This window comes from Caloenas nicobarica, chromosome Z, assembly GCF_036013445.1.
Source record: "Caloenas nicobarica isolate bCalNic1 chromosome Z, bCalNic1.hap1, whole genome shotgun sequence".
In the NCBI taxonomy this organism is placed as follows: domain Eukaryota; kingdom Metazoa; phylum Chordata; class Aves; order Columbiformes; family Columbidae; genus Caloenas; species Caloenas nicobarica.
Window position 1 is genome coordinate 56219013 of NC_088284.1, and position 288358 is coordinate 56507370.

The 288358-nt window shown below is 39.9% G+C and overlaps 1 protein-coding gene and 1 long non-coding RNA gene across 4 annotated transcripts; one reads left to right on the forward strand and one right to left on the reverse strand.

The window, feature by feature from the left end:
• Positions 1-71794: 71794 nt before the first annotated feature.
• Positions 71795-169448, reverse strand: LOC136001306 (transducin-like enhancer protein 4). 2 transcript variants are annotated; one of them, XM_065655450.1, is made up of 20 exons: positions 169246-169448; positions 168738-168835; positions 167558-167621; positions 166107-166151; positions 138112-138174; positions 128725-128799; positions 114872-115073; positions 114441-114457; positions 85607-85726; positions 85006-85059; positions 84197-84349; positions 82799-82931; positions 82304-82497; positions 82036-82112; positions 78195-78444; positions 76861-77108; positions 75769-75916; positions 75004-75154; positions 74603-74679; positions 71795-73479 (listed from the first exon to the last, which is right to left on the reverse strand). In XM_065655450.1, the coding sequence occupies exons 1-20, from the start codon at positions 169288-169290 to the stop codon at positions 73372-73374; spliced, it is 2322 nt and encodes a 773-aa protein (XP_065511522.1). In that variant the 5' UTR covers positions 169291-169448; the 3' UTR covers positions 71795-73371. The 2 variants fall into 2 exon arrangements, with proteins under 2 accessions (XP_065511522.1, XP_065511520.1); XM_065655448.1 differs by having other exon boundaries at positions 114872-115076.
• Positions 169449-170930: 1482 nt separating this feature from the next.
• LOC136002192 (uncharacterized) lies at positions 170931-181490 on the forward strand. Of its 2 annotated transcripts, none has more exons than XR_010607883.1 (3): positions 170931-171658; positions 177237-177352; positions 178863-181490. It is a non-coding gene; the product is annotated as an uncharacterized LOC136002192 (long non-coding RNA). The 2 variants fall into 2 exon arrangements; XR_010607884.1 differs by having other exon boundaries at positions 170931-171138.
• Positions 181491-288358: the final 106868 nt, after the last annotated feature.

A 288358-nucleotide genomic window follows, 5' to 3' on the forward strand; every position in this document is an offset into this window, starting at 1 on the left:
TTAGCAACATATTTTCCTGCTCAGTTAAGACTCCCTGTGTAACATCGTCTCAAAAAACTATTTCAGAAAGGCTTCTAATAGCTAATGCAGTCCAATGAAGATTTCAGTAACAGAAACTTCTCTTAATAACACAAACTCAAAACAGAGGATAGAGCTGAAGTCATCTGCTGTGGCTTCCAACACAGCATAGTTTGTGCTATTTCTTGCTCCTGGCGCAGCCACTTATCGGTGCCATTGCAGCTTCATGATTTTCTTTCCATAGGGAACAGGTTCTCCACTCTCTTCTCTACATGAGAAATATTCTTTCACTGTAAAACATTTTTTTGCCTACATCACCACCTCTTCCCTCACGGAAACTTACCCTAGCATTTTTATTTAAACACTGTGTGGGCGAGGCAGAGACAGAAATGTGATGGATCAGCTGCCCTATGATGAAAACAGTCATGTAAGAGCTAGCAACAGATCAATTAGCTGGGCTTCCTAAAAAATAAAAGTGGAGCTCCTCCTTGCTACAGAAACAGCAAGCAGTGTTGAAAGGAATTGCTCTGCTGCTTAGAAACCCATTTTGTTTGTAAGAGGATTACATTATATTCTTCGAAGCAGGTACAGAGATGTACAGAGTCATCACTACCATTAGAAAGTAAATGTACATGTGGACAGGCTGTCCTTTTGCGCAAAACCACCCATCACTGCTGTGCATTTAGTTAAAATATGGTGTCCGTAATTTTTAACAACTGCTTAAGTTTAACCAGGTCTTCCTTTTGAGTGAGGGAATCAGATAAAAAAATCAAAGGACAAAAATAAAATAAAATGTGGTTTTGAGGTGTTTTCAGTTTACCTCTCATAAGGAAAAAATATCTGCAATGCTGCAAAAAGTAACACTTGTGGTTAGCTATTGACCTAGACAGACTTTTGTAAACAAAATGAAAACACATACTTATGAATGTAGTTTACACAACATGAAGAAGCAGCTGAAATGTTTTTTTCTTCTCTTTAAAAAATGTAATTCTGATTTTATTTAGCACCATGTCAGAAACTTTAGTCCATACTGTTCTTTTTTGCTCCACAGTTATCTTTATGGACAATGAAATGAAAATTCTGTTTATAATGTACAAAACAGGAATACTTATTTCAGTAATTCCTCTTCTCACTCGCTGCACTAAATGGACTAGACTGTACGTGTTCAGGACATTACAACGTAGTATAGCATTAGGTATAGTGAAACTTTAACTGTCTTTCAGATTCAGAGGTGTTCTTTATCTTGTTGTAAGCACCATAAAAACAATTAAAATTTTAATTAAAGCCACTATAAAGAGTAAGTATATAATAAGTAAATCTGAGGTAAAGTGGGATGACAGTTTGCCAATGAAGTCAACAGAATAAAGATGTGCTCATATAAATATAAACAATTAAGTAAGAATATTTTTAAGAAGTTAGATACAGAACATTGTTTGAGAGTCTGTTATAAAAAACAGTGACGACATAAGGTAAACCATTTTGCTTTGCAGTCTCAGTAGACCAGAGACACACATACTCAACCATATAATAGCTATGAGTGTAGAGGAAAAAAACCTCCTAATACTTCAGGATAGCTGAAGAAGTCTTGTCATATGAACTTCGCTGTTTGTAATTATGTGACTGTTCATGCCCCCATAGGAGGATAAAAACCTCTACCATTATGAGTAGGGTTGAATATCTTGTTTGTATGATTTTTCCTTCCGATTATCTTTAGTACTTCTCTGCATCTATTTTAACATAAGATATACACTCATGAGCTCATCATGAGAATAAGATTGCACCATTGTAAATTTTTGGGAAACAGCATGGCTTAAAAAATGCGCTAACAGTTATTTGAAAGCAGAGTTGAACCAAACTTTGAACTTTTCCCTGCAGCTCCAGCTACAGGATTCCTTTGTGTCCCACAGGAAATGCCATCACATTTCTCATCTCACTAATTTCATGTCATGCAGATTCTTCAAACACCCAAAGACTGGTTTACTAACCTGATGATGGAGATGAACAGTGTAATAAAGACTGTAATAGTGCACTAGTCTAAAGAGATGCTGTTCAGTAAACTTTTGCCCAAAGGCAAGTTTGTCATTCATGAAGTCTGTGTTGTCAATGAACCTGCTCCAGCAACGCTCTGCTGTCACAGCATAGCAAAACATGAGCCACAGATCCAGGGTATAATCTTCAACTCATCTTCACTGAAGTTCTTGTTTGTCCATATGGCAAAGATGATGATTGCTATGAGAGCACCTTGTACTGCCTTGCCACCACAGAAAAGGGGCTGTTTTCCTCTTTCCTGTGCAGTTTCCTCCAAGAAAGTAAAAAAAAAAAAAAAAAAAAAAAAAAATCCACATACAACTACTTGGAAAGTAAGTACGTTTCCAGTGTGCTGGAGTGGGTTGCACCTAGGATTATATCTGGACTGTAATAGTGGGAATCAAACCTTGACAAAGCCTCTATTCTGTCATTTGCCACCTGTCTCATTTTTATGCTTTTTGAGTGAAGGTGTAAGTACTGAAAAACAAGATCTCCCACTATTATCAGCTCACTGCTGGAGTATTTCACTAAACTCTCTTAATTGCTAAAGACTTGCATATCAATCCCTCATAAATACTACCTAAAATCAATTAGTGTCAGGGAACAGCTGCAATATTCACTGTAACTGGTCTTTGGAAAAACAGTTAGTTCTGAAAAATGGTAATAGTTTCAGCCTTCAATTGAAAGACTTAATAATCAACATTTTAATTTACTCTCCCTTCTTCCCCACAAAAAGTTTTAAGACAGGTTAACCTGTCAAGAGCAGCATTGCTACTGATCCAGCTGAGGCAGAGAAGGAGGTTGTGTATCCTCATTATTGCCATAATTGGCATCTGGAATATTTTCAAAAATTCTGATTTACTTTGTAACAGAGGATTGTGGCTGAATTTGTAGTTCGTTATGGTCTGTAGAGGCTTGTGAAATTCAAATATAAAACCTGTCAGTTAAACATTTCATGAAAAGCCCTACTTTATACTATTCCAAAGAAACATGAACAAGCGCTTGAGAGGATGAAAATCCACAATATGTTTTGGTAGCTTACCACTTACAGAAACATTAACATTGCCGGGCAGGCTTGCTCTGCGAGCTCTGTGAGCCAGCAGGATTCAGTTCTTAGCAGCATTCCAACACTCTGAAAAAACAGTCAGTCAGAAGCCTCTAGTATTTATGAATAATTAATGCTGGCTTTCTCATTTTTTTCCTTAGTTTTGCTTTTGTGTGGCTGTTAAACTGAGTAATTCAATAGACTGATAGAGATATGAATAGATATGCTAACTAGCGCCAAGGCTAACCTTTAAAGTTAGTTAAAGCTGTCAGCTTTCAATGAAGTATTTTCATTTTTCTTTTTCTGAACTGGAATACAAATATTATTTGTACACTTGGTGCCAGCAGGGGTGCCCCCAGGAATCTTCTTTTAAGATATTTTTTTCAACATAGAGAACAGGTTCAAGAAAGGTGTCAGGTTTACGATAATCATTTACAGTCCCTGTCATGGGAATGTGTTCATGTTGTGCCAGTAGCTTCTCTCAGTCTCAGTTCTCTCAGTTGTACCTTTCCAAGATTTTAATGTGTGAGAAAACGAAAAGGATCTTGTCAATCCAGCAGTTATTGTGTTGCATCCTCACTGGTCATTACTAAACTATGGATAGCTATGAAACCCAAGTAATTGACCCTAGAACCTGAACAAATCACAGTATTATTTCTGTTTGGCTGAGTCAGACACCAAAGTACAGGGAATGGAAACAAAGGGAGCAAAGTTACAAAGACCGAATTCCAACTTCTGGTAAGACATAACTGACTTCTTTTGCTCTTTTCTATTTTTTCCCTTCTTCCTTTTTCATTACCTTTGCATAAGAAGTGTCATCAAGTCTCTCCAGAGTTCAACATTGCCATTTCTGCATTCCTGTTCACATGAATGAGTACTCTGAAGCTAAATTTACAACCTGCTTTAAGATTTGCAGTTGGTCAGTCCTGTGAGGTTCTCAGCCCCAGCTGTTCTGAAAATACTTATACTTTAGACCCACCTCAAACTGCAGTTGCAACACTTGGAAGAAAGCCTGAATTTTCATTATAAACCTACACTTCTGATCAGGTTCACAAATAGACTGCCTAAACTAGCTACAGCTTGGACCTGTTTTACTTGATTTTGATATAAAAATTTGATCTCTGTAAAACTGAGAGTTTGTACTCAACCACGGTGATAAAAATTGTGTTCTTTTTTTCTTTTTTCAACAGAAATACGTATTATTCCAGCAGGGTAACTACACCAGAAAACTGATTCACTACTTCAAATTAAATAGACAGATTTTCAAAGTATAGCTTACCTGATTTTTATCATAGTTGGGCACTGAAATCTGACCTCCTAGAGTCAGGTACTCTAAGGACCTCAGACACCAACATATCAGGCAAGGACTAAGTTCAAGACCTAAAGCGACGAGGAAATATAACAGACAGACTGGGAAACTGTTGGACAACAGCAAGCCTTCACCAACCTCATTGTAATCTATACACAGTTTTCCTGTTGCAAATATTTTTATGTTGGTTTATCTGAAACTGGTTCAAAATTGAACACCAATCTTCGCTATCTTGTAATTTGATAACCGATCAGTATACTTTATAGAAATAAAAAAAGGTCATTACACACTGTGTATGACACAAAGTTCTCATCCTGAACTGTGCTATAACACGGTAATGTAAAATGTACATACTATATTACATAGAAAAGAGAATTTCAATGAAAAAAAGAAAAAAAAAAAAGCCTGTGATACCAAGCATATTAAAGGTAACCTCCATGTCTGAATTCTTTGGTATATAAGAGGTAGTGGGAGACACCCCAAAGAAACAAAGGCTCTTCATTTCCTCAGGTAACAAATTGATATTACTCCCACTGCTATTCATAACAAACTTACTACTGCAGTGAAATTACAGTTTATAAATAAAAGTTACGCAATACTCAGCTAACTTCTTTCCCACCATTATTTGTATTACAAAGACTCCTCTTTCTCAGCACTGTTTGCACTTTACCTATCTGCTGTTCAGGTCAAGTTTGCCTAGTAATTTGCTCTTGACCTTTCCTCCAGAACAATGAAGAAATATTCTTCCCTAGTTTAATATGTCATTTTGCTAGATCCTTGGCAGTTCCTTCCAACAACTTGTTTGTAAAGGATTTCCTGACCTTCAGTTTGCTCACATTTACTGTGGTTAATTAAACCAAGTTGAAAAATCTGGAAAAGATACCTGTCTCTTCATAGGTGATATCCAGTGAATAGTGCATCTTTCTGTACATATATAGGATCAGTCAGATAGTTCAGCAGACAAATTTTCCTCACCTTTTTCCATATATTTCCTCTACATTGGTATGAATAATTCAGTCCAAAACAGCGAACTTCAACCTATTTTGACTGCAGTTGACACAGGCACTTCTCAGGGACTAAGCCTGGGTAGCAATATCCAGGCTTTCTGGAGATATTTAGCTTCTGTATGAGTCTTTTTTGTTGTTGTTTTATTTAATTAATATTATTTAATACACACTTTCTGCCACCATAAGAAATATCTTAAAATATTGTATATTATTGGATCAGCTAACTGATTTATAATAGTTTCTAGCTAATTATGTCTTAATGTCTCTTAATTTAATCTTCTTCTTTTGTACACAGAGGGGGAAAGCAATAAAGTATTTTTCAGTAACTCCAAGCTAATAGTTAAAGTGTTCATATTAATCTACTGAGCATCTCAGCGTTTGGGCCAATTTTGCCTCTCAACTTCAGCTATTATTAACATTTCCAACAAAAAAATGACATTTTGCATTATGCTCTTTCATCCAGTCAGTCACACCAGGCTGGAAAAAAATATTACTCTTTGAAAGATGAATCTTCTACAAATCCCACACTGTGCAGAAGACCTAGCAAGGTCTTCAAAAGTCCTTCATGCCATGCTAAGAGAAAGGATGAGGATGGACCTGGAGAAACTAAGAGATATCACAATGCAACTTACATTTGCACACACAGAGAATATAAGCATATTTGAAAATAAATGCTATCACTTTTCTTATCCTTACCAATTAATGAGATGAGAGGAGACTGACAAAACTCATAAGATAGAAAACTTGCTCAAAGACAAAAAAACCCTGATTTGACCAAGACCCCACACTAGCCAATTGCAAAGCCAGTTACACACTGAACAAGCTCGAAATCAACATTCTCCATTACAACCATTTTGAACCACTACTCCAAGTGGTCAGACGTGAAACACACTTAAAATTTCCGCATTGCCCTTCACAATGAAAAGTGTAAAAACTATGCATTTCCATTACAAAATATAAATGTAACTTTTCATATAAAATGATGAAGTTCAACTGAGAAAGTACAAGTTCTGTTTTTTGAAGTTAAGTCAGATCAAACATTACAGCATGCCATCACTTATAATTTTAGTTTAGTTAACTACCATGGTTTTTAGTGTGAATTTACACCAATGACAGGAATTTCTGGTTTGGAGCAAGGAATAACTCGTATTTCAAATATCTGTGTGATATACTGTCGAGGTTTTGATTGCAGGGTGACAATAAAACCGTGGCGGATGTATTGTTAACCCCCACTCACCCCTTTCTCATTTTAGCCCCTCCTTCTCCCCCCTTCCCGCTAAGGATAGGCGATTGGGAGGGGAAGAAGGACCGAGAGAAGAGAATTGGAAAAATTAAAAATGTTTTACTAACGCTACTAATAAAAATAGAGAAAATAATACAAAATATACAAAACCAATCTTGAAAGTCCTGGCAACGGCTCCGGCAGATGTAGGGCTGGCACCCGAAGTCCTGGACTGGGCTCTGCAGCCAACCGGAACTGGATTCAGTCTGTCACTGGGCCTCAGTTCACAAGGACGACTCACAGGGTCCTCTCCTAATATCGACCATAAGGAGGGACGAGATCCTCATGATCTCCCACTTTTACATGAAGTATCACATGAATAGGATGGAATGCTTCATTGGTCAGTTTCAGTTCACCTCCTGCTTGCACATCTTGCGAGACGCATCATTATCAATGACCTTGCATACCATTGCTATGTCTACCAAAACATGTATCTAGCTTTCAGGAAAGTACAATTTGTAAGAAGACTTTAGCTCACAGAAAAACATCGCTAAAAGACAAACTTGTTTTTAACAAAACCAGGACATATACCTCTATGCAAATCTTATGATTTTTTATGGATATGACCACATGTGCCCATACCTTATTTTGGATAAAGGGTTGCATACCTACAGTCAGACATCTAAGGTCATTGTTGATTCTCTAACGTGACTTGAGCTCTTGGTCCCTCAGAGGCCATCCAAAGCTATATGATTTGGGAAGTGGGTAAAAGTGAGATGATTAAGAGTCCTGAAGTTGTAAAAGTCAATAATCCTGTGAAGTGTTGCAAAGTCACATAGTTATATGTAGGGTTCAAGTATTCTTTCTCCTACCCTGCTGCATTCCCAGAAGTCTCTAGACCATGTTGGCCTCCAAAGACATAATTTTTAAGGACTGCAGTCCCTTGGACAATGCATCTGAGCAATTTATTCTTTCTCTAGCCCAACATGGAAAAACTTCCTCTGTTCTATAGAACTTACAGAAGTCATTATCTCAATGAAGAATGAGTTGAGAATGAGTTTGTCAAGACTGAATAATCGCTTTCCACTTTGCTTCTCTCAGCCTTTGCATATCTCCTCATGTTTGGGAAGATGCACCAGTTTTTTTGGATTTCAGTTTCTTATCTCCCAGGGAAGCACTGACCTTTGGGAGTTTGTTCTTCTTGCTTGAAATATTATTGAAGGGAAATTAAAGAGTTCACCTCTGTCATTTGTGATCAAGAACTTGTGTTCAAGCAGAAACATTTGAAACAGAAATTGCTAGTTGACAATGCATAGTTATGAGCAATAATTTTCAAACCCTACAGTAATCTTCTCCTACAAGTTCCAGATGGGCACACAATGTTGGAACACTGTGGTTGTAACTCAGAATTTGCAGGTTTGTAAATCATTGTAAAAACCTACACATACTTAGTTCTATGAAAATATATCGCATTAGGCAGAGGCAATGTATAAATAAATATATTACACTTAAACTCTATCACAGCTGTAAGACTTCACATAGCAGGTCACAAGAATGAGCAAAAATGTGTAATTGCTAGAATGCTGCTAGCATTTGAGTTATTCAAGAAACTGCCTATTAACTCATCTTGTTTGTTAACTCTGACCTTCCAGACATTCATTTCAAATCAAATTGTGTTATTCCAATCATGCTATCAAGATCAACATTGCTATAAAAGGAAAAGTCATTAATCTGACAAAATCTCAGCATTAAGATCTCCAATGACATACGCTTTGTACTCCTCTAATATGCTAAACGATATGATTTGTTATCATTCATGTCGTATACAACAGTTATACTTTACAATTTATATTGACATGGTTGCAACAGGCAAGATGGATGAGATTAAAGGATGAAAGTGTTTCAGTATCAGTAACTGAAAAAAAGTCACGTTAGAAAATTGATACTTTTTCTTCTTCTTCCTAAAACCTATAGATTCATAATCCTTTCCTTAATGAAAGCTTCTGCTGCCTGTAGTTGAGTCATGGAACAGAGTAGAGGAAGTGTAGGAACAGACTACCAATTAAGAAAATGTATGGATTATTTGTCCAAGCAGGGCTTTATTGGCAAGAAGAGAGGTTTGTTACTTTGTTCTTAAATGAAAAGCCCGAAGAAAATTTCTGAACCTGGACCTAGAGGAAGCCAGACTTGGGGTGGGGGGGTGGGGGGAAGAAAAAAAAAAGGCAAAACAGTAAGAGGAAGACATCATCATACAAGTGCAATCAAATTGAATGAGAATCAGTGTCACCGTTCAGCCTCTGTAATGAAAGGGGCAACCTCTGCTGGTCAAGGTGAGGGGCTGAGGTCACCTCACATCAACAAAACTACATTTTGGTCTTCACATATCTTCTGGTGATGTTGGTTTGGAAGGCAGATAAATTTCAGTCTGAATAATTACTTTCTGTCTTTCTAAAATCCTCAAAGTGTAGTTTCAATTAAATACGGTAGTAATCTTCCTGCCTTGGCTCCAGGAGCCAAGTATGCTGCTGAACAGCTACTCTATTCCCCCAAAGCGATGATTGCGTTTCACTGATCAGTAGATTGAATTGCTTAATATTCCTTACATTTTCCAAAAGAATTTTCTAACATTTAGTTTGGTGTTGTAAACCACTTTAAAATTGTAACCTGCAAAACACAATGCTTTAATTTACAGTAATCATAAAGGTACCGGGTACATGCAACTAAGAACAAAAATGAAATAGATGACTGTACAGATCTCTTTACATAGCAGAATTTTGTACACTGTATATATTAATGCATATTATTCAGGTTCAAATTCCTAGATGTAAATTAAAAATAAACAACTTCATAAACTAAAATTACATACAAACAACTTAGTTAAAGTTACGTATCTAGTGATCCTACTGGATGTATTCATAGAAATCTCTCCATAAACTAGTAAATTGTAACAAAATGCTACCTAACAAGAACGGTATAATTTATACATTGTTCTTACACTATCTTTTTCACACTCCTTTTGCATGGGGCAACAAGAAATTGAATGTACAGAGATTAATTTAGGTAACAGTTACCACAATTCACAATTGCATTAGCACCTATTAAGAGTCATTGTTCTGTGGAAATTTTAATGATACATTCCTGAGTGAAGAAAAGCAGAAGATGATTAGAAATAAAATTGTTTCTATGTATGCTGACAGGACTGCTGAGCATAATTATACATTTCTTGGGCAACCTGTTTGGAGTTTACTCCATAATTTTATGTAAATTTTGAATAACTTAATTTCTTCAGGTTAAATGCTAACATGTTATTTCATTGCTCAGTTGAGTTGCATAAGTACTAATGGACATGTATTACAGTTGATGTAACTGGCATCAGATAAAAGTCTAGAGCATTTCAGAATGACAGACTTTAAAGTCATTGTTTTCTTCTGCTGCATTCTTGTTCCTGAATGAGCTGCCAACAATTTGAATCAGTTGCTACATGTTAGCTTTATTATCTATATCCAAAGCAAAACTCCATTCCAAGGAAAATATTCTTTAGGGCATTTTTTTTTTATTTTTCCCCTCCTTTTCCTAACTTGTGCATGGCATGATGCAGGCTTAAATCTGCTTATATAACTTCATGTAATACAGTTGCAGTAAGCTGTACAAAATAAAAAGACAAGCAGAAAAAAAAATCAAATACACTGAAGACAAATGAATCAGGGATGTGTAAAATCTGCCTGATTTACCTGGGTTTCAATGAACAATACAGCAAAAATTCTGGGACAACTGGTTGGTTCTCTTTTAGTTTCACACTGGAAGACAAAACTAAAGAAAACTTTCAGAAGCTTGCAGATTATGGAAAAGGAGGGAAGGAAGGGAGGAAGGGAGGAAGGGAGGAAGGGAGGAAGGAAGGAAGGAAGGAAGGAAGGAAGGAAGGGAGAAAACACCTCACTTTGCGCCTATTTTCTCCAATTCTTTTTTAACTCCTGACGTCACACTTTTCTTCAGTATCCTCCATATTGGGCTTAAATAGGCTCAAACTGAAGATGGAAGCCCACTATTCACAGCCTGAGAGAAAGACCACACTCTCACCTCCCACCAGAAGAGGTGTATAATTTTTTTTTCATGATCAGATGTCATTCTTGTTTCTCCATATCTACCTCATTTTGCTGACCTTGTATAGCTGCTTTCAGGATAGAGAGGGACGGGGAAATCTGCAGTAGAAGACTCTAATTTCTCCATTATTATTTTGTATTAACATGTTCCAGACCAAGCTCAATAGCATTGCTTAGATCTCTGTAACCTGAATTCTTTGTTGGACATTATGAATTAACACAGAAACCTTTCAGCAACATAAATTTGACTATCATGAACAAACAGGAGGGAACTGATACTTTGACAAAAAGCTCTTTAGTGTCAGGGAAATAAGATTTTTAAAACTGTAAAATATTAGACTACGAAAGGATACTACGTGAGATTATCGCAGCAAATGGTGGAGAGGAAAGATCAGTCAGCTGTTCTTTAGGTCTTCATGGAGAAAGGCTTGATCAAAGTCACTGGACAAGAAGGCTGTTGGGAAATGGTCTTGTGCTAAAAGTCAGTGATTCCTTTGCAAGATTTCACCTTGCAAGCTCTAGGTTTCTGATGTTTCCCAATTATGTGCATGTCTTTCTTTCCCCTTTTGCTACAAATGAATCCAATAATATTATCTGTCCCAGTAGCAAAGAGGATTTTTAAGACTCTCTAGGCTGGTTTATCTATTGTACTGGAAGAGATATGAAGAAGTGAAACTACAGGATGTTTCAAAAAGAAGGACTTAATTTCAAAGCAGTGCAGATTTCAGATTGGATCCACCTTTTTGAAACATCCTGTAGTTTGACAAATTGTAAGTGTGAAAAATAAGCAAGTGTACAAGTGTAAATATGATGCCCAATAAAGAAATAATCTATTTTCCTTTAGCAAAACAAACAAAAAAAAATCAGGAACTTAGTCACCAATGGTTGCAACTGCTCAGTAAACAGGAAAGTGATTTTGCTTCCCTTAACCATTTTTTTTTGCCTTGTGACATAGGATGGATCTGCAGCTAAAGTTCAAAGTTGAAATCCAGCTTTCTCCAGCAATTAGCATCAGCCTATCTGCCATTCGCATGATCCTAGATTTTGTCATCATGAACCAGAGTGCTAAACATGGTTAAAAGAGGTCATCCGAAAACTGAAAAAGGAAAAAAATAAAAGAATAAAACTTTCTGTGCTTGCTCAGATTCCTGTTCAAGTAATGTTCGATATAATAAGATATGATACTAGGTAGAGGAGAATATTGTTCATAGATGAAGCCTCTTTCAAGGGAATTAATTTCACTTCAATCACTAAATTTTTGATAATTTATCATTCTAAAAATGGTGATGACTGATATCACAACAGACCCATGAAAGGAATTTCTAGCTAAACTTCCTTCACTTACTGGTATCCACTTGTAGTTATTGCCTTTCTTTAATTCTATCGCTACTGTACTCCACAGAGTACTTTATTCTAAGTAGTAAAACATATTTACTAGCTCTGAGGATTTTTAGAGATAATTTGATTTTACATTTAGTCACAAACAGAACTGCTTTGTTGGTATGGCAGCTGTCATGGACCTTAAAGAAAAATCAATTTTTGGTGAAAGTCTTGGTGGAACTTAAAACCTTCTCTGTGGACCAGCAGGCAAATGATTGATTGGTTTTAATGGAAGCATGAGAACACATATCAGAATAATTTAGTGTTCCTAGGACTTTGAAAGCCACAAATAACATTTTAAATTATTTCATAAATACTCTGTCACAGTAAGAAAAAAAAAATCCAAACACAATAGCCTGAATTGCTAATCACAAAGCTGCTAAGTAGTCACTTCTATTTCATTTTGATGTGGACTCTAGTTTAATGTTGAGAGAAACTGATGTCAATCTTTTAATTTTTGTATAACATCCTTATCCTCATTCTTCTCTTTCCCTCCTGATTCCTGAACCCTTACGACAACACAAACCAAAATAAAGTTCTTGGTTCCATTTGAATTCCATAAATCATTTCCCTGTATTTGCCACTTTGATCATTCCCTCTTTGCACCTTGTTTGGCACAAACAACCCCAGCCTGCAGATCTCAAATGTTTTCTAGTCCATCCCTCTTGCTGGTGATGGAATCAACTATACCAGTGTTACCCAGAAGAAACGTTCTTTAATCTATTTAAGAACAGTCAGCAAAACTTCATATTAGTATAGAGTTTGTTTTTTCTGATATCCAAAGGGAATCTTGCTTACTCCAGTGCTATTCTACTGTTTCCTAGAATAAAAGCTTAATAAATTGAAATAAAAGATAATAATAATAAATTTTTAATGAAAAGGAAAATAAAGAGAGATAAAACTTAAGAAAAACAAGTGATGCAAATGCAAATAATTTCTCACCGTCAACCTACCAACGCTCAAACAGTCCCCAAGCAGATGGCCCCCAGCCAGCCTTCCCCCTAATGTGTTGAAGAACTTCATGTCATATGATCTGGAATATGCCTTGAGCCAGTTGGGGACAGCTGTCCTGGCTGTGTCTCCTCCCAACTTTTTGTGCACTCCCAGCCTATTTGCTGGTGGGGTGGTGTGAGGAGCAGAACAGGCCTTGACTCTGTGTCAGCACTGCTCAGCAACAACTAAAACATTCCTGAATTATCAACACTGTTTCCAGCACAAATTCAAAACAAAGTCCCACACTAGCTTCTATTAAGAAAAGTAACTACTCCAGACAAAACCAACACAGCATCTTGTATTTTCAATCTGTTCTTCCACACTGACACACGTGTATTCGTCTTAGGTCATGGCTTCCCAGCAAAGTTCACATCTCTTTTCACTACTCTCATGTAGGCCATATGTACCCAACTTTTTCATTAAAATGTGATGTAATATGTCCAAAGTCTCACCATCCCATTTTCTATCTGGATTTAAGAGCAAATCATTGTATGACTGATCACTACTCTCTCCAGATAGACAGAATCAAAGGCTAGCAGCTCTGTTTCTCTGTAGGATGATCTAGAAAAGAGAGTCAAATGCATTTTGTTAAGACAGTTAAATTACATCTTTAAAGACAAGCAAATGTAGGTCAAGGAGAAGGGAAGTATGTACAATACTACACAACAGAAGTCAATACTGATTTGTCTGACTTAATTATGGGATGATGATGTGCTTTTTTTCCATAGAGAAAAGATAATATGGATAGTTAGCAACTCTGCTTTCTTTTCATAAAGCCTTATCTCTCAACTCATTTCTTACACACCTTGATGGGATCACATGTTGGCAAGATACAACACAAACAGGACTTCATTGAGGCAGAAAAATCACAGAACAAGCTTTCACTTAAGCTGCAATATTAAAAAAAAAAAGAAAAGAAAAAAAAAAGGAAATTAAGAACCCTCAGAAATTTTCAGATACACTATAATAAACCCACTACTGCTAATAGGTGTAAATCAAAAAGTACAGCTATGCATGCTGCCATTGCTATCATTCTGAGCATGTCACTATTTCTGCTTCCTCTGCACGGTTTGAATGCATTGCATTCCCAGAGCTGAAACATGGCACAGAGATTGCCAGCCAGGACACTATCTTTAAAATAAAGTCCAGTGGATTTTTTATAATGGACTTACCTAAGGGAAAGCTCTATTCACAGTGCAGTACAATTAAAGAGTTTAAAAGTATTCACTCATGGGTACATGTTAGGAATAAATGTACTACAGGGTAAAACACTGTAAAGGAACACAGAGTGACAGAGGATTTCAGTGACACAAAGTTGCATGTAGAACCTCAGTATCTCCTGTGAACGCTTGCATCTGTACTACTTTTGCCTAGGCTGTATACAAGAGATGAGGTGCTAGAGACAGGGCAAAAGACCGTCTGTAATTCTGTGATCATTATACAGATTCAGCTACTAGATAACTAAACTTAGCAAAGTCACAAATCAGGCTATCTTCAGTACTTAGAATCATAGAATAGCTTGGGTAGGAAGGGACCTTCAAATGTCATCTAGCCCAATTCCCTGCAATGACCAGGGACATCTTCAACTAGATCAGGTTGCTCAGAGCCCTGTCTAGCCTGGCTCTGAATGTCTCCAGGGATGGTGCATCTACCACACCTCTAGGCAATCTGTTCCAGTATTTTACCACCCTTGTAAAAATTTTCTTCATCATGTCTAGCCTGAATCTCCTCTCCTTGAATTTAAAACCATTAGCCTTTGTTCTATAGCAACAGGCTCACCTAAAAAGTCTGTCACCATTCTTCTTATAGGCCCCTTTTAAGTACTGAAAGGCTGCAATAAGGTCTCCCTGGAGCCTTCTCTTCTCCAGGCTGAACAACCCCAACTCTCTCAGCCTGTCCTCATAGGAGAGGTGTCCATCCCCCTGATCATTTTTGTGGCCTCCTCTGGACCCTGTCCAACAGGTCCATGTCTTTCCTGTACTGAGGGCTCCAGAGCTGGATGCAGTACTGCAGGTGGGGTCTCACCAGAGCAGAGTAGAGGGGCAGAATCACCTCCCTCGACCTGATGACCATGCTCATTTTGGTGCAGCCCAAGACACGACTGGCCTTCTGGGCTGCAAGCGCACAATGCTGGCTCATGTCCAGCCTTCCATTCACCAGTATCACAAGTATTCACAAGTCCTTCTCTGCAGGGCTGCTCTCAATCCCTTCATCCCCAGCCTGTATTGATACCACGGGTTGCCTCGACCCAATGCAGGACCTTGCACTTGGCCTTGTTGAACCTCATAACATTCACTTTGGCCCACTTCTCGAGTTTGTCTAGGTCCCTCTGGATGGCTTCTTGCCTGTCAGGCATGTCAACCGCACAACTCAGTTTGGTATCATCCACAACCTATGTCATTAATGAAGATATTAAATTGTACTAGTCCCAGTAGAGACCCCTGAGGGATACCACTTGTCACCAGTGTCCATCCAGATATTGTGCCATTGACCCGTAGTCTCTGGGTGTGACCATCCAGCGAGTTCCTCATCCACTGAACGGTCCACCGATCAAATCTATACCTCTCCAATTCAGACTGAAGGATGTTGTGGAGGACCGTGTCAAAGGCTTTACAGAAGTCCAGATAAATAGCATCCATAGCCCTTCCTTTGTCCACTGATGTAGCTACTCGGTCATAGAAGGCCACGAGGTTCGTCAGGCAGGACTTGCCCTTGGTGAAGACACGCTGGCTGTCTCGAGTCAACTCCCTCTCCTCCATGTGCTATAGCAAAGCTTCTAGGAGGATCTGTTCCATGACCTACCCAGGCAAAGAGGTGAGGCTGACAGGTCGGTAGTTCTTGCTGTCCTCCTTTCTACCCTTTTTAAAATGGTGTGATGTTTCCCTTTTTCCAGTCACCAGGGACTTCATCTGAATTCCATGACTTCTCAATTATCATGGAGAGTGGTTTGGCAACCACATCAGCGAGTTCCCTCAGGACTCTGGGATGCATCTCATCAGGTCCTATAGACTTATGTATGTTCAGGTTCTGTAAGTCGTCACGAACCAGATCCTCACTCACAGTTGGAGTGACATTGCTCCCCCAGTCTCTGTCTTGCAGTTCTGTAGTTCATTTTCCAATTGAGAAGTGTGAGAAGAGTGCCATGTAGGCCATCGTATTATCGAAAAAAACCCAAAACTTCCCAGAGAATATGGGAGGAATGTTTCTCTCAAGTGTATTTTTTTGGGTTTCTTGACAGGGAAAAAAAAAAAAAAACATTCTTGGTGTACTCCGTGCTTCAGTGCTTCAGGCAAAGAGGGAAGTTGTGATATTTTTTCTGTAATATTTACAACAATAGAGCCCTAAACATAGACTGATGAAAAGGACTTAGGGTCTGTTTCTGGTGATGCCACTTACGGCAGACAAATACTGTAAATGTACTTCAATGGAATCAGATCCATAATAGCTGCAGCACATCTCTGTTGTAGCACTGGGGATATTTCACCAAATTGAACCTCCAGTGATTTCGGGCATTTCCATTAGTAGGCTTCCTTTCATGTCTAAATGGACTGCATAAACCTGCACACTTCTAAGTAGAGACCATCACACCTGTGATGTGGAGACAGGCATGTTGGTTTTGCCAAAGAGCCCTATAATATCCTTGTGTTTTGTAACAGTTTTTCAGATGGCCTCTGGACCAAAACTGTTGATTCTGACAAATAACACTTTACAGGCAGTTAGGTTGCAAAGTAAAGCAAATACTTTCTAGTGTTACAGTACATATTTAAACAGCAAATTCATCTGAAATGCAACTATACATAGAAACTGATGTTTGCTAAATGTAATGCACATAAATCAGAGAGGGCATGCAGGAATAATATACAGAGGAGATCGAGGCAGATCACTCCATTTTCTATCAACTCCACTTGTATTAAAAGGAAGAAGATGCCTCCAGTCATTATGAAAAGAAGAGCCTCCAAACAATAATTACTAGCCATCCAGGCTTGTCTACCTCACTTTGCAAAGAAGATGAATCAGTAACCCTCAAACACAAAATATCAGGTTTGTTTTACCAAACTTTACCACAGCTACCATTACCTCACATCATCAGTGCTAACTGTTCAACATGATGATGAAAAGGGCAGTATTGTGTCATCACTTGTGGAAAAACTGCAACAGACATGTTGTAGAGAATAGAGACGAGATATAAATTATGCTGACTAGAAACTGAGTGAATAGAGTGGACTAGAAGGATGTAATGGAAGAAAAGCTGCACTTTTCACAAGCTTGAAGAGGCCAGGAATCAGCTTTCAAACACTAAGGATATATTTGAGCTAAGATTTCCTACTGAGAGCAGACTGTACATCACCATGAGGTGTGGCACTGTAGCATGCCCTACCCCACAAAACCTCGTAGCTAGGAGTTCCTGGTACTTGAAACAACATTTCAGGCACATATTCTTCCATGAGTTTTTTTGTGGGAGGTGAGTCACCTCCTGGTTGTTGCAGCAGAGCAACTAATTAAATACGAGTGAGCAAGGAGCACAGCGACAGTTAACGTAAGTTTTGCTGCAGAGCAGGGGGGCAGACCCAGCAGACCTGGCACAGGCAAAGCCACGGACAGGCTGTTGCCAGGAGATTAAACGGCCCCAAGGGAGTGCAGGCAACTGGGAGTGCAGTAAACAGGGTCAGCAAACAGGGATGAGGCAGTTAGCATGGCAATTCACAGAGAAGGGCGAGCGGCAAGGTTGAGCAGCAGGGAGGACCCTGCCACTTCAAACAGAGACTACGACCTGCTAGCAGGGAGCTAAGTACAGCAGGAGGCATGGTATCTACCCGGAGAAGAGCAGTGCCTTCAGCATCCCTCACAATCCCTCCGGCTGCATGAACTGATGCAGCCACACAAACTGAGCTTGGGAGGGAAGATGCAGCTGCCCAGGTCCCAGGCTGCAGAGCGTGCCCGAGTTTCTGCTCTGGGACTGACAGCAGCAGCGAGCTCGCCTGTGAGCCATGTGCCCAAGTGAAGGAGCTGCTCAGCCTGGTCACAGAGCTTAGAGAGGAGGTGTCCAGGCTGAGGAGTATCAGAGAGTCAGAAAAGGAAAATGACTGGTGGACTCACAGTCTACCATTCCTGATGCAGGAGGAGAAACCAACCATGGCACCAGATACAAAGGACCTCCTACCCTCTCACCACCAGGCTGTAAGGGGTGACCCAGAAGATGGGGGAGGATGGAAATGGGTTACTACTCAGGACAGCAGCTGAACACACCCTCAGCCTGCCCCACCTGCCCAGGTGCCTGTGTACAACAGGTATGAGGCCCTGGAACTGGATGGGCACACAGCTGATGCTGCTGCTGAAGATCCTTCTGGGCAGGAGGGGTCCTCTAAACAACCCACACCCAAAATGAAACCCAGCAAACCCTTTAAAACCTCACATGTAAAGAGAAGAAGAAGGGTAATTGTCATAGGCGATTCCCTTCTGAAAGGAACAGAGAGCCTGATATCCTGACCTGACCCAACCCACAGGACAGTGACTTAACAACTCCCCAGGCAGTTAAGGTCCTCTGACTGTTACCCACTCTTGGTATTTAATGCTGGCAGGGAAGAGACAGGACAAAGTAGTATTAAGCAAATCAAAAGGGATTTCAGAGCTCTGGGGTGGTTGGTCAATGGCTCAGGTGCTCAAGTGATTTTCTCCTCCATCCTTTCAGTAGTGGGCAGGAATACAGAAGGGAACTGGCAGGCCCAACTAATCAACACATGGCTATGTGACTGGTGTCATCGATGGAACTTCGGGTTTTTTGACCATGGGGATAGCCAGTCCTTTGCAAGGTGTCCTGGCACACAATGGAATGCACCTCTCACAGAAGGCGAAAAGGGTGTTTGCTCAGGGGACAGCAAGACTGATTGATAGGACTTTAAACTAGATTGGAAGGGGGAACGGGGCAGTACCAGACCAGTCAGTGATTAGCAGTGGGATGGCACACCAAAGCTTGAGGAGATGCTTGGCAGCGAGATTCCTCAGACTGTGCCATGAGGTGAAGGGCACAATCAACCACACTTGAAGTGCTTCTACACTAATGCACGCAGCATGAGGAACAAGCAAGATTAATTAGAAGCCTTGGCCCAGTCCCAGGGATATGATATAATTGGCTTTAGTGAAACCTGGTGGGGTGAATCCTGTGACTGGTGCACCATGATGGATGGTTACAGGCTATTCAGAAAGGACAGGTATAGTATGAGAAGCTGGGGGTGGCACTGTGTGTAGCGGAGGGGCTGGAGTGCATGAAGCTGGCAATTGGCGATGGCAAAGTTGAGAGCCTCTGGGTAAGGATTAAGGGTCAGACAAATAAAGCAGATGTTGTCGTGGGTGTTTACTATAGGCCACCCAGCCAGGATGATGACACTGATGAGTTATTCTCTAATGAACCAAGCAAAGCCTCCAAGTCATCTGCCCTTGTCCTTATGGGGGACTTCAACTTGCCAGATGTCAGCTGGGAATATCACACAACTGGCAGAAACAGGTCCAGAAGATTCCTAAAACTTCTGCATTGGTGCAGATACTAAGGGAACCAACCAAGAAAGGTGCTTTCCTGGATTTGATTCTCACTAACAGAGAGGGTCTTGTAGGAGAAGTGGCAACTAGTGGCTCCCTTGGCCACAGTGACCATGAAGCAGTCGGGTTCAAAATCTTTGCTAATAGGAGGAAAACTGCCAGCAAGACCTTAACACTAGACATGAGGAGAACAGACTTCAGGCTGCTCAGAGAACTACTTAGTAAGATTCCCTGGGAAGAAGCTTTTGAAGGTGTTGGGGTCCATCAGTGTTGGTTGGTTTTTAAGTACCACATACTAAAAGCACAGGACCAGGCAATTCCAAAATGCTGAAAATCTAGCAGGTGAGGCAAAGAGCCAGCTTGGTTGAGCAGGGATCTTCTTCTTGAAATATAAAAGAAAAAGAAATTACGTGGTTAGTGGAAGCAAGTTCAGGCAACATGGGAAGACTACAGAGATGCTGCTTGGCATTGTAGGGAGGAAATTCGCGCTGCCAAAGCTCAGTTAGAATTGAAGCTGGCCAGTGCTGTGAAGGACAATAAAAAAGGCTTTTAAAAATATATTAATGGCAAAAGGCAAACTAGAAATAAAATGGGCCCATTACTTGATAAGTATGGTCACCTTATTAACAGGGACATAGACATTTAATGCTTTCTTCACCTCGGTCTTCAACACCAATTGTGGACTTGGGGGCCCCCAAAACTCTGGGCTAGGAAACCATGGCTGCAAGAACAACAAACTCCCAATCAATTCAGAACTTGTACGGGATTTGCTACTACAGCTAGATCCCTACAAGTCAATGGGGCCTGAGGGTACTTAAAGAGCTGGATGACATCATAGTGAGACCTCTCTCTGTGATTTTTCTATGCTCTTGGAAATCTGAAGAGGTCCCAGTTGACTCGAAGCTGGCAAACATTGTCCCAATCTACAAGAAGGGCAACAAGGATGACGCTCGCAACTTCAGGCCTGTCAGTCTCACTTCTGTTCCTGGCAAAATCATGGAGAAGATTGCTCTGGGAATCACTGAAAAACATCTGAACGACAACGCAGTCATTGGTCCCAGCCAGCACTCATGAGGGGAAAGTCTTGCTTAACAAACTTAATTTCATTCTACAAGTTTAACCACCTAGTTGACCTAGGAAAGCCTGTCGATGTGATCTTTATAGATTTCAGTAAAGCCTTTGATACCGTCTCTCACAGTATTCTCCTGGACAAGATGTCCAGCACACAACTGGATAAACACACAATGCAGTGGGTGAGTAATTGGCTGATGGGCTGGGTTCAAAGGGTTCTAGTAAATGACGTAATGTTGGGCTGGTGAGCAGTCACTAGCAGGGTTCCGCAGGGATCCATCTTAGGGATAGCACTCTTTATATATTTATATCTTTAAATGTCTTTATAAATTACTTAGACTCAGGACTTCAGGGGTTACTTAGTAAGTTTGCCAAAGACACAAAATTTGGAGGAGCTATCAACACCCTTCGGGGATAGAGAGGCCCTGCAGGAGGATCTGGACAAATTGGAGAACTGGGCAATCACCAACTGCATCAAGTTCAACACGGGCAAGTGCCAGTTATTGCACCTGGGACATGGCAATACTGGCTGTACATACAGACTGGGGTCAAGATGCTGGAGGGCAGCTCCACAGAGAAGGATCTGGGGTTTCTGGTTGACGGCAAGTTGAACATGAGCCAACAGTGCCCTGGCAGCCAAGGGAGACACCTGTGTCCTGAGTGCATCCAGCACAGCATTGCCGGCCAGGCAGGGAGGTGATTGTCCCGCTCTGCTCTGCACTGGTGCGGCCTCACCTGGAGCACTCTGTGCTGTTCTCGGCACCACAGTATAAAAAAGATATTAAGCTACTGGAGAGTGTCCAGAAGAGGGCTATGAAGTTGGTAAAGTGTTTGGAGAGGGAGCTGTACGAGGAGTGCCTAAAGTCACTTGGTTTGTTCAGCCTGGAGAAGAGGAGACTGAGGGGAGACCTCATTGTGGTAACAGCTTCCTCACAAGGGGAGAAAGAAGGGTAGGCACCGAACTCTTCTCTTAGCAACCAACACCACAACCCAAGGGAATGGCAGGAAGATGTGCCAGGAGAGGTTTAGGTTGGACATTAGGAAAAGGTTCTTCACCCAGAGGGTGGTGGAGCACTGGAACAGGCTCCCCAGGGAGGTGTCACAGCCCCAAGCCTGACAGTATTCAAGAAGAGACTGGACAACACCCTCAAACACATGGTGTGAACTCGGGGGTTGTCCTGTGCAGATACAGGAGTTGGACTCAATGATCTTTGTGGGTCCCTTCCAACTCAGGACATTCTATGATCCTAACGAAAACTCCAAACACACTATTTAGCAGCTTGGGGATTTGGATTTTTCAGAGTGTGGGGGACACGGACTGAACTACTATTTTCCTGTGGCACAGGTTTGCTGAGGGTTTTGTTAGGAAACTGATGGTATTTGCACTTCAGTCTAATTTAGATTCCCTGGCGGCTGGGTCTTGTAAAAGACCAAGAAAACATTACAGCTTGACCTTCCTCACACTGGAGCTCAGGGTGCACAACCTGAAGAAAGCAAGCCATAAGCTGGACTGCTACTCTGTGCAGAGAGCCAAGGGACCAGCCTTTGCCTCACACTTTCACTGTGTCCGTTAAACTTTTCCTTAAGAAAGTGTTCATGGGAGAAATGAGTGAAATGTGTATTCTCAGTGTTTGCAACTCTGATATTACTCTGAAGACTGAACAGTTCACTTTTGGCCCCCTTCTTATACTGTTTTCTTTACAGACTGATGAAAGGGAAAGGGCTATCCTATGTGTGGATCAAGGGAGTGACCCTCGCTCCCCTTCTCCTGCTCTGCCAAGCACAGACACTGGGCAGTATAAAATGTTAACAAGGAAAAAATCAAGCAAGTACAACCACATTTCCTTACCAGTTGTCAGAGTGCTCACATGCTCTATCATTGGCTGTGGTTCAAGGGACTGGATGAAGAAGAGTAGGCTGACAGAGGATGTTGGAGCAAGCAGCTTTTGCTGTAGATGGTATGAGTTGGCAGAAGCAGCTGATCACTCCTCCAGCAAAGGGAAAAGGTGAGAAGTGGCATATCAGATTTCCTTCTACAGGCTCTTTAACAAACAGACATGTCCTTGTTTTGTCAGCCACCAGTAAACATCCACTTTCCCTGCTTCATAAAGGGCCTCATTATGTTAAAACAATTTAAGGAAAGAACAGGTGTTTCATTTGTTTTATTTTGTTTTGAAGAACAATGCTAAACAAATCAAAACACAAAAGCAAGAGAAAGACAAGAGTTTTGCTGCAGGCACTTGGAGCAGTGCAAAACACAGAGAGAATACCAACAAAGCCTGACTCAGGTTGCTCTGCCTGCACTGGGTGACAGACAAGGTTTTGGAAGCCAGTTCAATGAGGACATGAAAGGGATGTTTCAAGATCCACCCATTTCAAATAGTGCTTTTATCTGTCTAAGGATTACGTTACTTTAATCCTAACCTCATACAGATGAAAAGCAATACATTCATCATCTTCAAACAAGATGGCTGTATGTGTGTGTGTTTTCTATGAGGAAATTTTATTGAGGTTAGACTGATCATTCACTATTAAAAATAAATAAATAATATAAATAAATAAATAAAAATGGATGTTGTGGCTTGCTTTTTTTTTTTTTCCCCTGGGAGATTCCTTTCACAGAAGCAAATAGCAAACTGTCATCTACACAATGCAAAAAAAATCACACAAAACAGGAAAAGCAGAAATGGAAAACAATTATTAGATTTCATCAGTATGCCTCTACAATTGCTTGACCTCACTTCTGCTGTGCATTTCTTCTCCATGTTATATCTTGTCTTTTTATTATCAGTGTGGTATATACAAAATATTACACGCAGTATAATTTGAGGTTCTAATGTGTGCTTGGGTAGGATGACTGTGTCTATTGAGACTCCTAGATTATTCCTATTAGGGGGTGAATGTCACGCTATTTGTCATCCAAAACGTAATTTTCCCTAGACTTATATTAAGGTCTCATATTTTATGATAACCTCTGTATTATGTTGATCTGGGCATTTTTCATGAACCCATTCATCAGACAGGTACCTCCAGTGGTAACCGCAGGCTTGCAAAATTTTACTTGCTTTCAGGGTGAATAAAATATTTTTTTTTCAGCTTCCTTAGTGATACCTAAAGAGCATTTGACTCCTTGTGAGCATGCTAATAAAATTCCAGGGCAAGCTTTGCACATATTAAGAAGGATATATATAGGAGTTAATTTATTGATCTTAGAAAACACTATGTCAGAAGGGAATTAAATTTAGCCTGGACTAAATGTTATTATCTGGCAGCTGTCTGTAGCCACTGATCTCTAACTGTGCCAGAATTTAACACCAAATTAATACAGCCAAACAGTTAAGAGGTACAGTGTTTGGGATTTTTGATGTGATTCACTATGATACATTTTTACATGGGTGAATGGACAACTGTGTGAGAAGGATGACCAGGTTTGAATTAACTGAAAATTCAGCTTTACACATGGCATAGCATGAAGAGGAGACCCACTGGAAGAGAAAAGCTTGCATATTATAATTAATAAGCATTAAAACAATTTGCAAGGTGTCAAATATTGTTTAGAAATTGTACCAAAGCTTCACAGGATAAGGGTCAGGGACTGGCCCCAAGGATGGCACACTCAATTATAACTAATATTTCAGATCCCTCTTAGGTTTCAGAGAAACTTGTGATCCTAATTGAAATTAAATTGAGGGAGGTGGAGAGAGATGTCTCTTGCCAAACTATAAACTGCAATAAAACGCATCAGATTTAGCTGTGAGTGCTAATTTCTTCTTGTGAAGCACTCTGAGGAGCTTATACAGACACTAAATCAAATCCACAGCTTTATCTGACTAGGTGAGGCCTCAGCACTATAGTCAGGAAGCAAAACAGATGCAGATACTTTTGCCAACAGCATGCATTTCTTGTGGATAAAGGGAGCAATTTTCTGTTCCCTCAGGTGCTGCTCTATGCTAGCATTCAGTAAGCCTAACAAAAAATCCCAGCTGCTCTCACCTTGGAGGAAGAAAACACAAACAACTCTAAACAAATCAATCTAACATTTCCTATAGCCTCTAGTCTGGAGCACAGTCAATTCTTTTCTGTCTCCTCCCCTTTTTTACATAATAAAAATCTACTGTTCCTGTCATCCCCAATACGCTACAAGCCAGCAAGTGTAAATTCAACCATTCATATAATTTGAATGATAATCGAAAATAAGCAGAAAAAGAGGATAAATTTATCAAACTTGTGAGAATATTCTAGGAAAAAAGGAATTTCCTGAGGTAACTGTCCTTGACCTGGCTCTTTAATCGAGTGAAATTTCATCACTTTATCTAATATCATGCTTCATGCTTCAGGCTCCCAGCAATTCTATTTTAGTGTGGTCTAATGGGCAGCTGACACATCCACTCAGCACCAGACTGCATAATATGTGCTGACACACTGTGTGGTGAGCACCCTATTGAGAGCTTTTTATTTGTGCCTGGCAAGGAAAAAATCACCCAGTAAAGTCTCTTTATAACAATTTCAGCCTCAGTTTTCAGGGCCTCCTTGGACTCTACATTTTGAGAGGTTCAGAAGCATTTCCAGGGAAATTCAGTCACTTATTTAGGTGGCTGTACATTATCTGACTTTAGGTGAGAGGTTGTGAAAGCACTGGTTATGGTTGTCTGAAACCTGAATCTAGATAGTGTAATGAAGAGTGTCATTCTAACTGCTTTGGAGCCAGCTCTTCTCAGAACCCCTGATTCAACTTGATATTCTGAGGTTAACGCACTGCATTGGGACTGAAAATAGGAATGCACAAGAAAAGCTTTTATATTTATTCAGTTCAGTAAGCATGGCAAACTCATCAACAGCTATTTGTACAGTGTATCATGGTAGGACTTACTTTGATGTTCTGATTTATGCTTGCTATTTTTCCTACAGTACTACTTTAGAGTAGAAACGAACTGAAAAAAAAAAAAAAGGCAGATGAGACTCTCAACATAATAGCAAAGGACATTATCATAAACAAAGCAACATGAGAAAATAAAGGAATTACACAATCGTAGTGATTCTGACCTCTCAAACTCATGTAGAAATCAAATCCACTATATAGAGACCAAGGAATATGTTTCCTATACACATACGAAGAGCTAACTTACTAAGATACTTCTCTTACTTATTAGCTATGGGTAAATAGGTAGTGTGTAAAGCAAGTTATATGCACACTGAGATAATAAAAGAATAAATGCACATGAACAGAACTGATTAAAACCTATGCCTCATCAAACCATCCACACTGCAAAGTATACCCAAATTATATCTAGACATACAATTACTGATCACCTGAGTACTTGGAGTGGAAACAAAATTTATTTTGAAAACATTGTGGGAGAATGATTCTATGTTTCTATAGAAGGTATTTCTACTCTTTCATCTAACCTTAATATGTGTTTTAGAACTCATGCATTTTCTACAAGGAAACATATGAAATGAGCAAATAAACAATGTATGTGTATTATCCACAAGTGTACCTTGCAGGAAGCACGTTTTGACCTTGATAGTGTTACAAAAGTAACCTTGGCTTTTTCAGTCTCTTACTTTAGAATATTCAAAGTCAGATCTTTTAATAATTGGCTATTTGGGAGAAAATCACTTGAAAATTCTGTAAACAGGAAAAAGGTCAACCCTTTTAATAAACTTAAAGACATAAGCTATGTTTGCCATTGATGATACATATACACTTCTAGAATCAGAATTGTTGAGTTTAAAAGCTACTTTACTAGGGACTGTTCAGACACAGGTTGTTTTGGTGAAAAAACTGCGTATATTACTAATACTTTAGAATTGCAGTTTGCAAGGAAACAAATGTAGAAAAACTGCTTATCTTTTTTTTCCTTTTTCTCCAAGAAAATTAAACTCTGAAGGGCTAAATCCAGTTTTCAGTGTTTTAAATTGTGTCAGGTTCAGATTCATTATTATCTGTGCCAATTTTATTCGTTTATTTTGCATGACTGAGTACTTTCTTGAAATACTTTAAATTCTCCTTTTTCCCCAAGTAGAAAACAGAAGGTAACAAAACAATTTGTACCAAGACAGTGTCCAAATTGCCACTATCTCACATAGTTCAAAGTTATTGATGTGTAAGAAAAGATTAAATAACTAAAAACTGAATTTTCTTCTAAAAGATGATAGTATGTATTATTTGCTAGCAGTATAGTTGATACGTGCACTCAGTAAATATACACTCATTTGTATATGCAGGTGTACGTTTATCTACCCACCCATATATAAAAAGGCTAGTACATATACGAGCATGAAAGTCTCCATCACGAAAAAGAAAAACAAATCTCTTAAAAATAAGAAAACATTAGAAACGCAGCAGTTTCAGTCACTTCAGAAGCATTAACTTTGCCATCTTGTACAGACAGGGAGCTGTACTTTCAGTGTGTGTAAAATACTTGCCAATCTTTAGCGCAAAGTAGACAGGGTGTGCCATGAGCCAAATAATAAAGTCAAGAAGAACCTAAGTCTCTTAATTTCTAGATATTTTATTTTACCTGTGTAAGCTTCCTTGCAAATTAATATAATTTCATTTCAGTGTGATTTCCAGTTATAGAGAGCATCCTTTCAGGGGAACTAGAGGAAGGAAGACCTAGCTTTTAATGAAGAATGCAGCTACATGCCATGATGTCTGCAGCAGTTTTTCTGTATGTGCTCTGGAGATAAGTTGCTTTTCACACCACGGTCCTTGGTCTCACCTTTGCCTCACAGGTGTCATGCACAAACTACTACACCATCAGTATGGCAATTGGTATGTGGTTGAGATAGTAGAGTGAAGTGACAAAAGAAGTGAAAATTATCACCCAGAAAGAGTATTCTGGGCCATTTCTGAGAACTGCCTCTCCTTCCAAACAAGCATCTCCTTATCTGTAAGAGATGGAGGTGGCTTAGCTCAGCCTTGGCAGTCAGATCATCCTTTCAGGTTAGAGGCAGCTCTCTTCCAGCTCACCAGCTTCAGGACAGCAACATTTTGCAGCAGTGTCGCTTCCAGGACACTATTCCCAAACACTGGGATAAATCTCAGGGGTATGAGAAGGAGATAAAAAAACTGAAGAGGAACACAGGGCAGATGTGCACAGATTCAGTGTCAAAGAGGCTGAATTTGAGCTTACTAAGTGGAGCCATATAGCCATCAATGTCGGCTATCATTCCTCCTAAAAAGAGTACGAGGAAGTACTGCCCATGTGCAGCTTCAGGTCTACGAAGTAGCCACCAGTGATATTAAGCTAGTATTTTATCAAGTAAGCCTTGTGTTTCTACCTGCACATGTCCAGGAGCAAGCTAATCAGGAACTATTTTTCTCTCTGAAGTGATTGCTTCACAATTGTTGAGACTTAGACAAACTGAGGAAAACCTATCAGGAGAAGACACACAGAAACTTTCAGAAGATTCCTCAATAGCTTTCTGTTAGGAGAAAGGTACATTTGTTTCAGATTCCTTCATCTGTAAAGGTGAGTCATAGCATGCTTCAGCCTCCAGTCAGATAAGGTATTGATCTTTGCTGCTCAGCCAGAGAAAGTATTTAGGAGTAGATTCCAGTTTTCAAAGTAGAGAGCAGTAATTGTGCACAAGTGTCATGATCTTTGGAGGATGAGGTAATGCAGAGAGGTTTTTTAATGAGCTTGGAGAAGGAAAGAGGAACTCAAAGAAAGTAAAGGAGTTATAGTTCAATGGTAAGTCCTATTCGAGCACAGAATTCTAATAAAATCTGCGTGTCATCTATCCAAATGCAAAACAAAGAAACATATAAGCTATGGAAGAAGAGCCAAATCAACAAAGCAGTTTCTAGTCTTGTATGTACTTGTTTCCCAAAGTCAGCATCCAAACAAAAACAAATAAAAAAGACAGAAAATTCTGTCCTTGTAAGGCAGAAAATTTTAGCGGTATCTTCACATGAGTTTGTGTGTGATAAAAAGTGGAAATACAGCCTAGTATTAATATGCTTAGAACCACCAGGAGGGCTTTATAGAAATCTATTTTGATATATTTATAGGTGTGTGTATATATGCATGTATATATTCTATATACAAATATATATATGAATGGATATATATTTCGTTTAATCATTAGGTAGAAATTTTCCTAGTTTTGAATTTCACCTAAATCTAGTAATTCAAAATATGTTATGTAAAGCAATTTCTGATGCCTGATTAATCTTGAAATTATATTTCTCTTTCCCTGGCTGTGGAAGTCACAGCTAGCATAGGTTTTGGACTGCAGTCCCTGAATTCCAGTCATAAACAGACACATGGATTATTTGCAAAGCCACATTTATTTAGTCCAAGTACAATTAATAAGGCAAAAACCTTGAATAATGCAAGTAGGACCTTCCTACAGGAACATACAGCTTAACAAGGGCCAGTGAAAAACTCATTTATTTGCTGTTGAAAGCATGTTTCATAGCAACACACACACATCGCATTGTTCCTGCTTTTTGGCTAACTAATTCCATAAATGATGAATTTAAAGTACACAATTAATTAACAAGGCATAGGGTTCAATGTGGAATCAATAACAATCTTTCCTTTGTAGTGCTTTAGGTTAAGATCCCCAAATAAACATTTAATTTAGATTTTCATGAGGGAGTTATTGTGTATATACCAAATGATTATTAAATGCTTTTACAGAATAAGAGATTAACTATATAACAGATGGAACATCTGTTAAACATGTTTTAATTCCAATATCCATTTCTCTTAGGTTTTAATTCTGTTATCCATTTCAAGGTACTAAACTTATTTTGAAGGCGTTGTATTAATATATTTCACATAGTATGTAATTGTAAACAGCTATCTTACTGTATAGTTAGTAGCAGCCTTATATGAATAAGGTTGTATGAATGATCGTGATGACGGTATAGAAGCATGCCCAGAAGTACCAGGTCCTCACATAAAACATACCAGAGGATGGTGTAAGTGCTTGTGCATGGAAATATGCATGCATACATGGGACAGGCTGGAGGCAAATTTATAGATGCTCCTCAGCCTTATCCCCTTGGGATTTTGCCATGGGGGCTGCACAGAAGAAAACAGGGGCAGGGCATGAGGCCAGGCTGCAGCAGAGCACAGAGTCACTTCTCAAGTTGTTTCAGCCATTTCCACCTCCACTCACTTTAAGCAGCTGTGAATAGTGGGACAGGATTCTGTTTGTAAAGACAAATGAAATTAGACAGAAATATAATTGTACCTTTCTCAAGACAGTTGAAGAAAGCTGCATTTGCTGACTGCCACACTTTATCCTTTAAGATGCAACACCACTATTATTTCTGCCCTAACAATAATATGCCTGTTAAAGATTTTTGAGTATTACTGGTAAATGACAAAACAGCAATTAAATGAGGCAGATATTACATGACTTAAAAACTGAAGAAGATAATTTTTTTAATGTGTAGAGGGAAGGAACAAATCAGCTTCCAGGCCCTTAATCAGACAGGTGCTGTTGCATTTTAAATAATGCAAGAATCAAGCTACAGATCTCCAGGACATGTTTAAATTTGTCTAGCATTAAATTGATTACCGAAGATGTTGAAGCAATTTGTGTTAAATGAAAACATTTGGACATGGGTCATGGGTCAGACTGCCCTAGCCAAATGGTTACTTCATAATTGTCCACCATGGGATTTCTTGCATTTTACCGAAGCATATGGTACTAGCCATTGTCCAATGTAGAATACAGGGTTGGATGGAGCCAATATTCTCGTTAAGTATGAGCATTTTTCTGTGCTAACTGTAATTATCTTTTCATTTAAATGAATTTCAACCCTTTACCTTCATCCACACCCAGATTTTGCTCAGCTTTTCTGAAAAGTTCAGGACAGCCCAGTGGCTCAGGCAAGATGTAGGTAAGGTATAAATCTCTAGAATTTTGGATAAAACCAACTCACCTGCATGAATATTTCTAACAAACTAGGTATCTGAAACTCCTCAGTCAAGGAGGGACTCATCCTGCATCTCTTGTTTTCCCCAGAAGTTGCATTTATTTTTTCATTCTTATCTAAATGGCTAATTTCACCTGTTTGTTAATAACATGGGGACAGCTAAACTATCTTATCTTTCCTTTTCAGTTAAAAAAGAAAGTTCAAAAACATAACCTCTGAGATACAAAAATAAAGCAAATGATATTGAAAAGTAACCATGAAGCAGTTAATTTAAGAAGTTAAATCAATCAGGATACCAAGACTATGAAGCTAGAAATCAGATAATGGTCTACCCAAATCCCAATTTTTTAGCCTGGACCCATTCTTCTCATATATCAAAAGTGAAAAAAAAAGGTTGGCTAACTTTGTCACCTTCCCAAAACCCTTCCTAAGTTTCCCAGCTATCCCCACTGTGGCTGAGGAGGTATGGCTGATTGTAAAGGGCCTGACACATAAAAGAGACATGCAGAGATATCGGTGGGGCCACAAAGAGAAACGAAACCACAGACACACCTTTCCATGCTTCTGTGTTTTGTGGTCAGGGACATTTTTGCCGAGGACCTTGACAGTTGGCCTGTTATAACTAAGACATCCAAATTTATTTTTAAAAATGAAGAAATTACATTACCCTAACATTTATTAACCTAGAATATTTTGAAATTTTCAGAAAAGATGTGGTTCCTTAGGCTGAGCTAGGATTAGGCTTGTTATTGTAGATTACTCAGAACGTCTTAATTTGCATATGTGGAGAGTGATAACTTGACCTACAAAATCAAGAAAATGTGTGAAGGTTTAGAAAGGATATATTGTGCAGAAGACAAGGAAGAAAGTTGATGCCAAGAAACAAATGCTCGTGTTCTGAGAGCTCCTAATGTGTAAATGGTTCAACATGATGGGGTAGGATGTGGAGAAAAGATATAAAAGAGAATTCAACCTTTTCTCATATGGTTGAGATCACTTTAAAAAAATGAATAAAGCATCCAAGAGGTCACGCCATGAGAACAGGAGCTCATCAGAAGTTTAAGAACTCTTTAGACAAATTCTTAGAAATGTCTATTGTATTTTAAATCACTAGATTCACCATGGATAATGGTCTGAAATGTTTAATCCAAACAAATTACAACACAACCAAAGAGACCCATAATCTCCAGGAGGGATGAATAGAGCAAAAGTAAGGATCTTTGTTCTACTAAATGTACATAAAAGAGATAGGATTTAATATATTCATTGTATCCCTTATATATCCTTTTCTCTCATCAAAATACTTCAACACTCATTATGGCTCTTTTCATGCTAAAATAATATCAATAAACACAAAGCATGATCATCTACAGTGGCATTTCACACCACCCATCAGTTACAGAGCCTGAAACAGGAAGCTCCATTTTCTAAATTGAAAATGTTTGAATGGGCTGTCAAAAAGCCTTTCAGTAAATGTGTTCCATCCAACAGAAACAAACCCTGTGCAAACAAATCAAGTGGTGCAGAAATCCTTTGCACAAGATGATAGGCGAGGCCTCCATGCTGACACTGTATGCAAGCCAAGTTTTCATGTACTTTGATGGCTGACCTCCAACTCCTGACATATTCATTATATTCCAGCATGTTGGGCACAGATTGCATTGAAGTGATGACAGCTACAAGACAGCCAACGAGGAATACGGGCATTCTGGCAACAGGTGGCCTTTCATTTGTACTGGGAAAGTTAATCTAGTTTATCATCAAAGTATATTATGTTCAAGGAGTGTCATGTTTTGAGAAGTCTAGTGACAGATCAAACAGAGGAAGCATTCTTCCATAGACTGTGACATTTTTTGTAGACCAAACCTTTCAAATTGCTCTGTTGTTTATGCTTGATTTAGGTCAGTTAGAAGTTATTCCATTGTCTTGGGGTTTAGACTGCTGGCTCCAAATTACAGTTTCTGTCCTATGTCAAAGGCTGATGGAGGCATGCCGTAAAGTACGCAGCCCTGGGACCACCATCAGCCACACGCTGGGGAATACTTGATTACCTTGCAAAAGGTTATTTTAGAAAGATGATACTCCTCAAGGAAAAATAAGAGATAGAAATACTTCTGGGAATGTGCGTGTCTTTAGCTCTGACAACAACATTAGCTGCAAATCCAGACCTGAAAAATCTTAACCCCCCTGCCCACTTTACTTATCTATTTCAACAGACTGAGGAAAATGATGTGTAAAATTTAAATCATGTCAAAGTCTCATAACTCAAGTGTTTGATATGAACTCTTGGTTTAATTTCACTTCTGCTTTTGGAGGTAGGTCAGAGAAATACTGCACCACAGCTAAAGAAAACCATTGGGTTTACATGTGAGAAAATAGCCACAAAGCTGACACCAATTTTTCTGTTGAAATAGTTTTGGGGTAACAAAGTATTTTTTAACTAAACGAAGATTTTCAACAAATAAATCCACTTGCCAAGGAAATTAAAAAAATGTAAAGCAGAAAAGACCCAAACCCCAAAAAAACTTAAACCAGAAATGGAAATCTGGAATTCCTGGTGCAGTCTTCAAATATTGCAGCCTTAATATCCTAAATCACTTTTTCTTCTCTACTTCTCACTTTCTGGGATGCATACTTACCTGACGATTTTGGAAGTAAAACTAGACATGTCAAGGGAAATGTGATCTAGCTAGGGAAACTGAGGCACCAATAGCACCAGCAGAATAGCAGGGTTTGAACTACAGCTCCTGTAGGTTAGCATGGCAACATTTACAAATAAAAATATCAGGCATTCGGATTTCATGACCTTCTATCAAAAATAACAGTTTAATGGAAAATGTAGACAAGTGACTTCATAGAATAAAATTCTCCAAATAGAAGAAAAAACCCACATCTTTTTCTAGCATTTGTTTCTACCCATGTAGTTAGGCTTAAGCTATTGCCAAATAAGGATCCAAATGTAGGCTGACAGAACAGCAGTCTGAAAAATCCAGGCATGTATGTAAATATTATTTTTGCAAAGGTTAATATTAATCAGGAATCTCATAAGAATATTTGGCTTTTGCATACATTGAACATAATATTTGAAAGATTTGAATCAATACAGGTGCATAGAAGTTTCAGTAAAGAATGTGTTCCCTGAAGTCATCCTCATTTCCTTCACTGTGGCTTTCATCATAGAGTTGTCTTTGAGCATATGAACCTAATTAATTTGAGGTGCAAATTAATGAGAAAATGTGTTCCAGAATGGCACAGGTCAACTAGATCCTTTAATCCTTGTAACCAGACCAGAATTAAAGCAAAGACATTTACAACCAGTTCCTAGCTTTCCAAGCAAATAATTTACTGGCATGTATTTTTTTTTAACCGGAATATACTAAGGAGAAAACTTCTCGGATAACTCTGCCTTTAAGACATGTCAGGAACCTCTAGAAACTGTGGCATAAGTATATAATGTTTCTGACATGACCAATGAGAAATCTGAATTGTCTTCCCCTATGGCTTTCACATATAAATATACTTGTTAACAAAGTAAAATATTTTAAGATGAGTCCTGAGAAAATATGTGTTTCTGATAAATAAGACTCCTTTTTCAAGCTAGGGCAATCAAAAATACACACGAGGCTGAAAGGTAAATCCAGCTAGGATAAAAAAAAAAAAAGGTGGGAAATAAATTACACAAGTTTGCAGAATGTGACAGATGGAACAGGGCTCAGGGCGTTATCTAATAAGTAAAAGCAGACAAACGAACAGCAATTATGCTGCTTTTCTTAGATGAATATACCCAGATCAACACCTCTCACTGTTACAATGGCCATTGACACCCATTAGTTGACAGTTGTGAACTTCTGTAAGTCCTTTCCTGCATACAAGAGTGGCTCCTGGTTCATCAGTTGTTTGCCCAATCTGTCTAGTGGATTTGTAGATTCTGATTATGGTTGTTTTTACAGTGTTTTGCAGTTAATTAAGATATATGTGCATTCTGCTCCTTGTGTGACTGAGACCAGAATCATGCTCACAGGCTCTAATTTCTTTCATGTTACAACAAAACACGCTCTATCTCATGTTTTTGAGATGAGATGCCAGGTGTTGCCTCATATTCTTTGCCTGTTGCTCATGTTTGCCTAACTCCTTAAAACTAATTTTACAAATGTCTTTTAATTAAAAAAGATGTTATGTAGTTCCTTGTGCTCCTCTCTTTCCCCTGTGATCCTAACTGTTAGAAAAAGAATGTTTGGGAATTTTGATTTAATGTAATTGCATAGTTCTTCCCAACTTTGTCCTTAATCCCCGTAGTCAGTTATTGAGTAGCTGGAAGCTGGAAATAACATGTAATTTGGTTAAGCGGGTGATTTTGTAAGTCTCATGCATCAAAGAACACATGGCAGAATTATGCCATATAGTGTTGACTGAGCTAGAAGTTAAATAATAACCATGTGAAATATTTTTATTTTATTTTTTTATGGCTGCTGTTTTACAGAGACACTTCCTCTTCTCTGCTTTTCTGGTATCGCAGTTAGCCTATGAAAGCAGATATATGGAAAATAAACTGTGTAACGGCTTCCTGGCTCTTGAAAAGGGGAAAAGAGTTGGCCCAGATAGGAATTTTTAATGCCTTAAGTGCAGGGTGCTGTTCTACTTAAGAAAAAGGGCAGATATAAACTTAATTTGATGTATGCATCTCCTTCAGCTTAAAAGAAGGTGGAGGGGAGGAAGACTTGGTCCACAATATTTTAAGAAGAAACTTAAAGGCTAAATTTGCTTCCTTCTTCATAGCTACTATTAGTTTGAATCTCTGGATGCTTAGTGCAAGGTGAGAGAAGATTAAAATAAAAAGTTCTGCAGTCTTACAAAACCTAGGAGCAGGACTGCATGACTTTCAGTGTTGCATACAAGCATATTAGCTTTCTGTGCATACCTAGACCCTACAAAGTACTTACTTTTGCAGGCTGTTCCACCAGCAGAAACAAGACTGAGAAAAGTAAATTTTATTATACACATCACACAATTTTATGACTTCTCATGCTTTTATACACGGATTAACAGAACGGGGTTCTGGTTCAAAAGGATGCTTGTCGACGGTATTCTAATAAAAAATGATACACAATAATATTAAAGAACAGAGATAAAAAAACTGCAGCTAGACAAAATAATCATGACAAGTTCTCAAGAGAAAAGTACCATTTGTAAAGGCAAACACTAAGGCTTTCTCTGGACTGAGTCAAATCTATTGTTTTTCTATACCTAGACTAAAAAATTTTTTTAAAATAGTGTTATCTCCCTCAAAAATCCCAATAGCAGTCAAAGAATGTTCACTGTTTTCTGCGAAGTACCCAGGTAATGTCAGATCTGTACCTTACCCCTACAGTTGACCTCATCTGATTGACCTTGTGCTAACTCTGAAAGTAAGTGCTCTGTTTATACTAAACTTTTGGCACAAATAAGTTGATGTGTAGTAATTATCTGTGTGTAAAAAGCTTCTTTGCGATGTAAGGCAACTACTGAAAAAGGAACTTCCATGACTCATCTACTTAGAGATGTTATTGTACTGCCCCAAGAGTGAAAACTGTATATTAGACAATCATACTTGTCTGCCCCATTTTGCTGTTGCCATAGAGAAGGGGTCGACAGAAACACAACTATTATGTTGAGATAAGTTGTGGTGCAAGTAAAAGTGAACTCTGGTGCAAGTAAAAGTGAACTCCTCTGACTACACTGTGGGGAAAGATTCCAAAGCGATTTTCCTTTCCCAGTCACCCCCAGAAGCAGAAGCAATGTGAATTATGGAGAAACCATTTCTTTTCCCTGCAGATATCTGTGACATGTTTGTCTGACAGAGGCACCGATTTACATCCTCACACTGCTACACTATCTGGCCTGCATTTGGTCTGTGCTAGATATTTATCTCTAGAACAGTGTCTCATATGTTTGCACATCTGTAACACACATCCCAAATCTTATATTGCAGCCTTCTGATGATGCTGTCAAGTAGTGAAGACATTGAAGACATTAACAAACATATATCATGTAACTAAAATGCATCATAAGATATTGTATTTTATAGAATAATGGTTCACAAAGAGAGAAGCAATAAGCTTTTAACCCTAAAGTGTTTATGAAATGCAAAGCAGATATCAAAATGCATGTTAATGTGTCAAATGTCTGCAGTAATTTCATGGCATGAGCTTCTGTGACACTGCCAGTAATTTTTCTTGCTAAGAAAAATTACTTCAACATTCGAACATGTTAATTTCTGGAGGTATGCACTAAGGAACTAGTGTACAGTAACTCAAATTAGATACAGCATGTCTCTGCTTAATTTACTTCATGCTGTTAATTACCCATCTAGAGACATTTTAATGATGCCACATTTAATAATCCAGATCTGTCTATGTATAAGCACACGTTTAAACTGAGTGGAACTTATTTTGTTTTGGTACATGACTGGCACCAGTAACTTGGGAATTTCATATAAGATGATGTTGAATAAATTGATTTTCACTAGTCCTCCTGCCAATAACAGACTGATAGCATAGAAGGCTTCCCTAGGAGGCACACTTTCCTGCTAAGACTCTTCTGAGCAAAGTCACTTAATCCCTAGGTCCTTTTCATTTTGCAGTTCAGAACAAAAGGTCCAGACAGATGTAGTCATAGACTTATTATGTACTCTGCAAAGAGCTATGCTGCAGAGGCAGTTCTGACACTTTTCTCACAGGCCACCCTCAGCTGTATTTCAAGTTCCTTTGCTGGGAAATAACACATTGATCAGAACAAAAGGTACCTCCTAGCAAAGGAGTTCTGGCAAGCTACAAGGGGTCTGGCGGGGTGAGACAAGCTACAAGGGGTCTGGCAGGGGTGAGAATCCCCTGCCTAAAAGCCAGAGCTGAAAGAGGTTAGGAATAAAAAATTTCAAACTGGTTTCAATATGATGATGTAGCTCTAAGTGGACTGTTCCCATGTTTCAAGCTAAATACGTACTCTGGAATTTGCTGAATTAGAGCCAACATTTTGTCTGTCTGTGACACGTTTCACAAATCAACTTCGGTGACAATTCTGTTCATCTTTCAGATAATTTACTTACACCTGGTGTTCTACTGCCAGTCCTAGGGATGCAATAAGGATTCCTGGTTCAGCCTCCACTCTCCACACCCAAAAACTGCAACCCAGAACTTATTTCTTCAGTCAGCCAGATGTGTTCGATACGGTCTGTTGCCATCCCTATGTGTCCTGTAGACCAGGGACACTTGATTAAGGAATAATTCTTGTTACCTTCTGTCATATCGCCAGATTTCAACCTATAGGGATATTTTTTAAAGATAAAACAGTGCATTATAAACACAGATCAACTTCACTTAAATTAAGAAGATATTCACGCGTGCTTTTAGCCTAATGAAGGCAGGAAACTTGTCTTCCTTTACATCAGCCATGAACATGAAGGTTAAGACTATGCAGAGAGTACTATTTTAACTATTGCATGAAGAAATATGCTCAACTTTTTATTTAAATGCAAATAAGCAAGCGATAGGAAGTCTTGAAATTGATTTTACAAATTTCACAATTAACTTCACAAATTATTAATATTAACAGTTTTAATCTATCCAGTTTCCCTTTCATCATGTCCTATACTTTAGAGTTCTATTTAATGTTCTGAAATCCACAGGGATAGGGAAATGTTGGAGCAGTGGGGGGAAAAAAAAAAAGTTAGGAGTTTAAACTCAAATTATGCTAGTATACAAGAAGGCGTGCAAAATACCAAGAAATCATCATTTCTTTATCCAGACTATTGACATTGCAAACATCTTGCAGTACAAAATGTGCACTTTTTTGAAAGCAATGAGAATAATTTATTGGAACTTACTTCCAAACTCTTACTAAATAAACCATAATAAACTGACCACAGAAACTGTCAAAAAGACCACAACTGTTTACATAATTATCTCTGACAATACTTGAAAAATAAGATGACAGTCCAATAAGTCTTACAACCAATATGATTTCTCAGTTCCTTTGTCTATTTGAAAAGTTGCTACCCCTTCATTATTAAGTAATATTCAACTGCTTTGATTTTACATTTCTAAAGTAACAATTTGGCTTACATCAGTTTGAGATATTTAATTTTTCCTTTTACATGATCCGGAACATCTCCCTTTTAGCTGCTCTATGATGACATCTTTTTGGTCCCCTGAGGCCATGAAATAGAACTTTTATTCACATACTTTCTTTTTTGAAAGAATATACCTGTCTTTATGTTTCTTATCTGTGAACAGTCTGAAACCTATTCCTAATCAGCTAGGCTCATTTTCACATGTAAGAATAGTCTATTGTGTTGTTCTAGGTCTTTCCTACTGAGGTGTCCTTTAAAAGCACAAATCAAATTTAACCAGTCAATAAATGAGGTGCGGTACTGTCCTCTGCAGCCTTTTTTTTAAGGCTTGAATTCAGCACTTATTTCAGGACCCTTTTGACTGTTACATTCACACATTCTGCTTGGTTAGTTGTCTGTTTTCATTTGAGCAACAAAGTAGAGTTATCTTATAGATTGTACCACTCATAGTCAAGTGGTCCTCTAACTCTCTGGAGGTCAGTAGAAATCCATTGTCTCTTACCAATGTTCAGATGACCTTTCTTTTATGGCAGAAGGGTAAAGCCAAACACAACCAAAAATCCTTAAATCACTCTGTAGGAAATTATGTGACAATTTCCATGCTACCAAAAGATTAAACCAATGGCCTAGATACTTTAGAATTGGGGTCTTCCAGAGTAATGATACAGAGTGAAGTAGAGTAATGTTCTCTCTTAGTATCTATTTCATTTGACAAAATAAAGTGTCAAATTGTGTCACTAGGTCTTGCAGTAGCATGGTATTATGATTACACAATTGTAAAAATAAGTAACAGATCCATATTTTATTGGCAAGAAATGACATATAACCTCACTCTTAAATTCAATGGATTCCATCATACAACCAAAACCACTTTCATACCACTACTCCAGCTAGGAAGCCTGTTTCAGAAGCTCATTTCTCTGGTGAAAAACGCAAATGACGTAACCAAGGAGGGAAGTTTAGTTGATGTATTTCCTCAGCAGTATCTTATAAACAAAGGACCATATTTTTAAGCAAAACTTGAGCAAAACTTCCTTTAAATTTAATATGGGCATACTTTCACATAAAAGGACCACCAACAAAACTCCTAGTCCTTGCAATTGTTTTTTTATACCCAGACTCCGCTTAACTAATGGGAATAGGCTTTCCCCATGCCACATTTTCAATCTTTTATACTTAAGCATCCAAAGGACTTGACTAGATTGGGATATAAATGTCCTAGACATTGTGCAAAGAAATGTTAAATGAGAGTCTCTGCCAAAAAGAACTCAGCCTTGTACATCACAGTTATAAAAGAGATATTATATATAATATATAATATTCAACGTTGAATATTCTGAGCTTTGTACAACCTTCAGCTAAAGATATCTGATTCTGTGTGGATTATAGACCCAAGAGATGGGAGATGTCTGCCTCTGTCACGCTGACAGGAATTAATTTATTCTGATAAATGCAAAAATGTTAGCTTTTTAAGTCTTCAAGGCTATATCACTATCAGGTCACTTGCCTTTGATCCAATATAAATGAAGATACCTGTTCTGAGGATTAGCACAATTTAATTATTTATTCATTCCTTACTCTCTCCTCTTCCCTATAAAGGGCTGTTAACAAAATATGGGATTTTTAAAAAACTTTACATGAAATACAATGAGGGATTTTTTTCAGAGGACTTCCTTACTTTGAATACAGTGAAATATCATTCATGGTTCTTCTAAAGTTTGCAACCTATGAGACACATGCAATCACTGTGAGAAAGTTCATACTGACTGTCTACACCAGTACCAACTGATGGGCTGCCCTGAATGACAGGAGATGCTTGATATCTTGCAGTGTCAGGACATATGAGCAACATTTCAAAAAGGTATCTATACTGAACTGTTGTCTGTAGCAGTTGACACAGCAGGAGTTAGAGAAAGGTGGACTAGTTCTAGCCCAGTGATTATGAGAAACAGATCTCCTCCACCTTTCTGCACTTCCTTTCACATTCCACTCTGCTGAGAGATCCCACTAAATTGTCCTGTTGGGAATAAAGACCTTCATTTTTCTAAACCATTGTGAAATAAGTGCCTAAGAGTGAAGTTTTGCTTTTTCTTATGCAATGCTCCCTATTGCACAAATAAGGGTCAGAATCCAGGGCCAAGAGTTATCAAATAAAAATCTCTTTATGCAGGAATTTGTCTCCTTCGCACTTGTAGCCTAATTATTACCTCTTTCTCCCAAACTGATGAAAGGTTTTGACCTACTGTTTCTTTTTTTCACCAATTTCAAAAAAAAAAATCTCTCACAGAAACAAAGTTGCATTATCCGAATATGGAATATATGTGTTGCTTCTTTTTGCCATGCCAGATGGTTTTGTTGAGTGGAAAGAAATAATTATTTGTAATCACAATACAGAAAAAAAATTAAAGAGAATATTTATCTTCCTGACAGCATGAAAAACAAACATAAAAAAGCAGAGGGTTTCAAGCGTATTACAATTTTCTCAGGTGTTTCACATACAACAGAGCTAAGCTGACCTATGATTTCATGCTGACATCATACAGACAGAACAACTTCCAAAGAGCTGAATGAAAGGGCAGATGAAACTCAGCACTGGCAGACCTGACATTCAACATGCAAGATGTGCAAAAGCAAATCCATTTCTCCTCAAATCATAAGAAATGTTTGCACCATTTTTTGGGTCATGAAGCTTTTGAGATATGCCCAGTCTGATTCAAAGTCTATTACTTCTTCCGTGTAAACCCCACTTATGCTTTCGATTCACCACTGCTGTCACAGAGAATATGTCATTCACACATCTTTCCTATTCAGTCAGCTATTTAAAATAGCATGCAAAATGGGTTTAAAAATGGATGTTATATCCCAGTTCTAGCAGTAATCTAAGGCCAGGTCACTTATTTTAACAAAATAAACAAACAAAAAACCACCAAACCTGTGGTGGTAAATTTGGGAAAGGGTGTCTCCAGCAGATAAAGTGAAACAGACTAACTAGTCCTGAGGAACAGAAAGTAGGTTTCTTCCCAGCCTCTCCCTGCTGCCAAGATCTGCTCTGTGAAGCAGGAACGGTCTCATTCTACCACCCTCTTGAAATCTTCCTGGTGATCCTGCCACAAAATTCCTGGCAAGAAGTTTGCCTGCAGTGGCACAAGTTTTAGTTAGTGGTCCAGAGTGGCCTGTGGACAGCAATTTGCTGGGTTTGTTCCAGAAATGGGGCAGATGAAACAAGCTGAAAATATAGGAACCAGGGCTGATCCACATTCACCAGAATAACTCAGCTCTTTCTATATACGCAATTTACAGAGCCCTAGCTGTCTGATGGACAATAAACAGTCAGCAGATGAGTCAACTTCTCACTCATCCTTGGTGCAGACATAAATGATCTTTTCATTATGAAGAAAAACTCAGTATTCAAGCTGAGTCAAAACAGGTCATATAACCTGCATAAGCAGTAATTTTAGCAGGCCAGACCCAAAAGTTCAATTTATGGTGAGACAACATATTAAACTAAATGCAATAATGAAAGCCCTTCTCATTTATTAATTGTGTTATTGTTTTGCTGGCTATGTAGAAATTGATTTTCAACCCTGATTGTTTTATTCATCTGTTTGACTATCTGGAGAGTGTAGTACCACCATCTGCTCTTTGGAGGTAAAAGAAGAGTTTAACTTCTTTACTTTTCAGAGACACGTATGTCAACATATTGCAAACAGATTTCAAAACTGTTTGATTCTTCAGTGTTATAATATGGATCTCTCACTTCATATGCTGCATCAGATGATTTTCTAGTTTAGAAGTTTGTACTTTTATTGGACAATTAAAACTGAAGATCCCACAATACAGAAGATGTCTTAAAATATTACTGATCAACTGCATCTTGGACAATCCACAAAAGCAGAGTAATATTGTCCTAATTTGGAAAGACTGTTCTATAGTTCTGTCATAGAGCTTTAACTCTGTTTTTGACTGTAATCAGACAGAAATAAAAAACTGTAATTTTCAAAGCTCTCATACATCATTTTGTCATTAACAAAATGAAAGTTGTTCATACCAGTTTGTCAGACAGATATTTTGAGAGAACCTTTAAGATATTTTGAGAAGGTTAATTATTTGATAGATCAGTGGAGAAAGAGGGCAAATAAATGCTTCATAGTTCATAGTTATATTTTATTTATTTTCTATTGCAGTTACTGAGAAGCATGTCTAGCCAAAAACGTATTTTGAACAGAAGAGTGAAAAATGACTCACAGACCATAAGTTGAGCTTCTGCAACAACTTTGATGACCTTAAAAACTGACATAATTTTTGAAAGTAATTTATCCTTTGTTGCTACAGAATCCACAATCTTATCCTTTGGACTATAACACATTCATGCTTCATGTAATTTTCAGATTTTTAAATGCTTAGTTTAGATAATAAGTTTCCTGTATAGTTAAAACCCAACCTTTTTCAGGTTTTGCAACCAAAGAGAAACAGTGAGTTCAGACTCCTATGGATCTAAACAAAAAAAGTTTTTTGTCACAATTAATAAACACTTTTGTGTACAAAACACACATTTAGAAATAAACGTAACACCTCTTGGAACGGGCAAGAATGAATAGTCTGCATTCAGTAATTGAAGTTGAATCCATGACAGAGATTGCCACTTTTAAGGTTCATTTTTTAATTTTTTGAATTCAGAAATTCACAGTTCATTCCCATTACTTAGAGATCCGCTAGGCATTTGAAATTGAGTTATGCTGGGAATGAAGAAATGTATTGGTTGTCTATAAGAATTTAAGCTGACTGCACCTCTCTGCAATAGGACACCTGACTCCAGAGAAGATCACCTCCCTCAGTGCAGCATGGAGGCTTTTTTCTTAACAATGGCCTTTCTTGTACAAATAGACAATTTAGGATGTGTAATAAAACAAAATATAGTTAAAATTAAAAAGTCAATAAGGATGAGACTTAGTCTGAAATCTATATAAGGCACTAACACAAATAAAATGGTCCACAAGAGGATTTTTTTAGTAAAAGAATAGCAATTATTTCTACTCAGGTGAAGCACTTAAAACATATTCACATTTGACAATAAAAAATCTTATGAACTGCTGCTTTACAGTTTACAAAAAAAAATGAAGAAATACAAATTTTACAAGTTATTCTCCTGAAATACAGAAAACATAGCTAGATTTATTTTCTAATATTTGGCCAATATTGATGCATAAAAGGCAAAATATTTCCATTTATACTAATAATAGCAAAAAAGAATTTTAAATATTGTCACACATTTCGTCTCCTTAACTCTCTGCTCTGTTTTTATTTCATTTCTGAAAATTGGTATATCTTTAGCTTTCATTTTGGTTTTGCACCATATTCTTACAATGTATTCTTGAGACAAATCTGTAAGACTGAAATTACCAGAATATTTGAAAATATTTATTTCCCGCAGCTCACCTCCTCATTATTAATAATTAAAAATTTCAATATTTTGTTGGGTTTTTTTCAAGAAGTTGGATCCTCAATACTGTAGCTTAAGTGATATAGACAATTCTGTATCTTTTTCCCCAGTTATTTTACCTCATTTAGTGATTTCACTGAGGACTTCGTATTTCCTAAGAGAGGAAGAAAACTCTGACTGAATTTCAGCTACTGGATTGCAGATCATTTATCTTAACCACAACTATCTGTATATATTAATCCACATAACAAGGTTATACATCTGTCAGTCCTTTCTTCAAGGATCTACAGTTTTGGACAGAAATGGTAATATTCTGCCATAACATTTACCATCAGTTCAAATAATTCACCAAGTTCAAAAATTGTTTAATCCACAGAACCATGTTCTGCTATGACAGGTAAGCTAAAACCACTGGTCCTTCAGATCCCAAGTTCTGAAGAACCACTCCCATCATGCAGGCAAACAACTCCATTAGTTGTCTTTCAGTGATTCAGAAAATCCAGCTTCCAAAGGTGAAAAGGTAAAGAGAGTGTTCTAGTGTACAGTGAGAAAGATTACTACAGTGACAGCCATGTCAAGTTTTTGCAGAAGGGCTTCCAACACAGTTCAGAAAAGCAGGAATTGCTGTTGTATTTAATAATAATGAAACAAGAATTGCACTGAGGAGTTGAGTTTATTTACAGTGCACATCAATGCAGTGGAATCTTTACACACTCTAGAGTGGGTTCATATTTTAAATAACACAATGTTTATTCACCAAACTGCTGAATTTATTTAGGATTATATAAAACTCCATACTCTAATTTTCTGACAGTCTTTGACCCAAAGACATAGGTTAAGTGCTGATTTGCATGATTCAAATCTCTTATTTTTCAACACATATTTGAAAACAGTGATAAAAGTCAAGAGTGACAAATACTTTAACTATGTTGATATTAAAATATTGTGTTGCAATACAGGATTTACACTCTGTGGCAATTAGTATTTGAGCAACAAGATTAACAACAGGGATTTATTTTCTGATGTATATTGCATGGAACTTAAAACTTATAATGATTTTGAATAAGCACAGCAATACAGTAACGGTAAAAATAGTGCAAGGAAATTTATTAGAGTGATTCAATGAAGTGACTACCTGTTCGAAGGCATTTCTCTTCCAAGTAGTTTTTGAGTGGTTTGTAAGTTAGTCATAGGAAGTATGTTTCAGATGGAACTCAGAGTGCCAGGATTTAGTCTAATTAATTCTAATGATACATCTAATAATGTACCATTTTCATTACTGTTAATAAGTTTTCTTCTATTTTACGTAAAGATGTAGTGTAAAAATAATCTTTATATGTAGACATGTATCAAACACAGACACACTGATGTTTCAAGATTATTTTGCACTTTTCACTAATAAATATTTACTTCCTAAAAAGAAACAGCACTTTTTGCAATATCTATTAATAAAAATGAAATTATTTTTGTAGTATTACTGTCAGAAAAACTGGAGACAATGTTTGGTTTTCTGGAAATAGTTTTTTTTCTTTTTGTGAGAAGCAATTACATCTCTATATATTTATTTGAAATTTAACAGATGAATATAATGCTTTCCCTGTGCAGCACTAGCATTTACAGCAGAACACACAAGCCAATATTTTTCTTGATGTTTGCATTTTTTTACAGTCTGGCAGAGATTACATGAATGCTTACAAATAAAGTAACTTTCTCATAAATATGTAGGAATGATGATGGAAAGCTAGGGGGCATATAAAAGTAATTTTTACAAACCTGGATTAAAAACAAGATTAATATTTTGATCTGGTGTGAAATAATAACCCAATTAAAAAAAAAAAAAAAGAAAAAAGAAAAAACAAACAAACAAAGAAAACTTTTTGCTAGAAAAAGGGGGAAATACAACCTTTTTGAAGCCCTATGGGAAGTGGACAATGTTGCATCTGTTCAAGAGACTTTGGAGGATGTATGAACAACAGTGGGCTAACCAACCAGCAGAGGAAAGCTGTAGGACATACTGCTCCAGGCACACAGCTGCATTCTCAACTGGTGAGCATTAGCTGTGTTGTTGACTATGTATATCTGAGACTAGCTGCTGTGGAGGCACCTGGCCTCTTTCTTGCCCACTTCCTCGCAGCCCTGATGGAGACCAGTGCCTTTGCACAATGGTGCCATGGCTACCCTCTCCCACTCTCCACAACCTCACATGCTGGACAGATATGGCTGGAGAGACAACAGTCAGCACCAGGGAATGTGTGCCACATCATCTTTACGGCCACACACTGCAAGTCTGTCCTGATCCTACAACCCACACAGCAGTGGTGCCCCCAGCCGAACCACCTACCCTCCCTCCAGTGCACAAGACCAGAAAGGCGACTTGGTCATATAAACCTATCAAGTCTGCTGCCCACCGCTTTTAGGACAGCCCCTAACGACTTGTCTATAATGAGGATTGCTGTAAAAATATTGTCATATTGGTAAAATACACATCTCCATGACTGATGTAGTGTTGATAGCCTGATATAAAATTATGTATACTGATGTACTTTATTCCTGTTTAAAATTAGGATTCTTAATTTCAAAACAAATTACACTATAACTTACAGCAGTTTACCTACTGTGTACAAGGTAGTGCAGTCAAGATGTTTATAATTACAATTTATCTTCTGCTTCAGGATCACCTTTATTTTATACCCAATTTACCTATAAAGCCAGCTTTTACTAGATGCAAGTTAAAATTATCTGCTGATCTGCTTGAGGGTAGGAAGGCTCTACAGAGGGATCTGGACAGGCTGGATCAATGGGCCAAGGCCAACAGCATGAGGTTCAACAAGGCCAAGTGCCAAGTCCTGCACTTAGATCACAACAACCCCAGGCAACGCTGCAGGCTCAGGGAAGAGTGGCTGGAAGGCTGCCTGGTGGAAAAGGATCTGGGGATGGTGCTTGACAGCCATATGAACATGAGCCAGCAGTGTGCCCAGGTGGTCAAAATGGCCAACAGCATCCTGGGGTTGTTTAGTCTGAAGAAAAGGAGGCTGAGGGGAGAACTTACTGCTCTTTACAATTACTTGAAAGAAGGTTGTGGCATGGAGAGTGTTGGTCTCTTGTCCCAAGTAGCAAGTGATAGGACAAGAGGAAATGGCCTCAGGTTGTGCCAGGGGAGGTTTAGACTGGATATAAAGAAAAGTTTATTCATGAAAAGGGTTGTCAGGCATCAAAACAGGCTGCCCAGGGAAGTGGTTGAGTCACCATCCCTGGACGTGTTTAAAAGATGTGTAGATGTGGCACTTATGGACATTGTTTAGTGTTAGACTTGGTAGTGCTAGGTTAATGGTTGGACTTGATGATCTTAAAGGTTTTTTCTGACCTAAACAGTTCTATGATTCTATGATAAGACTGAAAATAAGGGAACTAACATTGCAAGCTCTCAAACATTTTGCTGAGATGGAAATCAAATTCTCACAAATGAAAAATTGCAGTATGAGAAAAGGCCCTGTCCTTCCTGAAACAGAGTACTTAGGAAAATGACAAATGTTTAATAAAGGTAACCAAAATGAATGACACTTAGTGAGCTACAGAAAAGGAAAATATGCATTAAAAAAGATTATTAATTAAATGAACATACTCATGGGTGTGTATCATGAACCAGACTCAATAAACACTACAGCATATGTTTAAATTTAAGCACTGACTGCCAGGTGTCGTAGGTACATGCATAAGTACTATGAAGAACAGAGATTTTGTAACTTAAGTTATGTTTGCCTGCTCCACTGACTCAGAACCTGTTGTATTGTCTGCAAAGAACAAGCATATTTTATGTTCTGCACTCAGATACTTTTCTCACTGCCATCCTTCCTTTTTAACAGTGGAAATGAATGATCATAAAGAAAATATCCTTGACATAGATAAAATATTGGGCCCATGCAACCTTTAAAAACATCCTGTCATGCTGCTTGGAAAAAACCTAAACGAGGATAGTAACAGTAGCACTGTCCATCTGTGCAATGATTAAAGGATTAATATTTAGTATTTATTTTATAAGGGATGCAATGGCATTCTGGAAGATCACATAGAGAAATCACTTGCAAAAAGAATGGATTTTTTGATGAATAAAGGTCTTTGTTAGCAATATTTGTAATTTCAGAGCATATGGCTGCTGGCAGCCATTGAAAAATGACATCATCTTTGACCCCAGAAGTACAAATGATAAATATAAGAGGATTATAAACCATTTTCTGTAGTGTTTTAGTGCTACTTCCTAGCTTGTCAGAAATTATTACCTTAGAATCAAAATAGTAAATATTTAAAAGTTTTTGTTGGTGGCAGATTTAGCTTGTTAACTGTTAAGGCAACATTAGCATAAATATCTTCTAAACAGTACCATTACCACACTCTGGCTGTGCATATGACCAAGCCAGAGCTGAGCAGAGCTCATTGCCACCAACCACTGGGAAAGGACTTGCTACACATTTCAGAAACTACATCCTCTCCATGGCCATGTCTTAACCTCCTAGCTTCTTTTTTCTCTAAGCTACCATTCCCACTCCTGTGTGTCCAAAGCCTCTCAGCTGTGATGCAGCTTACACTTGATGACAACCAAACATGGGCCCCTTTTCCTTTGAGGAAAACTGCACACTGGTTGACCCTGGAGTCACGCTCCACACATACCATTTTGCTGATGCAAAGTGCTTCAGCACCATGGATGATGAGCATTAAGGAAGGGATGAATATCTCCATTGTCTGTCTCAAAGCACTTTGACTGGGGGGGTGTTGGGTTTTATGCACTGTCCAGACTCCTTGGCCTTTTTCCACCTCCTACAAGCTGTAGAGAGCAAACAGCACCAGCATTAGAAGACAGTAGCTGCCTGTCATAGTTTGATTTACTAGTTTACATCATTAATGTAATCCCATGAACTGTTATGTTGAACTATCAGGTGCATAGAAACACTAAGATCATTAAAAAAAACCATGCAGTGCACTTAATATAGTTTTATAAAATATATAAACTGTACATAAACCTCTCATTTATTGTCCTTTTTATAGAGTGTTTGAATTAAAATTAGAGTTATTTTAGAAATTTAGTAGCAGAGCACATTTTCTCCTGGGGAAAAGGAGAGAAAGGCTAATATATTATTTCATTCTTGTGTGACCTTACTCTGTCTGTTTTTTTGTTTTGGTTTTTGTTTGTTTGTTTGTTTGCTTGTGGTGTTGTTGTTGTTGTTGTTGTTTTATTTAATTCACATATCTGATCAAGCAAGCTAGTGTCTGGAGCAGCACAGTGCTAAGGATTTAAAATTTCAAGCATGTGACACTTTGTGCTGCAATCTTATATGCAGAAGGGCTGTAGAATCAAACCCTCAGGCTTATTCACTGTGCTTGGCTACTGTATATTTCATTAGTTATGTGGCTGCTCTGTACAGGCAATATGATTGAAACCAGGTTATTTGTTACACACTCCAAGTGTGGAGTCTTGGAAACACTTAGAAGGAGCGCTTACTCATTTCGAGTCTAAAGAGATCCTTATAACATTGACACCACTCACATGAAAGTATCAGCAGGATCAAGCCTCATATCAGGACAAACCTGAGTGCCCTTGAGTTCAAAACTAACATGTGATGCATAAAACACCTTTGCAGATCAGGAGTCACATGGGGTGGACTCTCTATGAATGAAGAAGCACCTGCCCTGTGTCTGTCCCTGTTTAAGGATAACTTGCATCAGTAAGGTTGCACAAGGCTGAATAGTTACAAATCAAAGACAACGAAGCATGCACCTGCACTCTCCTGGAGAAGTGAAAGACCCATGGATAACCTTTGTATTTCTACTAAGTCAGTTCAAAATAGATAAACTCATTAGCACTGAAAGAAAGAAAGAAGCTTCCACAAAGATTAATTTTAAAGAGGAAACATACTGCTCAAAATTCAATTTCAGGTGAAAGCAATTTGAAAGAATTAATTTTCTCACATTTCATGTTTAAAACTGATAAGGTATAGCAATTCTTCACAGAATTATTTTAAATAATTGATGATTGTTTACTAGTGTCAGCTTACCCTTTGATGTTTGTCATATTATTTATCTTTTAGAAAGCACTTACAGCTGCATAGTAGAATTGTTTTATCATCAGTAAATTGGTATATCATAGATTATTGCTTATATAGAGCTCCAGTCCTGATTTCACCAGACCAACAGGAAATATCACGTTAAATTTAACACCAAGAGGAACATTTTCAGCTTTTGTCAACTTTCTGGCTGGCCAGAAAGCACACAGGATCCCCATATCCACATGCACACAGCTCTGGGAAAGCCAAACACTGCATTCTGACTCATACAATTAACAGCATGTCCCCTTGCCTGTTAAGGGGAAGAGAAACCTCACACTGATGGAACCACCATTGCTATGCTATGAATTATACCTGTATCAAAAGAACTGGACACACAGATGTCAAGATGTTATGCAATCAATTGCTCTGTGTTTTCACCTTTTCTACCAAAGGAGTACAGACGAGTAAATACTTTGATAATCAGGGTTGGTTTTTTTTGTTCTCTTTCAACTTGATTTTTAAGCCAGTATACCTAAACAGCAGTTGCTGGATAAAAATTCATGTCATATGTAAGAGAAATATAAATTTTGAATGATATTTTTACATGGTCCAAGAGTGTACTAAAAAAAAAAAAAAAAAAAAAAAAGAAAAGAAAAAGCCTAATTTCAATTATCACAATGCAGAAACCAAAAAAGAAATAAAAAGATGTCAGCATCAATCACTCACCATTTATCATGGTGTCCAGTTTATTAATTTCTTTAATCTTTGAGAATCTCATTTTTACCTAAAACATTCCTCAAGTCTTAATTTTTTTTTTTTTCTGTTCAGAAAGTTAAGGGAATGTGTGGCAATGACAACAACACTGCTTGGATGAAGTTGTCTTTTCTTAGAAGTGAGTTGATTATGTTACAGCAACAGCCCAAGACCCACCCATGCTGAAAGGGAAGTCCCTGTGCTCAGCTTCCTCTGGCTGACCCCCACCTCTTCCTGCTGAATGGTTCTATAACTTCAACTGTTCCATCTTAGCTTCCTAACGTGTCATTTCTGAAATGAACCAAATTAGCTCCTTTTGATCTACCCTTTGTACTCTTAGCCAACTTGATGCATTTGGACCCAAGCAGGTTACAGAACATTCATATAAACAGCTTTTGTAGCAATATGGGAGGTGCAAGCCCACAGATGGAGGGGAAAGAAAGGTCGAAGGCTGAGTACAGGCAGGAAGACAACCATGTCTCTCCCTGTTAGAGCTGCTCATAGAGACCTCACATTTGTCTTCTCCTTTTCTTTCACTCTTATCCTGCTCTATGCACAGCTTTTCAGAAAAACAAAATTCCATTTTTTTAATTTGGAATAACCAATTCTGTAGATAACATAGGTTGTAAGACAGTAAAGAACAAAACCAACAAAAACCAACCAACCAAACACAAAAAACCCCAAACCAAACCAAACTGAAAAAACAAACATATTTCATTTCAAGGGTCTGAAATAATATTTGAAGTGAAAATAACTTGCATAATTACCTATCAGGTTAGTTTCTAATCTGGAAAATATATATGTATGCAATTATTTAGATGACTGAAAATGACACAAAACTTTGAACCAGGGCAGATTGATCTTCAGGTATGTGTGCGATGTACACATACAAGCTCATACACTTGAGTACATGTTTGCATCTCTATCTTCAGCCATTGTGATATGGAGGAACTGAAGAGAAGAGTAGAAGGAAATCAAGGGGATGAAGAGAAATAGCTAAGAGATCTGAAATTTGCATATGTTATATCATGTAAAGAGATTTGGAAACTTCACAAAGAAAAACAGATTATAAAAAATATAGGGCACATTTGAAGGAATTAAAATAAAAAGTTATCTCCTCAAAGCTGAGAAAAGTAGTGTGCGTATATGTCTGTACATAAGTGGTAACTGTAAGAAAGCCAAAAACTGCAAACAGGAACAAGCTAAAAACAAGATCAACTGACGAAACAATCTAAATAAAACCAATCCCAACAGCAAAGAATGCATTGAGACAAGTGAGAAAGATCTGATGCAGCTGCCTGATCTAAACTAAAAACTAAACTGAAAACGTGCAACAGCAATGCCTTGTCAACACTAAAACAGAATATGGAGCAAAACGCACTGAGATAATTGGAGGTTTTCAACACCTCTTGCCTAAAGATGATTTTTAGTTGGCAATACCAAAAAGACTGTGGTAATAGCCAACTAGGTTTATGTATAGATCGCCATCTGGAATGCTAAGGCTGGTGGAAAACCTGGGAGCAGACAACTATGTTCAGATCTTACATGGCAACTTCATAAGTGAGAAGCAAGGATGTTATGGACCTTGTCTATTATAAGCTCAGACAACATCAGCAATCTTCAGACCAGTTCTTGCAAAGGGTCTGGCTCAGGACAGATGGAATGAATGAAAGAAACCAAGAGGGACCTATTTATTCCCCAAAACTCCTAGAAATCTATCATTCAGTTTCATTCCCATTTCAAGGGCTAATGATACAAATAAGAATGGAGATCCACATGAAGAGTAGAACCTAAATCTGGGTGTGACTACAGCAAGGACTGTTTATGGGTTGATGTCTCCTACATGCTGCATTCGGATTTCCTGACTTTCCAGAACATAATCATGCAACATTACACTGCTCTTAAACATCTTTTCGGTATGAATTACATTTTTAAACAGTAAAACAGAAAGCTAGTAAGACTGAAAATGTAGTATTACTGTCTTGTAAGAGGGATTGGCAGCTTCGGTCCTGAAAATAAAATTCTAGCATTTCTGACATTTTTATTTTGATTGACTGACAAATAACTTCTTATGGCTTTAAAGCAGAAGATTATATGTATGTTTTTGAGATATAAAATACTCTGGCTAAGTGTTCAAAAATAACAAACAAGTAACTGCCAAAATCTCTTGTGTCCAAGTATAAGGCATACTATTAAAAAAAATGAAAAAACCCTGCATTCAAATGTAAGAAAAAAATAAAGATTTCATAAATTCAATAACCAAAACTAAGACTAGTTCACTCATCTAAGGACAGACCAAGCATTACAAAAGAAAGCATAACAGACTTTTCTGTGACTGTACTGTTTCAGGATCTCTTTACCAAGAACTGCACTGTGTTTACCTTGTCTACAAGAGAGCTCTGGACCCATGAAACACCATGGCTATGCCAATAGAAGATGCAACCACCCCCTGCTTCTCAGTACTACATGCTGCCAGGTGACATTGCTGCTCCTGGATGACCATCTCATCCGAGTCTAAATTACCTAAATTAACTGCAAAATACAGTCTCAACAGTAGGTCTTTCTGTCATTTGGCTGAAACAATGCTCACCCAAACATCTGTGCCAAGAAATTTCAGGGAAAAGTCACAACTGCTAGGGAGACAGTGATGACAATTGATAGAATGAAGCAATTCACCTGGCATTAAAAAGAGGATGTATTTCTACAGAAAGATAATACTTGTCTTAAGAGAGCCGACGATGCAAGTGGGCCATGCAGAAAATGAGGGATAGAAAAGGGTTGGTATTTTTGCTAATTTTTTATGTGAGAAGTTCAGTAGCAATAGGATTATTTCCTTTGTTCCATGATACACCTCTTGCAATCATTGGGACATAAATCTGTGCTCAAGCCTTTTGCCAAAATATGACCTGAGCAATCTGCTTGAGATCACTCCTGGCACCAGTAAGAGCAAATGCTGTGCCCTGAGTCTCAGATCAGTGTCCTACTAGAAACACAGACTTCCTCTCACCAAAGAAGTAGCTGAGCACAGTGCAAAATGTCTGTTAATTTTACTATCCATACTCAAGCTCTTGTAAGCTAGCAACAAAGGCAGTGCTGTGCTTTATCATTCTTTAGAAATGTTGGCAACCATCACACATGTTTTAGACTGACCTTCACTTGGAGAGAATTAGAGGCCTCTCTATTTCAGGAAAAACACTACAGTAATTCCTGCAGGACACCTCCCTCCCTTGTCATTCATTTCTGGAGTGGCAGGTTTATTTATCTTACTTTATTCTGGAAATACTACAGTTTTCACAAAGAAGGGATACAGTGTCCACAGGGGGAGCTATTTTCCAAAAGCTACTTCAGTAGTATGCAGTATTTTGAGGGTATGCTAAGTGAACACATACTATTCAAAGAACATGCCCATGTGAATCTATACTAAGAATTACAAAGTCCATTTATGTATCTAAATATTTAAAAGTCTTTTCTCAAGATCCAGTCCACATCCTTTTCATTCAGAAATACTGCATTATCTGTGTGAACTAGACAGAGGTATATTCAGTGTTAGCCAATTCTTGGTCTGGCAGGCAAAAGCAACATCTGCTCCATGCTCATATTTTTCATTCTTATTTTAACAGTCATGAACACTTTCTCAAACTGAAAAAGAACAGGCCTGCAATTCAGATGAATTAAGATTCCTAAACTCTGAAAACTGCATTTACAGTTATTCGCCAAATTGGAAGAAAATTTATTTTATTCCCAGAATGTCACACTCTATACAAGTACTAGACAAGGTTTTGGCAGTTTTGCTCATCCATTTGCTTTTGACTTTTGCAATTCCAAGAACAACAGTGGTGATAAGTGTTTAGTACCATACAGTTTACTCACCTGAGCCACCTGCATTATATAAACACTCCAAAGAGTTGTCGAAAACCAAGAATACTTCACATTAGGAAAGTTAACAATAGTAAGTTGATCACTAATGTCTTGGGAGTAGAAGACCTTTGGGACATTAATAAAATTCTGAATATATATTATATATATGTAATTGCCACATAAATAGAGTCTTATATAAAATGAGAAGTTCTGTAGAACATATAAAACCTTCCTGCACATACAAGTACAGATTTTCCCTAGAGAGTAAAGGATAAAAATATATGCTTGCATGATTTCCTGAAGCTAAGCCTTGGATGACCCTGATTAAAAAAAAAAAAAAAAAAAAGGACAAATCCTCTCCAGTTACAACAGATGTGACACCAAAAATACGGGGTTTTTTTCCAACATATAGAAATTTCCTCTCTCCTCTATCCAAGATAACACAAAAGTCCTGATACTTAACAATTCTCATTAAGGTCAGACTTTTGTTTTAAGAACTGTAATCACTTCAGGCTCACCTGAACTCCAAGTGCCACCACATTACAGGACTTGGTCATCTAAGACATAATTCTTCTCTGAAATGTTTCACTCATTCTTTCATTTTCCAACAGACAGAGCAGAGAGATTTAACCAGTGAACCAGGCAAAAGCCCTAGGATATCTAAAAATGTTCCACAGAGTTGAAATACACACACACACACTTTCAGTGAAAAATACTATAATTACATGGCCTTACACAAATTATAGCAATGAAAACAAGGGTGAGTTAAAAAGGAAGAGTAATAACATCGACTGAATAAAACTTATGTAAATTGGACCTCAGTCAGTCTAGAAATTTATTCTGTAGTGGATACATTTTAAGCCTTTAAACCCTTTCAAGCAACTGGAGGGTTCAGGTTCTAGTTAGTTTGGAAACCGCAGTTTGAATGAGAGTGACAAACAGAAATCCCTCCCAGACCTGCCTCCTTCTTCACATAGCTACAACTTGCCTGCTGTAGTAAAGACTAACCTAAGTTTCAAGCTTTGAATCAGAGTTCTTCTCAATTAGTATTTATGAATTCCACCTACCATCAGCATTCCTTCTTCTACCTAATAAATGTAACCAGTTTGATTACCAGTTTTTCTGAAAGTTCATCAAGGAGCCAGAAGAAATCTGCTTTAATTGTACTGCTACATGAGAAGACCCTAAAAGCTTCCAAAGATTCAAAGGGAGAAATGGGATAGAAAGAGTAAAAAACGAGTTTCGTAAATATGGTATATGATTTGTACAGTATACAGATCTCACACGACAACAAAACTACATCACTGCATACATGAGCTGGATGAACAAGGACTAGGTGGTAGAGATTAATCATATCAGCAAGCTCATGTCTTAAAAAAGCTTCGATGACTTTTGCCAACAGATGAAAGCAAAAAACAGCCATCAGAAAGGCTTAAAAACATTTATAACTTGGTCAGTTAAAACTGACACCTAAAAAACCACCTCAAAATCTTTTAGGCAATCAGAGCAGACTGGGGACATGCCTGGCATGAGATAGCCCCAAAGCACACTCATCCCATGGGGTGAGAAGTCTGCGCGATCCTTCGAGATAGCAGTCAGAATGAGTAGCACTGCCATCAAGAATTGCACACGGCTGTATTTATCTGCATACAGCCTAATGTGTAATGCCTGCCTGACAGCCCTGTTAAACATTTAAAGACACTTACTGACTTCTAATGAAAACATGGTTTCAGACTACAGAACTGGCTTGATGCAGTTCAGCTTTCCAAAGAAAGCGAAGTCAGTATCTGTCAACATTATGTGTATGTCTAATAACTATCTTCCTGCAAGAGAAGTTGAACAATGCAATACAGCTCTGGAAGAAGAACAAACACTCAAAAGAACAAACAAACAAATAAACCCACCATATTCAGTAAAGAAGTCAATTGCCCTGAGTAAACTCAGCACCTAAGGCATACTGGAAGTCTCTCTAGCCTAGGTTGTTACAGATCTCTTGAGGTCCAAAATGTCTGAAATTCTCAAGTGAAGCCATTCACCCTTTCACTTTTATCCTGGTATTGGAAAAGGAGTGAGGGAGGGAGTCTCAAAGGACAATTTAGTAAGGTAATCCAGCTGCCAAATTTTCCAGTGTAAGTGCATGGGACTGAGGTGGCCAGGTGCCTCTGAAAGCATCCTCTGTAATTGCTTTATTTTAATTAAATTTTATCGTGAGTAACACTTCTTATACCTTATAATTGATTAATATTTATTATAAAACTAGTAAGAATCTAAGATCAGGTAAAGGACTGCTTTCTTTATTTCACTTAGAGCTTATTGTAAATATTTTTACACAATATGAACAGCTTAAAATAGTGCATGGCCTGCAGTAAATATGAAGAATCTCATTTCATACTAGCAAAATAAAATTTTTACATTTTGAAATGTTATTAATGTAATCCATGCGAATACAATAAAATAAAACACTAAAAGGATTCGTTGACTGTGTTTAATTGGTTTTCCACAAACCAAGATATATTTCCAGAGGCATGTGTTAGTCTTTCTTGTGGTAACGGACTTTCTTTGGTGGATCCTTTTTCTGAGCTGCCAAAAACATTTGCCCCTTGGCAGGCAGCCAGCACTGACTTTAAGCCCATAGCAGGAGCTACTCTCTAATGTGGTTGCTTTCACGGAGAGGAGCTTTCTCAGCGTTGTACTGGTGGTTTCTGCAACAGTCAGCGCATTCTTGGAAACATGCTTTAGCTCTAAATTAGGGATGAGATGCTGTAATACATTGCTTTGAATTTTGCACACCTGTCAGCAGTAGCTTTTGAAGCTTTCAAAGTGCTGCAAGATGATCCTCCTTATCCGTTGCCTTCCTGCAATTCAAGGTCTCCTTGAAAGTGGCAGCAAATGGCACCAGGACCAGGTACCCACTCACTCAGTCCATCTTCTCAGTGGAATGCCCCCTCCTGCTCTCACATTGCATTTCCTCTAACAGTCTCTCCCAGCCAGCAATACTGGCTGAAAACCAAAAAGCTGGGTGATTTTCACACCCGCACAGGATTAGTAAGGAATAGACTTCAGATTTTTTTTTTTTTTCCCAATGCAGAGAAAAGTGTGAGGCACTAGTAGGTTGAGCTTGGGAAAAAACTTTCTTTCCCTGGTCGTTAAGAGCAATTTGACATAGAAAATACCTTTTACTGTTGTTTATTGCTCCTGCAATGGGCAGAATCCTGCTGCAACACATGACCCAGTGCTCGGTAGCATCTGATGAGTCTTATATGCTCATACATCTTGTGATTTTGAGAAGACAGGTTACCAGGATTTCAGTGTGACTTCTAAACCATGTCTATTTGGGGAAGACCGCTCATCATTTCTCCATGATGACTCAAACTCACCTAATGATGCATTATTAGCAGTCACTAGGTCCCTGTTCTCCCAATATAGGAAAAGGACAAGAAATTTTGTGAAATACTCTTTTGTTAATAAGCATAGTTACAGCCAAATTCGATTCTCCTGAGCTCTAGCCACTTGTATCACAAGTGTGGTTTTGCATGGCTTAGTTCTTGATCTGCTGCTATTCCTCTGAATTACTTGGTTTGATCTAAAAGCATTTCAGGTTAAGTTTCTTAGTGAGTGGTCACAAAAAAACACCATATCATAATCAATAAGTAGATGTCTAAATACTGAGAAAAACCTCAGACTACCCTCTTTAAGACCTTTGGCAGGAATGCTGAGGGAACAAGTTCAGATAAATGGCATTTATCCATTCTCCTTCTGCTGAAGAAAACAACACATCTGCGAAACCTGTTAGAGAAGAGCTATTCGCATATCTCTTTTTCTTCCTCTGCTTCCATCACCACACAAAAAACTACATTAAAATAGCCTATTAAAAAACGACTGTTTACAATACTGCAGGGGGAACTGACCAAATGAGGCCTTCATCCACTTAGGCTTGTCTGCAGTATTTATTTAAAGAAATGAATGTTTAAGAAAGGCAGTTTCAAAACTACGTTCATCTGACAGTTTTCTTTGGATATTAGAGAAGAACCGATAAACAGAATACTCCTATTCCAGTCTTGTTTGTCTTAAACAAAGAGCTCCTTCTTTAACAGAGAGTCCTTTTGCATTCTGTATTTCAAGTATTTCATGGCAAGTAGTTATACAGATCAAACTATGCTGAAGATGGCTGGTCTCCTTGCAACTGGTCCAATTATTACAGCAATAATTTTTAACAGAATGAATCCATCCTTGCTGTTGATTACAATTAAACTTTCATGTGGTTCCTGGAGATTGTGGACCTAGCCTATTGTATACAGATATTATCTCCATGTTTGTATCTTTGCATTTCCAGATACATATTTACATAACACACAGATTATATTTTTGAGTACTCCTTTCAGCAACATATTGTTTATAAGAGAAAAAGGGGGGTTTATCATCATATTTTATACTTGTGCTGTACTTCACATTTGACTTGTTTCTGAAGAAAATAAACCAAAGCTCAGAGTCAGTTTTCTACCATTTTTTGTTCCGTGAAGATGAAAACGCATTGGGGTTGGGTGGGGAGGAAGAGGGGCGAAGTTGGGAGGTTGACAGTTCATATTAAAATTCAAACAAGGCACTAACAACAGCATTTTCATACTCCAGGTATTAGTTGCAGAGCCATATGAGCAAAGTTGCTTAAAAGTGCAAATACAAAGCCTCATTGTACACCCTAATTTTGGCTCTAGACCTGAGGCTTTCTCCCTAAGCAAAAATACATGGAAGTAAAAGGTAGCTTGCCCAAGTGAGACAAGATGAAAATCAAAGGACTGTCCCTTTAAGAAAAATATATCATCCTTCATCACTTTGAATGGCTGCATTACAGCTCTGCTACTTTTGTGCTTCAGTTGAGCAAGTTACAGATATTAAACAGAATGGCACATCACAATAGGACATGAAATGAATTACAGCATAATGAGTGAACACATCTACTGTATTATTATACATAGTTACCTTTTATGTATTATGTAAAAGAATCCAACTTGAGAGATCTAGCTCATTCTTCATTTCAAAAGAATTTTGCAGAGATCAGTTATAGTGTCAATTACTTCAGTATCAAACAGCAGAATTTTTTGAAAGCCGTAAGATACGGGAAGGCCAAGTAGAGCTAAGTACATCACCAGTCACTTGGACAGAAGTGATGTTAACACACAGCAATGCAAAGGAGCAACAACAAATTTCAACCCCATTTTGCTATCCAGCAGCATAACTGCTCTGCTTGGGATAAATGACAACACAGTGTCAGGACTCTGACAAGCTACACAGAGTTCTTACCAATGTCTTGGGAGGCTCTTCACAGTTATACCCACCATGCTATTTTACAGGTAGCTGCTTGCACTGATTAGGGGGTTTTATATAGTAAAACTGGTGTCCTGTGGAAATAAGGGACAGCAAAAGTGGAAAAAATATTCCTTTCCAGAAGGAAATACCATTCCCAGCAGTAGCTTGCAAAAATAATGTTGCCTGCAGCAAAGAGGGAGGCAGGTTAAAACTGATTTCATCTTTAAAAACAGATGAAAATGCTTTTAGAATTTTGTTACTTCTCAGAACAAAGGAACATCAGATTCTTCGACTGTTTGAGCTAATGCCTAGGCCACAATAGACTATACTAGAGAAGCTCAAACTATGTCCATCAAAATTTACAGATGCTTATATGGAAAATAATATTTCACCATAATTTCTTGAATTATAACAGCTCATATGACCTTGTGATGTTTCACTTATTAAAAAAGAAAAAAATTCAACCGTAAATAAATCATCAGAAAAATGTAACAAACAATGGAAACGGTAGGCTATATATGGTGCCTGCAAATGAAAATTATGATTTTTTTATTGTTCAAGATAAAATACTTGGTTTATACATGTCATTCATTGTAGCTTATCTGCATGGAACCAAAAGGACTATTGAATAGGTGAAACACATAGGCTAACCATTTTTATGCAGCTGATAGAGGTTTAACAACTGCAAGAAATATAGTTCTCTTTAGAGGAATAACTTCATAATCTTTTATCTGCTGGAAACTAAATACATTTTAAGGAAATTATAAATATTCCTTTTATCTTACCATGATAAAGTGATTTACTGCAAACATTAATGCACCTACTCACCACACATAACTTATAACAGAGGAAGAGCTTGAAATGCTTTTACGTAAACAATCATGGATTTTCCTATGGTTACTAAAAGGCTTTTTAAAAATCTTTAGTAGCAAGGGACCTTGACAACCATTGTTTCTAGCAAATCCCAATGTTTCCTCTAATTTTTGCACAGTATTTACCCCGATTAGACCATTTTTGTCTCAAGTCCTTACATAAACAAAGTCAGTAACAAAAGCAAATACATTTTTACTCGGTTCTTATAAAGCAGGCCTTGGAACAGAAATGCAAACACAGATACTAGTGTTTACTAATGGAAGTATCTTCCTAGAGCTCAGCAAGTACCTTCAACCACCTCCATTCACAGAAAATGCCACATTTACCCTAGCTGAAAGAACAGAAAATAGGGCTCCAAATATCATACCACAACCAGACTCCCATAACTTTCACCACCTGTTGTTATAACTGATGAGTAAGGGTGCATACAAAAGAAAGAAAGAGACAGTTACACACTTGTTCTATGCCCTGTATTCATCACATAACAATGCCTAGAGAAGGCTTTCAATTATGATGCAGCCTTTTGTGAAAGTTCACCCATCCAGAAGCTGGGTTCAGAAAAGGAGAAACAAGACTCTAGTTGTGATAATCTATTTATTAGAAGGATGTTTAGAGAGTCAGTATAAGCTTAATATTTTAAGTTTCTAGCCTGCCTGAGAAACTACTACAAGCCTCCCTGTTACATTAAGACCTCCAAAGAGACTAGTACCTCCAAGAGTAACATCATAGTGTGCAATGAACGCCAACTGAAAGACACCGTGATGTCTCTCAGGGAGGTACCTCATTTTATACATGATTCTGCATAATGACACACAACATGCAGGCGTTCTGGATCCTGGCATATCTATGGATGTGTCACGTTTTCACACTAGCCTGTCTTCCGATCTCAAATTTCCTCAAGCAGATATGTTAAAAATATGTTTCTGTCCTTTATGTAATCTTTCAGAGAAATAATGTTACGTAGTTTATAAATGAATCCCTGAGTAAAAGATAACAGTTCTCACTTAGGATCCATAGATATCAAAGTGTCTTATAAAGAAGCATATTTATAAAATATATTTTAATAAAGGATAAAAGCTAAGTTAAAGTAGCTTCACAGAAAAATTTCCATAGGTTTCAATGGAGGACGTTATCAGAATATTTTATTAGGAGCCACTGTGGAATAATTGCTTCACTACGGACATTACAGAAAAAAACCAAACATGATTTGCATCAGAATCTAATATCCCGTACTCTAACTGAAGACGCAGGTGTAGGCATACGTAATATAACACAAAGCAACATCAAACATATTTTTACAATCTTCTAGCTTGGCCAGAATAAGATTGTAGGAATTGATACTATATCTCCTAACCCCCAAGAAAGCAAAAATGAATCCCAGACCCATCATAACAAGTTGATGTGAAAGTTTATTATAACAATCAGCTGTAAAACAGACTAAAAAATGCATTTAGTTCAGAGGAACTGGTTCAGTCTAGACCACTAGAACCAGTCACCAGGACACGGTGGCTTTATCTGTGTTCTGGTAAAGCACAAAGATCTCTGAGAGGGCCAAGCACTGTACACACAGAAGATAATCCTCACATGCAAAGAGGCTGCAACCTAGGAAACAAGATAGGAAAAAGACACAGGCACACAGGTATGTATCTGACGGCTAGAGTCAATAGCCTGCACAACACATCAGCTTTTGCTCTGAGCTCAGTAGAGCAGAGTACTGAACATCAGCTGCCCACCTTACTCAAGGTCATGCCCTGGGTGCCCTCATGCAGGTAGAGAGCTCATCTAAGCAGAAACTAAGCTCTGCATCATGAGAAAGCTTCCAGATGAAAATTTGTCTAAAATATAAATTTCGATTTTTAAAGTGAATTAGTATGAATTATCTGAGGTTTTCCATTAAGGAAAAACATAAACTTTTCTTGAGGTATTTTTAGTTTGTTTGAAGGCTTTTTTTTCTTTTTTTTTTTTTTTAAAAGTTTTTAACTGGCTGTAATTTAGAATCAGAGAATATCCCGAGTCAGAAGGCACCCACGAGGATCATCAAGTTCAACTCCTGACTCCATACAGAGCAACCTAAAATTTAAACCATGTATCTAAGAGCATTGTCCAAAACCTTACTGAACACCAGCAGGCTTGGGGCCACAATCACCTCCATGAGGAACTCGTTCCAGGGCTTGACCAGCCTCCCAGAGAAAAACCTTTTCCTAATATACAATCCCAACTCACTCTGATGAACTTTAACCCACTCCCTCACATTCTGTCATTGGACAGAGATCAGCACCTCCCACTCCACTTCCCTTCATGAGGAAGCTGTAGACAGTGATGAGGTCACCCCTCAGCTGCTTCTTCTCCAAGATGAACAAACCTAGTATCCTCTGCCATTCCTCCTGTCATGCCCTATAGCCCTTTCATCATCTTTGTTGCCCTCCTTTGGACACAAACCCTTTTCTTTATTAAGGAAATGTTGCAAAATGAAGCAAAAGGCAAATAATAGGACAAACATTCACCCAGTTGGGCTAGTAAATAGGACTATGCAGCACACACAATGTGACTGAATAGCTTGAATAGTTAATCTGGAACAGGAACTCTTATTTTTTTCCCTAAAGAATATGTTATCACAAACCAACACTGGGCTAGGGCCACTGAGATGTGAGGTAAAAGGTAGAAAAATGAAGTACGCTCCTTTACCTCCAACCCCATACCTTTTGAACAAATTCAGTAACATTCTTAAAGGAATTAACTCTCTTAAACTCTGTTGTTCAATTATGCCTGGCCTTACAAAAACTATAATGAAAAGATTTCTACGTTTTGTTGAGCTGCAAGTACAGAAATTGCCAAGGTACTTGGAGGCTTTGGTTAGACACAATTGAGAGCTGTCCCAAGAAGCTGAAGGGCCTACATCAAACGTATTTATTTTTAAATAGAAAAAGATTATCAGGAAATGATATGAAAGAAATAATTCCTTTCCTGAAAGACTAACACTGAGATTATAGCTCAGAGAAAGGGTATACCCCAGATGAGCTGACAATGGCTGAGAGAAAAGCCCTTTTAAGGACTTAAAATGCTCCCATTTGACAACCAGTCCAGGCTACAATTGTTTTAGATGCTTTAGGACAAAGGCAGACTTCCTGGCCTCTCATGCCATTACCACAGACATGGGAATGCCCATAAGGCTGAAGGTCACAGAGCTGCAGGAGACAGGTAGTGGGAGGCAATCAGAAGACCAGTGAGGGTGAAAGCCATGTATTATGCCCCTGAAGTCAGAGCCCATCTGTGCACAGAGAGCTAGGACTGCCAGGCAGAAAAGACTGACAGTATGCTCCTTAAGTCTCAAATATTACAGTGCTGCCAAAGTGGGTCAATATTTCACTAAAAGTTAACAAGGGGAACCTAAATGCTTCACAATCATTTCATGTCCTTCCTTCTCAAGAAATCTTACTACCACAGTGCAAATGACTGGGTTGGGAAACAGGTGACAAACATGAGGGATTATTAAAACCTGTTCACATGACAAAGTGCATCATGGAACACATCCTTACTAACAAGAAGTAGCTACCCTGTACTTTCAAAAGCATACGGAGTTACTTATTCCTTAGTGCGTATGCTTTCTCTGCTAAGCGGCTGCCTCCCACCAGTCCCAGGAATGGTTGGAATTCAGCAATAAATAAAATTTTCCCTGGACTGTGCCTGTGGTTTGTCAAGTGCATTGGACAAAGGTGCTATATAAATGTCACTAGTTATATTAGGTGATTCCCTGAGGGAAAGTCGCTATAAATGATGTCAGGAGTAAGTGTTACCACATAGCTAGCCATATTCACATTATCCTTTTAGGTCCACAGCGAAGTCTTCAGGAGTCTCCTCTCATAATCCAGTGAAATAGAGTGATGAAAAGTTACACAGGAGCAACCAAGCACAGGTGCTTGTGCTCTGTTATTGTACATTCGAGGTGCAGGAAAACAGAGTCTCCTTCTATTTTTTTTTTTTTTAATATAGCACTTAGTTAGCCTCACGACTTTTTTCTGCATAAGAAAATTCAGCCCTCATTTATTTCATTTCTTCTGTGTGCTCCCCTACCAACCTGCTGCATTCCAGTTGGATACCATTCCAGCTACCTAACTTCAATAGCATCAGACTCCTGGGGTTTTTTCATACCTAAAACTGGTGTGAGGCCACACAAAACTCAGCTCACTGTTTTCTTGTGTTGTTACCATTGGACGTGGTTACATTAAACAAGTTATTTGAAAAGCTATGCAGGATGGCTGACAATGATTTCTCTGGTGGACTGATATTCAGCTGCAGAAAGAAAATAAGTTAGTTGATATGAAACAACGCTCCTGGTGATCCATAAAGCCTGTACATGCATGTTCACATCCTTCCAGCTGCAAACTTGCCCAGATCAAAGTATACAAATGCTTGTGGCAAGGTCAGAAATTTTGCATCTGCTAGGCATTAAGAAATGCCTGATCTAGAAGGCAAGGCTGGTAAAATTCAGCCTGGTGTGAGAATACTGCCTGTGTTTCACATGGAACAATTTGACTGTTAATACCATTTTCCCCTACTCTTCCTGACATGTTAAGTGAAGGGATCCTCGGCAATCCTTGTCCTCAAGCCACATGTCTCACAGCAGGGCACAGCTGCAGCCAGTTCAACTGACTACACCTCGCTGTAATCATCTTGCCTTCCTCCTGAGCAGCCAAAATTATCTCACCTCTCTCCCCTTGCTGTTATTCTGAGCAGTTTACAGCTATCAGTCTGCATAGCTGCAGTCAGGGAAATACCACTGAGCCCAAGTGCTACGGACATGACCAGTGACAGATGTGGGGAGGAAAAAAATCTGCTCCATCTCCAAGCTCAGAAAAATCCAAACACTTTGACTTATAAAAGAAACCAGATCACCTGTCTGGGCTGATGGAGTACAAACCCAGCAAGTCTAAGTAGGCTGCAACATGCTGCATTAGAGCTTGAATAATGTGTAGTTTTCTTTTTAACTATTGTTTTTAGATAAGCAGTGTCATAATAAATAGACCTAGGGAGAAGTGCTCATTTTTCAGCTGCAGAGAAACACTCCAAATGAGTGTTTTCTGTTTGACAGCCCTTCTCTCTTCACCCACCTTCCTCTTTTCCCTCTCTCAAACCGAACTTTTTTTCAAAATAAGCATTCCTTCATTCCATTACCATAATGCATCCTTTTTATACGCAGGTCAAGCATGTATGAAGGACTGGAAGAGACCTATGGGCTATGCACCCCAATGCACCACCATCTTAAAATCAGTCTGCTTTTGTTCTCCACAGTCTCTAGATTGGAAACCCACTCCAGGCACTCCTTGCTCTAACAGGTGCCTCTTTAATTCCAGGCTACACTGTTTTGCTCGCTTGTTTTCCAAGCTAGCATTATCTTTTGGTTATAACACTTTTTCAGCCTTGATGAATAGACATCTGAAGCATTTTAGAGGACATATGTATCTGCTCTCAGTCTGCCAGTTTGATAGATTAGAAGGATGTAGGCCTTTCTTACATGACATGTTTTCCATTCCCTTGATTTTCCAGTCTGCCCAGTAGGCCCTTCTCCCTTTCAGTTCCATTTTCAATTAAGTTTTTTCAACACTGGCAACCAGGTTTGTTTTCACTATTCCAGGCAAGGTCTCGCCCATGCCATGTATAATGGCAGCAATACTTCTCTATCTCTGCTGCAAATGCCTCTCCTGACACATCCTAGGTCACATTTGTCTTTTTCACGGCTGTCTCCTCCTGGCACGCCAAGCACAGCTCGGACTCCCAGCTCCTTCTCCTCTGTCATTTCCAGCTGATGAGCACCTGTGAAACTTGGTAAAGTAGGAGGGTCAGCTAGACAGAGGACTGCTCCTACCGCAACCTTTTATTTAAGACTGCTCAGAGGAAGAAAAAGGCATAAATGAGTCTGTAACAGCTGTCACAGTAGTTGTAACAGCCAGCCAAATCCTGCGAATGCTTTCCATTCCCATTTGCTGAGCAACCCCCAACATCAAGACCAAGGCACAAGCAACAGCATATCTTGAGCACTGAATACCAGCTTCAAGAAGGTTCTCAGTGGGGGAGGAAGGAGTGAGAAAATAGCAGCGGAGTCACACCCCCAAAAAAAACCCCTAAAAATAATATGACATAGAGAAGCTGTTCTGGCTGTTAAAAGCCTGAATGCAATAAGCTAATTTACAATGGAGGTGGGAACTTTTTTAGTCAGGCAAAGAAGGGAGGCTAATGTTAATGTTGCTTTGAAAAATCTATTTTCATTGAAATATTAACATCACTGTCCACACTTAGGAGATTATACTGTAAATGAGAAGTTTTTTGGTATAATACTGCTTCACATGTTGGAGAGAAGAAAGCCTTGTAACTATACTCATTCTTTCAATGGCACTATTTTTTGTAAGACAGCTAGCGATGCCATCATTAATATCACAAAAGGATTCATGTTTATTTATTCTAAAATGAATGTAAATTGGACTTCATATCTAACACCTTTAAACCATGCTGAAACACAAAGATGTTTATTATCTTTATATCATGTATTTTAGATTTTTTTTTCTCTCCCCACCCCAGCTACTAGGCAGAAGACTGACAGTTTATGATGCAGCAGTGCAACTGTCTCATTTGCACATTTACAGTGCTTGTTAAGGGGTTGAAATCCTTGATTCCCCAGAGGTCCTCCTTTGTTCTTTCCCCAACAGAAAATGTCTCCCTATATTTCAATACAGCTCTGACAAATTTTTCTAAATAACGGATATCTAGCCTTTAGATAATGCCTTTCATGTAGAATAACATAAAAACACTTTACGCAGGGCTCAAGCAAATAATTTGTCTACATGACAGGCAGCAGAGAGCAAAGCAGCTCATTCCACATGGCTCCTCCTGCCTGTGGCTCTGGGACCCCACTCATCACTACGTACCGTGCCTTGCATCAAGCACATCCTAAATTACAGTAAGAAAATCAACACACAATTTTTTGTATTTGTTTTTGCTTGGGAAATAAGGTAATAGCTTTGACCACAAAGTCACACTGACTTTTTTCTTATGGCAATAGCACAGTCTAAAACACGGCTTTCAACAGCAGCCATATCACCTATCTCCCTTTACAGCATTCTTGTGGATTCTGCCACAGCACATTTGTGAAAAGATCCTTCAAGAATAATGATAATAAAACCAAGACAATTACTCCTCCAAGCACAAGTGTTGGGGTAACTTTTAAAGAACAGATTTGATTGAAAGGTAAAGATTAGCTTTAAATTCTTCCACCTCTTCCTTTATTTGAATATGAAAAGAAGGTGTAATACAGATGCTTACCTTGATACGACATTAAAAGACAGTTTGGGTCAATATAATTACTGCAGAAGAGCAGAATTTTTAAAAAAATCCTTAAATATTTGTACTTACTGATTTTACCCTTCAGATGCATTTTAGCATTCAGGGGTAACTGGCTAAGTCCAAATCACAGGTACAGAAGTAACTACTAAACAGTCCCCCCCTTAATGTGTATACTATGAATACAATATCACAGGTTAAACCCCCCAAAACAGGAAAAAATGTATTTCTGCAACAATATTTTATAATGTAACTATATGAGTCAAAGTGACCCCCTAGAAGAAGCTCTTTGCACTTGATAGCAGGTTTATGGACATGTTGTAAATGTCAGACAACACCATTTTTAATAATAAAAAAAGACCCTATAATACTGTTTCCTTGTAACCAGACAGAAAATCATTTGGTAAAAGTAAGAACATTTATTGGTTCTGACATAAAAATTTCTTGCTGTGAGGTGGAAACAGCGTACTCCAAATACCGGAAGAAACGTGAAATCTCAAGAGTTATGTTCAGTAACTCTTGGTTCAAAAGCAGACGCAGCAGGTGCATTATTTAAGAGCTTGTCAGAGGTGATCTTCTACGGCACAGTACTCCAGGATTCATCTCCTGCTATGCCTGGGAAGGGGATGCTTACATAAATATATGGCAGAACTGGCTGGCTGCACATCAAGTCCATACTGCCCAACTCTTTCCAATGGTATTGTGTCACTGTGGTCACCACAAAATGTTAATTATTAGAAAAGGTCTTCAGTACCAAATGTGGCTACTCCTCCCACATACCCTATGTAAGAGCAGTTCTTTGGCTGAGCTCTTCAGAGTGCATTTGCTCTGAAAAATTCAAAGCGACATTTTTCTCAGTAGCCATATTTGATGTTCTAAAGTGTATTTTGTAATGCTGTATTCAGTGCTAATTTGGTGCCACAAAGATGTAGCCTATTCAATGCAAATGAGAGGCAGTTGCAGACCAATCTACTGCTTCGAATTTGCTGACTCCTGCAAATACAAAAACTTGAGCATATTCAATGTAACAATTTTTCTTTTCTTGCTTTTCATTATTTCAGAGCATAAATTCTGAAGTAGAAGCTAGTCACATCAGGATTTTGGTAGGGATGATCACAAACGAACATGCTAGTATAAAAACAGAAGGGGCATAAAGGGCCAAACTAAAAACAAATTAAAAAACCCAATCCAAATGGGCTGATTGGGTCCTCTATGCCTTCAGCAGCGAGGTAATTTTCAGCTGTGTAAATCACGGGAGCATTGCTGTCTTCAGCAGAGATGAGCTGATTTGAGCAAAGGTTCTGACCTGTGTTTTTCTAGAAGACACTCCAGATACACGTAGACTTGCATAGCTACCCTCCTGTTTCTCTGACACAATCACCAACATTTCAGGAAGAAGGAAATCCCTATGTGTTTCAGGTGCCAGAGTAAAAACAAACACAAAATCTAATTTGAACTATTCCAGTACAGACTTAAAAATCCCTCGTACAGGAAAATCACAGCCAGTAAAATATCTTTTTTTCCTTTTAACGTAATTAAGTAGTCTAAAAAGGAACAGGAGAGAAAAATAACTTTTGGCTATGAACAAGCAGAAGAAATATAATTTAAAATTGCATATTTTTAGAAAATACTATCTTGATGGAAAATATACCCCTTAAACATGTCTATACTGGCCAGTCAGAAAGGACAGAAAGATTAGAAAAAAATGGCTTTCCTAATGTATCATTGCACTAAAAAACATTTGAGAGGGGAAGAAGAATAGAGAAAGAAATAGTTGTACCTTTAATATGGAGTATGCTGGCCACATGTCTGTGGTGCAAGAAACATCTGTAACAAAACAATTTGGACAAAATGGTGCTCTGCAATGGTGAAACTAAGGAATGAAAAAGGAAGATGTCCCTACGTATACTTAACTGGAAACCAGGAAGCAGCTCTGCACCACTTTTCACTTGCACTGAGCCCTGAAGGGGAAAAAAATTAGGATGATTACACATTTAACTGTAGTAATCCTGGATTAAAGCATTTAATTCCTAGACTGTTTACAAGCCATCAATACAAACATTAATAAGTAGATATATGGCATCATGCTTTAAAAGTATATTACTTTGCTGTCAAAACTAGCTCTTGTACAAATTCAGGAGTATGAAATGTTTTCTTCTTTTTAAAGGAAGGCTTTATCTTAAGGGCTTTAAGTAATCTCTTATGCGTGAACTACTACATAAAAATATAACATCCTCTGCAAAAATTAAGTAGGTGGTTTCTCTTTTGTTCGCAAATGGAGTACAGCCTAGCCTTTTAAATTTTTGAATGGCTTTGAAAATACAAGGTGTTTCCAATGTAGTATTTATAACAGGTAAATTATATCTCTTCAGACAAGAGTAACAATTAACAGAAAGCATCTGTACCATGTTTACCTTTATGAAGCATTATTGTACTAAGTAGTAAAGAACCTCAATACGAGTGAAAACTTCTATTATTCCAGGGGACATCTAGAAAATTCTTCACTGTTAACCCTAAGGAAACTGATAGCTCTGAGGTAAACTTCCATCTACACTCTCCTCCATCAGCAAGTATTACCCAGTCACTCACAGTATAGATAAATGACCTCATCAACTCAAGACTTGTTTTTGCATTTTGAAAAAACTAAAAAAACTTCTCAGCCTGGGTTCATGCACCAGTGATCACCAAGGGCTGGCATGTCACTGCAGGTCAGGCTTAGACGCCTGGGCGTTTCCAACACGCACAATGTTGCTTTTCAGAAATGGGTTACAAGAGAAAAGGTTTAATTCCAATTTCCCTTTGGATTTTTTCCATTTCCATTTCTCCTGTTACAAAACCAGCACAACCTCTCCCCCTTGCTCCCCCAACAGTATATAAATTAATTTCCCCCATTTCACTTTAACCTGTGTCTTAGCACAATGGAAGCTGGGTTGAATTCTTCATGTAAAATAAACTGTAGTGAACAGAAGCCTTTGCACAGGCATGAACAAGTTTTAGCTCTGGATAAGGAAACCCAGGGCGTGATGCTCCAGCACAACACCACTCCCCACATTCTGCTGAGCTCCACATTCTTCAGCAGGGACCGGAGTCAGAATCATCCCTAATTTCATGCTTTCCAAGGCATGAGAGAACATAAAGCTTTGTATCAGATGAGAAACTGCACAAACGCAATGTGACGAACTCCTAGGTGACACGCCCAAAGTTCAGAATCACTGCAGTCAGGTCACTTGGGAAACTATAAATCCATTGATTTTGCCAGCTCAGAAAAATTTTGTGAACCTCTACATTGCCTGCCAGTGACAAAACTTCAAAGTATCTGTAGTGGCATGCTCTGTGACTGAATGCCTGTTGTCCTTACAGACAGCATGTTGCACACATAACTGAGACTATAATGCACAAAAAGAATGAGGGAGGGGAAAAAAATAGAAAAATGCATCTTAGAAGTTACTTATGTTTAATGCTTAAAAGTCTGAATGCACAAACAATAATCTACCATATAGAAGTACTTGTGGTCAATACAATGCATTAGAACTATGTACAATGACACAGTTTAGTATCAAAACCTTTCTACAATGTAGAGTATTACGAAACTGTTAATGACATCAAACACTAAGCACTTAAGACACCATTTTTTGCTACCACATTTGGAACTTCAATGAACAGTCCATTTTAACTTGCAGCATCAATCCATTTCTAGTATGAAATTAAGTAATTTTCTACTTATACAATAAGATTTATCTACACGGGTCTTTTGATTTTGATCCATAGCAGCAAAGGCACTGTACATCAGCAGATCCACAGACTTAAAGATTCTTTTTAAAGCATTCAAAAAAAAAAAAGTCACAGGTCATAGTTTAACAGCAACAACAACAACATAAAAAGATAACACGTTGTCTCTGGCACAATGGCTCAGTCTGCGTCCATTTTAGAGACATCCAATCAAGACTTGGATTGAACTGCTGGCGAACAAAGCAAGTCCTTATCCCAAAGAGAATCCATTCCTTTTAGCATGTCGGAATGAGTACTCTTGTAAATCCTACCTTGGAGGTCATTGCTTTTGTAGTTTGTATATTGGTAGGCATCCATCCTTATTTCAGTGCAGTTTCCAAAGAACATATCAAATATTTTTCATAATCTCTTGTAATTGAAAAATTGCCCAAAGACACATATCCCCATTTTCAAGGAAACATTGCAAAAGTTTCCAGAAGTAACAAAGGTGATTCTTTGAGGCAACTTATTGTACTCTCTACAATATAACAAAGAGAGGTGTTATATTAAAAAACCTAGCTTGACACCAAAATGCTTTATGTTTATCAACAGAAGAGCATTGAGAACAAATCTGTACACAAGATGCTATATTAACATTGCAAATATATAAATTAGCACATTCTTACTTAAAGTGAGTTTGATTTAGATGTGAACTGAATTTGCCATTCATCACAGGCATGTAGATTACTGGCTACAGTTTGCAATTTCCTAAGTTTCCAAGACTGTCTAAAATAGTTAAGATACAGCATCTTCCCACCAAATAATTATACTGTAATAACACTTAGAGGTCTCATCCAAGAACAGGACTCAAAAATATAACAAAGTGTGTGTTGTTTTTTTTTTTTCTTTTAAATAGAAACTACAAGTCTATTTAGTGTAACTTTAACTATCTCCTGAACATCCTTCTCCAAGATCCCCAATTTATCCATCTGTAAAAACACAAAGTATACAATGCATCTTTCAAACTAAAGCCGGGCCAGACAGCTTTATTTAGTCAGTTCATTGTTAGAAAGCCTTCTTTAAACAAAATAAATACGTTACAGCTATAATACATAATTAAAGAGTCAAGTACACTGGTAAGTATGCTTATTCCATCTTCTGCCAAGTAGCTATCTGACAATTTGGTATCACAAGATCTTAATGAGCATTCACAAATCAATAGCAAGTTAAGAAGGTAAAAATAAATTCCACAACTGTGATGAGCATTTAAGTTCTCAGTTTAGAAACCAAAAAAAGGAATAAACAGCAAAGTGCTAGGAGAAGGAGTTCTGTCTGCATTCAGATTTGTCTCTAATAAATAACTTCATAGACTGTAGCTTTCTTGTCCCCAGAGCCAGTGACAATGTATTTGTCATCCACAGAGATATCACAGCTAAGCACAGATGAGGATTCTTTGGACTGCAAGACATAAAAAAAAAAAAAAGAAAATTACATCTTTACCATCCACAGGATACACCAGGATGCAGTGGCTCTGTCTCTCCCAGCTTTTCTGTCTTTTCTGAGATGATATGTACGTATTGTCACATTTTACTCATTGTTTTAGTGTATATTTTCTTTACATAACATATGTCTGCATTCTTTTCTGCCTGTCACTTCAAGAGCTAAACACTTCCCACTCATGCAAAGTTTTTGCCAATAAACCTCTGCTGTACTGCACAGGAAGTTTCTTTCTCTGACCCTCATCAAGAAAGCTGCGCCGGGGTTTTAACATCAGTTTTCTGGGAGATGTGCACTTGTTAGGACAATTTGGGCTTTCTGTGGTAGGTGGTTCCAGAGCCAAATACTCTCCACTAAGAAAACTCACACCTCAGCTTTCTCATGCCAAGGCAAACTGCACTGTCTCCAAAGGCGAAGATACAGCAGGTACCAGTACAGGTGCGACCTGACCCTTTAAACCTGAACGCCAGTCAGCTCAATTAAAAAAATTCTCAACCTAGAGGTATCTGTAAGTGAAAGAGAGAAGGACATGCCAAAAATCCCACTTTTCCTTAATGGCCATTAGAATTGGGCACAGAGGGATTAAAGGCTATAGAAAAGTTACAAGTTCCAGTTACACTCCATGGGGCTCCTCCGCAAGGACACAGTTTTCAGCTCAGGAGTCCGCCTGTCCAATTCACTGACTTCAGACGTCTTACCCAAGAAAAATGCATGTGTTGAATATGACTTTCACTGTTTTAACTACATTTTGGACCTTCAGTGAATGCTCACTTAACAATGTGACCTGGGTACTGTATTACAGGACTACTACAGCAATATGCACATGAAGGTGAGGTGAGAAAGAAGAGTATTAAAAACAATTTTAGATTAACAGGCTAATTTGTTGTAAGAGCTAAATTAGTCAAATGTTAGAAAGGATAAAAGCGTATCTCTCTTTAATTACAGACGAAGTCTGTAACACAGGAACACAGTAATTAGCCAAGATTTTCCATTTAAAAACTCCTTAAGCTAATGACAGACCCTGCGATGTGCAGCTCTACTGCACTGTAACATATGTGGAAAACAGCTTTTGGGAGATTATTACCTGGAATATACTGGCTCCATAAGGTGTTCTCCAGGCATTAAGAAGATTATCTTTTCCAGTGCTTACAAACCATTTGCCTGCAACAGATTGTTTCAATGTTATTGTTGCATTTTGTTTTCAAGGAATGCACCCCAAGAAACAGATTAATCGTAAGAACAATGCACTCACGCATTAATGGAAAAATATATTCAAAGAGCAGTCACATTTTCATGTGGTTGCATTATGATGTTCAATCACAACATAAGCAGTTTATACAAAAAAGGAGTCACATCGAATTTTTAAAATATTTTTAATACTTAGATATAACATCTAATTTTGAACTATACCCCTAATTTCATTTAAAGGTCATCTTGAACAAATTTCTCAGGAGGGAAAACACTGACATAGAAAGATTTGCTTACCACAGTGAGCAAATTTGAGTGACAACACACAGCTCTCATGAAGATGCAGCTGGTACTTGTCCGGCTTAGTAACATGCAGCACCTCGACATTGCTGTTCTCCATTCCTACTGCCAACCACTCACCAGTTGGACAATAGCCCAGTGAGAAGATCTGGAATTAGCACAGCACATGCTTCAATCAGTAAAGGAATGAGCTTGAGATACTCAAAACCGACTCTTGTTACACTGTTAACACTATGCAAAAACACATTTCGGGCTATCATGGTTTTAAAAACATGATAATCCAATTACTATAGTAATCAAGATAAATTAGCTCATGTAAACAAAGCTGAATTAAAATTGTAATAGCAAAGCACTGAAACAACCTATAAAAGTTAATGTCCTAGCTTACCTCGCAGCATTTAAAAGTATTTTCATAAAATATTTTTGAACAAGAATCTACAGAAAAAGGAACAGATTGCACACAACAGCACTTTAATCTGGCAATTCTTTTTTAAAAGGGATTACCCACTACTTTCATGGGAAAAGTAATAATCTGTCAAATGTCATAATCCATAAAGATGTTTAGCTACCATATTAAAAAAAAAAAGGTGTAAAAAGTGTGAGACTAAGTCTAAAATTCCTTGGAATTCTCTTTGAGCCTGCTTCTTTTGCTTTAAAAGACAAACAAAACCAACCAAACAAAACCCACAAAAAATAAAAGTGCTTGTTTTTGAAAACTATGACAGATTTTTCTTGAACATGCTAAAGCTTCTGAGATTGAACCTGTGATGTGAAGTCATGTTGCTGTAGCTGCCGCCCTTCTCTGAGATCCCAGGATCTGACTGTATTGTCCAAGCCTCCTGTCCATAGTTTGGTGCCGTCATTAGAAATGTCAATACAGCTTGCTCCATCCGTGTGGCCCTGAAACTGCCTGAAAATGTTGAAAGAAGATATCCACATTCTCACACTGGAAAGAGTCAGTTCTGAGCATGTATATAAAATACCTGTTTTTTCTTTCAGTCCCTGACACACAGTCACTGAATAGAACAGTAACGTGGATTCCAACAGCAATCTGAGATTAATATAAACTCAGGGACAACCATGTGAGTCTTGTGATGAATTGATGAAGCAATCGGGCCACACAGCCAAGCACTAATTTCATTTCAAAAGCACATTTTACAAGTCAGATAGTCTGGGGATCTTTGCTGCTGTGTGACATCGCCTATTTGACTGAAAATATCCCACCTCCACAAAGCAACGTAGTATGATTGTCAAAATTCACCTCATTTAAGAACGTGCAGGTCACCGACAAAGTTGAGGAAAAAGTGGTTTAAATGGGAACATCAGGGAGAAAAAGCCTGACTTTACATGCAATACTGAAATGTTACGTGTAACAACATACAGTGCAGCGTGCAGAGAAGCTCTGTGTGACTGGCTCCTAGTTTACCGTACATTAGTGTTGTGCAGCAGCTCGCACCCCTGAGATGTTAAGTTTGCAATGCAGTAATTTACAGACATTTTTATCCAAGACATATTTGCTGGAGCACTGATTAAAGAGACTGGAGTGTGAGTATAGTGTCTTGCATGGAAACAAAACCCTTATCTATTCAAAGAACGTACAGCAGTGTCAACATCAGCTGATCTGAGGAAATGATAGTTATGGGGCTGCTCAACAGGCCTAGAATTATGAAACTCTCAAAACATATAAACAATTATGTAGACTTTTGCCAGAGTATTACCATGGCTATTGCCTAGCAATGAAATACTGGAAGGAGCTACGGAGACACAATGGAGAAAGTGGCATACATACGCAGAAGAGACTGTCAGGCCATGTTTAATTCTTCACAACCTGATGATCCCGTTCTGTTGACTTACCTTACTAAAGTCTGGTTATGGAGATCCCACACTGCAATGTTCCCATCGCTACAGCAGGAAAAGCAAACCTTGGAATCAGGGCTGATAGCCAGAGCATAGCAAGCTGGAGCTGAAGATGTCAGCTCTGCTTTGATGCGCGGAGTTGGAGCTGCCAGGTCCCAAATGGATAACGTGCTGGCTTCCCCGCCAACAATTAGGGTGCGGCCGTCAGGGAGCAATCTGCAGGAACGGATGTAGTTATCTCTGTTCTGTGGAGACAGAAGCCATCAAGAGATTACTCATGAGGAAAGGAAAACAGCATTAACATGAAAGCAGAAATCCATAAAAGTATTGTATTCCCTCCTGGTTTTAATGAGCCATTTATACTTATGACAATGATAAAGTGTATTAATGCCAGAAAATTACATGACATTAGGGAAGTACTTAAACTTGATCTACAAAATTCAGTAGTGAGAGATATTTAATCTTAATTAGCATCAAAATGCAAAGACCTGAACCTAGCCCAAAACAATTCAAGATAGCTGTATTCAACAGCTTGTAGAGAAAGTTACATTTTCATACTCTGTTTATTTCAGCACATTAACCTCTCAGCATGGGGGAGTACTGAATTCCCTGCACATCCCCCGCCTCCCCCATTCCAGTGAGACTTGCTGCCACCATCTAGGAGATGTCAGAGGAAAATATTTGGGCAATTTTCTTCATTTGTGCAGCAACTTGTATAGCAATTCATTATATGTCTACATGCGCTGCATAGTTCCCATTTTAATGCCTCTGTAACAAGAAGCAACATCTTACCAAGAACTGGTAAATGACACTAAAAAAGCTGCTAACAATGGTTCATCTTGTTAGCACATTCAAATAATTTGTGAATAACACTCAGGGATATTTTTAATTGTCACATTAAGATGGGGAAATGCATTCACACACGTATACAGACACAAAATACGTGACACAACCTTCAAATATTCTCGGAGAATACAGCTGCAAGACAGCAATTTTTAGTATGATAGAATAGCAAGCTTTAAGATTGCCAACAAATGTCAAAGTTTATAAACAATATTTGCTGTGCTGCCTTTGATCTTTCCCTCTACCAATACAATTTTAGGATATTATAGACGTTTTGATTCATTGCGGGCGGGGGGAAACCCACAAGTACGACCAGGAACATACTTCAAACTCAGTTCTAAAAGAAACAACAAAATTGCAAATGAAATATCGAGCTTCAGTACCAATGACAGCACTCAAGTAGCCACTGTTTTTTGTACCTTAGCAGCATTTCAATCCTAACACAACCTGCTATCTTCTTTCACTGTCATATACTGCTGTTCACCTACCAGGCAGTCCAGCTGAGAGACTGGGCTCTTGTTGCCAGGGTGGCTGATGTCCCAGACTTTCACGCACCCCTTCCCACCCGTGTACACGTGTCTCGTGGGGTTGCTGATGGTAACTGCACACACCACTTCTCCGTGGTTCAGAGTGTTGATCTGACGGGCATGGCGAGGGATTCCTGGACCGATGAGGGCATCAGGAGGGAAAGGAACCGGCTGCATCTGACCATCTGCACTTACATGAAATGAGTATGCTCTGAGGGGAGAAAAAAGATAGGGGTTGATTTAAGAAGTTTTTCTTCAAGCCCATTTATGAAAACAGAATTAAAGATGTGCTTCCACTGCAGGCATTCAGATTGCGCACTCAGTTCCTTTTGCAATCTTTTTAATCGTGTGAAGTATAAAACCTCAAAGCACTTTCCACTTAACATGGAAACTCAAGCTCCATATACCAATCAAATGAGCTTTTAAAGCTCATGCAATGATGGTTTCTGGCATGAGTGAGGACACACGACACCGCTCTCAAATGCGGGGCATGAGGAGACAACCACATGCAGAGAAAGGAAGGAAGGTCGGGTCAGGACACCCTTGAAGACAGAAATAGTTGACTGGCTGCTGCAGAGCATGGCAGGTAGCTGAGTGCCAGGGGACATCTGCTTGCTCCCTTACTGTCTCTAACGTGTAAATTTCAGCTGGAGTGCTGCCACGCTACCCCAAATGCTCTGCCAGGTCCCATGCACCTCAAGCAAAACTGCCCAGCACTGTCCCTAAGGGTGAAGTGAAAAATCCACCATCAAAGAGTTTGGTCCTCAAGGCATGCTTGCTGACATCTGACATGACAGATCAGCAAAAAAAATACACTGGACTTTTTTTTCCTTCTTTTGGGCTATCTTTTTTTTTTTTTTTTTCCGGGGGGTGTGTGTGTGGACCTGACAGAACAACTACAAATCCCAGTTTCTCTTGCCAGAATGAGGGCTCTTACTGAGAAAGAATGTGCTGTGTGACTGCCAGTTATGCCACCTGTGAATAACTATCAACAGCTCTATCTCAAAATATTTCCAGGGAGAACAGTTAGGTTGTGAAATTGTCTTGCTGTCTTGTTCTTAGATGTTACCTGACACACCACATGTAATATAAAAGCACAAACTTTATAAGGGGGTTCACCTACATACCAAGTTGTGCTTAACAGAAGGCTTTTAATTTCCTTAGACCTGAAAAATCACCACAGTACAGATTAAAAACCCATTGTCATAATGGTGGGATGAAAAGAGCTCACAAAAAATAATTTAATGACAATACTTAGGAAGATCACTTCCTTAATTCTTTCTTCAAAGTCACTGAAGATGACAGTCTTCATAGTTCAACTACTGAATCTGTTATTTAAGATTCATGGTGCATTAACACTAGAACAACCATTTTCAGTGAGACAAAACACAACTGCATTTTCACCTTTCTGCCCTATTCCCACAGCTTTACACACTCTTCTCATCCTGTGCTGTTTCTTGTTCTGGCAGGTCCGAGTGACAGATCATATCATCATTCTCCATTTTTTGATGTTAAACACATTCAGGAAAGAGTAGGACAGATTTCTGTGGCTGTCAGAAGCAGCAAACTGTCTGTATCATTAGAATTAGGGTTGGATTATCATTGTAGAAATCAGAAATATCTTCCTCATTATCTCCCTAATTCCTGTTTGTTGCAGTAAGGTACTGAAAAAAGCAGCTGATGGTCACCTGAATCTCTAACAAAACAAGTGGAACTTCATTATCATTTTTTTCTGATTTCTGTATGCAGTCACTCTCTGCAGAGCCATGTTGAACACTGAGAGTATATCAGCCAAAGTGATTTTTAGCATGCTTATAAATTACACAGGGAAATATAGCTTAGATCTGGAGTGATCTGTGACTACATTATTCACACTCTATTCATTACTCCATATCAACATGTGTGATTAAACTGTTGCTTTGTTGTTTAGTTTCATTTTGTGGTAAAGTGGGCTGGTTTTTTTCCGCTCTGAGAACTAACACTGCATGTTGCTTATTTGAAGTAGTCTAAATATCTTACAAATATCTGACACTATGAACACCTGGTGAGCATTTTTTTCTTCTTTTCACATTAGCTGCCTTCTCTATTTATATATTGTACAATCCTCAGCATTTTGATATATCTCCAAAGTGAAAAGAGAGTTATTAGGGGCCAGATCCCTGATGTGCCACATGCTGTCTCCTCCATTTCAACCAACAATCAACAGTGAGGAGAATTTACACAACTTTTGCTCTAAAGGAAACGGAATAGTAAACGAGAAAGCAACAATCCTGAATGACAGCTGTGAAAAATACCGCACTTCGGATGAAGAAAAATCAATGCAGTCATGCTAAAACAACCACAGATTTCAAAGGTTTCAGGCCCTATGGCAGACAAATGGCAGTTACATTTAAATGCTTAAAAGAGTCACCAATATGTCAACAATATTCAAAAACCTTGGAGATGCACCAGAATTGAAGCAGTTTGATTTCAGTTTGCCTCGTTTTATTCCCTCCAACTCTAACCCAAGTGAGACGCGAGCAGGGACATCTCTGTGCCCCTGGTATTGCTGTTTCTCAGACCACAGCAAGCAAAGCCTGGTAGAGCCAGTCACCCTTCCTTCTGGGCGACCGACTCCACCAAGGATGACCTTGAACCCAGAGAACATTTGAACATTACATCAAAGCATTTCTAAGTGCCTCCTGCATATGCAGGATGAAGATCCATGCCCCACAGTCTGGAAGCTGCTGCACACCAATTTCCAGACTCTCCTTACGTAGCCAGCTACCAGGGCACCGAAACTAGTAGGAAAGTCAGCTTGAGGGGGTAACTAGTGTGTGATGCCTAAGAGAGACGGACATGGTTTATGAATTGCGTGACGCATTATGTATAAGAGGAGTTACAAGCACTAGGACTGATTGCTTGTCACCTTGACATGTTATTAATTCTGCATGTCCACAAGCCCACCAGCAGGTAAGCGTATGTATTGACTCACCTGCATGCAAGTGTGTGCCGACCTCCCAACCACTCCTTCACAAACATGTTCACACATAAGGAATGGCACAGACATTCCCTGCACTTCAAACTCTCTGGTATCAGCTGGCCACAGTTGCCCACAAGCATCACACAAGAAGTGAAACTTGAAAACCCTTACATAAAATCTGGATCAATATGGTTTGCATAATTGTTTTATTTTTTCTCTCTCTAACTCAAGAAGGCTGTGAACAGAGAGTTCTTTTGTGTAATTCTTTTTCCGAGGCTTACAACAAGTGAGGCCTGGTACAGTAGGTCACTTTTTATGGTCAGTTCCATCAAGGATGAATTTGAATATTATGATATCATTCTTCCCAGTATTTTCAATCAAACAAAACATTGCAGTGTTCTGTTCTCTGCATGCTGCTGTTTATAGCAGCTGATAAGTTTGCAAGTAATTGCAAGACTTCTGTGAACAAAGAAATGATTTTTTTAAACTGAAAAGCAGAGTGCAGTAGAGATGGAAAGCCAAGATCCCATTCCAGTTTGCATTTCCATATAAGACCAACCAGTCAGATTCAGTATGTAACACTTCAAAGTTCAGCTACTTTTTCCATTTATTTTTGTCTCCTTTACTCTAGACTACCCAGTCCTTGTTGGCTGCTATTAATCTTCAAAACCTATTTACAAATGCAACTTCAAAATTAAACAGTGTTTCTCCTGTCCTTGCCAAATTGCTATATTTATCCTATCCACACAATAGTTTTCAGTAATAAGGGGAATTCCAGCCAGCAAGGAAACACAACTTCAAGAGATAACTGACTTTTAAAGTTGAATGTTTGATACTCACGGTTTTCCTCCTGGGATGCCTGTGAGATTGGGAGGGATGCCTGGGACTCGCATGTGATGATGTGGATCAAAACCAACCTGTAGTTTTCCCCAAGCAAAACAAAAAGGTGTATTAAAGACGGAGATAAGCAAAGAAAGACTGTTTAATTCATGTTCTCTACAGCAAACTCCACAAATTACAAAAATACTGAACTGGATTTAACTCCACAGGTCTTACATTTAATATGAACTGTTCTCAACACCAAACACGCACAGCGGCAAACACTTACCACCGGAGATCTCCCGTAAGCTGCTGCAGCTGCTGCTGCTGCAGCTGCTGCACTCATTTGAGGGGAAATATTGTGTAGACCGGCATAGGCAGCTCCAGGGCTGGTCAGCTCCCCATTCATACCAGCATGTGGCACAATCCCAAAAGGAGTAGGATAAGGACATGGCACTGCCATAGGTGTCCTTAAGCCTGAAGCTAATGAGGGGGGAAAAAAGGGAGAAGTCACACAGCCAGACCAGACCCATCAGATCAAATGTGAGTTTGGCCCACAATAAAATATATATATATATATATATATATATATACACACACATATGTATGTATATATATAGATATATATATATATACACACAAGTTGTATTACAAGTGCTGACAAACAGCTCGGCATCCAGTTTAAGCAGCTTTAATGCACTGCCTCATCACTGTAGATTTAGAGGGAGCCTGGTTAGGGATGAATGGCCAACATTTCACACCATTAAAATGTACAGACACTAACCTAGCGGGTCCACACCTGGGGGTTTGCCAGGCACTGGCCTCAGTCCGGGAGTGGAGTTGCTGCCTGGAGTTGGAGCATCAGTCCGTGGAGTTGGGGTATTTGATTTAGACACAGGAGTGGTAGATTTCTCATTCTAATCACCAGAAAGGACAAAGGAAGACAGATTGTTAGTTATCTTACTTTTTTAGCCAGTAGTTGGAAAGAGAGCTGACAACAACCAGAGTGTGCACGACTAGTGATATTTAGCTTTTGGGTTTGGGTTTCAACAGTCCCTGGCAATGAAGAGAAGCTGTAGAGACACTGAAAAAGATGAAATGGCTTTGGGAATAACTACGGCCTTCACAAATTTCCTCACTGGGGAAATCTGTATGATTCAAAATGAGGTCCATGACTCAAAATTATCACTGAATGACAATTACATTGCCAGCATATGTGAAATTTGTCAGTGGTCTCATTCTGCTTGTGGTGGACCTGCTGCCATTAGGACTATGAGTTTCTGTGAGATGCCACTGCCAGCTGGACAAGAGGAGCAGAAAAAAACCTACAAGTGACCCAACAACTCATGCTCAAATGTGGTGCTGGAAACACAGGATGGCGACAGTGACGGGTATAAAATCAGGAACTGTGCAGTTCTGCTCTTGTGACAAGCTTGTTCATCAGACAAACCACTGACTTCTCGGCCTGAACCTGTCATTCCATCACCCTTCCTGAGCAGTACATTCACTTTAAGCTTTCCTTTTTATTTGTTTTATTTCTTTAAATAATTGTGTACCCTGACCTGTGAAGAACTGAGAGGGGAGTTACTGTGCAGCTCAGGAAGGTGATTAACTGTGGTCACAAACAGGAAAGGAAAGAACACCCCTGACTTGCAGGCAGCTCTTTTTTTCTTTTTTTTTACATTGTGATTTGCGATGCAAGTCAAGGAAGGCTCTTGTAAATGACAGATTACTTTTTAGATAGAAAATAAAAATTATTGTTGTTGTATATGGCCCAGTAATTCAAACAATGCTAACAACCAAATCACATCCAAGCAGGGAACTGAATTTGCTATAAACCACAGTACAGGAAAACAGCTCAAGGAACCCCTGTGTACTCTTATTTATTCTCAGAATGACAGTTTTTCATATGGGGGAGGAGAAAAACATCTCTCAGCACAGCACATCTATCATCTATCCACACCACCAGTGAAATAACCTCTTCCTATCTCAAAAAAAAGGCTGTGGACTTTCTCATTATTTTATTAAATTCTCTTGAAGAGATAAATTAAACAAATTTTAAATTGGTGCTTCACGGTGCTTTACTCATAGCCATGGAAATCCAAATTGTGCCCAGACAGAAATTCAGTAAGCATGTGTAATGGCATGTGATCATGTGTCAGGAGCATTTTGAAGCACTTACAAGGCTAAGTTCTTTGGATTTGGAGGAAGGAGTACTGCTGGAGGATGCAATAGACGCTGGACTAATTGGTGCATCTTTCTTCAGCAGTCGAGTCTTGTCCAAGCCATTCTCCCGTGGAGAGTGTGCTGGGCTGCCCCGGGGAGAGGAAGGATCCTAAACATCAGTAATGAGGGTTAGTATAAAAACTTCGTACTAGCCACTAGTGCTTGTCTTGAGCAGTTCTCACTTTGGAATGAAGATCTGTCATAAAACATTGACATCTTCATTCCGTCTGTAGTTGATTTAGCTGATAAAATTGTAAAATCAAGGACAATGAAAGACAACTTTCAACTTTTTTTTTTTTTCTAAAGGCAGTCTTAAAATTTGATGCCATTAACCATGAAAAATAATGCTAAAAATCTATGAATACTGAAATAGGGAAGTAAATCTCATTTGTCAGGTGACCGATTGAAAAGGTTTGAGGCACTTGACAGGCCTGATAAAGTTCACCAATGAAGTCATGGCCAGAGTGAAAGAAAACACAGACACTGTTACAAGCTGCATCCTATCTGCTGTGCTGGGATGGCTTCAAACGTCTCAAGCAGACTTTTGGTTCATACAAGAAACAAAAAGGTCCTTTGTATAAGTAAGTGTCACAGAACTGATTTGCACTATAAAGAAAGACTCCGGACTAGATTCCTTCAGGCATTTCAAGCTCCTTTATGAAGGCAAAGGCTGTAATCTTATTCATATACCAAATATGCACAGAAACGACTGAAGACAACCCTCCCCTCCCTACTGTAAGGTGCAAAACCCACTATTGTCTATACCTCATTGGAAACATCAACTACCAAGTTGTCATCACTCTTCTCAGCATCGCTGTCCTGCAATGACAAATCATTATGTGTTAAAAACATTTATTTAATATCTCAACATCTCTTAAGTACTAAGAAAAAATAAACCAATGAAATGCAAGGCTGCTCACAACTATGCAACATAGCATTTACTTTTACCAAGCTTTTTGTGATAATAAAATTATAATATTTAGGTCACCTATAGGGCTCCTCCTTAACAGTCTGTCACACATATAGCACTCTTCTCTGTTTTCACATGGGTGAACAAGGACGCAGGATGAAAATCCTCATCCAAACTGGCGCTGCACCGAGATGTGGAGCCAAGCTAGAGTGTAGATCTACCAAGTCCCAGCCTAACTAACGTGCAGTCCTCTTCATTCACCTCCCAGCTGTATTTATACTGTTAAAAACACTATCAATCCTACACACTGAAACTTTTCACCTTTCATAGATGCTAGAAGGCAAGCAGCAAGAACCAGTTAAAAATCTGACCATCAATTTTAAAATTAGTTGTGCATCAGGAATCAGGTGAAACCACACTTAAGTTTGACAATGCATAATACAGCAATTTACTCACATAACGAGCTGCTATTTCCTTCTCTTCTGTTTTCTGTTTTTTACTATCTGAAGAATAATCTGTTGAATTTCTGTGCTTTTCTGCTGTTCTGAAACTGGCTGAGGGAGATACAGAAGAGCTCTGCAGTCAGAAAAGAGATGGAGAAAACATCATCAGATGCACACTCAAAACAGTGGTTCATTTGTCACTATCCCTCAGTACAACTTAACTTGATAGTATGGTTTGGAGTTGTTCTCACAGATAGCGCTTTGGGTTTTAATCTGTGATAGCTACTCAGCAAGTGTCTGGTATTAAAAGTGCACAATACATTGCAAGATATACTGATAAAGGCTATCAGCTGACAGATCATAGATGCTATCTGCAGTGTCAATGGTATGAATGTAGAGCTGCTTTGGACTATTTAATGAATACTGCACATTGGCCTGGCTTTGGCTTGTTTCCTCTACAAATATGCAAGGTTAAATCAACACTCCCAGAAGAAGGGGATGGGTGTGTATGTGTGTATGTTTGCCCTTGTAAATCGAAAAGAACAAAGTGGCTCAAGGTAAGTCATGCTTCAGCAAACATTCGAATGAAGATTTCTAGCAAAGAAAGAAGCAAGATTCTGAACAGCCTTGCAGCAGGAAAGAACAGGGAAAAGCCCCTAAACTCATTTTATTGTGGTGCCGTTTACAATCACAGGCTGTGCCTGCAGTAGATGGAAAAACAACACAGTGGGTCAGGGAGTCTCTTGCCATACTGCAGCCCTTGCTTAGTTATGGTGATTTAAAGAGCACGCATATGGGACAGGAGAGCAAGGCAGTGAACATGTACTTCATGCATTGTCATCCAACAATTCTGCTTTATTCCTTTAAACAAGGCAGGCAACATTCATCAACCCCTACCATATTTCCAGAGCTTGGTGGAGCCTGTGTCTAGGTACACAAAAAAAGAAGCAATGAAAGATGCAAAGCTCCCTCTAGGACTCACTTTAGCAGCTTTTGGCCCTAGTTCGAGAACACATGAAAGCACTAAACTTTATCTCACACTGAAGTCAACATTTAAACATACATAAGTAAGGATGTGTTCAGGCATTTTGCAGAACCGGAGCTGACAGGAATGAAGATAAAAGTAATTCTCAGTTGAAACCCTGCTGACTGCTGCCATCTCTCTGTCCTCCTTCTATAAGGGAGTGGGAGGAAAAACAACCAAAGAGGTCCTTACTGCCAGATTTTAGATCCTCCTATTCACCCAGGAACACTGGTTTTGGCATTCTTCCTCCATGCACTATGAACAGCTGTTGCTCCACATAAAACTGTCCAGCATGGCGATTTGATTTTGGGGTTTTCTCTGCATATCTCCCTAACCAGAAATTCACAGCATCCACCAGGAACACAAACCAATAAACTAGCGTTTACATTGTGCAACTTCTGTTTCATCGCTATTACTGAATTTCTTCTTTTCCTTAACTCACTACACCACAAACTTCCGGTAAGGGTTAAGAACACTTAACAGAAGTTAAGCTGTGGTTGTTGCCCAAGTCACATGAAGGAAAACTGCTCCCTGTTGGGAGACTCGGGTCCTCCTTTCCACTTCTCTAAAATTTCCAGTTCTTGTCAACAGTAGCTCACATTAATCAATGCTGGAATTTGCAAAAATCTTCCATCTTTTTGACTGGATAACTGGTTGTTAACTACCCTCTAAGTACACCCAGCAGAAATAAAAATTTTAGAACAAAGTTAGTGCTGAACACAGCCTGTGCCTTTCCCATTTGCCTGCCTGCCCACATCTTTCTTTCTCCTCAGTGGTAGAAAACAGGTAGACAAAGATTTCCTATCTTGAGCAAATATATCTTAAAATAAGTTCCCTGATTTAGCTTTAAAGCAAATCATTAATCAACTGTTACAGTAAATGACACAATCAAAAATGTTATTTTTTGCTCTGAAGAGGCAACACATGTTAAGACATTTGGAGACAGCAGTGGCAGTAGGCATGGAAGCCATTAAAACAAAGGGCAAGCAGAAATACAACATCAAATGAACTGATGGCTTAAAAAATGTATTTGTGTACTGCAATGATAGAGTATAATATTTTGCAAAAGATTTTAATAGTATGCTCCTATTACATTTATATTCATTTACAATTTAGGAGGCAGTAGCTTGTAATGTGAATTCAATTCATTATTTCTCAACTTCACCCTACAGAAGGCAATTTGCTTTAAAACGAAGAAAAATAATCACTACTGAACTACAAATTAGAGTGGTGTCTAAAGAATTAAAGTAAACTACTGCACTTATTTAAATAGAAATATTTATTTTCATGAATTTGAAAACATATAGTTTCATTTTTCACAATCTAGTTAGCTATGTGCTATAGATATAATTTTAATCTTTGATTTCACTGCTTAATAAAGTAATAAATTAAAGCTCCCTACCAGAATGATAAAGTAGCTAATTAACACTAGGACATAAAGGATGAGCACCACATTGGGCATTGGGGCAATGCACACTGCTTAATGGTTTCATTGCTTCAAAGCTGGATCAGACCTGATACCCATATAAAAAGATCTTGCTGCGGTATCTCACCTGATGTTAGCACAAAAACACAGACAACTCAGCTACTGACAGCAGTCAGAATCTCATTTCCCAAGCTGGAATTTGGCCAGTGTACTCGGACTAACATTATTTTGCCTCAAGAGTCAATTAGTACAGAACAAATCTAAACATCCTGAATTTTAACTGTTCTGTGCCTTTCCTTGCATGAAGCCAGTCAATCAAATCCCCTGGAGTACCAGCTTCTTTTCCCTTCAACATGTAATGCATCTTTCACATAAAGATTTGTGACTCATTGGATCTCTGGTACTGGTGCCGACAGATCTAAATTTATTACTTATGCTAAGTAATAAAGACATGTAATGTAGTTAGACAAGGAGCTATGGCCTAGATTGTCGTACGGACCTAACACCTACTATTCTCAGTGTGTGTGGGACAACATTACTACCCATACTGAGTTGCCACTATTGTATGCAACAGCTTTTCCGCCTATAAACACTTGTAAGGATCTATCTTCAGTAAGAAATACTGGAATGTAACAATGACCTCCTGGTTTGCACTGACATCAGTTTCCTACATATAATCCTGTACCCATCCACACCTTGGTACCTGAGTGTGCAAGTCTACAATACTTCAAAAGAGGTCCTTATATTTGCAGACTGTGGAAGAAAACCTCCATCGAAGTGCACTGTTCGGCTGTTGGACTCTGCTCTGTTCCTTGATTAAAACATCGGTGATCTCCTAACAGCTGCCTTTAAGATGCTAGAATAGGATAGCTACTTAGAGAAATGAAGTGATTCAACATTATGACTTGGCAGGCTGTAACTTAATGGGCCAGAGTCCTCATTTTAGTAACTATTAAAATTTATAGAGAAATAAAGTCTTTTCACACTGCTGTTTTCTTCAATAAATGTGTTAATTACTAGAGAGTAGCATTTTCCTACTAACCAACATTGAGTTTGCTCACATATAATAATTAAATCAGACACAGGAAAAAATACTCTTTAGTGAAGGTAGGTTAAATTTAGCTTCTGTTTTAGCAAAACACACAATTTTTTCATATTCTGCTTAGGTAGAACATTTTTGTCCATGCTAAATACACCACAAAATGCTGTCAAAAAACCCTGAACATATACATTTATAGAAAGGCTGAGCACACTGCCTTGTTCACATAATTTGCTTAAGAAGTGGAACGGTGTGTTTCTAGTGCTGGGCCCATATTATCTTTTGCATTAGGCTGTAAAGCATGGCACATTACGCTTCAGTCTCTGTTTCGGGCAGTCCTAACTGAAAAGATCTCCCACCACATGGACCACTCAGTTTTCTTCCTGACACTGGCAGAGCACTCCTGGCACCTGTGTCACACAGGCACAAATTAAATGAACATAAAGACAGCTACATAAGCTTCTTATGCAACCATAAAATTCTCACTGGTAACAGGGCAAACATCAGCATGCTCGTTATCTATTTGAGATAAATACTACCTCGAATTGCTCAGAAAAAAAGACTATTTCACCATTTTACCCCCAAATTCCACTTGAAGTTACTTGCAGTAATATAGATGACTCACGCTGTAACATGGCAAAAAAGAAAACAACATGGTCTGATTGTGCAGCCATCCAACTGCTCTCAAATCCTGCAGGCACCAACTCCCCATATGTTAGCTCCCACAGACGAAGACCTGGCCTGAGCAGACTAACTGATAATTAAATGAAATCAGTGTTAAAAGTAATGACTAGAGATGACAGGATGAAAAGCCCTCCCACATGATAAAGCTGGTAACTCTTTAAAGCATTCATGAATATGATCACTCCCCAGCGTACCCTTACTACTACACCAAAATGATGTATTTGGAGTGCAATAATTAAAACAATAATTCCCAACAAAGCGGGAATTACAAGATAATTGACCATCCTGAAGTATTAAGCAAACTGCAGTAAAAGCCAAGGATGCTCAATGCTAAGGTCAATTACAGTATAATTATCCGAATGACATTATTGGTGTTATAAAGTCTGTTGAAAGTATAAAAGAAACTATAAAAACTGATACAACATGCATTGCAGGGAAACGACCAGGCAGTAATGCCGCTTGGTTGGCTGGTGCCCGTGTTATAGATGGACATACCAGCACTGGAGCTTGAACCCTGGCACCGTGCCAGGCTTAGGCTTGGAGCACTTAGCTCTCTAAAATAAAACCATATGCTTAAATCGGAAACGTGGAAAAAAAATTTAAAAAAAAGCAGTGTGGCAACTTCTGACACTCCAGGGATGAGACCAAGACTGGTCTGGTGAGTAATGAATAGTATGAGGTGGGACAAGTCCTGCCAGAGAGGTGACAGGACAGGGTGTAAGGAACACGTGGGCAAGAGGAACGGGCCATCCAGCACAGCCCACCGAGCCCGGGAAGAAAAACCGTAACACAGAGCTCACACACGCCAAGTCTTCTGCATGGCTCTAACTAAAAGACAACACCCATCTGTCTAAAAAAATGCATTTGTTTGCATACACCCCTAGGCACAGGTACACCACTTTTATTAAACTGAGGTAGATGGGTTTGAAATGCTGTGGGCTGCTCTACAGACACCATATGGAGTGTCTGCACAGCAGTTGTGCTCCTGAGGTCACCCACACCTACACTGCTACTACGGCTTTTTGTTGTTGTTATTACTATTACTACATGACGTTTATTGCTAGTGCTATATCCCTGTACCCATTCCAGCCTCAAGGATTTTGTGCTCTTTGCTTTAATTTTCCAACATCGCCCCTTTGCTGTCCTTAGGCAAGTGGGTTTTCCTTACCACGCCTTTCCCCAGCTGTACGCTGTCGGTCGCAATCAGGCTGGCACAGCCAGGCAGCGCAGCCCGGAGCGCATCATTCCAAATTGGCTCAGCAAAGGAGGGGAGGCTGGTAGCCAAGTATTGTTTCTACATATACCACCAGTCATGGCACACTTTTTTAATGTCCTCACCACCCTGTTTTCCAGCTTATTTTTCTACTCACCCAAATTGAAACCCAACTTCCACTCTGCCACACCATATCATTTTTTTTCCCCCTCATTTGCTGCCTTTCCCCTTTAGCTGCATTTTGAGATACTGGAGAAAATCTCAGTAATTGTTAGGGAAAAACGCTACTAACTAGCTAGCAAAGACACAGAACAAAGCCAGTTTTAGTATCACATGACCCTGTCTGAGCTAACTGGATTGAGTTTAGTAATCCAGAGTGTGATAATTATTTTTAATGCAAACTATGATTAAAATGCAAACTTTGAAGTTTTATACAGCATTTTTACCCACTAATTAACTTCACTAATTGCAAAATTAATGACGTTAATTAGTGGATAAGAGCATCATAAAACCCATCAAAGTCTAGATGTGCAGTACTGCTGCAAGAGCAATGAGACGGCCATAAAGAGGTCCAGAATAAAGAGAATGTGTAGGGTCGGCAGTTAGTCTTTGAAACACAGTGTTCTCGAATGTTTTGCATGAATAGAAGTACAGGCATGTACATACATTATGTATATGCAAGTGTAATTTCTTTAAAAACATCCGTGTAACTGTTTACACGAGTGATCTGCTTGTCCTGGTGGTACCACTGCGATATTTAATCTAAGCTAATTAAAACCATCAAATTCTAGGTGTTATAAAATGGGTGATAAAATGAACAATAAAGCACTACAGTTGTACATGTTAATTCTAGTCATGTATTTCAACATGCTTTTTATCAATTTGTGGGAAAAGCTGAGCAGGCCACACAGCAGAAGTTGGAGATACCTAGCAATTTTGACGTATAATCCTATCAGCATGTATTGTTATTTCTCTGGCTCCTCCTGATGTACAGGTGCATGGTGGTGGCAAGAAAAGCAGGTGTTTGAAGCAACGGTGAGGGCTGCTGTCTAGCCTTTCACAGATGGAGTTTTGCAATAAATCCTTTAAAATACAGCTTCTCCAGTAATCACTGGCTGAGGGACATAACACACATAAGGCCTAATGACTACTGACACTGTGAGGGTCAAAGGATGGAGAGAACTGATGCAGCTTAAGTACAAGCAGTGAAGCAATAGAGGAGCACAGCTGTGAGGCAAAAAGGAAAGACAGGTTTAGGTTAAAGTATATCTTAGCACAGGCACATGAAGGTAGTGAAATCAAGGAGTGTGGCAAGAATAACAAGCACCCTTTGGTAAGCAAAACAGTTTGAACAAAGGACCTGGTTTCAGCAGGGAACAAAAGAAAAAGAAACAGATGGGCAGCAAAAGGAGTTAAACACTTCTGATAGGTTTACAGAAGCTTGAAAGTTCACAGATTACATTTACCATCAAGTCTGCTCTCATCCGCATCTGCTAACTCGTAAATATTTAACTTAATTGATGGTAACACAACCCAGGCATTGTCAAACATCCTCCTCTTTAACCCACAGAGCAATTCACCTGATCCATTGTCCATTCACCACCCCCGTGCTTCAATCTCCTCCCCTTTGAACAGACCCCAAACTAAGACCACATGCTTCAGCACACAGCAGAGCAGGTAATTTGAACAGAGTGAAAAAATTTGCAAGAAGGTGTTAAGTCACAAATTGCAACTGGCATACACAATACATCGGACGAGCCTCAGAGCACATGCAGGCTGCAAAGGAATCCTGTCCCTAATGATCCCAGAAAAGATAGGCACTCCCGGATAACAACAGCTTAAATGTGGAAATGCTACCAGACAGGGAAAACCTTGCTGCTGCCGTTTTAGAAAATAAATGCCAAAATCCAGGACAAATGTGCATGTTGATCATCACAGCACGCAAACCCCTAAATGTTACTTTAGCCAAAATCGGACAACTGAAAGGGAGGGCTTGAAGGCCTCAGAATCAGAGTGATTCAGAAGGACTGAGGCTAAATAAAATCGTCTTTGGAAATCTGAGGAACAGAGCGGTATCAAGCAAAAGCAGAACTACAGCTCTCCTCAAATATTTATCCGGGGTTCCAGTTACTGATCTTTCATGCTACTTCCTTCGGCAGAGACCTGAAACAGTTTGAGCGGCTCTAGCAAAACAGAAACAGAGAGGAGGGTATTGAGAGTTAACCAGGGAGAAAGAACGAGGGAGAGCATGCAATCACAGCATAAGAGAAAAAGCTCAACCAGCCAGAGCATTCAATGCAGCAATTTAATTGTGGGCTCACCACCAGGGAGTGGGGCAAGCCACCAGCCTGCATTATGGGCTTTGACTCAGCGGCGTGCCATGGCACACGGAAAAGCAGCGGCGCTCCGTGAGCCTTCTTCAAAAGATGATGATGGACACACACAGAAAATTCCCAACATCCAACGTATCTCCAGAATATTAACACTAATTACATTTTCATAGCGGCTGAATTTAAACAGAGCGCACAAGGTAATTCGATTAGTTTTTAGCATAGTAAGAAAACACTAAAGAGGGAATGTTTTATGATAGCCATTAAAGGCCTGTGTCAGTATGCTTTATACTTTGTTAAAAAATATCTGTAAGAATCACAAAATCCCTCTGAAGAATAACCGGCTTTTGCTTAGAGCCCTCTTTTCAGACTGAGTACCACAGTAAAACTGTTATCCTTTCACTTTGCACAGTGATTAAAATGGACTGTGCGGCACTGAGCCAAGCTGAACGCAAACACTTTCCTGCAGTGGCTCAAGCCACAGGGGTTATAAAAATCTCGTCAGTACCAGCAACAGAGGTTAGGAGGTAAAAAATACACACACCTACGCCTCCCAGATTTTCCATGTTAAAGTAATAATGATCAGGCTTTAAGCATTGCCTTCTGCGGGGATAGCTAAGTGGATTCGGTTTTCATGTGACAGGTCCTAACAACTTTCTCCAGGGATTTACATTCCCTATGTAATTCTTCATTTTGACCAGAAGGATATAACATAGCACTAACTAGCCTGTTTTTGGTCGCTTTAAAACCACAAAGATCATGTCTGAAGACAGTCCCAGGAGACACTCCATTTAGCTGCTTTCAGTTAGGTACTGTGCCCCAGTGCCGCACATTTTTAGTTTTCGTTACATCTCACATAGGCAATATTCATGGCAAAGGCATCAGTTTTGAGTTTTCACATTTCTGTTCCCTTCCAAACTATCCATATGTATCAACCCTTCAGGGAAAAACACTTTCATTTTCTTTCCTTCTGCCTGTTTGTCTCTAAAGGATTTTATAGTTGCTTTGCTGCAGCGATGACCCAGGAGACGATAAGAAAACAAAGCAAATTATTGTTTTAACTGAATAATTCACGGATAGAGCTGATGATCTCTTTCTACACTTTCTGACTTATTCCCTCCCTTCCCCCCATTTTTAGTCCTATTTGTTCCTGACTTGATCAGTGGAAAAGTGATGGGAAAAGAGGTAGTTTTCAGGAGACTACCATGATTACAAAAAGCACCCTAAAATTCAATAGAAGAATTCATTCCACATCCTCACTGCTTCAATAAGCACAAGCATGTTCACATGTTTTTCTCAGGTATTAACTAAGAGACTGGCAATTCACTCATCTCTTCCCCTGTCAGATTTTGTGTGGCTTCTGAAGACTCAATGTATTTTATCCTTTCCCAGTACCCTACATGCTTTAGGGACCCAGTGCCACTGCTAAGCACCCAGTGAAAAGAGAATTCATTATCCAACCAGTCTCTTAATTGGGCAGGTGGATAAAACATGGTTGGGTGTTATTAAATACTTGCAAATTCCAGTGCATGCTGATTCTGAAGCAAAACATTATCTCAACCATCTATAAAAATATCTTCCAGAGTGAAATCTTTGAGCTCTATTGTCTTCCTCTCTGCCCAAATAACATCCAAGCCTATTATATCTGCCTCTCCTCATCTACACTCACTCATGTTCCCAAGACCCTTGTTCAGGAAATTATCCCATTTCCTATTCAGGAAAGCACTCGAGCAGATGCCAGATTTGAGGCACACACTTTGATCTCAGGAAAGTCACAAGGCAGATAAAGAAATCAGAGGAAGGTACATATGTACTGAACTTCAGATGCCTACTGCATACTACCCTGAATCTGGACCTCAGCCTGCTGCAAAAATAATTGTCCCCAGTCTCATTCTTCAAATCGACAACTCTAGTAAGTGGAATGGATGCAGGAGTGGTGGGAACACAGATCCTGCAGTCAGCCTTAAAGCAGTTACATCAGTATATAATAGCACATCGTATGTACAACACCTACTTTGAAGAATGAAAAAATAAAACACATAGTAATTTCTGCCAGATTTTTAGATGCATTACAACTCCCGAACATCCTAGAGCTTTGCCAAGAGAAGCAGCAGTAGCTTTTACTTTTCCGGGCCTTTCATTATTTATATTAGACAGGTCACGCTGTTAATTTTTTAAACGTTAAAAGCACAATCAAATAGTAACTTCAGGCTAGCTGGAAATGTTTTGATGTCAGCAATGAGCAGCCAATACATTTTTAATTCAGGCTAGAGGAGAGGAAAAGCAAAAATCTCCCTATTGTACTCCCCCTACACTCTGCCAAGTAGTTAAGTGTGATAACTGGCATGCACATACATGACCTTCTGTTCTATTCAAATGAGTTATCTTAGATAATTTGTGAAGACTGTTCCCTCTCACTTAAGTACTTCATAATACGATCCATCTTTCCCCTTGCTTTTGTTAAAGGAAGACTACAGTAATCCCCCTAAAACAGCATTCTGGCAAATGCTCCTAAATTATGTAATTCACTAGGTTCAACTCTACTGTTACAATCATTTTCAAGGAAGACGGGTATAATACATTATCATTATAGCTATACAATCCTGAGTTGAATTTTCCTTGGCTGAATTCCTAACACTTTAATGCTGAAATTGATCTGTTTTAAAAACATCATGTGAAAGGTTTTTTAAATACCACACATGCTCAAGCTCTTTATTTTAAATGATTTAGAAATGAGCTGGTGGAAACAGGAGACAGAAAAAAAAAAAAAAAGTCTTATGTTCTCTAATCTAGCATTAAGTACATTTTAAAGAACAACAGGCATGTTTCCAAACAAACTATTGCAGTGTAGAAATTACCCAGCAGGGATGGAGATAACAATACCTATGGTGTGGGTTTAGACTTGAGAAGAAGTTGACATTTCATCAAGGTTGTCTAGGAAACCATTTTTAAAATTTATTTATAAAACAAAATGAAAGATGTTTATTTCCATTTGGGATGCCTCTAGAGAAGCTGGCAAATAACAAGTTTATTAAAATGACAAGTTCAAGGTACTTTTCTTGTTGACGGTAAATAACCTCCCTGTGAGCCAATTAAGAGTGTGGAGATCAAAGGCCGAAGCAGCACTATAAAAGCAGGAGCTACAGGGTTAAGAGAAAGCCTCCCAAAGCTTCTTCAATATGGAAAATTTCCTCTAGCTACCTGTAGTCCTCTGGTGCAACAGCAAACACAGGCATTTTCAGACTTGCTCTGGAGTATGTTAAAAACCAACACCCATATTTTAATACACATACAACCAAGCATCTTGATTTTGTGCACAGTTGGGAATTATTTTGGTTGTAAAGACTGATCCAGATTAGAGCGAAGCAGCTAGACAGTTAGAAAGCAAAAAAGGAGCTAGGAAGGATGCATGGGATAACTTGTAAAACAGATTTCTCAGCTGGGAAGGGTTATTAAATCCCAAATTGCAGCCATTTGTCAGTGCATTTCTTCTCCTTACTAGCTGCCAGGACCACGACTGTTCAAGGCAGTAGTCAGAATAGCTACCAAAGTGTTTCCTAATGCAAGGCTTGACTAATGCCATGATCTCTGCACACACCATTTTCAAATTTGACATCAATGTAGGGCATGCTTGTCCTGATGAGCGAGTGGAGACTCTACATAGTAAACACAAAGCACTGCCAGCAAGTCTCTAGCTTGAATTTAAGAGGCTGAGTTGTAAGTCACACCACTGTTTACTAACCAACATCAGGGCTGCTGGAGCAAGAGCAGGCTCTGTCTCCTTGCTACGTCACCTTGCTTACCCTCGGTAATGAGCAAAATCCTGCCCTAAGACAGAGAATTTTAAGGAGGTCTTCATTACTGCCCCCTGCTATGATGGAGACAGATTCTGAACCTGCCCAGTCCGTCCCGCTCCGTTTCACTCTCGTTCCCTGCCCCTTATATTTCAGGGTGGGAGATGCAGGAAAGGCTTTCAGCTTTTGTTGTGACTGGTAAGACCATCAGACTGCTCATTGCGCGTAGACTTCAGTTCTGACAGTAAATGTAAATTTCCATTTAAAGACACCTAGGGCACCAGATGGAGCCCTTACAGTGAGAAAGTATAACAAGCTCTTTCACAGCAGGCACAATTGTATCCGGAGCTCCAGCCTGCAGATGGAAATCCTTCTTCCCTGCCTACACACTCTCCCCACAGGGCACTTTCACCACTGACAAAAATCGCAATCCCATACCACCTCTGGGGCTGCTCCCTCTGCAGCAGCACCAGAGGAAGTCTGGGGGTGTCCTCCAGCTGTGCACCTTGCTAGCTGACAGGGGAGCACTGTGCGGACAATCCTGATCCACGGCTGAATGATGTTGCTCCATGCATGGAAGGCGACAGAGCCCTGCGAGCTTGGGTGTGGGACAGTGATATAATGGGGAACAGCTCAGGAGCAGTGCTGGGCTTTCAGAGTCATGCTGCTGTTGGTAGTGTGCCACCAAAAGGGGTTAGCACGAGCCCCAGGGTCTCAGCAGTGTGCTTCATGGTGTGGTGTATGTACACTTTGTGACATTAGTCCAGGGGGGACATTGCACCTGTGTGTCCCCTGCTGTGACTCTCCCAACAGTGCCGTGGGCTCCTGCTGTCCCTGCTACATCTACAAGCCCGTGGGGTATTGAAGGACACCTTCCGCACACAAAAGCAATGCAATCAAACCCCAAGGAAGGGGGAATACTCACCCAAAGCTTCTGTTCTGAAAATCATAATGCAATTAGGTAGCCAACTGAAATAGGAATTAGCCCAAGAGGATTGAGCGGGCAAACTAGCCCACACAAGCTACCACCAGAAAGAAGCATGCATGCACTTGCCATGAATAGGACTCAGACCCACAGAGAGGTTTTAAAAGGAAAAATTAAGTAAAGGGGGATCACAAGGTAATGCTGATGCTTGCGTAAAAAACTAAAACTGGGAAGGATGGAAAACTGTGTTTATATTTGGGAAATCTAGGTTCAGTAGTCTGCTCTTTTGTCTCATCTTGTGAAGTCAATTAAGCCTCTTCATGCCTCAGTTCATTATCTATAGCATAGGGATAATCTCAGAAGCCTAGAGAGCATGTCTTTCCCTTACAGGGTTGTTGTGAGGATTAATGTATTGAAGATTTGGAGGTACTCCAGTATCACAGGGATGGATCCACTAAATATCCTAGACTGAAATGGAAAAATAAGGGAGGAGGAAAAAAGAGGGGAAAAAAAATAAAAATCAGTCTTCCTTGTATCAGCAAAAGCACAACTAGACAACTAGAGCAATCCAACTACTGTAACAGAGTGCCTAACCTAAACTCCAGAAACTAATACGTCTACAAATAATAACTTTAGCCCATATTTAGTTTGCATAAATATGCATCGCAGAGACATAGGAAATGTAAAAGAGGAAACACTTCTGCATTGTATGTAAGACTGCCATCAGCTACACTCAGGAGAACCTAAAACCACTACATCTGAGATGTAAGTAACTTAATACTCTGAACAAAATTTCAGGAAGAAAACACTGCTGGTGGTTGTTGTTGTTTTTCAAATTACCCATGGGTAACAGAATTAACCAGGAAATGTGCTATCTGCAAGCTTGTCTTGGAAATTATTTTTCTCGAATTAACCTTATGTATTTGAAACGTGAACAAAGCCAAAACTGCAGCTGCCTAATAAGCTCAAACCTGTACTTCAGAATGTGTAAGGCCCTCTCAAAAACAGCCAGATGTCAGATAAACCTCCCTGATTTCAAGAATGCAGAGCCAGTCTTCCTATTGTCATTCCTTTTACTATAACCCATCAAGTAGACAATCCTTTATTGCTTCGTGCTATGCAGAGTGTTTGCACTTACAGCACTCCATAAATAAGAAAAACAAACAAGGTGTGTGCTTATCTGATTAAAATCCAATGTAAATTATATGCAAAATAGGTGCAGCCCACTGGCTCATGGCAAGTTGCCAGTAAAGACCTTCTGTGCTGAAGGTTGCGCACCACTGATTTAGGACATCATCTCTCTGTCATACTTCTGTTTCATTATTTTACAGTTTCCTGTGCTACATTACTGAATGCTCTTTCCTATCTCCACTCTTACTCCTATTTCGCCAGTTTAGCACTCCATTTCTATCTGACACCAGACTATGCAAAAGAAACTTGCACCATGATGCATAATCTCTCTGCAATTTGGGCGAGCCCAGTTTGATCTCAGCCTATGTAGTACGCCACTCCTCTCTCCTCTTGGTCCTGTAATCATTCAAAACTACTGTTACTCCAATGCAAATCATTTCCAGAAGCACTTTCCTGCTTCCAGGTCATTAGAGAACAGACACAGGTCTCGGCTTCCTGAAACTCGTGCCTCCTCCTGGTAAAGCACAGCTTGGGGCCCTTCCTACAGGTCTGCAAGCAAAGCAGATTAGCCTAAAGAGCTAACTCTGTATGACTGAGTACAGGGGAAAGTGCATTTCACGTGAAATCATAAAACCATTCAAGCTTGATTAAAAAGCATCCGAGCAATGCCACAGAACATTCACAAGTTACGTTTTCTGAATTCTCACACAATTTAGATGATCCAAAAGTGGATTTCCTAAATGTTGTGCAAACATGATTATGGAATATATTTGTTTTGATTGGGCTTTAAGTCCCTGCTTTTCAGAGATTTCTCATTTTTCCTTCATTCAAGGTTGAAATTTGCTATGAGAATTTCTTTAGCTCCCTGTAGAATTGTTCGGGGTATTCCCCAAAGAAGGAGACAAAAAGAATTTGGGATTCATCATGCATAAGCTGATATTTACAGTAACACCAATCCCAGTACATGTTTGCTGGAAATAGCTTGATATTTCTTCACTTTCTTTTAATATTTGTAGGATTAATAACAAATTCAGGCCCTGATCCCACAGTATTTAACATCTGGGGAAAATGCTTCTTGCTGATGTCCACAGGGCTGTGGTTTGGCACAACAAACATGCTGCATGTTACAAGAAATCTTAGCAATGGCAGCAGTAAAAGGCGATTTCTTCCTTATCTCTTTTTGTGCTGCCCTTCTTTTCTTATTGTGAAGAGACTAGAGCAGCAATATGGCAACCATAACAAAGGGGAATAAAGAAAACACTCATGGATGATTGTCCATAAACACCAGAATTACCTTGCTACTATGGCGTTTGATTTTAGGACAACTTGAAGCTGCATGAAAGCAGGCAACAAAAAATACGTGCATGTGACAACTTTGGTGCCCCAAAACCCTGTGGGCACCTCAGATACCAACAGACACACATGCTACAGCAGAGGCAAGGAAAACATTTGTGTACCTTCAGACAGCAATAGGAAACTGTGTCTTATTCTTTCATCATAGTGGTGTCTTCACCCCATGAACTCTATTTGCCACTTGCCAGTTGGCCTGCACAACACTCTGAGGTTGGTTGCTACAAGAAAACTATAGCCAGGGTAACAAATACGATGCATCTCTCCTGCCAAGTGGTAGGACCTTTCAGATCACACACTAACTTCCTCCATAACCAACCAAGGTAACCATATTTCATAATGCATTAAATGCATTAAGGGTCCCAAGTGAACAATGCTCAGGCACAAAACTCAAGAGCCAGAGACGGCTAGAACAAACAAACTTTCAGTTCCTCCAGGGCCAAAACTGCCATTTCAGCGAAGATATCCTAATGCAAGTCTATTCTTCTGGCTCTATTCTCCGACAACCCTCAAGACAGACTTGAAAAGAAAGGACAGCTGGCAAGAAAGAAGTAGTGACAAAACTGTGAGTCAGATAGAGGTAAAAAGGTTAGTCTCCGGGAGCCAGAAACCACAAGGACAGGCATCTTAGACATGTATTTTTAAATGCTTTCTTTCTCTCTCCTTCTTCTCTTGCTGAAAGACTAAATGCAAAATGAAATCATCTTACAGAAGGACAGCCGCTTCCCCCTGTGCTCAATCATTCCGGTCACACTATGTTGTCCAGTAACCTGCATTGATAATTCCTCATGAATAAAATGCCAACATTATCATCTACAGCTATGTTGTTGACATGCTTTTGCTATTTCACTAAAAATATCATTAATTTTCTGGCTTCACAACAGCTGAGCTACTCCCCATTTGAATATACAAAAGAGTATTTTGTTTAAACCAAATTAAAAGCGTTCCAGTAAATGACTTCAATTTTTCTGGCTATACCACTTAGTGTATACTGTTCTATTTAATCCTCTCTTTTCTCAACTCTACCCCTTCTACCTCCCCCTCCTTTTCTTCTATGTTTTTTTTTTTTTTCCTCCCCTTCCCTTTTTATACTTAATCCTTTCATGCCAGGAACTGGATTTACCCAGCAAGACAGCCACAGTCAGAAAGAGCCTCAAAAACGTGGTGCCAAAGAGTTAAGGCAATGGTAAAATTGCCTTTGCTCTGTTTTTTTTCACCTATGTTTGCCAAAACATGTTTAGCAGTAAGGAAAGGAAGGGAAAGGGGAGGGGGAAGCACACAAACGCTGAACACACCTTCCATTTCCCATCCAGATAAGTGTCGACATTCCCCATTTCAGTCAGAATGAAAACCACCGTTACTGCCAAGCCCTCCTGGCATCTCACCACTTTATTTGTTCCCATTTGTATCTAATGCTTTTGTCAACAGTTCAACAAAAGTCAAAGCAAACAACCCACTACAAACACTGGGGGTAACAGCAACAAGCATGAATCCTTCACAATTATCCAGCCCAGCTGCTCAGTGCCTGTCCAGGCTGCTTTCATTTACAACAGTGTCAACAAAAGGCTGAAACCCAACAACTAGGTGGGTCAATACTACCACAGTAACCCTCCGGAGAAGGAAATGCTTTTCTCCTGCTTTACTGCTTCAGCAAACATGCAGAATAATTCAGTTAGATAGACAAGTGCTTGCCTAATCATTTGTTGTCTGAATTATTCAAGGCTCCCCCATAAACTACTAAGCGACGGCTCTTCAAATATTTCTGAGGAACCACCAGATGTCCGACGGGGAGAAAAGGAAACGTTAGGCAAATTCTGACACAACAGAGGACAATGGTAACCTATGATCCTGGAAAGCGTTAATGTTCAGAAGATTAACGCCTTCCTACGCCCTGCTTCTGGTGTCACCGTATAGAGAGCAAAAAGCTTTTAACACACAAGCGCTAGGCACACATCGGTCTACTAGCTACTTGATCTTTATACAGCACAATCAAGGCTGCTGCCTACGATTTTTCTTCCTCTTTTTTTTCATGCGAGTTGTAAAAGGGTTCTCTCCAGAGAATATGTAAAATGTGGATAGAAATAAGCACAGTAGTTAGTCAGGTGGATGCAGAGAGGAAATATTCATTTATTCCCACATCTCTCTCTCCCTCTGCTCGCCCTCATGCTCATTTGATCTCTTCCTAATCACCCACTTTAGTGTTTCTTTCTCTGCAGCCACAAGTCAAATCTTCATGTGCTTTTCTCCAGAGGTTTCAGGAGGGTTCATGTTTACGCAGTGCAAACTAGTCATACAGCACAGAACCATGTGCTAAGCATTACATGTTTTACTTCAGGTACCACTTTAGTGTGGGAAACCACCACCTCCAGATGTCTGCTGCCTTGTTTTTGTTGGCTTTTGTCACAACAATATCACTTCACCAACATAATGTTTTTAAACTTTAAGTAAACTTTAAAAAAATGAGCAAATTAGATAGCAAGTGGTGCTTGTTTTGATTTAATCTCACTATTGGCAAGAACAAGCCTAGATATGAACAAATGTTTTTCCTAAGACCACTTTACATACACATCACAGTGCAGTGTTGGACAGATACATATCTTGAGCCAGAACACAATATCAAATACACTTATAAATATTTTATTTTTGACATCTACAGTAGCAGTTGTGTCTGCTGAATAACTAGTATTTCAGAAATAATCCCTGGCAGTTTCAAGACTTAGCAAAATAGTAAGAAAAATTCTGTCTGTATGTCAAATTAAAGTGCGAATTTTTGTTTTTATAATTAGAATCTGTAACATATTTTGTTTGTAAAACAAGTGGGTTTCCAGTGACTGCACTGTAGCCATCTCTGGAGTTCTGTGTTGTCGACATAAAGAGCCTTCTTCAATCAAAGTTTTCTTCCTCTTTCCCTCCAAAACAATTATGAAACACTTGTCTACTAAGTAGCCACTGCTCTGTCACTTTGTGATGGTATTTAGCCCTACTCGGTGGGAAACTTCAGATAAATTTACTACTATACACCAAGTTATTGCTATTTGCAATGCTAAGTTTGTTTATCAGTATTTGCAGAATTGTTACGGTCATTAGCAGTATTTGCAAATTGGTTTAGGGTCCATGGAGACCAAAGGCACAACAGAGAGGTACTATAGCACAGAAAACATTTGATATCAAAAGGGTTGCAACTTGCGCAGATTAACTGGGAAAAACCTGCACAGTCTGATGCTACTCTAATAAGAACAGGGAAGAGAAACACCACCACACAAAAATGTCTAATTTCCCTCATCCCCTGGAGCAACAAGAAGGGTCCAAAAATGGCACCTCCAGCCTTAGCCCTGGCTGGAGGCAACACAGTTACCAGAAAACCTTCATGAAGCACACAAAGAGTCCTACAGAAGGTCTGCTAAATACTTAATTGCTTTCAAATACCTGCAGTGTGATATAAAGCTTTTAGGTCACCGACGTGGTGAGCATACAGTGCTTTTCATAAAGGCACCAAACTGATCCTAGACAGGCTGCCTTTATACTGAAAGCAGGATGCCTTTGCCAGTCTAATGGCAATTATGCATCCTGACAGGGCACTTGGAAAGATATCGTACTTCAAGGGAATGGCAGAAAAAGGGTTTCTCTCACCCCACAAGGTTTACTGTAATTGATTTTAAAGGGATTATTTTAAAATTATTCAGACATTGAATTCCTCTCATATTTTGCAGTATGGGACAGCAAAGCTCATTACAAAATATTTGCAGGTCATCGCAAGAAACTAGTTTCTCGAAGCAGGGGAGGAAAAGCAAAACATTCATTTCCTCAAGGGCTAAAATAAATTGCAGTTTGGTATTTCTAAAAGAAATAGAGAGGTGGGACAAAAATACAGCATCAACAGGTATGCTTTCAGCAATATATCAGGGAGATACAAGAAATATAAGCATACAGCTATAATTACTACAAGCCAAATACAATGATTTCCTAACGCCTGGTGTTGTTATATCACAAGGCAAAGCTCCATGTTATTTAGGTCAGCACTGGCTTTTCAACTCAATGCAAGCAATGATTTCTATATAGTTTGGCCACTTTCTTATTAAAATGAAATGAGCTAAGGACTCAGAAATACGTTGGTGAAGCTGCCAAGTTTTGTGCTGTGTATGGTCTGTGCCAAACTCATACCACACACCCCGGCAGTCAAACCTTCTTCTGGGGATAGCTGCAACCACGAGACCCCTCTCCAGGCCCTTCTTCCATATGCCTGTGCTGCACCTCTGCAGTGCGCACCAGTCTGACAAAAGAGGACACCGCCAGTAAAATCCATGCCATTATTTACTTCAACCTGGCAAGATTAATATAGCCAAGAAAATACTGTATGCCCTCTCTCAAAAAATCTAGTGGCTTGAAACATGCCAGCTTCACTGCACAGAGAAGCTACAATTGACTGCTCAGACTGCAAATGGAAAAAGAACAAGCCCTGTTGAAATTTTTCCTTTCTCCCTCTCTCCGCCCCACTTACGCATAAGTACGCATTAAGGAAACTCCCACAGCTGCATTCACTGCCTCTCAAGAGGCAGAAGAACAGAGGTACAGCTGTGCCTGCTCATATTCGTATGCAAACAAGTAGCCTCCAACTGGCTGCAATACCTCACTTAAAAGCACCTCGGTACTCTTTGATAAGCTTGCAGCTCAAAAAGAAGTGATACAGAGCAATCTGCCACCCTCTTAATGCAATTAGCAGATTAAAGCCGCATTTCACTTCCAATACTTGATTAAAACACTGATTGCATCCAGCATTCGCTGACGATATGACATACACAGTGTTCCCCCTACAGTCCTCCTGGAGACTCGGTGCAGAGCAGCGGGACAAGCCCTGTGCTCGCAGCGGGCACAGCGCCCAGAGCACGAACCCTGCAGCTCCTGCCACAGCAAAGGGAAACCCACGTCTGGCACACCTGCACGGGTGCTGGTGGGATGTGAACCACCGCCGTGACGGGTCACTGCTCCAAGAGGCAGAGGAAACCATCGTCCCCCCGGTTCTACATCTCGCAAGCGCAGTTGTGGCCAGGCCGCTTGCCGCGTCGGCTATCGCGCTGCTGATTTTTGTTACATGTCTCCATTTTGTGGTGTGCACGAGACCAGCTACTCCCCGACTTCTCTTTGCACCACAATCCGGTGAGAGCGAAGCACAGGAGTGGTGAAGTCTAGTAAACTGTGGCGCAGACGCAAGCTCTTATTTCAGTTTTCCCCTCAGATTATTTTTTTCACGGCAGACTGACAAGCCCAATAACGCCTCAATTTAGGAGAATTTTTTTTTTTTTAATTCATTTCCCTGTGCAGCCAAAAGCAAGCTAACAGCATCCCTGTGACAGCGCCGTCAGGGAAGCGCTGCCAGGAGGGACCTGGCTTCATCTCCTCTGCCAGGCGCCGGGGGCATCCTTGGGGGACCCTCCAGCTCAGCTCCTGCCACTGCCAGCCAGCACAGCCCCGTCGATGCCAAGGGAAGAACAAACTAAAAAAGATTAATTCGCAGATGTTCATGCATTTCACACACAGGGTGCCCTGTGGTCCGTTGCCAGGGCAACGGGAGACCACCGGCGCGCACTTTATTGGCTTTATGAAGTGCGTCTCAGGGGCTATAGTCCGAGAAATGCTGCATGATAATCGTCAGGCTTTTCAGAAGCCTTGTTTTGTGTTTATCCACATTTAACCCTCTGAGTGTTATTAAGAGCATCACTATGCATGTCTGGCGCATCGAGGAAAGTGGAGATGGGGAGGGGGGAACACGCACACAGTCTCTGCTTCCAGCCTAGAGACCCTGGAAAACAAGTCCTCGGCACCTGCTCCTGCCTGCCCAGCGTTGAAGTTTTCACCCACAGGCCACAGGTAAGCTGGTCCCTGGGCTGTGGTAGTGCAGGGCTGAGCACAGAGGGGTCTGGGAACAAAACCAGCAGAGGCAAGTTCAAAGGTGGCAAAACTGTCACATCAGACTAACAGACTACTGATGGCAGGCACAACATGCTTTCTCACTAAAGAAGGAAGGGAATAAAAAAAAAGTCCCACCAACTTTGTAGACACATTACAAGAAAAAACATGCTCTCATATTGAATCCCAACATGTGACACCAGCAAGCCAGCCATGCCAAAACCTTGACCGCAGCCCCTCCAAAGCTGCGGTCCCTGTGTAAAAGGAAAATCCTGTGTCCAGGCAACGCTCGGTGTCGCAGTGCCACAGGCTACAACATCATCTATAAATTCACACAAATGAGCCGGAGCAATAAGCCACCCAGGACTCAGCTGCTCCACCTCCCCCATCACCCGCTTCCCATCCTCTCCTGGATCCAGGCTGGCACTGGGCATCTCCTCTGGCTGTCCTCTCACCGGCTGAGGCTGCGCTGGGGATGGAGGGACGGGGGTTAAAATCACAAATGCCACAACGCCCACAGCAAGCTGCCACCGACAGCAAGCGCTAATCCAGGGGCAGAGGAGAGGGAGAAAGCAAGGGTGGCAGAGGGGATCAATAGAAGGAACAGCTTACATTCAGGCTCGCAGGAGAAAGAGCACGCAGAGACAATCATTTCCTGGGAAAAGCTAAAGCCTAACGAGAATTTACTCTGCCTCCTTTATTCAGACAACTAACCCTTTTGTGGCAGGGGCTTCCTGAGTGACAGGAACCCAGGGCCCCTTAATAGGATTTCCATATTATTTCCAACACCTGCCTAGAAGTTATTTGTTTACATTGAAGGAGGCGAGGTTCTCAAATCAGACATCTGCTTCTGGTTCAGGCATATCTTAGGAAACCATCTAGAAAGAAGCTTTGTTGCTATGGAGACATTTTTATTTTCTTCCTTTAGTTGGCTGAAAAACATTAGCATTTCCAATTTTTTGTTCTTCAAAAGGCCAAATGTCGCTCAAGAAAACACAGAACTTTTCAAATTGCTATGCAGAATAGGGTAATCAAGCTTTAGATATTTGATTAATTATTCAACTCAATTAGAGCTGTACCAGAGAGAGGCGGGAGACACGGTGCAACCTTCCCTCAAATTCCCCTCAATGGCCAATTCCTGCTGGCCGGCCTAATTGCTTCTTCCCTCAAAGCACAGCTAAAACTTTGTAATTCATGATGCACTCAACAATCTTGCATAACAACTTGGGAATCAGTCAGACTACTCATTTCCTTCGACTTCTTCTAAAATCAACCTAAGAGACTGACAACACTTCGACTAAGAATATGGTTCTTTCCCAGTGCCAGGGAAAAGAGAGGAAGAGTGGTACAAATACAAATATTAAGCTACTACTAGCCTTCAGTGACTTTAGCTAGAAGACAGAAATTTCCAACTCATGTCTCATCCATGTCATTGATTTCAGAAGGTAATCTGTCCTCCTTCCCTCCCTTTAGCAGATCCTCAGCATGCCCAAGGAATCCACTGATTTGCATAAAAATAAGGGATGTTTCAAGTTACTTTGGATCTAAGGGTTTTAAAGACTACTCAAAATCAAAACCGAAAGTGCTCAATATAACCAAAACAGGTATCACAGTGCCAACGGAAATCTATAAGACAAAAAGCAGCCATCTAGTTTGTGTCCCACTTTGACAAAAATTGATAAGTATTGTTTATTTTCTCCCATTCCTTTGACTAACACCTATTTAACCCGGCCTGCAAATGTGTTCTTCATTCCAGACATGTTCATCATGAGTAAACTGGTGTAAGCCATCAATGACAGAATCCAAGGTATGATTTTAGTTGTACACTTACAATGAGGAGAACTTCAAAAGAGATAATAAACAAATTCATTCCCTCCCTTTACTTTTTTCCCCTAGCTATTACACTGTCAAAGCCTTTGCACTGGAGAAGACCTTTCCACCCACCTCCTCACCCCAGCAAACTTCCTCTTCCTACTCAACAATGTGAAGTCATAATCCTGTGCTATCAACATCACAGTCGGTTGCCATGGAAATAATTAGACATGACTGCTCAGGTTAGAAATTACAGCCCGTGTAAGTGTTTGCCTCCGGGTGAAGAGAGCATCTGGAGAAAGAACATTTGAGTTACCCTAAATCACAAAGTGGCAAAATAAAGTTTGCCAGTGAGAAGCACTGCACAAGTCTGTCCAAATGTGGGTACGTCACCAAATAACAGTCACCCTGTGGTAACTGGCAAAAGAGTGCAAAGTAAGAGGCCAGCATACAAGCAGGGACAGGAGTTGGAGTCAATGATCTTTGTGGGTCCCTTCCAATTCCGGACATTCTATGATTCTATGAATACACAAAAGTGAGAAAAAAAAATATTGGGTAAAGCAGAGGCAGCTCATTCTTTGATAGCAGGGTATGAGCTGTTTCCTTCATACAAATACTCTACACATTAAAATTCCCAGATAACTTCATTAAAAAGGCAAATGATGTGACACTGAATGAAAGAAATGTAAAACTCAGCGGCGGGGGGTGGGGAGGGCGAGTTACAAAAGAAATAAAAAACACACTTGGGAGATACACCTGAGGCTTAGTTTTGTGTTCTAAACGTCTGTTATAATCCACAGGGCTTGAATGACATGCTACAAGTCTAGCCATTAAAAGGTTAAGAAAAAAAAGCAGTGCCAAAAATCAGCTCCATAAGATAGACTGAGACAACAAACAGGACCTTGCTAATTAATATTTGTTCTGCTTCAGCAGACAGTTACTGGACGAGACTGCAACAAACAAGCATGTCTCACCCAATCACATCATTAATCCACTCACGTTCACCACCTGAGGACCAGCTATGCCCCATAGATATTTATTCATCTGTTCCACAAACAAACAATTACAACACGTTTTCTGGAATTAGGGCACCTGTTACATTCGGCACAGCTTACACGCCCAGAGGCAGATATCAATTAATACTGAAAAAATTAATGTATCACAAGCTAACAGAAGTTATTCATATTTTGATAATGCTAGCCCTAAAACATCCCAAAAGACCAAAAACACAGATCTTGTAGAGCAAAGTTCAGTTCAGATATGCTCACCTTAAAACTACTGATTACAGAAAGCAGAATACACGCAATGCCTTGTTTTGTTTCTGAATGGAGCAAAGCCTGAGCAGATTCTGTGACATGAGTGTGAAACGTTTGGATCTTAACAAGTCTGTGAAGTGCTTTTTCAGCTGAATGGTATTAAAGTGGCAAAATAACAAAATGATCAGGAAATAAATTCTGTAAATTTCTTTAGGCGTGTACCAGATAACTGTGTTTCTTTGACTTGTTAAATACATACCGAACACAAAGACACTTGGCGGGATGCTCACCACTAGAGGAAGTCTCATTTAAAAGAAACCTGACAATTAAGACAAAGTACATCCTGGCAGTTTACATGATGTTCCTCTACCATCAGATGAACAAAGTCTGAGCAATGTCATTACATTTGGTAATATCCAAAAGACTTACAATATATGTTGGATGTTTTGACTTCAAACTGCCTTGTTCTTTCCAGCAGCATTACACTCATATTTTTTTAAAATATCAAATTACAGCTGCAGGAGTAAGCAGCTTAATCTTACTTACATACTAAATGAACAGAGGTCTAAACACTTAAGAGTGGCTAACAGCTCAAGAAGCTAAATTGAGAAGCACTGGAGCACCTGCCACCACAAATGTAAATGGAATGTGGGAATTGCACCCATCCACTTCCCTTGCATCTGCTACACATGTAATTATTAGCCTTCACACAGATTAAGGCAAAAGTAATCTTAATGCTAAACCCACTTAAATTTGCCCTGACAGACTCCTCCTAGTTCAATAGCAGGTTGGACAGAAGTTCACCCCCAACCCACGTTTGATAAGTTATTTCAGATCCTTTCATTTAAAACTTTTTTTTTTTCTTTTTCCCCAGAGGAATCTCAAACAAACTATTTTATTCCTGCCACAAGACTGCAACTTTCAATTATTGGAACTTGTTACTGCTGAAACAGTAACCTCCAGCATCAAAATGAACAGAGTCTCCACTGCATTGCCAAGTCTTACTATGGGCGTGGTCTCTGCCCCAAATAATTTACAATTCAGGTGGAAAAAAAAAAAAAAAGGCAACACACCACATGAGTATAAAGAACAACTGATGTGGTAAAAAGTTACACAAGTTGGATCCGGTGCATGAAGCAGTGATTCAGGAGACTCTCAGATCCTTGAGCAACCTGCTCAGGGACACCCTGGATACCTCCAGCAGACCCACAACCCAGCCAGCATCTGGGGTCTCCTTCACTCCAGCTGCCGCAGCGAGAGCCGCAGGGAGAGACTGCAAGCACTAGACAACGTTCTGCCAGGTGGTGCTTTTGCACACAAAATGCTTCCTTGGCTTCCTCACAGGGTATGTTTTACGAAGGGACTTTGTTAGGCACCAGAGAAACTTTTGCCACGTTTGTCCCAGAGACAGTACCAAGGCTGAGAAGAACAACATGCCTCCTGCATCAGCAGTTCTTGCAGGAGGTGGAAAAATCCTTGCAGAGTGCAATTAGCAAGCAAGAATCCACTGCAAAATAATCCTTTTTTTTTTTTTTTAAAAAAAAAAAAAAAAGAGGTTTTACTGCTTTGAGAAGGGAACATGCCAAGTCCTCTGCGAAAAGCTGCTCGGTTAACTGCAGAGCTGTTTGTTTGTCTCTCTGTCTAAACACATTATATTCCCTCAGAGCCCTTAAGCCACGGCTGCACTTTGAGCGCAGCCCTGGCACTTGCCACCCTTGCCTTCCCTTTGTCTGCGCCACAGCCTTGCTGCCGCACAAAGAGCGCTCCCCTGACCCAGTTTACTGTGTCTAGAGTTTTCCCACACTTTCGAACTTTGCAAAAGATTGAGAGGACTGAATCCAACATGAAATCAAAGAGGTCCCAAAGCTGCCCTTCTCTACGGAGCTTGCTTTGCTGATGCTGATCTATTATTTAGGAATAGCTCCTGGACAATCTCGCGTTATCTGGAAGGTGACTACTCCGTCTCAGCAGTGAACTGCTCAGTCCAGGGAAGTGTTGGGAAGGATGTGAGCCCAGTCTGGCTTACCAGGCAGAAAACGTCATGTTTAGAAGATTGATGCAAACTGTCTTTTCCCCTTGGGCTGAACCAGGAGGAGGGTCAGGACCAGCACTGTTAGGAACAAGAAGTTTCACAAAGACAACTGCCCAGCAAAGCACTGGAAGCGGTGGCAAGCAATGGGCTACTTCAGCCAAACTCCTTTCTTTGTAGAAATGGGTAGTGTACCTTGGTTATCTGAATTGTACACTACAGCATAAATTTACACTTTATGAGCTATTCTAAAATCTGCCCTGCTTAATAATCTGTATCAGCAAGAAAACACTTTAAAGTGTCTCTCACAATTAAACCCAGGCACAACCTTGTATAAATCAAAATTTTGCTACCATATCAAAACGTTACACTGGGGCTGTATAACATTGCCCATATCCTCATTACATGCTACACTAATTACTACCAGCAGATTCAGAATTTTCTGCACATTAGAGGCTTTTAGAGGAGCTATAAAAAATTTCAGGCACCATTAATTTAAATTTGTATTGAAATTTCCTTTTGACAGATGGCCAAAAATTACTTACTATTTAGAGTACCAGAGCTGCCTGTTTGCACATTAGAAGAGGAAAGGGAAAAATTAAAAGCAAGAATGAAATTTATGTCACGTTCATTACCTGTTAAATGTTAAGGAGCATTATCCTGCATGAATAAATAATTTCATACGAGCACACAGACTCCAGCTGCTGGCAACTGGCACGTTCTGGCTGACAAAAGCCATCTCAAGTCACACAACAGACAATCATAAAAAGCCTCTCTTAACCAGGAGCCACTTAAGGGAGGACAGATCGATTGAACAAGCGACTAACTGCTACTCTGGGCATTACTGAAAACATTTAAGGAAATTAGCAAACTATTTCACCTTGCAAAGCTGGCAGCAAGCCCCATAATGCTGACACACAAGCCAACTCACAACCTGAACACCGCGCAAGACAAACATCTACTTATCATTTCAAAGTAAATTGGTACAAAGTTGCGATGCCCTCCTCTCCCTCTCAAAGCTTTATGAATAACAGTGCCTTTGAATCATTCCCATACAAAATCAGCCTTTTTGTTATAAACACTCCCTGTAACACCCACGCCAGCATAAACACCCCAACATCCCACAGACATTACAGAAACACTACTAGCACATTTTGCTTGAAGACAGCGATTGGCATAAACTAACAGCTCTACTCATTCACCTTCTTGAGTGAAATGCTCATGGTTGCAAATGTACAGGTATGCAAACTCACCAAATATACCAGGTGGGTTTGTATTCCCACATTTAAGTATCTGCCCTACTTGTACTTGTTTGTTGAGGTTCTGGAAAAAGAGAAAATGTACTAAACCTTGTTCACAGCAAACATGGTGTGTTTTAAGAAAGCCATCATTAATCTGCACCCAGCCTCACTGCATAAAGCAATAATCCCAGTCTCCAACCCTCCTGACAAGAAATCTGAAGCGAAATCTGACGCGTTGCTGTCCTATGTCGGCAGATAGACAGCTTCAGTGCCTTTGCTCCTCACAGTAAAAACTGACAGTTCCTGTCAGCTCCTGGTTGTTATGCAGAGCCATGTGGGTAACAGCAAAACTGACAACCATCGGCTCAGTTGCACTCGACTGGGACGTGGCAGAGTTGCCGGTGGCAGAATCAGCGCACTGGGGAAGGGTGTGGGACACGTCACCGCCTGGAGCTGCCAAGCTGTGAAGGCATAGCCCCCCACACGGCAGGCCCGACAGACAGGTCTCTGGTTGGGGCAAAGCCTGAGCCTGGCACCGTGCTCCTCTCAGTGCCATCTAGGGCACACCACTAACATCTGCCTGGCAAGCTCCTGCTTGCCTTGTTTAATGCACCCAAGAGTCATGCTGTGAACACCCCTCCTGCCATTTGGCCAACCCCAAGAATAAATCACATCTTCCTAAAAAAAGCACCACTAAAAACTTGACAAATTGGTTCTAAGTGCTCAAAAAGGTGGGCATAGCTCTTGCTCTTTGTAAGAGAAGTGTATCTTTCATTTCAGACTCACCATCACCTAAAAAGGCATAATCTTACGCTCCTGAAAATTATGCAAGCCACTCAGGCTCCGCTCTGTAACTACATCCAGCTATCCAGAGCTGGGCAGGTAACTGTGTAGCTGGCAACAACTGGGTCTGCTGCGAGCTGGTAAACTGCCAGTGAGGAGAGCAGACGGATCCAGAAGACTGCAGGGCCAAGATGCACCTCCCTGCTTGCAGCATTAAAACCTCAGGAGTCTCTGACAGACACATCCAAGACAATCATTCAGGCACATACGCTGAGTCGTAGTCATACGCATCACTGAATGCTCAAAATTACACAAGCCACAAGGTGCTTATTACATCTACTTATAAACACTACCACGCACAGGATGGTGCACACACATACACTGTAGAGTCATTCAGAGCATGAAAATTAACTTTTGGAAAAGGAAGGAAGGATCCTTAGTGTAGCACCTTTGTTGGGGTAGGGAACAGCAGTTAAAGAGGAGCGAGCTGCTTCAGCAAGGACAGTAGGCAGCAACCCACCTCTCCCCTGCGACTGACAGTGCTCTTCTTCCATATCTGCATTATCAGGACATATCAGAATCACAGTTCACAGCCTCCAAATTACTTCAAACTACTGGCTAATTCTTTCTCTCTCATCAGCTTAGGCAGGCCCTTTCCCCATAACCAGGAGGAAGCCTCAATGCTGTTTCACCAAACCCAGTGGACAACGCATCATCTGCAATCCCAGCGGCCCCACTACCAGCCACATTCTACATCTGATGCACAGTCTGTGCAGGGTTCTGCTAAGCAACATGAGCATCGCAACCCAGTTTCACTTTTGTGACTTTTTCCACCACTCTGGGCCACCACTCTGCAGCACGCAGCTCTTTCGAGCCACTGCTTACACCTACGAAATGGAGTCCTACCTTGATGGAGTCTCTGTCTGCAGGCAGAGCAGCCCCCATCCACAAGGAGGGGAGGAAGTGGTGGCAGGGGATGGGGAGGTGAGGGGAGAGAGAAAGAGAAAAGTACCAATTAGTTTACATAAAACTATACATTTATCATACTTGGAAGAAAGAATCCTGATGTCTGTTAAATAATAAATTGCACAGATGTTAACTTTTCTGTACAGTTAATTATTAATACTGTACAGCCGGATTTATAAAACTGGATTTCTAGCACTGGAACACAATTTCTGGCTACTGCCAGGTAATAAATACTGAGGCAATTAGGCACGAATTCTTGTGAAAATTCTTTTTTTTTTTTTTTTTTTAAAGAGGAGATTTGAAAAAAAAAAAAAAAAAGAAAGAATAAAAGGGAAATGAATGAAGTTTCACACTCATTTAGCACCACCTACCTCTTTGGTGATCGTTATCATGGTGCTTCTTCTCGTCTTTAATTGGGAGGTGCGACTGTCCCCCCAGTGCACTGGAGAGTGCCAGGAGACCAGCGCTGCTGCCAATGGGTGGGATGGCTGGAGGCTGCAAGCCCGAGGGGTGCGGAGTGAGCGGCACGGGAAGACCATGTCCATGTGACAAATGCTGGGCCTGGAGTTGTTGCTGCTGTGAAAAACGAAACACAGATATTGAATTTGTTCAGGGAGCCGAGGGTTGTCTGAGGGATGCCGTACATCATCACATCAACCAATGTATCTGATCAATCCAGATACAAACTCTCGCAAATGTCCTGGTGTTTTAAAAATGTCCATATGTTTGGAGACAACACAACTGGTAAACTTCTGGCTGAATTAGAAGAAAAACAAAAACAGTTTAAAAAAATAATGAAGGAATTTTACGGTTTTGCTGAAATTTTTATTTCTCTGACAGAGATACCACATTTTCCTCTTTCTAGCAGAAATGCACCACATACACGTCTAATCAAAACATAAGTAACTATAAAAGCAGTTATAAAATGCCAAAAAAAAAGGCTGAAAATTGAGAAAATTAGTGCTAAACAGTTCTCCCAGTGCTACTGCACAGCATGCAGTGAGAGTTAATTTGAAAGCGAAAACCTGAATTAACAATCCAGAAAAAGAAACTGGTTGCAGCCACCGTTTTAAGCCCTTTAAGTGTCCTCAGCGGTACTTGAGCAAATTACTAAAGAAAATCTAATGTAGCAAGGCTTGGGTCCTCCTGTAGGCTTGCTCAATAATGCTGAAATAATTGGGCACTCTGTGCACGTTTAGTGATGCTCGAATGAAAAGCTAGAGGCCTGCCCTTGTACTCTTCTCTAGCTGCTGACTCTGTGTTGTGACAGGTTTATTTGAGTGGGACTGTGATGCATGCACCAGTAACTGCGCTGACAAGAGTTTAAAGTCATTTTTACCAGTACACTGGCAACACATAGAGAAAGCCCTTGAGAGGTTCGAATTGGAGTGCTTGACCTCAACCAGGGCTGCATCAAGCTCTGTGCTATACTAACCATAGTGGAGTAGATACATTGTTTGTTGCTGCTCAATGGGAACGCAAGTGAGAAAAAAAAAAGAAAAAAAAAAGGCTGACAAAGTTATGTTAAATATATCCCAAGAGAGATGTGTTCAGGTCTAAGGCTTGCCCACTAACTATCCAACTGATTTCTGTTTGTACAGTAACTAGATTAGTTCTGAAATTTTGGTTTTAGTTTACAAGAAGTCCCTGCTCAGGGCTGAGGGTAAATTGAGTCAGAAGTCCTCTAGGATTGCTCTCTCCTCCCTTCACGTCTGTATAAAGGACTTCAGAAGAAGAAATAAAAACAACTCACTTTGCATAAACACATTCCATTTTAAATTCCTAATTGTGAAGATTCAAGTCCTACTTTTGTTTGTTTTCCATTTGAACATAAGTTATCTTCCCACCTTGCACACCAACTCTTTAAATAATCAAGACAAAATGCTCTTCACTTTATTTTGCCCTCCCCTCCCTGGCATGAATCTTTACATAATGGTGAGCTGAAAGTGAAAGCCTGCGAGTCACATACAGCACATCAGTAACTCAAGCAGCACACTGCACGCACACCTCCCTCAACACCCCCCCTGAGAAAGCACAGATCCTTCTCTCGCTCTTAGAAATACAACCCAGGTGGTGGAATCAGACTGGCAGTGGCATGCACATGTCATTGACCCAGATCAGCGCAAGGGAAAGGAGGGGAATGATCCAAAAGGAAGATTGAGGAAATAACCAACAAACCAACCAACAACCATCACCCACAAAAAAGAAAACCAGAAAGAAGGTTCTTCCAGGTGGCAGAGGAAAGGCTCAATCCTTTCCCTGCTTGAGAACCCATGTCATTCCAGCAGGTGCCCCTTCTTGTAGAAAGTATCAAACACATTCTGCTTGCTTGATGCTATTATGGAAGGATGCTTCATTTCTCAGAATTTTAAATTAACTACAATGAAATGAAGCAAGATCCAACAGCGTATTGTTTAGCTTCACGGTTTGAATGGGGCTGCCTTGCAGCAACGGAACAATCTGGCATGCCTGGTTTGAGGAGGGAGGAGGAGAGCAAGAGAAAGAAAAGGAATGGACAAAATAATTTGTGTTCTGAAGTCTCATTTTAAACAAGGAATTTCCCGTTCCTGTTTGAGAATGTGCTATAAATCACTGCAAGAAGATGTCTGCCTGAATCTGCCAGTGGCTTAAAGCATAGGCTTTGAGAAGAGCCTGAGAATATCAACAGTGACAGACCTTTCCCCTTGTTAACTGTTTGACTGTTGATCAAACTATACCAGGCAAGGGCCACCCCTTGCACAGTACTGTACAATCCATATAGATCTGCCTGCTGACCTACCCAATCTGCACTATATGCCATCCGCTATGGATACAGGATGGTTTCCAAAGAGCTTGAAGAAAAGTGCACTGCAAACGCAATCCCTTTTTTTACTGCTCTTTGTTGGGAACCTCTCAAGACAGCAGCACAGACCACACCTTGGATGTACCAAGCATCACTAATGCCTCCTAGACATAATATGGGCATTAAGAGTTGTATGAGTAATGACACCTCAGTGCCTTGTGGCTTGAGATCACCCAGAGAGTGAGACTACAAACTCAACAACACGAGAAGGATTGTGGACTGGAATTGCATTGGTACAGGAAAGGACTATAAGCTCCACCAACATGATGAGCAATAGCAAAAGTGAGGCACTGGTCCAAACACAAAAATGACAAAAATTCAACTGAAACACTGGGCAGGCTTTTGCCCCCAGAATATAAAAGAGCAAAAGGAAAAAAAAAAAAAGTATACAATCACATAATTAAGCACTGTTTGATGACAGACATACTAAGAAGGTGAAGACAAAGTGACACTGCATCTCTAAGTGCCATTTCCAGACCTTCGAAATCTATTACTACATTCAAATGCCCCTGACATTCACAGCTTGGTTTTGCTTTTCCACTGCTCACAGGTGTCACTGGTGAGAATCTGCTACCCAGGTGGCCTGTACATAGCTGCTTGGTTACAGGGAAAGTGATAGAAACACGGGCAATTCTTTAACCCACCGAGCATCAGGTTAGTGATACAAAGTGGTAAAAAAAGGTGGTCCCTTCTAGTCATCAAAATGCCAAAGAGATGGAGGAATAAGACAACTGATGGATATTCTCCCTACACAGAATATGCCACTCTGGAAGGAAGTTTACATTTGTTTCTGCTTGCACCACAAATTTAGATCATAAAATCTGACACAATTTAAAATCTTCCAAGGAAAGCCTGAAAATAAGCCAACTGAGCAACCACACGATTTTTTGATGTTGCTGTAAGGCTTTCACTTCCCACTCCTCCATCTTCTCTTTAATTTGTTAACCTTAGTCATGTTATTTAAGAACTGTTAGCACGTGGTTAACTTTAGACAATCCCATCACAGTTGACTACAGTATGCGTAAAGTCAAGCATACATTTTCAGCATCAATGCATAACAGGTGAAAACCTGCAAAGGCAGTACACCAGGCTTTATTATGCTGTAAATTTTCCAGAACTATTTAAAAATAAAAACAGCAACAGTTAGCTACCAAGAAATATGCACTATACAACATAAAACAGATTGCAGTGTTTTTAAGAAACCCTCAACACACAAAAAGTATAACAGCAAGGGTAAACCTAGCAATCAGAAAGAAGCCAAAAAACTAAGACTCTGTTGGTTTTGGTAGTAAGTTTAGGAAGATGGTCATTTAAATCAGCTCAGTAGTAAAAACTGAAGTATAATTCTCAAGACATATTAACACATGTCAAATCAAGATAACATCTGGTTGCTACTAATATTTTGGTTTGGTTTTTTTTTGGTTGGATGGTTGGTTTTGTTTGTTTGTTTTTAATTTTCTGTGTATTCTTCTAGGCACTTTACAGTAAGGAATAAAATAACTCCAAAGCCACATCCAAACAAATAGGCAAAAAGGCTTTGCAAAAGGTTTTTATCTAAGTATCACAAATTTTTACAGCTGCAATTCTCAATATTGATGCTTAGCTTAATTCTTTTCCCAATATATCTTAAGAGATCAAATTTAAAGTAAAATACAATAATAAACCCACTAACAAATTAGCTTCTAATACTCTCTTGTTACAGTCAGCACATTCAAAGCCTGTTTTCCTGGAAAAGGTTCAAGTTTTTACTGGATACTTTCCAAGCAACTCCGTGTCACAGTAATCTACCACTTTTCATCTTACAGACCCTGAAAGCTCACAGCCATTATCCAAACAACCTGAACACACTCCTCTAACCAAAGACATTTCTAACATTAACAAACTAATGTCTCAAAAAGATATTTTATATCTACAGACACTCATGCACTACTCATACCTGCAATGCTGCTGGGAGGGGACCTCAAAAATCTGGATAAAATAGCTTCACTGTTTGTTTGAAATTTGCTAGATTAAGTGATTGCTCAGAGTGAATCATTAGTAAGACAGCATACAGATAAAACAGTAACCAAGATGAAGAGGAAATAAAGACATAAAAACAGTGGCTCAAGAGTACACAGTGTCAACGCCAATGGTTTAAAGATCAGCAAGAAAAGGAAGTCCTCTGGCACACACAGTTGTAAGTGTGCTTAGGATGATATGAATTTTCATCTATCATGCCTGTTTGCACCCCTGACATGATGTGCACTGTTTGTACTTCCTTTGTACAGTTCTCTCTCAGCTGGCATACCGTTACAAAAAAAGGTTTTTCTGATGTTAAGATACAACACGATAGAACAGCCTACAAAGCGAGTCACACAGCAGTTCCTCCAGTGGAATGGTCCTGGAGCTATATGCATTAATCATATGATTAGTCTGCCATAAAGAGACTGTGGTACAGATGTAGGGTAGAGCAACCTACCATTCTTAGTCTTTTAAGGGAGAGTGATCATTTTGCAAATGAACATGCCCAGTGTGAAAGAAAGGTATCAGAGATTGGTAGGAACTCTAAATGCTTATACACAGCTGATCAACTAGAAAACACACGTTGTTTCTGTTCACAAAGGGGAATGAATGCACAGGTTAGATAAAATCTAGGAAAAAGAATGAAAACCAATTAAAAAAGGGGAGAGAATAAGAAGGAGACAAATAATAATAGTTAAAAATCTTTTAAAACCCCAAACAAACAAAAATGCCAAGCTTCTTACTCTCTGAGAATCAGCAATTTCTGCCTTTGAGGATGCTGATTCTACAGGAGGAAAGCAAGCTCTACTAGGAAAACTATGAGGGGAAGGAAAAAATCAATGGCTGTCATTAATCAGAAGGGAAGCATTTAGAACTCTTAAATAAATAACAAAGAAACTATCAGAATCATATATCTACAAATTACCTCAAAGATCTTTTAAGTGATATAGGAACAAAGAGTCAACTCCTGAATCTTATTGTGGGATGAAAGGCAATACATGGAGAGCATATTTCCGTTCTTAATCATAGCAGCATCTGTCAGGACATGTCTCACCATTTTTCCTGTCTTCCGCCTTTATGACTATTTTTCACTCAGTGAAACAGCACAGACAGAGGACAAAAGTTAAAAAAAAAATAATACAACCCACTGAAAAATTAAAATACTTGTGGTAAGAAAAGGCTAGTATTTTAACAAAAGAAAATCCTAGTCCCCAGCTTCCCCCAGAATCTTGGGAGTTCAGTACTTTCTTCATCAGCTTGCAGGACTCTTCTCCATCTCAATTTCACATTGGGGGTAGAAGGAGGAAGCATTAGAAACTTTAGAACGACTTTCTATTATCATTTAATACAGCACAGAAATTCTTGCATAAATCATGCCACTTAAGCTCCCTTCTCCTTCCTTCTCCCCCATCAATTGCAAGATAAGGAAAAGAAAATTCATATTGCCTGCAAGAGAAAGCAGAAAGCACCAAATGCGAGTAAGCTCAAGGTCTTATGATACGGAGCGCCAGTGGCATGAAATCAAACCTCCACTTCAAAACCTTTTCACAAAGACCAATGCAGAGAAAAAGAGTAACAATGGCAGCAAGTGGGCATCTTCTGTTACAGATGAACAGAGGGCAAAAATCAGCTCTGGACAGGTAGGCACACACTGGTTGAAGTGCTGTATTTACCAAGTGCTCCACTTGTGTCAAACCCACGGACTCTGGGAAGAGACTTTCTCTCCTCTGGACTGACTGTAGGAAAGCAGAGTCCCTGTGACCTTATGAATCTTGGCCCTTTTCTTTAGAACCAGAAAATGAGAATGATGCCTATGCCTTTTCCAGCAGTGTCCGAAATAACCTTCTAGGGTCCTCACATGAAAAAGTTTCTCAAACCCTCAGCTATATAAACGTGACTGAAAAGTGAAAAAGTACCATCTGAGATGTATAACGAATTAAACAATAAAAGCTAGAAGTAATGCCACTGGTCACCGAGAGACCTGAGTTGCTAAATCTGTAAGTAATTCTATCACCAGAGCTTTTAATGTGGCAACTATAATTCACTTCTAAGCTTCCTCAGAAGGTATAGTCTAAGAGCCATGTAGCCCTAGCATAAAAGAGATGCATCTTATGTGTCTTATGCATTACTTTAATGCATCTTTAAAAGTCAATCCTTAGCAACTCAAATTTCTGGATAGCAATTACTGAGAAGCACAGGCTCCATAACTCTGTAAGTGCTAATACTATGTTTCATCACGCTTACAACACACAAACACACACTGTACTGGATTTCAGCAAATTGCTTGGGATAAAAAAATCTGTGTTGCCTGGATTGATCCATTCTTTCAACCCACTCTGTGTCTTTCAAGACTGCTCTGGTGCAGAGTACCGTAACACCTGCTCTTCTTGGTGGTGAGCAGCCTATTCCCACAGGTCAACACGGGGTGTTAAGACACGTGGATACCATTATCTCTCTCCAAGCAGATTTCACTGAGAGATGTAGTGTTCTGTCTCTTCAATGTAGTGCCCATTAGTCAAATAACTGAAACTTAAAGCGATTTCTTTTGCTTTAGTGCAGTTTCCCAGTCACAGCACCTTTGATAAAGGAAGGTCTTGACAGGAATCAAATCACCTAGGTTTAAGTTGCAGCTCCAAGACTGTTGGAAGGACCACTTGTTCTCTTTGCCTTAGCCTCTTCCAAAGGTAGAACAGGGAAAGCACTACTCCCTTGTTTCAGAAATGTTACTGGGATAAGTTCATCAATGCTTGTGATGCATTAATATACTAAGGAAGTGTCTGTGAAAAGTTCGCTGAACGATAAGCAAGGAACTGTCTCACTACCAAAAGTCAAACATACTGAATTATCAGACAACTTGAAGATTTAAGACCTCTTAAATTCCTTCTTCCTGGATGAACTTAACATCTGGAAACACTTCCCTTATGCAGTACTTTAATATCCATCCCAGTCAAGCATTAAAGCCCTTGCTTTAGCCTACATTTAAGACTGAAGACACCAAAAGAATTACCCACATACCTCAAGAAAAGCAAACGCTTAACTGCTCCACTGTATGGAGTTTTGTTCCTCAGTCATAGCTGTAGGCAGCAGCCTACAAAGTGTGGTTGGGAAGAAGTGTAGATGACAAATATATGGCCCTGTTTCGGGGTGATACCAGTACTCTGTGGTATGAAAACATGACACTAATAACAACTGGTTTTAGGCTATCCTGTACAGTAAGGGTACATATTTAAATGGGCTGCATCTCCACTGAGTACATTAACATTGCTGATTTTGCAATGAAGCATTTTTGGGAAATCCCTGCCTTTGCAATACTTCAAAACCAAACAGATCCTTTATAGACTTTTTCTTCTTTTCAAAAGCACTGGTGTAAGGCCATCATTGAAGGTAATATATAGCACATAACAGACCAAGAGTCCATTGGAGTGTGGCAAATCTGTATTTGGTTGGAGACAGCTTCCATACACTGGAGCACAGACCACCCCGGGAACAGTGTTTTCTCCTTTCTACTGTGTGTGAAGTGAGAGCATGCAATAAGAAGTCATAAATAAAATATTGCATATGTTCCTGTTGTAGACCATGAAGGGAAATCTTCATAGGACTCCTCATATCTGCTGTGATTAATCTTAATTCAAAAAAGATATGGTGGTCACATAGCTTTGGTCCCAGGGTTTGGAAAACCTGAAGAACATAGAGGCAGAAATCAGCTCTCCTGCCTGATCAGATACGGTATGTGAGCCGTAACACTCATGTCATATGCACTTACTTAAGCAGAACGAGCAGGGCCCCTGGCATCAGCATATTGGCAGTGAGCTGTAATAAGTGGTCTGCACTTCACACTGCAACATTACTGACTGCTCCTATAGTGATAGACCAATATAAATTCAGTAGCTACCACAGCTACTGAAAATAGGAGAAAAAGAGGAAAACGGTGGCAGCCCATTCCCAGTGTAGCAACATTATTTAAAATCCAGCCTTGGAGCATTTTTTTTCAGTAAATATGGAACCTGGAATTATTTACATTCTAATTAATTCCCCCAAAAATCCCTAAAAAGATTGTTTGCCTCATTTCCAGCTTCTTTAGATCAGGATAATGCAGCATATGGAGGAGATTTATTTAAATTAGGCCTCACCTGCAAGGCTGTCTCTGAAGCTGGCATCTGGGAATAAAGGGAGAAGAAAAATTCCTACAAAACACTTCTTCCCCCCGCAAAAAAGCCCATGGTGCCTTTAACCTAGCCAGACTTCAGATGAATAATTCAAAACAAAAAAGTGCTCACCCAAAAGCCTTCTATATCTACAATTCCTTCTACAATTCAATTCCAGGCACTAGGCAGCGTCAAAGAATTTGCAGGACCACATCACCACACATCCTCAACATACAAACAGCATAATTAAACAGGGAGGAATAAATTTCAACATTTCTTTAGGGCACACAAATAAACACAAATCAAAGCATGTACCCATTAAGTCAGCCCCCTCTGCTACCTTCCCACTGTAACAACCTGGGTATAACATAGGGCAGGTGGCCAACTTGTTCTACAGCATTTGAGCTTCAACCACCACTTAATACGCCTTTGAACAAGCAACACAGAAGGGCTGAAGAGACAGGTGACTGTTGTTCCTGTTCTACACATATTTGCTCGTTCTGCCTCCCTTCCCCCATCCTCCCTGGCACTCCTGCTTCTGAACACACGCACTCGGTTGGAGCAACTTTGCACACAAATGGGAATTAAAGCATTCCCACTCAGCTGCATTGGTTCCACCAAAAACCCCTCACTCTTCCTCACAGGGAAAGCACACACAAGAGGCAGAAACAACCCCGAGATGCCTCTGCATGTTAAGCACCAATGCGATAAAAGCCCCTCGGCATTTGGCATCCGGAGCTCCAGACCCTCGTGCCACAGCAGCAATAAGATGCACTGATGCCAAGGTTTTATTACAGCTTGCATGCACTTATCCGCACCACGCCGCTTGCAAAGGTTTCCGCGCCTGCGATGGCATACTGTTATTTTTTTTTAAACAGGCGTTGTTCTCCAGAGCTGTAAAATGGACTACTCACTTGAAAGCAACCCAAAATTACACACCTTTCAACATGGGTCAGACAAGTACCTCAGCCTCACCTCAAACACAAGGCAGAAATTGTTACAAGCAGTGTATTAAGGAAGGAACTTTATAGCTTGATGATTGTATGCAACAATACAGAAGAAGTCTTTTCTTCCAGTAACTGCCATTTGCTTATTTTTAAAGAAGATAATAAAAGTGACATAATAAAACAAAATGCTTAAAAATTAAATCAAAGTATTTTTTTTTCACTCGGATGTATAGAATGGTAAAGGAAAAATCATTCAAATCATTTCCTTAGTAATACAAGTAATATTTAAATAGATTTAATAGTGCTGCTCCAAACCAATGAATTATGAGTTTAAAACCTATTAAAATGTAATGTTTTTTTCCTGAGCTGAGGGGAGAGAGATTTAAATCCACTGAATTTTAATATTTCAGCTTGAGCTGCAGGAGGTAGAGAAAGTCCAAATGAACTATTCCATCAGCACCATTCAAGCATGAACATTTTAATCAGTTTTACTTCCTTGGAGTTCTCCAACACAGTTTACGCTGTCATTCTGAAAGCACTTAACACAGAGGGTGTGAAAAACCACCAAGGCTTGTTATTGCCTTCACAATTGATGGCAAATAATTTTGCAGACTTCCTATCATTAAAATGTCACTACTAAAAATTGAGGTTCAGCATTTCTCGTGCTAAACTGCATTTTCTTTGAACACCATCACATACCTGTTCTTAAGTTTTTGGTACATTTATCTCTCTCTGTGTGACAAACAGGCACACAAGCACTAGCCTCCATTTCTGCCTTACTATCCAAATGTATTTTAAACAGAGGAAATAAAAAATGAAAAATAAAAATTAAAAAAAGCACCACTCTGATAAAATTCTTATAAAGTTACAAGTTAATTCCCTGGTTCCCTTATTAAAATGTAACCACATTCACACAGCATGTTCTGATTATATAGTATAACGGATTAACAACAACAACAACAACAAAAATTTAGGAGAGTTAGATGACTCAATTTAGTAATACAGGAAATGAAACCATCGCTCCTAATTAGATCATATTACTGATTTAAGGCTACAATTTGTGTGTTGTTCCAACAGTGTGATCTTGCAGACTCTAATGTAAAAACACGGCAGCTACGGCACGTGACATGATGGACTGGATACATCCCTCTGCTCATCCTGAGACACCAGACCTGGAAAGGAGCTCTGGATGTGCACAACAAACAGCTCCACGCAAGAATGCTGCAGCGTGGACGACACCAGACGCAGAGCCTGGATGCCTGCTGCAGATTTATAGTCCTGCAGCATGCTTATGACACCTAGGTTTCATTTAGTTTTTCTCCCTGCATCTCTCCAGAAGAAGACAGACGATACTTAACTTGTTTCAGCCCGTCAACAGTTTTAAACTGAACGTGACCTGTGAAAGAAGTCATTATAACTGTGTTTCATTCCATTAAACACAACTAGTTTATTGTCAGGAGAACAAGCAGTCTCTCTGGATTCCAGGCTCACTTCAGTATTTTGCATTTAAACTGCACGGATCAGTGACTTGGTTCATTTACCAATGAAGATAGAATAATATTGCAAAGTTAAAAGGTGCTTCATCAGATTCCATTAAAACAGAGCACATTCATACAAAAATACATACAGGTGAAATACGAAGAGAGACATGATTTGTGCACATTTTATTATTTTCTTGTGCCACCCTCCACTGCAGCAAAATCCATTTTAAGCTCAAATGCAAGGTCCCTCCGTTCAAACCCCAAAGGGTTCCAGCATGAGTGAGGCAAACTCAATAGAGCCCCAAAAAGCACAGGGAAACTTAAACTACAGGTGTGTTTCAAAAACTCAAATACTGCTTCTCTCTTTGTCTGATACACGGTTCAATGGGTAACTAAAAGATGTATTTTTAAAAATGTAAAGAGAAAATGAACTTTGGAAGTTTTTAAAAAATAACAGGGTTGGAAGAACAGAAACGCTGTCAGACTCATCAAACAGCAAAACGGTGCAAGACCGCATAATTAGATATGGAAAAGCTATGATTTCTAATTACATTCTTTGTTTTATTTTTGTTGGTATATACTTTACAAAGTATGACGAGCCCTTTTTAGTCCCATGCTACATTTCCAGACTCTAAATCTCTCTAAGTGCAAGACATAACATTATTGTGGGTATTCATGCAACTAGAACTTAAGTCTCTTTGATAACTTGCTATCTTTTCTATTCCATTTTTTTAATGAATCTCTTAAAGACTGGATTACTTCTCTTTAAATCCAAGGAACACAGAATTTTCAGTTTGTATTGCTCCTGTTTCTCTAAAACTAAAGAGAGGTCCACACAGCATTTCCTAAGTCAACATAAATCAGGAAAATGCAAAAAGGCAGTAAAGCAAGGTAAAAATCAGTCTGATGAGGGAGGTGAGAGCTGTCTCATTTTAATGCACAAAACCAGAATTCAGTTATTATGAAAATCTGAGGCAATAGAATTTCAACTGACTTGAAGAGATAAACTCAGACAGCAACAAACAAAACAGAAAATGTACTTCTGGCTGATGGGGCAAGACCAGCAGAAGTTTCTGCCAAGCTCCCACACAAGTGTCTATTCTGCTCGTATTTATTCTGTGTGGTTTAGTAGTTCATGAAAGTGGGATAAACTTAAATAATGAGTGCAATATCCAGTATCTATAAAATCACATGTTCTACATCAATCAATTCATTCTTTACTAGAAAGCAAATTGCTTTTAGCAGTCTCCCTGACACAGACAAAAGCAAATGGCAAAAACGTACACAATAGACTGTGTAGTTTTCATACGCATTCGTGTGCACATACACACCACGGTACGTGCACTTATATACCCATGCTACCTACATACATGCAGCATACATATACAAAAACTTCTTTAGCAAAGATGCCAACCTTTAGCTACTTACTTTATGCAAAGAATGTTAATAGAAGGCAATATTTTTGGTTAGGTAATGAAAACTAATTGGGGAATTATTCATCTCCCACTCTCCCCACTGGAGCATAAAAGACGTACAACAAATGTTATTCACGATTCTACACGACTCGCTCCAATTCACCCCCTTCTTTCTAACAGGCACTTCAGAGGAAATAAAGGTTACTCTTTTCCATTTATATCTTCTAATTGACTACCAGTGTTTTCTTGTGGTCAGAGGGACACAAAACAGAGTTAGAAACAGCCTATTAAAAACAAGCTACAATCAGACTGCTGCTCTACACCACCGTCAGCAATGATCAGAGAGTCCTGATTTCCTTGCTAAAAGACGGAGGCATAATTGAAGCAATATCTTCACTTCAGATTGATTATTCCGCGACCCTTATCCACATCTTCACTCAGCAATTTGAATTTTAATGAAAGTAAATGGAATAATTAGCATTTCAAAGTGTGTTTGATACACTGAATAAAAAAAAGGAGAAGACTTTTATGTATAATCTATACACAAAAGAAAAAGCATTTGGGAGGGCGCAGAAGATGGGAAGTACAGTTGTAGTGTCTTCATTAGAATAACTTAAACAACTGCTTGCACCAGCTGCATAATTATACATGTGAATAATGTGCTATTAAGATATGACTTCTCACCTTTATTTTATGTAGTGTGAACAGCCACAGTTTTCGTTGTTTTGCCTTTCCTCTCCAGTTGTAAAATGTAAACACTCCAGCGGCCCACGCCCATAAAACATCACAAGACTGCTATACCAGGCTAATACTGCTGGCAGTAAAGCTTTTACCAGAGGGGCTCCACACATCCTTATTTTCAGATGACTAGGAACAAGGCACCTATGAGCGCAGTGGTGAGAAGTTGTTTTGCCATACATTTCGGTTGTGGATTTTTTTTTTTTTAAGTAACAGCTATTTTTTAATGTAAAAATGAAAAGTGTGATGAGCATTCACAGTCTTGGGCCGCCACTCAGAAAAAGACGTGGGCAGCAAGGATGTGAAAAATGCTCCTCATGCGCAGTGTGTCATACAAAGGCTATCTGTCACGGTGGCTGCAGAAGCAGACTAGCACATGGAATGCAAAGGACGCAACGTTACTTAAAAAGGACAACAAAAAACCAGATACCAGGGAATGGATACAACACAGACATTAATTACCCTGTTAGTCTTCTTGGCAAAGTGCAAGCCAAAGTATTCAGGTAGTGACCAGCTTTTATGAAGATCTAGCTACTGAATTTCACCATTGCCCACATCTTTTGCCCACCTGATGGAAATGAGTTCATACAAGAGAGAAAGAAAAATAAAAGCTATTTACAAACACTATTAGAGCTAAAACAGAAAGACCACATACCCCAATGATTGCGTTCAGTTCTGCCATGGTCACTTGCTTGGCACGCTCCACAGCCTGCACCACTTGTTGCTGGTGCTATAAATGAAGATCAGAAACAGAATAAAATTATTTGTTTTCTAAATTATTAAGCAAAGATTGTTCCTTTTATCTTTTTTCTTTAATTTTCAAACACATGCAGGTCTTGAAATAACTGTTCTCTAACAGACAGTCACATTCTGTATTGATCTACAAGAGTGTCAAGTAAGGGCATTATTTTATTTATGCCACTACTTGCCAGGAATTGCACCCTCGCTTCCCAAATGAGTTATTTTACAACATGGCTAAAAAAGGAACTGTCTTCCTTCTTTTTATCAGCACAGTGCGCTCTTTAATTTACATGACAACTTCAAATGCAAGCAACTTTGCTTCCAGCCACAGAAACTTAGATTTTTTTTAAAAACACATAGAGAAAAAGAAAGGTATGTATTTTCAACAAGCACATGGCACCCACACCACTGAAGGATATACAGATTCTCCTTCTTGGTGCATTTCAAAGCAGCTCAACCGTAAGAAAGAAATTTAAAATGCCATTCACAAGTCTGTCAAACACGTGAAAGAGAACTAATTATTTCAATCCCCAACATGTAAATTTTAATAGCTTTAAGAAGTCCATCAAAAACACATGGTCTAATTAACAACACAGTTTACAAGCTTCAGTGGTTATATTATCTCAGTTTGAGTGATACTGCATTCCCCCAGTAAATTCAAAATTGCTGTATGCTGAAAACTGATTAATATTTATTTGAAAACATCAACTACAAATAAAATAAGGTCCTCATCTTGCATCCATATTTGTGCCTGTTCGAAGCTCCACCAGTGGCAAATTCATTGGCACAGGAAGCCTCACAGGATGAGGAATACACATGACAAATTGGTACAAGAGGGTCAGGGAGAACTGCAAGCAGGTTGTGTGATCTGCACTGGGAGTGAGTCATCTCTGATTAACAGCCACAGGTTGAACACAGAGAGAAGGGAGCTCCTGCTTATCTCAAGAGGTGCTGAAACCATAATGATGAAACATCAACTCTGTATCGAAATCAACGTCTAGATGTTCTTTGGTGCAAAGTTTAAGGAAAAGGTGAGAGAGTTTCTCAGCTAGAGATTCAGGCTAGACATGAGGAATAAATTTTTTACAATAAGGGTGATAAAACACAGGCAGAGGTTGCCCAGAGAGGTGGTAGATGCCCCATCCCTGGAGACATTCAAGGCCAGGCTGGATGGGGCTCTGAGCAACTTGATCTAGTTGAAAGTGTCTCTGTTCATTGCAGGGAGGTTGGACTAGATGGCCTCTGAAGGTGCCTTCCAACCCAAACTATTCCATGATTCTACGATACAGCCTCCAGTTTGCTCCCCAGGGCTGCACGTACAGGCAGAGCGGAGCTGAGGCACAACCCACGCAGCAACACCTCCTGTGCATCCTTACCAGGGGCAGAAAGCTGCACATAATAACGTGGGGACCCAAATCCTCAAGACTTCCTCCAATAAAAGAGCAGGTGAAGAGCATCAGAAAGACTGCCCAGGTAGCACCCTGAGCCCTGCTGGGAGAGGGACCATAGGGAAGGGTTCCGCTACCTCAGGGACTTGGCACTCTCGGATTTGCGGGTTCTCAGAGCAACACACAACCAAAAATGGCCTTTTCACTTACAAACTCTCTCCCATACCAGCCGTCAGTGTGAGGAAAAGTAAGTCTGAAAATCCATCCATAACTGTAAGAAACGCTGACCTCAACTACGAAAAATGGATAAATGCGAATAATAAAGGAAGTAATTTAAAAACACTCCTGGAAGGAAGAAAATGGTTTTTATGTTTGTTTCTTTTTAAGCAAAGAAGAATTAAATGAAGGAAATGCCAGGAGAGCAAATGACATAGTGTTGCACACAGAATCACAGCAGTCACATTTAGAGTTTTCTAAAGCTTCTGCATTAACGTAAACCAAATCTGTTGCTTATAAGCAGACAATGTAAAGAACAACAAGGAAGCTGAACATGAGCAAATGTGTTCTTGGCATTCTGAAAAAGGAAAGGGGGAAAAAAACCCAAAAAGCAATGGTGTATCATGATCACAGATAACCAGCAAAAAGGAAATTACAATACTCAAGCCTCAAGTTCCTGATGATGTGTTATCATCTCCAGGTCATCACATGTTAAGGACAGGTACAGCTTCCATTGATTATGTAGCTGAAAGTCCAGTGGCACACAGGGTGATCATAAAAATGACACCACCATTTTCTGGTGGAGGTCGGCCATAACAAAAATGGGCCACCATATTGTTGATCAAGTCATTCAAATAAAACCCAAAAAATGGGGTTTAAAAATCTTTAACATTATAATTTTTTTTAATAAAAACTTCTACTGAGAAGTTTACAGTCATTTTTGCTTTCCTACCTTTTCCTAGGCAATGCTTTTAGCACTTAGGTAAAGAAAGTGACTTAGCTCTTGATTTGTATTTGAGCGTTCGGTTCCAACATGCATTTACTTAAATCCTGTTCCCAGGGCCACAAAAGGAAAAAAAAACTTCTGACGGACCTACAGAAAGCCAGCCTGAATACATCAAAGTTATTGTAGAAATAACTCCAATTTACATCAAAGTTTTGGAAAAATAAGTCAACCACAAGAGTCTGAATGGTTTCCTTTCCTTTACAGCAAACATATGAAGAATGTCTCTGAGGAGTATTTGGGAAAAGCACTATTTCATTCCCAGGTGAGGGGAAGAGAAGGTGGAGGGGTAGAGTACCAAAATCTCACATTAAGATCTCTGCTGGAAAGCACCGTAAGACAGAAGTTCCCTAAGCAGCCACATAAGGCATCTTTCACTGATTCTAATAGGTTTGAGATCAAGCTTTCATAGAGAGGGGAAAACCCATGGGCCTTTTAATGCTGAACCTAAATTAGGTACCATAGAGACAATTGAAACTTTCCTATTGCTAGCTGCTTTAACATTGATTTAATCTTCAGTGGCACAGCCTGCAAAAAAACCAAAAATAGATGGTCTGCAATTACCCTTTCCATCACTTTCACCTCATCGCAGCAACCGAGCAGACTCCTGCCCAGCTCCGCAAAGCCCCACGGGGCACATGTCCCGACTGACCACAGGCTGCTTGTGGTCGCAGGCACAAACCACACGTCCCAGTGGATAAAGACAAGGGAAAGCAGCATCACCCGTGCAGCAATGGGCTCCACATTACCCACCCTGGCTCTGGTCACAGGTGGAGATCTCTGCACACAGAGGAGGAGACCAGCCAGGTTCCGGGGATCCACTGCAACCCAAAACCAAGGAGCAGAGGCAGGGAGCACAGGGCTCATCGAGTGGGAGGGTAGTGGGCTGGCCCAGCCCATGTGGGTACCCAAGGACGGACAGACAGATGGCTCCCGTGCTCACTGCATGCTTGAACGCCTGTTCCGGCCAGCGCACCAGCAGCAAGCAGCATTATGCTAAAGCCAAGCAGTACACATTAGCCTGCCCATCAAACAATCACACAGCAATTTACAGCCAAGTAAAAACAGTAACAACAAAAAAAGGGTTACTTTTTTCCCAACCAAATATAGACACAGGGTTGCAGCTTTCACACGCATTTAATGCTAGCCTTCCTCTGTGCACACAAGCAAATGACAGATCCATTTTCTTCAGTTATGGGAAAACAGTATTTTGCATTGCATTTAACAGGCCAGAGCAATGAACTCAATACCCTGCCCCGCCTGTCACGCAGACTAGTATCATTTCTCCTTTTTATCTTCTTCCCTGTCTCTTCTCTTCACCCCTTTCTGCTTTCTGCCATGAGCAGTATATTTGAGCTTGCCTTGTGTTGGAAAACCACCTCCTTTCAGTCTCACGGTGGGTGGCAACAACAGAGACCACAAGAAGGATGTTGGCTTTTTCACCATCACATTGTCTGACCACACCATCTTGTCACCTTGCCCTGGCTCCTGCACAGGCATTGCATCATGGTGGAAAATGCCCGGGCTTTTTATACCATATCAAAGCTCCCAATGACAGGGGCGCTGTGCTGGCAGCAACCAAGCAGTCAAAATTCCCCCTGGTGCGTACACAGAGATGCTGGTGCTAAAAATGCCTAATTTCAGCCTTTCTCCAGCACTGCCAACAACATCCAAAGCAAAATTCCATGAAGAGTTCACTTTGCAGACGCAAGTGGGCTCTGCTATGTTTTCTTCATATTATTTTTTTGTTGTATTACCTGTTCAGAGTGAGTACGGACCAGGTCTTGCTTAACAACTGCAGCAGTGCCATCCTGGAAAGCCCGGTCTAGAGACAGCATAATGAGACGAGGCCACACCAAAAACACCAGTGAGAACCGGAGAGCAGACACATTTACAGTGAGGTAGAGCACACACTCAGAAAACCAAAAGGGACTTGCTTCCTGGCTCTGTAACTCAGACATGATATAATAATCACTCCATAAAAACATTATTAGAAATACATACATAAGTTGCTAATAAGAAGCCTTCCTTGGTAGAGGAGTTACAGATACCTGACAGCTTCCTTGTACTTACTGTTTCAGCTCTAGTCTGGGGCAAGTCCAAGATGCAGGAAAATAATTTTGTCTTCTCAGCCTCTCACATCTCAGACCAACGACTGCTTCTTTTGAAGAATACGTAAGACCTCCTGCTCTGCTTCTGTATAATAGATCTCACACTCTCCATCCAAACTTACTGAACTTTAGAAGCACCTCTAGTGAATGCATGTACAGAGAAGCGCAAGCACATTACGGCCCATATCTACCTTGTGAAAAGAAAACCATCAACTAATATTTAAGAGTTTGAAAGGAAAAGGCTGCATGCAGCATTTCCTTTTTGTATGTTTGCTTGTGTGTATGTGTGCCAGTGCTTGGCATTTTATTGTGCTTCTAAGTATATTTGACCACCTTATCATATACAGGGAACTGAAGATTCTTATTAAAGAGCAATCCTTCTAGCTTGTCATTAGCTAGTTCACTGGCAGTTGGAACGGAAAGTGCACCTTCCAAAAAAAAATTTATTACACCCTCCTCCAGCCTACGTAATGCTTCCATGGAAGCTGACAGGGGACAATCCTGTGAACATTTGTCTGGCTTCTTAAGCAGCTTTTGCAGGTTGTGCTGAGCTCCTGGTTGCCACAACTACATCATTAGCTGTAAATCAGCCAGTTTACATGTGTCTCATGAATATAAACACAATCAATATTTACTCAAAATAAGGTAACCGCGATATGTGTGTATCTCCAGCCACACTGAGCAAACACCATTATCCAGCACATGAGGTTGTTCAGCACTCAGTAGCCCATAGGGTCGCACAACGACAGCCATAGGTTGCAGCCAGCCACACACACTGCCTTGACCAGACGGGAACCAGCCCCAACTTGAAAGCCGCAGTGTTGTGCAAGTGTCACACTGTGCTGCAGCTGGTAAATTCAGTTGAGAAGAAGTGTAAATTAACAGAGGCATGATCTATGTCGTCAGACCCAAAACGAGATGCATCTTACTGGCCAGATCAATTATGTGAACATTGAACTATCTATACCAGCTGCAGCAGATCAAAACTAAATTAACTGAGCGCAAAAAGCCTCCAAGTATTTACATACAACCTTGCAGGCAGCTCCTTCACCTTATGCAATAGGAACTACTTTAAGCACACTGGTATCTCACAACACCACAGGGAGGTGAAAAATTACTGTTGCAACACAGGAAGCCTGCAACCACAGCAGAAATTGAACGCACATCACCCCTGAGGTTCATCTCATGCCTCGACCACAAAGTCACTCTTTCCTACCAAAATGGGAAGCTTGTATTTCTTGTTGCTGTTTTTCAGTCTGCCGAAGTTGGAGCCAACGTAAAAAACAAGGTACCACCTGACTGTGTATTTAGGCAGGTTAGGAACTTGATTTTCAATATATGCTTAGACAACGTACAGCATAGTAAAACTGACTGAAGCCTAGAGAAACTCCAGAATGCTTTATTGGATTGGCCCCTGAAACAAAGCATGCACAAGTACATGGCAGGGTGATGTAGTGTAATTGCATCTTTTTCACAAGTTCTCTAGCAATTTTGGCCACGATTTCGTACTTCTAAGTGAGTTATCGCAAGCCATTGATTCTTTACAAAGTTAACAAGCAATAAGACAAGTTAACCTGGTGCTATTATGAGGCAATAATGTTGCCATCAGTGCATGTAACCACTGTATTTTGTTCATTTTTCCCTCAGGCACAATACAATGGAGCCTGATCACATTTTTCAGCCACTATTCCACAATTAGACTGTATGCAAAATGCATAAACAGCAAAAGCATGCTGCAATGCAATTCTCTGTTAATCTAGATGATGAAATAAAGAGACTTCCGTTATGACATTCACTTCTTAAAGACATGAATTAGGCAGAAACCAAGACTAGCAGAATACTCAAATCTGGAGATCAGTTCTCTTTTGCCCCATCATCAGCATATGCCAATATAAACTGATTAAAATAAGTGTTTCTACTAACAGAGGTCAAACTATGACCAAGATTTTCCTAACCCCAACCTGAAAACTATCATGATCGGTGGCACCGTCAGGACACTTGAAAAGATTTTTTGTGCTTCCTCTTTCAATCCCTCTCTACTGTCCAGTCCCCCTCCACTCTTTCTAGGTGAACCAAAGAGCTCACTTGCCTCCACACAAAACAAATGTGTACGCTGGCTTTTTGGAAGCGCTCCTTTTTGTCTTTGTCAATGCACATGAAAATGCTAAAGTTGTGAACTTTTTTTGACCTCTCCATCTCCTCTGTAGCCCAAAGAGCTTTCACACTGTGCATCATTCACAGAGGAGGAGCTGTAAGACTTGGTAAATGAGACGTGCAAACAGGTGAAGGAAACTTTATGGGCCACAGATTTAAAAAGCAGAGGCTCACTCGCACAGAAGCAGTATGAGAACCTGTTTTCAGGTCTAAAACTGTTTAAAGCTTTGATATCAAGCCTAACAATGTAAACAGCAGCCACTAAGCACAGTGACACTGGAGCGCTTAAGCCCTCACTGGATGGTACTATACCCATGACAGAAGTGAGATGTCATTTTCTAAACTTACAATCTGGATCATCTTGCTTGTCTACCTAAATAGCTTTTACAACTAGCATATTAATGACAAGCTACTGCAATGGTTAAGTTGAGAATTACTTCAAAATTGCTCTCCATGCTGAGCTTGATGGCCAGGAGGTAGTTAAACAGCGATCAGGGCTGTTGGCTCACAGTTCCCAAGTTACTGCCTGTGAGCATCACATGGGAGATCCTCCTTGACAGAAGAGAAGGCAGTATGATGTGCAGCCTTCACAGTGCCTCCTCCCTCTAAGGCAGGGACTTAAAATTTAGCGATGTCAGCTCTGAGGAGAAACACTCTAGAGCAATTTAACTCCGGGGACAGGAGAACATGATGCATATGGAGCAGAGAAAAAGGACAGCGTTTGTGCACACCTGAGTACAACACCACTAACATCAAAGCTCAAAAACCTACAGACGCTTTTTTTTTCCCCTCTGTTTTTTGGTTGTTTTTGTTGCTGTTGTTGGGGGTTTTTTGGGGTTTTTTTGGTTTTTTGGTTTTTTTCCCCTCAGTTCCACAGGAGTATATAGAAGGGGTAGAGGCTAGGATTTCCAAAATTAAAGGCCAAAATCTGTCAGTCACTGTGAATCACATACATCTTTCTTCAAGCCCATGTAATAATCCCTTTGCTTGTCTAATTGGCAAGAAACACCTACTCTAAGAAAGCACATGGGCTGGGTTTGTGGAAGCAGAGCAAGTAGAGCAGTGTGATTTATTTGTGTATGGTAATAAAGTTTTGTTCAGCATTTCAACTGAAAATAGCAGTACCAGTACCAATAGTAGTATGCTGGTACGAAGTTTCTAAACCTGGTATCACATACTCTGGAGAAGATGTCTCTGTTGTAGATATGCTGATCCCATGTCTTTGCCAAAATCACAGCTTTGCCTGCCAAGTACTCACCCCTGCCTTTGTTTCAAAATTGTGTCATTTTAGTGCTCACTTTAGCATGAGTATGAATCAACTTTACACCTCATTTTTATATGCTGTGCAATTTCTGCACAGCAAATAAAACCCCGTAACTAGATGTATAGAGATTCTGTAGCAGTCAAAACACAAAATCAACAGCTACTCATTTTAGATCCATGCAGGACTTGAATTCTGGTCCCCCAGCGTTGTAACTAGATCATTACACATCATTTAGTTTCCACAAATCCATCTTTATCAGCAGACAGTACAGTCGCACTCATGAACATTGTCAGGCTCTAGTTTTGATAGCATTATTCTCATTTCAAACACACAGAGATGCACACGCGTGTGCACACATGCAGCGCATTAGCCCAATGCTAATACCGAGCACACAGCCTCTCGTTTGCAGCAGGATGAGCAGCTCTCTTGAAAAGCAATGGCACTTTATGGAACAACTGAAAGGGTGGGAGAGAATCACAGCGTGTTCTCAAGCACAACACTTTACGGGTGCAATGCACAGAAATACACCTTCCAGCTTTGACTTCTCAGCTACCAACTCTACTGAAAAGAAAATATGCATTAAATAGATGCATGCGAGCCTGTGCCAGCAGACCCCAGTCTCCAGTCCCGTTCCTCCAGGAGGGCGGGCAGGGGAAGCCCTTACGCACCCCAGGTCTCCTTTCATGAACCACACTTTAATTCTACTTCACACGTGCTTGTGGCTACAAGGCTCCCTCACTAGCTCCCACCAACTCCTCCAAATCCCAGTGCCCCTCAAGGTATCTGCAATGCATTCAAGATAATACCAGCAAATCATAATTTGGAGAAAATTAGTGCTTAGACAAATTAGTTCACAGCAAGTTTCAATTTTCTGTCTGTATTCCCCAAATACACAGAAAACATAAAAGGATTTAAGGTAAGAAGAAATCTGGGATGCAGAGAGAAAAAAGGCTGCATTTGTATGCCTACTGTGTTGAACATCACTGCCTGGTATACCAAAATAGAAGTTTCTGCCGAACTTTAATACCTGCTGCCAAGAATGTAGCACAAATCATGCCTTTCTAGCACTTTTGCAAGCTATCCTCTGATTTCAGACAAACGAAGTCATAATTGTGAGAAAAACTGCATTGTACATGAGAGCAAAATATTTAAACAATTAAAATTTTGCTTAGCACATTACATGTTCTATTTCATAAATACATTTAAATGATATTATAATGGACTTGGAAAAGATAATGAAATTACAGTGATAACAACACAGCGGAAAGTCATCTACAAGCACCAAGAGATTCATAAAGAAACAGTTGCAACACAAAGTCCCACTTTTGTAATAGATACGATGAGACAATCGTTTATGTGAGCACCAGTACAAACGACTACCTACCTCTTGGGACAGGAAGGGAATGACTTGCGCACATATAGCATTCAGCCTCTTGACAATTTCTGCCTGCAAGTGACAAGAAGAAAGAAGCTCAATTATATAAATTCTCAGATGTGATGGTCACCCGTGAACACAGAAGATACATTTGCTTGCTTGCTTGCTTGGTTTTTGGGTTTTTTGGTTTTGTTTTTGTTTTAATCTCTGGTCACCCTCTGGCCAGGACAGATTATCAAAATAACAAAAGTATTTGGACACCAATTCAACAATACCTAGAAAGGTAATCATTTCTGGCAAAAGGGTTTTCCTTAAAAAACACAGTTTAGAACTGACACAAAGAAAAGTTAATGCTGATTATGCAACCAAGGCATTTAAAGAAAAAATCCTCAGGGGATGTAATAGAAAGGACAAACAAAATACTGTGTATCAAACTAAACTCTCTCCTAAGAGGCAAAAAGCAGGATCATTTAAAATTACAGCCACTGTAAGCGAAGGGAACAAATAAACCAATTACTTCTTTACTAACAGTGCATATCATGACAAAATTAGCAACACGATATACTGCTTCACTGGTAATCATTCTACAACATATTTCAGAAGGGGATACTGCAGTCTTGTATCATATTTACACTGTTATCATACCCAAGGTTAACAGTAGGTTAACAACTTTCATGTTGCAATTGTGATCAGAAATCAATAATGTACCAAGTTTTATTTCCATACTGGAGATCAATTCTTATTCTGTGTATTTAATCTGCAAATCTCAATAGAGACAGAAGAGATCTGGAGACATAAGACAAGAATTAGAGCTCCAGAAACAACCTATTTAAAGCCACACAGAATTTCTTACAATAAATAATAACTTTCTTATAATAAATCGTAACCAGGGTCAGTTCCTCATTATACAGTAGGACAGAATGCCCTTCCTGTTGCTAAGTCATTAACCATATGATGAAGACATAAAAACTTGTGCAATTCAGGCTTGCTTCTTTTAAGAGCAATGCTTCCAGCCATTTCACTATGCTGTCTTTTAAACTGTGAATGCTTAGAAAAGAATCTATAGAACAGAAAGGCTCAGAACTAGCAGAAAAAAAAGTCAGAACCACATATGAAATAAATCTGGGCTCAAGAAATACCGCAGTTACACAGTTGCATAACTAGAAGACATGGTATGCCAGAGGTGAGGGTATCTGTGACCCTGACTCTGTCCCCCTGTGCAATACACTCAAGCTCACACACACTCCTTCGCAATACGGTTGTTTCATTTCTCTGAAATGCATCTAAATGCCTGTAGGTTATTTATATAGCAATTTGCTATATATTTGTCCCAGTATCTTCTCTTTGGTCTTGACTGTTTATGCAAGTCTTCATTTTTTACATCCATCTACTACACCTTTTCTGTTTATTCAGCAACATAGGTACCTTAAAGGACACTTGAGAATACATTCTGTTCACCACAAAGCTAAATTATCTGCTAATTTCAAAGGTCTGTGTGTGCCTGCAATACCAGATAACCTAGACCGTAAAATTTAAATACTCCTTTAAATAGACAGTGTTCACTATGGTAGTTGACACAGAGATTTACAACTGCATGTTACACAGAGTAGTACAGGAGAGACAGGATGTGTGCATCTAAGTTTCAGCCAGAGAGGCTGCACAATCCAATATGGCATTACCTTAGAAGCAATATTTGATTAAAGAATTGTAGACTGTAATACAAAGCGCAGCTCCAAAGTACCTGTGCTGTAGTCATTCAAGTACCATTAATTTACTAATTTCCAAACTTTGGGTCCCATTCACATTGTTTGTTGTGGTTTTTTGTTGGTTTTCGGTTGGTTGGTTGGTTGGTTGTGGGTTTGTTTGTTTGTTTTGATTTTTTGGGGTTTTTTTTTGGTTTTTTGGGTTTTTTTTTCCCAGGAATCTCCTGAGTGCTTTAAAACCAAAGAGAAAATTACACATCCTGCTCTTTGAGGCTTCCCCCTATAAAGACAAAACTCTCAAGTACCACTGTCCTGACTTGAGCTGAAGCCCCTCTGACCCGCCATTTAACACACATCTGTGCCTTAGTATAAAAAGGCAGATGATGCCTTCCTCTGCTGCAAAAAAACTCCTCCTACCCATCTTTAAAATGCCTGTCACAACCTTACCCACCTCCTGCGCAGCTCCTGGGGGAGCCTTTGCCTCAGCTGTGCTCAGCAGAAGACTGCTCTCCCACCACAGCTATGTTAGCTGGATGCCTCCACTGCACTGCTTAGGAACTGAGAATAAAACTGGCTCAAAGTGCCATGCAGGAGCTCAGTGTGTAATTTTAACAGGCTTGTCGATTCATAGATTTTAAGGCCAGAAGGGACTGTTACAATTGTCTTATCTGACCTCCTGAGTAACACAGGCTGTAAAACTTCACTGACTTCTCCATCAAACACGTAAATTCTAGTGCAGCTAGAATATAGCTTAGTCAAGAAAAATAATTTTATTCAGCTCACTTCGAGGCATTTCTTCTCAATTAAGGTACTCAACCCCAGGTATTTCAAGCTATTTCAGCTATGATGTTTTTCTTTTGATCACTTCCCTCTCCCTGCCCCAACAGAAGTATGTACCTCTCTTCTACTTCTCTTCTGGCCAAAAAGTAGTTGAAACATATTTGCTCAGTACTTCTACAAAAATTCACCTCCGGCAGATTCTAAGCCTGGGAAACGTTAAGCTGTAAGTAACTGAAAACAGGTGACTGAACATGAACGGTTACACAACTGTAATAAACTTCTTGATATCAATCCCACTGGAGTGCAGAACAGCGAGTCTTTCCATGCTGTATGCAGGAAAGTGAGCTGATGGAGACAGAACCCAGCTCAACCTACGGAGAAGAAAAAGAGCTCACGAGCAGCTTCAGGAGATGTTGAGACGTTCCCCAGTGGCATTCCTCAGACAGGCAAGGGGCCCAACAAAGCTGAGAAGCTCTTGCTACACCAAAACAGGTTTCCGCAATATTTCCTTATTAAAACAGTCTTCACTTCCCCCAACAATGAGTGCCCCAAGTTGCACGGTTGTGTGCACAGTTACGGTTTATCACCCTCAACACTTGGGCTGCAAGGACACAGCCCAGCCCCACAGCAGTGGACCGCAGAGGCACGGCATGGCCGAGACATGAACTGCCCACCTTTGGAGACCACAGGCAGCACGAAGGCATGAAGGAAAACACTGTGTATGCACATAGACGACATTACATGTTCTGTACTAAAAGAAATCTAAAAGCAGATATTTTCATGTAGTAAATACAAAGTACCCTCTGCCTCGACACTGCAACTATTTCTGCAGTTAACTGTACGGGATAACACCCCAGCAACAAGCTTGGTTGATTACTACAAAAAACACAGGAGAAGAAGTTAGCAGGAGTCAGCTGCCAAAAACTGGCAGGAGTAGGTTTCTTGCGACATCATCCTAAAACTTGAGGGTGTACGCAACTGATGATGTACGTTAGCATCTCAGTAGATCTATTCCTGCTGCCATTGGAGCGGGCCTGGAAACTCGTTTTTCTTTGCATAAGGTACAAAGTCAGACACAAAATAAAACATAAGTCCATATTTCTATGCTCATACAAATTTTAAAACCCTACATTTCAAAACCAGCTTAGGATCATCTCTCTTCTCTTAAACATCAGCCCAACGGGTTTTCCATGATCAAACTAATTGGCAGGAGAAGGGAAAAGTACGATTTCATAAAATCAGGCAGCCAATCGTCACACGGAAAGCCAAAGTTGCCTCGGAAACACGGCTGCTTCCGCGGTCATCCAATTTTGCCTCTTTTGTCCCGTAGGACCAAGCTTTAGAGAAGCATCATTTATTTACAGGCCTTTCCACTGGGCTTCAGTTATCGGCCAATAATACTGTGGACACACACACTTCTAATGGCCTATGTTTTGAAACCCAGTCTAATCTGATGGCACAGCGCCCAAACTCCTTTTCCAGCATAGCCATTAAAGGATGTAGGTTATTGCTGTTGTCACCATTGATATTTGTCATTGTAATGTAATTAGGGCCCTAAAATGATGCATTACAGCCCTTGGCACAGCTTCTATTAAAATCTTTTCTTCTGCTCACTGAACTGTGACCTGCTTTCTGATGAATAACAGACAGACAGCTTTAGGGTGAGGAGCAGATTCATCAAAGAAGTATTTTTCAGCTTTGGAAATAAAATAAATAAATAACAGAGGGCAACCTAAGAAGAAAAGCACAAGGAAGGAAGGGGGGGGTGGGAAATGCAGCACATAGCACATTTGAATTTCATCTGACCACTTGAAATTCTGATTGCATCTGATGAATCTTTCTTAGGACAATATATTCCCAGCCTGTGAATCACATGGTTAATCAGGGCTCTAATCTGCTATCCATCAGCCTATGCCAGCACTGTAACTTCCAATCAAATTTATAGGTTATGTGGGTCACGCATCCCTGAACAACTACATTCATGGATATCCCATTTAAACCAGCACAGATTCTGAAATGCTGTTGTTAGGGTTACTGAATGTTAGAATACTATTCAAAGCTTTATGAAAGCTCCTGATAAACAGCTGCTAAATTATTGCCTGTGGATACAGTGCGATGCTCTGAAATAGCATTAATGGCCCAATAAAAGGGTGATTGCTCATGCCAAAATATAAAAAGGATGGCTTTTGCTGCCATAGTTTGTCAAATATGTTAACAAACATCGACACTGCTATTACTCCTTTCCCTAAACACAAAAGATGTTTGGTTTTGCACAAAAACATACCAGCATGGAAACAGGAAAGATGAGGGAGAGGCAGGCAGAGAAGGCTCAGGCAGAAATCATCTTTTTACTTATCTAATGCAAGCTTATAGTGTTTGCATCCTTTGGGAGACACCTACAGAAGACATGATTTTAAGAGGTTTGAGCTCTTTTCCTAACCACTTATGGGGTATCTTTCTTGAGAAAGATTAAATATTTATTAACTATAATGTTAATAACTTTTTTGTTTCATTAGGTGTACGAAGAGACAATAATAAAATCACTGTGCCAGAATCCAATCCAAGTAAAGGAATGAAGACCCATATCAGTTAATAGTCCCTCAGTATTATTGCAGGGATACAACAAAAGAGCAACAGCTTAGGATCTCAATTCAGCCAACGAAATCTTTTTGACCAAAGCCAATGGTTAAATGGTACTTAATTGCCTAAATATGCCTAAAAACTTGAACTTTAAGTTCACACGTGCCTACGAAGCATTCAGAAAAATGTTCAGAAGATAAGCCTGTGGGCAAGGCTACACCTCCAGCCCCTGAAGGGGCTCAGCAAAGCTCGTCCTTGGGGTACAACCACAGCCCAGGAGCCACCACCTGTATGCAAAGGGGAGCATGTGATGGACCATTAGACTCCTAAATCCCTTTGAGAATGGCAACATAGGGGTTTAATTCAATTTACTCATGCCACACACAGCTAAAATAGGACATAAGCACATGGTAAAATATGGAAATGTGTTTAAGTGCCTTGGTAAGTATTTTAGCATATGTCCAAATTCTTCACACAGATGGGGACCGAAAGAGAAGCAAGCATCACATAAACTCCAGATATTAAAATACTCAGAAATGTTCTAATACACAGGGACTTCAGAATCAATTTGTTGCTTAAAAATCCCCATTTGCATTCTTTTTCGGTGGAGGAAAAAAAAAGAGAATTGGGATTTTATTTATAGTATATAAACTTCAGGAAAATATTTCCACTATATTTCACAAAGTTCCATAGTTATTACAATTATAAAAAATTGCTAGTAAAGAATTACCACTGGAGGCTGCAGGTCTGTCAGTGGAATGGAAACAAAACTACTATATATGTATTGTTGAAATAAAACAGAATAATAAAACACTATTGGGAAACCCATTTCAGCAGCCAGTAGGAAAAAGAATATACGCAATTACATTTTCAGAAAAATAATCTGAAACAACTGTTATTTCAGGTTTAATTTGTTCTACACAATGCAGCCTTTGCCAAAAAGATCAATCTAGTTTATTAAGTGCTTACCCAGAACACATGCACACACCCATAATATCTAAACAAGCATTTCACAAATTAGTGAGCACAAAAAACATTATTACACTGTATGAGACATATCACAATTCTGAATAAAGCAAGCAAAAAAGCTAATCTTAGTATTTCACAGAAAATTAAGCCTTCTTTCATAAAGAAGAATGTGTTTTGTTTTAATCACAGACTGTTGTCTGGAAGTGCTTACTGCAGTTCTACAGAACTAGAGGAAATACTACAAGCCCTGAATATGAAATTTCTCTTCAGCCCTAAAGGAATGGTGTTTGGAAACTGAGCCACAAAGAGTCTAGTCTTGTAGTCAAAGAGAATGATGGGAAAAGTCCTCTAGTAAGAAGGATACTAAACAGAAAACTACTTCTTCGCTAAGCCAATTGCTGAAGTTTAGGAGATTTAATTTGAGCAATGCATGTATGAGTTGAACGTAAGCGGAACCACCAGACTCTGCCAAATAATCACAGGTACATTTTTCACCTCACTTTTCTATCAACCTTCTTTACAAACATCCCAGCTAAGCTCATGAAGCACTGTAAACTTGATACTTACTCTTTGTAAGTTAATTTAGGTGCTTATTTTGCACAAAATACTGCAGACAGCAACATAAGCAATAAATCGGAGTGGCAGAATTTTCAAAATCAATTTTCTAATGCACATCCTGATCCGTGGGCTGCTGAAGTGAGCTGATAAGACATGGCTTTTATTTAATGTCTCAAGAACCATGTGGAGCTCAACAAAGCAAGAAAGGATACATATTGAATCATTCATGATTAAGACAATAAAAAGCAAGTCAAGTAAGGTGACGTATAGGCACGCTTCAAGCCTGTCACTTAAGGAAGTCAATGTTTTTTGTTAATATTGACTTCTACCAGCAAACAAGCAAATAAAAACGCACATCTCTGAGATCCTCATAGCCCTTCAGTTGTTCAGGCTGCCACCATGTAGCAAGCTGCAACCTGCCCTGCCCTCAGCACCTGCAGAGCAGCCAGAAAAAAGGCTGCAAGTGGAACTTGAAATGGCAGAGACAGGGTTCAACATCCCTTCCTCGAAAGCAGCAGGTAACACTTGCTGAAAAAGCAGACAGAAGTGAGTAAGAAGGGGACACTGACACAGGAGGTGCTGTTTCCATCAGCACAGCTTTGAAGTCCTCTGTAAGGTACTATGGTACTATCCTTTACCCTATAAGCAATCCTCAGCATTTCATAGCAATACTTGTTTTGTGAAATATGGTCTCATACCACAGGGATGAGAAGTTTCCACCACCCTCCATCAACTGAAGGCATCTGACTTCATAGTTTAAAAAAAAACAAAACCAAAAAACCAACACACACCACAACTTTTTTTTAAGCTTATAAACCCGTGGCATCACACTAAGGCAGCTTCAGCTCCAAGCTCAGTTTTTTAGCATCTGTCTCCTAGCTGCAGTTAGGTCGGAATTTCCCATTTCAATCTTTCCTGTAACAGCTGAAACACAGCAGCACATGCAAAATCACCCATCTCTTGCTACTTAATTCCTCCCCTCACACATCCCTCCAAAGAGTCTGACCAGTTCTGCACCTGCGGGAAATGGCACAAGCTGGTCTGAGCCTGTCCTCACCACTGCGTGCATACAGTGGTCTCAGCGCGCAGTTTTAATTTAACTCAATGCAGAAGGTCCCCTGTTTATTTACATGACAAGTTCATACTCTCTTTCTCAGGGGTAGCAGGAAAAGCAGTCAGAAAGAAACACTGCAGATCAGTAGTTTCAATGTGTACATCGTGATTGGTTTTTTTTTAAAGGTGAGAGATAGTAAAAACCTGTTCTCGGTAGGCTTATGTTGAACTTAAGGGGTCCTTAGCTGCCCTGGAAAAGTATTAAGGAGGCAGTATTTCAGGAAAAAGCTGAAAACCTCTAGCAGGTGAATCTGAAAGAAACCATGCTTCTAAAACATACATACACAGTGCTTAGGAAAGGGTGTTCTGCTGCTCTTCTTAAACATTACCACAAAATAAACACTAAAATCGTTTTCCCCCTACAAAATAGAGCTGTCAGTGTCCACTTCTGATCCACATCAGCACTCGCCTTTCGTTTGTAAATACATAAAAAGGAAGTTTCAGATGCAGCTGTAGGCACCCACCATCCTACATCCACTCTGTGTTATGGCTACAGTGCTTACCCTGGAAAAGTACCCTCCAAATGTTAATCACCGAGAAGCTGATATGCTATCATGGCTGAAAACTGTAAAGATTGTGCCAGACTTCAGTTACATCTACAAAGTCGTACTGTTCAGTCTTGAAGTTTGCAGAAAACACTGCAACCAACGGTAACACATAATAGTCTTGCACAAAAAGAAGGAAGAAAGTTCAGTTTCTCCAGGAAGTATTGTGCTGTTCCAGGTTTTAATGAACTACATTAGGCTAATCAATAAACTTATAAAAGCAACAATCAGAAGTCCGCCCCACTTCACTCCCCCCCCCAAAAAAAAAAAGCAAAGCAATGTGACTGTTGAAGTCAATTTATTCTGAAGGCCAGGAATCAGCCCTTCTGCATCAGGAACTGGGTTACTTCTTCTCTTCCACCTCTGGTTTCCTTTGCTTACCCACCTCAGCTCTGCAGGGCACAAAAGGTGGAGACGGCAGCCTGTTTGATTCATGGATAATCACACCTGATTATGTTTGCTTCCAGAGAAGATAAACACTAGGAATCAGCACACTGATCTATTTGGTGGATTTGTTATGTCTGGTTACAAGAATTCTTACAGTGTTTGAAAACTTTGTCACTTTCAGTCCCTCGTCTCCTCTATCTACCCTGGAATTTCACACCACGTGGTTAATAGCTATCAATTAGCTTAAGAAATACAGTAAAAAAAGACAGTATTTATTTCAAGGAAAGGTAGTCTACACAAAGGAAACAATATTTTAACTCCTTTTCCATTCCGACTTCCTGTTGTCCTACAAAAATGAGCAATAGTCAGATGCAATTTCCATAGATTAAGGTAACAGATTTTTGTATTTGACATAAGAGAAAAAAACCTGTCCCTTTTAAGCCAGCACACAAAAGCATGATTTTACAACACCCCGAAAGAGATGAAAGAATAGTGCAGTGGATTTTATAGCAAAGCTATAATCAAGCTTCAATTTTGGATCCTTGCAATGACACAAATTAAAATAAGGCACGTTACTCTCTCAGTTGTTAAACCAAGTGGAAGTATGACACCTGTTAATTCTTTCTGAAGATAAATAAATGTTTCATACTCCTTGGTGGCATTTTATCAAGTCCCAGCTTCTGGAATGAAATTATCATCTCTGGAATAAAGTGAACATCTGAGAATCAGGCTACATTTGAGAAACCTTCTTCCTTTTTCCACCTAGATAGCTGTTTGGTTTGGTTTTTGTTTTTTGGGGTTTTTTGTTGTTGTTGTTGTTTTTTTTTTTTTAAATCAACACTTAACAAGTGGAAGTTATTTAAAATACTAAGGATGTATAACTAGGGCACATTTTCTTTTACTCTGAATTTAAATGCAAGTTTCAACTTCAAGAACTGACTCATTATATTTCCTCATGCTTTGAGACGGCAGTGCCACATTTGTACTGAAGCACCAGCTGCGAACTTCAATACTGTTGCACCGTGTGGCCAGGCAAGCTAGGACGAGCCACCACCAGCCCTGTCACTCAGGGCTCACACCATACCACATATGATGACACAGCCAGTCAGGATGCCAATCCCTTTTCTCTGGAGCAGGTTGCCCTGAGAGTTAAGAGGCACAGTACTGAGGAGCTGGAGAACTGAGTGCATTCACCCAACAAGGGAAGACTGGAAGCTCCAGCATTTCACACATCTCAGCCGCCACTCAGACGATACTGATTCATATTCATATTTTTTAAGTAAAACACTTGCTGCTACAACTAGCTCAACAGGAAGGGATTCTTGATGGAGCTGAATGCTGCTTTTCTGAGAGCAACAACAAAACAACAGTCTGCAGCTCCAACACCTATTGAGGAGAAAATATTGATATGAATTGTCATAGCTCACAGTTTCAGTCATTGTGGATCAAAACTACCTCTGCTGAAAATAACTCTATCTGGATTTCAGCATTTCTGCAATGGGGGTTTCTTGCTATTTTTCCCCTAAGTGAAGGAGGACAAAGAAAGAACAGGTAATTTTATCCCTCAACATGTGAATATTTCCAAGTGGTAGTTCCACTAGTGAAGTACATCTAAAATAATCAGGCAGTTCACAATTCTCTTTTTAACCTTCCTAAGAAGACACATTTGCAAAGCAAATGCTAAGACATTTGTAAGGCATGCATCCTTAATGTCTTCAGGAAATTCACTTGCCCAAGACAGCTGGATACACTAAGTACATCTTGATGTTCAATTCATTTGAATGGCATTCCCCCAGTAAAACTCCTGCCAGGACAGACTCTGAGTCAAGCAACACTAAATGGCATTTATCTTTAAATTACATCAGCATTATTGAAGTTTCCAAATACTCTTCATCCAAGAGGGATTTCAACTTAAAATAACTTTTTAAAGAAACACAGTTTAAGAAAATGCCATAAAGAGCAGAACAGCAGGCATGGAGCAAAGGAGAACTCTCTGGTCGGGAAACATAGATTTCAGGAAACCTTTTCCAGAGCTGTTAACTCCCTGTGAAATCACACTTTGTGTGGAGAACTACTATGAACTGCATTAATTTCAGACAAATACTCGAGATGCACCATATGTTAAGTGCACCCTTCATCATACCGCACCTACAGACTTTAATAAAAACATCTAGAATGTGGAAAGTAGGTCAAATATAAGCAAATGAAAGGGGTAAATAATTAGCTGTATAAACAAATTAACCACGTGATAATATCAAGGTATTTCTCCTTAAACATGTTCTTACCAGAAAAGGCATCGGCCAAACAGCATCCTTTCATAAAGTTGGTCCAATTTCGCACCCACAACCCCCCTATACACAGAATCACAGAATGTTAGGGATTGGAAGGGACTTCAAAAGATCACCTATAGTCCAATCCCCCCGCTGGAGCAGGAACACCCAGATGAGGTTACACAGGAAGGTGTCCACGCGGGTCTTGAATGTCTCCAGAGAAGGAGACTCCACAACCTCCCTGGGCAGCCTGTTCCAGTGTTCTGGATGCCTGGGCCAGAAATACAGATTACATACCCACCAATTATGCTGTATCTACCCTTGAGATAGAGAAAAGGCTTTCGCTGTAGCTTCACATGAACTTTAAACTGGCATAAAAACAAGCAGAGAAGAGGCTCTCCCCAAACGCAGCTAATCCTGCTCACCTTACCCTTGTGCTGCCAGCATTTTTGTGGGTATGTGGTGAACCAAGCAATGAACTTACCCGAGTTAAAATCCAGCTACTCCCCCCGAAAAAGCTTTTTTTTTTTTAAATACAAACCCCATGCCAGACCCAGTTTACCATGGGGTTAACTCAAATGCAGGATTGCCCCTTTCATTACCAACGCCATCTTCTGCCTGCTTGAAGTGCACAGAAAACTTCAGCGTCAGACACACAAAACCTCTGAGACTTTTTGAGAACACTCCTTTGAGTCACAAAACCAGAGCAGGGTTAAGGAGGCAAACCACACAGCAGCTACTTGTCTTGCTACAGACACTGGTACTTCTCCATGCAGGGGAATGCACCCCGTTTCTCTTCCTCTACTACCCTGCCACCAGGATGTATTAATATCAGCCACATTCTCATCTTTTCACCTCTCGGGTTGGCAACACCATCTGGTTTAGCTGCAAGTTTCTCCTAGTCTTCAGAGCCACTGTTAGGTCATCTGGTAAACCAAATCACCAATACTCAACTGCACAGTCAATTCAAAACAACAGAGAAATAAAAACTAGTGTACGTTAGTGGTGGATGTACTAGTTGGGTAGTGGTCAGATGATGAAATTAAATGCTGTGGTCAAAACTGTGAAAAAAACACACTCATGAAACAATATATGTTCTCTCAGTTATAGCAGACAGTATGACAGCAAAACCACATTTCTGTGCCTGGTAATATTTTTTCTTTTTAATGGATAACTGGCTTTTTGCCATGGAGTAATTCTGTGGTTTACCAAAATGCAGTCTCTGGGCTTGTTAATTTCATATTTAGTTTTCTAGGTCTGTAATCTTGCCATCCTTTTAATCGAAAAGGTTTCAGCCAAGTATTTATATGAAAAATACTCATTCAAATCCTAACATTTTTACCCACAAAAATATCTGTTGTATCTATTTGGGTTTATGAGAACCTGTTTTGCACAAACTATTACAATTATTCCTTTTTGTAACAGCAGCTTCCCATGACAATTAAGAGACTCAGTTGTGCTATTCTGTTTGAATTAGAAATTTGCCAGAATACAAGAAAGGAAACCTTAAAAGCATTGAACTACCTACTGAATGTTTGCAAACCTGTTTGTGTATAATCACTATCTGTTTTTCACAAAGACAACAGAAAAAGCCGGGGGAGGAGGAAAGGAAATAGGTTTGATGACTAGTGGATAGCTCAGACTGTTTCCTTTTTTGTGAGCTTCAGTGAAGATGAAAGAATGAGTTGGAAAATACAAACCTTTAATATAAAGGGAAGGCAGTTCAAAATTACTTATTTCTTTATGGAAATAAGTCTGCTTTCACTACTGTAACTTACCATGTTGCACAGGTGAAAGCAAATATAAAATAAGAAAAAGGGGTTTTTTTTAATACTCACCAACAAGAGACACAGTGACTTTACCATCACAAGTATAAATTCAGCTCATGAACACAAAATTGAAGTTGCCTTAAACTAGCTGCAGAACTGCCCAAGAAACTGAAAATACAGCTGGCACGGTAAAACCTTGCTGACTCCTCAGTTAGCAGAACCTGAATGAGTCTGTCAATGGTGGTTAAAACAAACCTGAGTACTTCAGTCATACTGCCGAACACCATCAACACGCAACAAAAAGCACTTTATCTTAACTCTGTACCTGTAAACAAAGTTTTAAAACTAGATTCCATTCTCCACCAATGCAGCCCCAAAATTACTCTCAATATCCACCACAGAACCTGTGCAGAGCTCATTTAATATGGTTGCAAAATAGGCTTTCTCCACCTCTGCTGACTAAGCTAGATGTACACTGAGAGACAATATAGTCTTGCTAAATTTGCAGCTGTTCTACCACCAAAACTGGTACTCTTCTGAGGAAGAGTAACCAAGACAGGTAATAGAAAAGTGATGCCTGGACAGAGAAAGTGACCTACTTTACCATCTAAATCCCACTGCTTCAACAAAATGGAAAAGCATAGTAGTGTTTCAGTGGAGAGGACTAGATATCAAACCTTCCTCCTACATTATGCTGAAGATAGCCCTCGGACTAGTATTTCTTTTCCAAAGTCCATCTTGCATTTATGCTCAAAACTACATTTACAGTTTCTCACACGTGTGAGGTATTCACATGCTGAGGAGTGAAGACTCAACCAAAGCTGTGAGCCTCACTGCTGAATACTAAGCTGGTTTGCCTAATCTTTTGACAGCTCATCATTATCTTCCTTCAACCCCTGCAACAAATAAATCAAGAAAGAGTCTTGCACAGATTCATTGTCTAATAGGGAGGTAGAAATCCAAGCAAGTTTAAAAAGAGATTGAGAAACTAGCTACTTGAGATTTACACCATGATCCTAGCTCAGGCTAATTCTGCACAGAGCCACAAAGCACAGAGAGGTTTAACAAATCCTGTGTTTTCCCTAAATTTACAATATAACTGCTTGTACCAGAGAATCAAGATCCCACTGTGCTGCAACCACTCCATGTATAGCAACAAGCCCCAGCTCTACCATTTGCCAAGGTTTAGGCATGCAGGAAGAAGGGAGGGACACATCAAGGTAAGAAAGTTTGTTTCAGTTTTCCCCAAAAAATCCCACTCAGGTAAAAAACTACTATTATCCCATTTTCCAGATAGAGAAGAGAGGCTGAAAAGATAGATTATCAAGGGCAAACTTCCTTAATACAAATCAAAAGATTGCATTACCGCTGAAAGGTACATCACTGGAGCATGCTAATCACAGCTGGGATGGAAAAGACAGCAGAATTCACATCAGAGGCAAAACGAGGACAGAACTGCCTTGGGAAAGAGCACCCTGCCCCAAGCATCTTACAGTCTACAGAGATAAACACAGCCACTTCCACATGACTAAGTGACTGCCACGTAATAATATCTCACCTCCCATTTCTTAACATACTGCTCTCCAAAAACTCCTCTGTGGTAAGGGTTATGCTTCAGGAAACAGTATTACTTCTACTTCCCAGGCAGAGAACTGCAGCAGTGAAAGCCAGAGGTGAAGGCTCCAGAAGGTACATAATAGGATTTTTTAAAATGCTTGAGCAGACTAGCCACGTAATTCTGGCAGAAAGTCAGCAACAGACAAATGCTCAAGAAGATTTTCAACAATTCCCAAGCACAGAGGGGCACCAACCCATACCTATAGATAGATAAATGTACCTTTGCATCTTAAAAAAAAGGCACGTCAAATATAAAATGGCTGGAGCATCACAAGAATTTAGACATTAAAATCCCAAACTACAATCTTCACCCTCTTGCCTCCCCACTCAGGAATGATGCAGTGCTGAAGTCACCAGAAGTGCACAGGAGTTTCCATCTCCACCACTGAAGCTCCCCACTAACCCTGCAAAATCCCCTTTCCAGACATGTTCAGAAGAGTCTTTTGCTGAACAAGGCCAAGCTCTTTGGCATCCAGCTCACAACTAAGCCTTGCCAACACCCTCACCCTGCAACTCCCCCAGCTCAATGCTTCTCCACCCATGTCCCCCAGGGAGATGAGAACTACTGCCAGAATTATTCCCACATAAAATGCAGCAGCAGCACATTGGAACAAAAAAAGAAAAAAAAAAAAAAAAGGGTGGAGAACAGATAGACTTGTATGTAATAGCTTTGTGGTTAAAGAGTTTAATCAAAGCATTCTATACATGACTTTAATTCTTTCTTTACTTCTCCTTCCCACCTGCTAGGAAAACACCCTGTCTAGTAGGCTTCTGCAAACTCTAGGAAGGAAATACTCCCAATTCTTCCACCGGAGAAGGGAAGTCCTTTTTCCAGTTTCTGCTCAGAATCATCGAGAAAAGCGACCATGGGCTAAAACATGTAAATGGGTTTGGGGCAGGGCCTGGAACCCAGCCCAACTCACTCCAGCTGCCCAGAGTCTTTCCAGGGCAACAGCACAGCCTGCGTCTCTCCTCTTTCAGCTCTACTGAACCATTAAGGATCTCATGCAAACCAGAGCTTTCTTCTGGGTATCCCAGCCATTCTCCTGAGAGAATAGAAACAAGAGCGTTGGCTTCTCCAGCTTTTTTGTTTATTTTTTGTTAAAAAAAATCCGCACTATGCTTAAACTTTAAAATAAAGTTTAGGTGCCACTCTTCGAAAAGTGATTCCAAGACTATCAAGCCAAGGCAGCATGTCCAGGCAGGACCAACTTTGATGTCTCAGTCTTCACACAGTGAGAGATTCAAGACACACCCGTGACCTCAGCATTTCCCTGGGAGCTATCCTCCATATGTGCTGGACTTCTTTGCCTCCATGCTGAATCACTTAACTCGCCCCGCACCCCACCAGCATCACTCTGCCCTCCTTCAGCTGGCCCTGCAGCCCAATGGGGCTGCAGCACCCACAGCATCAATCCCGTCCCGCTGCCAAAGCGGCGTGTCCAACATCTCACAGGAAGCCCTTGACAGTACAGTCCAGAAACTTGCACCTGGGTCCCCCCTAAGCCCCAGACCCTCGCAGCTGCATCCCAGCCACCTGGGGGCTCTCTGCTTTGTTTCACATTAACACAGAGAGGTATCTCCTGTGTCTACAGATGTTCAAGCTCTCCAGGTTCTGTCACAGGCTTAAACAAACCTCACGACCCTTAATAATACAGTGCATACTTGCAGCGGCATGTTTCTTTAAAAATGCATAAACTAACATTATCCCAGGATTCTTCTCACCCACACAAAAAGACTTGTTAAAAATCAATGCTTTAGAAGAAACACATACGTGAGCTCCACGCAGAAAACAGAGCTAAGTAAATAGCAACTAAACAAAGGACAAAATAGCATCATTTCATACATTCACAAGGCCTATACGTCCACTTGGCTGAAGGCATATTTTAAAAAGAAATGTTGCATATGTAAAGAAGCCGGATGTTTGTATCTGCAAAGGAAAGTTTTATGTGTTTCTACAGAGGTAGGTTTTGAAAACATATAATAGCAAGGCTGCTAATGTTAGTTTGAAAAGCATCTTGTATACATGTTTGAAAACTCATCTTCAAGCAGAAACCTACAATTTTGGAAATAAACCACCTCACATGTATTCTCATGGGGGCTCTCTTCTTGTACAACCTTGTGGTGCTGTTGCTCTTTACATCTCTTATCTACATGATCGAACCTAAGAACAATTGTTATCCTCAGTCAAATGTGGTTTTAGAAAAAAATGCCAGAAACAAACCATTCCCCAGAAATTTCCAGGGTGCTACAGGCACAGAATTCTAAGACCTTTTCTTATGTTGCCAACAAGTGAAACAGGATGCATGTTTTGGTGTCACTAGTTTGCAGAGATAAACAAGGGAATGTTGTGAGGGGGAAAATAACTGTCTTGTAGAGATGCATGGAAAATGTCCTTCTTCTTGTGTTGTCCACATTAAAGACATATTATTAGCTTTGTTTTGCTTAACAGCCACCTCTAGAAGGACATGGAAGCAGAAATGCAAAGGGAGCAGGATGTCACTCTTGAATGAACTAAACCAAGAGCTTATACACAATTTACTTTTTAAGAGTAACACCTCCATATTTACATATGGATAAATACATAGCAAGTAGCTCTGACATTAAGTCCTTGATGTTTGGAGAAGTTGGTGTCTCTTCCACCATAATGCTTCAGAGCAACAAATAAGCAAGAAAATCTCATCAATGCTTGAATTTTGTTGTTGTTGTTGTTTAGGACAAGACTGAGAAATACTGATAAAGTTTGTAAATAAGCAACATGCTTAGACTGCAACAGCTTTCTGAAATTAGGACAGAAAGCCTACTGGTTAAATTAAGTATAAAAATACACAATCTATCCTTTGTTAACACAGTGACACAAACATACGGCATGTATTTCATGCACAAAATCTTTCCAATCTTCTTGTGTTACTCAAACACTATGGACTGATAATTCAAGAAGAGGCACCTACTTTGTATCTAGTCACATGCTTTATAAAATTACAGAAAGCAGACAGTGGTGGTGTTGTAGCTGACTCTCTTTTACAGATCAGCATGGTGCCATCCTTCAAAGGGGGCACTGTGAAAGTGGATGGTGGTCATACAGAGTGAATGGTACTGCAGGGAAATAGAAGACGTGAGAAGAAAACCAATTAATGAGCTTCCTCAAATCAATTCTTGTTCTCTGACTCCTTCCTCAAAACAAAAATTCAGCATAAGCATTTTGGCCAGCTTTGGCCTTATTATCTTTGCTGCCCTTCTCCAGATGTTACCACAAGACCAGCCCTCCCCTCTTTCCAACTTTTATCTCCAAATACAATTAACAGAGCAGCAGGCAAGGAGGACAACTCAAGTACCTTCAGTGATATCTCCTGGTAACCTCTGGGGTGTAAGAACAAAGGAAATCCCACAGCAGTTAAGGCACTGCTGGACGTTTACACACAGCGGACATGGAAGGAGACCTCTTCCCTCCACAGCAAGTATGTATTCATTCAATATGCTGTGATTCTCTAGAGTCTCTCATCTAATAATGGAAGTTAACAAATTAAATCTTAGATCACTCCCCATCATGTAAATATCACCGCCATTTCATAGAGGGAGACAGACACATAAATGTTAAGAGACTTTCAGAAAGTGCTGCAGAGCACGAGCTCGCAGTCAGAGAGACCGTAACTGATAATCTGCTACATGCTTTAAATTAAAAATGGCCTTTTCTTCAGATCTGAGGCAGTCAAGTCCCTGGGTATGCATCTGCAGGTATCCAAAGCAGGAAACACAACAGACACAAATACTGACTTTTCTCTGCAGACCCACAGAGCTTCACGAAGGATGAGTACTGAACTCACACCCCTTCATCCTGGAGCCACCTGCAAAACCCAGTGGTGCCCCACATCCCTCTCAGCCAAAATGATGACAAATCCTGGCTCAACTACTGGATACAAATGGCCACGCGGAGTCCGCGCTGCCACTGACTACCTGGCTGTCAAGCAGCTAAATAATGGCTTGTCCACCTCAAACCCAACACAGGATCTCCCACGGCAGACAGGACACCAGTCAGAGAAACCACCAGAGCTACTGACTGAAACTCAGTCTTTCACAGCTGTTCGTGAAGCAGCTTTCATGAAAATACATGGACAAGAATTGCCAGGTCCAAGCATGCCCCCATCCCCAAGCTGTAGCTGGCCTGCACTTCAGTTGTTTTCTCTCCCTTGCATTTATTAATAGAAAAGCTTAATAGGAAAACAACGCTGTGTTGTCAAAACAAAGTCCAGAAGTTTTTCAGTTATGCAGCATGGCTGAAAACTCCTTATTCATCCCTGTGAAAGGTTAGAAATGGGAAGAACTGGTTCTCCAAGATAAAAACTTTCCTCAATTATTCCTCTACTTTCCCTGTGCTTTTAAAAGGTAAAATCGGAATCAAATGCTAAGTAGGAGTAATTGGTTGGCCACTAAACAGAAGTTACTGAGATAGACAGTTTAACTGGATATCCAAACATTTCAACCTGGAAGCCCCCACTTAGCTATTTGCATTATAAAGAATGAGCAAAAATGAAGTTCCACTCTCCTGCCAAGAAACACAGGTAGGAGATAAAAAATGAGTGATCGAACTGCAGCCTTCTCCCTCAACCCCCAGCTAAAAACTCACTCCAATTTGGATTATGATTATGCGCAACTGTCAAGAAAATCCTGCAACCCAGACTTCCCAAACACTGAGGTCTGTGTACCATCACACAAGCCTTCTCCCAAACACTGCAAGCGGCGACCTGAGGATGGGATCACACCACTGTGTCAGCTCAGTGGGCTTCGGGTTACCTGCTCTTCCCTCATCTCCTGCTGAGCCCATCATCTTAACCTCATAGACATCCCATGAGTTCTGAGGAAGCGCTCTGCCTTAAGGACACAAGAGACCCTGGCTAGACCTTTTTGCTTTTGTTCTGGGGTTTAAAATTGTCAGCGCTAAATTTCAATAGCATGTGCTGTCACTGCCTACAAGTACCACAATGTTTATTAAATATTTGGAGAGAGCATGTGTTGGCCCTGCTGTGTTTTGATTTGTTGATTTTGGGTTCAAAGTCAGAAAAGGGGAAAGGGGCCCCTTGGCTTTCCAAAGTGCCACAGTAAACCTGCATCACTGGCTGTGCTTGTAACTGAAACCCAGGTGATGTCTCAGTAACAGCCTCATCATGCCATCTATTCTATACGCTCCTCCATCACCGGCTACTCAGTCCCAGGGCAATCACTTTTCTGTGAGGTAAGCCAGGATGGGGTCAGAGTGGGATTTTCGCATTTGCAAATTCTCCAAACATCTGAGAGACTAAAAGACATCACACACATAAGCAGACAGGGTAAATACAAGAGAAGTTTATTGTATTTAAAATGGAGGAAAGAGCAGCATTTTTAAAAATTAAATGCTCTCAGTCATGATACACATGTGCACAGTACATGACATGACACATGCCAAACAAAATCTAGTGGCAAGACCTATTGTTATGCAGATTCTCTGTAGCATGAAGGGGACAGATTTTTACTTCTGCTTAACTCTGAGATACTCTGCTGAGGTTTTTAAGTAAACACAAGAAAAACGAAAAGCACACATTCTCATTGCCCATGTTCCGCATCCCAAACATAACAGTGAAAGGTTTTTCTCCTTTGACAAAGTGGATCTCATTCAGCACATGTCAGAAACCTCTTGCAGTATAAGATCTTGTAGAGAAATCATTTAAGTAGACCAGAAGAGGCCAAGGTAGAAGATCTCCACTCAAAATTATGTCCTGTGTTCCTTCTCCCCCTCCCACAGAAAGCAGAATTGCCACCAGCATATCTGTGCCATCTTATGACGTCTAATTCACAAAAACGTAACGAACTATGATATATAATCCACAAAAATTTAACAAACAATGCCAGAAAGAATATGTACATATTTTAATTTGGTATTATCTTTTCTTAGGAGAGTACACCTCACACATTCTCTGAGAATAGGAAATTATGGCAAAAGTTGCCAGCTGTATCTCATACCCAGCTCCCTTGACCTTACCAGGACTCTTGGGACGTTTCACTCCTTACTTGCAAAAAATGATTATGGAAGAATACTGGAGGAAAAACTAAGAAGCATAAGCCAAGAGCAGTCTGACAGCTCAAAATTAGAACGGAAGTAAAAAGAACCCCAAATTCATTATTTTTATCTCATGATTAATTTTAAGCCAATCTCATGATTTTCTGTGGACTGGAATGATTTAATATTTGGAGTTGGCAATACAGCATACCATACAAACACAAAACCATAAAGAGACCAGTTCAAGCTTACTATGGGGACTATAACTTTGACTTGCCTGACATTTGCACATTTAAACATCTTAGCCATAACACCACAGTGTTCAATACCAGAGCATTACATACCTATCCTGGGCTAGGAAAGATAATTCCTTATGTCTAAATCCTATCCACGCAGGAAAGAAAGCACTATTTAGATTTCTGTTTAATATTTGTGCCATATTTCAGCTATATTTAAAAAAAAAATAAAAAAAAAAGATAATGGATACCCACTTTTGACATTGTGCCCAAACGCTTCCTGCTATACTGAACCACAGTGTTTGTACCACCACCAATATAAACAGTATCAAGAGAAAAATGTACAGAAGGTACCACTGGAACTGTAAAAACATAATCTTGAACCAAGACAAAACCTGCAAAAATATACAGATAAACAGAGAGACAAATACGATTCTTAAAACCACTTTGTATTTCAAAATAAAGATTATTTTTTAATTCAAACATTCAATTTCTTTCATAGAATAGCATCTCTTGAGTATCAATAGGTTCAGCTTCAAGTATATTGTCATCTGTTAGTCAATGCAAGTATCAGTTTATACATCCCATGTTTCCATTAGCATCTTTGTTCTGCTCCTGCTGTGCCTTGTAGCTAAATAGGTTTCCTAAAAGTCAGTGGCAACAGATGTGCTCAAACTGCAGACAGCAATAGAAGTTACTTTTGTAACAATTATAATCACACTGTTCACAAACTGATCTGTCTGTGATAAACTCAGTTCTCTATTACGTCCACAAATAGTACATCACATCTTTTAATTAAAAAAATAGATATATAAATGTAAAATCAAATTGATAACTCTGAATTCTCAATCTTTGACAGCCTTGGCATTAAGAGTCACAAAATCTGTTTCCCAGTTTTAATGCATCGAATCCTTCAGCAACCTTCACACACCGGGACTGACCTGTGTGAGCATCCCCTTCACTTTTTGTAACATAAACCAAAATCAGAATCCCTGCCTTGAAGAGCTTACAATCACAATTATTTCGCATGCCTGAATCCTTATGTTTAAAGTTATTTCAGTTGCCGAGCCAAGCAGCCAAACATTTTTCAAGGCAGATTTACAATCGCCTCTGCAGCCTTAATTCTCCTTTCTTAATGTCTACTTTGTGCACTGAAAGAGGTCCTCTAGGAAAACCGGTAATGAGATCAGCAAGTGTATAACTAAAAACTGCACCACAATGCACATACGTAACAGGACAGGATCAAGCTCACACAAATGCTGTAAAGCTTGGGCATCCCAGCATCCCGACAACTCACTTTGAAACTTAACTGCTAATCATTTTGTTTTTCCTGTACCGAACAACCTTAGCACTTCCCCCCCGCCCCCGCCAAAGGAAGCCAAATCTCACCCCACAAAATGGTGAACACGGCTTCCCCCTCCTCGCGGGTAGCAAGTTCCGATTGTTCAGCAGCCTTATGCAGGGGTCTTATTTCCAGCCCCACCGCCCACCCCACGGTGCCAGCAGCGATGCCATGGGGAGGGGGAGCCCCGTATCACCTCTGCCTTCCCTCGCCCCACCACTGCCCAAAAGGGGCTGGGGGCACTCACAAGAACAGTCTCCCTTAATGTGAACAGCAAAGGTGATGCAGCTTCTTGTGTTTAAAAAAAAAAAAAAAGGCAAGGATTTTTTTACAGGGGAAGGTGTTGGGCAACCCTAACCACAGGGTCACCATTGGCCTCCTTGGTAATTACGAGGGAGCTCATAAACTAACACAGTCAGTGAGGCAGCATCACGGCAATTAGCATCTTTCAAAGGCAGAAAAATGCTTTTATGTTTAAGCACTGTAGAGCACAGCCTTTCGCCAGTAAAAACAGAGTGTTAAGTCTTGATAGAAAAGTTTGCTCAGCATGTTTTGTCCTGCTTCCTGTGTCTTAAGCATCTGTCTGAATTGCCAAAACAAGTGGGGAAAAATGACACTTTGCTTATGAATGGCACAGCCGGGGTGAAATGGAAGTTCTTGTCCTCATGCATGTTATTGTGCAGTTGCGGGGGGAAAGGTTATTTCAACACTAATTCATTGAGAAGTGGCAACAACAAACTTCCCAGTAATTAACGGGACCTCTCCACAGAAAGGCTGTCTAACATGTGTATCATGAGGAAAAGAAAGCACAGAATCTTGTTTCAGAACTTAGCAGTTATTACCAAGTAAAAGGTTTCTGGCTTAGCTGCAGAATAATACATTTTCTAACTTTTCATAAGCTTCTAAGCTTTTCTGCTGGCTTCAGAGGCTAAATAACCTAAAACTGGGACAAACAAGCCTCAGTTGTCAAACTGATTTGACAGCCTATTTTTTACATTTTGCGACTTCGATGGAAAAGCCACTTGTTTTTCTCTTCCTCCTTAATAGTCCTGTGTGAGCTGCAGTTTTCAAAATTTCACTTTTAATCTCTCTCATTTTGAAGTTTTCTAGTTCAGTTTTGACTACCCACTGCCTGTATCTCTATTAAATCTTTCCTACTGTTTATAATGGAAAACAAATTCAGCCAGTATAATTTTAGCTGGCTCTCCAGCTATTCTTCAAATGGAAGACAATATACACTCAACTACTGACTGTGTTAAAAACAACAACAAAAAAATGCACTCATGTATGTACACACATTCACACCAAAACCAGACCATTGTCCAAAAAAAAACAGAAAAGAAAAACAAGAGCATTTTTCCATTAGACAGGTAGCGCATATACAAACCAATTCCCTGTGATATATGCGTTTTATGGCCATGAAGATGAAAAACGGTCAAAACTCTGTCCTAAATTAAACAAACTGATTCCCATCTTTACCCCTTTACCAAAATAATTTACTAAGGCTTAGAAGCAAGCAGACTCAAGGCTGGCATGTCGTGCAGCCCATATATTAACCCAGTCAGCAATAAATCTCCCCTTACTCTCCATACTGCTTTCTTAAATAGCTCACTATAAAGCCCCAACCTAATTAAAAACAGCTTTCTCGGCAACAGTGGCCTTGATTTCACTTATTTACACATTAACTGCAGCCTCCGTTTGGCCAATCCAGTCTATTCCCTGTACCACGCAGGGCCTTTTATCTGCCCTGGACAGCATTTTCTCCAGCAGATGAAGTAGATGCCGATTGATTTGCTGTCGAGCATGGTAAATTAATAGCAACAAATTGCTGAGGGCCCCATCTCGCTGCTCCACCATGCTTCGGCAGTTTTGCTTTATTTGCTCCATGATGGGCAGCAGTCAGGCCTCTTCAAGTCAATTTCTTCTTAACAACCTGCAATACTTTTCAATGGTGAAAATAGAGCCGTTCCTTGTAAGTCAGAAATCAATATCCTATTGCCCTTAGAAAATGCTAAACAAGCAGTATTGGCAATCCACTTGGTACTAGAGGGTATCAGATATAATGCAAATCCATACTGCTTCCCTCCTCGTAGTTATTACAGTTTGCTAAAAGGTTCCTAATGCCATTTATCATCATTTACCATCGACTGCTGCAGCTATGATTATGATATCCTATCAGCTAGCAGAGCCCTTTCATTTCTATCCAATTAATATTTTAGCAGCACTCAAATGGTTGTTGCCCAAGTCTTGTAATAAAATTTACATGGATTGCACTGGATTTTTTTTTTACTGCGATCTTAAAAAGTCATTTCATTTATTTTTTAATATCTAGCTTCTTAAAAGACCTGAATTTTCTTTCAAAAATGCTGAAATCCAACATTCTAGCATGTGAATTAATTCAAAGATGGAGGTCTAACCAAAAAGAGCGACTCAAAATTTACATATTGCCACCTGCAAAAAACATAATCAAAGTGAAAAGTGAATGGTGTATCCTATTTATGCTTTCCATCAGTCCCATTCACAAATATCTGTTGGCAGTAACCAAATACAGACGCTTATTTTAAGTGATAATTACAATTCTGAATTAAAACCTTCAGCAAGCGTGTTTGATTACAGCAATTTAAATAAACTGTTTACCATAACATTAAAACAGCCTAATTTCAGAAATTAAACCAAATGACCACCACCAAGTAGCAACAGTATATTAGAAACACAGCACAGCACGTCAACTACTCATTCATAAACTATCGGCTGAGCCTCTTAAAAACAAATGTTAAAAAAAGCAACTTAGTAAAAATTAACATCTTCAGACCATACTCATTCATATTTATGCTAGTATTGAAATTTAAAACTGTAAGGAAGTATCTGTTCATACTGAGACCCAAAACCCCCCAACTTGATGCCTTTTTTTTTTTTTTTTTTTAAATATATCTGTTTTGAAGCTCTATTGATCCTAGTACAGAGTATCAAAAATTAGCTTAGTATTTTAGGCTATAACACCACATGTCATAACATACCCCACAACAGTCTTTAAAAAAAAAACAAAACAAAAAAAAAAAGACTAATTCTACAAGTCTAATGCTATTTACTCAGTTACCAAAATTTAAATTAATTATGTTCTCAAACATAATTGTTAAAAATTGGCAACATTATGCAGGCTTAATTAAGATTAAATCCAATTTACTAAATGTACTTTAATTGGTACTAATTACATTAGCTTTCCTTTCAGAATGACAAATTCCCCATAGGTTTCACTTTAATAGCCTTCTATCAAAATCAACACAGGATGACTGATGATGAGCATCACACGAGGGGTGGGAAGAGAGATGCTCTTCCTTGCGCTACCCCCCCCAGACACACTCACTACCGCTGCTCTCTGTGCATTTATCCTTTTATCAATTTGCTAAGTCACAGAGTCATGACTCCATCACAGCCATCATTTTCTGTTCCAGTGAAAAATTTCTCTAAAAATAAATACTCTGTGGCTGGGAGCAGCCAAGAAGAACAGAAGCTTTAACAGAAAAATACACAAAGGTTTCAAATATCAGGGCCACCAATTACTAGGGTACTTCCAAGGACTCCAGGGAGTCCTGCTCTTGAACCCTTTGAGACGCAAATCTAATAAGTGAATAAGCCTAACCTGATCTTGAGAACTAGGCCCAATTATGCCGAAGGGCAACTTCACTGCATTATTGCCTGCTTTCCATTACAAGGGCATCCAGCGAGTACATCTGGAAAAGAACCTGAGAGGAACCAAGGCTGTCTGCCCAGAAAAACAAATAAAGACAGATATGCCTCTGTGCTAAAGTGAAAAAAAGAAAGAAAATATAATAAGTAGGTGGTTTGCAGGGCTGTCTGTATTTCATAATGTGATAAACTGCCCTCAGGATTTTTTATATGATTGAATTTAGAAAGCTGGGGGGAGGGAGGAAGAGGAAAAAAAAAAAACAAACAAGGGTGAATCCCTCAATTTCAGACGAGTAAAATTCAAAGACAGGAAAGGAAGAGAAGGGTATTTAAGGTGGAAGACTAAAAAAGCTTCGCACACATCAAATGAAGCAGTCAGCACTATCTATACAATATACCAAATTGGACCCAAATGCTGTGATCATAAAGCAAGATGGAAAATATTTTGCAGTTCCTGAAGCAAGAAAGGATAAAAAAACCAAACAAACAGCCACACACGGGCAATAGAAGGGGAAGCGCAAGAGACACGAAATCAGATTTAAGAATGATACCGAACACATTTTTTAGCCGCCACTAGTTTGAATCAACATCTGACAAAATATTCAAGTGTTTTGCATAAGAGTACGATACTTAAACTACTAATTTGAACAGACTGAACAGTAATGGAAAAAGGTGTTTCATTAAAAGCCAGTGCTTTGTAATCCCCACACTTACTGGTGACTAAGTATTTAATTTCTACAGAATATCACTGATGACTCTATTGCCTTACTGTATACAATTTCTGAAGTAAAACATTTAGGAATTAAGGTAAAAGGGCTTTCATGGTGGGTTTCCCCCCTCCTGCTTAAAACAATTTAATTCCACATTGCACTCGCAAGTTGATTTTGTCCCACAGAATTTTGTGCTATAAAAACAAGGTACCTAGAAATATAAACAAGTTTGACTGCAATGGTTGCTTTCAAATGCCAAAAGAATTTGCTACGTAGGTGGCCTGTAAGGATTCCGGTCTTTGTAAACTGTTTCCATACCTACTACTTCACTGATTGTTTGGGTTTTTTTTTTCATTTTGCTTTAATTTTTTGTTTGTTTGTTTTTAAATGAGACCTGAAACAATCTGGGTATTAATCTGAGAACAAAACCAACACCTCTGTGAGCCAGTGACCAGTCTTTCCACCAACCGTTTGTCAAATGCATCTGCTGAGTCTTCACGGGTAGGTGCCTGTAAGGAGGACATCTGAATTCAACAGGTCTAGGTATGTGTCTGTAAAATAATGTGTATGTACAAGGTCCCATAAGTTTGGAGCTGCAGATGCAAAATGCTTTCAGGCAGGAAATCCCACCATCTTCACATTTGTATGCCATCTAGTGCAAATGGCCCCCATCAGTACTGTGGCATTGGGATGCTAATGGAATACAAAATATAATAAATAATAAATAACAGGAAAAAACATTTGACTTGTATGTCTGCTCTCAAGAAGATAAAGAAATCCTATTTCCACAACCCAGAGAAGTTCCGAATCCCTAAGTTTGAACAGAAATGCGTACAAACCAATTTTCAGATGGTCTGTCTTCTCCTATCCAACCATTTCTTTATTTCTGAAGTTTACACTCCCCAGCAACGCTGGTGAGTTGCTCAACCATTTGCTAAAATGAGTTGTCAGTATTAAACTCCACCATATAAAAAGTTCCCTCACTGGAAAAGAGGTCAGATGTTTAATTCATTCTCCTCCAAAGAAGGTTAAAAACACACATTACCTAATAAGAAACTCTGATTTACACTACCATGATCCATCTGACTGATCTCCTGCTAATCTTGGCCTAAGCACTAGACTTCAAGGCACAAAACCAAGCATGCTAACATCCTCACAGAAAGCTCATTTACTCTTTCGTGTTTGAGATGCTAAGACACTGGTTTTGGACAAAGGTCCAAGTAAGCAGCCTGAAGGAAACAGGAACATGGCCGTGCATCAATTGCTTTTGTAGCTCCAGGTTAACTGAAGAGAAGTCTTTCCCACACGCAAATACAAATCCCGCAACACCCGATATGCACTTGTGATGTAGCTATCATCCCAAAAAGCAAACCCTGAGGGTTTGAGGTCATACGGATCTGAAAGTACAATCCACGTACCCATTCCTACTCACATACACCCTCCTTGTGCAGTACAGGACTGCCTGCATGTCTGGCGATTGCATGTGGAAAGTCAATGAAATAATGCACAATAGGCAGCCATAACCATAACCTACACAGAGCTCATATACGTAGAAAAGATGGAAGTTTCAGGGCCAGGTTAAGTACAAAAAAACTGTCAGAGCACTCAAACATGCGACTAAAGCAAGTGACACAGAATACGTCTGTTTTAAGACTGCTTGAAGAAATTAAACAGAGCATTCTTACACAAAACAAAACAGCTACCTACCTGTTTATGCATCTCTATATTCAGTCCATAGGACATCTCGTAATACTGAGAAAGAAGAAAATGACTCTATTAGACCCCGCAATTGTGAAAACCATTCCAAAATTCACTTTGACTCAGACATCATCTATACAAACACATACAGACCTACAAACATTTACTGGCCTTGAAGATTTCCCGGAATTCAAAATAGCATTGCATTTCACAGCAACCTTTTGTTTCATTTTGTTTGGGGTTTTTTTGGTTTGGTTGTGTTTCTTTGCTTTTTTGTTTTATCTACATTGCTTTGTGTAAAATTTACAAAGAACAGTGATAAAACAATTTTAAAAAGACAACAAAAAATCACATAATCACAATCAGAGTTAAAGATGAGAAACAGAAAAAAAGCCCCACAGAAAATGCTTAAGATTTGATTCCCTAGCACACATAAAAGATGACAAAAAATGTCCGAAGTGCTTGAAGCCAGACATACAAACAAGTCAGCAATGTCTAACAGATCGGTTATTCAGTATTTTAAATTAAAAACACAAAAAAGCTACAATTACATTGCATGAATGCAAGAAAAGAAAGAACACAAATATTCAGAGTGAAAGCAGATGTCCTGTTGTGCCCAAGTATTGAGGGGAACTCAGTTCAGTGTGTAATGTCAGTACCAAACAATCTCCAAGACTTAGGCATATGAGGCATGAAAAAGATAATGGTGAACCTTAACATTTGCTTGTGCTCTTGGTTAAGAATTTTTCAAGGTTATTTACTCTTTTTTGTAAATACAAGAGTGTTATTTTCTACATACATACATACATACATATGGCTAATCCTCCATAGATGAACAAGAGAGCAGATAGCAAGAGCTCTGGAGTTAGCATGATCCATCACGCAATTAGGTATTTAGAGATGTTTTCCTATGCACGTTATTTAACCCGGCAGACCACAACCATTGAGGAAATCGCTTTCACAGTTGAGATCTCTGCCATTCTGAATTCAGCCAAACAATGAACCAGCTGGCCAGGTGCAACAGTTCTTCTAGCTTCAGTTTTGTATGTGTACACGTACAATTTTGGCTTACTCCCTTCACAGAAAAAAATATTATCCTGAACCATTTTTACAAAGATAGGATCGCTCAGAGAAGTCAGAAAAAGTAAAAAACATCATCCCAAGGTACACTATGAAAGTTCTACATGGCTTTAAAGGGCTGACAAGCAATCTCCTAGCATTTTGAAGAAATATCTCCAATTGCTTTAAAGGTTTAAAAAGCAGGTTTCACACGGAAAACTGACTGCTGCAACAAAGTTATAAACCCCTGAAACTATGGATTTATAATGGAAGCACTGATGCAACCTCAACAACAGCAGCACTACTATAATCTTCCTGTTCGCCTCCAGCAATCTGAATGCATTTCAGCCTCAGTATACCAAGCTAATAGACATTTTGAATTTGTTATGCAGCTTGCTTACCATGACATAATGTCGCTGCATCTCAGTCTTCTCACTGGCCAGTTTTTCACATTCTAGCTTTAAACTGTTCAAGACATAAAAAGGAAAATGCATGGGTACTTCATAACATATAACCGACATTCTTCTGAGCACAGGTTATTCCCCTTTTCAAGCATTTCTCCAATACACAAATAGAAACGTGCATTCCGGCTCTTGCTTGGGAGTTCAGGGTGGGGTTTGTACTTTTCCCCTTTCAGGAGATACTGCGCAACATCCTCATCTCCTAAGCAAACTGCATACACTACACAGGAGACTATTTTTCTCTGACAAAAACACCCCAACACGGGTTCACAGTAGAAGCACGCGGGGGTTCATACCTATAACTCTTAAGCTTGAGAAGCCACTTACAAATCCATAATTAGGGTTTCAGAGTTTTTATTTAAATGAGTTTTAGAAACACCTCTTGCTTTCACTCAACCCACAGAGCAATCAAACGCGTATCACCACTCCACCGAGAAAAAGTTGCTGCGGTTTTTTTTCTTTGCTGTTACTGATGACAGAACTGCAAGGAAAATACTGCAAGTAATTTAAGGAACACCGTGGTAAACATGAACACCTCCGCTGGTTTTTTTGTTTGTTTTCAGAAACCCGGTAAGCAATCCTGCCAGAAGTCACTTGTCACTTCGAGGACACAGCGCACTTCCAGCTAAGGATAATGAAATAGCTCGCTGCCTCACTTCCAGGTTATCAGCACTTGATATGTCAATGAAAGGCGCGAGGGGGCCGAGCCAAGACAAGATGCGTGTCCTGAGCGGCATTTTGAAGAAAAGCAGAGGACGAGCCCAGACAGCCACATATTTTTCCATCAACATCCCCCACCAAAAGGAAAAAAATAAAAGTAATTTAAAAAAAAAAACAACACACACCCAAAAGCCAACCACAACCTGGAGCGTGGGGAAAGCAGGAAAATCCGCTCGCACCGTTCGGCTCGGAGCCCCTGTGAACCCCCGCCCCGAGGGCCGGGAGCGCCGGCGGGATGTGGAAGAGCCGGCGGAGCAGCGCCCGGATGGGGTGGGTCCGCTCCGCGCCCGGGCTCCTCCGGGGGGTCCCATCGCCCCCGCACCGCCGACCCCCCGGCAGCGGCGGTGGAAAGCGGAGAGAGGTGAGCCCGCGAGGGGCTCGGGAAAGTAGGCAGCGTTACCTGTGGTACTGAGCCTGCAAAAACTGAAACTCCTCCTTAATCCGATCGCAGGACTCGGAAATGGTGAATTTAAAGGGCTGCGCTGGCTGGTGAGGAGCCTGCAAGCAAGCAACAGCGGGTCTTTAAATCGCCCCCGTCTCGCCCGCCCGCGGCTCCCCCCGCCCGGCCGCCACCCCCCGCCCGCCGCCGCGGCCCTCGCAGCCTGTCGGACCCCCGCCCGCTCGGGGGCTGCGGCGCGATGCCCGAAGCGCCCCGAGCTGCTGCCCCGACGGGGCCGCCGGCGGTGCGGGGCCGCCGCGGGGGGAGGCGTCACCCGCTCGGACCCCCCACACCGGCCGTAGCGCGGGGCGGGCGCCGGGACCGCCGCGCACCGGGCCGGGGCAACTCGGAGGAGCCAACCCCGGCCCGGGGCGGCGGCGGCGCGGCGGACAACAATAAGAAAATGGCTACAACTCCGCGGTGCCCGCGCCGGAGCGCTGCCCGCGGGGCCACCGCCGCCGCCACTCACCGGGTGCCGAGTCTGCGGGTACATCTTGCTCAGGTCGCGGATCATCCACGCCGCTTCGGGGGGCGCTGGCGGCCGGAGCGGCGGGGATCAAGACTGCAGGCGCAGCGGCGGCGACGACGACGACGGCGGGCAGGGACGCCCCGGCCCCGCCGCCCCGGGGCTGGCGGAACACCGCCGGCAGCAGCGAGGCGCGGCGGCGACGGCGGCGACCGCGGCGCGCAGGGGCCGCTGCCACATCCCCCGGGGGCGGTCAGCGGGCGGCGCCGACCGGCTCTCCCGAGCGCCGCCGCTTCGCGGGCTCCTGCGGGCTGCGAGCCCCGTGCAGCGGCGGGTGAGGAGGAGGAAAAGGAGAAGGGCGGGGAAAGCCCCTCCACCGGTGCGCGCTCCGCCAGAGATCCCCGGCGGCAGTTTCCTCCCCTCCTGCAAACTTTTACTGCTGCCGGCGGCTCTCCCGGCGCCGAGCGGAGCGGAGCGGAGCGCCCCGGCGGGGAGGGCGGCTGCGGCGGGCGGCTGCCCCGCGGAGGTGCGGTGCGGTGCCCTTTTGTGTGGCGGGCTGGTCCTCGCTCCTACCGGCCGGACCGCATCTCCCCGCGAGTGCTGCTGGGCCGCTTTTTTCCTTTTGGTTTTGCCCTTTTTTTTTTAATTAAAAAAATTAAAAAGAGAGCGAGAAAGATGAAAAAGAAGATACGGTCCGGGCTGCTTTATTTATGTATTTTTTTTTTTCCTTTTTTCCCTCCTCGCCTTTCGAAACTCCGGGAAGTGGCGGCGGCAGCAGCGGCGCCGCACAGAGCGGAGCCCCGTGCCCGGCCCAGTGGCTCGGCTCGGCCCAGCCCAGCCCTTCCTTGGCCCGGCCCAGCCCAGCCCAGCCCAGCCCGGCCCGCCGCCGCCGCTCCGCGCCGCTCCCAGCGCACGCTCTGGCGAGGTGACTCCTTTGACCAAATTTAGCAGCAGCTGGTCATTAACATTCTGATACATATTCACAGCAGCCGGAAGACCGCCGCCGCGGTGCACCCTGGGAGCCGCAGTCCTCCCGCCGCCCTCTCTCCGCGCCCACCGCCGCTCTCAGGACTTCCTCTCCCGTCGGGCACCGCGGCGGCGCCTCCCGCCCCCCTCGCTTTCCCCCTCCGCCGCACCGCCCATGAAGGGCGTCGCCGGCGACCAATCGGCGGCGGCCGCACATTAATCGCCGTTCTGTATTAATGCCCATCATTTCGCCGCTGACAAATGGGCATGCGGGCTCGAGGAAGGAGGAGGAGGAGGTGGCCCCGGGATCAGCCCCCACGTGGGGGCCTGACGCAGGGCGGGCTCACAGCCAATCAGGCGGCTTCCCCTGCCTCGCCGCTCCTGTTTGCCCGCCGCCCGAGGTGGAGCCTTGAGATCGCTGGCGTTCCGCGGCGCCGGCGTTCGAACAGGGGAAACATTTGTTCAGCCGTCAATCAAAGTAACGTGGGCCGGTGTCGGCTGCCGCTGCTGCTCTCGCCGCCTCCTGCGCGCGGGGTGGTGGCGCGGCGGGAGCGAGGGGCGCCCGCCCCGCCTCCCGCCCCGCCCGCGGCCGCCGCCGCCCGCCCGCGCCGCCGGGGACGCGCTAATTAGGGGGCAACGGCTCCTTAAAGAGACAGGCGCGGCGGGCCGCTACCCACCGCGGGCCCCGGCGGGCGCGACGGCGTCTCCGGGCTCGTCTTCCCTGGCCCGTCGTGGGGCTTGTCGGAAGGAGCGGCGCTGCCACCGGGGAGCTGCCCCCGCCCTGCCTGCTGGGAGGGACGGGAGATCCCCGGGGCCGTTGGCGCCCTGCCGCCCTCGCCTCCCCTCCCGGGGCTGCGCGGGGCCGCGGCGGGCCTCCCTTCGCGGCCGCCAGTTTTAAAGCGCTTACACCGGGAAGGCGCCGAAGCCGAGGTGGGTGCCGGTGTGGCAGCCCCCGGCCCGGGGACGCCCCCTCCGCCACTCGCCCCCGCCGTGGCCGGTGCCGATGGGCCCTGGGCAGGCGGAGCGGGGCCGCGGTGCAGCCGCAGAACACGGCGGGATTTAAGTGGTGTTTATTTGTTTTGTTTTGGTTTTTTTCCTGTTGGCTTTGCTTAAGGGACTCGGTCGTTCCTGTGGGAAGCTCGGCAGCGAGAGGGGCTTAGCCTCTCTCCGGAGTAAGGCTCAAAGCCCTGACCTTTGCGGGATATTTGTAAAGGGACGCGGAGATTCGACGGGGCGTTTTCTGTCGGCGTCCGACGGGAGGAGGGCGGCTGGGTACTGCGGGCCCGGTTGCTCAAGGGGCGATAAACGCCCCCGGGAATTACCGAGGGAGGGGAAGGGGCAAGTAACTGCGGCCGCCTCCTCCGGGAGCAGCTCCGGGAAGTCTCCTCCCAGCCCCGCAGCTCGCACGGCCGCGCACTCAGCGACGTCACCGCCTGGGTTTCCCAAAAAGGCAAGTCTGCGCCTAGCGGTGCTGTATCCTAAAAGGACCCCAAAACAATTTTTCTGCCGAGCCCCACTGCAGTTAATGCCATGCCGTGACGTACACTTGGGGGATAGGCTCAGACTTTTTTTTTTTTCTCCTTCCCACCCCCCGCCCCGCCCCGGCCCCCTCAAGCTTAGATTTGCCTTTAAGCAGTTTGTAGTCTTGATGAGCTGCAGTTTAAACTTGCATGCTGAATAGATGCAGTTTAGTCACGTCACTTTTGATGCCTGTATTCCAAATCTACAGGCTCAAAACTTGCACTCAGCAATTAGTGCCCTAATGATGCCAGCTAAATTATATGTATTTAATATTTTGGTCATAAATATTCGTTACTGCCCACAGACCTCTGGCTAAGGCCTGCAGCTGCTGAGCGCGTTGGGGCCTTGATGGGACACACCACCCAGGTTTTAACACGGTGGTTTTTCCTTCCTTACTTGATCTCCAAGGACTGGTCCAGTAGTTGAGATCTCAGGACTCAGAGCAGCTGTGGTGGTGATGAAGGTGGTAACAGTGTATATCTTCCACTACTGTCTGGGGCTGGGAGATGAAGGAGGCGTGGAGTGGAGCTGCCTCCTCTCTCTGAAACAGAGTTTGTAACCAAAATCTGCTTCCTCCGTGGTGAACGCTATAACCGCTAGCATCTGGAGTGGTTTGTGGCAACTGATTCTGAATCCTTTCAAAGCTTTTTTTTTTTTTTTTTTTTGCCTAAAATGGCAAGTGGTCTACTGGGAAATGGACAAAACTGTGTTCTTTTCACCTTCTGTTTTTATACCACAGAAGATGTCTGCACATTAGGCATTGCAGTAATCAGCCTTCAGCTCACTGGCATATTTCGTTTCTGCTGGAATTTTCTTATTTACCAAATTCATACTGTTGCAAAGGGACTTAGACCTCTAAATATCATTTAAAGATTTGGAGGTAAAACACCTGTCTAATTACAAAGACATCATTTCTCATGTGTCTTAAATCATCCAGTACCAAAAACGCCTTTGAAACATTTGTCATGAGCACCATTCACTAGGCAGTGGAGTACTTCCAACTCCTCTGAAACAGAGGACATTCACCATGTGCCACGATCAAGTCTTGGCGTTCAGAAGTATGGCTGCCAATCTGCAAATGCTTATATGCCTGTCACCCAAGTACTTGAAAGCTGTGCAAGAATGGAACTCACTCTGCAGGGCTGAAAGCATCTTTGGAAATGTGATGGGTGACCTTAGCAGATTTTACCATCAAATTCACAACCTGGAGAAGGACTAGTCCAGTTATAAAAGAAATGCTATAGATGAAAAAATTGAGTTCTGAAAATAACAGCAGGATTCTTCATTCCTTGTCACCCAGCATGAGCCTAGCATGAGGTACAGAGTTCCAAATGGAAAGGTATTCTACTCCTTAGAAGGCAAATGCATACAGCTTTTTGGCCAAAGCAGTCTCTCTTCTTTTGAAGGGCAATTTACCAGCAATGTTCATCAAAGCTTCAGCACTGTTCACCCTTGCTTGCACATTAGTCTTCAGTGAATTTGTGTGGCTAGAACTGGGGCAGAGTTTGGCTTGCTGAGCTTTAGCAAGAAGTGTGTATCTATATACTTAACTCTTTATGTAAATAGTCACTGTGTTTTTGAACAGTTTTTAGCATTCTAGCAAGATCCATGAAGCTCAGAAGTTTAAGAGAAAGTGCACTATAACTTGCCACTTTTAAATGATGTGAATTAAGATCAGAATGTCAATGTCATTCTATTTTCCTATCTTTTGTCATTTCTGACACAGCCTTGATGGGTGTTTAAATATAGGCTGTTTTGTATTTAAAGTTCCTTGTTTTTTCCTTCTTTTATGAAGAATCTTTTATGGTAGGTTATATAACCGGTACTATTATCTAGAAAGTGGAGAAGGTAGCTTTTAAATGTTTTACACATCTTGCTAAAGATTTCTCATAAGTGAATCGACTGCAAGAAATATTTAGGCAGTTTTATATGCACAGTAAGTGCGCTGAGTTTTGACTGGTGTAGAAAAACTCTATGAAATATCGCAGAGGAGCCAGAGGCTACAAAGCATCTCATCAATTCTTTTTTCCTCCTGTTATCAAGAAAAGCAACTGGTTATTTCATTCCTATTGTTCAGAACTAGTCTGCTTTTGTTTGCATTCAAAGCCTAAGGTCCAAAACGGACAGAATGATGTGTGCTTATATATGTATTTTACAGGATAGGTGAAAAAGAAACTCTTTTCCAGCTGAGATTTTCTAGCCCACTCTCAGGCTCCGGTGATGTTTTTTTACAGTCGAGTCATAACCTTACTACAAAGATTTATCAGTGCCAGAGGATCTTTAATAAAGGGTCCGATCCTAAGGCCATTTTGTATGTAACCCCACAGGTTTCCTGTCTGGAATGACTGTAGCTGAAGGCCAGGAGAGTTGTGCCTACCAGTACAAATTATTACAATTTATTTTGGGACCAAGTTACTAGGTCACCATGCTTTGTCAGCTGTGTACTCACATGCACACACATACACACACAAAAATAAAGGTGTTAAACTGATAAATCAATCAGTTCAAAATGCCTCAGAGTAGATCTTACAGCAGTACACATATTTAAGTGGACTGTGTAACAAGCACTCATCTTTCAAACAGATAAACTCAGTGAGGTTTTCAGTTCAATTGGCACCAAGTTCTCTCTGCTTAAAACTTTTAATTATGGTGTTAAGCTGGGTTTTACTGGTAGAAGAATGTAACAGCATGACACACAGTTTATGTTCGGGTGTTTTACAAGTGCTATCAAGTGACCCTGCCTCCGTACATTTTCAAAGCACTCCCTGCCTACAACTTACTAAATTAGTCATTAGTGACCTTAGGGATATATTGCAGCTAGTCAGCACATTAGGAGAATTTATGATAGTATGTATAATACAATGATTTATATGACAATTTATATGCAGCTCTCTCACAAAACAAGAGTTTTGCATGTTTCAAAACTATTTTTCAATAAAGTAATTACATTCTTCTTTAACATTGCTGAAGTCCAATTTTATTTAGTTCTTTTATAGATGTTGGTGTTTTGAATTCATAGTCTTACTTTGTTTATTTCTGCTTGAACAATTACCTGCATACTTCTTGCAATGACACAATTCCACTTATAAGAAAGTCGTTTGGGATGTGACAGGAAAACCTCTGTTAAAGTCCACAGAAGGCCTATCATATACTGGAGGCTGGATTTGCAAACTTAAGCAGTACAGAATGATTTAGGCAGATATTTGAAATTAAAGTAGTTTTCCTAGACAATGCTCCCTTTCTCATTGAAATCTATAAACTAGCAGTAAGGAATACTTTTTCCTGTGGCAAACACATGACAAATTCTTTGGGAAGAAAACTCCCTCAGAGAAGTCTCATAAAGTCTTATGCCATCCTGAAGTTGTGTTTATGCCTTTTTATCAGGTTTGAGATGTGACTACTACACGGTCACCCCTCCCTTTCTGCAAGGGAGTGACTTAATCTTGAGGCTCACCTGCAAAATTTGCTAAATGGATGTAGCCATAAGGCTGTTTATCCCACATTTTGTTGCAACATTCTTCTAGCTTGCAATAGACATGGAATGAGCGCAATGCAGCTTGAACTGACAAAGTCGGACCTGAACTACTCATTTTCACACAACTATATCTTTTAGTCACATTGCAGCTAGGTAAGACGTGATACCCCTGAGCAGAATACAGCAGTATTTCTTAGTGCGCTTTATTCATGTTAATGTCAGTAACTTAAAAGTTCACCAGTCCATTTGAAGCACTAGATCCAAATCTTTCTTAGCTTTCAAAAAATTAACTGAATGGTTTCACAAGGAAACGCATGGGCTGGACTACGTGCTGAAAGCCAGAGTTATAAAGAGGAAGAAGTTACCCACTCACACGACACAACCTCCCCCATGTTCACCACCAATGTAAGAACGAGGGCTTCCCTCTCAGGAGTGATGGCTGTATGAAAACACACAGCTTACGATTTTACCCAGCCTTTCAACTTCTCTAGCCAGGTTGCAGTGCTTACTGCAACACTAGGAGTCTGTTAGCAATATTAGAAGATAAGGAGAATGGATTTAGCATGCCTTCTTGCTAACTGAGATGCAGTCCATGCCCCTGAAGGTCAAGAAAGTTCTCCCAGCCCTCACAACACCATTAACAAAAGTCACTATTTAGTCTCTGACTGAATAAATCCAATTATTTAAGTCTTTGGCTCAAAACTTCTTAGATGCAATAAGTATTACTCCACATGTTTCAAAGTTCTAGCTTTTCAAAAGTAAGTTTTAGGTTGAAAAGGGGACTTTTGCCACGTCATATTGATAAAAGATAAAGTACCACTGTTTGGAAATTAACATTGTTGGATGATTTATATTTTGTCATGCAAGAAAACTATAAAAAACAATTTAATTTTACAAGTTCAAGGTGCATTAAGTAGGATGAGGAAAGGGAAGAGGTCAAAAGAAAAAAAAAATTTGAAATGAATGTAATATATCTTTAGTTTAATATTCTTCATATTGACCCTATTAATGTTTCTGTACTTTGGCAAAAGGGAATAAACTGAGCAACACAAAAATATTATCTAGGGAAAAAAGTATTTTTAAATTATTTTCAGAATGTAAATAACATTTTCAACTTCTCTTTTTCACATCATATACTGCAAATTTCCTGGTGTCTCTGAAAGGGTGAAGACACCATTTCTCTTTTAATCTTCAATTATATGTTGAAGTTGACTTGCATCCTGTCTTTGTACTGCAGACTCAGCAACCACAGGGAATTGTGACTTTAGATTCTGCGTGTGGTGAAGCAGTTTTATTTTCTTTACACCTTCCTTAGGAGCAACATTCATGATTAAGATGTACACACCTCTTTTAGTAGCTATGGATTACTATAGAAAAGGATTAATGTGTTTAGAAGAGACTGATTTCAACAAATAGTTGCTGTATATATGTTTATTCTTCTAAAGCAATGGAGAACTCTAATTCAACAGCAGTGTGTTTTCGTCTATTGAATAACCAGGGTTATTCTCTAAATATACTTTTCCTTCCTAAGAAATGGAAACAATATTTCCTCTCTGGTTATTATTCAGAATGGAAATAGTCAAGATGATGTGCTTCAAGTAAATTTATTAGTTGCAATGTAAACTTCCTGCTGTCCTACTGGAGTGCAGGCAGTTCTGAACCTTTAGTTTACTTCAGCATTGAAACTTTTAAACAGCAAATGGGTTTTGAGAGCCAATGAATGCATTCTGCTTCTATTTCTGTGTTTAATAGATTAACATACAGTGACCCTATATATGGACATGGGCATATCCATGAAGTCAGCAATACTTTCTTCAGAAAATGGTCATTGCGCTTTTATGGGTTATATTTTGGACTGATTTGAAAAGTATTACCAAGTCATCAGAATATGTCAAAGCAGCATGTAAGGTTGCCTTTCTGTTCTCCCTGCTCACCTGAGTCTGGCGCGCTCTCCTAGTGTGATTACATCATCAAGTTGCAGTCTTGCCTTTCTTGTCCGTGACACGCTTTTCTTTCCTGCCCTCGATACTAGAGAAGAGCCCACTGGAGAGTCCAGAGTATCTTCTGTGGAATGAAGAGCTGCCATCAGTCTCCCGGAGGGAAGCAAAATAGATTATGGAATTCATGAGACTCTGTCCTGTGTTCTAGGTATGATTTGTAGTAGGGGCCACAGTCCGGCCTCTATGAAAGCTGAGTGCAAACAGCGCAATTCTCCTCACTGGGTGCTGGCAAATGAACCTTCACAATCCACAGTTAAAGAAAGTAGAGTGGAAATGATCTTTGAAGGACTGTTTCTGTCTGGGTAACTGGGTACACATGCAATGATCCTCACTCCAGGTACTCTACGTATCAGCCAGTCCTTTAACCCACACCTGTCTCAAAGGTAAATAAGGACGTTTTGTTCCTGATAACTAATCCTTTTGATGAGGCAATCTCATGAACCTCTGTAAAGTTTACATAAGGAAACAGTGGATGGGGATTTACTCCCTAATTGCTTGTAGCTCAATGACTCCATTTGGTTTATTGGCACTGCTTTGGATGAACATTGGTATAAAAGAGAGAAGGGATACAACCCACAGGGTTGAACTGATTAGAAAATAATTTTGAGGGGCAATGAAATAGCTTGTTTTCTGAACAACCTGCAAGGTACATTGGGTTGAACTTGATGTGAACTGGCTGAAAACAAAACAGGGAGTAGTTTACTAAACAAACTCTCCCCCCTCTCTGCTTTTTTTTTTTCTTTAATAACTGAAACAGTGCCTGAAGTAACAGAGTCACCATTAGAAAAAGGAGGGATAGAGTAAAGCTGAAGGTAGCAAATGAATAGTAGCCCCTTTAACGACAGTCAGTCACTTCCTGCAATCAAAACCATGCTAGCATGTGGCCTGTTCAAATAAAAATTACTGGACCAGAGCTGAACATGAAAAAGTAATTGATAATGTGGTTTTTCAGAACCCACCCATCCATCAAATGTGTCACTCCTCCATAATACTTTATTGCCCCTTTTGAAGAAATATCTTTAAAATTCATTGTATGTGCTTGAAAACAAAGTGTCCTTGTCCTGGTTTATAATGATTCTCTTTTAGTTTGGGTTTGTTTTGTTATTTAATTACATTCTCTTCTATCGTGCATTTTTGTACAGATAGTTGCTGGAAATTTCTGCTGCTCTTAAACAAAGAATCTTTTGTGCTGTATCGGCTTGCATTTTCCTTGGATTGTGTTGTGCTGGTGTCTTTTCACTGACTTCAGCACTGGAGTATTGTAGTCATAGCTTCACTAAGTAGACTGTAACAAACAGATTCATTGGCCCTTTCTCTGTGCTGCATCTTATTAACCGATCTGTGGGAAATGCTCTTTACATTGTTAAGGCATATGCGCTAATGCAAACAATAAATTAACCTTAACTAGAGGAAGCTTTGAGACTCCTAATACAGTAACATAGCAGAAACCAGAGTTTATAAAAGCTTTCTACCTACCAAATTTCATGGATATTTTTGTTAAAATGTGCTGTACTTATTTTCTACACCAACCTTTTACTATCATCTTTACCAAACAGATATTATGAATAATGCTCTGTAATAGCTTCATACAAGGCAGCAAGAGAGAGATAAATACTAGATTCATTCAATTGCATTGATATATTTCTTTTTCCCCACAGTTAAAGAACAACAATGAACACAGTTGTATGAAGATTATTACTCCAAATTAGAGGGCAACGTTCACGGATCTATAGTACCAGTTCTATAGGGGCTGCTAATGATAACTCTCAAATTACAGACCACAATCTAGTTAAGAGGTCAAGTACTGTGCTGCTAATTAATTAATAAGGAAGTTCTTTAGATTCTAGTGTTTAGACTTCTTTTTCATTGTATAAAGTGTTAGGGCTCACAACTTGCGTACTGAGAAGAATGTAGGTACTCATGACGACACAGGAGTAGCAGTACCTTGAGCAGGCAGAGATGAGGATGAATGTGCAGTAATGGTAATGGAGAAGAACAAGGGCCATACTTAAATGAAGAGAGACCCTCCCTACCCCCCTCAAATGAGTTATGCATGGTCGCTGGATCCAGGAGGGAAGAGTTTGTACTCACACACCATCTCTAACCCATCCTTTCACTTTAGGGAATTCTTTAGCTGTAAATTTACATCGAATATGTTTCTAAATGAAAAAGAAGTGCATCACCTACTCCCCTCTCTGGAAACTAAAGGACCAAAAAGAAGAAAAAATAATTTTTACAGCTCCTGCACCTAGGACTGAATAGCTAAAATGCAATAACCTCAGCCCAAAGTCTGATTTGTCAAACATTGTCTAGATCTTTGAATCAGATATCAAATCAAAGCAGGGAGCAAATAAATGGGTATTAGAAGTGTGTTACCAGCTCTGCCACTCACTGCCTGGCTTTGGACAATTTATTTTCAGTTTTGCTGAGGAAGTGTGATAAGACTTGCTGTAATTAATATTTGTACAGGGCTGTGGAATCTGTAAATTATTTATTATATTTCAGGAAGAGGCTCCAAGGTTAGTACATGTAAATCTAGGAACCCTTGCAAAGGCATGCAATTTGTGTGCCCCTTGGCTTTCACAGAATTGCAGGAGTTTCCTTGATATCAACACTTGTTCTAGTCTCACACTAACGACAAATCTGGCAATGTCTGAGAAGCAGTCCTGAGAAGCTCTGATCTAATAGCTGTAACTGAGTCAATAAAATGCTTTGAGCATTTGCTTAACTACGAGCCCATGAGTTATGCTATTCATTCAGTGGAGCTAGTCACTAGATTAAAATTAAGATCAAGCCTAAATGCCTTGCTGGACTTTTACCAGATTGTTAAGTTTATGATTTAGTTATCTTTCTTAAACTTGCTGAGGTCAGATCTCCTAATTTAACTATTTATGGTCCAGCTGAAAGTACTGGTGGACTTAGATATCTATAAATGTCAGTTTGAGGCAAGAGATCTCTCAATATTCACAGGTACTTTTAATTACCTAAACGTTGACTAGTTTCTGTTTAGTTATCTATACTTCCCAAATGCTACTGTGTATGACTTATGCTCTTATAGCTCATATTTAGTTATTTTATTTCTCTCAACACAAGGCTAAAACCTATAGTGCTACAAACCATAATGCAGCAGGCAACTGCAATAAGGCTACTGCAGTTTACATATTTGAAGATCTGGCTCCTGCTCGACGCTACTTTTAATATCAGTGTTACCATTTGTAGTACAGTACATAAGTAATGCATGTAGAAATATATGCTGCATCTTCCACTTACGGAGCAGTCTCATTTCATTGCAAGGAACCTATTGCAGATAGTGGGCACTACTGAACAGTGTGAATTGCCTTGCAGTGTCAGGCTTATAATCTGTATTTTAAATCTGAAAAATAAGGCTCTTACTTTAAAGTAGGTATTTGGGGGCTTATCTCCATAAAAACAAATCTCTGCATAGCCATAAGATTCCAAAGTGTAATTTAAAACAATGTAAGGTAATAAGCAGCAAGAAGTAGTTTTTTAAGTAAAAACAATCCTCTGGTGTCACCATTCCAAGCAGTAGTCTGGAATTTACTATCACAAGTCAATATTCAAAAGATATGTGATTCATTAATGCTATCGGTGGCTTTGTTTCCTATTGACTAGGTAAATGTGTAGACCATCAAATGTCTATGATACAAGAATATTTGTACTGGAAAGGTGCCGCTTCTTTTAGTTACCACATTCAAATATCAGTCATTCAGTATGATTTCTGATTAGCTTGTGGGAATATGTTACTTACAATTGACATGACAAAGTATTTTCTAAAAAAATGTATAGTATGACAACAATGAATAAAACTTTGTTTCAGTCTTTTTGGATGAAGGGGTTTATTATCCTAAACAATAGACGTCAGTTAAAAACAGAATAGATTTTTTTTTTTTTGAATAGTAATCTCATTTGAATGTTTTGATTTATCAAAGCATTTAATGTTTACTTAAAAAACACATCTTCTGCTCCCTGGAGGAGTCCCTAATGCACTCAGTAAAGACTGAACATCAGAAAAAATGTACTCAAACAACAGTAAAATTCAGGAAAAACTGTTTCAGTTTTGCTTTGGTAGGTATGCATGTTGTTGAACATCAGTGATGTACATTTTATGCATGTGTTAAACATGTCCTTTTGTGGTCATCTGAATAATACACCTTCTTATTTTAAAGTATCACATGTATACTCCCTCATTCAAAGATACTACTGCTGTATATTGTAATATTAAAATCTTAGACATTTCAACTGAAGAAATACAGCTTTGGAGAACTGTAATTCTTTTCAACAGTGAAACTACCTGAGAAGTTACATGTAACTAAACTAGAGTTAAGGCACTTTCTTAATAGTTAATTTGATAAAATCCAGATAGTTCATGTATGAAATAAGCTTTGACTCACTGGAAAATGGCATTGTTCATTAATGAACAGCAAATCTACACAACAGCTTAGGACAGGAATTGAAGAATTTTTTACTTATATGAAATTATAGAGGGAATTTAGAGAGCTAAAATGCAATTATTAGAATTGGAACATAGCCAAGATCCTAGGGTTAACTTCCCTGTTCTTATTAGAAGCTATATATTAGATTTCTTTTCTTGTCTGTCTTTGCTGTACATTGGCTTTATCTTTTTTGAAAATTTGGAGATTTTTTCTTTTCATTTAAAGAGAATGCCAGGTTCAGTGGCTGGACATAAATGTTTAAAAACATGTAGATATTCTTGGTCATCAGCAGTTAAGCAACTTGTATTTAAACAGTGGTGCCAGTTTAAAAACTGTATCACGGAAGTTTCCAGGGCTCTGATAGATGGTCTGAAGTGAGTGGGTATGGTCAAAACTTACATAGCTTTATGTTGCCTCTGAAAACATAGCAGGAAGTCCTTAGCCTGTCAGGTCCCCAGTAAAACTCTCACTGACCTTGGTGAAGGGAGGATTTCAGAATTACACCGTCAGCGCTCACAATTTTAGCACCAGTCTTGCAGTACTTGGTATTTTTATTATATTCTCAGCTGTGAGCCTTGTTTGTCATGAATCTCTCAACTTCATTTTTAAGAAGTCTGATGCTAGAGCCAAGTTACAAAGTAGTGTTGGCCTCAGATTCAACCAAAAGTTTTGGTGGCCTGTGAAGATCCAGTTGTGGATCTTGATTTTAGATAACCATACCTTGTATCTTGCTCCCCTGTCAGTCTCTAAGTCCACACTTGCAATCTGCTGTGCACTTGCACAGCCAAAGCAGGAGGTGCCTCAGGTCCCCAGTCACTCTGGCCATGGTATCCAAACTCTCTGTCTGCTCATAGTTCTGCCCTGGATGCACCAAGCAAAACCTCTCTAATGGCAAATCTGGACAAGCTGGCATGCCCTCTCCACCTAAACTTGAAAGTTTCTAGAGTAACTGAAGCTGTAAATCACCAAGAGAAGCAATATTTAGGACTTCTGGGGCATTTTCCACTAGTTTTTTTTGGACAGTTTTGTCATACTGGCTATGGTGAACATCATCATGGCCAAAATACAGCTCTACTGCAGGCATAGAAACAGCACCTTGCCAAGCCAGAACTAGAAATATAAGGGAATATAGTACAAATTCAGCTCTGCTCATGCTTTGGAAGAGTACTGAACTGTGCTGAGTGCAGTTACAAGTAAGAATATGCATGAACTCAGGATCCCAAACTCATTCTCCCTCTAACTCTCTCCAAGGGCTGGAGATTAAGGAACGGGTCCAGAGCTGTGGATCTGCTGAAGTGTCTACAATTTTTTTTTTATGGACTAACCATTGATTCTTGAGTTGCAGAGAAGTTTGCACACAACCTTTTAAGGAAGAAGCTCACAGGGCATCTGAAAATACCGAAGTTGTGCATTTAAACAAAGGCCAAAAAATTCCTCTTTATTTTTAATGCAGGTAAATAACCTTTTGATCCAAATAATGATTTTTCAGTGCTTAGCAGACAAAATATGGAAGATAGTTATCTCTATGAGGTTGTTCCTTCTCCCTGAGCAGAAGGTAGAGGTGTTCCAGTATAAAATGGCAATAATGAATATCAGCAGCAGTACACATTCCTAAAAAGTTTTCAATCTTAGTACAAATTATTTTACAAAATTTGATGGCATCAGGAAAAAGTTGGTACAATATGTCTGGTGGTTGTATGTTTATTGCATCAAGCTCTACTGGTTTGCAGTTGTAGACACATTACTGTGAGTCCTTTTAAAAATGAAAGTTCCTTTCATCTTGATCCACTATTGTGTAGCCCAGCTCTATTGCAGAAGAGCACAAGCGTGTATAATAATGTGTACCTCTAGCCACTAATGAAAGCCCACAATATGTACAGGAATTGTGTTACAGGCTCCGTTCATGAGGCCAAAATTAGTTGCTTCCATTTAATCCAGTTATCTGTATATGTATTTTCCCTGCCCTAATCACTAGAGCACTAAACCTGAGTGTTTCTGTGATAGAGTATGTCCCCGGAGAGCAATCAGGTTCCTACCGTTGATATGCATATCTGAAAGGTCCTGAAGCTTTTAGCTTCCCTGTAGTAAATAGTTCACTTTTAATTGATACACATCTTAGCCATGAGAACACTGAAGGTTTCTTATTTAAAGAACAGATGAAAATGAAGGACTGAAAACTAAAGAAAAATAGAGGCACAGATTTCTTTATACCTTATTTGAGTGAGTGTGTATGGTTCTTTGATCATATCAAAAGAAAACTGTTGATGACATGTGCTGAAAAATAAAACAACATAACATATGGCTGAAAGCATATCAGCAGAGTACTTCTGGTTTTACACCAATTTCTATGGAATTTTCCTGAAGCACATTTGCTAATGTTGTTTTAGAAAAAAACATTGAACTGTTCTTATTTTTGCTATTTGCCCCTATGACGGCTTTGGAAAGAAATAATTCTTTTAAGTAGTCTACTGTTCTCGTACAAGGTTTTGAACTTCTTCGACACTGAAATGCTTAGTGGGTTAACTGCGGAAAGTACTAATTACAAACCAACATTTGTAAAGTACAATGTACAAGATTTAAACAAGGTATGTGTTCTATACCATATTCCTAGGAGAGACTGACTGCAAAAAATATGAGATAAATTCAGACACAGTGATATTCCTTTCTATGAAATCTTTAGAAAGGTTTAAGTGATAAACACCATATGGTGAGCTGAGGTGTTTCACATCCTGGTGATGGAGGTACTAATTCCTGTTGAAGGAAGAAGATGTAGACTGTTCCTAGTCACTGTGGTGAAGGACATCTTTAGCCGTTTAAGTTGAAAGACATAATGGGAATCTCCAAACTCTATATGACAGTCTGATCTGTGACTCCTTTGAAGGCTATAGGTTTTTTCATTTTTATATTGTTTTCTCTAGTCCAAAGACCTTAATACATAATAATGAGCAGGGCGAATAACACAAACAAACAATATTAACAGACGCTTTTTAGAATCCATCACCACCATAGCAGAATTTCAAAGACAAGAACAAGTTTAGATGCTGAGTTCATTTAACTCACTGTTAACTTTAAATAAATTTATGTAGTACAACTTTCCTATACACTGAAGGAGAAGTGCTGATCTAAATAAATTGTACATAATTATCTACGTTTAAATTCTTACTACTAGTATTATTTATTATTATGAATTGTCTTCCAGTGGAAGTACTCTTATTGATTTCAGTTGTGAATTTTAGAATCAGTATAATTTTTTGGCTAGTAAATCCAAGTTTATTTCCTCAGAAAATTTTAAAAACTGGACGAGTGGTGGTGGTGGTGTTGTTTGCATAGAAGGAATCAGCAGTAGCCAAGTGGAATGACCTCCTTGTGGCAACATGGAGAGTTAATAGCATAGCATAGCCTGGAAAAGAAATGGAGCATCACAAAGATCCATATCCTGCCCTGTGTACTCTGCTACCTTTCATTGTTTTATTTTCCATCTATGGAAACTAATTTTTTTCCTGATTGTTGTATTAAGTAGTAGTTGGGAGTTATTAAAGAAGCAAGGAGATTAAAAAGAGGGAGAGTTTAAATTTTGCAATGATTGTACTTAAAGACTGTATGTGGAGGAAACATATCTATTTCGTATGCTGCATTTTAAAAAGCCACTTTACAATGACAGCTTGTATCTTCATGCAATGCAAGAAAACTAATAATTGAAAACCTCTGAATGGCTCATGTCATGTTTTTAATGTATTCCTGTTCCTGTTCAGTGTTCTAAGTAAAAGTTTTGTTGTTGCTATGGGTAAGGGATAGATTGAACTGATTACATACTGTGTTATAAATAAATGTATTTTGTTCCCTGAGAAACGATTCTTCCTTCAGTAATAGGAAAAATAAACAAAAGAAAAAGGGTAAGTTTAAAGTTGCTGTCAAGTCTTAGCTATTCCTAGACTTTCATATTTCTGTTCTTAGCTACAATGTTCTATCTGTAAAATATTTTCTTTTTAGTTTAAAATCCAATTTATAAATGGTTTAAGAAGAGACTTCTCCAGGTTAACCTGCAGCTATACAATTGCTGGATAAGCCTTTTGTTTGCCTGAACTGCAAGGAAAGGTGGGAACAATGTGGCTTGAAACTACATTATCACTCCTGTGACTTTGGAACTGGCAGGAGCCAGATTGGGTTGGGCGTAAATTTGAGCCATCTAAAACTATCATTGCTGACTATCCAAGACTCTGTGGGATCACTCATAACTGATGGCCAGATATAGTGGCCCATGCTTTGGAAAGGTGCTTTAAGAAATGGGTAATCCTCAGCAAGCCAGCTAGATTAGTTTTCCAGATGATTTGTACCACTTGAACAGAGGCAAAAAATGTCACACTCCAGGTGTGACACAGCTCTGCTTTCAGGAAACTTGCTTGGAGAACAAATAGTGTTGCAGTGGCTCTCTGGAGTTCAGTGCAAGGTGCAAGCCATGGGGAAATGAATCTAGTTAATGCCTTTAACTAGTTGAAGTTCACAATGCTGCAGCTATACTGCTGTTGAGATCAGAGTTATTTTAAATCTATCTTAAATGCATTAACTGAAATTGCAGTTGCATCTTGTACTGCGGTGTAGACTCAGCACTGATCATGCAATATCCACTGTCTTTCAAATATATATATATATATATATTTGCTAAACCATTCTTGTCTCTTCAGTTGAAATGAGCAATTGATCCTGTTATTTATTTTACCACTAAAAGATACATCACAACTTGCAGAGTGGCTGGTAATGCCCATATGAATTTGTGTAACAACTTTACAGTTAAATCTTAGCTGCAGTCATCACTAATTATCAGGGGAATTTCTTGGTGTCTTTTCTCTTATTCAGAATTTTAGCCTTGCTTTTGATGTAAACAGCATCTTCATGTTGCCAGTAATGATAATGAGTAAAAGAAAGTTGAATTTTATAGCCCTGTTATCTCAGTGGGCTTTTAAAGATGCATAGCACTTCAGGAAAAAACAAAACAGAACCAGAAGACCATGGAGGGATATTATTAACCTTTAATTTCTTCACTGAAATGCAGCCACATATAGCACAAGACAAAATGTAATAATTATTAGGCCACACAGAGCTGCACTACACAGCCATCCAGGAGAGAAAGGAAGCAGAAAACTTCATCAGACAAACCACACGGAGAAGTTTCGGTAGACCTCAATACCCAAGCTGTGATTTAGCCGTGACGCTGGAGTTCACAAACATCTTGGAAAGTACCATAATGCCTTTATTGACCAGACATGCATATATATTTTGTCTCAGCTAAAAGGCAGTGCGCCCAAGGCAACTGTTAAAAAGTTGAACAAAAGTACTGTTTATGTGACCAGCTATACCATTTCCTGCAGAATTTCAGCTTCTATTGATAGCTCCTTAACGGGTTATGTTTATCAAGATGAAAAATAGTAGTTGCATTATTTCATTATAACAGGTAAACTTCTGTATTTGAGCTCATATTAATGTGTTCCTGGAACAAGAGAAAGAGACACCACTTATCCTCCGCTATGTATTTGTTATGTATGCTCTCACATATACTGTGGTGATGCACAACACATCCAGTTTGGGCATAAAAGATAAAAGAAAGATTGTGCAATATTCACAGACAGCATGAAACTAAATGCTCATTTTTCAACCATTTAGGCATTTCCTTCATAGTATTTTCCTCACTGAATCTTATGTGGCATTAATATGATATGTTTGCTGTCTGTGCTTTTTCCTCTCTTGTGAATGTTGTGTATTTTCTTAAATGCACTGCCAAAATTGTCTCGTTCTAATGCGGGATCATACTTTGCTGCCTCACTTGCCCATTTGTCCACTTTGGGCTAATGTTAGTAAACATCCCTTAAAGACAATCCCTTTTAATCTTGTCAGAGATGCCCATGTTGTGAGGGTGAAAATTAGTTATTAGCTTAGCTTTTCATCCATGCATAATAGGATGTTAAATCAGAGATGTTTGCTTGGGGCCATGAGAAGCATCCCACTCTGAGCTTACAAGTTCTGAATTTATAAAATGCAACATATTCAAAATAAACAAGCAGAAGGCAAATGCCAGTTTGAAATGAGAAAAAGTCTGGTTTGTGTATATTTGTTTAAGGAGTTTAAGTCATCTTCTTGACTACAGTAAAAGAAGAAAAATATGCTGAATCTTTGCTGATTCTTTTCCCTCCCTCTGCCCTTGTTATAATAGCTGATCAAGACAAAAAATATGCCATGGTTTTCTTACAGTGAGTGAGGACTTTCCCCCTGAATGGGGTTGTCATCAGCTTGGTCCCTGCAGTATCAAACATATTGAGTCCTTGTGTGGTACCTTATAAAATTAAGCCCTGGGAACAAACAGTACCAAGACAAAATCTGCCTAAAACCAAACCAAAACAAAGCAAAAAACCAAGCCAAAACAAACCAAACAAAAAAAACCTGAATGAAACCCATCCCTCACAAAATAGTGGCAAAGCCTCTCTTCGCACCTATGTTGCAAGGTAAAGCTGACACCATTTAGAGAACAAGCAAACTGAAGGGCTCTCTCTTCATTCTGCACTGGAACATCTGTGGCAGGATGGGGAGCCAGGATCTCTCTCTGCTAATACCCATGGAGCAGTGACAGCTTCCCATTTTCCTTCAGTCTAACTCCACTTTAGTTAAATCAGCTGAAGCAAAAGATGTAGAGTAGGTGATAGTTCCCTTGGGAATATCTATGTAAGAATCACGGTAATTGGCAATGAAAGCAATCAGTGAGTTCAGAGACTTCCAGAGAGACCTCTGAATGTCTCAGTGCTCTCCTTTGTCATCCCCAGTACATGCATAACAAAAACGGCTACTGAAGAAACACAGGTAGGCATCCTGGCTCTAAATGCATGTATAATATAAAATGCTGAGTTGTACACCAGTCTGCTGGATGACAGGCTTCAGTATTTGGATTGCCTACCAAGTGTTGATGAAAAGTCACACAGATTCTTAATTCAGAAACTCCAATTTTTTCTCTGTTCCTGTGTTCATTTTCTTTATCAGCAGGGGATGACTTACACTTTCAAAACTGATTAACATTTTAAAACTGTGGGAGCACTTTGTGTGGCATTTCAAATTATTTTAACCCTTTAGCTCTTTGCTGGAGCTCCTCTTCTTTTTTTTCTTTTTTTTTTTTTCTGTTTTCTTTTTTTTTTCCTCTTTGGAATACAAGTTGTGCCAACCCGTCAGCACTTCCAGAAAGTAAGCATTTTGCACTACACAGGAGGCACTAGAGAGATCAGTTACATTAACTAAATTTTGGCAGTACAAAGAGGTTTACCAGCTTTCAGCTCATTGTCTAACCTACCCACATGGGTGAAAGAAACAGCCTTGCCCTTAGGCTTTGAGAAACTCAACAGTTTCCTTAATCCTTTCCCACATCCTGTTTGTGCTCAAAATAATGTCTCTGATATGGCTGTTCAAAGTCAGCAGGACTTATCCTTTTTAGTACATTTTCCCCTCAATCTCTTTTTTCTGTTGTGCCCTCTTTCACACGCTTGGACATATTGATATATGAGCAAAGCAGGGACTCGTCATCACCCAAAGATCCATCTTCCACCTCTGCTGAGCTTTGCTCTCAGGCAGCTAAACCTCATTCTAAAGCATGGCTGAGGAATACTATTCACTTAAAAATAAATGCAGGACTCAAAAGCATTAATCCATAGACAAATGTGTAGCTGCAATGTACAAAGAATCATTTGCAGCTCTGGAAAACTGTTAAGCAAGGCCTACAGACTTGTCTTTAGTCCACTCACAGGTGCTGCCACCTGTGAATTAAAAATGCTGACATCTGTTCAAGTCCACTGATTGGGTCGATAATATGGGTAAATAAACATGGAAAGCATCCAGTTCCAACATCGTCTGAGTAAGGACAATCCTCATTGACCTTAGTGGGACTCGCATTTGAGGATCCACTTTGTCTCATTACTCCAAACATGAACCAGGACACTACTCACCAGCTGCTGTTCTGCAGTGTTCAGCAGCGACTCTTAACAGAGTAAATATTAGATTATTTTACTCCTTACTGTTTTTCAGCAAGCGGAAGTCCAGTAGCAGGCGTTTTCCTACTCTTAAGAACACAGGAGCAAAACTACATTTCTGTTTTTCTACAAGATACTGTGATAAAAAGCTAGGCACGTCTCCTCTTTTCTAGCTTATCAGTTTTAAGAATTCAGAAAAGTTGTGCATGGTCCAGTAGTCAAGGACAGGAAAGAAGGAAAGACAAGAAAGGTACATTATGTCTGCATCTGAAGATGAAGTATCAATTTCTCAACCTACATATCTTTTAACCTTTCTGTTTTTCACTTTCCAACTCTGCTTTAGCTGAGCTTCATTCCCCACTTCCCAGATTATCCCTCAATACTCCTTGCTTTGGAGACTCCTGTTAGCCCTGTCTCTGCATTCAGTGATGGGGATGTTGGTTTTAGTACGTATTTTTCTAACTCATTTGGTAATGACCTGCTGCCATTCTTCTGCTTATGTTAACCAACAGATATAGTAAATAGAAATTCTTTACAGTGGTGCCAATAAAATGAAGAAAAATGGAAAATACAAAACACTGGGGAGAACCAATCAGTGATGTACTTAGTATTCTCAAAATTCACATATACTTTCTGAAAAGGTAACTATTTTGACAATTATTTTAAAAAATTAAATTCCTTCAGTTTTAGTCGTTCACCTGTAAGAATATACAGCATAGGACATTTCAATTGGTTTATGTTTGTTTCGTTAAATAGTGTCAGGCAGGAATGAGAGGAAGTAGAAAATTGTTTGTGTAGCGTTGGAAAAGCTAGTGCCTTAAAAATCTTCTAAAATATGAAAACCTTGAGCATTGCTCAGAAAAGTAACTATTTCTTATTTTATCACATTACTAGTGTTCTGAAATATTAGTAGCTTTGTGAAAATTAGTAGCTTTTTTAGACATTTGATTAACAGGTGCAAGCAGCACTTTTTCAGGTTCGGAGACAGGTAATTTACAGCTTATTGCAGGGGAAACGGAACAAGAGGAAGGAAAAATAGGAATGCTTCATCTACATTTCTTCTCCCCTTCTTTGAAAAGTTTCATGTTAATATTCAGCAACAATTTCCCTTTTCTAATGTTCTTCCACTAGTCATTTTTTTGTTAATTATTTTGGTTGTCCATTGTAAATAAAAAGTAAGAAATCTGCCAGTTCCCTTTGATCATGGTTTTGTTCTTCCCCCAACAAAACTCACATACAGACATTATCTTTCCCTTTCCTTCAGAGGTGAAAAGCATTCCTCATTAGAAGGAGCAGATGCATCCTATCACAGGGAGTTGAGGATTATAGAGTCTTTCAAGCAGTTTCCTTTCTCTCCAAGTACAAATTGTTTAATTCCCAAGCATCATCAATGTTCTGAGTGTTCGCATATATAGCATACAGTGCCATAGGAAGCTCAGGGCAAGCCACATGTAAGAATAAAAAAATGTATTAATGTATTAAAGCATAAAAGCTAATGAGGACATCATGCAATCACTGCTCATAACCATTGCTCAGCTGACTTCCTCAGGGGAGTTAGACTAAAGTAGTTACCCTAGGAAAAGGGGCACACTGCAGGTGGGTGCCAGTATTCTCCCTTTGTCCCGGCATAAAATAGTCAAGAAGAGAAATAAAAAACACAACAAAAATTCTTCCACCACCTTTTTGATCATTTTAATTCATTTTAAAGAAGATATGAACGTGTATTCCTTTTTGCGCTCATTCGTATTTTGGAAGTTTGTTCTAAAGTACTTTTTCTCTTCAAATTAAACACATTTCCTGGGGACATACATATCAATTATTTTGTAACGCTACAAAAGCCAACAGTACAAATATTGCAGGCATTTAATAAACATAGAGCTGAAACGATATACCAAAATTACTTGTCATACAAGATTTTGAAATAAGGGAAGAGTTATACTATATTCAGAAAACATTCTTTTGAAGTTTGCATATATCCCCTTTTATTTCCTTGTGAAGTTTTAAAGTTCCCTACACACATACACTTGCTTGGAGCCTTATGAAACTGAAATGTCAAGTGAGAGTTGCTTTATATCATGTTCTGTCAATCAAAGTAAGGGAGGCTTTATGCATCTGTTGCTACTATATTGCCACTTTTTGAAGAGTGTTTCGGAGGGAGCGAGAATAAATAAAGATCCTTCAGGCACTTTCTCATTTATGGATGAGGAATCAAAGCAGTCTGAAACTTCATTTTCAGCCTGATACCCTGAAGATTGTTGACTGATAATTCTGGATGGAACAGCTTATCTGGGAGGATTAGAGAGAACATGGGCTTCCTATTACTGCTGGCTTCAGCCTATTCAGCTGGACAGACACTGTCACACATTATCTGTGCCTTTACATATGTCACTAATCTTATCTATATCTTTTCAGCTCCTTCTGTTGGACCTGTGGTTTCCTGTACCTAAACCTCCCATTTCTTCATTACATCAGCTGTATAGGCATTAGCTTTCTCTAACAGCCTTTCTGCACCTTGTCATTCAGTAATGGCTAGTAATGCAAAGGTATGAGAAGGTAATGGTAGTGCTTTATCTCAGATCTTATAGGCCTCACATCAATACATTAATGCATACCGCTCTTCCCACCGGCATCCTCCATCCTCTCCCCACCATTTTTGACCAAATCCGCTTAACAAAATAAAATCACCTCAACAATAGAGTATCTCTGCAATCATTAAAAATAATGGAAGCAGGCGATTTGGGGACACGTATATATGCTGTAAGGGTCGAAGTGGTTTGTAACCAGCAGAACAAAAACATCAGTACCAGAACTAATCTGAAGTTTCTGCCATTTTCTCCTGGATTGTTATTTGGTGTTACAAATTTAGTAGTATTGGTCACTAGGATGAAGTAGCTTGCAGGAAAGAAGGATTAAACCTCCTGAGAGTCCCTGCCCTTTTTAAATTTGAGAGGTAAGCCACTTTCCCACACCTACTCTCAAATACCTCTGTAGCTACAGCTGGCTCCCTGCCTGCCGAACTACATAGTTTTTCTTCTGTTCTGCCTTTGCCTTTCAGTCTTCATGCCACACTGCCACTCTCATGTCCCCTTTCCTACCTAATTAATTTTCTGCTGTTTCTTCACCTCCTTTGGCCATTTTCAGCTTACATCATTACCTGTAACTGTGATAAAAATGAAAAAAATGAATTTTTTAAAGCGAAGGAAATGGAACCAATGAAATGCCACTTTGCCCATTTATTTTCTCTCTAATGGTGGTTTTGACTGTAAAGTATTTGGGGCATGGGCTACTCTTGTGTGTTTTCATTGTGCCTAGTACAATATGCATCATAAAAAAAGAAAAAAGATCACTTGGTCCTTATCTTGATAGCTTTTTTGGATACCACCAGAGTGCAAACTATAAAAACACATCACTGATTTCTGACTAATAACTCACTCAGTAGTACTGTCTGGCACTTTATTTGCAATTGGTAATTCAGCCGGTTCTATATATGATTAATTTTAAATACATTTAAATACAATTTAAATAATTTTAAGGCAAGGAATTTTCCTTCCTGTTTTTATTGCCTTCACATTTTGTTTTACTTTAAATTGCCAAGTTATTAGGGATCTGTATCATGTCTGTTCTCTCAAGGTTGAAACAATAAGCTTTATCTGAACTTGACAAATGTAATTTCTCTTCTTCATAAATGAATGCCTTGAATGTCATGGTTTCCCCACCCCGCAACCACAAGCCCAGTCAGGGCCATGTCATTTAACACAGACCCATTTTTTATTCTGTGACAAGCAGACGCAACAAGAAGTGTAACCTATATCCCAAAGCTATACAAATGCTGCTGAATTATATAGGCGAGACAGCCACAGAAAGTTGTGTTTGCTCCAGCAGTGCTGGCAACTGCAGGAAATGATGTGTTGCAGCAATGGAAGATTTCCTTGGTGACTTGCAGTCTTTCAGAGATTTGGAAAACCTTCTCACTACAGACCCTGCAAGAAATGCTGTTTTTCAGCATACACAGGACATTCATGGTCACTCAAGGACATAAGGAAGAACTTAATTTCAGACATTCCCAGGGAAATTGTTTTCACTCTTCTATTCTGGTTGATTTGTTCTTCCCTAGGCTCTTCCATGTGGACTTTTTCAAAAAGCACTGGGATAAACTGGTGTGGAGTTCACTTTGCCGAGCCCACTTTGGCCAGCTACGCATGTCACTAACTGAAAAGTATAGACCTAAAGAGGCCAAGGACAACTCTCAACACTACAGAAGAATCCCATGTTTCATCAGATGCATCCGAAACCCTTTATAATGTACACAGTATGAAGAGATACATAAAGAATCTCTTAAATACTAAATTTATAGTCAGTCCTTGTCTGAGTGCGTGTCATTTATGAAAGGATAACATGTGGCATGTGGAATCATCATTAGCCCAAGGTAACAGAAGTTATGACTCCTAATTCTGTTCTTAGCCCTGATACAGAGTTACTACATGACCTTGCACAAATCACTTAACCTTTATGTGACTAATTTTATCCATCTATAAAATGGGGATAATAAAATTTTTAGCTACATACAGCAGGACGATGAGAATTAATTAATGCTGTAAAACTCCCTGAGAAAGAAGGCTTAATATACAGGGCCTAATTCCACTAATATTCACTCTGGCTCTCTGTCTGGAGGAGCTACTTCTAGCTGAGCAAAATTAGTGTAAAAAGCTACCACCTGAATTTGTTAGCATTATTCAGATTCACTGTGCTTAGATATGGAGCTCACACAAAGCACTCCAAATAAATCAACCCAAGGGAAAGCTCATAGCAATTCATTATTAGTATTAGTTGTATACCCACATACGCAGAGTACAATCAACAAGGCTTGAGCATTCAGAATTTCATAGTGGGGGCTCCAAGTTAGCATATGTAAAAGTATAAACCAGATTAAAAGCACCTGTCTGTGTTACTGAAGCTGCAAGCACCAATAGGGTGGCCACATGCCCATGTGCATATGGGAGAAGGAGTGTGCATTGCTCATGTGGTTCTTCAACTTCTGCTTTCTAAAATTTGACCCTAAAACTTCACTTCTTCTGGATTATGGAGCAATTTTTTTTAAATAAAAGCAGTATAATTTTCATTACAAAACTCAAGTTGGAAATATAGTATCATGTCACCTACTAATGTATTGGAATTTTACGGGATATCATGGAACAGATCTTCCTAGAAGCTTTGCTAGGGCACACGGAGGACCCGGAGGTGATTCGAGACAGCCAACATGGCTTCATCAAGGGCAAGTCCTGCCTAAGCAACCTACTGACCTTCTGTGATGGAGTAACTACATCAGTGGACAAAGGAAGGGCTACAGATGTCATCTGTCTGTCACAATGTCTGGATGAACACTGGTGACAAGTGGAGTCCCTCAGGAGTTCCTTACTGGGACCAGTACTGTTTAATACCTTCATCAACAACATGGACAATGAGATCGAGTGCACTCTCAGCAAGTTTGCAGATGAAACCAAGCTGAGTAGTGTGGTTGACATGCCTGAGGGACGGGATGCCATCCAGAGGGAGCTGGACAAACTCGAGAAGTGGGCCCATGCAAACCTCACAGGGTTCAACAAGGCCAAGTACAAGGTCCTGCACCTGGGTTGGGGCAACCCCTGGTATTAATGCAGGCTGAGGGATGAAGGGATTGAGAGCAGCCCAGTGGAGAAGGACTTGGGGGTACTGGTGGATGAAAGACTAGACATGAGCCAGCAATGTGCACTTACAGCCCAGGACACCAGTTGTATCTTGGACTGCACCAAAAAGAGCATGGCCAGCAGGTCGAGGGAGGTGATTCTCCCCCTCTGGTCTGCTCCGGTGAGACCCCACCTGGAGTCCTGTGTCCAGCTCTGAAGCCCTCAGTGCAGGAAGGACATGGACCTGTTGGAGAGGGGCCAGAGGAGAGCCACTAAGACAACAAGAGGGATGGAACACCTCTCCTTTGAGGACAGGCTGAAAGGGTTGAGCTTGTTCAGCCCGGAGAAGAGAAGGCTCCGGGGTGACCATATTGCAGCTTTCAGTACTTAAAAGGAGCCTATAAGAAATATGGGGACAGACTTTTTACCAAGGCCTGTTGCAATAGGACAAGGAGTAATGGTTTTAAACTAAGAGATGGGAGATTCAGACTAGACATAAGGAAGACATTTTTTACAATGAGGGTAGTAAAACGCTGGCACAGGTTTCCCAGAGAGGTGTTAGATGCCCCATCCCTGGAAACATTCAAGGCCAGACTGGACGGGCCTCTGAGCAACCTGATCTAGTTGCAGATGTCCCTGCTCATTGCAGAGGGGTTGGACTAGATGACCTTTGAAGGTCCCTTCTAACCCAAACTATTCTATTATTCTGTGATTCTATGATTCTATGATCTGTCCAGTAGTTCAAATGCAGGGGAAATGGTAGACTGAAGGTGACCATGCTCTCTTCACTATGCTACTGGCTTGCTGTTTTACAGTGGCCAGTCCAAATTGATCCTAATCCAATTTCTGTTCCAATATTGGAGACATAAAGAAATCCCTATATGGTATAGAACAACCAGTCTTCAGTATCCTAATCTGTTGTTTTGCTTAAATTGTACATGGATTTATGCTCAAAATAATCACTTTATTTCTTTCTACCACTAAGGCAGAACTTAAAGTTACTGTGATTATTGAAAATTCCATCAAATTAACAATATATCTGCACTCAAACCAGAAGATCAGTTCAAAGTTAAAAAACTACCAAGAAAGCAGAAAACACCAGACTTGTCTATAGGTATCAGTAATACAATTGCCTTATTCTAGACTAGCAGCAAACCGACTAATTAATGGTTGAAGATCATGTCTGGTGTAACTTGAAGTACTCCATGGCAGGCCCTAACTCAAGTGCTCTTTCAAATTATCCTCAGAAGATTCTTAATCATAAGGAAAAATTAATTCTTTATGCAATGGAAGTTATTAACCTTGAACCTTCAAAGTCGAGATAATTGGAATGTGTATGTGTTGGGGGGAGGGATTCTGCAATCTCCAAGATGTTTTAAAACTGGTACATCAGGGAGAAAACAAACACAATAAATATGTCTCTCTCCTTAGTTTGCTTTTGCAAAGCATTCCAGCATATGCTGCTTTAAAAAAAATCTTTTCCTTTTTAAATGATCAAAGCAGCATGTGATCCAATAAGGTAAACAACTGCAACAAGCCAGAACAGCACAAATACACTTAAATGTCCTGTTTACTGAAGATATTCATTGAAGATAATGATGCACAGGTCTCAAGAGATTTGGAGAAAAATAAGTAAATAGAAAGTAAAATGAGCTTGATGATGTCTACAGTAGGGTGTGTGGGGTGGAGGAGGGTGATGGAGACATTTTTCTCTTTTGTGCTTTATTAAAAAAAAAAAGAAATTTAGGTTGAGGGGACTTTTTTTTCTAAATTTTCTACTTATAAGGGCTGACTTGCTGCTATGAAAGTCTGAGGGCTAGATTAGTTGTGATTGTAGAAATCTTCATTGTAAGCCAAGCAAACTTTACTTGCATACTGTTAAAATATTTTTGCAGCTTACATTCTTACATTAATATCAGCAGAGCAGAAGAATAGAACAGAAATGACTAAACATTGCAACAATAGTTTACCTCTAAGCATACTTTCCCCTGGGTCAGACAAAATAAATGTGCTGTTCCTGAAAATATAAAATAATAATAATAAACTAGTAGTAATAATAATGCAGCACAGACTATTTCTATAAGAAATAATCTAAGCTGACCCATAAAGAATTAAAGATAAGGTATTTTTAGGATGTTTTGGTTTTATATGTTTGTTTTGATAAAATAACCAAAGCATGTAATTGCATTGAATAATTTATTCTCTGCCTTTTCCATTTATTCTCTTCCTCGCATCCTTTATTCCCTGTACCCCTTGACCCATTTCAAGAGAGGATTTGGTGAGATGCTGATTATTAAAGCAGATGAATTGTCCTATTGACTCAGATAAAACATACACAACAGGTTTTCTGATGAGAGGAATGTCATCTGTGAGGCCAGCCCAAGAAGGCACCTGCCTGCGGGCCTTGCATTACATTCTCCTGATCCCACTATCGCCACAGCCTGCGCCAGGCTTCTCAGTCATTCACTTAAGCTCAAAGAAGTGGCTGCTTTTAGATCTTTCTCTGGTAATACCCTCAAACTGTCCTGCCTCCAAGCAAAGTCCTGCAGCTCTAGAAATTCCCCTTTTCTGCAAAATGCAGAGAATGCAGTCCATCTCTTCTTACCCTTCCCTTACTCAGGCTGGTTTGCAGTCCCACCCACTGCATTAACCAGACTTCTAGAATGTGACCTCTAAAACATCAGGGAACTCAACAAATTTATTCATGCAAGTAGTGACCAAGAGATGTACCACATCATGCAGCCTATAGCATGGACATGGCTTACCTCTCCCTGGGTTAGGCTCACTTTTAAAACTTCATTTTTAAAACCTCTAATAATTTTAAGGCTATTTTCCCGATCACTTTTGTCCTGATGTAGTCTTAGCAGCAAGTCTTTTGTAGTATACTAAAAGGCAATAGATGTGAAGATGTGTTGTTGGTAGTACCCTGAGGTATGTTCCAAGGTGCTTGCCACTTGATGTAGTGAGCCAGAGAATATAGCTGGTGGTGAGTGTGCCGTTCAGATTTTATTTTTATCTTAAAAAAACTTTTCCTTAAGTTACTACCTGTCAGTCTTAGTGAAAATGTGTCTGAAATCATCATTCATATATGTACACGTGCCTTGAAACCAAAATTAGTAAGACACATTTGTGTATCATTAGATGCCTATTTTCAAATGCCTCATTTTGAACATTTGGGCTTGTTTTTCTTATCATGAGTCAAATAGCAGAATGACTGAAGGTGGAAGAGGGTAAAGGTGACTCGTCCTACCTGAGTTCTCTACATGCACTTGGTAAGCACTTGCTTTTTATAGATGACAGTAATGAAATAAATACATCTGAATGCGTGGGTGAGTAAGAGACAAATCCACTCTGTGCTCAAGTGCCTAGAAACACTGTGAAGAAACACTAAGAAACACTTAACTACAATGGCTAGAAAAGATACCTTTTCACCAGTTAGAGATCCTGGATGTATCTAGGAATGTGTCCTGCAACTACCCTAGTAAATGCGAAGATTGCTGGAGTGATCCCAGATGCCAAAAAGCTGTTTTCATTCTCAGTAAAATGTTAAAACTTCTTCAACAGGCACAAGTGAAGGCAATAACAAAACACCCAACACAGTAGATCAAGCTTTATAAGCCCTCTTCTAATATCCACATCTGGTAAGTTTTACTATTGCTTTAGGGTTTGTGTACATAATATCAGCATCTTTCAAAAAAATTAAGCAGAAGTCTTTTTCCTGCCTCTTTTTAATGTGTAGATTTCAGCAACCACCTTTCTGATGAACTGGGGGCGAGGGGAGTTTGTGAAAAATTCTGTGTATTCACAATGGATTGCTTTAAAAAAATATTTCCATATTCTGTAGCACATTTTATTTACTACTCACTAATAATGGAGGACAAACAGTACAATTCTTCACATGTTTTACAAAAAAGGGTGATATTATTCTGTTGAATCCATGCTGTATTTGCTATCGGTGTTTCACCATGTGCAGGATTTCTTATTAGAGAAGTAATTTTTAAAACAATCTGCTGGACTTCTTCTTTAAAGAAACCCATCTAAGAAGGCTCTCTAACCCCCTAAACCCTTTTCTATCCTATCGTAAACTACAGTAACTTCCTATAAAGAACTCAGGAAATTATGTAGCCAGACTTTTTATCGTGAAACCTTTGTTGCATAAAACAATCTGAGTGTTGTTTTAGATCTGAAATGTCAACAATTGTATATTTCACTATTTAGATATTTAAAAATCACCCAAAATAGGCATGGTACTTATTACAATGCACCAAAATTGCTCGAAGTAAGGATTATCTGTGTAGTTGAGTCTCTACACTGTTGGACTCCATAGGAGAATTCCCAACTATCCTTATATATTTAAGTCATAGCACTTGGGTAAAGTTTTGCCTGAAGCAAATAGCCAAGTACCCTGTATGAGCACAGTGCATACTCTCAAATTAGGATTTAGTAGAATTAACAAGGCTTATTTGGAATTGCCTTCTGTCAAGTAAAAGATCAAATTAATCCTAAAAAATTTAAAGGATGATTAAACTAAATTAATAGTTATATATTTTCTCCTACTTGCATTTTTTTACTGAATATCAGAAGAACTGGATAGTTTTCTCTTTTGCTATTAGAATGATGTGTATTGGGAAGAACTCAAGATACATGCTCTGTAAAGTATTAAGCTATATGCAAAACTGATATGTCTTTGAAGCGAAGCAATAAAACAGAAGAGCACAGATCTATTGGTAATATAGATTTGCTTTAACTGCCGAATAATTGTTAATTCAGAAAGTGTGTAGAATCTTTCGAATTCATGAATATATTTGCATAGGCAGAAATACCATGACCAAAAAAAAAAAAAAAAAAGATGTAGCAGGCTTGGTGAATTTAGCTGAATGCTTGATGAGTTTACAAATCTTTTATCTTAACACTTACTACAGTTTGAGACTGGTGAATAATATGCAATGAATATTTCATCAGACACATGTTGCCTTCTTTTTGCAAACAGAATATCTGCAAACAGATCATAGTTTTCCAGATTCATTTGTCATTTGAAATTGTATTAAAAAATGTATATGTAAAAAAGTAACCATCTAGATTAATCCAAACCTGTTATCTGCAAATATTTGACAACTCAGTTGGGTTGGTTAGTTGCGATGAGCCAGATAAGTCACAAAGTATTCTTTCTATTCATGCACTGGAACAACAAGCAAATACTTCTGGAATAAATATTTACACATGCGAATATGACATTTAGTTTCAGTGAATATCCTTGCATGTGACAGGGCAGCATGTGTCCTATGACCATGTATACTGATAAAAGGCAATCATTCAAATGTCTGTAGAAAGCAAACACAAAAGGAGATTGTGATTATCACGTAGCCGACACAAAATACAATCTCATTTTTAAACAGGAGAATGAATTAACAATATGCTGTTGATAGGGCAGGTAAGTGACACTGAAGACACAGAGACAATCTCAGTGGCAGATATTTGCATACTTTTTGTCTGTCTCTCCATTTTGTAATTGTTTGATGCTCTTGGGTACCTTTTGTTAAAATGAAAAATAGTTCCTAGGTAGTAACAAACTAGGCAAATGACAGTAGCAGCAGATATCCAATAGTCGTCCTCTAAATTGATTTTGTTCCACACTGTGCTGGCTAACCATTGTCCTCAGGGTTGCTTGAGGAGGTGGAAATCACTTCTCACTTTCTAATATACTACTTCTGTGACAAAGACTAAAAGGAGCTGGGTCAAAGAAGCTGTTGTGGGAGCCTTAAATAAGTGGAGGATCCTTCTAACGGAGGAAATCTCCCATAACTGCATTCAATCAATTTATAACCATTTAACTGATTAGGTGCAAAATGACTGTAATCCAGCTTAGAAGATGGCATCTGTTTTCATAGAACAATAATAGACTGAAACCTGTACAAGATTAGAAATTTCTTCCTGCCTGCCACATGTACTTCTTCTGAATAACTGATCCAAAATGGGCAATCCCTGTTGTTGTCTTCTCTTTAGGCAGACTGGCTTCCCACTCAGTCACACCTAACACCTAAGAGCTAGTGTGTTTTGTCTGTGATGGAAATGGTGAACCCCACAGAGTACGCCATAATGTGGCAGCTGTGCTGAAGCAGAGATTAGGAAGACAGAGACACCACAGTCAGCTGTGCCGGGGTTTTATCTGGAGACTCGTCAAAACTGGCTTTGCTAGTGCTGCTTTTCTCCACACTATACTAAAAGCATATGACTGTCACATATGTTCAGTCCAGACAGAGAATAAAGGCATGATAATAGCAGGTACTAGTATTAACACATTTCAAAAATCCACTGTAGATAGAAGTACAAGCACCTTGATTTACAGAGGTATTTGAAGTACTGTCATTCAGTTTCGGTCGGAATTAAGTACCTGACCTGTTTAGGCATTTATGTAAATCTTACTAAACACACATCTTCACCTCTAGGCAGCTGAATATCTCTGTGTGTTTGATCTATAGCTTTTAAAAGAGGTTGCTGAGGCTTTAACTCTGTCAGCATGTTAAAGACAGATTCTAGCCTGTGTAAGAGTCTGCAAAATAGTTAGTTAGGAAGTATTAGCTAACATGGGTTATTACCTTAAATCTTTACCTCCAGGGGTTCTCGAAGGGTGAAAGAATTTACCCCATCAGTAGTGGTGGCAAAACTGTAATCTAGATTGTCCAGGAGAAAGAAACAGAAACCACAAAATCTTTTCTCAGCCACACCAAAACTCATGATTCTCTTGCCTGTAACTGAATTCCACTATAAAGCGTATGGCTGAATAAATCTCAGCCAAACTTGGACATGTTATGCTTATTTGGGGATTTCTAGTAATGACTATTGTGCAGACCACCCAGCTGCATAGACAAAGTGTGCACATCTGAAAATATTCCCATGTATAGTGAAATAGCAGTCATTAGGACCACAAGAGAATACCATTTCCTTCACACTGACTACACTCCCAGTGAGTCCTTCATTGACCGTGATAAAGAGAATGGCTTTCAATGAATTCCTTTAAAAAAAAAAAAAATTAAAAAGTAGCTGCAGTGCACACATGGCATAAGTAGTTTACTAAGGCGTTACAGTACAGTGTCATGCAGGCTGTTAAAGAAATTCTGGTACTCTGGTGATAATGTGTATATTCATTTAGTATAAATGACTAAGTTCAAAAAACCATACAATGAATCATGGTTGCAAGGCCAGACTTGCTTTGATTAACTACACTGGTATAATGAAATCCAACAGAGCAATCACTGAAACATTTAGCTCCAAATGTAAATCTTCTTGAACTCTGAAAAAAAGCATGTTAGGCAATGAGAGGTGGTATATAATACAGCCATATTTCATATGATGAAAGTGGAAGCAGTTGTAAAGAAAAGGGAATGTTAAAAAGTTGTTATGCTGTGGTTGGCAAGAATGAGTCATTCTGAGTGTGTCAATCATGATAATCCAACATATTTTTAATCTAAAGGTCAATAGAAGCAGTTTCTATAGAGGTACAAGAGTTATGCCAAATATGAAAGCAAGCATTTATAAGACGATTTCAAATATTAATACAGTACCATAATGTGTCTTGGAGAATTAATCTCAACTTCAAATTGAAGAGCATAGATTGATCAAGGTAAGAGAATTTATTAAAAATGTACTGATATAACCCATGACACTTGCATTTTAGCAAGACTGCCATGTTGAATTCCCATATCTAAGGCATGTCTTAACTGTACAGGTGAAAGGTGTCTTTTCTACCAAGAGGTAGAACATGCTCTGTTTATGGGAAACCTGGGATCTACTGTTAAACTACAGAGCATGAAGATTTCCTCATACAGTTACTGGTCATGCATCTGGACACAAAGGTATGTATTTTTTCCTAGGAAACACATCTGCCTAAGCCCCATTAATGCTAACACAAGATTACCTGCACCAGGGGAAATCTAGTCCTGAGGAATTCTTCTCAATACACACTTCAACTCAAACATCACAGGTTTTCCTTACGTCATCATTTCCCTTCTCTTCTGTCCCTTTTGTCCCTACAGCTGACTACAGTCACAGAGGACAGTGTTTTCAGTGATCAGTAGAATTGTAATGAACACAAAATACAGAGCATGGACAAAAAAGTCCGGCCAAGTCAAGCAACTCTTGACTTGTGGTTGTCCGAACAACACAGTCAGAAGGAAAATCTTTTCATTTCACTGTTGCTTTCCCAGAGGATTTACTGTGGAAGGGAAAGAGAGCAAAAAGTGTGGTAAAGAACTCTGCTTCATAGCGAGGGAACCTTAGAGTGAGGGCAGGACTACTTGTGTTGGGATGTTATCCAAAAAGCTTGTGTGTGGCCAGGGGTAGGGAGACACTGAAAGACAGGCCACAGAAATGAAAAGTGGGGAAGCATCTTGGTGGTTGTCTGGTGCTTCTTCCCTTATTAAGTGCGGGGAGACTTCCTCTGCCCCTCTCTTCCAGCTTTTCTACCACCAGGTTAAAATATTGGGTTTGCCATAGAATAACTGTGCTTTATTACATACAGATTACATATAGACTATCGATTAGCTCATATAAAGAGATTTACTGTTACCACTATGGACCAGGGTGAGATTTGGTGTGAGGAAAAGCAATTTCCTTCAAGTCAGTGAAGCCCTGCCCACTTAACCTGGATCTAAATAGGTACTACAGGATTCACCACTCCAGTATTTCAATGAATGCTGAGCTTGACAGACTGAAAATGCTTACATAAAGCAATCACACAGAACATTACGGTAGCCACTGCAAAATCCCTACGATAAACCTTGGTGTTTCAGACTGCTTTTGTAGAATATTACAGCACTTGCTTTAAAACAGGACTCATAAGCTACACAAAAAATCTTCAAAATTATTCCGTTCGAAGAAGTGAAAGCCTGAATAAAAATGTGCTTTCATCAGTAAAATACAGCATTTCGTGCAACAAGCCATAACTGTCACAGCTGTTGTGAAGACTACAAATGAGCCAATTAATTTGAAGGTGAACGTGCATACTAACTTGTAAGATTCAATAGCTTTTGTGTTGGCCAAAGACCTTGACACAACTCACACACTCAGTAGAGTATGAGTTGGGACAGAGTGAAAATTGTAACACTTTGCAGTAATTAAGAAGGGAAAGGAATTTTTTTAGGATTATTGTTCTCCTAACACTGAATCATCTTTTTACAATGAAATATCATAATGCACTCAAGGCACAAAGAATATGGTTTAACCTCTTTATGAATCACAGTCAACTTCCAAGCCCCAGTGTCCACAGGTAGCCACTAAAATCCGTATTCCAACACCAACATAAGTATCCCGATCGAAGTTGCTTGTTCATTATTGCCATCAATTTCTTTCGAAACACTGAGTCATAAATGGAAAACAAGCCGCTTAGTCCTGCTAAAATATTTGCTATTATGCCTGTAAACTTCTCATTGGGTTTTTCTTCTCATCAATTCTCCTAGTCAATAGGGAGCTTGAGACTGAAGAGAACTAAACAGCTCTTTGATTTTCTCATCTCTTCTTCCAAACCTCTGCAGAGAGTTGTACATCTTTGTGATTTAAGAGGAGAAAAATGAGCTTAATTTGAAACTATCTTTTCCTTAAACAAATTTTGTAAAATAACACTGACTACAAAATGGCCTGCATCTATATGTGAAATTCAAAGCTGTCACTGATTGCAAAATATGGGAAAATAAACATAAATGGGTTTTTTGCACAATTTGAAGGGCAGATATTCTATATCATATGGAGTTTGTAGCTTTATAGGTTATACACTCTGGAGCTCCACCCACAAGATACAAGTTTCCTTGACTCCCACACAATCCCCTCTGTTTTCTGGGAGTGCTTTGTATATGTGGAGCCTTCCCACAAGCAGGGAAATAGTGGGAGCAGATTCCCCAGGACTCAGAAAAGAAGGCAATCAAGGAATCCTCCTCACACAGGCTGAAATCCAGCTTTGATCAATAAGCTAGTTAAATGTGTAAAAGTAAGAGATTAATGCACAGGTGTAAGTGCTCTGTGTATTTAGGAAAAAAATACAAAAGAGAAACCTAGGAAGATGCACTTCTTCTTGGTTCACTCAACTGTTCTGTGGGGAATGTGATTGTTATTTATTAGAAATGAAGCAAACCAACTCAGCCAGCCTATCTTAACAACTTGATTAGTCCGTTTCTAAACACTAAAGGATTTCTTCACCTGCCTCTAATTTGTATAAATAATAGCATGTGATGAAACTGAGCTGCCTACAAGCTAGAAACCGAGTTGATTTGGGACACACATCATGGGCATGCTGTTCTTTTTCCCCCTGGTGCAGCAGAGAGGAGGAAGCTGGGACCACACAAAGAGGGTCTGCCCTGCACCTCCTGCAGTAGTGAGTCCTGCAGAGACCTCTCCTGGCAGAGTTCAGAAAGTCATGCCTAGCTCATTCCTCCGCACCTTGGGTATGGTGAGCCTTTAAAGACTAACTCTTTTGCTTTCCAAAAGACAGATGAACCTGAGCATGTCTTTTTTTTTTTTTTTTTTTTTAATGGTGTTTTTTTTCCCCAGCACTCTTGTGGAGCTATTTCTACAAAATCCCAATGGTTGCTTTGGTTGTGACGGTGGTTGCTTTAGTTGTGATTGTAGTTGCTCATAATGGACAACTCTAGATTGCAAATTTCCATAAACCACATGCTGCATTGTGAGCTAGGTAGATTACACCTATCATATATTCTTTGATGTGTACCCTGACCAGTGAACAGTGAAAATGTGTCAACATTCAAAAATTAGAAGAAATGCATTAAGAAGTTTAGATGAAAGGATTGCAGCAGTATTGAGGTAGAGCAGTCAGATTAATTACTGCTTTCCATTTTATAGTGACGGCAGATTAAAGCAGCCAAAAAAAAAATCCCAGCAGAATAACGTATGTGTGATAAACCTTCAAGAGCCCCAATGGTGGAATAATCTCAGATCAGGCACCAATTTATGGGGTAAGTTTGAGAAGCCTTAGAATCCATAATAGGGGAAAAAATCAGCATGAGAAAGATTTAAGTAGGTAACACTATCTTCTGCCAGTATTACTGCTGTGTATATGTCCTTCAGGTCCCTTGAGTGATTATGCCAATATCTGCAGCATTAGGATTGGACACCTATTAATCAGGATGAGCAAACCTCCACATCTTTTCCGTGAAGAATCATGAACTGAGGGACTAAATACGGGCAAACAGATCCAATAACTTTATCCTTACAGCAGAGTGACATAAGCAAATATAAATCCCACTAGTGTTATTATAACGCCTGCTAAGCTAATTGAGAACATATTCGTTTCTTCAGCTAAATAAATTACTGTTACAATTATATGACCCCAAGGTCATCTCCTTTAGGAGATGCCTAGCACTTGAATTAACTATTCAACTCTTCACAGTAAGTGGCCTCAGCCAATCAATGCCAAATAAATACTGCTGAAATATGCATTTAATTATCCTAACACTTTAGCTTCTAAAACCTTTTCTTTGCCAGCAGGTTTTTTTGTTGTTGTTTCCTAATTTATTCTGGAAGGGTGAGAGATTTCTGAGTCTAGTCTGAGCCTAGTCTTTGTAGACTCTGGTCCCAAAAGAGATTGCAGTCAGCCCTCACAGATGAAACTGGTTACAAACAGACTGCTTCTTTGATACGATGGAGCAACAATTTTTTATCCATATCCCTTATTTTGTTGATTGCAAGAAGCAAGCACTGTCATCTAACTTTTTTGAAGTTTCAAAAGTATTCCCTTCCAATCTGCTTTGCTAGGTTAGCTAAGGACAAAATGCCTCCTCTAATGAAGAATCCATGTTTTGCAAACTCAGAGTTACTACTGCTGAATTAAAACTGACATGTAAAATGTCAGTGAGCTCACTACAAATTGCTTTATTTAGGAATGATGTGGTTCAGTTTACATATCAACTAAAGCCTGCTACAAAAACATTAAAATATAAGATCTTCTGAAAACTAAAAGCTGCTTTCCATCCTCCTGACTTGCTAAAATTGATACTAATGAATGTAGGTATTGTAAAACCTATGCCCCATACCTATAAACCCACCTTAAGCCCTGTACATAGGCATTGCATGAGACTCCTACGCTGGAGCACATCTTCTCTTGAGGCACACATAGTAAGTTATAATTTAGGCTACTCACATTATTTATTAGTCCCTAGAAGTAAGAAAGCTCCTAACCACTCTGCTGTAAGCTGGAATAGAATTAAATTTCCTATTTACTTGCACCGGTGTAAATAGGAGCAAAATTTGGTCCTATGTACAACATAATTCCTGCAGGACCAAAGATTATTGTCTTTTATTCTTGTAACCTTTTTTTTGATTTTGTGTGGTTTTCTATGTAAATAAACAAATATATCCAAATTGCAGTATAAAAAAGACTCTCATTTTGCAATTATTTGAAATCTAATTTTCATGAATATTAATTCTCTAAAAGAGGAAAATAAAAGTGATGACACCCTGTGGACTAGTAGACTTCATCCCTTCAGAAAAAAAATGTTTCATTAATTTTTAAATAAGACACATTCATTATTATGCTTTCTGTGACAAGACAGATTCTTTGTAAATGATGACCATAATTAAACCTCTCATAATGAGCATTGCTGTTACTAAACAGTATAATTTATATAATGTCTCCACTCTAGGGGACTTTGCTTTTTTATTGAGGAGAAAAATCAGGTATAACTGAGATTATAGTATAATACTATTATTTTTAAGGATATTGTACCAAACATATATAGACTATATTAATCTTTAAGCGAAACTTAATCAGACTGTGGACATTTAGCCAGAAAGACGACTGGAGGATTTGCCATGACTTTAATGCAATGTTGATGTTTCTCCTAGTTCTAGAGAAATATCAAAATTAAGTCATACCCAAGTAACATTTTTACACAATGTAAAACATTTCCATGTCATTCATGTGCTTAATCTAGGGCCGGCAGAACTCTGTATAGACAAAAATTACTTGAATCTGCTACTAGCTGAATACAGAACATCTGCACTGTTACTTGTCATTCTATGAAGCCTTTTATTCAACTGCAAATATAGACTATTTTCAGCCTTGCCTGTGGAGATCTTTGGAGATCACCTGGTCTGGCAGTCAAACACACATTTGTTATCAAAGAAGAAAGGCATTTAATCGATATACGCTCTTGTTTCTCCAAGAAGACGAAAAATAACAAACATGACATAGGTAACCACTTTCAAGACTTCAATTCTAAACACCAACATCTGAGACTTCATGGGAGAAGGTGCCTAGTGAATGCTGATAATTTGCCTATAATATTGCTCAGATATTTTCAGCTGAGTCCAGAAGCACTTCATGAAACAAAAAGAGGCAAATTTTGCTGAGTTAAAATACTGCTCAGTCAATAACAGTTCCTAGGAAAATGCTGATTTAGCCACAGTTCATGCTTGTGGCACATTTCTCCAATTAAATATGTGGCTGCATATTCCTATTTATGTTGTAAAATGTGTTCTACAATTACACAAATTTAGCTTTTTTTTGTAGTGCCTAAATAACTTTGGAACAGAAGTGGTTCTAATATTCCAAGTAATCTACCCTCCTAGGTTATCTGAAAGGTAAGAATTTTGGAAATCTTACTGAAGGCATTTGCACTGCAGCTCTGTGATTTTTTTTTTTTTCTACACAATTTTAGTGAAAAGCAACACTATTATCAAGCCTGTTCTGAAGAACAAAGCAGTGTGATTTGAGGAGGACCTTCTGGTTCAATGGTTTGATTCAAAGTGACATTTTAAAGTTATACCCCAGGCCTGCTGAGCTTTTGGTCAAGCTGTACAGGTCAGATTATGTTCTGTGGCATCAGGAAGTCAGAGAAGGCAGGGGAGAGGGCTTTCCATCAACCCCACAGGGCTTTCCATCATTTGCAGCCTAAATGTATGTCTTATGATGGCATTAGTCAGAGATTTCAGCAATTAAGAAACTGGAAGTGGTCAGGTATTTTCTATCTAACTGGCTTTTTGCCAGTAACAGAAACCAGGCTTAATAAATGTCCATAGCAAAAAAACTAGAAGTTGCTGAGGAAGGAGGAGAGATTGTTTGGGTTTGAATGAGAAAACTTAGAACAGAATGTTTTGTTTCAGGCCAGCTCAGCCCAAATCAAAGTCATGATCTGACAAACTAAAAAGAAGCTTTTCATTTCGCATCAGTTTGACATTAATCGATGTCTGTCTGAAGTGCTGTTACATGCCATGAGATTTGTGGTGCTTTGTGCTGCAGACCTGAAAGCATGTTTCAGCTGCTGAATCCAAGTATGTGTCCTAGCCCAATCCTAATAAAGCCTGGCTGTACACCATCCCCTCCCCACTTTTTTTCTTTCTTCTTTGCCATGCTTTCTCTAGGAAATAAATCAAGCTCACAAAGAGAAAACTCTGACACAAATCTACTCGTCCTCTTATCTTGCTGGCTTTAGGAACAGGACTGCAAACTGTGCTGTGGAGAAAATCTGCCCTTTGGTCAGAGCCATAACCTCACCAGTTGAGCAGTGCTTTACTTTGTCTTACCTTCATTAAACAAAAAGAATCTCTTTGGGAAACAGGATCGTTTTCAATGTACCAGACCATGGCCTACTTGTTTATAAATTATGGTGTTCTGATGTTCATTTTTTAACCTGTAAGTAGCTTCGAAGAAGTTTGTAGAACGACTGTGGGACAGGAGGTTCCTGAACTGTGTAAAGCCAGAAAAATAGGCCTCACCATCTCCTAATCTCAATGATGTATTTTGCATGTTAACAGCTGAATTCATAGTACGTCTTTTCCATACCTAAAGTATTTTTGAAGTCAAATCACTAATTCGAAGAGACAGTTCCTTGCAACTATAAAACTAGTCACTGCTACAAAATATTTGCATATGTGAACCTAAACATTAAAGACTAAATCTGAGAAGAGATGATCTGGCGTTGCTGGAAACACATTTCTGCATTGCCTGTGTTTCTGTAAAAACACACATACAGCTAGAATGAAAGATTTTTCTTGAAAATATTTTCCAAAATGTTTTACATTTTGTATAACAGATAGAGATTTATGGGGAGTCTAAGGAGGCTGTAGATCTTCTGCCACTAGTCTCGCTTTTTATGGAGTACTCACATCAAGTTACCCGAATGAAAACGAACATGCAGCCTTGCAGCCCCCAAATCCTGCTTGTGGCTGCATTTTTGTACATTTCCTGATCAACCTTTGTTCAACTCAACAGATCTTGCTTGTCTCCTGCAGGATAAAATAAGTTAAACATCTTTTATTATCACCTAGGCACATCCAAAATATACTCTTGTGTGTATTATAAAATTATGAGAGTGTGTGACAGTATTTCAGGTGAAAAAAAGCTCTAGCATGCATTATACATCATACTGAATACTTGCTGCCCCTTGCCAATGAAATATGAGCACACTTTGCAGGAGCTGTCCTCTGTTAGGATTTAAAGCCAGGCAGAAAGCTACAGCCAGGACAGGCTGTAGACTGTTTCCTTCCTCATAGGAAACAAACTTGTACCACAGTGGGGTAGGGCCCTTGCTGAGGGCTATAGTGTTTGTTTGCGGAGTCTAGTGGCTAGCATCAGTCAAAAACAGAGCAGATGCAGGAAGAAAAGCTGTGTGTTGGTGCCATGTATCTCTAACTCAAGTCATGTATCTATGGGCTGAAGCACAGCTTTCAAAGGGAGGTAGGATGCTCTAAGAAGTCCTCTTATTCCTTGGGCAATTAGGAAGCAGTGGAGTGAAGAGCCCCTGTGGGGTTACCTTTTCCCAAGGGACAAGTAGGAAGAGCTGACAGGGCTTCCACAGCAGGTCTAGCTGGGCCAGAGCGTCACGAGTGATGTGCTTCTGTGTGCAGTGCTCAGCCCGAAACGGGGACAAACAATGAAATGTAGAGTGACTCCTGTCTGCACCATTCCTGTTTTAGGGCTGATGGCAAGTCACGGTTTTCCCCTTTGGGCTCCGCAGCGCTATGGAATCTGCTGCTTCATAATCGTCCTGCCTGGGAAACTGAAGGTGGTTCATTTGTAAAGGCAGAGGGCATGATAGAAGTAAGAATGAGCTGCTGTAATCAGACAAAGAACCCTTGGCAATATTTTTTTTACTGGAAGGATGTAATTTGCAGAACATAATGTTCTGGAGGTAGTTCAGAGTGGAAGAAAAAAAGAAGAAGAAAAAAAATTAAATTTGCCTTCATTGATTAAAAACTAAATTAGAAGCTAAAACTGATATAAGGACCTAAAGCAAAGAGTACCTTCCTTGTATTCAACCAGAAGTGCTCAGCAATCTTTTTTACACTTGATAGGTATGATTGTCACATTAGCAACAGCTCAACTGAAACATCGAGAATGAAGTAAAAGACAAGAAAACCCATCCTTTTGTAGTCTCATTATGGACAGTACACTCAGGAACAGTGTTGAAGACCATGCTTGTTCATGGCTTGAGTACCAGGACACGTACGCTTGCAGCACTCTATTTTTATGGAACAAAGGCCTAGACAAAAATTCTAGTCATAAACATCTTTTGCTATACTTTTTTCTGGTCACATCATGACCATTCACTCTATAGCATTAACTCTGAGGGAAAGCAGCTGAAACTGTAATGCTTTGGGAATTCTGGAAGATGTTTATTTGGTATTGGAATAACAGTGAGATTTTACTTGCATGCAAAACCCAGCCAATTGTTAGAAAACCATTAATACATCAACCACCAGTGTTCAGATATCCCAGTATGGCTATATTGTACTACCCCAAAAGAATTGCCTGAACTACTTTCAATAGACATGTACTTGAAGTTCAATGTAGAAAAAACAGTTGTGTTTGATGTTACAATGGAATAAACATCAAATGGAGACATCCCAAAATGAATGAAAACACTGGTGTCCGAAAGATTGAAAACACTGTTTGTCGTAGCAGATGATCTGACTTGAATTACATTATTTTGGAAAAACTTCACAGACTCAATTATGTTTTACAGTTGATAATGTTGACATTGTTGTGACAGCCCATGCTGAACAGAACAACAAATTGGTAGTAGAAAATAGTTCTAGGAGAGAATGCCAAATTTAATGTTTAAACTACTTTTGTAAGGGGGAAATAAAACATTCTAGCTTCATACTGCCTGAATAGCCACACTTTGCTTTGGGGGATTAATGGTGAGGATGAAAATGGCAATTTCAAACTCTGTAAGGCTCTGTGTAAAGGTTCCCCCGAAATAACTCCAATTAATTCAAGGCTTAGGGCGCATTGACAAAAACCTGCTGTCCTCTTTACCTCCTACTTTTCTTGCTGTTACCCTCAAGTTGTCCCATAAAACTGTGTTTGAGGGCAGCAACCCAGCATCAAATATGATTAAACATTTCATTAACAACACAGCTTTTTAGTGGAAAAATACCCAATAGTTACAAGGAGATCTTTCAAGGAGTGTAGTGGTTTCTGCTGTACTTTCCACCAGATAGGTTGCTCAGGTTTAATATAGAATTTCTGATAGAAATACCAGAGTGCTAGCCATGATTTAATGTACGTCACCAAATCAAACAGAGAAGGGATTTAGAGCTGCTGATACACATGCCAACAGCCAGCCTGAGAGCTCTGGATATAACCGTTGTCTTGTATTCGTATAGTTACATAGGATGTATTCTGCAGCCCAATGTTAGGGAGAATATGGGAGATAAAGTTATGATAATGAATTATGACTTTGTGCTACTTCTTGAAATAAACAGACCACTTCTCAAAGATGTTAGTGTTACACTGTTAAAGACCAGAAGATACTGCTACTGTCACAGTAAGGTGCACAGAAAGGAAAATTGTTCCGGTCCAGTTTACTTGCAATGTTTTCCATAGATTGCAGGCTTCTCATTTTCTTAGATATTTAGACTTTTCCTTAGCTAAAAGGCATGTAGGAAATTTGTGAAGACATCAGCGGCGAACATCACTAAACAGAAAGATGACAAACACTTTAAAACTAATAGCAAAAGAATAACCAGGAGCCTTCCAGTAGAAGAACCACACCACTAGACAAAAGTAATTAGAAAACCTAACCTTTTACATGACTGAAGATAAAATAAACTGATGTGGGTTTATCTTTTTCCTTTGTTTCTGATGAGAAGGTACAAAATGCCAGGAGTGGCAAAATTTACTTTGAATTCTTAGGGAGGCATAGTAGCTTTTAAAACCTGTGCTTTCCAGACAATGGGCTTTCATTTCAAATGCTTGTGTTGCTATGCAGGCTACAAAGTGCACTTTGTTGAATAGCAGGTTTATTATCTTTTGCCAGGTTGAAAAGTCCTTCACATAGAACCTACTTATTTAAGTTGTGATATCAGGAGATCCCAAACAATAGCTAATATCCAAAGACGATGAAAATCTGCTATATGACTTTCTGGTTGATTACAGGTATTGTTTTGAGAAACAAGAAATACTGCTAGCCCCAGATCTGAATGGCTGACTGATGCAGCACTTGCAGCCGCCTTCTCCCAGGGGGTGCCCAGTAGTTCAAAGGGGAAGAAATGCCAGAAGCAACAGCCAGAGAGAAAGGCATACGGAATTACAGTGCTGCAAGGCTTGCTGTGGAGCAAGTTACCTTCTTCTCTCTCAGCCCTCAAATATCTCTTCTTAATCTCCGAATTTCACCTCTGCCTTCTCAATGATCTTTTTTCCTTTCTGGTTCGAAGGTCGTTGCAGACCCTTTCCCTGCCAATTACCTGTCTTTTTTCCTACTTTATTTGTCTTTCCTCACTCAAACTTTCCTTCCTCAAACTTGTCCTTATGCTCCCTGGAAAGGGAAGGAGGAGGACTGAGCATTCCCAGGCTGGTGCCCTTTGTTTGGCTCCAGTGGAGATTGCTCAGCAATAGCTCCAATTTTCCAGTGCTCTGCTTAGGAAGGGCAGCCTATGTGCAAGAGAAGGGGAAAGATACTGTGAAAAGCACCAGAAAAATGCCTTCTTGACTTCTGACTTCTTTCTTTCACCGTTTTGTGCTTTTCCTCTACCCGTTTTTTTCAACCAGGCATGCATAAAAATGTATTATTTTGAGCCATGGGAAATGGGGAGTGAAGACAGAGGACCAGGTGGGGCTCAAGTTGTGTTCTGTGTGTACAAGAGCCCTGGCTGTATGAGCCAAGCTTGCCTCCCCTCTCCTGTGCAACAGCATCCACAGGCTGATCTGGGCTGGGAAAGAGGGGAAGATGGTGATGGGTGATCACCTTCACGGAGGCAAGGAAGTGCTGCCACTTCCCCGCAGGAGCTCTTGCTGATGGGGACGAATGGCTGTACCAGGGCAGTGGGTGTCATTGGGAAACTCTGGGACTGGGACTGGGGAGAGCTCTAGGAACACCAGAACCTGCGGCATATGGTCATGCAGGGACTTCTGACCAAAAAGGTCTTAGAGGCAAGGGGGTATGAGGGCTTTTGGGTGACCATGCTGGAAGCCACATGCAGGATTTGGGAAGGGAGAAGGGTGCAGGACTCTGAGGTCACCTTTGCTACAGCCAGATTTATTCCAAGTGGAAACAGGTATACTGAAGAGGGAGTCTGGGTTGGGCTTTGGACTAGAACAGAGGATGGGAAGAAATGAATATTACAGGGAAGAAAGGACATTTTTGGAAAAAAATCTGAAAGTCTGAGAACTAGAATAACTGCCTTATTGCTGGGGAAGGGAGGGAAAGGAAGCAAAGGTAAAATTGTAGTTCTCTCCTTGATCCTTACAAAAAAGTTTGTTGGAGGCTGACGGGAATGGTAGAGAATATTTTGCACTGAATAACCTCAGACACTTATTTACTGTCATTTATCCCTCCAAGGATTAAAAGGAGAAAGGATAGACCAAAACAGCATTTAGAATAATAGAATCATAGAATAACTCAAGTTGGAAGGGACCCATAAGGATCATGTAGTCCAAACCCTGTTTCTTGCAGGACTACCTAAGGCTAAACCATATGACAGGATCATTTAATCATCAGCAATGAAGCTTGAGAAATCCCAGCAATTGTCCTGGTGGTGACTATAAACACATACAACTCTCAGCTTTCTAAGGTCCAAATAAGAAAAATGTTTAAAAAACTTTGATGGGCACAAGATTGAAACATATTTTGTAGTAAGTGTGACATTATGACTGAAGACAGCAAAGACTTCATTTTAGAAGCTAAAAGCTATGAGCTGCTTTCAGCAGAAGGGTCTGATTGCTTTTGTGTTACGAAGTACATAATAATTTAATTATTTAAATGTTAAATACAAACTACTTGTATGTTATAAAAAAAAATCCATGGCAGGCAAAAGTATCTATTGAAGAAAGTTACAATATTGTCATCTAGTGCAAATTTCCCCCCAAATTTAGTCTCACGTTTAATTACTCTAAAAATATTTTAAAAATAAAGAGAGGGAGTATGCCAATTGTGTATCAGTGGCCTAGGAAATGGCTACTTTTTTTTTTTTTTTTAATTCAGGTAGGCCTGCATTTTCCAGTTGGTGCCATTTTAATGTTATTTTTCTACACACCAAGTTAAAATCACAGTCAAGCCAATAGATCCACATCCTTCAGGAGAATGCTTACTCCCTTCATAAAAGAAGTTAACTATGAAGAGAATCCAATGCTTATACTGAATTAAGGCTTCATCCACTGAGTGTTCAATTACTGAGTAAATATGCACTAGGCATATGCTTTGAATACTGAAGCAGTGAATTGCTTCCTAAGGTGAGATACTTCTGTGCTCTTTTTATTAGCATATTGTTGCTTGGTTTTGTATATTCTGCTACGTCAACCTCTTCTTCAAAGTATGTTATAAAATGCTCAAAAGACCTGGGTTGTATATAGAATCTTTTAATGAAGAAATAACTTTAAACTCTCCTGACAGGTATTTCAGGAACTACCTTTGGAAAAGTCCTCTTAGAAAAAATATGCTAAAGACACTATCCAAAATTGGAGAAACATCAATGGATGAAGAAGTAGTTCACAGTGTTGACAACTTTTAATGTACCAGGCAGAAAAATATAAACAGAGGCCTGCAGACATAGACCAATATAGTACTAAGGAAACTCCATGTGCCAAGTCATTAGTCTACATTCCATCAAAACTTATTGCCTCAGTAAAAAGAAGACTGTAGTCTTGGATCCATATCATGATTAAGTGAACCTTGCCCAGAGAAGGACCTTCGTATTTCTTTTGCATCACTTGTGAATTTGGCTTTGTGGCAATCCTTACTAAGACATGTTAATTTCTCATGACATATAGCCATTCTCCTACAGAAAGAAATCAGACATGCATGAATTTGTAGGTCATTAGAACTAAACCGCTTGATTTTATGGTGAGAAAAAAATGTGGTTTACTGCATACACGTTAGAGTGGTGTGATTCTCCAATAATGGTACTTGCATTGCTTGTGATTTACGAAGACTTATTTGTTAATCTCCAGAATAATACGTGTAGTAAGTTTGGGGTTGAGAAAAGAGCCATCCTCCCTGCATCTCCTATTAGAATTCTGTCAGACTAGAGGAAAAAGGGTCAATTAGACAAAAAAATGTAACCCCAGGATTTATTTTTGTGCTGAAAATAAACAAAAGGGACAGCAGTGTATGTGAAGTAGGCCTGTTTAAAATCTTGCACCATAATAATGATACAAATATACAGAAACCTTCAGTCAAAACCTTGGTCCTTTCTTTAAAAGTTCCTGAATATTACAGGAACCTGATTCTGCTGAATTCTGTTTTCCTAAAAGTTATGTAGGTAAGGACCTATGCTGTTGGAGGAGCTGCGTCAATATGAAACTTGCGCAGAGAGAATTAGGCTTGCTTCCCATTCTTATACAACATCAGGCAGCTCTTTTTCCTGATCCAATACAGGATCTGCCCCTGGTTGCACACACAGATCTGTACTGCTGTCAGCAAGCTTATTTAGTGAATGAATTAGACCCAATATTTTTGGTTCTGTTTTCAGCCACTTTACCAAAAAAAAAAAAATCCCAGCCTTCTGAATTGTATGAGTAAATGTTCGTTCATTTTCTTCATTCTGCTCTTGAGATAACTTGTTAAATTAATCCTATCTTCATTTATTTTATGGTGTCTTCATGTTTAAATACCGATTTTGTGAACATCTGTTTCAATCACAGTTGCAAACCCATAACTTTTATGAGCCTTATATATTTTAGATAGATTTACTGTTGACCTTTGTTGGGAAATTGAATGTTTTTGTTGTTACTAACATTTCTATAATTGATATTGTTGTTAGTGCCACCAGGGTACTTCCTTTAACTAAATGCTCTGTCTTGGCTGATAATCTTGCTTAACCATACTAAATCAGATAAATATTGTTTAACTTACTTTGGCTTTGAAACAAAAAGTATCATTAAACCCTTCAGTACTAGACAACTGTAAATCGCCACTCAATTCAAATACACCACTGGTATAGTTTTTAAGTTTCTTATTTTCTTGTTTCCTGTTGTCTACTCACTTTCACTTGCCATCAAATAATAAAAGCAGACAATTATGCTGTTTAAGTAACTGCTGTGTGACTGCTGAGAAATCCATCACTGAATCTAAGATGAATAAGAAACTATTTTCTATCCCCTGAAAAAAAAATGCTTTCTGGTACAGAAAAACAGTATGGATGAATTTGATTTTCAGTGTGCAAAGAAATTACCTGAATCAGACGAAGTGTCCGCTAAAAATACTTACTCCATGGCATATACAGCCTGGCATACTGACTGTGGGCTACTCTTTAGTTTTCTCTGAAGCAGAAATTATTCTTACCAGGCATGCATCAGCCATTTTGCTGTAAATCCAGGTTCAAGTGCATAGCTTCAGAGAAACAGTATGAGTCACCAACAGTTTTCACCTTGAAGCTGAATTCAAGCCAGTCGTTCTTTAAAGAGAGCATAAACTAAATGTCCAGTGAAAGTGGTCAATATTTTAAAGCCCTGAATTTAATGAGCATGAGGAATGAATTCACTCTGCATCCTTCATCAGGCAATCCTAGTTTAACTCATGGCCTAGTGCCTCCCTTTGGTGGCCAGTGGAGGCTGCTCCATTTACATCATGTTGGACAATGCAGAGTGAGTGCCAGCCTGGTGAGTGATAGGGTCCCCTTTAACAGACTGCCTCTTCCTTCCTGTTTCTTTCAGTAAATCTATGGGCAGAATCACATCACAGGGATGAGATTAAAGAGTCAGAGGGCTTTTATTACAATTTCCTATTGTTAGAGTTGATTAATACTTCTGACTATAAAATCATGATAATATTGTCCAACTTGTGGCTGAAGTTCTACCTTGCTATTAGCCACCTCACAATGAATCCACTGTCAGGCAAGTTTAGAGAAAATGCTTTGGGTATTTCTGAAAAAGTATTTTGCTTGTGCTAAAATATTGACAATTCTTATTTTAAGAAACTCTGAAACAGCAATGCTTTGAGCCAGGTACTTGAAATATGGCAGGTAGAATTGTCTGCACTGAAAATGCACACTTTCTAGCATTCACAGAGAGATTTATCAAACATATCTAGCCAACATATAAGCCTTTGAAAAATTGATGTTAAATGTGCACAGAAGATATTTTTTTCAATATCAGAAGTTAAGATTCCCAAAACCCAGCATGCTTCAGGCATTTACCATTTACTCAGGATGCTCGAGGCTCTCACAGCTCAGTCTCCTAGGACTAAGAATCAGAGTCAAGGAAAACAGAGATGGAGACTTCATGGAGAAGTATGGACAGGCAGTCAGCACTGCTAGCTGGCCAGGACGCAGCAGAAGGAACATCAACAGTACAGAAGAGAAAAGAGTTTTGGGAAAAAAAGTGCAAGACGGTCACTAGCAACCATTTGGAGAAAAAAACTGTGATTAAAACATGAGAGCATCCACAGGATTTGAGAGAAACTAGGCCACAAATGAGAATGTGATGGTGACAGTTAAGTGTTAGGAATGAAAGAAACAAGCTGGAGTGGTTGTGACGGGACTCAACAAGCCAAGGAGGTTGAAGAAGAAACTGTGCCTGCTCACCCTTTTGGAAGTCCAAACCAGACCCAAGATACTCTTGCTGCGAACAAGTGCAGCAGCCATGATGGCTATTGCTGCTGCTTGGCTCTAAGTGATGTAGGTCCAGGAGGGAATGTCCTTCATGCCTCACTTTCATACTATGTGATTTTTAGAGACTGAAAGGACAGAGGAGTCAACGCTTTAGGATGCTTCTTAAAACTTCAGAAAATTGCATATAAAGTACTCTCTTACAGAATAATTGGTAGGATTATGAGTACTCAGAATTAAAGAAATACCAGTATTAAGGTTATCAGAGTAATTTCAATTTAGGTCACTCAAGCATAGTTATTAAATGACCACACATCTATTTTCACCTCATTCTCACTCAGTATAAAGAAAAAGCTCAATCTGGGTGTATCACTCAAATTGTCAAGTAATGGAGAGGATGCTGATCAGACCTCTGTCTCACCTGGTGCAGGAGTTTGAGGGTGCCACTGGATGGAGAATAGGGCTTGTGGAATTCTAAAAACAGCTCTAGATCTGAAAGCGGTGCTTTGGAAGTATCTATATTTCCAACAAGTCCTGTCACTGCTGCAGCATCTTTGCTGTTCCAGACAAGCTATAAACCAAAGTTTTCATAGGTAGTCACTAATTGTGCATTGCTCTTTTATGGGTGGCAATTTAAGACTGTACTGAATAACCTGCAAAATGCTGAGCATTCACAACTATGAGTGAGGCTAGTGATCCATTTCTCTGAATCTATTAAATGACAGAAAATGCTAATTATGCTGAAAACGCTAGCCAGATAACTTTAAATAGGATACCTAAAATATGCATACATTTTATAATAGGATTCCTATTCCTCAGTTGGATATCTTAGAGTTTCTGTTAGATGTTGGATATCTTAGAGTTTCTGTTAACGTTTCTGAATGAGGAAGTCGGAAGTAAAGCCTGGACATCTATACTCTTTAGGCCATTTTGAAACAATCAGCATATAAGGGATTGACCTGGTGGTGTGGAAAGTTTTGCTGCAACTGTTTCAAAAAGTATGTCTGCAATAATATAAAAAATGAGAAGCATGGGCAGAGGTGCCCAAATTGACATCTGCAGGGTGCTTGTCTCTACAGCCAAAACTTGTCTAATTGTATGGAGTAGCTTTCTCAGCTGCCTTCAATTACACTAAAGATGGGTAAAGCCACAGTCATTACCTTGCTGATTATCAGTGTTTCACACAAGCGATTGCTGCACTTGCTACTAAGAATGTGAGTGTGCACGTACAGAAAGAGAAGTGTCAGACCTGTTTCTCTAGTAAATCAAGGTTCATTTTTCACAAAATGCTTTGAAACCTTTTGATTCTCTGGGATCAAGCCTAAGAAATGCTTAACAGCCTCTGCTGTAGAATAGCATGTAATTCAAGCCTACAATTCACTTTGCGTCCTTAAAATGAAATACATGCCCTGAAAGAATTTTTTCTCACTTCTAGAAATTGCATGAGAATTTATTTTTGAAACATATAGACCAAATGAAAACCACCATGCTACCAAGAGATTTTTATGGACAGGGAGGGCGTTGGAAATGTGGCAGAGCTCTACCAATATGGAATGTTTTGCTGCATCTGAATATATTGGCACATCATAATGTATTCTGCCAGTTAATTCTGCCTGCAAGCAGGATTTCTTTGTAAGCTACCTACAAATGTCTTCATTTCTTCAATTAGTTTTTCTCTTAGAAAAAAACAACAAGGTTTTTATATCATATACCTCAATCTGAATTTTACTGCTTTAGTTTTATTAAGTCAAAATATATTACTCTTAGAATGAGTTCCTTTATGCTTTTGAGTAATGGCTGAGCTGCATACCTGCAATAATGATAACACTAGAAGAAAAACACATTCAGGCATTCTCTAGTTAATAATGTTGCAGTACTGAAACTGCCCATCTGACCAGTACATCAACATATTAATAGCTTTAAGAACTAGGACTAGTAGCAACACCTACCTCCACTATTTTCAGTAGACTTGGTGTTCAATAACTGAATCAAATGCTTGCATACAGCTCTGCACAGGCAAGCCTCACCTGATCACACTAGAAATAATCATCAGTATGGCCAAACAACCACTATTTTTCACTGATAACTTCATTATGGATTTCAGTGGGACACAGTAGTTTTCATATAGTGATTCATCTGTAAATACTCATGATAGAGCTTTTTTGAAAAAAAAGTTTGATTTATAGAAACCTCTTTCTAGCTTTGACAATAAAAGTTGCTGCAGCTCTTCAGTTAAACAAAGGTACAACTCTTCATTGTTTTCCTTCTCCTTGAGCTTTGGAAATAGTAGACCATAACCCAGCAGAGACATTTTCTCTGCAAAGTACTTAAGTGTGTTTCTGAAATTCAGGAGATGTTGTCTGGTACTTATGCTATGGCTTGTAGTCAAATATCCAGGCAGAGCTGCACGAAGAAGAGGTAAGAAAGTCTCCTAGAGTGGGACAAATATATCTGTGAAGCCTTAACACAGTTGCCTCCAGAGAAGGTAGGAAGATAGACACAAGGAAGAAGAAAGGAGAAAGTATGGTTATACTCTTGTGTGTTTACAACCCCACCTACAATAGGGGAGGAAATTATACCCTAGGGACCTGAATATCTTACTATGGCTTTCCTTAGATATTTATTTTGATTCAAGATCCAGTTTTTTCTACCGGTGCCTTTGACTCCAAGTACATGAACCTTCCAAAATACATTTGAAGTCTCTTCTGTTTCAGTGAGATCCATTAATGGATTTTAATGGCCTACTATAGGGGGAGTAGGGGTAAAGGTGTTGACCATCTGGTCCAGTGCTGAAAGAAAGATTAGTATGGGTTTACTGTTACTGCAAATAAAATAGTATCATAAAATAATAACAAATTACTTTTCTCATTTTTATTACTATAAGAGAAATTGTCAAAGTTACAGTATTTGAAAGAACACCTAGACAGGCAAATGAGGTTTCAGCTACTACAAAGAGTGAAGAAGTCACTGTCCTTAACGCAGAAAAGATCTCTGCAGTATATTTTCTAGTATTTAGTCCTAACTAGTTTTAAAAACCTTGTGATAAATGGTTGAATCTCCATTGGAGAGGGTAACAAGGTTTTATGGCTGAGATATTTCTCGTTGTCTAAATAAAAAATAATAAAAATTCCTTTTTTCTGTTTTGAATGTTATCATCTTAGTCCTCATTATGGATTTAGTCTATCTTGATGTTTCCATCTAGTATTTATCATCATATGTTAGAATATATGCTATTCTTATATCTTATTCTGGTCATTGTTTATCCAACTTACTTCATAAAATTAGATTAAAATTTTCAAATACTGCAGGGAGTTTATCCACTGCAGTGCCATTAAAACTCTTTCCAAATCCATTTTTTAAAATGCATAGTACTGCTTTAAGAATTTCAGTCTTGATTATTATCAGTTTCCTTGGCTTGACTAGTTTTCTTACACTTCTCCGGGTTCTCTGGAATGTCTCAATATATACAATGCTCATATGAAACTTTCGAGATCTGTTTTCGTAACTTCCACTATTTCCACCTACTTTCTCACTCCATGGCAACAGGCATTGTTCACAAAAGTTTCATTACACTTTATGTTTTTCATTTTCATTAATCTGAACTTTGGTGCTGAATGGCTTGTTTGACTGATCAGGTCAACCTACATTTAACTACCTCTTTCCACCATGATGGTCTTCAAACAAGATTAAAAGGGAGACCAGATCCTCACATGGTGTCTAGTTTAGTACTGAGGAGGGCTAAGTAGCACTTAATGACAATCTGATGCTAGAAGAAGAGATGAATCTTTCATCTTTGCATTTATTTTTACTACCTTCTGAAGAGAATGCAAGAACAAAAGTACTGTTCAAATGGTATATATAAGTCTAAAATGCATAAATTTTTCTGAAGGCATTGATCATCAGTTTAATGATCAAAGACGCACTTAACAAAAACACTAGAATAAAGCACATTAGACTACATTCTTGACTTCCCGATTAAATAAGTTAAAAATGCTGTGCCATCAGTTGCTCTGTTGAGCCTTATGGAAAGCTTGCCAACAGGCTACCACACAGCATCCAGTATGACATAAATGTATAAACTATGCAGTTAGAAATAGTCCTATTCCAGAATGGTGCTTTAGTCCTCGGAATCAAAAGGATAAAAGCAGTATTAAAAGAAATAAGAATATTGTGTCCATATAATAGAGAATTCACATCTAACACCAAGTACTTTCAAGGAGCTATAGCAAATCAGACGGTCACCAAAAATAACGTATATAATTATGCCAAAGCCTTACAAAAACTAGTAGAAAAATAATTCCTAGTTACGCTTTAGACCATGTACAATGAGGCACCGTAGGTGGGGCTCATAGGAGCGTAGCACTTTATAACAGTTTCCAAAATAGTCCACATTGAGTTTGAACAATCAGAGGAGGTAGAAGTGGGTGGGAGGAAGAACATAGATTTCATTACTCTCTGATGACATGCAACTCCAGAGGATGGAGAGCCATCTGAGTTTTTAAACATTTGAGTTTCAGACCATCTCACTTCATCTCCTAGCAGATATTACAGTAGGCAGAGAAGGGCAAGTGTCATCAGCATTGATACCATCTCAGAATTACAGAAAAAGAGGATTATTTGTAATTGTCACAATAACTCAAGGAAAGGTCCAGTCCTGAAAGACATCAAGGAGTTCCTGAGAAGTACTAACCCACATTTTTCAGGTTTGTCTCTTTCTAAGGGAAGTACAGAGGACAGAAATTGAAACAATAAATATTTTCCTGACCCAAAAAAACCTCAAAATCCCATATTGAACCTAAGTTCTCAATATTAAGTGTCCTGGGTTTATTCTTGGTATATCACAAAGGCATAAGCTCCTCCCATCATCTACAGTAAATAAATGCCCAACTCCAAACTTCACCCCAATTTCTGCTGCATCAAAAGTATTGAGAGAAGCTGTTTTTCATAACCATGCTTATAAAACAAGACTTTGTTGTAAAGAACCAATATCAGTAAGTTAGGTTAATATCAAAGTACTGGAAATATCTCACTAGTTCAGAGAAACTCCATTTCCCATTTAATAACTTATAATTACTTCAAAACAGCAGAGACAGAGGGAGAACTTAAGACAGAGATTTCTTTTTTTTTTTTTTTTTACATAAAATACATTATAAGATCACACAATCAATAATACTCAGCTCCCTGAGCAGGATCCAATGGAAGTGCATTAAAATTTAATGAGGGCAGTGAAGGAGCACACTTGCAAAGATCCAGTCACCCCCATGGCCTTAAACGATCTCAACAAAGAGCATAAGGGTAAGTGAGGAAAACACATTAGAAAATGTGTTGAATGAGTGATGATAGAGAGGTGATAAAGACTCCAAGAACTCCAGGCATAAAGATTGACCCTTCCTGGGCACCTGAATTAGAGAAAATGGAAAGTATCCAGAATTAGATAAAAGCATTTGCAGCTGAACCCATGAGAAAACAAGGCTGGGATTTTTGGAGCTGGTCTGAAAAATACAAATGTCTTATTCCCATTCAATTTAAGTAGGTGACTGATTCCCTCACTGCTGCTTGAAAAAACAAGCCTCTGAACACACTCACTCCTGATTGCTTCCATTCCTAAAGTGCTGGCAGTTGATGAGAAGCTTTTCCAAGATTACATTTTGTTAAGTGTCAGTGAATTATGTAACAATTATAGCTAATAAATGTCCAATTTAAGAAAGCCAGAATGTGTGAGACATAGAAAATGTTTTCTAAAATACAGTGTATCCCCTAAAGAAAACCAACTACACCTCTGCCACCGTGTTTTTTAGTTCACAAGTGCTTAGGATATCTCAAGGTTTCCTTGACATGGAAATGCTCTACATTTAACCCCAAGGAACCAGGTACAGACTAGTTACGAGTCATGCAGCCTTCACCGGGAAGAAGACATCACCAAGCATGGGTACAGAACAGTTCCTCTCATCCTAAGAAAGGTAAAGAAAAATAAAAAGGTGGTCATTGCTCCAGGACCACCAGACAGCTGTAGGATCTTCATAGCAGTGATACAAGCTTGTCTGAAGGAACAGGACACTGACCTCCTTTTCCAGACTAATTCTGTGATTAACATGTACTCCAACCTGTCCTGTAGGGAAAGAGGTGTTTGGGATGGAAAGGGAAATAGCCTTGAGTACATTTTTTACCCATTAACAGGAACAGAGCAAGAAGCAGAGAAATGCAACTGTCCAAGAAAGCTTTGCTTTCACATTACGAGCACACTGATCCTGTAATCAGTAGGAGGATATGGACAATCAAGCAACTTACCACACACTGGAGATGCTTATCTTTTCCCACTGATTACCCAGGACATCCTTTGCACACAGGCTCCTACCTGAAGCATTCAGCTTGAATGACTAAAATTAAGCAACAGCTCATCCAGATCTATGTCCACTTTTCAGTCTTCACTGGTCTTTCACTGGTAATAGTCTACCGAGGATTACAATGGTTTTTACATTAAATTAGTTTCTGTCTCAGCTGACTGTCTGTGATGAGGTTCACATTATTCTCTCTGAACTTACTTCCTTTAAGGATATTCACTTGAGATTAAGGACCTCCTCTTCCCCATATTTCTTCCTGATTCATTTTGTCTATTAAAATGTATGAAGTGGCAGGAATCAAGAGAACAAACTAGGAGAGAAAAGTTCTTGTACTGTATTCCATTTAAAACATGATCAATTTAAATAAAGCTGACACCATTCTGGAAGAATAGTTTCAAAAGCTATGTGAGATGTTCTCTTTGCAAGTCACTTCAGTGTTGGTAATGGGTAAACAAATGCTAACCCTTTTACCGGCACATGTCTCCCTCACCAGTGACAAAGCATGCCAGCTGATGTACAACAGCAGAGACCCCATCCTTTCACAATATCAACATATGAAAAGGATGATTACATTGAACTGAAAAAAACAAAACCAAAAAACCCCACAAACAAACAAAACCCCACAAAACCAAAAAACAACCAAAAAAACCCAAACCAAACAAAAAAACCCCAACAAAACAAACATACCAAACAGAAAAACAAACCCAAAGAAGTTTGAAAATACTTCACAGTACTTGAAGAAACTACCAAGGAGGCATAGAGAAATGTCATGATAGGAATTTGAGCTCAGTGACACCAAACAACCAATTTTTTTCTTATTTTAACCCATCCTTCTCCCTTGATGTCATCATAGTTTTGTTCAGCAACAGGTGCTGAGATAACAGAGTAGTATCTGGGGTTGAATTCCTTCCAGCTGAACCACATAGAACTGGTGCTCAGCCCTTTCCTCTGATTGCAGGATAGCTTGTCTGAGGACAGCTTCTGACAACAGCAGAATTCTGGAATTTCCAACCTCATCTTACAAATTAAAAAAATATGGTTAAATTAAAACACCTCTCCCCCAGTTCTTATTTTTCTAAAGCTAAATTTGAGCATTTAAAGACAAAACCCTCACGTCTCCTTTATCCCAAGATGCTCCATAACAAAGGCAAACATAATCCCTCTCTAGGGTAAGTTAAATTCAGAAAAGCTGAATTCAGACATACAAAAGGTCTCTTGTCATCTAAAAAGAGAGCTAATATGATGGTGTAGAAGTTGTCTGCACCTCATGCAAATAAAAAGAAAAACAACTATGAAGAGGTTGAGGCTTTAAACTAGGACTCAGTATATTGCTGCTCAGCTGACAATGTTGTCAAAGGATTCCAGTGCAACTTTATGTGTCACTTTCTCTAAGCGTTAGCTGTCATATTTCTTTCTGAAGAAGAAGTAGTTTCTCTTCTCATCATTCATCTGTTAGATTTATTTAGTTTGTAGGGTTTTGAGAACAGGATTCTGTATATATTCTGTATATAACTATTTTTTGAAGTCTTTTGTCACTACTGTGCTGTTTAAATATTTAGTCCATATGCACTAGCTTAAAGTGACTCACTGATTTTTTTTTTCTTAGACATATCATAGAGTTCGCAGTTTCTCACTCTGCCAGTGTTTACAGACTAAGCATGTGTATGTGTGTGTGTGTGTTTTCCTTATTAAAGTTGAAGAATTATTTGAATGTGAGAAAATGTCAGAATTAAGGCTGTGTCATTTGTTGCCCCTGTGTTCGTTAGCATTACAGTATTTATGTGATCCTCAGAAAGATTTCTAGGGTCGAGTAGTGGTATTTATTAATAAAACACTGCTAGTTTTAAATGGCATTTAAGAACAAAAACTAGACCTTTTGAAATAAAAGCAGGAAGAGAAAGAGTAAGAGAAAGAACAGATTTCCAGTGCTTGAATGATCTCAGGTCTCCTCTGGGATGGTGAAAGCAGGATGAGAAGTGTCAAGAAAGTGCACAGGTGGCATCAGCTCTGACTGTAATAAATAGGACATAACAAGAGAGGTAAGTGATGCAGAAGGAGGAGGAGGGCTGTTGCCAGATGTGGGACCTCCAGTCATCATCTGCTCCTGCAAGACAGCTGCATTCTCCTCCGGCAGCACTGCATTTAGTGCTGCCTAACAACGAAGATTGTGGCTGCTCTGGAGTGGGTCTGCCTCTGTGGGTTTATCACTCTCTGACTTAGCTTTTGACAAGAAATTCTCCTCTGGGCCATAGAAGTCCTTCTGGCAAAAACATCATTCAGGTGAATATGTTTCCATAAAAAAGCTGCAGTTTTGAGAAACTGGTATTTTCTGATAAAACAAAGTAACAAGTTAAAAGTTTTTGTCAAAAGAAATTCCCATGTAGCGCTCTCTCTTTTTTTTTTTTTTTTTTTAAATCCTACACAGACCACAATCCTACTCAATGTATAGAGGAGGGCTTACAGAGTAAGCAATTACTCACTGTTTTGCTTTATCTCCATTCTGTAGTGTGCAATCCGAAGCTTTGTCTATTCCACTATTCAAACTTTACTCTAAAGCCAGACTTATTGTTTTCTTCATGTGCTTTTTACATAGTTCATGAAAGTGCTTGACAAACAGGAATTTATCTTTCTTGTATTGTGCTGACAGAGTTGAGACAGAGAGATTAAAGCCACAAGTGCCATTCATGATGGGTGCTAGATCTGATATCCCAAAACCCTGATCTTCTAGGCCTCTTATTGTTATGCGTGGCTTTTTGTATTTACAGCTACCTCCCTCCTGATCGTGGATGGAGCAGTCAGTAGTCAGGACTTCCCAGCTCAGACCCCCGCTTTGGGCACCCAGCAAATAAGGAGCACAACTAAGGACCATCTGTGGAAGGTACTTAGCCTGGACAAGGGACACAGTGCCGGTTGCCAGTTTAGGGGGCTGGTTATCCCAGGTGGCCTGAGGACATCCTTCTGCAGCCTCCTTCCCTGCATGATACTGATTCTTTCCTAGGGCATAGCTCATTTGTAGTGATGTATGAAGCCTTGTTGTGTTCCCCTTGCTAGGGGACTTTTAAAGACTACACCTACCGTATGTCCATCTAATCCCTCCTGACTTTTGGTGATGTGAAATTTTGTAAGGATCTTGTGATTTGACCAACTTTGCTTTTTTTTTTTTTTCCCCCCATGGAAAAAATGCAAAACACTGCTCTGTCATGTGGACTATCTACTTTGCTTAACTTAAAAAGTTTCTGCCTGTAAGCACTGAAGGATCTCAGTGAAGCAGCTAAAGAATCACAATTTTTAGTATGTGCAAAATAATACATTGTCAGGTTTGTGGGTTTTTTCCCCTCCCCTGAAGCAGCAAAATCAGTTTTCCTAGAAATTTCTGAAAACAAAATTATTTTCTTTCAGTCAACAGTATGGAAAAAATGTACCAAAATAGACAAAGTGTAGTAAAGTTTTAAACTAATGCATGTAAGGCCTTAAGACAGGACATTCCAGCGAAAGATTTGTTCTCGCTATAACAAATAGGAGTTGAGAGCAGAAGTGCATGGGACAGAAGGGAAAAGGACTGTCACCAAACTGTCGTTGATTTGTTACTTCAAATCCTTTCATGCACACCTATTAAGCAGCTGCACTCCTATGCTACTGCTGTGATGTGCTTACAGACTGGCACCAGCTGATCATAATTACACAATGTAATTTTTCCCACTTCTCTCACCTTGCCAAGGCTCTGAGTGCAGAGAACAGATCCCTCACCAGGCACAGAGAACTTGAATATCACACCCTCACCTGACTTTGGTACTTGGCACTGAGGTCAGCTAACATCTCTCCTTCGTGCTCCTGTAATTGCACCTTTCCATATCAACCACACATCTTTCAGATCTAAAAGGATGCATACATAGGTAGAAGACACATTAGTCTCTCTCTACCCAGTAATGTACTATCTCCCTAAACTATTTCTACACTTTTGTTTTATCTATAGGCCACATAACAGCTGGATGTGTTGCAAGATATCAAACTTATCTCTCTCATAGATAAGAATAACACAGATGTTAAGAACCTCTTGACTGCATTTATAATGTTGAACAGTTTCTCCTTTTGTGACACGGATAACCTTTTCTACTTCCTGTTAGCAATTTTGTATTTTTCCCCCCACCTTATCCTTTAAATGGAAACACAAGTCTGCCATTTAATAAAACCCCAATAATGGTTCTGCTTTAAAGGACAAGGGCTAATCACTTGCTGCTTAACATTCCAGACACATGACAGTGGAGGAGAATAAATGAGTTAAACAGCAAGATGCAGCACAACTAATTTTCATGTAAAAGGGGGTGATTGCCTTTTTCTTTTTTTTTACCCATTGTGATTTTTTTTTAAGCCGTTAAAGCCCAAACATTCTCGTCTATCAGTTTATGAATTATTAATAAAAAAAGAGAGAAAAGAGGCTTTCTTTCTCTAAATATCATCTGCTAAGCCACCACAGACTGAAGTGCCTCACACTGATTCCTGATTTACATAGTCCCAGTTGGAAGTTAATGAAGACTGCTGAGCCACCTTTCAACATGCAGATAAACCTTCATGTATTTAAAAGCAGGGAATATGTGCTTGTTGCTGGCAAATTATTCATCTAAGATCTGAAGTTTCTGACACCGCCTGCGTCAGATAAACTGTCACCCAAATTGCAAACTAATTAGTGATTCAAACATTTTCGAGCTGATTGATGACAGAATAATTTACGCTTGTTTCTCAGTTTCCAGCTGGCATAGGCTGCTGACTGGAGCCCTAATTAACGCTAGTACATCAGTCATGTTCTGCCAAGGCAGCACATACAATTAAAAGGCAGTTTAAATGGAATATCACATTAAAAAGGCTGGTAGATGCAAATGTGAGGAAACAGCACTTTAGGATAAACTGACAACAGAACCCCACAAACCAAAACAGAATGGAACAGGGATTTTTTTTTTTTTTTAAAGTAAATTGTATTCCACATAGGCTATTTAGCAAAATGAAGCAAGAGTAGAGGCAAAACATACACACAAAATACTTTGTTGTAATTATTATTCTAACAAGTTTTAACCAGATGCTTTTCCCTTAATATTTGTTAGAAAATTGATGTATAGTTGCATTTTGGATTTCAGCTATCTAAAAATGAAATAGAGGTCATCAGTAATAGCTGTGAAGTTGTTCACAGTGAGTATAAAACAAAACAGAAATATTAATATTTGTACTTGTGAGGAGTGTATACTGGATCAGCCTTCAGAACTAGTTTTAAATAACAAAAGATCTAATCCAAAACTCACTGAAGTCAGTGAAAGACTGCTCATGGGATGTGTAGGAGAGTGCTGCAAATATCCACATATGCCTGATTCTTATTTTCAGGTGAAACTGCTAAATTTTGTAAACAGCAGTAACATACAGGAAACGTACAATGGCTTCTAGTGGCATTCCCTGATCAAGGCATAAAATACTCAGGGAAAAAATACTTATTTTATGGGTTTTATAGAGGATTGTTATTGCTGTGGATACAAATACAACCTGTGACCTGATTCTGTACCAGACACATATTGCAGGCTGCAACTATGGAAGGACAGTCTTCTGCAGCACTGCTGTCAGGCAGCTCTTTTATTTTATTAGGTCTCTTTTATTATCTACATATTATAGCCACAATATCTGTATATCAGTTTCTCCCTGGCTATCAGGCAGTCAGGTAGGAGAAAATGCATTTTGCCATCTCAGTAATGAGAAATGAGGATATTTGTAACCTGTGTTCTTATTTACATGTGAACTACAAGAGCACTGGCCGTTTGAAACTGGCCGTTGATGATCAAGCTAAGGACAAAAACAGTCCTCCTTGACGCAACTCACAAAAGGTGTTAAGCCTGCAGTGCCAGACCCCTGATGCAATGTATGCTGCGTATTTGATGACACTGGTTTATCTTACTCAATGTGACCTCTGTGGGGGGAAATGTTTTCATGAATATAAACAGCCCTGAGGTTCGTACCTTGTCCGCTAAGGTGTTTTTGAGATTATCTATAGCACATGACAGATGAGCCCTTGACTCTTACAGCACTCAAACGCAGAACAAAGAGAAGTCACTGTAGTAACCGCAAACAGACCTCGAGACGGGAGATGTGCGAAAGCGCTCCAATTTGTTTCTAGGAGCACAGCAGACTGAAAGCTCACATCACTCAGTGCAGTCACACTTTGCTGTCAAATGCCATTTTGCAATGCCATATATTTGCACCTTTAAAAATTTTAGATAAGTAATAATTTACGTTAGTATAGTGACGGGGGGTTCATACATCGGCTTTGACAGCTGAGCTATTTTAAGGAGCTTTACAAATCAGTGAATTAGAGATGAGGGGTGAAACTCACCGTAGACATAAATAAGCCCAAGTTTTCTGACTTTAGTAAAGTTGGGCTAGATTTTTGCTGTGACGTGTGGTGAAGGCCATGTGCTGCTGACCCTGTTACAGCCATGAGTCAAGAGCCACCAGAAAACCTTGGCTTAGATTTTAGATACTACATCACATATCTTCTGCCAGCTTGACTGAGGTGTCCGGCACAGAGCTCACCGGTGAGCACTGAGACACCCTGTAAGTGCCCAAGTGCAGTGAAATCCCAATGGGCACAGCAGATGGGATGCCTGGCAGCTGACAGAACCTACAAGATGGGGACCATCTGAAGAGCGAGTGTGAGAAGGTCTAGGCAACAGCAGAGCAACAGTTGTCAGGATTGTTCTATAGGATTTAGGGCTGGAAATGTTCACCCTCACACTTCCACTCTAATGTGCTCTTTCTAAATCTGGTTTTCATAGCTTCACGTACAACAAAAATATTTTCTCCTCAGCTGTAAAACGTGGTTTAGGACAACAGAATTACCCTCTGCTTTCTAAAAAAGATGTCAAAAGCACAAGTCTATCAACAAAGCTACCAGTAAGAAATAGAAACATGGAAGAGTTTTATTATTAAAATCTCACACTGACGAAACAGGACAAATTAATAACATTTTGTGTTTTCAGTAAGAAAACATGCCTTGCATAATGGAGGACAGATTTTGTCTTTTATCACAAGGTCTTTCTTATAGGTCTCATAAGAACAACTTGCAATCTATAATCAATAATCTTATACATAAAGTGTTGGAGAGTAGAGTCAGAGCTTGTGGCTTAAATGAGTGGAGGAAAGAATCTTTTTGCTGCTGCTCTCTCTTCTTGTTTCCATGCTGTTGCTGATCACAGTGGTAGCTTGTTACGTCTCTCCAGAAAGAAGCAGTTCCATAAGAGAAGGAATTCTGAATTCCCTATAGAAACCCAAACCTCTAATGCACAATGTAAATACAGCAAGTACCAGCCAGTTTGTGTTTATAACATATTAACCAAGTGCAGTATCACGTCCCCAGTGGGGAACCCAGAAAAGCCTGAGTGCTCAGACTCTTATGAGCTTTCTCTAAAGCTCTCTATCTAATGCTGAACACATGCAAATCTTTCCAATATGAAATATGTCTTCTTCTTCCCTTTTAAATATTTTCCCCTCAGGTTTCCTAATGTGAAGGTTTGCTTTTTTTGATGAGAATAGAGCCTACACAATTAAACATGTTTATAACACAATTTGCTTCTGTAACGCAAGGGACAGGAAAGCATTCAGCAAAAAGGTTGGGAGGGCTATTTAAGAGGTTTGGTTTTTTAAAGTATTTTTTAATATTCTCTGGGTTTAGAAGGAAATTTTAACCAATGCTAGCAGAGATTAAATACAGGCACTACTGTGGAAATGGAACTAAAGACAGTGTTTCACTGTCAAACTGTGCAAACTGGAGAGCCAATTTCAGTTCATAATTTTGCCACAGACTTATGCGACCTTTGTGAAGTTACTTAATCCAATGGCACCTCATTAACCAATTTGTAAAGAGGGTAAAATGACATTTTCGCTCTCTAACAATCTTAGCTGTTCATTTGAACTGGCAATTTACTACTCGTACAAACTGGTCCATTCAACATGTAATTATCTATATATACTCTTCAGTGCTTAGCTTGTAAACTCTTCAGATAGTCTCTGAATATATGAATACCTAGAGCCAATGTTATTTGTAATTTTTACCTGCAGCTACCAAAATGTGAAATAACTAAAAGTTTCCAGTCAAAGCCTAGACCATTGCAGTTGTTTTGAACACGTATTTTTTGAGCCTTGTTACAGCAGACACACTCAACTTTTCTGAAGATTTTTGAACGTAACAAGTTTTATTGACAGGAGGTACATTTTAAAAATGCATTTTACTTAGGCTGATCTTCAATTTTTCCACATATTTTCTTCCCATAAACGACACCCTCCTCAGCAGAATGCATCCTGTGGTAGGAAAAAACCCACATGTAACTACTTCAATATGTGTTACCTAATGCAAACTGTCATGACAAACAAAATCCGAATCTTCTTTGTTCTCCTAAAACCTTAAGGAAGTGCTTCGGTTCATCCTCCACCCATGTAGTTTTCCTTTAGGCCTTATTTCTTACGCCTCTATACTTCCAGAAGAAAAATGTTTGAAAAGGTCTATAAAACTTAGCCTCCCCTTTGTGGCACTTCAGTCTCCAGTTATGTCAGCAGGCATCACATCACAGTGGTGCTCGATTTTACACCAGGAGCACCTCAACAATAAGGAGATGAGCTGCTGGAGATGGTGAGGCACAGAAGTAAAAGCTAGCCTGGAGGAACACATGATGAGTAAAGTGGGAGGAGAAGGAAAAGGAAATAAAGTTCTATGGGAAGTTATGATGTTGACAGAAGTCTTATAAGTGTATAAAACGTACACCAAGGAGAGAGTAAAGAAAGTGCTGGGCGGTCCTGAAACATAGTACTGAAAAAGCCAAGATATAGCAGGTAGGAGTAGTAGCAAGCACAAAAACAGAGAAGTTGATTCTGAGTTGGAAACAAGTTTTGGGTCTGAATCAGCCTTGAGATCAGTCTTTGTCTTGGCCTTCCTTTTTTTCTTTAGGTTTTACAGTTTATTGTTCACTGGTACATTTCAGGATTGTATTTTAATATGTGGATCACAGGTGAAAAGCAAATATTCTGTGAAGATAGACAGGTTCATTAAAGCAGTTGCTGTTGATAAATCATCTCCTTCTATGTCACTTATGGTGGTCTGAAGGTACAAAATTTGGTTGCATTTTACGAGCAGTTAATGTTGTTGTGGTTTAGCCCCAGTTCATGGATGGGCATGATAGTCTTGGTTGGTGCAATATTGCTGCTGATGCACTGTTGTCATAGAGATTGGCACATGTTATTCTTTGACCTTCAGCAGTCTCACAGAAGTTTCCTCCAAGGACCAGATAAGGTAGACAGCTGTTTAATTTCTTCTCTCTCCAAGGCAGCTATACCAAAAGCCCACCAGTGCTCTTTTGGGTCTTTGAAATACCCTCTCTCGAGGCAGTCTGCTCCAAGGATGCACAGATCATTTGGGCCAGTCACAATGGGGTTGCTTCTGCCACTCATTCCCAGTTAGGCTCACTTTGGCCTCCAATACAGTTAGCTGTTGGGATTCCCCTGTTACTCCAGAAATATAGATGGGTTCTGCCCCTCCTGATGGCCTTACACTACACTGTGCACCACTGCTGTGGGTCTGACATGCCAGGCCATTGAACCCACATAGTCCACCTAATCCAGTCATCCCTCTTCTCCACCTGGCTGGAGGCAGGGCCCCTCTAGTCCTGGTCATAGTATTCATTACTCGCTTCTTTAAAAATGAATAAGAAATCGCTTCAAGATGACCAGAGGTAAGAGAAGCCCTTCTAATCTGTCTAGGGAACTGCCTACTGGAAACTGGAGCGGCATTTTTCCTGGCAGAATCCCCTTTTGTGATTGCTTTCCCTAGAAACTCATGTACCTGTGCCTCTTGAGTCAACATAGATTTTCCATCCCACTTCCTCATGTTGTTTCCGTGGTCACACACGTAAAACCACAGGATGCCTCATGGTGTTTACCTTCTATATCCTCTCTCTTCTGCCAAGGAACACTTACTCCTACTAGCTGAGATACTGGTCCATACAGGTGGGGAGGGGAACTTACCCTGGAATCATTGGAACTCTCAGGACATTCTCTCAGCTGGCATGTCTGGCAGTTTCCCCACAGCCGAGATGCATGGCCCTGCACAACGTAGTAAATTGTGCCTCTTTGGAATAGCCAGAGTATTTTCCTTTTAAATATTCTATCACTTCATCAGGGTCCTGTAGTTGTTTGGGAGTGAAGTTTCAAACCATTGGAGGTGAGAAGTTCTCTACATACTTGCCCACATTCTCCCACATGCCATGCCACCCATGACTATCCAGGCTCGGGGCAGATCTCTGGGTGGTATTCTTAAAAATCTTCCTGTAACCATGAACAAGATCTGAAACACATTCTGGACACATGACAATAAGAGTATGTTAGCTTGAACATCCCAAGGATGTTCAAAATTCTCAAAAAGTGTTGCACGTAGCCTGAAGTAGAAGGGGGAGGTGAAGGAGCAGGGAAAAGTATCCCCCCATCTTCCCTATAGATTAGGTACAATTGCTAATAAATTCCAAGAGACAGTTCCCAAGGTCTGGACATGACAGCAGTGCTGCATACAAATGCCAGCTTAAACTCGTGACCAACGATGTTATCATATCATAAGTCAATATTACACAGGACAGCAACATGATAATCCTGATCTTTCTCCCAGAGGTGATAAACAGCACATGCATAAAGCATGTAAGGATTTATATAACACAAGCATGCGGAAGAACAAAACAACATTGTGACCAGCAACTATTTAACTAATATAATAAATGTGTACAAAAATAAATCTCTTTTAACACACTCTGGTCAGATCTGTTGTTATCCAACCTTTTGTGTCCCATGTTTGGCACCAGAAAGGGTTGTTGTGGTTCAGCTCCAGCCAGCAATTAAGTACCTGGACCAGTCCGTTACTGCTCCCTTGCCCCCAGTGGAATGGGGAGGAGAACTGGGGAAAAAAAATGATAGAACTTGTGGTTTGGGATATAAATAGTTCGACAGGACAGTAAAGGGAAGAAATAAATAATAACAACAGCAGAAGAATATACAAGGCAAGTCATAATGTAGTTTCTCGCCACTCAGAAAACTGGTGCGTAGCTCACCCCGAAGAAGCAACTCTGTTCCCCTGGCCAGCTCCCCAGTTTATATACTGAGCATGACATCACAGGGTATCGAATATCCCTTTGACTAGTTTGAGTCAGCTTTCCTGGCTGTGTTCCCTCCCAGGTTCCTGTGAAAATATCTTTATCCCAGACAAACCCAGGATGAACACCAAGACAGAAACTATGCCCAGACTGTGTGACAGAGAATCCCAGTGCCAAAGAGGAACAAGCATTAGCAATCATAATAGAAGTAAAAAGTAGCCTAGAGGCTTAATATAGATAATAGGAAACTCAAAGAACAACAGATATCCTTCCTTTGCAGGAACCTGGATGTTTTTAGCAGTCTGCAAACTAATGGTACTATTCTATCCATTTGTTTTGACAGAATTGTATTGGTTTTATGAAGGTGTAGCTGAGAAAAGAATTAGGCTTGTTGTCCACTTGGGAGTTATTCATTGTATATTTATAAAGGATAAAAACAAATGCGCTTAAAAAATACAGGAAAGAAAACATTCAAGAGTGGAAACAGCTATCTGAAAAAGCAGTAGTTTGGATACATACACAAAAGATCAGAAGCGAACCTCTGCTTCCTGAGATATGACCTCTGATCATCTCTTCCATCTTTTAATCCATTGTTCCTGATATTCTATGAATAGCTGTTTTCCTTGAAAAGGGTTTTACAATTGATACCAACTACCTTCCTTGTAAGGTTGCTCAAGTGTTTTCTCCCCATCAGTATCTTCTGTCCCTTGAAATGGTGGCTGGTGTAGCAAAAGGAGCCAGAGACCTGCTAGTTGTTGCAAAATGGAGCTCTTTTTCCTTGATCCAAACCACAGAGCTGAAGATTTTATGTACCCGGAAGCATGTATATATCAAAGCTTTATAAACAGTTTTCAATAGCATCCCACATTTTAAAAGTCATAATATTAACTGAATGTATTCTCCATGGACAAATTCAGTGAAATTAAACTTCCATCTTCTCTCCCTCTCTCAAGTCTTTTATTTGTATCATTGATGACTTTCAAACAAATAACCTTGCTGCTCTCTCCGCAAGGGACACCCCTGAAAACAGGAGGGCTGTGAAGCACTGTGTGCTTCATAACCACAAATAATTAATCTCTAAAGTAAATGACAGTTTTCCATTTTTCCAGTCTAATGGAAAAATAGCTGGCAAAAGAGAGCAGTTGTACCTGATCACATAGTTACATGCACGAGTGATTTTTTAGTCACACACATGTACATATACACATGTGTGTATGTTGTGAGTACATATACATATGTACTAGCATATGGCCAGAACCTCAACTGCAATCAATAACTGACTTAATGGAATTGCACTGATTTACATTATCTGCTAATCTGGTCTCATGTATGTATCTGTATAGATACTTACATTTCAAAGTAGAGAAGCATTCTCTATTCTAAAACTATTTTAGATCTCTTGGGTGAAATCCCAGTCTAGAAATACAGGAATTTTTCTGTAGACTTAATACAGCATTTTATTACCCCTACTTTTTCTGTAAATCACTTAATCTAGGAAAGTGTACTGTAACACTTTAAAAACTTTGTGAAAAATGTTACGGAATGGAGATGATGGCCTAATAGGTTAATCATTGTTATTCTGTGCTTATAAATTACCATGTTGTCTAGCAAAATTTTCAGGAATTAAGAACTGCATCATGTTTCATGCATTGTGGATAAAGTAGCCAAAAGGAGGTGTAAAACTACTATTTTTTACATGGCTTTTAAACACAGATAGATTACCAGCATTTTATAATAGCAACATATTGACTTCGATAGAAAGTGATTATTTCAATTTATTCCTAATGACCAGTTCATTTCCTCCCCTTGAAACAAGAAGTTATAGTTGTTTCACCAGTGGAGGATTATTATTCAGCCCAGTGGAACAGTGACAAAAATATGAAGGAAAAAAAAATTTGTGGTGGTGTTGGTGTTGTTTTGTTTTTTCAAATTCTAATAACAAGTATTACTTGTCTATTCCACAAAATTTTATACTCAGGAAAGTCAATCAGTCATCGTTCTACAGAATTAATTAAAGTTGCAAAAATCTGGGCAAGCATTATTAAAAAAAGTCTACAAATGCTAACATATTATAAAACTCTCTTTGTTGTTTCCTTTTGTTGTTTTCTGTTTAGAAACAAAGGTAACAATGTTTGCTGGTGGAAAGTGGGTGGAAAACAGTAAATTAAATGAAAACTCAACCATGTCCATGGAAAAACAGTTCTGAATGTGTTTGAACTAGAAGGCTGATTTTAAGGCCATAGTTCAATTTGCCCTCCAAACAAAGTACAAACCTTTCTCCGCTCCCCACAGTCCACCCCACCCCTGTTCTGCTGCTCCCTTGTTGCTGCTCTTACACTAATCTCCACATTGTGCTGGTAAAGTGTTTGCAAAGTAACAAGGCTGGCAGCTCGACCCAAGTGAAAACATAACTAAACAGAGAGGATGAGAGGCATTTTTAGCTGATCAGTTTCTTAATATGGTTTGCTGCAAAGGCCATGCAGTTATGCTGGCACAATACAGGAGAAGGGCACATGACGAACAAGTCGCAGGGAGAAGGGATGGAATTGAACTGCTGTTTGGTGATAATGCTGGTTTAAATGAATATCAAGTAGTTGCTACAGAGTTGTTCTTATTCTATTAACAAAAAATATATCACTGGCATTCGGCATAAATATTTTCGCAACTAAATAACTAACTAATCACAGCTGAAAACCATTTATAACAATCTTGTTGAGACAAGGCGGTAGCAGTAACTCCCAAACTGTGATCCATGGGTCCCAGACAGATCAAGAGAAGTCACAATTTGCAGAGAACTGACTTTAAACGCTACATTTTTCCCCATAACACATTCAATTAAACCACTGCTGCTACTCAGACAGGATCAAATATATCAGGAGTGCTGGCAACCATGCACAAAGTGTCTAGGGCTCATAGTGTACTAATATGGCAGTTCTAATAGAATGAGCTCGACACATTGGTGCTGGCTGCCCTGTCACACAGCCAGACATTTTTGCTTCCATGTACAGGTGAAAGAGTACGATACATGCTTGTAGCAAAGCTACTCCTGCTCAAGATCCAGTATATTAACTCCAAATGGACCACAAACTTGAGCTTGTACTAATACGATCAGCAAGTACACATAACTGCTGTTTCGATGATAACATCCACTGCAGGGCTGACAGGCTTCACCAGAGAAACAAGTTAGACTGCTGCTGATGGTATCATCTTGAGTGTGCCAATGTTATCTATGTTATCTGTCCAATCCTTGGGGAAGCTAAGAAGAGAACTGTAGCACGAAAGAGATGCTTTCACTTACAGTCAATTAAAAAAGAAAAAAAAAGTTATTCACAGACATGGCAAAGGAAAAAGTTTGCGATTTTTGTCACTCTCACTTACATACAATTATTTGTATGAATAATCCAACTGCAATAAAAGTTACTGCTTGGGTGGTTAACCACTTACCAAGGAACAGGCACAATTCTAATAATTTCAAACTACAAGTGCTTTTAAGAAAAATCAGGACTTGCTCAAAACAGCTCTTCAAAGGGAAATAATATTCAGACAAACATGCTAGGTGGTTTTCACTCTAAATTTAAAAAAAAAATAAGGTGTGGTGTTTTGTGATTGTTTGGTTGTTTTGTTTTGTTTTGTATTTTGTGTTCTGTGTGTTCATTTTCCCAAGGGCTGTCAAGGTTATTATCTGCTATGTGTGGGACTTGGCTTCAAATTTGCATGGTTAATTTCATTTTGCTAAAATTTCCTTTCTTTTATCCTTCAGTTCCTTAATTTTACCCCCTAAGAAATAGGTTTACCACACTCTTATTTTTAATTTCATCAAATACTCCATTTATCCTGGAGAAAAGGAGGCTGAGGGGAGACCTTATCCTTCTCTACAACTACCTGAAAGGAGGTTGTAGCATGGAGGGTGTTGGTCTCTTCTCCCAAGTAGCAAGTGATAGGTTGAGAGGAAATGGCCTCAAGTTGCACCACAAGAGGTTTAGATTGGATATTAGGAAAAATTTCTTCATGGAAGGTGTTGTCCAGCATTGGAACAGGCTGCCCAAGGAAGTGGTTCAGTCACTCTCCACCTGCTGCCCCAAGAAGCAGTATATGCCATGTAATATAGGTTACAAAAAACAAAATCAGAGCAATCCTGTAGAAGCTTATGTTTCTTCTTTTCTAATTAAAATGCCCCAAATTTGAAATAAGGAGATGAAAAGATACAATACGTTTTCTACTCAATTTGCTGTGCTGTCTTATTTAAAGCCAACTCTGTTGTGAGCAAATATTTACTAACTTCGGTTTAAAACACTGTCCTGGTTTTGTTAAAAAACAAGTTTCTCTTTTAGTGAATTTCCCTGTCAGCTAAAGCCTTCTAAATAACTGCAGTTTTCCTGAAAGCTAGATACATGTTTTGGTAGATATAGCAATGGAATGCAAGGTCATTGATAAGGATGCATCCCGCGAGATGTGCAAGCAGGAGGTGAATTGAAAATTGACCAATTAAATGTTCCATCCCATTCACGTCATACTTCATATAAAAGTGGGGGATCACGAGGATCTCGTCCCTTTTCCTTATGGCCAACATTGGGAGGGGACCTTGCGAGTCATCCCTGCGAACTGAGGGCCCAGTGACAGACTGAATCCAGCTCCGGTTGGCTGCAGAGTCCAGTCCAGGACTTCGGGTGCCGGCCCCACATCTGCCAGAGCAGTTGCCGGGACTTTCAAGATTGGTTTTGTATATTTTGTATTATTTTCTCTATTTTTATTGGTAGCATTAGTAAAACATTTTTAATTTTTCCAACTCTCTTCTCTCTGTCCTTCTTTCCCTCCCAATCGCCTGTCCTTAGTGGGAAGGGGGGAGAGGGAGGGGCTGAAGGGGGAAGTGAGGGGAAAGGAGGTTAACAATACATCTGCCATGGTTTTATTGTCACCTCGCAATCAAACCACGACAAACACGTTGTCAAAAATGTACTTTACTACCAAGATGTTTGTCTGAGCCAATATGATAATTACTATGGCCCGTTTAAGTCCAAAACTAAAGAGACAGTTCTTCAAAGTTGCTTTAAGGGAACATTTTTAAAAATCTAAAATTCTAGCATAACCTGTACACAGGCATTTCCTTCTTTACCACTGGCATATACACTGAGTTTTTCCTCTCATTCAGAACTTGTACATGTGTGTGCACATGCATTTCGGAAAAAGTCCCACCAGAGACCCAGCTAATGGTTGTGACAGCAACCCTCCCACACTAATAAGCCCATGCATTATTTTTCTTCTGAATGTCATTCTGCTCTTTTGTTGACATCCACTCTTTTTTCCATTCTTCTATGTACCTTCCTGTTTGTCTCATTTTTATGGTAAACAAGGCTAATTATTTTCAGTCTATTTTCATATGGACAGTTTTCTTTAGGCCGATCTTTTTGTTTTCTTTAGCCATCTCTGAAGTTCTTCTCCTTGACAGACTGTTTCAGAGGTAGGTTGACCCACATTACTTATTGCACCCCAGAAATTTGCATCCCGGCATTGTGATATTTTCTACAATATTCCCCACTCAGTACTTCTCTTGCCAGAAAAGAATAGTACCACCTACCAGAACAAGGCAGTGTGACAGAGTACTGCTGTTGTAATGAAAAATACCATGGAGAACTCAGGATAATAGAGAAAATTGTATCTAAACCACAGCCTACATGCCAAATGTGAATGCCCTAACTCCTAGCTGTGTGCAGTATATACTGTTTCAGTCTTGCTGGCTGCATATGCAGGACCAAAAACCAGACATAGACAGAAAAATGTCATCTGCAAATGTACCAATTGAACTGAAGTGCTGTGTGGACATGCTGAACCTAATCCAAAGCTGTGGCACAAGAGCTCATGTCTTCTCTGTTTTCTGCAAGATTTTCATGACATGAGAACTGATAGCAACTCAGTCAAGGAAATAATAATTAAATGAGCACAGATTCTCTTCCAAAAAAAAAGGGGGGGTTGGGTGGGAATGGTGGAAGAAGAAAGAAAGAAGAGGAAAAAAAACCCCTTCAACCTGCAAAATATGAATAGCCTGAAATCACGTTATACCTCAGGCTTTCCAAAGTGAAAGCTGCCAACCTTATTGTCACTGACAGAGGCTGAATGAAGGAGGAGAATTTTTGGCAGAGAACAAGATGTTGCCTCCTATTTCCACTGCTCGGAGCAGTGGTGTCAATATTTCAAGAGGCAGTGTCCATCAAGTAAAAAGAAAAAAATCCATTGTAAAATAAAAGCATTGATCCAGGAGTCTGTAAAGGTAAAAGTAAACAATGCAACTGTCAATAAAAGACTCTGACCTGAAAAGTGTATTTAACCTGGAGGTAAAGCATATTGTTTTTCCTTTGTGCAAGGACAATATTACAATGTTTAGCTTTTACAGGAAGGGTCCAAGCTTTGTTTCATGTTTGCATAGTGCTTTGCCCAACATGAGTACTTCAAAGCCACAGAAGCAACAGTGCACCTCATGTACAGAACAAACGCAGCATCTCACAGGGATCTCTTTATGTGTTACAGTCATCTCAGTCTCTCTTGAACTACCTTCTTAAACCATTTCTCAACAGGCACTGTTCTTTTTCTAGTGCAGCTGTCAATAGCCTTTACTTGGCACTTCCAGGATGTTGAGATTTCCAAAGCTGAGCTCCCTGCAGATACCCTGTCTTCATTGTGCTGAACTGCATCGAAACCCAGAATGCAGGACCCAGATTTACAAGCAGCTGAGCCCAGTTCCACCATGGAACACCCAGGACCATTGCCACAGACAAGTCTTTCACTGTGTCAGGCCACAGAACAAAGAGAGGAGTGAGTAATGTGGTCACAAAAGTATCAGTCTTACTGGGGGAGGAGTGCGTGGCAGTTTTGTGTTGAACAGGAGGTAGCATGAAACTCAGATGTGACTTAGGCCAAGTGAAGGGAACAGAGTGCGGCTTAACTTGAGTGTCTGAGGCATCCTGGAGTCCCTGGAGAGCTCCAGTTATCATCCCACAGGGATTTCAGCGGGAAGCAGCTTGTCCTGCTCACCATGAGGCACTGAGGCGTGAGGAGTGAACATCAGACCGCTTTGATGGAGCAGAGCAAAGCTTCCGAGGCCAGAGACTTGGCAGCATTCTAAGCCAGTATGCCCAGCTGATGCACAGACATTCACCCAACTGCTGGTTCCAGCTCTAAAGCATTGCTAAATTTATCCAAAACGTAAATTGCCAAGCTGGACAAAAAGATGTAAGCTTCAAATGTCTTGTGGAGTCACACAGACAGCACCAAGCTTGCATGCAGTGTCTGGCCTCTGGGAGAGTGAGGGAGGGCAGGGACATATAGGAGAGGAAAAGGCTTAGTTAAGAGAACTGACAGAAACAGGGACAGAAGGAAGAAGGAATAGATGAAAGAAGTGGAACAGAATAGGGAAGATGCAGGGTAAATGGGAAAAATAATGAAAAGCATGAGAAAGGTAAAACCACTAGTAATAAGACAGTGTCAGGGTCAGACAAGAAAGAGGTTTAAGTGCTAGACGACAGATTTTAGAAAGCAATGTAAGCCTGTATATGCTTACACTGTGAAATCACAGCATCTTACTCAAGGGATCCTGAAGAATATATGAGAGTTGTGCCAAAGGTGAGAGAGAAGAAGGGAAAACGTTGCAGTAAAGTCAGAAGTATTTTCTTCCAAAATCCTGCATTCACCTAAATGTTATATTTCTTAGTAAGATAGCTTCAGAGCTATTACTAATTTCTAATTATAATTGCAATTATTTTAACTATACTTCATCATATAGAAAAACTCACTTATTTCATAGGTGTATATTATTATTATTATTATTATTATTATTATTGTTATTATTATTGATATTGATATTGATATATATTTGTTTGTCAGATTCATAACTCACTTGCATAGTGGTGAAACACAGGTGAGTCAGCCTGAGGTGATGGAATTTTATCAATGCAAGAGAGACCAACGCTAGGCCTCTTCTATCAGAAGTTACCTGTATTGTCTCCACTGTGAGAGTGGCTGTGGGTTAATTAGAGTTTGGGTACCTCTCTGCTTTTCTGCAGAGGAGGGAAGAATGGTCTCAACACAAAGAATTACAAAGCAAGCCATGTGAGAGTGCATCACCCAACCAGACCTACACTCTGCTTCACAGAAACAGGGAGTGCTTCAAGGTTGTCTCCTTGTAATACCATCTAAACAGTCCAGTGAATATATAATAGCTCACAGCAGGCACATACTTATACCAGTGTGATGTCCTCCAAAGTACCAGGGAGATGGACTTTTAAAAAACAGAGCCAAAACATATTGTTCCTGGTATGATATAATTAATAAAATTACTATACAATTAAATAGTTTTCTTAAAATACTCTTATTACACAACCTGATCCTGCAGCCAGAGGTAAGTAGTACTGCTGAGCACTAGGAATCATAGTGCAAGGGGAATGGACCTATTAAAAAAAAAAAAGAAAAAAAAAATTAGTTCAGTTCTTCACTCAAATATCTGGTGTTTCACTGGCATACATTTATTTAAAGGTTAAATCAGAGGTGGGAAGGGGAAGACGTTAATCTCAGATTGGGAAAAGCTGCCAAAAACCGAACTATTGAAGCAAATGCCAGACCAGGCAGTGGGCCAGTTCACTTATCCTTACTAGCCACCTGCAGGCTGTATTATCAAAGCCCCTGAAGTTTATTATTGCAGTTTATTATCCCTTCATTATGATATAGAAAAAAAGCATTGATGTAAAACAATTTTGACTCCAAGTTCCTCCCTGACACTCGGCACTGAAATACTTTCATGTTTGCACGGGAACAGGTTATGGGACAAATTTTTTTTTCTCTATCAGTGACAAAACAGATGCTCATGCATATATGTAACTTCTCATTGTCACCATGGGGAAAAAATGCCTTTTGCATGAGAAATAGACTAAGTAAAAGAAAGAGGCATCTCATCAGATAACATATTGAATAATCACATCCTAAGTGGGGGAAGTGTACCACCATTGACTTCAGTGGAATTACTCCAAACAGCTCACTTGCATGCTGGCATCAGCAGCTGAGGAAAGGTCTCATAGGACAATGACATGTAGATGACAGTACCAAACCAAGTCATTCATATTAATATCTTTCAGATTTTGAAACACAACTCAAGATAGTAGTCCTTGACTAGTGCCTTTCCCAAGACAGAACTGTATGTTTTGAATCACATGATACAACACTGGATGGGCATTTCTGATAGTCAGAGAACCTCTGAAAAATAAGATCTTAAAGATTTTCTGAGATTGCAATATTCAAGTGCAACAAAGCATATGAATCTGTGTGTCTTGTTTGTTCCTATTTTAAATATTTTTTTTTCTTTATAGCCAAGGGATCGCACATCTCATTTAATAGAATAATTTCTTTTTTTTTTTTCTACATCAGATAGGCTGTTATCATCTCTAGCGCTGATTTAGTACTGTTATAGCTGTAACAGTATGAGAATATTATTAGCACGACAAGTTCTGTAAGGAAAGATCGTATCTGTTATGTAGACTAACTGACATGTTTGGAAAAAAAAAGCAGACCAGCTGCAGATCTGTCTTCCAAAAGGGCTCATCTGTTATTTCTGACTACATCAGCCACTCTAATGAAAGACAAAAGTTCTCCTACAAACTTTGCCTACTGTCACTTGTAATTTAAACACTAGGAGTCTAAATTTGTTTCCTTTGGCAAACAGAGAAAAGAGTCAGAGAGGAGGGAATAAAGGCAAAAATACCTTGATTGACAAGTATCGATTTCACTGAATTAGGGCATGAGCACCTTCCTCTCTTTCCTGCTTTTGGGGCTACTTAGGATCCAGTCCTTAGTTGTATTTTCTGTGCAAAATAAAGCTTGTTTCAATATTAGTACGAGGGACAAGGCCCTAGAGAATAACTAAGACATCTGGCCCAAACTCTCAGCTCCTAGTGAAAAGAGAAACAGTGGAGAAGAGCCAGAAGCAGCTAAACTTTGCGTGTGTGTGTGCGCGCTACTCCTCATTGGTACATTCAGATATTTTTTATGATGGCTGTAGCTAGGAAAAACAAAATAATGAATTCAAAGGGTTGTTGCCCAGGAGTGTGACTAGGTCAAGAAGTCATTTGTACCATACACTTTGTCCCCTTTCAGCATCTCCAGTTTGAAGAACATTGTTAGCACCTGCGTTCTAATATTGAGAACAGAGCCTTATAAGGACCTTCACCAAGTAGGTAAAAGCAGCAGTAACAGAAGAGAAAGCAAGGAACCTCACTTGACCATAATGAGATAGTATAATGCACCCCAGGATCTGCTGCTTAGAGGAAGCTGTCTTCACAAGAAGGTTTTCACTGCAATGATAAAAGTTTGCTTAGCTGAAGGGTTACTACATTTTGGGTGTACAAATTATTTTGTGAAGTTGGACAATTTTAAGTGTGTTTTCCTTCTCTTTGTCATGCTATTTTTCTGTAGCAAAAAGTCAGACAAAGCTATTAAAACAGACAAATAAATAGAAGATCTTCAGAGCTTCACCAGATTGTACATATCTACAAGATTCATTGTGAATTTTTTTGAGAATAGAAGAGATTTTCATGGTATGAACAGCATGGTCCAAGTTAATCTCTATTGTAAAAAGACACAGCTCTATCAGCCTCAACAGTGCTACCTGCCCTTAGACCACAGCTGAATTTTCCATCACATCTCATTTAGGAAAAATGCAGTTACACTCCAAATTTAGCTGATGTGATTCTATCAAGAGAGACCTAAATAAATAAGTTTTTTATATGTATTTATATATATTATCCACAAAGGCCTCTTCTTGTTAATTTTGTCAGCCCAGACACTACTTAAAGCTGACTTTCACAGGGATGTGTATGTTTGCAGGTCAGGTTCATCAAACATTCATTGTTCAATACTGTGACAGCTGGTAGCGGGCGTACATACTCTCCCCTTGTTTGGTTTTCTGATAGAGCCTGTCAAGTACTGGTTGTCTGTAACTGAATTTGTCACCCTCTCAGCAAGGTTATAACTTTTCTTACTATCAAATAAAACAATAAAGAAAAACTATACAAACTCCAATGCTATTTTTAACCTCAACTACCAATGCAAAAGTGTGGTTTTTATATAAAACAAAAATAACAAATAGCCACAGTTCATTTTTGTTTATTAATTCTAACAGATTTTAAAATCAGAAAATTGTGCCTGTGAAGGCAGTTTCTGATGCTTTCACTAGTGATGAAGAAACCACTCACCACAACAGGTATTATATACTCAGGTATGGTAGCACTGTGAGGGCAAGATTTAACATTTCTGGCCCGTTGAGTGTATCTGCACAGTGGTACCAGTCAGTGGGTACTGCTATAATAAGCAGTAATCATTCAGCATAGGCAGGGTCAGTCTTTGTGCAGATCTGGAGGCTCTGTCTGCATTTCAGTCCCCGGGCCTGAGCACATTATGCACCTAATAAGCATGGGAAATCTTCACTGAGCTAAATAATGAAGCATTAGTGACTCAGAAGCAGGCAGATCAAAACTAGGGGCAAGATTGGAACATGTGGAAGTGGCTGGAAACTTCTTCATACAGATGAAGAAAGAGGAACATGCCCCAGAAGAAGTCAGGACAATGGAAGAGTCTGCCTTGGTTGATGAGGACTGGGTTAGGGAGCAATTAAGCAATCTGGACATCCATAAATCCATGGCTCCAGATGGGATGCACCCTCAGGTGCTGAGGGAGCTGGCTGAATTCACTGCTGGACCACTCTCCATCATCTTTGACAAGTCTTGGGAAATGGAAGAGGTGCCCGAGGACTGGAGGAAAGCAAATGTCACTCCGGTCTTCATAAACGACAAGAAGGAGGACCCCGGTAACTATAGACTGGTCAGCCTCACCTCCATCCCAGGGAAAGTGATGGAACACCTTATACTTGGTGCCATCTCAAGGCATATCAAGGATAAGAGGGTCATTAGAGGCAGTCAACATGGCTTCACCAAGGGGAAGTCATGCTTGACCCACCTCATAGACTTTTGTGAGGACATAACCAGGTGGACAGATGATGGCAGAGCAGTGGATGTGGTCTACCTTGACTTCAGTAAAGCATTTGACACAGTCTCCCACAGCATCCTTGCTGCTAAACTGAGGAAGCGTGGTCTGGACGATCACGTAGTGAGGTGGACTGCAAACTGGCTGAAGGAAAGAAGCCAGAGAGTCATGGTCAAGGGGGCAGAGTCTAGCTGGAGGCCTGTATCTAGTGGAGTGCCTCAAGGGTCAGTACTGGGACCAGTACTATTCAATATATTCATCAATGACTTGGATGAGGGAATAGAGTGCACTGTCAGTAGGTCTGCTGATGACACCAAACTGGGAGGAATGGCTGACACACCAGAAGGCTGTGCTGCCATCCAGCGAGATCTGGATAGGCTGGAGAGCTGGGCAGGGAAAAATTTAATGAAATATAACAAGGGAAAATGTAGAGTCTTGCATCTGGGCAGGAACAACCCCAGGTTCCAGTATAAGTTGGGGAATGACCTGTTGGAGAGCAGTGTAGGGGAAAGGGACCTGGGGGTCCTGGTGGACAGCAGGATGACCATGAGCCAGTACTGTGCCCTTGTGGCCAAGAAGGCCAATGGCATCCCGGGGTGTATTAGAAGGGGGGTGGTTAGTAGGTCGAGAGAGGTTCTGCTTCCCCTCTACTCTGCCCTGGTGAGACCTCATCTGGAATATTGTGTCCAGTTCTGGGCCCCTCAGTTCAAGAAGGACAGGGAACTGCTGGAGAGAGTCCAGTGCAGGGCAACAAAGATGATTAAGGGAGTGGAGCATCTCCCTTATGAGGAAAGGCTGAGAGAGCTGGGTCTCTTTAGCTTGGAGAAGAGGAGACTGAGGGCTGACCTCATTAATGTTTATAAATATGTAAAGGGTGAGTGTCACAAGGATGGAGCCAGGCTCTTCTCAGCGACAACCAATGATAAGACAAGGGGCAATGGGTGCAAACTGGAACACAGGAGGTTTCACTTAAATATGAGAAGAAACTTCTTCACAGTGAGGTTGACAGAACACTGGAACAAGTTGCCCAGGGAGGTTGTGGAGTCTCCTTCTCTGGAGATATCCAAAACCCGCCTGGACACATTCCTGTGTAACCTGATCTAGGTGTTCCTGCGCCGGTGGGGGGGATTGGACTAGAAGATCTTTCTAGGTCCCTTCCAATCTCTAACATTGTGTGACTCTGTGATTCTGTATGGGACAAGCCACTCTGCCTTGACAGAGACCACAGCTGTTGAATGCAACTTGCATGTGATGAGGAGGATGACACAAACACAAGTAAACTTGAAAAGCGAGATTCGCGTTTCTGAGCACAATGTAAATTCCCAATTCGATCTGTAGTTTACCTTACATGTAATATAGAGATAGCAGTAGTGGCCTAAAGTACCAAAAAAACCCCCTATAACAAAATCAAAATATAAAATTTAAAAGACTTGGAAGTGCCTAAAGCTCATGCAAGTGTCTCATGAATTTTAACAAGTGCTGAAGTTCCACTGAAGTCACAGGGAAGTCTGTACCTAGGCATATGGCATTTTTTTCTTTTTTTAATACAAGTGTGATATTTCAGTACACTGATTAGAATTCATCAGGACTTCTCTCTGCTTCTCTATTAGCATCCACCTTGCAACCACAAACTAACAAAAGCAAAACCAAAGACAGAATAAACAGAGCACCAACAAAAGAAGCATCCTGTAGTTGAGACAAGTTTAGATTAGGCTTCTCTTGAGAATGATAATAGAAAAATATTATTCAATGTACACCTAAATCCACACTTAGGAAAAAAAGAAAAAAAGACAGTTACGTATTTTAACCAATATGAAAAGAAGAAATAGAAACTACATAGTAGTGCTAGGAGAGCAACATTCCATTTTAGGCACAAAATGTACAAGAAAAGCATTTCTTTTTCACTCATGTCCTTTGAAAAATAAAAGAACCACACAGTCCTGTGAATAAATAAACAAATAAATACATGCATATATATAGTGATATATGTGTCTATATAATTCGTGCAAAGTCTGACCGCAGAAAAACCCTTCACTTCAGTATCCCAGTTCAGTTGAGTATTTAAAGCACAGGACTAAAGAATGTCTCATAAGCTCAAAACTAGACACAGACTTAAGTACCTTGTTAAACCAAGACATCTGTTCTCCTTAACATAAGACTACAAAGAGAACTTTCCCCTTTGTTTTGTGAAATGACCCCAACATAAGAGGAAAAGCTATTTCCTCTAGAAGTCCCATAATTTCACTCTGTATTGAGACACTTTGACAATTTCCTTGAAAAGTCATTCAGTTTTCATTCTTGATCTTGAACAGCTAGAGGTCACATTCTGCTTTCAATTACTCCATTGCCATTGTCTTCTTGAGCTACTTGAGCGATTATTCTCCTAAGCGTTACTCTAAAACTTCTGGATATGCTAGTGAAAAATAAGAAAAGAAAGGCATACTAAACTTTGAAATCTCCACAAAGTACAAGTATCATCAGTCTTGTTCAGAATTAGGTTTCAAAACCTAAATATAATGCTCCCACTGAACACCTGCAAAATCCCAATTACTGCCTCAGGTTTGAATAGTGGCTCTGTTGTGACTGTTGTTGAAAGCACCTCTGTTGCACCCTGAGAAGCAAGGACGACTTTCGAGATATCGACATATGTGCCAGAAAACCACTCTCCCACGTACTGTGCTTTATGTATGGAAACAAATGTGTTCATGTTTGATCTCTTCAAGAGCAAGTCTCGCCTCTGCAGAGAAATAAAAGGATTTCACTTCCTGTAAGGGAGACTTGAAAGCAGAACAGGTAGGTTTTAAAAGGTCTGAAACACATTTTATTTTTGAGCGTTCCCTGCTCCAGGTAGAGTTAGACTATGATAAGAACTGACTGTGCCACCAAAGCATTTTCATGACCTACAAATTAACCCAGGTTTAAGAGCTGGTATATGCTACATAGGAAGAGATTCTGAGGGGAAGTGTGCCTACAAGAGACATCCAGACATTTTTATAAACTCTTTAGGCTTCTGGTGTCTTGTGGTATCATATGTGAACAATCAAATCAGTTCTGATTTGAACGCTGTCACTTGGATTAGGGTTTATCTATCGCATGGTAGCACTGAGTTAGCAGGCCGCGGAGATGAATAGAAGTACTGATTGCTGAACTGACAGCCTTGAAGATGAGGAGCATTATTTTATCACATCCTTCTTTGCAGCATGTGCCAGTGGGTTTTAGCTGTCACATTTTTTAAAATTATCAAGCCTCGGAGTAAGTAACAAGGCTGTTTCCTTAGTGCATAAGAGTCCCCTTCTCTCCTTCTGATCCTACCAAAGCTGCTGGCTTTTATTTTGTGAAATTATGTACTTGTAGGTTAATTTGAATAAACAAAAGACTTTGTTCTGCAAACCACAACATAGCTACTAATTTAGTGGCTGTTAAGTGTCTTGCTTTCCAGTGCACCTCTTGTTACCATTATGCCTTTACAAAAGAAATAAATCACAGCAGAAACATTTGAACTCATTTGCGAAAGAAAAAGCCCTATGTGCTTTTAAGCCAGCTTTCTCATAACACCTGTTAAGGATCATTAACTAGGAGCACATTCAGACTGCAATGTGGTTTCTCACATACTCTCCTGCAGTTTGCCCACACGCTCATGTCATGTGCAGTTGTAATTTCTAATTCAGCTTTCCTTGATGCACCTGCCTGCCTCCTGCCCCAAAATCTCAGACTCTGAAGACTATTTTTGAAAGTGTTATGAAAGGCTACAAAAAGTCATCAGAAAGCTGAGACTGTTAATTGAGTGGCCACTGCCTGCTGATTCCTACAGAGGCTGAGCCTGATGTGGACAAGGAGAGGACAAGGCCACAAGCAATAGCAAGCAAACAGACCCAGTGATGACAGGGCCCATCCAGTCCTATGAAACTATCTTCTTCCCGTGGTAGCATCTTACCCTTACTCCAGCTGAAACAGCCCCAGGTCCCTGGAGCCTGTGGGACCACTGTGGTGGCTCATGAAGGCTACAGCAGCATCATATTGAAACTCTGTGCTGTGCAGGGAAATGGGCATGTTCTGGTGACCTCCAATGGGGTATATGACCCAACAGCTCTGTTCTCCAGGCACAGTGCCATGAGACACAAAGATGGGGCACTGGAAGCCCCTCACAGGTCTCAGCCCAGCGCTTTGCCCTGCCTAATTAGTCAGACCAATGGCATGTTAAATCTGCAAATGTTACACTGCATAGAAAGGATCTGTTAAATAAATCAAGAAGTTTTCATGGATCCGTAACACACTGCCACTTGCTGTCACCTCATCCAGCTTATAGCAACCCACCACAAACCTGTCTGTATGCAAGCATGCACCAAGGCCAAAACATCTACATTCCCTTTCCTAGTAAAGGTCCATCATAAGTAATAAGACTGCATTCTTTAACAAACAGAGAGTTCCAGGTTTTCCAAAAAGTTTGTGAATATGTCCTTCCTTCAGCTACTGCTCTACAACAATAAAAAGTACAGCCTCCAGATATCAGCATTATAGATGCCCCAAGAAAGAAAGAAAAAAAAAAAGTGGAAATCAGGAGCGCTCAGCCTCTGCAAGACCACAGCCTTAGCGAAATTTCTCTCCTCTGTTTCTTATGAGCAGTACCCAAATATTCAACACCCCAAAACATAAAAGCTGAGTGGCTAATTACTTCATTTATCGTTATTTCATTTTCTGTAGAAAGCAATTTAATTCTTATCCTTCCTAATAAAAGAAATATTTTTTCATCTCTCTCACCTATCCTGAATTAAACTGCACAGATGCCTCCATGACAGTAGATCAAATGTCATGATATTTCTTACCTAAAAGGGCACCACAGCTGAGGATATCAGGAAGTGCACTCACATTAAAAAAGATTCTTTTAGCATTTGTGCTCAAAAAGATAGCATTTTAAAAGCTTCTGTCATTTTCAGAAGCTTCTTAGGATTAGATCTTACAATGTGGGTAATGATTAATACAAAACACTCGAGAAGAAAATCCCTCTGATGAGGAAAGTAAAAAAAATGCCACAAGGCCACCTACCTTTTAAGGACAGAAGAAATGCCTAGACAAGGGATTTAACAAGCTTTCACAAAGCAGAAGTCTCCTCACAAAGTGGAAATAATTTAGAAAATGTAAGAAAAGCAGTTTTTAGCTTCAGCATCATAATTCTCCACTGCAGAGCTTCCCTACCTTGCTTCCTAAAGCAGTGTTTTAAAGTCTAAACTGTGTGTGTTTACAAGAGAGCATAAATTTAAAACAACCCAGGACTGGAACTGTATCTATAGTGAGTCTTTTTCTTTCTTTTTTATCCTGCAAACAAAAACAAAAAATAAAATTCATATCTGGACTAACACTCAGTGTAGAAAATATTAACCTGGAGCAAAATTTTATGCAGGTAAGTTATAAATCCCTGGAAATATTACAGTAGCAAACCACATTGACCTTTAACTCTAGGATTGCAAATGGTAATGCTATAATAATTGTGTATGTCCTTTTATTGTGTGACTCCCCTCTCCCACAGCCCACTAGGAAATGGGAAATGATGGCCTTTAGCAGTCCTTTAAATTGAAGGTATAGGGATGCCTTAAGTCTATTCCTAGTTATATATAACCATGTAGTATTATTATTATTTATATCTTGCTAGTGGCACTTGGAATGCAGCTGCTCCTATGGGTAGCCTTGTAAAGGAAGGTGTTATGTGTTTTGAACACGTATTAAATGTATACAGGAGATGATGCTGTATAAATGCCATCTTTTAATATTTTCATGAACTAACACTGCAGTCTCTGAAGAGTGGAGGATTCAACACAGCATTCAGCAATATCAGAAACAAGCAAGATTTAATGAGCAGATGGACTTTTATACAAACATCCAGCATTGCAATAGTTAATGTGAACTGAGAAGTGGCTAAATGGGAAATAAAGTTGGATGTTTAATGTTTAAAGCCCTCTCTAGCTAAAGTGTTTCAACGAGATCTTGATTGCCTCCCATTGGTGTGGTGTGGGGATAGATCTCTTTCACCCTTTTCTGGAAAGACTGATGCAAGAACTCTGCAGGACATGGACAAGAGGGCTGAGCAGCACAAAATATTCTCCTGTTTTTAAGATTTTGCAGAGGCTGGCACTACTAAAGATCAAAGGTGCAATGCAAGTTTTCAAAAGTCAATGAACAAACAGAAAATAACAAGACCCATGAATATGCTTTGTCTGTTTTTGAAAACACATTTTACATATATTTTTAAAATCTTGCTTCCCAGTTTGAACCAGACAGATACTGAATTCAATAGGCTTCTCTACTTCTCTCGAGGAGACATATATCCAAGAGGCAGCCATTTCTAACCTGGTTCCTTATGCAGGTGTAAGATTAACACACACATGTAAAATAAAACTATTGAGCTATTTTAATACTTTTTCTGTTGTGCATTCAAGACCCTCTAAAGTTGTCACCAGCTACTGTTTCATTTAATTCCCTAGCCTTCAGGATAATGTAAGAAAATTGAAGAGATTAGGAGCTTTCTCTTTCCTGTTCAATGCATTTGTGTTGCAGTAAATTGGTACCAACCTTCAATCTCATGGTCAGGGCTCTCCAGGGCCCTTCCACTGATATGACAGAGCAGTCAGCTTGATAAATTGTGCATATCCCCTCCAGTGCAATGTAGAAAGCTTTCCTCCCTATCTCCGCGGTTGTCTTGCCCACACTAGTGAAGAGGAAACACTTAGCTGTCTTATTGCACTACGGAGCATCTCTGATCTGTTTACATTGTCTGTGGTAATTAGAAGATACATTTTTTTTCCTCCTTGATTAGTTATTTCATGGACTGTGGCAAACAGAGGATATGGTCTCATTGTGAACTGGAGGGAGGGGAAAATCCTTAGCTTGGAAAATGACTTGATGCAGCACTCCCTGGTCTTCAAATGGGAGGAATGGGGCAGAGTGGGGAGAGAGAAAAACAAACAACCCAAAAAACAACGACAAAACCAAATTAGAACTCCAGATAACCTTAACTAAAATATATTCACTAAAGAGGCAGTCCAGTAAGGTAATTAAATACATGCTTAACTTCAAGCTTAAGAGCTATTGCTGATGAGGTTGAGGGATTGTACGTAGTGTCACATTATGCCCTTATTTGATCACCTTGTTGAATTGAAGTTAATAGATACAGAGTTAACACAGGCACTAATATAAGCACTGCATTAAAGTACATTTAGCAAAACATTTAAGCAAATGCTTCTCTCCTATTCTGGTTCATTCTACTTCAGCAATTCTCTAGCACTTGCTCTCCTGAACTGGCATTGGGAATCATTAAACACTGGAGAGGGGGTCATCTTGGTCCTTTCCACTATGTGCAAAAATATAAAGGGAAGATTGAGGGTAACGAAAGAGATTTAAAAGTCAGACTTGCAAATTCTTTCTAGAAATTTGGCCTTGAACAGCTAGGCATGTATGTGTTTGTGTGCACATCTATATATTTCAAATTTGCTCATGCAGACAGCTGATCATGTGAAATTTATAACAGACAATTGACTAGAGGATTTAAATAAACAAGTTTTAAAACACCATTGACAGTAGATAAACATGTGGAGGGTCAATTTGCAGTGGGACAAAAAATAAGGGGTCATTTCCACTATATGATATATTCATGATATATTAATTAATTACAGTTCATACCTGGTGAAGATCAGGCTTTACTCAAAATAACCCACAGCTTTAATAATATTATTAAGCAGGCTAGTCCATGGGAAAATGACTGAAGAGTGCTGGAAAGCCTGCAATTAAGGGGTTAATATAGGCCTCGCTTCTCAAATCGAATACACTGCACATTTCAAAACATGTCACACCTTGCACAGCAAAGCTAGGTTTTTCTACTCTGGCCTGTTCTGAGCCCACAGAAGAATAGACCTGCCATTTCACTTCAAATCGTGAGTTGATCACCTTTCCCTATTTCATCCCATTGTGCCTCTGGCATTGTATAGTGCTGGGAGAACAGCCCGTGATACAGACCACCACTAAAATTGCTGGTAAATCTAATGGGGTGAATTAAGGACAAAAGGAACAATCTTATCCCTAAAATTCCTGCCTTACTCCATTTATCAACGCCTTAGGGCCAGATGTTTAAAGCAGTGTGTGCAGAGTCAGTTGCCTATAGCCACTCTTCAGGAATGCAAGTTGGTTTTCTAAATTGCTGGAATAGATTACATGTGCAAAATCTTAGGACTCCAGATGGAATTATGATATGTTTTTCTAAAAATGCATATTACCTGTCCCAGCCTTAAAAGGAAATTGTGGTGGGTTGACCCTAGCCAGCAGCCAAACAACCACACAGCTGCAGGACGGGGAGAAAATAAAAGGAAAGTGAGAAGGCCTGTGGATCAAGATAAAGACAGTTTAATAGATGAAGCAAAAGCTATATACGCAAGAAAAGAAAAATAAGTAATCTATTTACTACTTTCCATGCACAGACAGATGTCCAGCCACTGCTGGAAAGAAGGGCCTCAGCACATATAAGAGCTAGCTGTGAAGACAAACACCAGAACCATAAATGTCCCCTTTTCCTTGAATTTTGTTTCTGCGCATGACATCCTATGGTATAGGATATTCCTTTGGTCAGTTTGGGTCAGCTGTCCCAGCTGTGTCTCCTCTCAGTTTCTTGCCCACTCCAAGCCTGATCATTTGTGGACAGAGGGTGAAAAACAGAAGGCCTTGAAGCTGTGCAAGCACTTTTCAGCAGTGGCCAAATCACTGGTGTATCAACACTGTTTTAGCCACAAACCTAAAACACATTGTGGGCTGCCATGAGGAAAATTAACTCCATCCCAGCCAGATCCATCACAGAAGGCAAGAGAGTTGAAACCCACCAATGAAGCCTCTTCCAATCAAGTTAGCCCTTGTTCTTGGGGCAGACACTGCAACAGATTATAAGAACTAACATCTGCTTGGACAAATCCAGTCCATTACCAGTCAGCTGACATAGCTGCTTCCATTTTCAGCTGCAGTATTGAGGAAAGTAAACATCCTTGGCAGCCTGCACTGATTATCTCAACATTACCTTGTCTTCTGGCCTCCCTGCCAACAGCTGGGGCCATGCTGCCTCAGAAGTACAGGTCAGGAACAGCGTTGGTTGTATGAGGTTGTGAGAGGTTAAGACCAAGGATTGAATCTATCATATCTTTTATAAACAGGGTTAGCAAACATGAACTGAGAAGATACTACTGAAGTAAAGCAGTAAAGTTCTGTACTTTTGTCACTTAAACCTCATCTGTAATTCATTTGGCAGCACAAAGAGATTTGGAGATACTATTTGGCTATGTTTTTGACTGCAAATCATGATCGAATTCGATCTTTCTCTATATTTAACCCTGTTTGGGAATAGAAAGAATACTCATTTCATTCAGCTTGTGACATAGGGAATAAATAAGATATTTGCACTAGAAAATAAAAATTGCATGTGACTAAGGAAATTCTGCTCATCTACTCAGATGTCTAAAGGCCACTGTTACTCGTTGCTGCTAATACTGAGTTCTGCAAAAGTGGATGATTTGGAATTGGGAGTTTGAGAGGATTCTGAAATTGGTATAAGGAACATGTATACTGTCTCAAAATCCTGAAAAACATCCCTAACTTTCCTGTATCCACTCTTGTAACATAAGATGGTATAATAGTAAGTAAGCATATTACTGAACAAGTTTTTTATCATGAAAGCGTCGCTAAGGAATTCAAATTCATTGTTTCCCTAGTAAAAATCTAATGAAAACTTTTTGCTTTCTGCCTTTTTTTGTCTCTACTCTTACACATCCCAGCATATAACCTGTTCAACTTTCACACAGTAAAGCAAGCACCTCCTCTGAGTGCCATAAGGTCTTTTTGAGACACACCATCAAACATTTATTTGCAATGCAGCTAGCTGATGAGAATGGAATCCACTCACTGTTGATCCTGAAATACACTGGACTAGCTCCTGAAAAAATGTAAATAGATGGAGTAAAACATCCCAACTTGTGAACTAGAACGGCTGATTTTCATTCACCAGAATCAGGTCACCATGAATGCCTTATTCAAACAAAGAGTAATTTTACATGCAGAACAGTTGCTGCAGTTTTATACTACCTGTGTAATAATTCATGACCTGAGTAATAAAGAACTCATTAAACCTATTTCCCGCTTTTCCTTTACACATAGACCTCCCAGGAGTTTAAGCCATACATAATGAGTCCAAGTATTTTAAGGGATAGTGTTAAAATTATCTACTATTCTTTTATATCTGAAATAATTCTTTTATTTTCCTCTACTACATTGCTTGCATAACGAGGAAACAATATATTACCATAATTACATGTTATTTATTAGGCAGGAAGCAAATAAGTCATTCAAAGACAAATCCCCGTATTTATTCATGGAACTGCTTTAGATGACAAAGATATAGTAAACCAAGCAATCTTTCATTTTATTTATTACAGACTCTTTGTACTAATGAACAATAACAGGCTTTGCTGAAATAATGGTTTCTGTTCTGAGTTATGGTAAATGTTATACAGGCCATATTCATCAAAAGCACGTCAAAGCCATGGATGGCCTTTATTTCTTTTCCTTACGCTTGAGGAAATTGGGTAGCTGGTGAACAACAATGATTTTGAGGGCTTAATAAACATAATGTAAAAGAATTAGTGGCTTTAAAAAACCAACATGCATAATATACTAGTTGCAGCTCAGGCCCTGAGAAGCACACAGTGGTGAAGATGCTGGCAATTCATTTTTATAACCCCTACCTTTGGAAGAGCCTGTGCATTTTCTTTGCTGTCAATATGAGAGACTCTCTGTGTTGTTAAGCAAGCATTAAATCTACACCACAGTGGGATGAAAATTTCTAGTTAACTTCACTCATCACTTGGAATTAATGAATGCTGTAAAGCAAAAGAAGTAAATTTGAATATAAAATCACAGAAAGAAATAGAAGGAAAAAAAAAGGAAAAAAAGGAGAAGAAGATGGCTTTGTACTTGGGTGTTTTAAGTACTCTGGTTTAAGTTTTGAGTGCTTTTTAGAGAAGAAATTGGAATCCCTAACTTCTTCCTCCCACATAGAAATACTACACATAATGATATAAAGACATACTGATATAAAGACACACTCTTTCTCCTCCTGGTGAATAATTATTTGCTCCAAAGAAGCTCATACAGGACAAAACAACAAGATATCCTTGAATCTCATGGCCAGGGTGATCTCCCAGGAATTGTTTTCAAATACCCATTAATGATCCAAGTTTAGATAACGTGATCTCCAGCAGTCTTGGTAGAAGTACCACTATTCTTGGGCATCAGGTCAGAGCTCTAGTTGCCTGTATGTTGCTCTAGGCCTGACCTAGTAAAAATATACTAAGAATGTCTATCACCTAAGTCCTTTCAAGTGGAACAGGTAGGACAGTGCAGTGAAATATGCACTCAGGTGCTTAGCATTACCAGGTTTTCAGAGCCTTGGGCAACTATAGGAGAAACATGTAAGAGACTTGGCAGAAAATCCCTGAGAAGAATGAATGCTTTCCAGGGTTGCACTATGGCTGTACAAAAGTTGAGGACCCGCATTCTGAAGTCAGGTATCCCAAGGAGAACTAACAAAAGCTCAGGTTCTTTTTTGAAATGAAATAGAGAACAGCATTTTTTATTAACAACATTACAAATCCCAGTTCAAAATAAGAACTCTGTCCATTCTGATACTAAGGTTCTCGTGACAGACATTTCAAAGTAATTTTATTTCTTCAATCCTAATTCCCTGTCTGCATTCTTAAATGAAGAATGCTATGAATGTTCATTAGCAAAAGAAAAATCCAACTGATCCTTTCAGGAGTCTTCCATAAAGATTAATTTATCTGATGCATTAAAGCCAATATTGCTTGTAGTTCTTCAGAAGCATTGAGTAAGAAGAACGACAATATGCTTACTAAGACTGCAAAAAGAATGCCTCAGTCTGTAAATGCAGTCTGATAAAGTCAGTCCAACAAGTTTGTTTCTTTATCCTTCTATCATCTTTTCAGACTTAAATTGAGTAAACTAAATTAACTTACAAAAATAGTTACAAAATATCGTCTCCAATTCTTTTAGAAACTAGTGCTTATTTTTTAAAATTTTTCTCATGTTTGTTCTTGACAAAAATATCAGAGTCTGTTTTCTAAGAAGATTCCTGGAATTTGAGTGAGATTTGGAGATTTCATATTGGGATGTAGCTGACAGATTTCTTTTACTAATAGGTACAAAGTTACATAGGACTGGAATCTGTATCCCAAGGAAAAAACATAGTTCATATCTTTAACAGGAAACTAATGAATCATAGAATAGTCAGGATTGGAGGAGATCTTTAAAGGTCGTGTAGTCCCCATCTTTCTTATAAGCCCCTTCTATATATTGAAAGGCTGTAGTAAGCCTTCTCTTCTCCAGGCTGAACAACCTCAACTGTCTCAGCCTTTCCTCATAGGAGAGGTGTCCATCCCACTGATCGTTTTTGTGGCCTCCTCTGGACCCTGTCCAATAGCCCCACATCTTTCCTGTACTGAGGACTCCAAAGCTGAATGCAGGACTCCATGTGGGGTCTCACCAGAGCAGAGCAGATGGGCAGAATCACCTCCCATGACCTACTGGCCACGCTCCTTTTGATGCAGCCCAGGATACGATTGGCTTTCTGGGCTGCAAGCACACATTGCCGACTCTTTTCCAGCTCTTAACTCATCACTATCTGCAAGTCCTTCTTGGCAGGGCTGCTCTCAATCCCTTCATCCCCCAGCCTGCATTGATACCATGGCTTACCCTGACCCAGGTGCAGGACCCTGCACTTGGCCTTGTTGAACCTCATGAGGTTCACATGGGCCCACTTCTTGAGCTTGTCCAGATCCCTCCGTATGGCATCCCATCCCTCAGGCATGTTGAACACACTACTCAGCTTGGTGTCATCTGTAAACTTGCCGAGAGTGCGCTCGATCCCACTGTCAATGTTCATTGATAAAGATACTAAACAGTACTGGTCCTAATACAGACCCCTGAGGGAAACCACTCATCACCGATCTGCATCTGGACATTGAACTGTTGACAATTACCCTCTAGATGCAACCATCCAGCCGATTCCTTATTCACTGAACAGTGCATCCATCAAATCCATATATCTCCAATTTAGAGAGAAGGGTGCTGTGGGGGACCATGTCAAAGGCCTTGCAGAATTCCAGATAGATGACATGACTTTTCCCTTTTGTACTGATCTAGTCTTTCCATCACAGAAGGACACTTGGTTGGTCGGGCAGGACTTGCCCTTAGAGAGGCCATGCTGTCTGTCTCTAATTGCCTGCATGCGCTTCATGTGCCTTAGCATAGCTTCTGGGAGGATCTGTTCCATGATCTTCCTAGGCACAGAGGTGAGGATGACAGTAGTTTGGTGCTTCCTGGGGTCCTACTTTCTACCCTTTTTAAAAATAGGTGCACTCTTTCCCTTTTTCCACTCACCAGGGCTTTCACCTGACTACCATGACTTTTCAAGTATCATGGAGAATGGCTTGGCAACTACATCAGCCAATTCCCTCAGGACTCTGGGATGTATCTCATCAGGTCCTATAGACTTATGTATGTTTAAGTTTTTCAGCTGGTCTGGAATGTGACCATCTCCTACAGTGGGTGGGACTTCTCTCCCCCAGTCCCTGCCTTGAGGCACACCCACTCAAGAGGAGTGGGAAGTGAGCTTGCCCGTGAAGGCTGAGACAAAAACATTGTTGAGTACCTCAGCCTTCTCCTCATCCATTGTTAACAGTTTGCCAGTCTTGCTCGTCAGGGGGTTATGTTTTCTTTTGAAGAATCATAGAATCCTTTTGTTTGGAAGAGACCTTCAAGATCATTGAGTCTAAGCATAACCTAACTTTGGCACTTCGACCTTCCTTTTCTAGTTTACAAACCTGTTTAAGTCCTTCTTGTTATTCTTTGTGACCATTGCCAATTTCAGCTCCAGCTGCACCTTGGCCTTCTTGACCCCAACTCTGCACAATCAGGCAGTGTCCCTACACTCTTCCCAGGATACCTCTCCCTGCTTCCACTGGCTTTGAGTTTCCTTCTTGCCCTTTAGTTAGACCAGCAAGTCTTGACTCAGTCATGCTGGCCTCTTTGCCTTCCTTACCTGATTTCTTACACCTGGGGATTGAGACCTCTTATGCTCTATGGAAAACACCCTTAAAGTTCACAGAATCACAGAATGTTTAGAGTTGGAAGGGACCTCTGGAGACCATCTGGTCCAACTGCTAAAGCAGTCACACCTAGAGCAGATTGGACATGAATGTGTCCAAGTGGGTTTTGAATGTCTCCAGAGGAGACACCACGACCTCTCTGAAGCAGCCTGTTCCAGTGCTCTGTTACACCGAAAGTAAAGAAGTTTTTGCTCATATTCAGATGGAATGTCCTGTGTTTTGGTCTGTGTCCATTGCCCCTCTTCCTGTCACTGGGGGCCACTGAAAGGAGTCTGGTCCCATTCTCTTGACATCCAGCCTTGAGATATTTAAAAGCATTGATAAGATCCTCTCTCAGCCTTCTCCAGGCTGAACAGACCCAGCTCTCACAGTCTTTGCTCATAAGAAAGATGCTTCAGAACCCTAATCTTCTTTGTAACCTGCTGCTGCATTCCCTCCAGTAACTTCTTGTCCTTCTTAAACTGGAGAGCCCAGAACTGGATGCAGTACTCCAGATGTGGCCTCACCAGGCCAGAATAGAGGGGGAGGATAAGCTCCCTCAGCCTGCTGGTCACACTTTTCTTAATGCACCCCAGGATACCATTTGCCTTCTTGGCCACAAGGGCACACTGTTGACTCATGGTCAACCTGTTGTCCACCAGAACTCCCAGGTCCCTCTCCACAATGTTGCTTTCCAGTGGGTCAACCCCTAACCTGTACTGGTGCCTGGAGCTATTTCTCCCCAGGTGCAGGACCCTACCCTTGCCTTTGTTGAATTTCCTCAGGTTCTCCTCTGCCCAGTTCTCCATCCTGTCCAGGTCTCACTGAAGGGCAGCACAGCCTTCCGGTGTATCAACCCTTCCTCCCAGTTTGGTATCATCAGCAAACTTGCTGAGAGTGCATTCGATCTCTTCATCCAGGTCACTGATGAACAGGTTGAACAGGACAGGACCTAATACTGACCCCTGGGGAATCCCACTAACTACAGGCCTCTAATTAGACTCTGTACCATTGATTACAACTCTCTGAGCTCTGCCATCCAGCCAGTTCTTGATCCATCTCACTGTGTACTCATCCAACTGACACTTCCTGAGCTTGCCTATGAGGATGTTGTGAGAGATGGTGAAGTCAAAGTACACAACACCCACTGCTCTACCCTCGTCTACCCAGCTAGTCACACCATCATAGAATGCTATCAGGTTGGTCAAACATGACTTCCTCTTGGTGAATCTATGCTGACTACTCCTGATAATGTTCTTTTCCTCCACATGCTTGGAGATGAGGTCCAGAATGAGCTGTTCCACCACCTTTCCAGGGATGGAGGTGAGGCTGACTGGCCTGTAGTTTCCTGGGTCATCTTTCTTGCCCTTTTTGAAGACTGGAGTGATGTTGGCTTTTTTCCAGTCCTCAGGTACCTCACCTGTTCTCCATGACCTTTCAAAAATGATGAAGAGTGGCTTATAAGTAACTTCTGTCATCTCTCTCAGCATTCATGGGTGCATCCCATTGGGGCCCATGGATTTGTGGATGTCCAGTTTGCCTAAACAATCCTGATCCTCCTTAACTGAAGGAAAGTCTTCCTTTTGCCATACTTTCTCTCCTTCCTCCAGAGTCTGGGATTCCTGAAGGCTGGCCTTAGCAGCAAAGATGGAAGCAAAGAAGGCATTCAGTAACACTGCCTTCCCTGTATCACCCATCACCAGGGCACCCACCTCACTCAGCAGCAGACCTACATTTCCTCTAACCTTCCTTTTGCTGTTGACGTACTTGAAGAAGTCTTTCTTGTTGTCCTTGACATCCCTTGCCAGATTTAATTCCTCTCCACCTCCCTGCATACTCTAACAGACAGTTTATATTCCTCCCAGGTGGTCTGTCCCTTTTTCCACATTACATAAACTTCCTTCTTCCACCTGGGTTTTGACAGGAGCTCCTTACTCATCCTTGCTGTCCCCCTTTACTTGATTTCTTGCTCATAGGGATGCACCAGTCTTGAGCTTGCAGTAAGTGATATTTGAATGTTAACCACCTCTCTTGGAGCCCACTACCTTCTAGACCCCTAAGCCATGGTATTCTACTAAACAGGACCTTGAAGAGGTCAAGGTTTTCCTTGCTGAAATACATGGTTTTAGTCCTATTTATTGCCTTGTTTCCTCCACAGAGGATCCTAACCTTCACCATCTCATGTTTACTGCAGCTGAGCCTCTCCTTAAAGCTCACGTTTCCAAACAGTTCTTCTTGTTTTGTTAGGACAAGGTCCAGCAGCACACCTCTCCTCATCGGTTCCTCCACCACCTGTGCCAAGAAGTTATCATCAATGATCTGTAGGAACCTCCTGGACTGTGCATATGTAGCTGCGTTGCCTGCCCAGCAGATGTCAGGGTGATACGAGTCTCCCATGAGAACCAGGGCGCGGGATTGTGAGGCTACTTCCAGCTGTCTGTAGAAAGCCTCATCAACTTGCTCCTCCTGATCAGGTTGCCTGTATTAAACATTCACAACAGTGTCCCCCTTGTTAGCCTGTCCCTTAATTTTTACCCGTAAGGATTCAGTTTGTTCTTCATCTCCACCCAGGCAGTTTCCAAGGGCATTCTGTTGACTAACTCCTTGAAGAGGTGGAAGTTTGCTTTCCTAAAATTTAGGGTCCTGACTTTACTCATAGCCTGACCCACATCCCTGACAACGGCAAACTCCAAGATCGTGTGACCACTGCAGCCCAGGCTGCCCCCAATCTTGATGCCACCAATCAGCTCACATGCATTGGTGACCATCAGGTCCAGTATTGCGTCCCCTCTGGTAGGGCTGTCTATTACCTGGCTTAAGAGGTTATGCTCAATGCACTCCAGGAGTCTCCTGGACTCAGTCATGCCTGCCTGCACACTGTGTTGGATCTGGTGCCAGCAGTACAGTATTCTTTCTGTGTGAGAACTATTATAGCATGCAGATTACATAAAGGGTAAATACTATTTAACCCAGACTGCACTATCATCGAATGCTAAGATCCAAGAGAAAGAAAAGAGAAAAAAAATACAGTAGGTTAATACAATAGAACCGATTTTAAAATTTTGCAGTTAGGTCTGGGCTTACGGGCTTTCAGCTTTTGGTAAGGGGAAATATCTTGCTGATGAAGACCAAGCAGCCAGAAATGCTGATATAAAGTGCAAGTATTCCATACAATGATCACATTAACATGATATGCTGGTCGTCTCTAAGTAACCTGTAGTTCTCTATGTAATTGCTTGTGTCACCTTAGTTTACCTTTACAGAGGAACTCATCTTGATTTTGTCTAAAAAAACCTCCTATCCCAGCTCATTAATGTTGTAGAGGTTGTGAGCTTCAGAGTCCTATGCTTGGAAGACAGTTGTTCTGTTCTGAGATTTCCAATGGATAAACAAGATACTTGGTCCATAGAATTATACAATGTCCTAAATTGGAAGGAACCCACTAGGATCATTGAGGTCAACTCCAGTCCCTGCAAAGGACAACCCCAAAGTTCACACCATATCTCTGAGGTCGTTGTCCAATTGTTTCATGAGCACTGCCAGGCTTGGAGCCATGACTGCCTCTCTGAGGAGCCTGTTCCAGTGCTCCACCCACCTCTGGGTGAAGAACCTTTTCCTAATGTCCAACCTAAACCTCCCTTGGCACATCTTCCTGCTGTTCCCTCAGGTTCTGTCATTGGTTGCTAGAGAGAAGAGACCAGGGCCTGCACCTCCTCCTCCCCTGGTGAGGAAGCCATAGACCATGATGAGGTCTCCCCTCAGTCTCCTGCAGGCTGAACAAACCAAGTGACTTCAGCCACTCCTCATACGGCTTCCTTTCCGAACCCTTCACCAACTTCGTAGCCCTCTTCTGGACACTCTCCGGTAGCTTTATATCATTTTTATCCTGTGGTGCCCAGAACTGCACACAGTGCTGCAGGTGAGGCCGCACCAGTGCAGAGCAGAGCGGGACAGTCACCTCCCTGCCCGGCCAGCAATGTTGTGCTTGATGCACCCAGGACACGGTTGCCCCTCTTGGCTGCCAGGACACACTGTTGGCTCATGTTCAACTTGCTGTTGACCAGAACCCCCGAATCCCTCTCTGCAGAGCTGCTCTCCAGCCTCTCATCCCCCAGTCTGTATGTACAGCCCGGGTTGCTGTGTCTCAGGTGCAAAATCTAACAATTGCCTTTGTTGAACTTCATGCGATTGGTGATTGTCCAGTTCTCCAACTTGTCCAGATCCCTCTGCAGGGACTCACCACCCTTTAGAGTGTCAACAGCTCCTCCCAATTTTGTGTCAGCGACGAACTTACTTACTATTCCCTCAAGTCCCATGCCCAAGTCATTTATAAAGACATTGAAGAGTGATGGCCCTGAGATGGATCCCTGCAGAACCCCACTAGTGACTGGTCACCAGCCCGGTATAACCCCACTTACTAGAACCCTTTGAGCCCGGCCCGTCAGCCAATTGCTCACCCACTGCATTGTGTGTTTATCCACCTATATGCTGGACACTTTATCCAGGAGGATACTGTGAGAGATCGTGTTGAAGGCTTTGCTGAAATCCAAACAGATCACATGGACAGGCTTCCCTTGGTCAACAAGGTGGGTAACTTTGATGTAGAAGGAAATTAAGTTGGTCAAGCAAGACTTTCCCCTCATGAACCTGTGCTGGCTGGGATCAATGACTGTGTTGTCTTTCAGGTGTTTTTCAATTACTCCCAGGAAAATCTTCTCCATGATTTTGTCAGGCACAGAAGTGAGACTGACAGGCCTGTAGTTGCCAGGGTCATCCTTGTTGCCCTTCTTGTAGATTGGGACAATGTTTGCCAGCTTCCAGTCAACAGGGATCTCTCCAGATTCCCAGGAGTGTTGAAAAATCATGGACAGAGGTCTCACTCAGATATCAGCCAGCTGTTTAAGCAACCTTGGACGAATCCCATCAGGCCTCATCGACTTATAGGGATCTAGCTGGAGCAGCCAGTCCCAATGGCAACTTTCCTCACAAGCTGAAGTAATTTCAGCCATCCCTTAAGTTTCAGAGTAGTCTTTCATCTGAGATAATGGTGATGAATTATGCTATACAAATGTATTTGCCTTCATTTCCTTTTACTAGTAATTAGGGCCAAAAAAAAAAAAAAAGGCACAAAACCGAAACCCAGCTCCCCCCTCACCCAAGAAACATACAAAAAGAAAGGTGGACTGATGCAGACAGAAAATGCTAGCTGGACTAATAATATGCCAGTTAGCTGAACTATACTGTCTTCTATATGTTTACAAGAATTACTTTGTTTGAACAGTGTTATAGGAAAAACGTTCTCCAAAATCATGACATTCCCCTGATTCATTCTTCTGCAAGTCATCTTGGAAGTTAGGCAGCTGCCATATAAACTGCCATACTCATCTCTTTATATATGAGACCGATGGATCATCATTCCAGGAAAACCTCAAAGCAGAGCAATGGCTCATTTGCCTTTCACCCTGCAGAAGGGGTATGCTCTTGAGAGTAAGGGTGAGTGCATCTGCAGGACACAAAAGAAGCCTACGCTGTGATAAATGGCAGTGAAGATAGGGCCCTTGGTGTCCAACACCATGGATGATTAATGCTTGTGAACACAAAAAGTTACCACTAGGTCCCAAACATAATGAAGAAAAAGCCCTGCAGTGTTTCAACATGTGACAAAGCATATAACTACATTCAGTTATTCGAAATGCACAAAGAGACACATACATTGCCTACACCCATATGAAGCTTTTCAGGGATGTAAATATTCAGAAAAGGCTCTGCTTATGAGCTGAGGAATATAGTGAATGCATCATTATTAACTTATTCCTTGCTGCCTAGCATATATGACAACTGCATCATCATGTACCTAGTAATTCTCCTTTGAAGTAATGAACAAATAACACTGACAAATGCTGCCATCACATAATTGGTATAATGAGTTTCAATGGGGATGAGAGTTTGAGTGTGATTTCTGTTTCCTTAGAGCTAGAGTACATTAAGAATCAACCACAGACATTACTGCAGATTTAACCCTTCCATCACTGAGACAGAAATCTGACCTGCATTTTGTGTACAATTTCTAGAATAAAATACCTGAATATAAGAAATTTCATCAGAGCTGGACCAAGATACATATAAAACCTTGTAGATCAGATGCTAAGCATCTAATAAGCTGCTTTAGAAATAATAAAAGTGCCAACTGCCACCTGGAATTAGAACTACAAAAGGTCTTGTTAGTTATGGTTTTCATTTGGTCTGCTAAGCTGTAAAGGATGTTCTGAATTAAACTGTCAGGGCAAGCTTGTACTCTCAGGGATGAGCAGGACAAGTTCTCCTTTCTAGGTCCAGTTCTGTTGTGATATTGTTTGTATTTAAGGAACTCTGAGCCAAACAACTGTCATTCTTCTTTATGAATCCATTTCGTCCCTATTGCATTTTTCCCATTTGGTTGGATGGGGAAGGGAGTACATGTTTCTATAGAAGTAATACAGAAAATGTTCAATAAAATCAGTTCAAGGCTCCTTTCATCATAAAGTAAGATGCAACGAAAAACCCATAAGCATTCTTATTCTGTCCTAAACTCAGCTCCACAAATGTGGATAATGCTTGTGAAATTTAGTAAAGATTGTCACCATTTACTCTTGTTGCTTTATACTCAGCAAAGGACGTGAAAATGCTTACCTGTTTCAAGAAATAAGCAGTAGATACTAGGTTTTATAGTGACTTTTTTTCCCCAAAAGTAACATTAAAGGGATTTCAGGAGTTCTTTACTCCAGGTCTTCTTGCCTTAGGTTTATTTCCTTTTCTAGAAGCCTCTTCCTCCTCTGTTTACTGAGGTGCTTTTAGCAGCTATTTCTTACTCAAGATGACACTATTCAAACCTATGTGATGGAGATGTCTATTACAAGGCAGAGATGCCTCCAGAGGGAATGGAGATGAAGAACAGTGGGGATTATGTAATACCTGGATGGTGTGATGCCGGGCTGCAATCCTTTCAGAAGTGATGCAGAGGCAAGGGTGTGAGATTGTCCAGTGCTGACTACAGAAAGTTACAGTGGCCACAATAAAGAGATGCTAGGGGACTGTCCTTTTCTTCCCTCTTCTCTCACCCTCTTTTTTTTTTTTTTTCTAATCCTTAAAAATGTTGTAAAAATAGATCCTTCTGAAAGGAGGGAGAAGATAATTGAATGGTAACTGTAGTGTCTGATTTTTATATCCGAAGGCAACAGTTCAAAATAAAACATAGACTCTCATATTTAGTTAACTGCTGAGGCCGTCTGGTAGATGAATGTGAAAATCGTTCTGTGGACAAATTCTTAATCACCCAGGGACAAGAAAACCCTGATTAGGTGAACATGGAGAAGCAGTGCTCTTTAAAACACGAGAGGTTTTTCACCTCCATATTGCCAATTATCTGTTATCCTGAATAAGCAGCCAGACAGCAGAGTTGAGAAGTGTCTGGATAAAACAGAAATATGACATATGAAATACATATAAATCAGAAGAAAGGATAAGGAGGATGTAAAGGATAAAATAAAATTGGCGACAGCCAACTGTGGAGCACAGACTCCTCAGCTAGTGACCATGCAAACAGATGAGTACACAGGACAGATTGGCTGAACAAGACTCTATTCTTCTTGCCAGAGTGGCTTATACAGAGCCAGCCAAGTCTCTTTGACCCACAGTTGAACTTCTTAGATACTCCATCTACAAATGCTGAAGAACTGGCTGTAGCAACCAAATAATAAAAGACATACAAGAAAAACGTGTCAGTATTAGTAGCATGCACGTTAACCTCTGTGAATTATTAATGCCCAGCCTGTGCAATAAATTAGTATAAGCAAGCACCTGAGTTGTTAAAGTCCCATTTAAAGATCTTAATTCAAATGTCACTTCATCAAAAAGGGGGAAAAAAACACAACCCACAAAGCTGGAAGGTGAGTCGATGATTCAGTATTAAAAATGGAAAAATGAATGCAGGTATAAGCACTCAAAAATTATTATTTCTTATTTTCTTTCCCATATCCGTATTCTAGAAAGCAATATGATCTTCGGAAGTAACAAAAATATTCTGAAATTCTGTACTTATCCCAGCACGTCCACAAGTTATCATCATACTGAGGAAGGTGCTAAGCCTTCAAGTCTCTACCTATTATAAGCCAATGGTTTAAGGACATCATCACACCATTCCATGACAATCCAGAGATATTTGACAATTAATTTAGTCTGATAACCAGCTTATAAAGAACTTGGAAAACACTGCATGAGCATATGCATCTAATTCTTACACTTTACAAATTAGCTGTTCTTAATCTTGACATTTGGATCCACTTTCATCTCCTTGTATATGGCAAAGAGAAATTTAAAAAAAAAAAAAAGAAACTAGACCATAATATTTTCCACCAACAAGGTTATTTTTTAGATTAAAAATGAACTTTGATGAGAAATTTCTAGAAGAAATTCTCATATCCATAAAGAGTTTTTAGAATTTCACTCAGACCAGAAAGCCTCAACACCACTTTTTCCATGGCTGTAGTAAGCATTTTGAGCCTGCTAAAAATAAGAATGTCATTTTTAAAGAAAACCAAAGAAACTCCTAAGGGTATTTTATGGAAAAAAAATATATAAATTACTTCTAGATTGTAAATAACTATAATTCACTCAGTAGTCTGAGAAAAAGTTATGAGTAAATAGTAGAAAATTATCCTGCATGGAATTTCTTTGTTTTTCTTGTTTCATCTGAAATTGTAATAATTGTTATGAGAGCATAATTCAAAAGCAAACTTCAGAAAGCCTACCATGATTCTGAGCTTTTAAGGATATAGAATAATGTCAGACATTATCCTGGACTCTGCCTCCCACAGGAGACTAGATTATCTTAGTGATCAGTAGTCACTGTTAACAAAACTGACATCAACAGTAACTCCAAATTAAAGGTATTGAGCAAAAGTGTACCCATTTTGTCAGTCACCAGACTAGCCCAAGCTCACATGCTGATAGGTCTTCTACTAATAGTAAATTTTCATTTTAAGTGATTGTGCTGAAAAGCTATAAGATCAAGAAACAACAAACATAAGTAGCTTGGGATTCTCCTTTTTAAATTTCAGAATACATCTGAAAGGTTGCTTGTGCCTAAACCAACCTCAATCTTTGTTAGTTAAGGCGAGTAAGATATGAAATAATTGCAACACTTTTCCACTGTCCAGAAGTGTGCTTTGAGATCTTATATACCTAGAGATAAATAGAATGCTTGATCTGTAGTTCTCTTCTCAACTATTGCCTGCCAGTCACTGATGCTTATCTTGCCCATGAGGTATACCTGAGGCTTGTATGGCATTCTGTTATCCCTTAAACAGTACTCCTACCTTTTAATTTCTTATTTCTTCTGTGTGCTCTCAAATTAATTTCCTCAATGTCTGCTGCATGAACTCAGGCAGATATTCATTGATTTAACTGATCTATAGCCTGACATCATTAGGATGTTTGTACCAATACAGTGAATATAATTGTTTGGGTGTTCATTCATAGTTTATTTAAAGGAGGAGAGGTAAGCATACACTATAATGATATAAGCCACTACAGCTTCATGAGCAGTATGAAGTAAGGGTAGAATTGTACCATTTGTCTTGCCTGGGGGAGGCAAGACCAACAAGTCACTTGGAAGAGTAGTTTCTGAAACCTTCTTTGAACAAGCCCTTTTCTCCCTTTCAGGACACTCTCCTATCTCTCCAACACCCAGATGAAAATTGTTCATTGGGAAACTATCCCCTGAGTATGCTGGCTGGTCTGTTACGGTTGTGAGAAGGTGATGAGCAAAGATAGAGTTAGGGGACTGACTTGCATATAGCAAGAAGCTTTTAACCAGGGAAGAGACAGCTGGAGAGTCTGTTGTTGCTGAGAACCACAGTGCAGCCTCTACAGCATTCACTGTTTTCAGCTTCTGCCCACCAAGAGGAGGCAATGCATCTCCTGGCAACTCCAGGACCCACTCCCTTGGACACCCGTCTGGAGCTACCACTCCTCAGCTTTGTTCCTGCCCAGCCACATCTCAGCACAAGTTTTATATTGAGACAAACCATACTGAAGTGACATTTTCCCACTGTCACAAGACCTTCAGTAAGCAGTCTCTTCAACAAAAACCTGCAAGTGGCAGTGAGGCTGACAACAGTCATAAAGAGAAACCCTGAAAATGCAATGGAAATACCTCATCACTCTGAATTTCCACTAGGAAATTCAGGCCAGCTCCAAGTTTTGAAATAACAGAGCTACAGTCAGCTGTGGTGCCGCTGGTAGAGACGAGTGAGTCAGACGTGAAGAAAACGTGAAGAGGGTGCAACACAGTCTGAGAAACAAAACTATCTGGAGAGCTTTGTTTTTGAAACATCTTTGGAGGGCCGGAAAGAAGAGAACTGGGGAAAGAAAGAGAATAGCTCAGGTCCTTAAACATTGCTTTTAAGGGCTTTTAAGCCTCTTAAGCATCTCTGAAACTAAGAGAAGAGAGAGCACAAATCAAGCACCAAAAACACTTCAGAGTAGGAGCATTTTTATTGTCATTCTTATTAATGCTAACCATTGAGAAAAGAAAAAAAAAGCAGTTATAGTGATTTAAAGCTAGTTCAGCCTAATTGTTCCCGCCTACCCCCACTCCCGGAGCTGCAGAAGGGAAAGGATTGATTGGATAGACCCTCCAAACCCTCTTTCTGCTTGACATGCAGCTTAACCTTTCTCGGGGGTAGAAACAGGGCAGGAAAGGAGAAGCAGGGACAGGCACTGACTTGGCTTGCTGCTGCTCTCTCTGCCTAGGCTGGATGCCCTTCATTGTGATTCTGGGATGCTTCCAATTCTGGTGAAAGATCCATGCTTTTCTAAAGAAAACTCTTCCCTCTTTTCCTCCCTCCCCTTTCCACCCCCGCCTACCCATTTCTCTGTGATCAGTCAAGGAGAGAAAATAAAGACTTTGCATTTTGAGCACAAGGATGGGAGAAAAAGAAAGAAAAGCAGCTGGAGAATCTCTAAGTGCTTCACCCCACCCCCAGAAGTCTTTACTTTATTCTGCCCTAAATGAAAAGCTAAGCTCTTGTGAGACTAAAGCTTATGGCTAAGTGTTATTTCTTTTAATTGAAGGTAAACTTTGTCTTGCTTATGTGTGGAGACATGTTGTACAGAAAGTAGGAAAACTTGACCCAGAGCACAGGAGCAAAGTTTCACAAGCACCTTAAAAAGATCAATATGTGAGCTGGGAGAAGAGAAAGACCTCGCAATTTCAAATTAAAAAATACATAGACATTTGCGTGATGTAGAGGAACTACAGCACCACTAGCATAATAGTGAAGAAAAGACTGCAGGAGTGAAGTGTGCTACGGATCATTTTGGCTCTTTGTGAATCCTTGGGATTGACCTACAACATGGGAAAGTTCAAACGCTTTTGTGGAAACTTGTGGAGCTCAGCACCATGCAGGCTTGTGCTTATTTCTATGAGGTTTGCAGGTAAACATGTACATTAGAAGAGCCAGTTATGTGTTTGTATCGATAGATTTGTTTGTATATATGTTATTTTTTTTTTATGCTTCTGTCTCTTTGATGCCCTTGATTCTTTAAATCAATGAAGAAGATTAAAAGTTTCAAGAGGGTAAATCTAAACTCATTTTATAATTTGTGTTCATTAGAAGACTTATGACAGAAAACCACTCTTTATATGATATTCAGCAGAACAAATTAGAAAGGAATTATAACAAAAGAAGTGTTTAATTTCTCTAGTACTATATAAACACTACTGTAATGCTGCTCATGTTTTCAGACTGTGAACTCCCTTTCTCCCCATAATTTTATTCCTGAATGGCTATAATACAGTAATTTTCAAATAAAGCAAATTATATCATAGTTTTTGAAACATGAAATAGTCCAAATGAGACTAAGAATCCAAGGCAGGTTGTCACTGAGGTCAATATAGACAGTCCTACTCAGCTGTGGGTAAAGCCCTTGGGAGAGATCACTATATTAATTTCCATTCATAGGCTAGCCTAAGGAAAGAATCCAAATCCACAGAGGAAAAATGTTAAACATCTTCATCTTCAGCATTATCTTTTACAAGCAATTTTCAACCCATGTTTCCACAAAATGTCTCTAGCTGTATCTGTTCTGTCTTGGAGGTGACTGATTCTTGGTTTATCTGTCTCTACCAGTTCTTGAACTATGTGCAAGAAGCATTACAGATAGTAGGAGAGCAGGGAGGAATTAAGCTTGTTCACCAAGCCAGTTTTCTCAGGTTCACACAGCTCTGCACAGACATGATTCTGAGGTTCATGACAGATGCTTTTGAAGAATGTGTCATTGCAGACTCTCCATACATTGTTCCTCCCTTCCTGTCACACTGAGTACTCTCTGAAGAACTCTTAGAGTATTTGTTCTGCACAACGCTTAATAGCATTCCCAGACAGCCTTTACAGAGCTACAGCTACAGGCCACCCATCTTGTTTCAAGTGCTTTAACAATTCCTGAAGATTTTGGTTTCAAAAGTTTTGAAGCCATTCATTAAAGATCTCTGTGTTTTTTTCTAAAGAATTGTATTGGAGAATAAAATATCTTTTGTTCACAGAAACATGAATATTTTGATTTCTTTTTTTTTTTTTTTGCTAGCAACTCCCAGAACCGTGCCGTTGTCTCTGACCCTTAAAAAAACAGGCTGAATGCTGCCAACTAGGAATGCTCAGAAAAAACATTCAATATGACAGTGGAGAGGGAAGAAGGATGAACATACCTGATTTGTGGTACAGAGCTGTCAGCAAAGGACTGCCAGTAAAAAGATGTCCCTCTTTTACAAGCTTTTCAAATTTTGAAGATTATGCAGGGAGAAGTATAGGGGAAAAATGCTCCTAGCTAGTTTTAGAAAGTTCAGTCAAATGGATGAACAGATCACTGGGATGCTTCAGCTATTATGCAGCAGTCTGGTACATACAATCAAGGGAAAAACAGCTTTCTTGCCTGTGGCTGAATTCAACTTAAAAATACATCCAGATCTCTGTACTGTACTAACTTAGACTATTTCAGCTTTAGAGTTGGAAGCAATAATGCTAAATCATTGAAATATCACCTTGTCTTACATCTTCTAAATTTATTTGGTTGTTTTGGTTTTTTTCATTCTAAATCAGGAAGTTTGTTTCCTCAAATAAACTGTTTTTTCACCTATTTCTATATGACATGATATAAGTGAAAAAATGCAATGATTTTAGCATACTGAAGAATAAGTGAGTGTGCAATTTGGGCATATTCAATATGAATCACTTAGTAAAAATAGGGTACTCACTGAAGAGTGGGTTATGAACATTCCCAATGTGGTTATTTTCTATGGATTACCTAGGTATGGGCTACCTGAACCAGCCCAAAACTACAAGAAAGATTGCTCAAATGCCTGACCTCGAATGGAACCTGAGACACAAAATTAAGGTAGTTACCTGCCTTCTAAACTACACTGTCATGCATTCCCACCAAACTGAAAAACGCCAGGATCTGGTGGAGACTGTAAAAAGCTCTACTCTAGCTTCTAAACTCTTTAATCCATTCTTATCTAAACTGTAGTCTTCAGGAGACTAAATCTGCCAGCCAGGAAATTAACAAAACAAGAAACTGACAAAAGGGACCTATCTTGCCTGAAATTCAAACACAAGTTATTCTGTGAAGTGAAATGGTATAGTCAAAGAAATATTTGACAGATAATTATCGCCAGTGATTTATATACTAGCTGTCATGTAATACAAGTTGGGAGATCTAAAATTTTGCCAGGTATAGTAAAAATTTTAAAAGTTAAAAATAATTCAGATAATTCGATTTGAAGACTATTATAATCTAACGTACATACACACTCATCAATGGTCACAACTGTAGGTTTATTAGGAATGTTTATATATAGTATATGAGTAAGCAATTCACCCTGGCCTCAGGATGCTCAAGGATTAGAATCAATTATTACAAAGCTTCATTGTTACTGTTATTCTGCACATAGCGATAAAGATGATACCCTAGTTGATCTTCAGATTACATTTTCATTAAGTGTCTACATCTTTAAAGGTAGTTTAAATCTATCAACTTGAGTGTGCATCATCTTATCACCTGCAGCAAAGTTCTTCAACATCAGCATTTCATAGACTACTACAATATGTTGTGTAATAATTTGCAGTGTAAACCATCCCCAGGCTTTCTGGCAGTCAGGTCCCCAGTGAAAAGTTCTTGACATGATCAGAAAGGATAAAGAAAAATAACAAAAACAAAAGCAAAACACTGGTAGGGGAATATATCCAGACAGCTATATTGTCTTTTTAGAAAAATCACTGATTAAATAGTAACTAAGCTTAAGAACTGAGTGAAAATTTTTCTGGATTTCTTTAAAAAAAAAAATCAACATTTCACATTCCAGGCGAAAGAACGTGAGAAAAATGAGGGAAAAGCTTTCGAACCTGGGGATATGACACATTAGAATTCCAAAGCAGACACTGATCAGTATTAAGCAATGAGATTTCATTTACAGATCTCATGTAAAATTAATTTTCATAATTCTCTTAGTTCCTGTCTACATACGCATATTTTTTCTCATTATCTACTTTATTACCATATTTGAATTCTCCTGTTCTATGTCTGGAAAACAAAGATGAGAGATAGGTACTTTACTATGAGTCAATGAAAAAATCCATTCTTGAATCTCAAACCACTGCTCTCATGAACAGAGGCAGACTTTAAAAATGTTAGCGGGGCATGAAAAGGGGGATAAAATATAAACTATTCCATTGAATAATCAATTCAAGTGAAATTACTGCTAAAGATATGGTGGGATGTGACATTTAAAGTGCTTCTTATGCAATGAGATTTCCCATTGAAAGTTCACAATTCAGTTTGACACATTCTTCTGTTAGTACGTTTAGAAGACACAGACTGAGAGGTAATGCCATCAGCAGTGACCCATTCACTCCGCATCAACAAGCAAATTCAACACAGTCACTCCTACCAAATATACCTGAGTTCTCCCATTTAAGGCTAAGGAAACATCTGACTGCTTAGCTAGCAAGATTTAACAAGATTACAGCCCAAGGAAGTATGGCTTCAGGCTGTTGTCACATTCACTCTAACTCATATTCATAATGCCTTCTGATCTATCTCTAGGCTCTGGATGTGCAAAGGAAAAAGAATACAGATTTTACTTTTTTACCAGCTTTATAGCTAAAGAAGAAGAAACAGAGTATGTAAAAGGAATTTATGCCTCTACTTCATCAGTTTGAGTGGGGGGAGTGGTAGGAAGAAGCCATGTGTAATCCATATCATATATAGGTTATATGAGTCAGGTGCTTACCTGCAGAGGAATTTGAACAACTATTGCAAACCATCCCCACCCCATTCCCTAGGGTTAGCAATGTGTTATTAGTAGGCAACTAGACTTCTGAATAAGCTAAATATTAGCATGGCTATGGCTTCATTTTGTCAAGTCCATTTATTTTTACCTCACTTTGAAAGAGGTACATGAAATTGGAACAATTTAGCTTAACTATGCCGTTTGTACACACATTTTCTCAGTGGCAAATCACATACAGTCTCATAGTGTGATACTGGAGTTTTAGCAAGGTACATCGGACAACATGAAGAAAAAATCATTCCTTGAGCTCATTCTGTATTATGTAATTACTGCTTACTACTAGCTGATGAAAAATATTTCACGTGGTATGTATATCTTGTCAAATGGAAAATATTTCTAGATTTAGGGAAAATTCTCACAGTTCTCCAGAAAGGGCTCAGCTCTGCCCTCTCCTTTCTGTGAAGTGAATAAAGTTCCTAACATATACATTAAATCAATGGCTAAAAACAAAAAATAAAAAGGGTTGTACAGGATTTGCTATACCAGAAGACATGTTAACCGAAGTTATTAATACAATGAATAAGCCACTGTTTGAATCTCAGAAATTGTGGAGACAAGGGTCAGTCAGAACAGCAGAACTTTTGAAGAAGTTACTTGAATTATCCATCTCTCTCCTGACACTTAATCTAAAATATCACCAAAATATACATATCTCTATATACATATATAGATATATCTATATACATACATAGATATATAGAGAGGGATGTATCGATGATGTTCAGAATTCAAAAAAGAAGAGAGAGGGAGGAAGCAGGGAGGGAGAGAGAGAGTGTACAGTTTTGTTATTGTTCGGGTTTTCTCCTCATGGTCTTCAGCTAAGTCATATGAGAAGCAAGAAATACAAGGAGGCAGAGTGACAAGATGACAAATCTACTCCTTGTCTGTATTTCAGAGTGCTTAAATTTTACCCACATGAATCTCTAACCTCAGATAAAACCATAAACCCAGAATGTCTTGCTATTGCTGTCCACAAGTGAAGTAGTGACATAGGCACTAAGTTTCAAAGTTACAAGAATAAGTTGGACTTGGAGATTCCAGGTGAGACACTGCCACTGATAAAACTGCAATAACTTACTACTGACTCTTTTGGTCAGCTGAGTCCTATGTGATTATTCAAAAATCTAAAAGTTTTTGAAAGCTCCAGCCCATATGTGTGATGTAACTGCAGGATATGTTTCTTTTCAGGAAGTTAAAAAAGCAGGCACATGCTGTGGGATGTATAAGTATCTCCAAAACCTAGGCACACTCCAGCTCATTATTTCTGGCCCAGAAAATTCAGTGACCCCTGATAGCCTCACAAAGTCTGCGCCAAGAAATTGAAGGGTGGCCATTGCAACCATAGAAATTGTCTAAAGCAGTACAAGCAGAGAAGAAACATTTAGATATTGATTCACCAGCTTTCCTTGGCAGCATCTGACAGCAGGTGTTTCTGTGAACCCCAAATGGATTTTGAAAGCATCCTCCACAGTTAAATGTAAATGTTTCCTCTGGTGTGGCAACACTTGTCAACACGGAATGGTGCCATTTCTACTCTTCTGTAGAAAAAGAATAAATTTCATTGTGTTTTTGCCTTATATCTCCATGGCTCTGATACAGAGGGCAGCACTTGAAGCTACACTTGGAAACATTCTTCAGACATCTGATTTCAAGACCATCTAACATTTCCCCTAATTTCCAGAAAATATCTATCCAAACAACCTAGACCCAGTTGAAACTCCCAGTCAATGAATATGTTCTTTCAGTGACTGAGGGGGAAAAAAGTGCAACTTCCTTATTTCCCCAGATATCTGAGAAAAAGAAAACACAATGTTCTGTGTTTGGCCTATCTTCAAGCTGGTCTTCCCTTGATTAAACTTTTAAAAATACTAAGCAGGGTTCCAGAGGAGAAAAAGTTTTCTATCTCATGAGAAATATCACATATCAATATGCCCTGAGAGCCTTAGGAAGCCAACATCCTTTACATAAAGTACTGTACAGATCAAGAAAAATAATTTCTACCTATTTATCAGCTGTGTAAATGTCTGAATGTGGAAGTTTTTGTGCTCAAGCCTGGAGCAAATTAGATTCTCTTTTTTCACACAGTGAAAGACTGCCAATTCCCTTGAATATATAGGCTGCTACTGAGGGCAAAGAGTGATAGTGGTGGGGAAGGAGGGCTCTGTTGTGCCATACAGGAGGAGGATTCCTGTCTTTGTCAAGCTGGCACTCTTGCTTTTCAGCACACATTCTGGTCTGCTACCATTCAGCGGCTGCAGGAAGAGACAGATCATCTGAAGAAGCTGAGACAAATATTTGATTTGAATGATTATCCTGCAGGTGTCTCATCATCACCACAATGCTTAGAATTAGTAATTATTTTACTTCTGTTTATGCATATTTTGACTTGAGTACATATATCATGGCATGGGCAACTAAGATTCTGATCAACACGACCCTTGACCACTCTTTCAAAGAGACCTTAGTAATAGGGTTGTTGGAGGACAGAAGAAACACTAGAGGTGATCCCAACAGAAAGCTTCTTTCATCTCCTTTCTCATTTCGTCTTTCCCTCTGAAGGAATACTACATATACAATGATAATGGGGCATCTACGAGGTTTCCTCAGTCCATTCCAGTGGGGCTTACTCCCACATGTGGGTAGCCTCATTGCCTCCTGAAATTGTGCACAAACAGAAATAGATAAATAAATCAGGTGCCAGCACAGGTAATAATATTTTTTAAGCTGTTAATAGTATTTGATGTGACCTCCTAAGTACGAAGTATTGTTTAATTGTCTGCATTCCTTGTCTGGACTAGATTGTATCGCTCAAATCCTAGCTTGCCCCTTCATAAAGGTTCATGCTGCACACGCAAGTAAAATATTTTTTCCTCATAACACTTCCCACCACAACCTACTTTCCTGTTAGTTGACACTAAAAGAGGGAGAGGTACCTTAAAAAATAACAACTTAATGGTTTTCAAACAGCTTACCGTATCGGATCTATTGGATTGATTTTTATACTACAAACATAGGAACATCATTCTGTTTATTTATGGAACGTCTGAGTACAAATGGAGATAGAAAAGCAAACTGTAAGCACCTCACCTCTTTTTAAATTCAAGTTAATCTTCAAATGACAAAGAAATATTGTGCCAAATCAGTCTTTTTCCATTTGAAAACACACAATTATTTCCTGAGGGTTTTGGCTATTCTGTTGAACAGTAGGGGAGCAGACAACATTTCACATTGATCAAAATTAAAACATCTTATTACATTAATTGCTGATATTTCCTAGATAGTGTTCTGTGCTAGGAAGTTCCTTGATGCTCTGCTGCCATTAGCTCAGCTCAGAACAAAACTAGTTTTGAGATACTAGGTAGTCCCCACAGGAAGGAAGCTATGATTTTCCAGCCACTTCTGAAAATTACATTTGGGAGAATGCAGCACTGTTGATATTTCTGTGGGTTTCTTTGTACAAGTTCCACAGGCAGAAATTTTATTACAGAAAAGTGACACAATATGTGATTACACCTATATATACATATATAATTAAGCAGATACAATATAGACATATCACTGCTTTCTAATGTCAGCAACCGAAGCCTCTTCAGCAGGAATTGAAAGTGCTTCACTCTAGCAATTAGAAAAAGTGCCATACGTGCCTCTGTATTCAGACTTCACACGTGCTCCAATCAGGTTATTTGAGAGGTACCAAAGTTACAAGGCAACCTGGGGTTTCCCAGCAGCCCATCTAATATCCAAAATTACATGCTTAGAAAATCAGTACATGAAAGTTTGTGCTCATTTTGTCAGATAGATACAGGCTTGAATACACATCACTTAGGAGGCATAAGCAGAGGAAAAGCAGGAGGCTTCTTGTTTTCCAAGCAGTCACCAAGTGTCAAATGAGACATGAGGGTGCACAGCGGGGGGTGCCCTCCGCTATTTACAGGCTGTTCTAGGTATTTCCAGCTATTGCTCCTACTGCTGTGAACCTGCAGCTCCTCCCTTGTTGGCATGGCTGCCAGAGGAATGTCTGAGATGCTGCCTCTCTCTTGCACCACCGTTCTCGCTGAGATAGCCATAATGTGGCCAGGTGCAAGTGGGGGAGACAGAGCAACAAGTCTGAATTGAAGTGGTAGGAGGGGACAGAAAAAAAGGACATTTCTTCCTGCATCAGAGGACAGAGAAAAGCCCAGTTATCTACATAAAACTGCCTCAGGAAAAGGGACCAAGAACACATGTTATTGAGCATCCCTGAGACTCTGCCTCCAGCCTCCCTTTCTCAGCCTGGATCTCTGATCAAAGATATTGGGTCCTGGAGGGAAGTGGCAACAACATAGCTGGGAAATACAGACTTAATGAGATAACTTGAAGGCACTTTGCTGTAAAAAAAAAAAAAAAAAAGCGATGGTTTAACTTTCTATTCAAACTAGAGTAGGATGTGTAGCTGCTTCTAAGGCCTTGCAAATTTAGCAGCAGCTGCTGGAAACAGCTTAATTTGATGCTAAACAGAAATAATAAGGCTTGCCAGTTGCATAGTTAAAAGGCAGTCAGTTTCTTCCTTAAACATGTTTTCAGATGCAAGCTAGGTCCACCAGATCTGGCTTGAAAGGCCACCCAGGATGAAAGCACATTTGTTGCCTGAGTCACCAAAGGCAATCAATAATAAAAGTCACTAGAAGAAAAGAAATAGCATATCACTATTTGGGATAATGACATCTAGCTTTAAAAACAAGAAGGTGGTCATGAATCAGACTGAATTTCATTATTTTAATTGTATAAATGTCCTTTCGACTAGGGGACTCCTCTTCCTAGACAGCGAAGTAGTGGACACTAGAAGGCAGATGTTTTCAGGCTCAGTAATGCAAACTGACTGCTGTTAGTTAATCAACGTTATCAGGTTTTGATCAGTTTAAAACTGCACAAGTACTTACTTCCCAATACTCAGAAATATCTTCTTGTATCCTATTTAAGCAGCGGGCAGACTGGGAGCACAGTATGGGGGTACGGAGACAAGTCTTCATTTTTGGTAGGGACAGGTTTCTGGTAGCTTGACTTCTGCCTGCCTGCTGCCAGGTCCCAGGGCAAGCAGCACTAAATAACACTGTAAACAGCAGAAATGCTAGAAGCATGGTTACTTCTGAGCAACCCTAACTTCCCCGCCAGAAGAGGCAAAACAGCATTTTCCCATCTGTTGCAGGGAATATATAACCCACAGCTTCTTCTGCTCACCTCCACCACTGATGCAGCTGCTTAATTTCCTCTGACACACACCTGGCTGGCCCAGCTATGCACAGCCCTCAGGGGGTTGTCCAGACACTGCAAGTGGACCTTGGCCAAATAGGATCTCCGCTAAGGATCAACTCATACATCAATGGGATGAGGGGGAAGGAATCCCAGGACCCAGCTATTCAGGATTTACCATAGCTTTGGTTTTTCTGCTGTATTCTTGCTCTGGGAGGGCAGCTTGCATTTCTCAACTACAATCTAAACAATCAATCTTCTGTTTCATTTCCTTCAGCCTAGCCAACAAATCTCTTGGAATTGCTTTTCTCAAGTCTCCAACTAACAAGGTGATAATATATACTTATACAGAGAAAAAAACCCATATATTCTCTATAGCTATTACACATATCTCCTACACTGGGAGGTGAAATACAGGTAGCGAGACATTGAAGTTACCAGTGCCCTACTGTGGCTGTTCAGAGAGAGCTGTCAGGCTCACACACATTTTGTTATCATAACTGCAATTCTTCACTCTCTAAGAAGTGTCTGAATGTCTCAATTAAATATAAAATAATTAATTTTATTTCTAACTCAGAGCGTGCAGCTGGAAATTTCATCTTCAAATCAAACTGAATATAAACTGGAGTTAAGACTGAAGAGTGAGAAATACTAAAGACAAGAGAACAGGAATTAAACACATTAGCATGTAATCCAAAAGTAGTCAGTCAGAATGCAGAGCCAATCAGAAATTCCATATCTTTGCACACAAAGACAGAAATGTTTAAAAATTAAGACTTCTTGAAAAATGAAAATTTATTTGAGATATATCAGAGAAAACGAAATGTAAATTTTGGATGTTTTCAATTTTCAGTGCTCCAAACCTGACATTTTTTACTGCATTCTACATTAAGAATTTTATGAAAGTTAACATTTATAGAAGTTTTGCTAGCAAATAATTTTTATAGGTAATTTGTTGGTGTGATTTTTATGAAGTAGGAAAACTCATACATGACAGTAATTTCAAAAAGTTCACACCATAGCAGAAACTTATTGAAAAATATTTTCAGAGCCTACAAATTGGGCTGACACTATTTTCTTGTGAGAAAAACAAACTTAAAGTAGAAGAGACTGAAGAACAAAAATAGAATCAGGGAAAAACCTCTATATCAAACCAGAAAGAGACTAGTTAGTTCATGGAAGATGAAGTCAGGGGCACATAGAACAATTTAGGGAAAGCAATGATTTTGTTCTTCCAAATAGCATGAGAGCAGGTGGAAACTGAAAACAACCAAATTTCAGAACTTCAGTCTGTAATTAAGTTGTGGAATACATCACCACAGTAGCTCACCAAGGTCTTGAGCTTGGCTACTCAGATGTTTAATAAGAATAGCCAGGAGTTGTACGGAGTATAAACGTATTCTTATCAAGGTACATGTAAATTTCAGGATGACTTTTTTTTTACTTTATGTGGGTTATTGCCAAAGAGAGTACAGGTTTTCATGCAAAAAGGGAATCATCGGTGCACTAAACTTTAATGAAAATGCCATTTTTTTCCTTTTATATATTTTGTTTTCTTGAGATCCAAATAAATCCATCTTCTGACCTGAAGCAAGACATTTCACATGTCTTTTCAGCCATTTTTAATAAAGCAATGCAATGTAAATGAAAGGACGAAGTAAGTCACTGTTCCTCTGAAATTCTGGAGAGGAGGAGAAAATTATGATAGTAGTGGATTTTGCTGAATAAGTTATTCTGGCTGCCGTCTGAGGACGTAAGAGGTGAGAAGGATCCAACAGTTAAAACCCATATGGTAGTTCTACCCATGTGCCTGTGGGAGATGGTGCAGCTCCCATCTCCCACAATAAGATGCTGTACTTCCTTTGAATGAGGTGCCTAATTAGGAGCTACCAGTCCCTCTCACTTCCCTTAAAGCTGTTGCTGCTGGACCTGCACACAATTCCTATGTCCATGTCCCAGTTAATTTTACTGTCACGGTCTAATCCATTCTCATACACGGCAGCTTTAATCAAGAGTCATGCTGGGAGTAAAAGGACTAGGGAAATGGAGTTGATGGCCAGCAAATACTTGCCTGTGGACCACAGGGACAGGCAGAGCTACTACCTTCCCCTCCCTCCCTGTCTTTGGCATAGGGCCAATGGCATGCCCTTGGACCCCAGAGTAGGGCAGGAGAGGGCAAATGTCCCCAACCAAGCAGAGGGAAGAAATAAACCTGTGAGGTTTTCCAATTCCAATAATGTGAATTTAAGCCAAGAAACTAAAACATTTGGAGTCTAATTTTTCAGTTTCATTGAAAGTTGAGACTGGCATGCCTGTCCAGCTTTGTCTCTGTTTTCTGGGTGCATTTGGAGGGACGGTGGACATATCCAGAGTGTCACCACCAGCCACACACAATGACTACTTGGCTGGCAGAAGGCAACCGCTCATCTCCAGCCCAAGTCTGTTCCCTCTGTGCCACACACGTTCCGGATAAATGTGGTGGTGAGATTGCCTTTGCTGCCCCGAGCTGGGCTGCCAAGGAGGTTTTAGAGTCCACGGTCTCCTTCCCACTAGGTGCTCACCAGGCCTGAATGCTTTGTTTGACCTCTGGATGTCAAGCAAACGCTTATGCTCACAGAGCAGAAGTAATCCTGCAGAGATGGCCACAGTAGGAATGCCGATGGGCGAGAGGGTCTGGCACTGCCCTGAAAGGAAGCTCAGGAGCATGCTAGAGGAGGGAAGGACCCCATCTGGGCATCCAGAGCTAGGAGGTAGCAGGCACTTGGGGTGGGGATTTCCTTCTCTTGGAGCGACAACCTAAGGAGGACAAAGTAAGGAGGGGCAATCAAGGGTCCCTGCAAAATAGCAGCAGTCAGGCAGAGCTACCAGCAAGATGTCTGCAAGCATGCCCATGCGGGAGCACGCTTGCTGCGGGCATACTGCTTAGCAAAAACGTGAAATCAAAGGAAAAAGAAAGCGCAGAAACCAACAAGCAAAGGATTTAATTACAGTTTTCTAATATAAAAGTGGCAGTGAGGGTCAGGTCATGAGGAGCCTGCAGAGCCACTACTCACACATTCAGTGGCTGGCATCACAGTTTTCCTGGGATTGTGCTCCCTATATTCCCATTGTTTTAACAGCAGAGGGGAAGGGCAGCCTAAGAGAATCAGTCTTTCCTCCCTCTCAATCACCTCAGTCTGCCTTTGGCTGCTGATGAGTGAGGAACTGCAAGAGTTAATGGGGGAGAATTAAAATTAAAAGCGAAAAGAGAGGGAGACTGGCACAGTACACAAATCAAAAGCACCTTGTATCACCAAAGGACTGTTATCAAGGTCCAGCCACGCCGACAACAGCCTTCCTTCAAGTTCACCGAGAAAAGAGGGGCCCTGCAGCCCCCCAGGGAGAGCAGGTGATGGAGGGGTGGAGAATGAGGATGGGGGCAGAAGGGAGAGAGGCAGGCAGAAGGAGGGAGGGAGAGCGAAGCGGGTGGAAAAAAGGAGAGTGCAAATCCAAACGTCGATTTGTAGACACAGTGAGGAGAGCCTGCTGGCTGACAGGCTGATTTATTGGATTCTTCCAGTTAATCACTGCCGGCCTGTGGCCAAACGGATCTCCAGCAAAGCTGAAAGGCAGCCGAGGGAAACAGGCTTATAAGCATAAAGCCGCATAATGGTGTTCAATGAAGTGTGAGACTTTTAGTTCAGTCTCAGTGAGCCGGCCGCATCGCCGGAATGTCAAAGAGGGATTGTGGGTGGAAAAATTATGGATTTAAACTGCTAGCTGTAAATGAGGTCAATATGTCTGGTTCATAAACAGTCCGAGCCTATTCCAAGAATGCAGTGAGGGGGAAAATTAGCGTGAAGCCAACACTGTAGACAAACCTCATTGAGATATAATTGCAGCTATAAATACAAGCGAAAAGCTTACCGAGTGCAATAAAATACAGACATGGTTTTTTATCTCCCCCCCCCCCCACATATTTCCTTCTTTCAATCTATGCATTTGTTAAGTGTTGTGCATCTATAATATTCCTCCCCTCCTCCCTCTTCTTTTCCATCTGACATCCAGTGTTGAAATTAATTGAGTGTTCTTGATCTCCCATTCCATTTTATTCAGGCAAGATTGGAAAAAATCAAAAGAGCACATCTAAAGCATTTTCTTCCCTTTTGCTTTTCTATTTGAATCAGGTTGAAATACGTTAAAAAAAAAAAAAAAAAAAAGAGGTATTGTGACTTTTTTATTTCTTAAAAAAAGGTAGTAAAATGTCTTTTTAAACTAATACATCTTTTAGATCATTTGAATCTCAATTTAATGAGGTGACATCAAAGGCAAGTATTGGATCCTATGGAGAGTCTCTTTCACAAGATACCTGGTCTTTGCTCACGAAACATTGACTTTAAATGAATGTGATGTTTCAGATTTTCTTTTTTCTTTTTTCTTTTTTTTTTCCTGTGGGTCTTTTATTACTGGGGGGAAGAGGAGGGAGGGGAAGCAGTACCAAAGGACAGGAGGACAGACACCAAGCAATATGCCTTATCCTGTTTAAAAACTGCTACAGTAATAAATTGAAGTCTAATGGCTATGGTCAGGCTGGTTTTTTCCCCTAAGCCAATTGATTTAAATGGCAGTAATTTGGCTAGCAAGGCTAGTCCTGTTTAAATTAAAGCCATTAATATAATAGCACCAGTCTTGAATGAAATCTGTCTGTAGCAAAGCCTCCACTGGTCAGCGGTTTAATAACTGTCC

Bases quoted from the DNA above. Each gene is read 5' to 3' on its own strand.
- LOC136001306 (XM_065655448.1), bottom strand. From the start codon at position 169,290: ATGATCCGCGACCTGAGCAAGATGTACCCGCAGACTCGGCACCCG. The intron at 115,077-128,724 runs GTATGTGGTCTT...CGTTTTTCACAG, and splicing joins AACTGAACGCAATCATTGGG to CAGCAACAACTCCAGGCCCA. The intron at 84,350-85,005 runs GTATAGACAATA...ACTGATGTTTAG, and splicing joins TAGTTGATGTTTCCAATGAG to GATCCTTCCTCTCCCCGGGG.